We start from the raw sequence: 288,358 nt of genomic DNA, 5'->3' as shown, positions 1-288,358 counted from the left end.
GCTAAAAGTTCCTAAAACCAGAATTACTCTAGAAGACAAGAATTCACACACTATTCTCATTTCATTGATTCTCACACTATACGCAGTTCATCGATCCAATATTGACTGATAACATATGGTAGCACTATGTGGAATGCTAAAGACCCATCCATGAAGAAAACATAGCTCCTACCCTCCAAATAACCACTGTTTATTGGGAGGTGATGGAGGTACACACCGAACCTACTGGTAAATCTTGATTGTTGTTTAATATCACTTTTAGTGTACTCTCCTGTCAGTTCACCATGGTAAAATAAATGGTCTCCTTTCCTAACTCACAAAAGGTAAGGTCTATTCTCTCTTTATATGGCACTTGCCCCTCCCCCACCCAATAAACACAAAGAGAACTGTTCAGGAAGTTCAATTGTTTGGGATTCAAGCCAATTGAAGACGATTATAATGGGTTATCTCAGAAGGGGAGCGGATAGAAGAATTGAATTATTGTTTGGAACTGAATTCCTGAGGTGGGTAGAGACAAGGGTCCTATTCCCATTCAGAATCCCAGTAGGTGTCAGGATCACTGATAAGGAATGCACAGAGTGACTGGTGGTTCAGTCTCTACAGCTGCGGCCTTGCAGGCCTTGGGTCTGAGTTGAGCATGGAGAAAGGTTACTACCCAAGCCACAGAGTAGCCTACCTTCAGGTAGGTCCCATGGGCTTGAGCAGTGGCCAAGACAACCCGGTAACTAGAATGAACTCAAGTCAAGAATCCTTTCCACCATGGGGCACCTGCGTGGCTCATTTGGTTAAGTGCCCGACTCTTGATGTCAGCTCAGGTCTTGATCTGAGGGTCATGAGTTCAAGCCCCTGTTGGGCTACACGCTGGGTATGAAGCCTACTTAAAAAAAAAAAAAAGAAAGAAAGGAAAAAAATACTTTCTTCTATGATGATGTAGAATGATCTATATAATATCCCCAGGAATCATGAACAATTTCAAAGAAGGGCTCTGTAGTCATTATATAAAAGGAGTTGAGAAGAGACTTCAGAGCAAGATTTATTTTGATTTTTTAAAATAAGGTAATACAACTTTTGTTTTACCCAAGTCTCACGTGGCAAATTTACATCCCTTATAATATATATGGTGTGAGAAGTACTAAGATACTTCTATGTGCTAGAGATACTCGTAGGAATAAGCAACTACTGTATTTTCTAGATGTTAAAATTTGTTTGACCACCTTAGCATTTTTCTGATGGAACATGTCTTTAACTGATGCATATCTTTAATATTCTATTGGTTTTGTTTTGATTTACCCAAAAAAAGTTGATGTCTTAGAATTACGAAAATATCATAATTCCCTCTAGGGAACTAAGGGGGAAAGGAAGGTATCATATAGGAATTGATTTTTTAATTGACTCAAAAGGTGAGTAGTGAACAAAGTGGTGTAAAGACAGCATGCACGTAGATGGAAATATGTGGAAAAGTATAGCGAGTGCGAGAAAACCCAAGCAATGTTGGCAGGCAAATTGGCACCCCTTTTAACTAATATACAAAAACTTCTTGTTGAGCATCTATTTAGAGAGTATGGAGAGTTATAAAGATTTTACATAGAAACAAATTTCTTCACCGATTGACTTCTACTGGTCAAAGCATAGCCAATATTCTGAAAATAAGTGACAACTTAGTGGGATACATATCCATAGATTAATTTTTTTTTAAGATGAATTATGTCCCCATTAAGCAGCATTGTGACCTGCATTTTGGTCCTTGGAATTGTAGCTGGTTTGTAACTGCTTGTTTGAAAGAAAGCTCAGCATAGATAGCTAATTCTAGCAAGGGGAGTTTTGTATTTTTATTTCTGCTCGAAGGCATGCCTCTTTTGGCAGAAAGGAAACCAGAAATGTACACTTTGCCAAGGATGACAGGTCAAAGCCTGCATTATCTGGCAATATACTTCCAATGTAATCCAGGGCTGTGCAGCAATTTTATAGGTTGGCACTCAGCTTAATCTGTCCATGCCATGCCTTAATCTAACTCTGAGTTCAAGGAGCTATGAGAAGTTAAGATGTGTTTATGGGAAGGTGGAGAATTGAGGCAACATAGCAAATTATTGCTTTAATGAGCTACTTTGGGATACATAATCTCTCTTGATCCCCACATCATTATGATATGTCATCATCACCTCCATATTAAAGATGATGAGGCTGGGGCACCAGGGTAGCTCTGTCAGTTAAGCATCCGACTTGGGCTCAAGTCATGATCTCACGATTTGTGAGTTCAAACCTCACATTGGGCTGTCTGCTGTCAGCAGATTGCCAGCCTTGGATCCTCTGTCCCTGTCACCCCACCCCACCCCCGCCCCTTTCCTGCTCTGTCTCCCAAAAATAAGCATTAAAAATAATAATAATAAACAAATATGATGAAGCTGGTACTGAGGACATTAGCCTTAGACAAGGGTAATCAATAGTAAATGAGTAGAAAATGGAGCATAGGCCCCCTGAATCTCATCTGATGTACCGCCCACTACCCCACATTACAGGCATCTGGTTATCCAACCCAAGTGAGAGATTCTTTTGTTTGTTCAAAGAAATCATTATATTAAATTTTTCAATAATTATTTATTCCACAAGTATTAAAGCAAAAGATAGAATGAAAATAAACTGTCTAACTGGTGTAGGCTAGAAAAACACCATATTTCCTTTTGTCACACTCATCATAAGGGCCCTCTACACAATTAACAGGGTCCTACTTGCTAATGGTGGGCGCTGGGGCTCATTATCTGACTTCTTCTAAGATATGAACCATAACAAAAGGGACAGCCACCTAATTGGACCCTGTGACTGCCAGGGTCCCTCCCACATCCTGAAAGCCTCTTGGTTTTCAATGGAGTTGGTAGCAGTTGTGAAAGCTAGCAAATTCAAATCCAACCAGTTGTGGTTTATAAAGCTCTTTATGGAGTTAAGGTAAGCAAATTTATTTGTAGCAAAATACATGCAATGAAAGTCCTCTGGGATAAACATTCCTAAATAAAGTTGCTGAAACACTGTGGATTTTTAACCACAAAGTAATTCCCTTGTAATCAGTTTTGAATGCTGACAGGCTTGTTTTCTTCCTGGTTTCTTATTTCTGGCCTCTTTAGTTTCCTTCTTTAGCAACAGTAAGAATATTCCAAAATAATTCTTTCCATGGACTCTGTCAGCAGCTGTGAAACCTCTAAACTTCTGTTTTTATTTGGCTAGTCATTAAGTGAGGTCAGTGTTGGGTTTATGTCACACTTTCTAGTTGAATTAAGCAGTTTCTCTGTTGGCGAAAAATGTAAGATTCTCAATTACCAACACGCCAAGAGTCTCTAAAACCTCCTATGATATTGCCGTTATGTAGTGCACAACTCTGCTAAGTTTCTGACTAATATGTTGGACTCATGCATCTGGCAACACTTTAATTTTATTTTTTTCATTGTGTGTGTGCTTTCTTTGAGTTTTTCTTTGCTGTCTTGTTTTAAGAAATAGACTGAAATTAAACAATTTGAAAAAAATCAAAACTGGACATACTTTAAAAAAAACAGGATAATTACATAGTTTATGACAAGTATTTTATTGAAAGATAGTGGCCGAATGCTATTGTGCGCAGTAGTGATTTAGCATATTTTATCTCTTTGGTAGAACTTTAACACACACGTGAAAGTTCCTCTTCAGGATCTTAAAGATTTGGCCTTCTGACACTGAAGTGTCCTCACCCATGTCATAAAGTCATACTTATGAGAATCACAGGTAATTTCCTCAAAATCCTTAAATAATATTTAAAGAGCCTTCGTATTTTGTTCCCAATTATGTTCTTATATTTCTATTTGTTTGCCTGACACCCTTACCTACTCCTATTGGCGTAAAACGTGGACTTTTCTGGCATTACTTCTTTGTACAATTCTCTTTGCCTAGAAATACTTCTGTCTCTTGTGTCTGTCAGCATTTTAATTTTCTCCACTCACATAACACATCCTCAATAAAATCCTTTTCAGTGACATTGGGTAAAGTTGAGCAGTTACTCTGATTTTTAATGACACTTTATTTATACCTGTTTTGTGAACCAGACTAACACCATCTTGGACAAATCCACTGTGATAATGACTGCTCTATGACCTGAAGCCTTCTGAGCACAGCACCGCCCCCACCCCATTCTTTTCTTCTGTTTAACCACACCCTTAAGTACACACTTAAAGCATAATGTCCTTGATCTACTCTGCAGATATGACTATGACACACATGACTATGACCTATTCTCAAACATTCCCCTCTAAGGTGGTCCCCCCAGTATGTACTCACTAGGGCTATAAAAGTATGTCTTATGGGAGGTGGGGTTGTGGAGATCTCATCTTGTGGCCATGAAAGACACGCTTCTGTTTGTAAGTCTTCTTAATAAACTATTTCTTATCAAGCGGGACTTCTCAGCCTTTGTCTTTGGTCTTACAGCTCCTTCCACCTTTGGAAATCACTTTACATATATCTCCCTTTCGAGGGAGCACCGATGCATTATGTGTTATAGCACCTAATGCAATCATCTGTGCTCTACCACTAGATTAACTCCACTAACATTTATACACTTTTGGAAATGTGGCAAGAACTAACCAAAAATACTATATATATATAATATATATAATATATATATATATATTATATATATAATATATATATTATATATATTATATATTATATATTATATATATTATATATATAATATATATTATATATTATATATATATAATATATATATATATATAGAGAGAGAGAGAGAGAGAGAGAGAGAGAGAGAGAGAAAGCAGGAGAGGGGCAGAGGGAGAGAATCTTAAGCAGGCTCCACACCTGGCACAGAGCCCGATACAGGGCTTGATCTCACGACCTCTTACCACCGTGAGATGATGACCTGAGCTGAAATCAAGAGTTGGTCGCTCAACCGACTAACCCACCCAGGCACCCCCAGAAATACTATTTAAAGAAACAACCAATCAAACAACAATAGAGGAACGTGCCTGTATAGAGGAGGCAAATCAATCCATATATTTATGTGCAATGTGAAGATAACTATCACGTCCAATTCATCTTTGGATTATCAGCATTAGTCCAGCACTTGATGTATAAAAGACATACAAAAGGGATACCTGGGTGGTTCAGTTGGTTAAGCATCCGACTCTTGGTTTCAGCTCAGATCATGACCTCAAGGTTCATGGGATTGAGCCCCTTGTCTGGCTCAGAGCCTGCCTGGGATTCTCTTTCTCTCTCTCTCTGGCCCTCCCCTGCTCGCACATGTGCACAATCTCTCTCTCTCTATCTCTCTCTCTCAAGGCAAATAAACATTTTTTTAAAAGTTTTAGGGGCGCCTGGGTGGCTCAGTCAGTTGAGCGTCCGACTTCGGCTCGGGTCATGATCTTGCAGTCCATGAGTTCGAGCCCCGCGTCGGGCTCTGTGCTGACAGCTCGGAGCCCGGAGCCTGTTTCGGATTCTGTGTCCCCCTCTCTCTGACCCTCCTCCGTTCATGCTCTGTCTCTCCCTGTCTCAAAAATAAATAAATGTTAAAAAAAATTTTAAAAAAATTAAAAAATTTAAAAAAGTTTTAAAAAAAGGACATATGATAAATATTTATTGAATTGAATCAGAATTTCAGAACTGAAACTCAGATTTTCTGATCATGAATAAAAGAAAAATATTTCTTTAAACAGGTATCTGCTCATGTCACTTACACTCTAGAAAAAGGCAAATAAGTTTATTACATAAAACTTTTGTGTTTATTTATTTAAATATGATAAAAATAACTGCAACAATTAGTCAAAAATCTAGCTTTGAAAAATTCTGCATATAGTTTAATTTTAAGTGTGTTCTGTGGGATGTTAGTATGTGTTACAGGAGCAAAGAAACTCCATAATGAAGTAAACTTAGCAAACATTGAGTTAAACAAAATTAACCAACTTTCTTTCTTACATGACTTCTCAAGTGCTAGTATACATTACAAATTTCTAAGAGGGGGTTAGAGTACAATTGTATGTTATCTGTTTATCTGATGTAATCCTTGTGCCTATGAGGTAGTTATTATTTGTATCCCTATTTTATAAAAGAGGAAAATAAGGCTGAGGTCAAATAACTTACCCAAGACAGTTAGCTGGTAAGATAGGACAACTTAATGCAGTGGATTGAAGAGATGCTGATTGGTGCCCTAGCTTCCAATTTTTGCTCTTCTCCTTAGCAAATATGTACTGGCACGTTATTTACTAAACAAAAGTAACCTAAAGTGGGGTTCCTGGCTGGCTCAGTCAGAAGAACACGCGACTCTTGGCTCAGGGATGGTGAGTTCGAGCCCCATGTTGTGTGTAGAGATCGCTAAAAAAAAAAAAAAAAAAAATTTAAAGTAACTTACAGTATTGTTGTAAGGATTCAATGAATAAACTAATGCAAGGATTTAGCACAAAACCAGTCACATATTAAGATCAGTAAATTTTGGCTTTGTTTATATATTATGTCTATTATTGTTAATGTCATGATAAGTAGTATAAAGTGGCAGAACCAAGAACCAAACTGAAATCTATCTCATTTTAGGAGGAGAACAATACAATCTTCATGCAAGCAGCATTTATCTTATTGCAGCTAATTCCAGACATACAAAACTACTTATGGAACGACAGTGTTCGATGTGTACTCAACGTGTTTGTTCTTACTTTTCAAACTTCCCTAAGATGTTCAAAATGTCAAAGAAATAGATAATGAGTATTCATGTTTCAAAAACCAGCCAAAGTTAATCAGCTTGAACCCTTCAGAAGAAAGGTATTACATAAATCTATGAAACTATAATTAACATGTTTTAAATAATTATGACATTTCAGGCAATTAAGCTTGATTCTCTCCAAATTCATAGCATTAAAAAGCTTATCCATAGATGAAACCTTTAAAAACAACTTTTGTTTTGAAAATCTTCAAGCCTGGTCAAAATAAGACTTTATCGTGAACCTCCGTGTAGCAATCACACAGCTTCAACAGTTAACAGCACAGTTTCATTTCATCTATACCCTCCTCACCACCGCTGCTGGAACTGTCCACATCACTACGACACCTACCATTATCGTCATGGTATTATTTTCAAGCAAATTTCAGACATCGAATTATTTTACCTCTCAATATTACATTACACACCTCTAAAAGATAAGGATTTTCCATGGAAAAAGTTCGGCTGATACTGAAGACACCCTTCCCCAAAAGATAGACTAGATTTGTTCTCAAGGCCCCTTTACACTCTCAGACTTGTAGAGGATCTCCTAGACCTTTGGTTTATGAGGTATATTTATGTTTACTACGTCACAAATTAATAGCGAGAAATTTAGAAATATGTTATTTCTTTTTTTTTAAATCTTTTAAAAAATATTTATTTATTTTTGAGAGAGAGGCAGAGACAGAGTATGAGCAGGGGAGGGGCAGAGAGAGAGGGAGACACAGAATTTGAAGCAGGCTCCGAGCTCTGAGCTCTCAGCACAGAACCCAACACAGGGCTCCAACTCACTAACATGAGATCATGACCTGAGCTGAAGTGGGATGCTTAACTGACTGAGCTACCCACGTACCCCTTCCAATTCATTTTTTTTTTTTAAATATAATTTATTGTCAAATTAGCTAACATACAGTGTGTACGCTGTGCTCTTGGTTTTGGAGGTAGATTCCCGTGAGTCATTGCTTACATGCAACACCCAGTGCTCATCCCAGCAAGTGAGGGCCCTCCTCAATGCCCATCACCCATTTTCCCCTCTCCCCCTCCCCACCCCTATGTCTATCCTGAGTTTGTTCTCTGTACTTACAAGTCTCTTCTGGTTTGCCTCCCTCCCTCTCTGTTTGTAACTATTTTTTTCCCATTCCCTTCCCCCATGGTCTTCTTCTGTTAAGTTTCTCCAGTTCCACATATGAGTGAAAACATATGATATCTGTCTTTCTCTGACTGACTTATTTCACTTAGCATAATACCTTCCAGTTCCATCCACATTGCTGCAAATGGCATGAATCCATTTTTTCTCATTGCCAAGTAGTATTCCATTGTATATATAAACCACATCTTCTTTATCCATTCACCAGTAGGTGGACATTTGGGCTCTTTCCATAATTTGGCTATTGTTGAAAGTGCTTCTGTAAACAGTGGGGTACATGTGCCCCTATGTATCAGCACTCCTGTATCCTTTGTTTCATCCATTTTTAAATAACAATAAAGTTTAGTTGAAATGTGGAATCATAAACCCATAACTTGTTAATGTGAATAACATATTTGGATGGAAATAGCTTTATTTTTCTAACCACAAATAAACTAGTGAGAAGAGTGGCATGATTGTACACTTTTACAAATCTCTTAGTGTCTGCTAGAAAGAATTCATCTGGATCCTTATTATCTTCTTCTGCATTAAATCTGTCGTGATATGCTGTTTTGGTTGAATTTGAAGTATAGTTAGTTCAGGTAAGAATCATCAGTGTAGACTAAAAATTGGGTGACTATTTGAAGAAGAACAAGATATATAGATGAAGTATCTCTGTCTTCGTTATTTATGAATTGCAAATTAATTTTAAAAGCTGTAACTTTTTTTACAATTGCATTTGCAATTTTACAGTGGAGAAACCTAGAGGACACCACATTTGCCAGGCTAATATCACCAAAGTGGGACATTGCCACGTTCTCCTGATGTGGTGCCTGAGAAAATCACAGCATCATTTATGCTGTACTACTGTCCGAAGACTCATAACCTGCTTCGAATCACTTGGAAACTCACATCAAAGGACACAGTATAAAACAATTGGCTTAGACCCTTAAAAATATCATTGCCTTGAAAGAAGAAAAAAAGACATGGGAACTGTTCCCAATTAAAGGCAACTAAAAAACACATGGCAGTTGAATGCAATGCATGTTCTTGAATCAGACCCTAAACTGGGGTGGGGCAGGGAGGAATAACAGAAAGATGACTGGTGAAATTTAAATATGCATTGTATGATAGATAATTGCATTGAATTATGTTAATTTCATGGCTTTGGTCATTGTGCTATGATTTTATAGGAGAATATTCTTTTTCTTAGGAAATACTAACTGAAGTATTTGGGGGAGGGAGGGATAAAGAAATACAATAATATGGGGCGCCTGGGTGGCTCAGTCGATTGAGCGTCCCGACTTCGGCTCAGGTCATGATCTCGCAGTTCGTGAGTTTGAGCTCCATCGGGCTCTGTGCTGACAGCTCAGAGCCTGGAGCCTGCTTCAGATTCTGTGTCTCCCTCTCTCTCTCTGCCCCTCCCCTGCTCATGCTCTGTTTCTCTCTCTCTCTCTGTGTCAAAAATAAATAAACATTAAAAAAAAAAAAAAGAAATACAATAATATAATGTGGCAAATATAAATGATGAGTCTGATAGAAGGGTATGTTCTTACAAGTCTTCTGCAGGAAAATTATTTTCAAATAAGTAGTTAAAAATAAAAATCATAATTTGGAATTTTAGAAATTCAACTAACATTCCTCTCACTTAAACTAAATTATCAAAAGCTTATGGAAATAAATACATTAATGAAGAAAATTGTCCTAATTTCTTTTTTGAAATTCCATTTAAAAAATATAAAACAAGAAATGGAAAAATGAGCTCATGATGGAATTAAAATAATTCTGTTATTCATTAGCACATTTTCTGAACTGAATACTTTTTATAATACAGTTCTGTTTATAATCAAAATGCACTTATCTAGGGCACAATCTGAAAGTAGTTCACAGATTTATGGAAATAAACAGTCTTTTTAAATCAATTTAAATCAACAAGTATAAAGTAAAAACTATCACATGCTACCATTGTTTTAAGTATCTGGAAAAATACAAATTAGAAACTTAGAACCTATCCTCCCAGGACCTTATAATGTTATCAAGCTAAACATTTTTGCATGAATGAATTAAAAAGTGAAATAAATGGCATATGATTTAGTGTCCAAATGTGAATTATTGGGCAGCCTTATCCAATGGAAATATAATGCAAACCATATATGTGATTTTTAATTTTCTAGTAGCTACATTTTAAAAAATAAAAAGAAACATACTAAGTCTCAGAAATCAGTGTGTATTTTGCATTTATAGCACATTTCAATTTAGATCAGCCACATTTCAAATACTCAACAGACCATTATGGCCTGTGGCTACACTTTTGCACAGAGCATGCATAGGAGATGGGAGAATGATGGGTAAGTTTCTTCCATAAAAATAGCACAATAGCAGCGTATGGCTTAGAAACTGCATCCACGTGACCCTTTTGTAAATTTAATCCAAGTTTTCCTTGGTCTCATCATCCTGGGGATACAAAGGAGTTTTTATTAATAACAATTAATCAAATTTAATGAGCCTGTTGTTTTCCTTTGTACGTCATGCAACAATGGTCTGTTGCAAAATTCTTCACCACAGTATTTTTTCAGTCTCTAGGGGTGTCTTGCCCGTGTTCACACCAGTCCCCTTTCCAATCTCCCTTGAGAAGCCCTTTGAAGGGCCATGTGATCACTGTTAACAGCTGTGTCTCTCAGTGTGTCCTAAATCTTCAGTTTAGGGATCAGAAATGGTACCACATTCCGGTAACAACTCATTGTGCCTGTGTGGCAATGTGTCCCGCCACGAATTGTAGAAAATGTTCTTCTCCCAAACCTTGTCTTCTCTTATGAAAATGCTTCTTCAGCTTCCACCCAAAGCACATCTCCCCCAAGAGGCTCTGATTTAATAAGAGGTCAGGAAAGAGACATGTTGCCCACCATAACATTTATTTCTAGCTCCCAGGCACCCAGGCACAAAACTTCCTCGACTTCTGATAGTGCAAAACAAAAATCCTCATGACAATCTATCCATAAAAATCAGGATCTTCTTACACTTATCCCACTAGCTTTCAAAACTGTCCAATTATGCCTAAATTCCTGCAGTGGATCCAGTCCAGTTTAAAGCAGAGATTCCTGTCATAGAAGGATTTACATGCAAGCTAAGGTAATTCAAATGCAGAGGCATATAGAAATATACCTTACTTTATGAAGTCGGTATTTTAGTGCAACTTTTATAGAAGTTGAAAATTTGGAAATTAACTCCTATTTAAAATGTATTATAGAACGCCAAGTGCTAGGTGATCCAACACCTCTAATTTTCTAGATCAATAAAGTGGCTTGACTAGTATGCACCTGAACTTGAGGTAAATGTGGTCCCCTCTATTTTCAGATTCTACACCCCTGGTTTAGTGGCTTTCCATTTATTTCAGTTCCCTAGGGAAGTATGCTATTTTAAAGACTGGTGTGGAGAATGATTTTTAAAAGGGGGGAGAGAGATTGCTTTTGTGGGTCATTTAATGGGGAGAAAAAAGAAAATGAAATCCAGAGATTCGAGTTAAGAAGTCTAAATCTAAGTCCGTGTCACAAATCGGCTGCACTCGGCATTTTATACATGACACAAAGCATAGTGACTCCGCTCCCACATTTACTTTTTCTCTTATTCCAGATGTGAGAACTAACAACCAAGTCATTGGTTATTTTCTATTTATTGTCCTAGTATGGAGTATAAAAAATGGGCTCTAATGGCATTTTTAAAAATATTTATAAGTATTTCCTTTTTGTAAAAGATTTAAAAAAATATTTTAAGTAATCTATACCCAACCTGGAGCTCAGACTCACAAAGCTGAGATTGAGTGGCACGCTCCACTGACTGAGCCAGCCAAGTGCCCCTATAAGTATTTTCTTAAAACACTTGAAATATTTGATGGGGTGTCGTCTTGTTCAATCATCCACTTATTCAACAAGCACTTAGTGCATATGATGTAGCAAGCACTTAAGCTAGTTTCCAGGTATATGGAGTGGTATAGACATTTCCCTGTCTCTTATAAAGACAAGAAGAGACATAAAAACAAGAAGACAGGGGAGCACCTGGGTGGCTCAGTCTGTTAAACATCAGACTTTGGCTTAGGTCATGATCTCAGGGTTTGTGAGTTTGAGCCCCGCATTGGGCTCTGTGCTGACAGAGCAGAGCCTTCGTCAGATCCCCCGTCTCCCTCTTTCTCTGCCACTCCCCTGCTCTCTCTCTCTTTCAAAAATAAATAAACATAAAAAAAAAAAAAACAAGATGACAGGGATATAAATGGCAACAGAAAAAGATGAGAAGCAGTTTCAGTGCCATGGCAAAGGTACACATAGAAGAGATACCTAACCCAGAAGTAGGTGATACCAAAGCTGAGACATTAAGTATGTGTTGGAATTAGCCAGGAAAAGGGTGGTGAAGGAAGTGGGGAGATGAAGAATGTCGAGGTGAAGAGTTAGAAGGGAAAGCTCATCAGAAGACCCAAAGGTAGAAGAGCACATGCTCAAGTTACTGCAGAGTTTCAGGGAGGAAGTGCCAAGGGATGAGGCAGATGCTTGAGCCAGATCCGGAAAAGAACAGTAATGATCTGGACGTCACTGTAAGGGGACTGGAAGCTACTGAAGGGATTTTGAGTAGCTTGTGACAAGATCTGACTTGCATTTCAGGAAGATCTTCTGACTGCAGAGTTGAATATGAATCGGAAGAGAGTTCAAGTAATTAGCAATTGCAGTTATCCCAAAGACAGAATAGACATCTGATCTAAGGTGATGTTAATGGAGACTGGTAGGAGCAGCAAGGAACAGATTTGGCAGGAAAAGTGTCAGAATTGGTAGGGTTCGCTCACTGGTTGAAGGGCAAGCCACAGAGTGAGCAAAGCATAGAGGCAAGAATCGGCTTATGAGGCCAAGTCTCATTCACCTTTGATTCTCCTCTGCTTAGCCAACTGCCATACATGGCATGGTCTGAAACAAGTGTCTGATGAATGAACAGATGGATATAGATTTATTGATTGACTGACTAAATGAATTGACTAATAAAGAGCAGAGAACTTGAGGAGAGAGGTTAAAACAAAGAATGAACATTGCTAAAGAAGAAGAAAGCTCAATCTGAACAATTAAAAACTCTCATCTAGACTGAGATTTTGGTGAGCTCTGAATCACAAGCTTGGGAGATTTAAGTAAAGCAAACAGTAAAGATCCGACTCAAGCAACGAGTTGGTTGATGTAAAAGAACACACACACAGGTAAAACTGAGTTGCTGAAAGCTAATTGCATGTGAAAAGTACATGCTAAGTAAAAGCATTCTATGTGATGAAATTTACCCCCAGGGCATACAAATCCCACTGTAGTTGTCTTTTTTTTTTTTTTTTGCACTAGTATAATATTGAACTAGTACAACTTAATATGAAATGTACAAACCAATAATGGAATTTCACATAGTAATCATGTTATATTTATCTTAATTTTCCGTTAAAAGAGGGAAAGAATTAAAAAGAATAACAAAGCAAACTTATTATTCTTACAATTTTTTTTTACATTTATTGATTTTTGAGAAACAGAGTGAGACAAAGCGTGAGTGGGGGAGAGGAAGAGAGAGGAGACACAGAATCCGAAGCAGGCTCCAGGTCAGAGCAAACGGTCAGCACAGAGCCTGATGCGGGGCTTGAACCCACAAACTGAGATCATGACCTGAGCCAAAGTCGGACGCTCAACCGACGGAACCACCCAGGTGCCCCGCAAACTTATTATTCTTAAATACAATTACTAAGAAACTGAAATAGTAGATACCTAGTCTTTAAAATGTAAAACTAGGGGCGCCTGGGTGGCTGGGTCGGTTAAGCGTCTGACCTCAGCTCAGGTCATGATCTCACGGCCCATGAGTTCAAGCTCCGTGTCGGGTTCTGTGCTGACAGCTCAGAGCCTGGATCCTGCTTCAGATTCTGTATCTCCCTCTCTCTCTGCCCCGCCCCCACTCATGCTCTGTCTCTCAAAAATAAATGTTAAAAATTTTTAAAATAAAAAATGAAATGTAAAACCAGACTCAAATCTGATAAAGCACAGTTTGTGTAATTTCTTTCCTGTGCAAGTTAACAAACTGAAATTCATCCAAGGAGAGCACATGGACCATTTGTTCTATTAACAGCAAAAACTTCTTAATTGATTGTACAATCCAAGAAAGCAAAGAACAAGTCTGAGCAAGAATCACGAGAAAGACTAAAGACTTCCAGTAGCGTCCGTAATCAAGAATAGACTTAGACCATCATAAAAATATTTTACTGAGAGAATATAGGCTCTAATGACATAGAAAAGAAGAAAGCCAAATCAAGACAACCAATGAATCTGAGGGATGTCATGGTGTGTCATCAGTAGTTGGTGTTAATTCTTTTTCACAGATGTTGTATAGCCTGCCATCAAATCTAGTTCTTAAACTGTGACATCGGCTATCAGCTTCCATCAGGCCATCACATGGCAGGTCATCCTCTAGGCCCTTCGATCTGCCCACCCCATGGGACTTCCTTTTGACTGCAGGCAGTAAGTACCCAAGCAGCTTTCATTAGGCAAAGCCTGGTTTTAGGCCAATTTTCTATGATTTTGTTCCAAAGATACCACACCACTGGTTTCATTTACTATTCCGTAAGTCACAATGTTTACACCACATAATTCAAATAATTGGACCTCTGTGTTGTCCTGAATCCTTAGCTTCAGTCCCAATGTTTTGCCTAGTTGCCCATTCCTAACACTCAAGCTTCTGGGTTTGAAATTTTGTCCCAGAAACATCACTGTCATTGTTGGAAGGCCTATGATTTGTGCACCAGCCTCTCAGATGGCAACTGCGTCTAGATGTCAGATATCACATGTCCCATTATGCTCTTGCCACCCACCGAGATGCCCCACTTTTACATGTTGGTGCCCACTGTTGCCTTCACTCTGACTGGATGTTGCTGTTACCGTGGCTCCTACCCACTAACCCACTCTGCTTCTGGTCTCACTGACTTCTCTCTAAATCCAGGTAGTTGGTATTACGTACAAAGTACCCATAACAAAAACGCCAAAATACTATAACAACCAAAAGTTTCCAAACTACAACTACTATACTAATGGAAAGGTGAAACATGATAGCATAACTTTACCTCTGGAATTCATATAGAGGAAAAATACAGCATTACAAACATCTGTGAATGATGAGGCAAACTTAGGTAGACTGAAATCAAATACAGTTTCAAAATAAGTAATGGCTATAGAATTATGTGTGAGGGCAGCAGGTGACAGAGTCCCCTGCTATTCGGCCACTTTGGTTTCTCTCCTTTTCAGAGCAAAGTAACTAGGAATCTATGAGGTAATGACACAGATGCACAAGCAATAAATTCAATACATTTCATCAGTGGTCATGAAACATCAACTGGGCAATTTGCCAATAATCACAACATGGATTAAAAATAAGGAGGCCCTGGGCACCTGGGTGGCTCAGTCGGTTGAGCGTCTCGTTTCCAGCTCCGGTCATGATCTTGCGGTTCGTGAGTTTCAGCTCCACATTGGGCTCACTGCTGTCAGCCTGTCAGTGCAGCACCCGCTTTGGATCCTCTGTCCACTTCTCTCTTTGCCCCTCCCCTGCTTGCACGCTCTCAAAAAATAAATAAAACGTTAGAAAAAATAGGGAGGCTCACCTATGTGCAGGGAGCTCTCTGCATGATACCGTGTTGACGGAGATTCAATCTCAGTGAGCAGTGAGGAAGCAGTTCTGATTTGCACAAGATGCAGTTAACATGCAAAGCAAAGGCTGCTTTCATTTATCGTTGGTTGACACTGAACAATTCACAATATGATAGCATGAAAGAAGAAGCATTTTTTTAGAAATAGACTTTCTCTCCAGCCGTCTCTTAGCCGTCTCTAAACACAGAATATTTAGATTTATGATGCCTGCAACTGATCTTTTTATCTTTTTTTCAAAGTCTCTCTCTTGCTCACTCTCTTTCTCTATTAATGAAACTACCACTATCATTCTCCTCCTTCTCCTTAAGCTCTCATATTCCATACATTGCCAAATCTTGTTGATTCTATTCCTACCGTATTTGCCACATCCATTTCCTCCTTAATATTCTCAAGGCCAAATTCCTAATCTGCTTCTTCCTCTTACTTTTCACAGACTACAACAACAGTCTTGTAACAAGACACAAACTCTCTACCATATGGTCCACTTTAAGTATATTTCATAAGTAAAGCCTATTTACTAATAAGTTATTTTTCCTAAAGCATAAACCTAATCACGTAAATTCCTAGTTCAAAAACCTCTAATATATCTGACTGCTTACTGAATAATCAAGTCCCAACATACTTCAGTTTCATTGCTCAACCCTATTCTATATGACTAATGTCCCTCCTGAGCAGGATGACTACATTTCATTATGTGATTGCGCCCTACTCTTTGTCTTTGACCACATTCTTCACTTAACCTGAAACCTCTCCCCTGACTCACCCTGCTACCTGGCTTTCCAGAAGTGTCCAGATTTAATGTGACCTTTCCTACAAAGTTTTCCCGGATGTGCTACCAAGGAACCTCCATAGTAGGTTGTTTGGGTTTGTTTGTTTTTTGTTGGTTTTAATCTCACATATGATAATGATTCCTAGATACCAGTCCACAATCATACAGCTGGTGACATACTTCTCTCCTGTCCATGATGAATAAGATACATAACAATGTAGTATATTTTTATGAAGGTATATTAATTTAAACATAAATTGTCCTTTATTCTGGTGTTGGTTACATCCTAACTTTTAGTTTCAAATAACTTATCTCTTTAATGACTGTGTGAAAAAAAAAATTCCTACTTGGTAAATATAGAAGGTGGTAAGTTTATGTTTGTCATCTCAATTTTTAAGGACAATTTCATTGGTCTATGAAATCCAAAAATCTGCCTATCACATTTTACCTTATTTTAGTAAATGGTCACTTTTTTTCCCTTCAGATCTCTTCCCCTTAAGGTTTTGAGGTAACTATAATACTCCATGAGATTCTTTGCAAAAGGACTGTATAAGCTATGAAGTAGATAGATATTTGTATATTTGTATCTTGTGACCTTCTGCATGAGACAGTTAAGTGCGGTGGGGACAGTGGGGACATTGTGACAAGTCACTCGGATCCTCCTCCCAGGAGGACTTGTGACCCCAGCCCCTAGGAGGGCTATTGGCAGACAGCTTTCAGCTGCCAGCCTCTCCAGGGATTGCTCCCACTATAGAGAGCAATCCTACCCAATGGCATGTCCCTTCTGTGGTAGTTTATATCCAGTGACTAATTGATGTCATTGTGGGAATACTCTAAATGGCTATTTTATTTTATTTTATTTTAAGGTTTATTTATTTATTTTGAGAGAGAGAGAGCACGTGCAAGCAAGCAGGGGAGGAGCAGAGAGAGAGGGAGAGAAAGAGAATTCCAAGCGGACTCCACACTGTCAGTGCAGAGCCCGACACGGGACTCAAACTCATGAACCGTGAGATCATGACCTGAGCCAAAATCGAGTGTTGGATGCTTAACCAACTGAGCCACCCAGGTGCCCCTAAAGAGCCATTTTAACTCCAGAAGTCTTCCTGGGATGAGCCAATACAAACACTGAGTTCATATCAGCTCTTTTACCACACCTCTCTTTTACCTCAGAAACTATCTACCTTTCTATAAGGATATATGGTGTGGGTAGAACTGACCCATCTCCCCTGGGTGCCTGGTCCAAACTTTACCAGTTAGAACACTGCACCCTCCATGCCACAGTGATTGGTTAAGTAATGAGCACATGAACCTGGGGGCAATGAGAGTCAGACTGAAGACTTCTGTTCAGATTGTAGGAACAAAGCAGTTGAGTTTTTCTTGAAATCGTTAAACTGGTAGGTGCTAAGTGTTGGAGCTGCAGGGAGCCAGCGCATGGATAGAACCTGCCTGTGAACTGTAGCTACATAGAATAAAGTTGAAACGTGGATAACAAAGGGCTGGGACCCACTGACGTCAATGAGCCCTAGATCCAGCTAAGCTTTAAGAAGTCTATCTTGGTGCACCTGGGTGGCTCAGTAGGTTAAGTGTCTGACTTCAGCTCAGATCATGATCTCACAGTTCATGAGTTCAAGCCCTGCATCGTGCTGTCTGCTGTCAGTGCAAAGCCTGCTTCGGATCCTCTCTCTCTCTCTCTCTGCCCCTTCTCCATGCTCTCTCTCTCTCTCTCTCTCTCAAAAATAAACATTTAGGAAAAAAAAAAAAAAAAGAAGTCCATCTTAGACTTTTCAACTATGAGAACCAAAAACCCAATCCTCCTCCTCCTTCTTCTTCGCCTTCTACTTCACCTTCTTCTTCTACTTGTCTTTTTTTGTTTTGTTTTGTTTTGTTTTGCATAAACTTATTGCACTTAGAATTCTACCATCTGTGGTCAAGTCCCTTTTAGCAAGTTACTTTGAGGCAACGAAAGACATCTACAATAAAGTTGGTAAATAGAAAATCAGAACCAAAATAAGTCAATCCTAGAACTTAACACAGTTTGATGTTTTCCAATATATGATAATTATACCACTGATAGCATGTGAGATGATTTGTAAGCATGAGGCATATAATAACTTTTTATCCTAATAGCTTACTATTTATTTGAATATGAATTCAAAATGTACCTACCACATCAAACTCAATCGTTCTTTTAAAATACATTTGTTAAAGCAAAAAAAGATGATCTGATTAAGGTGAGAATATAAATTTTTCTGGGAGGGCGAGGAAACAAACGGCAAACATCATGAAGGTATCATACACATGTCAGAAATTTTAAAGACATTGATAGTGCATATGACTGAGTACCAAATTTTCCCCTGAGTATCCTACTAGCCTGCGGTGGGGCAGATGGGGACTTTGAGGGTGGGGTAGAAATACATTACAGCTATTATCAGAAAAGAGAAATTGTGTCCACATTTCCCAAGAGCCTATTCCCTGCAACTAAATTCCAAAAGAAATTTCTCAGTAAGCACTTTTATAGAGAGGCTACGAACTCCTATTACTTGAGAAAAATACCCCAAACAACAATTCTATAATCAATATAAAAGTGGATTCATAATATTTTTTCTTATAACAATCTTCTATTGAAGTCAGGAGTTTTTAAACTGTAACTTAATGCATTTGAAACTGTAACTTAGTGTATTCTGATCTCATAAGAGGTTTAAGTTAATATGGTACAACTATGTAGCCTCCCGGGAATTGAATTTACTGCAAAAAATAAAAGTTAGGTTCCCTAGGGACTTCAATGGGGAGCAGTTCCAGTGAAAACTTTTCTAAATCTCACATGTCTTACTGGGTTTTGAGAGTAGCTGAATATAGCAAAAAATTATGGTTTGTGCTGCCTGAGGTGGTTTTGGAGTACTGATGTTCTATATTTTTAATTGAGGACAGACTCCTATGCTTTGAAAATCAAAAGAACGGAAGGCAAGTATTGTTGATAAGAAAGAGAAAAGTCTTTTTGTAATTCAAAGAGTTCTGCAGCAACTACAATGAGGAACCCTTTCATAATAGGTAAGATATCAACATAACCTCCCTCAGGACAGAATAAAAGTTATTAGTAATCCAAACTATACTTGCATTCGGGAACTATAGGAACAGAAGCTGGAGAGTGGGAAACTTAATCTGTCGAAGGAAGAATAAGTAATGTCATGGAACCACAGCAACAGGCAAATGAGAGAAATATCAGGAGTTGGCCTTGGAAAGCGTATCTCCGGAAGGAAATGAAAATAGCTAAAGGAAGAGTAGAATGATAAAAAAGAAAAAGAAAGAAAAGAAGAAAAAAAGAAACCTGACCTTACAGGAGAGAGTGAGAGAGCATGTCCAGAGAATAAACCTCCTTGGGACAATGTTTTGTTACACTAAGGAAACAGGAAGAGAATATTGTTTGTTTCAGTCATAGCCTTGGTTTAAATAAATATGAAGACTAAGATAAAGACCTGCTCTATTTTGGTAGTGAATTAGCTGAAGGAAAGCTGACCACAGAAAGAGGGACTGCAAAAGCAATTGTTCCCTTAAGTCTTAGTTTTTGATCGTTTAAATATTGAAAAGTTATGTTTTCGTCTACTTACATAAATATTTGCTATCTCATGGGCTAATTTTGAAAAGACAAACTATTTCATTAGCAGATACTACTTTTGAGAAATGTGTGAAAACTAACAAGGGAATTAAGTGCAAAATATTAGAGGAAGAAACTGTAATCTCCTTTCTGACCGTATTTCCCATCGAGTTAACGGATTCCCAGTACTGTCGTATGTTAAGAGCAGTGATTTCTCCACCTAGTGATTACGTTTTAACCCCTTGACTTGCAAAACTGCCTAACACATTGCATCCTTGACAACTGTATACTGTCAATTTCTCTCTTTACCTATACAGACGTGGTCTGTCTTCCCTACCCCTACCCCAACGTGCCAAAGATTGTTTTACATGGGCAACATCACCACTTGGTTATCGTCTCCATTCACCCTCAGAGTGACGACTCACTTTATTTATCACATATAGCTTTGTTAATTCAAAGGAAACAAAATGTGGGGTGTCTGGGTGGCTCAGTCAGTTGAGCGACCGACTTCGGGTCAGGTCATGATCTCGTGGTTTGTGGGTTCAGGCCCCGTGTCGGGCTCTGTGCTGACAGCTCAGAGCCTGGAGTCTGCTTCGGATTCTGTGTCTCCCTCTCTCTCTGCCCCTCCACCGCTCACGCTCTGTGTCTCTCAATAATAAATAAACGTTAAAAAAAATTGAAAGGAAACAAAATGCCAAAATTTCCGTGAGAAATTGACAAGTTTTTGGATTAATGTATATTTTGAATGATGAATAAATTGTTCAGAATGGTTAGTTTCTAAGTCTTTGATGTTGTGTTTTTACGCAGTAGAAATATATTCAGACAAATTATTTAAATATAATACATGATTCCTGGTCAGTCTGGTGCTATTATTGAGTCATTGACACTTTCAAACGAAAATGTTGCTTTCTTTGTTTATGAAATTGTTATGTAATCAGGAGTGTTGAGAAAAAGAAGATTGGAGAAGAAGCTGGTAGCTGGCAAAAGATCTTCCAATAAGGAGGAAAATTTAGAAGGAGCCTACCTGGCTGTAGAGGGTGGCTTCAGTATTTATATCCAAATGGGTGAGAACAGAAGTCTTAGTCATGATTCAGATACTTAACACTGGGAGGGCCAAAATTATTTAAACTTTTTTTTTAAGTGTATTTATTTTTGAGAGAGAGAGAGACAGAGAGAGAGAGAGAATGCTGGTGGAGGAAAGGCAGAGAGAGAGAGAGAGCGAGAAGGAGAGAGAGAGACACAGAATCTGAAGCAGGCTCCAGGCTCTGTCAGCAAAGAGCCTGACTCAGGGTTCCAACTCAGAAGTCCTGAGATCATGACCTGAGCCAAAGTCAGCAGCTTAACCGACTGAGCCACCCAAACACTCCAGGGCCAAGATTACTTAAAAGAAAAGGCGATGGAGAATTACAAGGAATCTGGAGTCTTTTCTTACAACTCTGAAGGGTCCTCCTTTTGTTTCTCTCTTCCTTCCTTTCTTTCCTCCCTTCCCTTTTATGTTTCTTTAATCATTAATCAACAAATATTTGTTAAGGATCTGTGCCAGGCAATAGGGGATCGTGCATATAAAAAAATCTACATATGCATGTAAAAATACAGGATCCACGTTGTTGGAATCAACTGAGGAAACAAGTACAAACACATTTAATTCATTGTAAGCTGTACTGGCATTGCATGCAAGTTGCAATGTGGGCACAGAGGAGAAAGGGGCACCTCCCCTTGGGAAATTCAGGAAAGGCTTCACAAAAGTGGTAAACACTCGACCTGGTTGTTGAAGGAAAGCTTGCCACGCAGACCAACAAGGAAACAGGAGAGAGGACATTCCAAGCGGAGGGAATAGGGTGTAAGAAACGCGGCCTGTTTAGGCAGCTGTGAGCACTGAGCATGCGGTGTGAGGGGTGGGGAGGGGGAGCCACAGGAGCATGACGCTGGATAGGTGGGAAGGGAGAGACGCTAAAGGGTCTTTTGCATCTGAGTGAGGGAACTTCTATCTTACCCTGCGAGCGATGAGGAACCCCTGAGGAATTTTAGTAGGGAGGGGAACATGGTCAGCTTCTCTCGCTGGCTTGCTAGCAATACCCTGCAGGACGAATTGGGGGCAGGGCAGAAGACTGAAAACAGGGATATTCGTAAGGCTGTCAAGAATGGCCTGATGGGGGACCCAGGCAGAAGAGGTCGAAAAGGGGTAATGGATAGAGAGCTAAAAGAAGGTAAAATTGACGCGCTACAGTGACTGGAGTGTAGAGGACAGGGACAGGGACAGGGTGAGGGACAGAACAGGGTGGTTTTGAAGTTTCTGACTGGAAGAGTAGATGGCAGTTGCTGTTCACTAAGATAGGGAACACCCGAAGAGGAAAGATTTGGAACAAAGATCATGAGTTCAGATTTGCACATGATGACTTGGAGGAGGTTATCAGTTGAAGCTACCAATCTAGGCCTCAGGAGAGAAGTCTGGAGAGATATATGGGAATCACAAAGATGATGTAGTGAAAAGCCGTGGACATGCATAGTGTCACTGTTAAGGGCATAGGCCATCTGTCAAAATAGCCAGCTTTGAGTCAGCTTTTACTCTCACTGACTCATGCAAGTCGTCTAAATGTGAAAAGAGATGTTAAAAATATTTCCCATAAGCCAGGAATGAATTAAATTAAATCAAATGGGAATGTATCTAAAGCACTCAATAAGGTGCCTGGCATGTAATAAATGCTCAATACGTGCCTGCTTATATGATTCAGGTGAATAGGGTTAACAAAATCTATTCACCAGGTCTTGTTTGGATTCCTACAATATTCAAGGCCAAAGAAAAGAAGCAAAATGATAGAATTCTGGGTGGATCAATATATATTTTTTAAGTTTATTTATTTATTTTTGAGAGAGAGAGAGAGAGAGAGAGAGAGCAAGCAGGGTAGTGGCAGAGAGAGAGGGGAGAGAAAGAATCCCAAGCAGGCTCTGCACCGTCAGCACAGAACCCGACGCAGGGCTTGAACTCACAAACTGGGAGATCATGACCTGAGCAGAAATCAAGAATCGGACGCCTAACCGACTGGGCCACCCAGGCATCCCCTGGGTAGATCAATATTTTTAAGACACAGAGCCCACAGAGAATATAGAGTGATTGCACAAATAGGAGAGAGAGATAACATACTGGCTGATGGTAGAGAGCCTGCAAAGCAGAGAAAATGTCAAATTCTACCAACGTGTCACATAACTAAAGAATGTTTGGGGGGATTTAGTAGTTACTAAGATATTGGTGAATTTAGTCACTGGCATGTTAGGGGTGGAAACAAGCTCGCATTGCTCGATGAGTGAAGGAGAAAGGAAGAAATGGAGGCAATGAATGTGTATCACTCTTTTTAGAAGGTTGACTGTGAAGAGGAGAGATACAGGTTAGTAACTAAACAATCAAAGTCATCTTAATTTTAATTTGGGAGATGTTTGAGCCTATTTATACATTCATTGGAGAAAGCCAATGGAGAAGAAAATATTTAAAATACAGGAAAGAGGGTAAATCACTGATGGAGTAAGCTTACAGAGAAGTATAGAGTGCGACAAAGCAGAAGGTTTTAGGAAGAAAATGCTGTGCTTCACTGAGCATACAGATGCCAGACATAATGCGTATTGAGTTACCTCTGTTGTCATTTGAAGGATAGAATTTGAGCTATGTTGTAAAAAAGAAAAAAAAAAGGGGGTAACATCCTAAGTTCAATGATTCTTATAAGAAATGTAGAATAGAATAACCAGTGAGTTTCTTTGTCATAAGTAATTTTAATGGTCATCCCTATCTTAATACAAAGTATTTAAGATAGTCTAATCCATAAGTCAGTTCAGCAACCCTGGATGAAATTATGAACTTCACTTCTGCTTAACTCAGTCCTATAATGATCCAAGATAGATTTCCCCCCCAAGAATTATCACAGAATGTTCCCAAGTATCAGGCTGTGCTCTGAGGCAGGAATTTATAGACTAGAGTTTGTCATTCTCTTTGGTTAATTTATTCAATGCTATCTCACAGTTATTGAATTCTTCATACCTCTATTATTTGATGGCAAAAATATACATATTTAATTACCCAGAGCAAGGGTTGACAAACTTTTTTTTTTGTCCATGGCCAGATAGTAAATATTTGAGGATTTGTGGGTTATACAGGTTTCTTTTGCAACTACTCAGCTCTGCTTTTATAGCATGAAAGCAGTCATAGATAATACTTAAAAGAATGAGCATGGTTATGTTCCAATAAAGCCTTATTTGCAAAAACAGGTAGCAGGCCAGATTGAGCCCTGGCCATAGCTTTCTGACCCCTGCTGTAAAGCTTTCTAAAATCACAATAGATTCTAGATTGTAGTAACCATAGGCAATAAGGTAGTGCTGTTTCACTGCTAGTTTCCCAATTTAGAATATGAATGACAGTCTCTCTGCCTCTTGCCTCATCCTGCGAGTGCTAGTTCACTGCATAAAATAACATGACACTGAAACTGACCTGTAGATTGGGAGTTTTCAAGTATTCCAGGTGCCTCGGTCAGATTAATGAATGTGATGGGGAAATGAATACCACCAAATACAGAAGCCTGATGCCTCCGGGACATCTCAGGAGGACATGTAAAAATATCTCCTTCAGAATAAAGAACATGTTGCCATTCCTAACGCGTCTTTCCAGTAGAAAACGAGGCTTGGTGGACCTCTTTGGATGGTTATGCCAGTAGATATAATTGAGCGTCTCGTTTCGATTTATTTATCCAGTGGTTGCAAACTGCTATCTTGGAGTGGAGCCAAGAGTAACAGAAGGCTCACCAGTAAGTTTAGCCTGAGGTGGTCTGCCAATGGTCTCTTCTAACGCAGTACATCCAATGGTGCTTGGAAAGCCTGGGGAAGATGTGGGATGCTGTGTGGACCTTCATTAAAACAGGAAATTATGACAGGGAGACACACTCTCGTGTGTGTCAGAACATTATAATGTGCATGCATATAGATACCGTCATTATGTAGGAACTGAATCAACACACCGAGTCAGTTTTGATGCTTATTAGAGCTTTCCTCTTTCACTGGTTCAAAGCCCCAGTTTAACTGAATATAAATACAATAGCTTCAGTGTGAAGCGTACCAGGTGAAAAAAAAGTACCAGTGTTCCATGTGCATATCTTCCTAAGTACCTTAAAGGAGAAGCAAAGGAAACATGAAAAAGAAAAGATGTAACAATTTTTAAACTCCTTGTTTAAACTAGTTAAAATGTTAATTTAGGCCATCTTTTAGTCGCAAGAAATAGAACCCCCCACTCCCTCCCCCTACCCCGCACCCCCGAATAAGGCAAAAAAAGAGTTATTTATATAGGATAATGGCCTATCTCTCAGTATCCAAGAGCAGGAAGCCATCCTGGGCCTCAACTAGGAACTGGATGACTAACAGAGAAACAGGCTACTCTTCCTTGGATCTCCCTCTCTGGGGGTCTTACGAGCTCCCATCTGTGCTTCTCTCTGTAAGTTGGCTTCATTCTGATTTCTCCCTGCAAATTGCTTTCTCTTCTTTCATGTACACAGTAGAAAACGACCTCCCCACATTCCTTGCATTTATATGCCCTAAGTTGATGCAATCCGCACATACTAACATCTAGAACATATGATTCCCAGATCTCAGGAAACAAATTCGATCGGCCCAGCTGAGATTAGGTGTTCTGCTGTGATCCAATTGTCTATGTTCAGAAGGGTCTTAGACCTTAGACATGACCTTTTAAGGGCAAGGTCACAAAATATAAAAAATAGCTACCACTACTTAGCAGTATGGACATTAGCTTTTGAAGAAGAACAGTTACCTATTACGGGAAAATATAGAAGAATAAAGATAGTATGTGGAATCTGATTATCAGTAAATTATGTAAAAGCTAGTAACGAGCAGAAACTCTGAGTGAGAAAAGTCCAGTCGGGAGAAAATGAATTTAGAAATATGTATATCGTGCTATCTCTGAAGGAGACCCAGAGACTGGGAACTTAGAAGTCTACATGCAACCTTCTAAGGTTATTTTAGCAAATAACATCATACCTGTTCTTGAGAATTTGCTGTCAAACAATTTCTCAGCCTTCCTCTGTTCTGTTCTGTTCTGTTCTGTACTGTGAGGGGTGACTCCTACAAAGGTACAATTCCTGGCTTCCAACCCAGCCGATTTTCAGCTTGGTTTGGCTACTGAAAGGCACTTGCAGGACTGGAGGACTGGAGAAAGAGAGAAGTCAGGAAATTTCTCCCTTCTCTTTCCTGAGAGGGCCTGTCTGACAGTAGAGAGCTTCCACTGAATAGGCCAGCTGAAGAGCCAGCTCCCTCTAGATATCTCTGCTTCTTCCCTCTCCCTTAGTCCCTCCACTCTCAAAATTCTAGTGACTTTTTGTTACTGCTAATCTCTGTGTCTGCTGTCCCCTATTTGGTTTTTCAGTGTTCCTAGCACCTGGGAAAACAATATCCTGGGTAAAATTCATTCTGTCTTAATTACTTAATTTATGATTCCTTAGTTGAACCATGACAGATGTGAGCCCCTCTGTGGGTTTTCGGTTGCCGAAGTTTCCCTGAGGTTTCAGTACTATAGAGTCAGAGCCTAGGGCAAGAGTCGAAACCCAAACAAAATATAAGCCTCCAGATGCTTTAGAGACTAAGAAATGATTGTTTTTTACTTATCCCTGTAACAAGTGAAATCAAGATTAGGGGATGGATTACCAAACAGAGAAAAACAATGATTGGGCTTTGATGAAAGGAAAATTGGTACCCAAGTGTTATTTTTTCTTAAACATTTGTCAGTATTGCCTTCCTTGTCCTGCTGAGCAGTAGTTACCGAGGCCTTTCACTTGCACCTTCTAGGCTGTCACTAGTGCATTCGGTGCTTTTGTGGGAATTAGCAAAAAGCGTCTCCTCTGGGTGTCAGGGCCCATGACATGGCTACAGAGTGTGAACTAGATCTCAGCTCATACAAATCTAGAAATTATTATCTGGCATGCTGTGAGTGCAAAGGAAAAGTCATGGATTTAGAAACTTTCCAGGAAGGAACTATACTGTTGGTGTACCTGCCCGCACCCCCCCCCCCCCCCCCCCCCCCGCCCGTCCATGCACATAGCTCCCAGTGGTGAAAGCATTGCCTGCTAATGACTCACTTTTGCTCCCTTCTCCAGAAATTTGGTATTGCCTTTGGCTGGTATATCCACATATTCTCTTATACTTTTTTGCTTTTTACATTTTTGGGTTTATATGAATGAGAAGTTTGAAAAACGTAATTGCTAAGGTCCCCTCCATCTCTAACACAATGATTTGAGCTGCATGATTTCCAAACAGGGAATCAGGAATGTATTCTAATATAACCATTGACTCTGGCTAAATTAGTGAGTATTCAATGTTTTTCCTGATCTATTAAAAAAAAAAACAAAAACAAAAAACTAGTAATATTAACTCCCAGCCATGGGAAATTGAGAAGCATGACTGATTTAGTAATTATCAAGTTTTATGCAATCCAGTTTTGAATATAAATGATACATATTAGAGTGCTATTTCCATGAAACCATAGTCACTAATTAGCTACTCTTTTCTTGCTGAAATAATTAAAAGTAGAATTTTTATGCTCAGGGCATTGAAATTCTTACCAGCCCCTCTTGCAGTAGAGGAGGACATATAATAGGGCTTCTATATTCATTTTTATACCACCAAAGGGCATTTATAATAATGCAAAAAATTGCTTATATTCTCTTACACACTGCCTTTTTACCCATTACTTTTTTTTTAAAGGGTGGGAGAGTTTTTAAAAATTTTTTTACTGTTTATTTATTATGTTTGAAGGAGATAGAGAGAGAGAAAGAGCAGGGGAGGGAAGAGGCAGAGAGAGAGGGAGAATCCAAAGCAGGCTCCAGGCTCAGAGCCTGATGTGGGGCTCAAACTCACAAACAGTGAGATCATGACCTGAGCTGAAGTCAGACACCCAACTGACTGAGCCACCCAGGTGCCCCATCCATTACTTTTAAAAAAGTCTGGGAATGCAAATTGGTGCAGCCACTCTGGAAAACAGTATGGAAGTCCTCAAAAAATTAAAAATAGGACTATCCTATGACCCAGCAATTGCACTACTAGGTATTTATCCAAGGGATACAGGTATGCTGTTTCAAAGGGGCACATGCACCCCAATGTTTACAGCGGCACTATCAACAATAGCCAAAGTATGAAAAGAGCCCAAATGTCTATTGATGGATGAATGGATAAAGAAGATGTGGTATATATATACAATGGAGTATTACTTGGCAATCAAAAAGAATGAAATCTTGCCATTTGCAACTATGTGGATGGAACTGGAGGGTATTATGCTAAGCAAAATTAGTCAGTCAGAGAAAGACAAATATCATATGACTTCACTCATATGAAGACTTTAAGATACAAAACAGATGAACATAAGGGAAGGGAAGCAAATTAACTTAAAAACAGGGAGGGGAACAAAACATAAGAGCCTCTTAAATATGAAGAGGTTGTGGGGGGGGGATAGGCAAAATGGGTAAGGGGCATTAAGGAATCTACTTCTGAAATCATTGTTGCACTACATGCTAACTAACTTGGATGTAAATTAAAAAAATAAAATAAAATAAAATGTTTAAAAATTAAATAAATAAAAAAGCTGGATGCCTTTTCAAACCAAAAATATGAATTTTTTATATGGTTTTAAGCTATAAAGGACCTTAGCAATCATTAATTCATTCCTTTCATTTCATAAATCAGAAATGGAAGCATACAGAAGTCGAGTGACTTTACTAAGATTACATGGCTAGTTAATATCAGAACTCAGATTAGAATAACTAATTCATTTGGCCTAGCAGCTGTTTTGCCAGATGTGAACAATAAAGACATTGTGCCTACAGATACTACACTATCTATGCCTTAAACTGACGAGAATAAACTCCAGTGGTTTTTATAGTTCCCTCCCCCAAAAGGAATGGGATTCAGATATGGTGTACAGAATGCTGTATTTCTTATGTGCTGGGGGAGGGGGAGGGAAGTAGTTGTTGATAGAAGTAAATTTAACCCTCTGAATGTCCTCTTGAAGGTCAGTCCATCATAAACACCAGGTGGGCTTTTTAAAATGTAGACTGATGAGCTCTACCCCCATTGTTTCTGGCTCAGTTTCTAACTCAAGAACCGAGCCTGAGAATTTGTATTTCTAACAAGTTCCCAGGTAATTTTATTGCCACTGGTTGAGGGACCCACGTTTTGGGAACTACTGGTCTATCTCACCCAGTCCCTAGGGATGGCCAGTCTACTGACCTTTTGTCCTGGTCCTTGTTCGTATTCTAGTTTTTAGGACACCTGGGTACTCTCCTTGCTTCCAGAGTTGCCTTCCTAGACCAGGTCAGGCCTTGATTTACTTTTCCAGCAATTGATTCATGCTAAAACCTATTATTCTCAGAAATCCCTAACAACAGGCTCCACATTTCTCCTGAACTAGGTAGGTTCCTGGATACTGCTCAGGGGGAAAAAAAAATCACTTCATGCTCTGGACTTGAATTAGTTTTCTGGGCCACCTACAATGGGGTTCGCCTCTGTCTATTGCTGTGAGCTATAAGCCCTCTCCCTGCTCCCACTAGGTTGTGTGCAGATTTCTGGGTATTGTATTTTCTCTCCAGACACTCTTAGAATGCTACATAATTATTACTGTGTGGAAGAGTTTGGATAAGGCAATGAGTTTTCTTGTCTTGATTTCAGAGCATGTATAACTATCTCTGTACTTATGAGAAGTATTCATATATTGTTCCTTGAATCAGAGGTGATCATTTGATCTAGAAATATACATTTATTACTGTATAGGTTCAGTGCTGAGAATAAGAAGATATCAAAATGAATAAGACATGATCTCAGCTCTCAGAGAGCCTTCAGGCTAATAATGGAGGAGACAGACATTTACAAAGTAATTATATTTTCCAAATAGAAAATTTGTATATCACTGGCATTGACAACATACTATGATATATTAAAATGACATACTACAATTTTAATGGATTGGCAAAGAAGTTATTCATAAATTGCATCAATGTCAATTATATCTCCATAAAAAAATAAACAAACCTAGATTTCAACTCTGAAATGGAAAAAGAACTACAAATTACTAAGCCTGAAGTAGAAGAGAGCAATAAAATACAAAAATTATTGAAATAGAAAATCAAATAAACCTGACCAATATAACAACAACAACAACAACAACAACAACAACAACAACAACGCGTTACATGATAGAGAAGACCATATCCTTCACCCTGATACTTTTAGTGAGGTAATAGGGATACATGACATTGTCAAATCATCACAAGTATCCAAGCTGCCTACTAATTCAATCAAAGTAGATTGACATTGAGCACATTATAATAAAGGAGCCAATGTTTTTCCCTTCTCATCTGAAATAATTAAACCGAGGGCCATTGAATATTCATTAACGTCAGGGAACCATGGTGAAAAAGCCAGGAAGCGGCAACCTGGGAACTATAACATACTTAGCTGTTCAAATAATTTCTGCCATAAAGGTATGTATTAGGTATGTGGAGACTATGCCATGTAGTGGTAGTGACTATCACTGGTAATTTACTAGCATGAATAAGAATGCAATTTTCTACTAACATCAATAAGAAATCAGAATAAATTGTAAATAAGCTATCTATTTCTTAAAAAGTAAGCCCCAGAGAGGCTTGTACTCAAAATGAATATAAAAGGAAGAGGGAAGGGAAAATCATTTGCTAGCTTACTGTTTTAAGATTTTTTAGTAGATAATTTTAGTTCATGAGAAACAAAACATTCAACATCTAACGAGAGGATATACTAGGACAAATTCTCTTAAACATTGCTATATGCAACATTTACATGAAAATGTACAGAGACATTTTACAACGTGAACATTTTAAACAGAATGCACTTGGAGGTTGCATGGTAGAAGTGACATTCATCAGCTCTGCGGTATTCCGATTTGCTGTTGTTCTGTCTCTATAACCCAGGTCTGCCAACTCAAGCAGGACGTCAGTACTGGTAATTATGGCTATGCTGGCTGCTGAATGCGACTGATCCCAGTATGCAGCTACCTCCACATACCCCTACAATGATGGGTGTCACTACATTTTTAAATTATTAACATTAGCAAGGAGAACAGGGTGTTTCAGAGGACTTGTAACAGTACATAAACAATGATAATTGTAAAGAAGAAAAGTGGATTAACAAAAGACCAGGACAGGAGAAATCTGCAAAGTATAAAGATAATGGCAGGGAATCTATCTGAAAATACGCCTCCATTTCCATACATAAGCTACCCTAATGTTTTCTGCTAAAGTGAGGACTTTTCCTTAAAGAATCCTAGCAAAGAAAGATGAAAATAAAAGTAGTAGAATAGATTCTGAGTCAAGGAAAGTCAAATGGAAGAAATTAAAGAATTGTCTTCTTTTTACTTACATTCATAGTCATTTTAATACAGCATATGCATTTTGTATATATATGAAAATAAAATCCTTACGGTCTTCTTAACCTAGCTGATAAACTTCAAGACACTTAGTGGAAGGGAAATAGAATCCTCCTTATTTCCTGGACCAAATCCAATCTCTCAAACTGGGTAAAAAGAATTTGAGATAAGAAAATAACTTGCCAAAGAAAATAGAAAGAAAGATATCTTGTGTTCTGCCAAATAGAGGATATGCTATCAAGAATGAAAGAAGAAACTTGCTAAGACTTTGAAACAAATCAAACTGGTGCTGTTTGGTCTCAGGCTGAACATGGAAAAGTAAAATCCTTGTATGCATGGTCAGAAGGGAAAACCCCAAATATTGCTTGTTCACATGCTCCTAAGAGTAAGGAAGTCATATTTCCAAGGTAATGTGCACACTAGCATTTTCCACATTTCAAAAACAGGGAGTTGGAAAAGGGTCAAAGAAAAGTAAAAAATAACAATGAAGGAGTAGAAAATAAGAACTTAGGTTGCAATTTTGTGGACAAAATAACCACATTTTAAGTTCTGAGACAAAGCTAAAGAAATGATTTGGACTTGGGAAAAAAAAAGGTCTACGGTGGTGATAATTTTCTATCATCATTTCTAAACAAAAAAGAACAAGGGCAAATGGAAAATTGCATCTAGAATTAGATAAGACATTTAATATTTTCTGAAAGAAAAAAAAAAACAATGAAAACAATAGTCTAGGCTACCAAGAGGTTGTGAAATGATTAGAACCTAGTAGGTCTGAGCGTGGGATAGATACTTCAAGTCATAGCTGCTGTCCTTTCAACTAGCCTCTCATAGTCGTCTGCTTTTTCCCATAGCTCTTTTCCACATCTCTCTCCCCCATCTGCAAAACAGTTTGGTGGTCTATAAGCTTTTAAAATTTGGCATTCTCACATAAAAATTGCTTTTAGCTTTTATTAACTAATAAGATTAATATTAGAAAATGTAATAGCATAAAATATTATCTATTGAAAAGAGAATTACAGAAACTAATATGATTCTGTCTCTAGATAGTTTTAAAAAGTTTTGTAAATTTGGCATACTGGCACATATATCGTCCATGTGGCATAACCTATTGCCTAATTAGAAATTCTGCGAACAAAGAAATTATGCCCCCAACTCACCACTATGTTTGGAGAACTGCATAGAGTTCTAAATGCAAAGGACAGTTTTTGACCTATTAGGCTTAGACGGAACAAAGATAAAAATACACATTTCACCTCAACTCTTGATTGTTAGTTAAGGGAAAGCAAGCAGACCCTAGGCAAAGGGAAAGCAAGGAGACCACAGGCAAGGATGGTCAATGATGAACAAGTAATATTTGAATAACCACTGCGTGTCAAGTCTTTCACATACGCTTTGTTGGTAACTTTTACAACTTTGAAGTAGGTTTAATTATCTCTATGCTACACCTTTATTAAATAGAAATTATTTTCATTTTACAAATGAGGAAACCGACTCAGAGCAGCAACTTGTCTAAGGCCCATGAAATTACATATCTGCATGGCAGAACAAGAATTCACAATTAGGCCGATCTGAAGCCTATATTTGTTACTACCCTGGTTCACAGTTTTGACAATATTAAGATTCTAATTTCTCTTATTTGTCAAGAATATGTAGTGCTTTCTGCTGTCACTGTGGTTTTAATTTATAGGAATCTCACTTTTGATGCCAGAGACAACTGATTTAGTGTCTAGGTTTATTTTGTTGGCTTCGTAATTCTGAGGCAACTCCAGGTTTACATTTCTGCTGCTTCCTAAACCTGATTATTTTATAAAAAGTCAGCTTTTTTTTTTTTTTAAGTTGAGAGAGAGAGAGAGAGAGAGCCTCATGGGGGAAGAGGGGCAGAGGCAGAGAGAGAGAGAGAATCTTAAACAGCCTCCATATTCATTGTGGAGCCCAATGCAGGCCTTGATCCCAGGACCCTGGGATTATGAACTGAGCCCAAATCAAAAATCGGACACTCAACCCACTGAGCCGCCCAGGCATCCCTACAGTTTGATTTTCTTAAATCACTTTTCCCCTTAACATTATTAATAGAGTTTAATTTTGAAATATCCATATTTTATATGAGGGCTCCCAGGACTACAAGATCTCATTTTCCTTTCTAGATTTATTCCTATTAGCTAGCTTCATAAGGGCAGCTATAATTTAAAAATTTTATATTTTCAAAGTGTGTTGATAATTGCTTATAAGTCTCATTAGTACATAGATGATTCGTATTGGAAGCTATCAGAGATGTTAAAATTAAATGGTTTTACCAAATTTCATTTGGCATAGCATGGATGTTAAGTTTAACATATGGTAACTTTTTTGTTTATTGAAATTGAATGTAAATTCATTAGTAAACCTGGTGATGGAGATTATACAATAAATGAATAAAGTTTAAAGTGGCAAAGTCAGATGCTTAGTACTGCAGGGGGTATTCTTTATCATTTCCTTAGTCCAAAACTTCATTTTACATTTGTTTAGTACTTAATTTACTTGAACAAAGGGGGTTATCTTAGTTAACTTTCTGAGGCATACACATTTAACAAAAATTCTTGAGGTTTACTTCTAAGGATTAAATCAGACAACGTACTTCCATTTGTGAAATATCCCTGAATGGGCATATTCGTTTTGGATAAAAAGAAAACAAGGTCTTTGGGGTCTGAGAAAAAAACATGAGAAGGGGAAAAAGAATATTTTCCAATTCACAAAACGGGGAAAAATATGTTCAGGGTACTTCAGAGAAAAGAGTTTGAATTTAAATGTTACAAATACATGTATCCCACGCAACACTCTAGGCGAAGGGTAGAAATCTTTTTTCCAAGTGCGTTTGGTTTTTGTAGCATCCATCAGCAAGATCTCTCTTTCACAATACTGGGAGAGGCCTGTTTGTTCCTCCACTTCCACTGCTGAAGTTTGGACAAAGTTTGAGAAACCCCAGGCACCTGCGGCTCTGACCTAAACCACCGAGAAGCACAGGGGAGAGCGTCACTTCTGTCTCCAGATTCCAGACCTTTTTAACCCTCAGTGTAGACGCCCGGCCTCCGCACCCCAGAAATAAGAGCTATTCGGGGAAGGGGGACCTGGGTCTGCACTGACGCTTCGCAAAGGTGTGCGTCCACAGAACAGGGGCGGACAGGGGCGGGCGGCTCTTCTTTTGTGCAGGCAGCTGCCACCGGGCGCAAGCACCGCAGGAAGGAGGCTAGAGCCGTGGGCCGGTACGCGGAACTCCCGCCTGGCGTCTCACCGTGGAGTCCGCGTCTCACCGTGCGGTCCGCGACTCGGCCGGAAGGGGGCGGGGCCTTGGCCCCGCGCGGCGAGGCCGGCCGCGGCGTGGTTGGCGGGGGGAGCTCCTCCGGGGCCCGGCCCGCAGCCGCGCGTTTCCGGCGCGCTCCCCCGCGTCCTGCGTCCTGTGGTCTCGTCCGCCCCCGCTGCCATGTTGGATTGTGCGGCCGCCACCGCCGCCGCCGCTGCCGCCGCCGCCGCCGAAGAAGGGTTGGAGGAGGAGTTGGGAGTTTAGCGCAGTCGCCGGAGTACAAGGACAACGACCATCCGGCCAGAGCCTCGCCGGGCGGGAGCTGGGAGCTTCCCTTTCTCTGTGCGGCCTGCCGTTGGCTCCTCCTTCCCGTGGCCTCCTCCTCCCCGTGGCCTCCTCCTCCTCCCCGCGCCCGAGGAGCTGCGAGATGCTGCGCCTCTGATTCCCCTCCTCCCGCCCCTGTCACCGAGAGGGGAAAGAGCACTCGCCTACTCTCCGGAGACGGCCCTGGACTCGCAACCCAGCCGGCGAAACCATGAGCTCCGGCCAGCAGCAGCCGCCTCCACCGCGGAGGGTCACCAATGTGGGGTCCTTGCTGCTCACCCCGCAGGAGAACGAGTCTCTCTTCACTTTCCTCGGCAAGAAATGTGTGGTCAGTGGCCGAGACCCGCGTCGCCACCCCTGACGTTACCTCTCGGGCCCGGGCTTGTGGGCCGGGAAGTGGGAGTGGGGAAGAAGGCGGGAGCGGCGCGGGGAGGGTCCGGCTCCCGGCCAGGCCTCCAGCCAGCCCGGCTCCCCGGGTGTTGGGCAGTGCCGGCCGGGACGGCCGGACACCGCCTCCCGAAGTTGCCCGTGAGCTGGGAAGTGTCACCTCTGCAGGCCTGCCCTGGAACCCTGCCTGGCCGGGCCCAGGTCTGCGCCCTAGCTACTGGTTCAAACTTTGCTCCCAGGCCACAAGGGGATTTTATTCTTGCACGAGCTCCTCGATCTTAAAAACCGGGCCTCTGTACCGGCCCTCGCTTCACCTCCTGCCGCTTGATCTGGGGAGGGGGGGGGGACCTCCTTTCACAATGGCAGAGGTTTCAGGAGTGAGTAGGTCGAGGAATGAAGCCCAAATATGAATGAAGCGGACCGGAATGTTGTTTTTAATCCCCGTTTAGGATCTCAGGAGGGGGTGAAGTCTAGTGCATCGGTTCAGAATGAGAGCAGGAAATGCTACTGCTCCCCATTGCAGAGAAACAGCGTTTATTTCTCCAGCAATCTCGACCAGGCCTGGTTTCTGCTCTCCTCCCCACTGATTTTTTTTTTTTTTTTTTTTTTTTTTTTTTTTTTTTTTTTTTTTTTTTGCATTGGTGGGAGGAGGTGCTGTTCTCCCCACAACCATGCGCAGGGGAACCGCAATCTCTAGTAGTTCTTGGCCTTTTGGGGCCTGAGAGTGATTCTTAGGTTGGTGCTGTGCGGCCTGTTCCAACCCCAGATGGCTGGTTGGGAGCAAGCAGTTCTGCTGTGGGAAGGGGAATGTGTGTTGTTGACGGAAGCATTCATTACATTGGCTGCTGGCACTTCTGGGGGTGGGGAGGTTCTGCTCTGTGGTATAGGCCTTGTCAGGCTGCATCTGACTGCGGTGGCTGGGTTGGACCCTGGCTGATTTTGTTGAAACGCTGTTGGGGTTCCTTTCTCCCCTCTTTGCGTGTTAGCACCTGCACAGCATGTGCCACAGGAACCCGGGGAGCGCTGACTGAAATGTCAGCAGAGCAGTGCAAAGTCACAACTGTTGTTAGCAGTGCCCAACTGGGCTACACCTGCTTGTTTAAGAGGTTAGGATTGGACAGTTTCTGGAAAGTTACCCTATGAGTTAATCGTTAACTTTATAGGAATCAACCTCTTGTATCCTGTTGGAGATTGAATTATTACATTTAATTCAAATGTGTTTTACATTTTACTGATAAGAATGAAATAAGACGACTGGCTTAATATCAGTATTTTGAGAAATAACTTTAAAGATAACCAAGCCCCCTCCCCCCCCCCCCCCCCTTTTAAACAAATGAGAAAACGGAGCCAGTGAACCCTAAGTCACACAGCAATTTAGGAATGTAACCAAAACTAGAAACCAGGACTCCTGATGCCTAGTCTCTTGTGCTTTCCACTACATCATGTTGTTTCAGAATGGTTTCTTCCCTTGTTACTGATTTGTTTCAAAAAGTGGTGCTAAAGGAATTATCACTTTTTTCCCCACCAAAACCTGATAAAATTAGAGTGTAAGATTCTTAAAGCAGCACCAATTTTTGTATATTTTTGATTTATGAAAATTTCCAGGTTTTCAAATGTTACATTATTTGCAAATGAAAAATTTTAAATTTTGCCAGTTTATTTACATTTGCTATGAAATCTGTGTCAGAAAGGAAGTAGTTGTATTGTTTGACATACCAGACACATTAACTTTAGGCAGGAAGGACATTACATTTAAACGTGAGTACACCGACTGATTGCTTTATGCTTACCTGTAATGTTTCCTCGTTTCAGAATGAAAGATCTGAAAGAATACTGTGATTGAGAAAGAGAGCTTTCTTTCTGGTTAGCTTAAGTGGATTGCTGAATACGCTGTCCGTATTCAGTGCCCAATATCCTTATGTTGTCTCTTACTAGTCACCTTTACCTTTTGAATTTCTGTCATTTAAAATCACACTCTTTAGTGGCCTGCTCTTGTGATATGAAATTTTTTGTGAAGATTAATATTCGAAGTCTCCAGTTCTTTGAGAGTAAAGTAAGAAAGATTGTTTTAAAAAAAAAATTTTTTTTTAACATTTATTTATTTTTTGAGAGACAGAGAGCACAAGCATGGGAGGGAGGGGCAGAGAGAGTGGGAGACACAGAATCCGAAACAGGCTCCTGGCTCTGAGCTGTCAGCACAGAGCCTGACGTGGGGCTTGAACTCATGAAACAGGAGATCATGACCTGAGCCGAAGTCGGGCGCTTAACCGACTGAGCCACCCAGGTGCCCCCGAACGATTGTTTTTTGAACAATCCTTTTTTTTCCTCTTTGCCCACTGTGTGGCTTTTTGTAGTTTAAAATAATAGTGAAATACATTGTCTTATAAAAAGAAAAAGTCAAAAGTCAGACCAAATTTGTTAGGGAAGAAGTGTATTTAGAGCTCTAACTAAGAATTCAAGAAATGAAACAGTAGTTATAGTCCCAGTTCTGGAGGAGCTGCATTCCTTCTGTGACTCAACACATATATATTGAGTAACTAAATGTTGAGGTCAAAATCAGGGTTGATGCCTGCCCTCAAGGAGCTTACTGTGTCTAAAAAGGGAAACAAATGTGTAAGCTGATGAGTAAGTCAGTACTTCAGAGTGATGTGTAGGAGGCTGCATGTCTCAATGGAAAATGTCTTCGCTTTGTAGTCAGCACACCAGAGTTCAAACTCAGATGGTCACTTAACAACAAGTTTTTGTGTTTTTTTTTTTAAGTCTTGTTTTTAACTCCCTGTGGTAGAATTGGTTTTCTTATTTCTAAAATAGGGATTCTGTCTTATGGAGTAGTTTTGTGGATTAGAAGGACCATACGTAAGTATATGGATGTTATTTTTTGTAAAAGTTTAGGAGATTAAAAGAGAATAGTGGGAGAGCGGATGAGTGAGAGTTTTTTAGAATGGGTGATACCTGAATATTTAAGATTGGTAGGTAACTCCCAGGTGGATGAGAGGAATGAAACAGCTTGGAAAGTTGGGACCTACTAATAGTTTGTTATGGAGCAAGGAGAGTTTCTGCCTAGGTTCTCAAACTTAGGTATGCATTAGAAATATTGTGGAGATTGCAAATACTGCTAGGTCGAATCTCTAGATAATATTCAGTAGGCCTGAGGTGGAACTCAGGCATTTCTATTTTTAGTAAGGTCAACAGGAGACTTTAACATATATCACAGTTTGAGACTCACTGCTGAAGTTTACTGTTTTCTGATAGGGTATTCCTGAAACACATTTGACATGTTAATATGTTTCCCTTCAATCTTGGATGTATATTTTGTGACTTAAGATTAAATTAAAACGAAGTTGGGTTTTTTTGTTGTTGTTTTACTACAGATTTTCTCTAACCTGTTAAGATATCAATGTGTATTTCATAGATGTCAGAGAGATACAGTTGAGGAAGTATTGCACTAGTTAGTGGGGGACCACAAGATCAGATACGACTTTTAGAAAGTTTGGGAGAAAGGTGAAAGCACTATAGAAGGCAGATTGAAGGTAGTAACAGTGGAGACAAAGGAGATCGGGTAGGTATTTACGGCAGTCCACATAAGATATGATGAGGGCCTGAATTAAGGCATTGCTGGTGGGAATTCCAGGACATTTAAAAAGTCTCTAGTAGGATTTCATTCCCCTTGCATATAGCAGGTGAGGGATGAGAATTGGGTTAAAGACAGGTGTAACCACCAGCAGAAAAAGGATGCAGAAACATACATACTTCACTAAATGGAAATATGTCTGTATATTAAACTCTAGATTGGTGATTGGTTTCATGGAAGAAGTGAATCTTAAGTAAATCTATTTTGCCACAGTTTAAAAAATAGATTTTGTGAAAGTTGAGGTTTCATTTGAGTTATATGTGATATGTCAATATATGTTATATACTTTTACCTAAATAGTTCTGATGCAATTCATTAGTTGGTAGTATTTTCTTAGAACAGTTAAGAAGAGTTAAAAACAAGATCAGGTCTTGTTTTGTAGTTAGTTTTGTTGTTTTTCATGTACTGTGATTTAGCTTACTTTCTCTAGAGTATATGCCATCTTGCCAAGTGGAGTTTAATATATATAGTGCTGAATAAGTAAGAAATTAAGGATTGGGAAAAATAAAACCTCATACTACCTCTCTACAACCATCTGTGGTCCAAATGGATTAAGTTGGTAATGTTGACTGATGCTTTTCTCTGACACATTCAACTAGTTTGTTTATTTCAAGATTTAGTGGTGCATAAAAAACCATTTTTATTAACCATCTTTAATCTTTATTTCTTTTGATTCCTGAGCACTTGTTTTAACCTACTTATATTCTTTCATTAGATTTTTTATTTTCTCACCCTATATATAATTATGGAAGATTAGATCTTATACCTACGTAGTCTTCTATGATTTTTATAGTATCTAGCATACAGATCACTGAATACTTATTAATTATAGTTGCTAACTCATTTATTCCCTACGAGCTCATTCAGCATTTCTCATTGCTTGATCACGTTGTTAAAATCTTCAATTTCTGATGCAAGTTTTATCTGGACTTAAATCTTCCTTTATAAGAACAATGTGGTTTAAGTCAGCTGCTGAACTAATAATATAGGTGGTAAGAGTAGCTGTCCAACTGTTACTTTGTTTCTGTTCTAAATTCTTAAATAGGTTTACAGGGAGAGGTGCCTAGATGGATCATTGTTTTGATGAAGGCCTGAGTTAAGACAGCATTGCTGGGAAGTTAGGGCCGAGAATGTATTTCACCTTGAGTATGGAAAGAGAAAAAAGGTTAACATTTGGGATTTGGAATATGCAAAACTGAAAGGGCAACCTTGTATAGAGGAAAAAGGTGAGTATAAAAGTGTCTTGTCTGGTAGACTATAAATAGGAGGAGATTTAGAAGAATACAGCAGATCTGGACTATAAATCCCCTATTTCTTGTTATTCTTAGCTTATAATATAGGGAAATTTCTTAACCAGTAAGAGCCTTAGTGTTTAGATTTGTAAGATGGGCTTGCTTAAGGGTTTCAGAGAATAATGCTATAATGTATATAGAGTGTTCTGGCTGTTTGGAGAAGCATGTGAAAAAATGGTGTAAAGATTTTTAAAACGTTTTTAGTTTAAGTGTTAGATTTAACAGTTATAGTGAACTAACTTGGTTATTTTACAGACTGATTCAAAGTTGAGGTTTAAAAGAGTAGATAGAGTTGGGCTTCATTATAAATTAGTCTCTTTAGGACTTTATAGAACCCAGCATTAGTATAGAGGTCACTTTCACTGTAAAGATGGGAAGCAAAACAAGTTCATACATTCTTGTCCACAGTAATATATATCGTTAATTGTAAATATAACTCTTAATCGGTGTGTGACTGAACAATCTAATATTTTTAAGTGGTTAAGTATTGTTTAGTAATTAGGAAACGTTTAGTATACTTAACTCTGTTCGTATATATAGTATAACAGAAATATATCCTGTTTCTATCTATTGTATCTGTCAGTATTATAAAATTAGTGGAGGATTAGTGACTATAATATCAGTATAGGAGAGTGAGATTATTTAGACAATATTAATTTCACTTTGGAGTTTATGTGTTATGTCAGAATTGTGACCCTTTTTTATTTATTTTTTTTTAATTTATTTTTTTTTTTTAATTTTTTTTTTTAACATTTATTTATTTTTGAGACAGAGAGAGACAGAGCATGAACGGGGGAGGGGCAGAGAGAGAGGGAGACACAGAATCGGAAGCAGGCTCCAGCCCAGAGCCTGACGCGGGGCTTGAACTCACGGACCGCAAGATCGTGACCTGAGCTGAAGTCGGACGCTCAACCGACTGAGCCACCCAGGCGCCCCAATTGTGACCCTTTTTTAAAGAGACCAAATAATTGGGTGTAGAGTAATGTTGAAGAGGCATATTTAGAAAAAAACCCTTTAGAAAATAGAAGCAATTGAAAGATGTGTAGTAACTTCATAGTTCAATTACTATGGCTTTCTGATAGTTTACTTAGTTTCTCAGTATCCTTGACTCCGGGGTTCCTCTGCTATAGTGATTTTTTAAACTTATTTTTAACTTGACCTGAAGATTTACTATAGAAATATGTCTTTGTAAAAGGAGAACTCATTAAATACCAGATAAATTGAAACAAAATGGAAATATGAAAGACATCTAGGAAGATAAACTGCTGTTAAAAATGATATGAGTTCAGAAATTATCATAAGCCAAGCACACAGTAATCTTTGGACAATGAAATGTTTTTCAGGTTTCATTTTACAGTTAAACCCTTATATTAGATTTGGAGAAGCTAAAACTATGTAGTATTTTTAAGTTTTAAAATAGAGGTGAAATTGTGTATTTGTCATGTCTTTGGTTCCAAAATAAAAAAATTTAAGTGAAATTCTCCCTCCACTATGGTGAATTTATGTTGCCATAAAATATCAGAGGATACCTAAATACTTGAGAAATTTTCATTATAGTAAAGGAGCTAATTGATTTGTATGCAACACATAAAGCTAATCAGAAATCCAAATTTCCACGGTTTTTATTAATGAAATATCATCGTCAAGTATTGAGGATTTATTGAGATGCTAACACTCCCCCAGTATCTTCAAATACATGGAGGTACAACTATGGAGAAACAACTATGTTGTTTCCTAAGTAGCTGGGGAGGACAAAAATCTTGTATAAAAAGATATGTTTCACTAGCCAGCATATAATAAAAAATTAAATAATAGGAAAGATAGATATATTACTGTGGCATTTGCTGCATCATTGTGGGCCTTGAACATGAGGACCTTAAATGGTATACAATTTGTCAGAAGCAAGGAACCACCTGAGTTCAAGTAGAGGGAAACGTGTAAGTTTAGAGTAGAAAATTGGCATGGAGTGTTAGGAAATATTGAATAGACTGGCTTGGCTAGAAATGAGAATAGTATTTGTTTCAGAACATAATGATAAGTTTGAAGGGTAAATTGAGGCCAGATTTTGGAAGAACTTGAACTTCAGACTTAGAGGTTAAACTTTAGTCCTTAAGTTACTAGTAAAGAGGCAAAAAAAGATTTTTCATTAAAAAGTATCAAGATAGGAAGGATCTAGAGATGGGGAAAATTAGAAATTACATTCATAATGGGAATAATTAAGTAACAGTTTAAAGTTTACTAAACATCTTATTCATTCTCTCAGCTGACCTGGCCTGGCTAAGGAACCGGAATTGTAGCAGCATCTAGAACAAAAAAAGGGTTATGAGGGATAGTAACATGGTCTTTGTGCACATGGTGGACACTACCTGTTGCTGATAGCACTTTTTCTGCTGTGTCCAGATGCGGTCTCTGAATACTCAGTGCATCGTACAGGTAGCCACTACCAGTCAGTCCAGGTTCACATAGATGAATGACATCTAGTTGCCATCCCAAGGTTATATAATGGCAATGTTGTGAAGGAAAGAATGGCAATATTCAGTTGGCTGTGTGAATTCCAGATGACAACAGAACCTCCTGATGGTAATAGCAAGATAGTAGAGATTGTAGGAGTAGAGCTTTTGGAATCCTTTGCAGAGTGTTGATTATTGAGGCCATGGGAGTGAATTCAGTCTGTGAAGGTGTCAGCGCAGGTCAAGATTGCAGAGGGAAGTAGTCTAACCCATATTTGCCTTGGCCGGCACGTGAGAAGGATGGGTTTCATTGAGGAGTTGGAGGCAGAGAGGTATGTTTTCTTTATCATAAAATTCGTATTGTACATGCTGTTCTGAAACTTAACTTTTTCACGTATATTAATATATATTTCATATGTTTCCATGTCCATTTGTATCTGTTGCATACTTTTTATTACTGCATCCTCTATTTTGTGAGTTTCTTGTAACTTACTAGTCTCTGTTGGTGGGTGTATTAGTTTTCTGGGGCTGCCATAACAAAGTATCACAAACTGCATGGCTTATAAAAAGCAAAATTTATTCTTGCTCACTTAGGAGGTTAGCATTCTGAAATCAAGGTGTCAGCAGAGTTGGTTCCTCCTGGAGGCACTGAGAGACTTCATCCCATGCCTCTGTCCTAGCTTCTGGCATTGCTGGCAATCCTTGATGTTTCTTGGCTTTACTCACGACTCTAATCTCTACATATGTAATCACATGGTGTTCTTTACCTGTGTCTTCTCTTATAAGAATGCCAGCCATTGGATTAATGTCAACCCTAATGACCTCATCTTAACTTGGTTACATTTGTAAAGATCCTCTTTTCAAGTAAGGTCATATTCATAGATACAGGTGTTAAAATATAAATATAAATATAAATATAAATATATATATATATATATATATTTTAATGTTTGTTTATTTTTGAGAGAGAGAAAGTGGAGGGAGAGGCAGACAAAGAGGGAGACACAGAATCTGAAGCAGGCTGCAGGCTCTGAGCTGTCAGTACAGAGCCCAACGTGGGGCTGGAACCGCTAACTGTGAGATCATGACCTGAGCCGAAGTCAGACGCTTAACCAACTGTGCCACCCAGGAACTCCTCAACATATCTTTTAGGTAGACATAATTCAGCCCAGAGCAATAGGTATTTTTTTTCTCTCCAAGTTTTTGCCTTTAGAAACATATGTGTTTCTAAACATACAATGAACATTCAAATACATATTTTTATGTATCCTTTTGAAGTAATTCTATTGAATAAATTCTTAAGAAATTATGTCAGAGGGCATGAGCATTAAGAATGTTAATATATACTGCTGAATTGTTTTCCAAAACAGTTGTTTCTAAACTCCATATATTCTCATCAACACTAGGATTTAAAACTCATTTTCATTTTGACAGATTCACGGGTCCAAAAAAAATATATATATATCTGTTTGGTTTGTAGTTTTTGGTGAAGTTAAACATCTTTTTATGTCTGTTGATAGATATTTCTTCTGTGAATTGTTTGTTCTTTGTTTTTAGACAATCTTTTTCTATTGGGTTTTTTCTTAGTGATTTGAAGAATTCTTTAGAGATGGTAATTGTATATTACAGCATTTTTTTTTTTGCAGTTTGTCATTTATCTTTTGACAAAGCATATTTGGTATTCCTGGTCATTGCAGGGGTTTTAAAGTTTTGTAAAGTTAAATATAATAGTCTTTCTGTTATATCAAGTTTTTATTTAATAATGTGCTAGCTTAGAATTACAAAAATATTTACTCAGTTTTCTTAGTACTTTTATGTTTAAAAGTTGAAGCCTCCAGCTTAAATAGTGGATTCATCTATGTCTCCTTGCAGTTTTATCAGCTTTGGCCTCACATATTTTCATGCTCTGTTATTGAATGCAACATATTAAGTATTGTTATATCTCCCTATAGACATGGTCTCCTTATCATTATATAATGTCCCTCTTATACCTGATAATTTTCCTTGCTCTGAAACACACTTTGCCCAATATTAATATAGCTTTCTTTTATTTAGGGTTAGCATAGTATATTTTTCTCTATCCCTTTACTTTTAATTGCCTGTGTCTTTATAATTAAAAAAAAAATTTTTTTTGTAAACAGCATGTACTTGGCTCTTTTTTTTAAATCCATTCTGATAGTCTCTGTCTTTTAATTGGCATATTTAGACCATTTACATTTAAAGTAATTATTGATATAATTAGATTAATATCTACTATATTGTTAATTTTCTATTTGTTGCCCTTGTTCTTTGTTCCTTTTTTTCTCCTTTCTTTATCTTTTTTCTTTTTTTAATGTGTATCTTTGAGAGGGGAGAGCAGTGAAAGAGGGAGATACAAAATCCAAAGCAGTCTTCAGGCTCTGAGCTGTCAGCACAGAGCCCGATGTGGGGCTCGACCCATGAACCATGAGATCATGACCAGAGCCGAAATTGGACACTTGACCGACTGAGCCATCCAGGCACACCTGGTTTTAATTGAGCATTTTATATGATTCTATTTTCTTTCCTCTCAACATAATCGTTTTTACTTCTTAAAAAAATTTTTAGTGGTTTTCCTCCATTGTGCAATATATATTTATAATCAATCAAAGTTCAGTTTCCAGTAACACTATATTGCCTTGTGGGTGGTAGAAGTACTTTATAACATAAAACTCCCAGTTCTTCTATGTCATTCCTTATAATATTGCTGTCATTCATTTCACTGATCTATAAGCCATAATCACTGAATACATTGTTGCTGTTACCTATTAAAGCATTTATAAAGAAGAAAAATAGGGGCACTGTGGTGGCTCAGTTGGTTGAACGTCTGCCTTTGGCTCAGGTCATGATCTCGCTATTTGAGGGCTCGAGCCCTGCATCGGACTCCATGCTGACAGCTCAGAACCTGGAGCCTGTTTTAGATTCTGCGTCTCCCGCTCTCTCTGCCCCTCTCCCACTCATGCTCTGTCTGTCTGTCTGTCTCTCTTCTCTCACACACACACACACAAATAAATAAACATTAAAAAAAGAAGAAAAATAAAAGATTTTATTTAACCTTCATTTATTCCTTCTCTAAAACTTTTTTCTTTCAAGTATATTCAAATGACCTATATCATTTGCTTCACCGTAAGGAACTTTTAGCACCTCTTGCAAGTAGACTACTTGTCTAGTAGGAACAAATTCTCTCAATTTCTGTTTGTCTTAAAAAATACTTTTCCACTTTTGAGGATAATTATGCTGGATACAGAATTGTAGATTGGTGCATTTCTCTTTTAGCACTTTAAATGTTTTACACCTTTCTCTTCTTGTTTATGTGGTTTTTTGAAGAGAAATTTGATGCAATTCTTACCTCCAGTAGAGGGAGGAAATTCCTCCAATAAGAATTCTTAGGTTTATTTGAAATCATCCTGAATGAATCCTTAATTTTTCAAGCCTAAGTTTGATGCATCTAATGATTATGGTCTTATTATTTTTGAGGAGAACTTAGAGAAGTTTGAGAAGCATAAGTTATTTTAATTCTTTATTTGATTAAACATACTCAGAATGATCTTAATTTCACATTGAAAGACCTGAAAATAATGCTGACAGTATATAGCTAATCAGTTAATATTTATTCAATTTCACCATCAGGAATTCACTATTAGAAAATATGGAAATCAGGGAATTGGCTTTATGCATACATACACCCACCTATATCCTGGAAGGCTCTGTTAGTGCTACATTTTTATTTAATTCTTACATTGTTGTATCTCTTCCTTGAGCTCAGACCAACCTATTTATTTCTAAAAACAATTTTTCCACAGAATGCGAGGAAACAGTTTGAATAACTCAAAATATTATGTAATATTCAGGTGTTAGATTTTGGAAAAAGATCTCTGATAGCAGTCAAGTGACTTATTATTTAAAAAATGACTTTTCTTTCCCATTAAAAATACAGTGCATTGTCCCATAATGGAGCCTGGTGACCATTAGCCACATGTGTCTGTTGAGCACTTGAAGTGTCATTAGTTCAAATTGAGATGTGCAGTAAATGTGAGATGCACACTCTATTTCTAAGACTTGGTACAAAAAAATAATAAAATATTTCATTAGGATTTTAATATTGAGGGGCTCCTGGGTGGCTCATTCGGTTAAGGGTCTGACTTTAGCTCAGGTCATGGTCATGATCTCGCGGTTCATGGGTTTCGCCTTGCATAGGGCTCTGTGCTGTTAGCAAGCAGGCTGCCTTCAATCCTCTGTCTCCTCTCTCTCCCTTTCTCCCGCCCTCTCTCTTTCTCTCTCTCTCTCTTTCTCAAAAATAAATATTTAAAAACAGAAAGATTTTGATGTGGGGGCACGTGGCTGGCTCAGTCAGAAGAACATGTGACTCTTGGTCTCAGGATTGTGAGTTCGAGCCCATGTTGGGTGTAGAGTTTGCTTAAATAAATAAACTTAAAAAAAAAAAAGTTTTTAATATTGATTATATGCTGAAATTACAAATTAAGAAATATATTCAGTTAAATATGTTAAAATTAATTTCATTACATTTAAAAAAATTTTTTTAATGTTTTATTTACTTTTGAGAGAGAGAGAGAGAGAGAGAGAGAGAGAGAGACAGAGTACTAGTGGGGAAAGGGCAGAGGGAGAGGGAGACAGAATCCGAAGCAGGCTCCAGGCTCCGAACTGACAGCACAGATCCTGATGTGGGGCTCGAACTCATGAACCATGAGATCATCACCTGAGCTGAAGTCAGACGCTTAACTGACTGAGCTACCCAGGTACCCCTCTACACATTTTTAATTTATATATTGGCTAGTAGAAAATTTGAAATTGCTTATGTGATTCACATTATATTTCTAAGTGCAGACTCAGGCAGTTTTCAAAATAATATTGATAAAAATGGAAATCATCTATGAACCCCATCATCCAGAACTAATTCTTATTAATGTTTTTGTGTATATCCTCCTAGCTTTTGGTTTTCATGAATTATTGAATGGTAAATGAACATGTGTACTTATTCTCAACAAACACCCCCTGACAAACACAGATGTTTATTTTTTTATTGACATTGTTTCATGTCAGTAAGTATACTGTTTTCAGTGGGCACATCCTAGAAGCTTGACCAATTCCCTAGAAATAGACAGTTATTTTTCTTTTCTTTCTTTTTATTCTAACATTCCCCCTAACATTTGTATGTGTATACATATATTCCATCTATCTTCACACACTTGATCTGTTATTTTACTTTGATAATTTCCAAGAAATAGAATTGCTTAAAGGGATAAGTGCATTTAAAAAAAAAATTTTTTAATGTTTATTTTTGAGAGAGACAGAGCACGAATGGGGGTATGGGGGGCAGAGAGAGAGGGAGACACAGAATTCGAAGCAGACTGCAGGTTCTGAGCTTCAACGCAGAGCCTGATGCAGGGTTTGAACTCAGTGAGCTGTGAGATCATGACCTGAACTGAAGTCAGAAGCTTAACCGACTGAGCCACCCAGGTGCCCTGGCATAAGTGCATTTAAAATTGGATTTTATCTTGTCAGATCGCACTGACCAATAATTTGTGCCTTTTATTATGACAATCTAGTATATTCTTTGTAGTCCTAAGTAACATTAAACAAATACAAATAGCAATAATTATTAATTTAATTCCATAAAAAATGTTGTGATTTCTTAAGTATGATTTTCCTGAATCTCGGGTATTATTTTTCCAAGTTTAGAGATTTCTCAATTTTAAAATGAAAGTTAATGAATGAGAAGATAAATGCAACAAGGTACTTTACAATCAGAGTTTATGTATCTCCCTTATAAAGTGGGATATTACGGGTTTGTTTTTTCAAATAAAGCAAGTAAGAAGGTTGCATTAATATTTGTTAGTAGCAACTTTCCCTTTATTTAGCCACCTTGCAAACAAGATTGTATCAAACATAGAAGTAATTAGCTTGGTGGTTTGTTTTAAAAACTCATCACAATAAGGTATTTTTTTCACTTTTAAAACAGTTGAGGTAGAGGTGCCTGACTCAGTTGGTTAAGCATCTGACTCTTGATTTCAGCTCAGGTCATGATCTCATGGTTTGTGGGACTGAGCTCTGCGTTGGGCTCTGCGCTCATAGCCACAGCATGGAACCTGTTTGGGATTCTCTCTCTCCCTCTCTGCCCCTCCCCCATTCTTGCTCTCTCATGCGTGCTCTCTCTCTAAATAAATAAATAAACATTAAAAAATTGAAGTATAGGGGCACCTGGGTGGCTCAGTTGGTAAGCCTCTGACCTTGGCTCAGGTCATGATCTCACAGTGTGGGAGTTCAAGCCCTGCGTCAGGCTCTGTGCTGACAGCGCAGAGCCTGCTTGGAATTCGTCTCCCTCTCTCTCTGTCTGTCTGTCTGGTCTGTCTCTCTCTCTCCCTCCCTCTCCCTCCCTCTCTCTCCCTCCCTCTCTCTCTCCCTCTCCCTCTCCCTCTCTCCCTCCCCCCCAAAAAAAAGTATAAATAAACATTTAAAAATTTAATAAATAAATAGATAACATTTAGATGGAAATTGAGAGGAGCTAGAATAGCCACAAAAGAAAAATGTTGGTCCACCATACCTGATTTTTAAGGTTTATAATAAAGCTATAATAATCAGATCAGTGTTATATTGGTATTATGAAAAAGGTTCCAGGTCAATTCAGTGATGGAGGATAAGGAAGGCTTGTCTCCCTCTTCTGTGGATGGAGGTTGAGGTGGAAGCAAATTCCTGTGATTGGTGGCTTTAAAATATTAGTAATGGGGATGCATTAACTTGGGGTTTTCACCATGTCATATAGATGTTTATGATTAATTGAAGTGCCAAGAAGAGAACTGTTGTCATTCTTCTAAAATACTGTAACAATAATTAATATGATTCTAAGAAAGACACTCCTTTCAATTTAGTTGAGCTAATGAATGAATGCAAAATGCATATAAATACTGTGCTGGGACTAAGTGTACATAATTGGAGAATACATGGCCCTTGTTTTCAGAGGATGAATGGTGCATTGGCGAAACACCCTATGTAGGGACCTGTCACAAGTCAGTCAATGATATGTCCTTCATTGGATGTGTAAATGAAACGTTATGGGATTATGCAGAGGGAGAAGTGTTTGAGGACATAGTGGAAAAACTTGATTAAGAGTGTGCTATTTGAACTAGGTATATGGAGTTTGACAAGTTTCAAACATAATATTCCAGCAGAGTGAACATAATGAGTTAAGATGAGAAATATAGTATGTTTGGGCATTTGTAGATTATTTGGCTGCCATCTGTTATATCTTGGGTTAATAGCAGGAGGCAAAGGTGAAGTTGTTAATTGCCGCAGGTTAAGAAAGAGTTTGAATCCTTGCCAAAAAGTTGCCCTTTATTCTTACCAAAGAGAAACCTGTTCCGTTTTGAGCATGAATCTATATATTAAAAGATAATTGTCAAGAATTTATGGAGAATAGTGTCCTCTCAGGCTATTAAAATACATCAGGCCAAAGGAAGTACTGTATGAATTCAGCTCCACATTTATATGATTGCATATAATAGCATATATGTATAGTGAATAAAGTGTCTTTTCTCATTGATTTCCATTAAGAACTTGGAGGTATGAGAATTACTTAATATTTACTTTAAGAAACCAATTGTTAGTTAAAGCTCTTTGGCACAAATAACAGAAACTGGTTCTGGCTGGTTTAAGCAAAAAGGAATTTATTGGCTATCAGAGGATCCCATGGAATCCGGGACAGAATTGAACAATAAAACTTCAGGAGCAGCAGGAGGCTGGGAAGTTCTGAGAACAACAGCAGGAGTTGGTGGAACTTCTCTCAACTCCAGTCATCTCTTCCCTCAACCCGTTAGTCCTGTGACTCAGTTTGGAATTCTAAATTTTAGGGAGAGAATCTTAATTGAGCATAAGCACAGGTGCTTGTCCCTGGAGAAAGGAACTGAGTCTTTAATACCAGAAGTATTAGGGTTGGGGGACAGGCAGTACCTGCTTATGTTCTGTTTATCATGTGTATAAAAGTTAGTGAAAATTCTATTAAGATATAGTACATGATTATTTATTTGGTCTGTCACTCACCTAAACCTGCTTTAGATGCCATTGTAAAAAATATTTACTGTACTAAGGTGTTGTTTTTAGTTACAATTCTGATCCCAGATTTGCAGACTGTAGAGGTGTGAGGGTTTCTTTCATGTTTTCGCAGGCTTGGGTTTTTTTTTCTGGTTCTCCTTATTTTTTAATTGACCAACTTGCTGAAAACAGGAAATGTTAGTTCTCTAATTACTAGTTTCTGTAAGCTAGTAGTAGAGCTTTAAAATGATCTGATTGGAAATATAGCAACTGATAATGTGAGTATCATAATAGTTAACATTCAAGAAGTACATACAATGACAAGCAGTTTTCTGAGTACTTTCTGTATTTCATTTAAATTTAATCACCCTATGATGAAGAAATTGTTCAGAACACTTTACATGTATTAACTAATTTACTCTATAACACAAAATTAAGTTAGTAATAGTATCCCCATTTTGCAGATCAGGAAATGGATTGGAAAGATGAGTATATAATTACCTAAAATCGCTTAGCAAGTGAGTGGTGGAATCCACCCCAGAATCTGTGCTTTAGTCCTCACGTTATTCTTCCCTGATATCTGTGATTCTCTACCCTTACTTTGTCCCCTGTCAGAATTCAGCATTTGCTTCTCAGCCTTTCTAGAGCACTTTATTTTTGTTTTCATTTCGGTACATTTCATTTGGTACATTTTCATTTTGTAGCATTCATTTAAAACATATCTCCCTAATTAGGTCACTGGAGACAGAGACTAGCCCTTAATTATTTTTCTGTTTTCAGTATATAATAAATATCTGTTAAATTGAATTTAATACTGTATTCAAATTGAGTCTCTAGTTAGCCAGACATTTTGGAATAAATATGATTTTATTCTTTTTATTATGAATATTCCTTTGTCTAATGATTCCAACTCTGTTCCACTCCTGACCTTATAAATTCTATGTCTTATTCTAATAAAGTATTTATATAAAATCTCTCCCTTGGATTTTCCAGAGCAGTACTATCCAATGGAACTTTTCATGATGGTGGACGTATTCTGCATTTGTACCATTTAATAAGTAGTCATCCATGGCTATTGAGCATTGGAAATGTGGCTAGTAAGACAAAGGGACTGAATTTTCAGTTTTAAATACCTGTGTGTGGCTAGTGAGCTCCTTATTAGATAGTGCAGCTCCAAAGAGCAGAAGGAAAAGGAGTCTAGTAGCATCTTTTCACCTCCTGCCTTAGGCATCTCCTGCCTGAGTCACTCACCTTGGCTCAAAATTAATTCTTCCCAAATAATTTATGCATTAAAAACACAGAACATTTAAGTATCCAAATATGTACATGGGATCCAGTCACCCATTCCATTTAGAGAGAAAATTATTAGCTTGCTGTTTTTGCCTTTATAGTGCTTAGTGTAACATTATAGAGTAGAATTAAATTATATAAAATCCTAACATTTAACCCTGCCCCCCAAGTTTATGGTTTATTAATGATAAAAATCTTTTAAAAGAAAAAAAACATGATCTACCATTTATTTTAATACAGTCTGCTTCCTACTCCTTTGTAGTGGTTGCAATCGAACATCTAGTTAGGCATGTTCATTCAGTTTCAGTAATGATAACTGGAGTTAGAAATATTGGTTCATGCATTTTGAATAAAAAATGCCTTTTGAAACTAGCAACATTAAGCTTTCTGAGGAAGTATATGAAATTTGGTTTATTAAATGATTTCAAATTATTGAGTAGATCATTACTGATGTTTAACACTATAATTTTAAGTCTGAAGTTGTTAACAAGGGATAAAATTTTTAATTGAAACATAATTGAAATACAGCATCATATTTTAGGTATACAGCATCGTGATTCAACATTTATATGCATGGCAAAAGGATCACCATAATAGATCTGGTTACTGTAAAGTGTAAACCTTAAAAACAACCTTAGAAAGGTCCTTGGGGCACCTGGCCAGCTTAGTCGGTAGAACATGTGTCTCTTGATCTCAGGGTTGTAAATTCAAGCCCCAGGCTGGGTGTAGAGATTACTTAAAAATAAAATCTTTGAAAAAATAAGAAAGATTCTTGCCTCTCTTTTTTTTTTTCTTTTCTAATAATTCTTATACATCATGTATGAGTCTCAAATTTTGAATCTAAAGTCTTTAGGTTGTATGTTGAATTTAAATTCCATTTACTCTCAGATTAATTTCTTTGCATGTTCTTCCCCCACCTTGATTGTACATATGGAAGTCAAGCAAATTAAATGTGTGTATATATATATGTGTATATATAATATATGATATATAATGTGTACAAAAGAAATGTGTATACATATTACACATAATTTATATACTTCTATTTATATTATATAATACATGTAATATGTATACACATCCTTATTACTGTCTTTAAAAGCTTGGATAATTATGAATTGCTGCATATAGAATAACAAATATGGAAGACAAAACCGACTGAATTTTATTTAAACTTGCTGTCTTGATTAATCATGTTAAGAGTTCAAAAGACTCAAAGGGAAAGTTTATGAAAGAAGCCATAGACTTTGGCCTTCATTACAGACATAGGCTATCTTTTTATAATAGCCAAAGTTTGCCTTTTTATTACTTTATGCCTTTAGATATTATAGTATGTTATTTTCAGCAATGTTCACTTAATTTTTAAGGGAAGGCTTTTTGGGGTGCCTGGGTGGCTCAGTCGGTTAAGTATCTGACCGGCTTAGGTCATGATCTCACAGTGTGTGAGTTCAAGCCCCATGTGGGACTTTCCGCTTTCAGCACAGAGCCTGCTTTGGATCCTCTGTCTGCCTCTCTCTTTGCCATGTGCTCTCTCGCTCTCTCAAAAATGACTTTTTTTTTTTTTTTTTTTTTTTTAAAGGAAGGCTTCTTAAAAGCTGCGAGAAATTCTTCCTGGGTTACAGTTTTTAGATCACAAAGATCTTTTTTTCACCCAGACTTCTACCATGATATGACTTGAGTGGGTCTTTTTCTTTTTTGTGTGTATTTTCACATCAATATTTAATTTTTTGAAAAACTCAAATACTCACATGGTATAAAATCAAAATATATGAAAGTGAAAAGTTTCTCTTCCATGCTATCTTACATTTGCCTCATCCTTCCTCCCCTCACAAAAAACCTTTGCATATACAAAATAGGTAGCAACTGTGTCCATTTTGAGTTTTATGCATACTAGGCAAATATTGATTCTTGCTATTGTGCACAAATGTTAACATACTACACCTTTCATTTTACATCTTGCTTTTTTCTCACATAACAATGTATCTTGAGGATTTTTCCTTATTACTTAGAACCTCTTCATTCTTTTATTTTTTTAGCAGCTGTATTGTATCTCATTGTATAACTAAATTGTAGTTTATTTAATGAGTTGTGTGGGTATTTTTCTTGATGACCTAGAAAGTTCGAGTTGCCTGAGTAATTTTGGATAATATTAAGGTTCTGAAGATCTGAATTAATAAATGTAAGATTTGAAATATTTTGTTGATTTTGATGGAAGTCTTTCTAAAATGTGTTAGTTCTTTACCGTGGTTTAGTACAACAGAACAAACACATTACTGAACTTATTTTAACTCCTATGTGATAAAGTAGGTCCCTATGTGAATATTTGAGGTACCATATATTTTACTCTGCTATATTTTCTTGCTCCAAAAGAAATACATCATTATTATAGGATGCAAATTGCCTATCATGCTTCATCTGATGAACTTATCCATTTTGATTATGGTTAAGACTTAACTTTTTTGGGGTTATTGTGAATCAGTTATAGCTCTTCTTTCATACTGTATGTCACGCTATCTTTGCTTATGTAATATTTCTCATTCCTGCTAATTATTAGATCCTTTCATCTCAGTATTTTTTAGATATTTTGCCTGTAGTTTTTTGAGTATGTGGGCTCTACTGCAGCGGACTTATGGCAGATCTGTCCAGGAAACGCTCACGTGGGCTTCCTTTCAGAGAATTTTTGTTAGTACCAATGCGATGTGTACTAGTGGGGAAACTCTGGTACTAGTTACATCAGAGATCGTAACTTTTCCTGTTCCAAGTATTCATTTATGTTGAGTAGAGTTGACACATAGCATTACGTTAGTTTCAAGTGTACAACATATCTCACCACCAAAAGTGTAGTCACCATCTGTCACCGTACAGTGTTGTTATAATAGTATTGACTATGTTCCCTGTGTTTTGTTTTGTTTTTAGTGTTTATTTGTTTGCGAGAGAGAGCGAGAGGGCGTACACAAGCAGGGGAGGGCAGAGAGAGAGGGAGACAGAGAATTTGAAGCAGGCTCCAGGCTCCGAGCTGTCAGCACAGAGCCCAACTCAGGGTTTGAACTCACGAGCTGTGAGATCATGACTTGAGCCAAAGTCGGACACTGAAGGGACCGAGCCACCCAGGTGCCCCTGTGTTCTCTGTGCTTTTTTTTTTTTTTTAATGAACTTTGAACTTCTCAGCATATTTGATTCCTATAGACTTTAAAAAAATGTTTTTTTAATGTTTGTTTATTTTTGAGAGAGATAGAGACAGAGTGCAAGCCGGGGTGGGCCACAGAGAGAGAGGGAGAGAGACAGACAGACAGACAGACAGACAAAGAAGTCTTAAGAGGCTCCAGGCTCTGAGCTGTCAGCACAGAGCCCGACGCGGGGCACAAGCTCATGAACTGCGAGATCATGACCTGAGCCGAAGTCAGGTGCTTAACCGACTGAGCCACCCAGGCCCCCCTCCTGTAGACTTTTTAACTCTAGATTTCATTTTATTCTTTAGCATTTCCTGGCCACTAAAAAATATTTAACCTAACCATTGGTGTAGTTTGAGAGGGTCTAATTACCTAACCAGTCCACTGACTTTTGAAGAGAATCTTCTTGGTAAGGCCTAGTGAAAAGAGGAACTGCTTCCTCCTGAAATGGACTAAAGTGCCTTGTTAGGCAAGCTCATGTTGCTTATTCTCATAAATAGTAGGATATTAACTGTAGGTTAAGTTATAACACTTTTTGAAGGAGTCAGGGAAGGGATATGATAGATGACATCTGAACTGAGGTTTGAAAGGTGAACAGAATTAGCCAGGTAAAGGGAGGGTGAGAGAGGGTGTTTTGCCTTTGGGAGCAAAGAACTGAAATGGAAAATCAGGACATGAGAGAGGATAATGATTAGTGAAAGATGGTGCCCTGTGTCTTCAGTATACAGTGTGAGAGGTGAGAATGAGGTGGCACATGCATTTCTTTCTGTGATTGGGAACAAATTATCACCTCCATCATTTCGCTAATATTCTGCACTGGTCAGACCACATGTACCTATAGACTGATAAGGGCAACCAGACTGATAAGGTATCCATAAATCAGGTCAGACGAGAAATGACCAAAATAAATTCTTGCTGAAAAAGAGATGACCTGAGAAGTAGGGTTGTTGGGGCACATCTTTATGAAAATGAAAATGTTATTGCCACTACACATATATGATATGCTGTGATTAGTGGGGGAATAGTTTACATCTCCAGTTTTGTAGCATTGTAGCCACAGTAACTAGCACTGCGCCTGTCACATAGCAAATGTTCAACAGATATTTAAATGAACGATTAAAGATTAAATACCTGTGGGTGGGAATTGCCAGGAAAACAGGTTTAGGTTCAGTATCTATTTTCTGAGTTGCTCAAGAATAAGAGTTTTTCCCTTCAAGTTGTGAATTCTCCATTGGAGCAAGCATTCAAGCAAATGTTATTTAATTGTCTGTTAACAATATCACGTGAAGAATTCTTACTTGGGGTAGAAAGTTAACTATAAAGACTCTTGCAACCCATCCACATTAGACCCACACATTCCCAGTGACCTTTCAAACCTTTTTTTTATTGAGTGGTTTTTTGAAGTTGCTCAGCCGCAGTTTTTTTCTGTTGATAAAGTCACTGCATGTTAAAAAGTTACTACATTAAGTTTGGTTTGGCAAAAGGAATATATTGAGTTAGCTCTTTTTTTTTTTTTTTTTTTTTAGATACAAAATCCTGTTGCTGCAATTGGTGCATTATATTGTTACTCCAAATAAGGCTGATCCACGTTTTGTGGCCTGAAACTTACATAATTTGGAAGGGTTCTCTTTAAAAAAAGAATCCAAAATTAAATATAAAAATGGTGATTTAGTATGAGAAAAGATAACAACAAAAAAAATACCATAAACATCACAAAATCCAGAAAAATGGCTTATTACTTATTATAACTTATTTCTATTACTATTAATTGATACACTTTCTTGATATTTTTTTTCCTACTTATTTTGGCTATCTATTCATTGAGCACCTCTTTACATGACAACAATTTTGTATTTTCTATAGAGAGATCCTTTCTTCTTGCACACGGCTTAGCAAACTATAGCCTGCTTGTGTCGGTAAATGAAGTTTTATTGGAACATAGTCATCTCCAAATTACCTATGGCTGCTTTTGCACATGCTATGGCAGCAGAGATAAAAGAGGCCAAAGAGCCCACAAGCCTAAAATATTAACTATCTGGTATTTTATAGAAAAGACTCCTGCTCTAGTATGTTTGATCAAAATATTGATAGTTGTGAAGCTCAAAGAAGTTTCCTTAAACTAGTTACTGGTACATCTTTAATTTCCCTCACTTTGTTTAGAGGATGCTTCTTGCCTGGGGATAAAACTCCAGCTCTTGATCTTAGGTGGCTGGACCACTCTCCTTTCCCCAGAAGTGTTCAAAGTTTGGTCTTAGTGTGCCACCCCCAGCAGGGTGCTAAATAGCAGTCATTCATACCTTTTCCTTGGGGTTAAAGATTGGGTCTGGGAGCATTTTGTGTTCCAAGAGGGACAGGTTATTTGCTGGGGCTGGACGGATGTCGAGGTAGTGCATCCTTGATGGAAGTACCAGGATGACCTCCAAGAATAGCTACAGAGGAGCCCTTAAGCATGTGGCTGGGGTTGCTGCTCCTTCATGTGCTCCCCAAAGGAGAACAAACCAAATTTTGTAAGGGACACTTCCAAGTAAAAGATTCTGAAACTTAAATGAATTGGCTTCTTGGTAAATCTGCTTATGTCCCCAGGTCGTATAACTTACATCTGTTTGAAGTTTTTCTTTCCATAAAGATCCTTTTTTCTCATGCACTAGTAGTCCTCTATTTGCTACCGCCACTAACTTTCCCCTGCCCTCCTCCAAAATAAGGTAAACCAAATGAGATCAATAGAGGGATAAAATTATATTAAGGATATATAGTTCTTTGAAAATCATTTAGATGTGATAGGTCAAAAATCTAACAAATTAGTAACTGGGATAAATCAATGAGTAGTGTGTGGTGAATATAAAATGAGCATCTGATTGTGAAATTCATCCAGAGCTGACCAATATGAACTTTGAGAAATAAATTGACCTCTTCTGTAAAATGAAGGGATTGGATTATACTCTGGATAAATTTATGGTGAAATGATACTGGGTTCAGGAACACTGAAATCCTATCAGTGACCAAAGTAACAACCTTCCACCTTCTCTTCCCAAACTGTTACTTGCGCAGGAAAGTGGTAGCAGAATAAAAAATATATATTTAATAATATATAAATAAATATATTTTATAATAAAAATGTATAATATACAAAGTGTATAATATACTTAGGTCTTAAAATATAACATACTTTATATTATAGCATAATATACTTTGTATATTTTATAATGTATTTTGTACACACACACACGCGCGCGCGCGCGCATTTTCTTGTTGCCAGAGCTTGGGGCGCAGCCGGTAAATGTTAAACTTTGGTCAGCTGAGGTGGTAATCCTTGGGACCGTCCTTCCCATCTGCACCTTCATTCCCTAAAAATTGAAACCCACAGAAGAGGAAAGAAGAAAAACTCCCTAAAGCATGTCTACTTAAGCTACAGAGAAGGGAGAGGCAGAAGAGAGCAAGCTGCACCTATTTGCTGCCCGTCTACTACAGTGTCCTGTCTATTTGCAAACATAACCCAGTCTATATTGAGATCACTATTCCTCTCACCTTTATATGATTATCCTTCAAGTAGAAAACTAAGAGGATGTAAACTTTGCCATTTGTGGTTTTAGCATCTATAATTTTGATTGCAGGTAATGCTAAAGATCTTTGCCACATAATTTACAGCTTTTTGATGTATGAATTTAAATCACAGACACCATATGAGATTGATGTGTGGCCATGACTGGTTTAGTGAGTGAGCTTAGTCTCTTGTCCAGTACATATCTTTTAGTAAGGCTTTTGGATGTAAAATGCATTTAAACAATGATTCCAAAAAAGAAAGTGCATTGATAGTGAGAGTGAGCTCTAAAACTTTTACGATTTATAGATCAAAATTTCTGGGGTGCTGGGTGGCTCAGTTGGTTGAGCGTCCAACTTCGGCTCAGGTCATGATCTTGCAGCTTGTGGGTTCAAGCCCTGCGTTGGGCTCTGTGCTGACAGCTCAGAGCCTGGAGCCTGCTTCAGATTCTGTGTGTGTCTCTCTCTGCCTCTTCCCCACTCACACTCTGTCTCTCCTTCAAAAATAAATAAACATTAAAATTTTTCTGAAAACTTTACTGGTAATTTTAAACACATGTCCAGTATAAATGAAATGGAGGAAGGAGCTAGAACCATCTATACTATGTTATTATTATATTCAAATAATCTCCTACATGTTGCTGCAAACAAACCACCTGAAAACTCTGTGACTTAAAAGCAGTACTGATTTATATTTTATGATTCTGTGGATTGGTGGGGTGTCTAGTTTGTCACCTATGTTCACTCATGCAGTGGCGTTCAGTGGGCAGTCCAGTGGGAACGAGGCTTGGCAAGGACAGGTAATATGATGGGGCCGGCTCTCCATATGGTCTTTCACCCCAAGATTTTAGGGCAGCAGTTCCAGGAGGGCAAGCCACTACGTACAAGTAGTTTTCAAGCTTCTGCTTATATTTGTTGAGGCTCTATTGTTCAAAGCAAATCATATGGACAAACCCAGGGTCCTTGGGCGGGGTGTGGGGGTGGGGAAGAAGAGTATACCAGAACTGAGATACTAAGAGACATCAAAAGCCATTATAGGAATGATAAACCACTCTACTACATCTCTAGACAAAGTCTCCAAACTGCACATGGCTGTTTATCTCTCTAAACCACAGAGGTGAGCCATGTTTGATGATATTTTAATATGAAGTCTGTGACTTCATTCCATGCCACTCTTCTCTTTCTTACCTACTCAGATTAGCACTTTCCCATGGTAGGGTCTTTGTTGATCTGTCTGCAGTGGAATGCTATTTCCTCTCCTCTTCCCTCCACCCCTTTGCTCGCCTGACTCATTCAGTTTCATCCTTCAGGTAAATTGTTACTCTTGGGCAGCCTTCCCATGCTGGGTAGGTTTTACATTTTTCCTGTATGATGCATTTTTCCTTTATAGCATTTGTAATCATTAACAATGTCTTTGTGCCTATTAGAACACATTTCATGAGGACCATGTCTGTAATAAATTTTTGTGCTTGACCTCACTTTCATTCACCCCCACCCCCATTTATCACAGTTCCGTGTACATAGTAGGTGCTCAGTAAACATTTGGTAAATGAATATGCCTACCATGGTCGTTTTCTTAAGTAGCTACTAAGGCCTAAAACACCATTTCTGCTTGATCCATAAGACAGCAGCTGTTTTCTTGTGGCTTTTATACACACACACAGACACACACACACACACACACACACACACACACACACTTGAGATTCTGTTACTTACTGCTTTTGTCCACTTTCTCTTTTAATCCTCCAACTTTGCTTTTTAAAAAATTACGGTTTCTTGTGGAGTCTTCTGTCTTTGATGTATTCTTTTTTAATCTCTACCTTTTTCTATTTTCCTTTCTCTTTCTGGTTATTTCTCATTGTGGAAATTACCAGGTGATAAAATCTGCCCTTTCCAGAGTAAATTATTGGTGTTTTCTTTTCCTGGGTAATTTTTACTGATACTTTGCAATCAGCAGTCTTGTTTCTATTTTTTTTAAATTGCTGGTTTCTGTGTTGGGTTTTTTAGGTGGCTGTGTAACTAAAGCATTGTTATACTTTAATTATTTAGAAAATTGCTCCTTGAAATCACTGCACAATTAAATAATTATAAGAATTCAATCAAATTCCTCGTTTACATGATTTTTAATTTCTTAATTGAAGTATAACCAAATTTTTTCTTTTTCTTTTATAATTCCTTTTATGTTTCATATTAAAATTTCATATTTATGATACTAATGGGTCATTTCATGTGAATATATCGTCAGAGTATTTAGGAACATTTAAAGCAGTTTTATATAATAAGAAAACTTAGGATGGATTTTCCTGGATTAGATTTTAGGAATTTGGATACACACACACACACACACACACACACACACACACAAAAAGCTGGAGTGTTTTGGCTATTAATCTAGACTATCATGTCCATAGGAAAGACTTATGTTTTCAATCCTGTGATTTTTTTCCCCCCCATACTCTGTTTATCTTGGATATTAATTGAAAATATATCTTTAAAAATGATTTCCTTCAACAACATTGTATATTTATTGGATTATTAAAATAATATTTGTAGACAGTTGTTCATTATTAAGTCATCTTAGTACTAAGTAGGCAGTTGGTCAGGCAAGGATCTACAAGACCTAGTATCTTCCAGTCTTTTCCCTGTCATTAGCTGATCCTGTAATAAAAGAAACGTCTGTTTTCCTAGTCTAAAATTCTTATTTTGACCTGTTACATAACATGATCGTTCTGATAATGTAAAAAGAATGTAAACTATAGAAGTGGTGAATCTTTGTGATTTAAGTCTTTCTTACTCAGGATGAAGCTCCCTGTAACAACGTTGGTATGAGTATAGAAGGAATTGGAAGAAGTAGTGATTTTCTTAGTTTTGAGTCAGTGTGGTAGTAGCTAGTATACGTACAGGTAGAACCACCGTCCCAAGACTCATGGCTGTGGAAGGAGGCTGAGAGTCTTCCACTTTTATGAATCATTTGGGCTTTAGAATTTTTTAATCTCATACTTACAGAAAAGTTGCAAATATAGTACAAAGAATTCCTGCATATCCTTCATCCAGATTTGTCAAGCATTTATGACATTTCGTTAGGGTTTCTTCTGTCTTATGTATGTACACATATATATATACAGTTATTTTCAGAACCAGTTGAAAGTAATTGCCGGTATCATACCCCTTTATAATGCTTCATATGTGTATCCTAAAGTCAAGGACATTATCATAGTATTAGTATCAAAATCAGAATATGTAATTTTTAATTTAACAAATGTTTGCTTACTTGGAGCAAAGTGTAGGTGAAGTGAAAATATATATATTCTTGCAAAACCGTTCAGGTGCTTAAGGGAATTACAGTCCACTAAAATGAATAATCAATACAGCAAATTAGTCTATTTTAGAATAAGTTGTGGTACAATAAGATTTACACAAGATATTCAGAAAGAAGGTGCTCTAGAAAAGTGAAGGAAAAAACCAGTCATTTAACCTAGGGAATTGGGGAAATAGTTCTTGACTGGTGCAGAGTCTGCCTGAGAGGTAGAAGTGCACCATTGAAGGACAGTGGGAGAGATCCACATCCCAGAGTTCATCCTTTATCTTCTGTCTGCTCTTGACAATGAAAGTTCTGAGGATGAATGTGTTATTTCAGTAACTTAGTACTGAAATATCAGGACTGTGTATGATAGGACAGGTTCTGTTTCTACAAAAGCTGATATATTACTTGTTTCCTTTTAATTAACAAATTTTAACCCTAATATTATTGGGCTAATAAGAAATAGATTTCTTTTCCTAAGCACTTGTCCTCAGGTTGTTTTTCAATAATACCTCTCAGTTATGAGAGACCAGATGTAACGGAGTTGAGTAGCTGTAATTTCTTTAAAGGAATGGAAGGAATGTTTTCAAAAGCTTAATTAAGTCACTGTCAATCTAGGGCTTAAGGGATAGTCACTGTTTTAATGTTTCTAGCATTTATATATTAAATTTTATATGTGTAAGCTATTCTTGCATTTACTATAATTTTCCTGAATTAATCAGAAAGAGCTTTATATAATTTTCAGACTTTGCTAGTTGAAGATAAAAAGGGCTGAAAGAGGCATATACTGACAGTATGATTGTAGTAGAAATTTGAAAATCCAGTTATTGAAAATAGCTTCTGATTACAGGTGGGTTCTTCAGTATTAAAATTCTATAAATTGTTTTAGAATAAGGTTTATTCTGCTAACCACGTTTATGTGGAATGCTATTAAACTGTTTCACAGGTCTTTATTTCTCAAGCAGATGTTTTAAGAATTTGTTTTACATTTATATAAATGTTTAAATGTAGATTTTTAGTTTTTGTTACTTTTTTTTAGGTTCACATATACATTTTACATGTTAATGTTTGGTCATTTGGCAAGGGGATTTCCATAATGGAATTTCAGACTCTATTTGATAATCCGTTTTTTTCTTTTCTGAGCTGTTACTTCTTGTTTTTTGGTTAAAAAGAAAAGTAAAAGGATTTTTTTATTTTTTTCTTGGTATCTAGTTTCCTAATTTCTTTTTAGAAATGAATGCCTTTTGACAGCATCATACTAAAAGGACAGTAATTTATATGAATTTGCCTTAGAAAACAAATTTATTCATCTGATTTTTGAATCCTTCAGTCTGTTCTTTAATACCTTTGGGTCATATATGCAGAATCCATTTGTTTTTGGTTGAAGTTTTCAGTGTTAGGAGTTTGAGGTCGGGGAGCCCAAGCCGAAAATGATACGTGTTATACTTGGAGAAGAACAAAGTATGCTTTGAGCAAGCCAAAGGCATAGTGTCCTTTTTTAAGCCCAGCATCCTAGTATATACATTTGATATGTTTCAAACTATCTTTATAATTTTTTTAATGGCTCTTGTGGAAATTTTCTTGCTGCTTTGTGTGCTGTCAATGACTATCAGAAATTCAAAGATGAGTTTGTGGTCTATAAAAGTTAAAAACATAACACGGAGCACTGTTAGTTAGGAAAGTCTTTATACAATTTTGATTCCCCAAAAGTACACTCATCTTACATTTCTGACTTTATTATTATAACTAATATATATAAACTCTGTGTATATGAGTCTGAAAGTTCCCCAGCCATAGTTAGGTAACCCAAAACAACTTTATTTCTAAATCTAATATAGTCTGTTTCCTTTTATAATGACCAGTATTCATTGAACTGGTATACTATAATTACTTAAATCATCTCTTACTTCTGGTTTTTAAATTCCTTTTATTTAAAAAACTGTAACTAATATATTCGTATAAACATTTTGTTTCATATTTATATAAAAATAACAAATTTTTGAGGTATTTTAAATTATTTCCTTGATTTCCCATTTAGGAGTGCAATCACTAGATTTAAATGTTTATTTATTTTGAGAGAGAGAGAGACACTCATGCAGGTGAGGGGCAGAGGGGGAGAGAGAGAGAGAGAGAGAGAGGGAGAGAGAGTGTCGCAAGCAGGTTCTGCTCTGTTAGCACAGAGCCCAGTGGCGGGGCTCAATCTCACAAGCCGTGAGATCATGACCTGAGCCGAAATCAGGAGTTGGATGCTTAACTGACTGAGCCACCAGGTGCCCCTGAAATCAGTAGATTTAGACCCAAAAACATGATTATTACTTTCAGAGGATTTGTAAGTGTGGTGTATCATTCTGACAGAAACTAAAATTGAATAGTTACTTCCTAGATTATACTATAAAAGAAACTTTATTTATTTATTTATTTATTTAAAAGCTTAAAGATTTTTTTTAAGTGTATTTATTTTGAGGGAGGGAGGGAGAGAGAGAGAGAGGAAGAGAGAGGGAGAGAGAGAGAGAGAGAGACTGAACCAGTGAGGGAGAGCCAGAGAGAGAGGGAGACGGAGGAAACTAAGCAGGCTCTGTGCGGACAGCAGAGAGCCCAACGCAGGGCTCAAACTCACGAACCGTGAGATCATGGCCTGAGCCAAAGTCGATGGATGCTTAACTGACTGAGCCACCCAAGTGCTCCTAAAAAAAAACTTAATTTAGAATTAAACTAAAGTTGGGGCGCCTGGGTGGCTCAGTCGGTTGAGTGTCTGACTTCGGCTCAGGTCATGATCTCATAGCTCATGAGTTCGAGCCCCGCATCTGGCTCTGCTGACAGCCCAGAGCCTGGAGCCTGCTTCAGATTCTGTGTCTCGCTCTCTCTCTGCCCCTAACCCACTTGCATTCTGTCTCTGTCTCTCTCAAAAATAAATAAACATTAAAAAAATTAAAAAAAAAAAAAGAATGAAAGTTTCCATTATTTTATGTTACTGTCATGAGTGAGGTGGCAACGTGGTAGAAGTTAATGTGCTGTGTTCCTTGCATGTAACAATTAGCTTCTTTCTTACATGTCTGAAAGGGTACTAGTTAGCTATATCCTTGGAAAAATTGGTACAACGATCACTCAAATAATTCTTCATGTTTTCAGTATAGCTTGCAAGCTAAGTGGCCATGTGCAAGTCACTTAATATCTTTTTTCCCTCAGTTTTACCATCTTTAAAAAAGGTGATATTAGAATCTGTCTTCCAGGATGGTATGATCAAAGTGTCCAGCATTATAATTTAGTAACCACAAATTTTGCTTTCGTTTGATTTAGTACCATACTAAAGTAGTTAACTGCTATACAGACATCAACCTTTACTAACACTACTACTTCATTACTTAAATGTTCATTTTATTGGGAAACAGTGTAGTAGTCCTCCTTTGCCCATGGTTTTGCTTTCCATGGTTTCAGTTACCCAAGGTCAATTGCAGGTTAGAAGTGGATGATCCTCCTTCTGACATATTGTCAGAAGGTCAGTAGTAGCCTGATGCTACATCATAATACCTATGCCTTTACCCCACTTCATTTCCTCACGTAGGCATTTTATCATCTCACATCACAAGAAGGATGAGTATAGTACAATAAGATAATTTTGAGTAAGAGACCACATTTACATAACGTGCATTACAGTATATAGTTGTAATTGTTCTATTGTGTTATTAGTTGTTAATCTCTCAGTGCCTAATTTATAAATTAAACTTTATCATAGCTATGTATCCACAGGGGAAAAAAACATAGTATATATGGGATTTGCTACTATCGGCAGTTTCAGGCTATCCACTGGAGGGTTTTGGAATGTATTCCCCATGGATAAAGGGGGATTGGGGATTATTCTATTTTGCAAGGAGTAAGTACAGGATCCGAAGTCACAACTTGCCTGGATTGGAATTTCAACTCTGCCGGTTAGCTGTGTGATTTGGAGTAAATTATGTATCCCTTTAACTCTGAGGTTCTCAAGCATAAAATGAAATTATAATAGTAATAAAATTTAAATGGAGGTGTATTTAAAAGTGCTTAACACGGTTTCTGATACATTCTAAGCAGCAATAAATGTTTCTTTCCATAGTTATTTTTAGCATAGTTATTGTGTTATTTATTACTGAATAAGTAATTTCTTCAAAAAGTAACAATAAATGTTTATTATCCCCTTGTTCCTATGAGTCACAAATTCAGAAGCAACATAGCTGGGTGGTTCTGGTTCCATGTCTCTCATGAGGTTGCAGTCAGGATGTCAGCAGGGGCTGAGGTCATCTGAGTGTTATTTTGAACCTAATGGCCATAAATTTTACATTTTCCAGACTATGTCTTCAGCGGTGGTACAGTTATATGCAGCAGATCGTAACTGTATGTGGTCAAAGAAGTGCAGCGGTGTTGCTTGTCTTGTTAAGGACAATCCACAGAGATCTTATTTTTTAAGAATATTTGATATTAAGGTGGGTTTTGTTTTGCTTCCACTTTAAACTGTAGGTGCTTAGGTTTTTTATTTCAGTTACGATTTTTACATATATTTATGTATGTTACGTATGTAATTTTTGTTTATCCTGTATGTATGGTTTAATACTTTTTACATCTTGGGCTTTCCCTACATGCTCTCTTTCTAATGATACTCTTCTATTTCATCTTGTCCCATACAGAGTAGTATAAAGTCCTTTCAAGGAACTATAAAAGCGTATTTTAGTTTAGTATGTACTGTTAGTTACTTCAGCCTAGGCTTAAAGCATAATACAGTATCTATAATAATGTATTTGCTACCCATTTTTCCTTATGTTGTTTCTCAACATAGGTATGTTTACGTTTTCACAGCTTTGTATCTCTCACATTCAAACACAAATCCACATTGTTCTAGATTGGATGCCCATTCTCAGGTATTCATTTCTTGTAGTTACCATAGAAGTAATTACCTTTTTGCAGAGATGAAGTCTCCATTTATCTTTTAAAACCTTTTCTATAAGTAGGCTTTTGTAATATTTATATGTGACAATAAATATAACCAAAAAACCCCAAAAGACATTGACTTTGAACTCTCCTGGATGATACTTACGGATAGATTGTATGTCAGCCTCTGTATGTTTAATTTCTCTGGGCCTTGGCTTATTTATTTATAAAATGCGAGAGCCATCTGCGTCTATTGCAAAGTGTTTCCCTGAGATTAAGTAAGATTTAAGTTACTGTACTTCGTAACTTAGTGCTTCTTAGCATCCACTTCTCCATACTCCAAGACAGCTGAGAGATGTGGGGTATTCCTGTTATCAGTGGCTTAACTATGGCAGTGATTCTAGGGGATGGGGAAACATTCAGTAGTTTGAAAGAAACCCATAGTTGTTTTGACATACTTCTCATCACCAATGAGAAGCACTATTTAGAAGTAAAGTGCACATATAACTCCACAAAGAGAAAAGGAATGGGTGGTCCTGTGTGTATAGTGAATTCTGAATATTTTTAAGTCATGGTCTAGGTAGAACTTTGCTTTCAGAATAGGGCAATACTTATCTTCCTCTAACTACTGATTTCTAATTGTAGATAACCGTTGCTGAATGCTTGGCAATTAGCCACCTTTGGTATTAAGGTTAATTCTGTGTCTTCTACTACAGCCATACATATGACAATCCAGTCACCCATGGCTCTCCTAACCAGAGTTTACCCTTGGTGCACCTTAATCATCAGTCTTTTTCTGCACATGATTGACACTACTTTTACTAGTAGTATTAGGGAGCCACTGTATAAAATTTAGGAGTTCAAAGACTGTTAGTGAACAGTACAGAGAAGGTATATTTGACACTCCCAGCATCTTACAGAATTGAGGAAAAGAGCATTAAATGTTCCTATAATGTTTGATAGCACACGGTCTATTGCCAGTGGAACTAGGCATTGATCATCAGTGCATGTACAGCAGTATTCTATTCCTTCTGCCTGACATTGATGACCTAGTAACTGTTCTAGTTACATATTTGACCAGGTAACTGTATTTGGGAATACAGGCTAAGGAGATTGTATCTTGGCATACTGAATTAAGCTCACTCGATACGTAGTTTTTATGGAAGAAATACCCAGAATTTACTATTTTCTTATTAAGAAAACACCAATTAAATTATGTTATATATATTTTATGCATATCTGTGTTTTCTGTGCATGTAAAAGCTATTATTAATAAAAACAATTTGCTTAATAGGAGTCATCTATTTTGGTTTATTCCTAGAGATTATCTTTTTGTTAACTCTTATTTTAACTGTTGTTTTCTAGGATGGGAAACTATTGTGGGAACAAGAGCTATACAATAACTTTGTATATAATAGTCCTAGAGGATATTTTCATACCTTCGCTGGAGATGTAAGTCATATTTTTTTTTTATTGCCCTGTTTAATGTAATTGTTTTTACATTTGTCTGTGGAAAGCATCTATGAGCTTTCCATGTAAACACTGTATAAAATAAAAAGAATTATTTTACTTTTAAAAGCATCTTCATAGATAGTAAAGAGGAAATGGCTACGATTTTAAAGGGCCAAAAAAACCAAAAAGGATTTCAGAGTACTGTGAATATAACTTGCTACGTGAAAAGAAATTTGGTTTTCATCATCTTTTTGTCTTTGGGCAGATAGCTTAATCTTTCTGGGATTTAGTTTTCTGTAAAAATGAAGTCTGAATTGCCCACTAATCCATGATATCTTTTAAACATCGAATATTATATTGCCATTCAAGTTATTTTGTAAAAGAATAGTTCGTGACTTAGGAGAGTACTAAAATAAAGTAAATGTGTGTAGGGGGGAGAACAGAATTTCAAAAATTTATCACATATACTTGGGGAAATTGTTAGAAGGATTTCCATACCATATGCTCCCAGGGATTGTCTGAGTGTCTAGATTATAGGTGATTTTAATTTTCTTTATTTTCATATTTGTATTTCCTAAATTTTCTATAATAAGAAAAAAGATGGTTGGATTAGATGATCTATCTTTTCAAAAAATATTTTCTTCTCTAGCTATTGTTTTCCACATTTTTCTTAATAAAATATAAATATATGTAAATATATAAAAGTATGCATTAAGTACCATAATCAATAATGTCAGTGTGTTTCCACGTTTTTAAATAATTTACCTGAATTAAAGTTATAATTTAAATAATACCTACAGTTAAGCTGTAAAATAAAAACATTGCCTAGTAAAGATAGAGCTGGCCTGCATTTGACCAACTTTTCTGGTATTTGCTTTTTCTAAAATCCAAATTATTTTATAGAGCTCTGTTGAAGGATCAAATTTTTTTGTTTCTTTTCTTGTTGTTGTTGAAGATAAAGTATTCAATTTAATTTTGAGTGTCCACTGTGATAGGCAGCTTTTCTAAGTGTAGTCTTTTACTTTGCTTTTTCTGTGCTTTTAGCATTCTTAGGTTTTTTAGGTAAAATTAAAACTTTAAGGTAAACTGAATCTTTGTTAGTAAAGTCAGCTTTCCTTCTTCAGAAATGTACTTTGTTAGCTATCAACATTTTCATTAAATAAAGCTAAATTCATGTTTTTTGCTGTTTACCTTTTTTGCTAAAAAAAAAAAAATATATATTTCAGACTTGTCAAGTTGCTCTTAATTTTGCCAATGAAGAAGAAGCAAAAAAATTCCGAAAAGCAGTTACAGACTTGTTGGGCCGGCGACAAAGGAAATCTGGTAAACCTTTTTTTTTTTTTTTTTTTTTTTTTTAATTCTTTGAAACAGGAGCTGGCAAACTAAGGCTCATGGGACAGATCTGGCCCACCACCTGAAGTTTTAGTGAGACACAGCTATGTTTGGCTTACATACTGTCTGTATAGTATGTCTGTGGCTGCCTGTTTGCCACAACAATAGTTGGATAGTTACAACAAAGACTGTATGACACACAAAATCTAAAATGTTTATTCTCTGCCCCTCTACAAAAAAATAAAAATAAAAAAGGTGATGATCCTTACTTAAGAGGCATATTAAGAACTAGTTTTTTTCAGTTTACTGAAGAACTCATTCTGATAACCTTTTTTTGTTGGTAATATTCCATATATACTGACTCTTAAATTTGCGTTTTTATGGCATTGTTCTTACATTCTTAGAATATTTAATACTTTGTGAACAAAGACTTTTTAGGCAAGCCTAGAAGCAAATAAGCCACGTTGCAAATATAATCTGTAAACACTGTTTTGTCTCTATTTTGTCCCTAATGTTATCTATTATAAAACCATGAGAAATGCAGTGTAATTCATGAGACTTCAATATATGTAAGATAATTAGAGAATGATGCAAGATAGTGTAGAACTTTAAATTTATTGGTATAGAAATATTTGTTAACAGTCTACTGTTCCTGTTAGGAAGTGGGAGAAGGGTGATTAGGAAAGGTGAACCTCTCCAAAATCATCGTTTTAAGCAAATCAGTCTTAGGAGAAATAACATATGGGTATCGAGATCAGCAAATAGATATCCTTAAAACTATGCCATATGCTCCTTGAAAGTTTTCTGTATATCTGGGGGTACGTGTTACCACTGTGTTCAGGGATGTGCTTTACCAATAAGAGGGACTAAGCCATGAAAAAAATAAGACATTGGATCTGGAAAACTGGAGTGTAAAATCATGTATTCCATTTTATACTTCTCCATTAGTATTTTAATGTATTTCCAAGAGGGAAGTGAGGTAACAATGAGAATAAAATGAAGTAAGCTGTTGCTCACTATTGCCTTCTTAATATATCTTAACTGTAATGAGCAAATAGGAGAATTGTTAGGGACCTATTTTTTGTTACTTCTTTTTGGGATCAAGGACATTTACCACTTGATTCCATGCTAGGGAAGAATTTAAAGCTATGGAATAATTTATGGTTTAGTACCTTATTTCAGGGACATGTGGTGCTCAGCCAGGGGCTTTTTGGGGTTCCTTTTAGCCAAAATATGTGGCGTTTCCAAATCAAAGCGAGTAAAAAATGTTTCTTAAAATATAGACTAATTGACTTTGAAATAGGAAGGTCACTTAAAGGTGTCTTCAGCTGGTATAGGAATTTCTTTTTACGCAGTTCCTAAGCATTTAAGCATGGTGTTTCACAAGCAGAAAGACCACAACATTAGGGAGTCAGCTGATTCATCTTTGGGTAGTCCTTCATGCTAAGTCAAACTCCAGCTTCACCTCTCTTTAACTTAGATGCGTGGAGTCTGACTTTTGGAGCAACAAAAAATTAGTCTGTTTTCTTTTCCTCCCAGTAGCCATTTAATAGTGGAAGCCATCTATCGTGTTCTTTCTCCTTCACTTCTTTAGTTTAACCAGTTCCAGTTTTTTACTCATCACATGATGTAGTTTATAGACTCATCCTGAGTACTGAGCTCTGAATCCACTGTAGATTTTTATGTCTTCTTCAGATGGTTCAGATTTGAACACAGTACTCCAAAAGTAGTTTCACTGGTTCCATGATACTAAAACACATCTCTTGATTTGATTAAACACTGTCCTGCTAATGTTTTAGCAAATACCTCACATTAGTACCTCCCATTCATTGTTCAACCAAGCCATCGTTTTTTTCATATGTATGGCTTTTAAGCCAGGATACCGTCTTATTTTTAAGTTACTTTTTAGAATTTACACTCTGAACTTTATATTTATCTCAGTATATTTCCATATCTGTTGTCATCACTTTAAGAAGTATTTCCTCTGGTTGCAGAGGTGACATCACCTGGGAAATGGGAGATTGACATTCATTGATATAGACATAATTTGATTACATCAAATGTTTCAAAAAGTTACTTCATCAGACCACCAGATGGAGTAATACATTTATGTTTCCCATTGCCAGGATTTTCTCACTTGTCCTCCAGTTAAATCCTATTAATTTTAGTTTATGGCTATTTATAAACTAATTATTTTTATTATATCATCATTTATGGGTATTTCGCTTCTAATTTTGGACAACTTTATATTAGAAAATCTCTGGAAATTCTATTTGTTTAAAATTCTTCAGCCACTTTGAATTTCTTAAATCTAAAATGATATCAGACCTCGTATGTAAGAGTATGAATACAAAGGATTGCTAGTTCTCCTGGTTTTATTCCTTCCTAGTCTGCTGTAGTTCTTTGTTATTATTTTGGTCTACCCCGGTGCTCAGTTATCTCTGTGTATTTTCATTACCCTTATGCTTTCACTCAGTCCTGCAGCTTGAAAACTGTCCGTATGCTGAAACCTTCCAAAGTTTTATCTGTATTACTGACCCCTCCCCCCAACCTTCAGACTAATTTACTTCAGTTGACATCAGAATAGCTTTCAAACATAACATATCTGAGTAGAGCATTTGATCCATGTTCCCTGACCCCAATTAGACCTAGTCTGACTCCTCTCCTAGTCTTCCTCAACTTGGTAAAATGTTCCACTCTGGCTTACCATGGTCCCTTGTAAATCCTATCCATGAGTCCATTGTCTCTTCCTTCAAACACAGAATCTGGATCTGTTTCTCACCACCTCTGCTGCTGCCTCCCTAATCTAAGCCACCACCTTCTGTCATCTAGACTACCCTGACTCCCTCACTGGCCTTTCTACTACCACCCGGTGCCCCTTATGATCTCTTTTCCACGTAGTAGCCAAAGTTAACTTAAAAACATAGATTAGGTTATGTTACTTGCCCTATTGGAAACCCTATAAGAGCTTTCTATCATATCTAAAATACAATCTATATTCCTTCCTTGACCTGTGGGACCCTACATGATCCAGTCCCTCCGTCTTCTTTTGACTTCTCTCCTTTTACTCTTCTCTTGGCTTATTCCAGTCCAGGCTTCATGATGTTCCTTCATGCTATTCTTTCCTTAGGGCCTTTAAATATGTTGTTCCCTCTCTTAGTTTATTCAGATGTCAGTTCCTCAGAGAAATCTTTCTTAACTACCTGTACGTTGACTTAGGAATTAAGACAGAGTTTAGGTGAATTAATATTTTATGTTGATTTTTATATTACATATGCCTAATAATGTTATTTTAATTTATTTTCTAACAGAGAAAAGACGAGATCCCCCAAATGGTAAGCTCTTTGATACAAATTATTGATGAAGAAGATTTTAGGTTAAAGTTTAATCTTTTTAGAAACATATCATACATTAATACTTAATGTTTAGTATCTGTGATCAACTACTGTAGTTTATTGTGTTATTTTAAAACAACAAAGATGAGTCTTAGAAATGTACTATTCTTTGACTTTTTTGTAGCATGAAGGAAGTCTCCATAGGGTGACAGTCAATATTATATTTTCATTCTGTATTCACAACTGATTAAGTTGAGAAACTGTAATCTTGACTTAGTATCTTCTTTGAAGAGAAGGAAGATAAATTCAGTCTGCGTACTTTAAGATGTGTCTTTTCTTTTTTTTAATTTCAAAATATAATTTCACGCTTGTAATGCAAAATTAGCCCCTGGGAGAATGAACACTGACTTTAATGGTATGTTTAGAGCTAATAGTAGCTGTATCTAACCCTCCTTAATTTGATAAGGAACACTTGAAGTGTTGTGGATTTCATTTAAAAAACAAACAAAACATGTATACCAGAAAGTAAAAGCAGAATACTAAAATAAAAAGGACAAAGTCCCAGATCTTTAGGGCAGAGATTCTCATCCTTGACTCCATAAAGCATCTCTGAAATAGTGTGTTAAATTTTTAAGTGTATATATTTTCTCTGGGGAGAGAGGATGCAGGGCTTTCATCACCTTTAAATGGGGTCCCCGATCCTGTGAAGGTAAAGAACCATTGCTCTAGGAACCTTCACTATAATGGAGAATACTACTTTTTCCTTTTAAAAGCATCTCACATCCTCTCATCAGAGTTTAGATAGATTATTCAGGGAAACAAATAATACAGAGTTCTTAATTTATGACAACTACTGGTGATTGTTAGGGTTTGTTTCTTTTAAACACATATATTGCTTTCTGAATTTATCCTTAAATTTGTTTTCCTGATATAAAAACATGAATCAAATACTGCTGTATGACTGTTTGGATTATTTACCTTATTGTAATAAAAAAAATGGCTGCCTTAGGTAGCCTTAGGGCTTATCTTGTGCCAAATATTATATACTTTGTCTTTTAAATGGAAATCTTAATTTATAGGACTTCTTTGGAGATTAAATGAAGTAATCAAAGTACTTAGCATAGTACTTAGTAAATATTAGTTATCACGATGAAGACAATAACAACAATAATCATACCAGCTCCTATTACTGACCACTTACTCCCAGCCAGGCGCTGTCAGCAATCTTACAAAGTAGCTGCTGTTATCTCCATTTTATAGGAGAGCAGCAGGGGCACAGGTAAGTAACTTTCTCAAGGGCACAGAACTAGTTAAGTGGTAGGGCAGGATTCAGTCTCAAGCAGTCTAACTCCACAGCCCACCCCCTGAACCACTGTGCCATGTCCAAAAGATTTTGAAAGAGAAACTGAGACTTAGCCCGAGTAAATCAGTACCCCAGGTCCTGGGGCTAATATGTGGCAGAGGCAAAGGGAGGCAGAAGCTGCCGCGTCAGAAGTCCTTCATCCGTGAACTTTTATGTCAGTGTTGGAATTCTCTCCCTTGTTGGTGTCCTCAGTATTTTAATCTTTTTGCATTTATTATTCTGCATTCTGTGATTCTGCATTCTGCATTCTGCTTGTATGAATACAGGGGGAAGGCTTCCTAACAGTGGCATCTTTGGGGAAAGTAACCTGAGATTTTAAAGTGTAGACGTTGTACAAATAATATAAGTTAAGGGTGTAAATACCTTACGGGGTTTTAAAAATTTTAATCTTTTCAGTACATTTAAAAATACTTCCGAAAAGGCACCTAATCCATGAATACAAAGAATTTGGATATTCCTTATGTGACAGTGGTATCTCACCATTTTCTTACTTCTAGTTAGGATACTCATAATTAAATATAGTTTCTTTCTCTGCAGTTGCTCTTGCTTTGAAATCTTCAGACCTGTAGTTTTTACCCTTAGGTGCAGTGATCCCAAACTTGTTTTCATTAAATGACAGTTATAAAAATAGTACCATTAAAAGGCAAAATTGCACTAACCAATATTTGTATATTTCTTTATAAAATGTACATATAATATGGTATTAATATATTACATAATAAAGGATGAAATAAAAATTAATAGAAGTTTTAATGTTTTTTCCTGATGTGCAGTCCTTGTCTTGCTCTCCCCACTGTGGAGACCGCTGTTTTGGAGGCAGCATATTACTTTTCTGCATTTGGTGCCCGACCAGCAGATGCAGTGGACACCGTAACCACCTTGCCATGTCCATGCTGGTGCTTTGACTTCCACCCTCGTTTAGATTATCAGTTTAGCAGGCTTTTCTCGAATTGTAACTATTAAAAAGACACTTTATGTACAAGTAGCATATATTCCTGAAATGCAATTCAGTGTCTTCTTCACTAACTCCTAATCCGTGCATCTTTCTTTTTTCTTTATTGGTCAGTCTCACCTTTTAGCTTAGACGCTTTCCAATGATTTGTTCTCAGCTTCATGACTGCTTGACATCAGAGGCCTCTGGGCCACGTGTTTCTCAACTATTTTACCTTGGTGAGAGTTCTCTGCTTTTTATGAAATTAAGGGGAGGACTTTAGTTTATTCTTTTAGTTTTAAAATTAACTAGAAATGCTGTTCAGTGAGAATATTAAGAAGCCTTTTCTGTGACAGTTGTCTTTAATCAGAAGAAGGTAATTTATCATTTGACTGTTTTTTGAAAAAAAGAACGGAAACAGCCTCCTCCATTATATATTTACTTAGTATATGTTCTTAGGATGAGTATAATTTCGTAAGTGGAAGAATTAAATTACTTTTTACTAGAAGTGATTTAAGAGTATCTCTGTAATCTCTTACCAAATCTCCCATAAACCTTCCTTTATTAAAAAATGACTCTGTGCCTTGTACAGGTTTTTACTTTTTTTAGTCTGTCACTTTTGAAACAAATATTTAATTGGGCTTTAGAATGCCATTTTAAACTTATTTCTGAACACCTTCTAACTCTAAATGACTATTATCAACAGAAAGAACCAAGTACCCATTCCCTTGAATAGTAGGAAACTTTTCTAAATTTTGAAAGTTACTAGTGAGTATTTATTAAATAATAAACTGTTTATAAACTAAGAGAACTAATAAATTGGTAAGGAAATTGTATACGGTAACATTTGTAAAGTTAGCATTATCAATCACCTTATGGTTTGACATTAGTGTAGGAAGTACAATAGTAGTTAATAGACAGGGTAGTGGACCAGGAACCAAGATTGCAGAGTTCACCTTTGCCTTTGTCACAGTTGTGTGACTTTTGATAGGTCACCTGACTCTTCACCTTAATTTTCCATCTATAAAAGGAAAAGTTTAGGAAAACAGTCTAATTTCCTAGCTAATACTAATTTTCTATACATTGCTATAATTCAGATTTTCCTGTGTAGACTTAACTAAATAATATTTTAACTGGTACTAATCAGATTCACGTGTAATGATTCTAAATAGCTAATTCAAAGGCTTTATAAACTGCTTGGCAGACATATAACAGTATATCCACATCTCATTTTGGGGTAGAGAGAGGAGGGGAAACACAGTCTGACTACAGTAGGAGTTAAACTTTTTCATTCTACATACCACTTATATTTTTTTCCTGTCTTTATCCTTGAACTTTCTTCAGAGATGGCTGAATTATTTTCTCTAGCGACTTACAAATCAGGCTTACAAGAATCTTAACTTTTTAAAAATTCCCAGAGAAGAATTTATTAGCTGGGATAATTTAAGCTATTAAACTTCCCTTTAGCCAGCTCTACTTACTGTTTAGAATATCCACAAAATAATAATAACTTTTATATAACCCAAAGCAGCATAAAAATATTTTTATTTTTGTTTTTTTCTAAAAACTAATAATAGTTTTGTTGTTGTTTTTTAATGGTGAATCTGGCTGTTCCTTTATAGTTACTATTTGAACACCTATTTCAGGAGGGGTGGTATTAAAAAAAAATTTTTTTAAACATTTATTTTATTTTTGAGAGACAGAGTGTGAGCAGGGGAGGGGCAGAGAGAAGGAGATGCAGAATCTGAAGCAGGCTCCAGGCTCTGAGCAAGCTGTCAGCACAGAGCCCGACGCGGGGCTCGAACCCACGAACTATGAGATTCTGACCTGAGCCGAAGTCAGATGCTCAACTGACTGAGCTACCCAGGTGCCCCAGGGAGGGGTGGTATTTTTAAAGAGAGTGCCTCACTCTGATACTCCTAAATCTGTCTTAAGTCACGTCTTGAATTGTATTAAGTATAAAGATAGAATAAATAGTGCTTTGCCACAGCTTATCATGGATGGTACTGCTGATACTGACTTGTAAAGACAAATTATAAGAGGGAAGGCAGAAAGAGAAGGATGAGAAATAAAAACAGATCATTAGATAAGCCTTTGTGTATGACACCAATTTAACCTCTAATACTTAAATTCTGGTTATTCTCGATTAGTCCCTTTGTGAAACTACTTGTGAAACTTTGTGAAATCTGCTATCTGAACAAATTTGAAAACCTAAGTCTTTATCTACTATTTAATAAGCCTAATTGCTTAACTAACCTTTAATTTTTGATCCAGCTATTTTAGATTATTCCTTGACACTGAATCAGCTTATTTTAATGGTTTTATCCATTTTACTCACTAGCTTTTATTTTTTTCAAATAAGAAGTTCTTTATTTCTTGCCACTATGGGCATCTTCCCATGGAATTTTATATGAAAATATAAGTAGAACTTTTAGACACCTAAATGTAAGTAGACCTTGAATATGAAGGGAAAATAGCTGAATTTTGGTGACGTTAAAAATACGCATCTTTCCAGATTGTCAGCTTGTCTGATAAGGTGGCAGATGGCTTTCATAAATTTATTTTAACTGTATTTTATCTTTAATAGTAGAGTTGAAAGAGAGAAAATGGGTTATATATAATTTACCCACTTAGATAAACATTGTTCTTTCAGGTAACTTTAATGAATAGGATACATTTGAGCTGTTTACTGCAAGTGAAGAATTAGAGTCAAATTGGCAATTAGTTGTTACCTAATATACATTAGCCTGTAATTTCTTGGGATTTCCAGTTGCTATTCTATGATTGTGTTGGGGATCCTCAAGATCAAAGCCTAGCTGATTTACTAGAAGGACTCAGCGGGACCAAGCACACAGTGAAAGGATATAAAACAAAATCAGCAAAGACAAAGACACATGGGGTTAGGTCTGAGGGAAAGCACACCCACCTTTGTGATCGTCTTCTCCCACTGGAGTCACAGGGGATGCACATCATTCCTCCAGTGAAAATTGTTACAGCACATGTGAAATGTTGACTAAAGGAGAAACTGATTAGGGATCAGTGCCTGGGGTTTATCTGGCGCTACTCACGTAGTCATTCTCTGTCTAGCACATACCGAGATTCTGGACTCCCAGGAGGAAAGCAGGTGTTTAGCATTAAGCACATTGTCAGCACAAATAGTTGAGGCACAAGGAGCCCATCCTATCAGGAAATGGTGAGAACCCTCTTGGAATCCCAGTTTCCAGATGCCAGCTCAGCATCAACCTTGCAAGCAGGTCACTCTAAGAATGGCAGGCTCAGGCCTACTGTGTTAACTCTTTCTCTGCACAGTAGTGGTTACATTGTAGACAACATTTTGAAAGTTGTCATTACTCATCTCAAAGGAATTAAGTCTGATAAGTGGTTTTGTCAGAGAATCATATATTAAAATGGACTCTCTAAGGAACATGTGAAGCTCTTTAGTTAAATTTATAAGGAATTTTAAAATTGAATACATTTTCATTTAGACTATTGTGTTTTTAAGGCCACGAATATTTTCGTGAATTTTCAGGCAGGTTTTGTATGGTATATTTAGTGTCACTCCTAAAGATGCTATTAATAGTATCTGAAGATGCCCGAGGTATTTTTACTATTGATTCTTGTGGAAGATGAGTGTTTTGCGAATGTTCCCATTTTGTTTTTGAGCCCTGTACTTCTGGTAATCAAAGTGTATGTATGATAGGGAAAATATTACAGGATTTAAATATGGTAGTTTTGGAAAAAATACTAATAATTGTAAAACTACTTTGTTCCCTCATGGGCTAATAAAGTTGAAACAAAGAAGTAAGACTAGATTTCTTTGTCAGATTTAAAATGAAGTATGTACTTTTTTTTTTTTTTACTTTTGTTATCCTTGTTATGTGATATATACCATTTTACCAAGGAGTGATGTGATGTGTATCAGGCTATTTTAGTCCAAATTCAAGGGATTAGATCAATTAAATATAAATTCTTATTAAAAATATGTGTTTCCCGAGGGATTTAGTATTATAAAAATACAAGTTTGCTTTCAAATAACATCTATGCTAATGTGTTTAAGAATTTATTATAGGCTTTTGAAATTTAGGAAGTACTTTATCCTTTATTTACAAAAAACTAACATGCAAGTTTAAATTTTAAATAATTTATATTAATGAAGCGGTCCTACTTCAGAGAAAGATATTCAGATTATAAACTAGGATTGTAATAATTGTTATCTCAAGTTATATTCCTTTCATATTGTTTTGCAGGTCCTAATCTACCCATGGCAACAGTTGACATAAAAAATCCAGAAATCACAACCAATAGATTTTATGGTCCACAAGTCAACAACATCTCCCATACCAAAGAGAAGAAAAAAGGAAAAACAAAAAAGAAGAGATTAACCAAGGCAGATATTGGAACACCAAGCAATTTCCAGTAAGAGAGTTCTTTTGTTTTTCTTATCTTTTGATTTACTCATTACTGCTCTTGATTTTTAACTTGTTAGAAAATTTAGTTTTCTTATTGGTGGTGGGGGGGGACCCTTACATTTATCATTTGCGTACCTTTTTAGCTATAGATTTTGTTGGGAGGTGTTTGTTTGTTTTTTAAGGCTCAGTAGACTTTCTCTGTATCTTAACTGTTTATTTACTTTTCTACCCATCAGTAAAGAAAAATTAGATGAAGTTGTTTCTTTAAATAATTGTTGGACATAGTGATTTCTCACTTTTTCTCTATAAATGGTATTTGAAATTGCCTGAAGGCACTGTCTCAGTCCATTTGGGCTGCTGTAAAAGAATACTATAGACTGAGTAGCTGATAAGTAACAGAAATTTATTTCTCACAGCTCTGGAGACTGGGAAGAGGCAGGCGAAATGTAGTGTCTGGTGAGATTCTTCTTCCTGGTTCATAGACCGTGCGTGGTCTTCTAGCTGTCTTCCTCACATTTTGGAAGAGGGCAAGGAAGCCTTCTTGGGCCTTTTATCTAAGGGTGCTAATCCCATTCTTGAGGGATCTACCCTCAAAATATAATCACCTCCTAAAATCCTCACGTCCACATATCATCACATTAGGAATTAGGTTTCAACAAAGGAATTTTTAGGGGACACAAACGTGTAGTCTATAGTAGGCATCAAACCTTTGCTATTTCTTTGATGTATTTTAAGCATTTTCATGTACATCATTTCATTAGGTCGTGACAAAACTCTTATATTCTCATATATATAATTCTTGGGTTTTTTTTGTTGTTTTGTTTTTGTTTTTGTTTGTTTTTCTTTTTTTGAGAGAGCTCCAGCTAGGGAGAGAGGCAGAAGAAAAGAGAGAGCGAATGCTAAGCAGGCTCCACGCTCATTACAGAGCCCAATGATGCGGGGCTCAGTCCCACAACCCTGGGATCATGACCTGAGCCAAAATGAAGAGTTGGATGCTCAACTGACTGACCCACCCAGGCGCCCCATAAAATGCCCGTATTCTTAATGACAGTTTGACAGTTGGGGAAATGGATGCTCAGAAAGATTGTGCAAAGGTGTTAAGACTCAGTAGCATAGCCAGGGCTGGAATCATACAGTTTTCCCCTGAATGTGGTTATGTCTGTGAGAACTATTAGTTCAGGGCCAAAATTTATTGGGTGGTTTGGATTTGATGTATGTTATGTTTTAAATGCTCTTTATGCATTTTCTATTTTTTATTTTATTTTTGTCTACTTCTTCAGGCACATTGGACATGTTGGTTGGGATCCAAATACTGGCTTTGATGTAAGTATCTTTGCAAGTCATAAACATTATTGCTCTAAATAAGTGGGAATGCTATGGCCTGTGTGTAGATTTTTATTATTCATTTTTGTGAATTCTGGCGTTCATTTGAATGTGTTTATGTACATATACTACTGAGGTTTGAAACCTTCGTATTCTTCAGTCATTTATGGCTATGTCTCTAAAGACAAAGGTTTTATACTCCTTGGATTTATATACTGTAATGTGAAATTCTTGTGTGTTGCCAGCAAGAGAAAGAAACTATTTCTGCTAGCTGATCGTTTTTGGGGAATGTATGCCAAATTACTGGAGAATAATCAATTTCTGAATTATCCAGTTGTTAAATTGCCTAGGTCTTTTCATTCTATTCTTCTTGGCAATTTCGTCATTATTTAATTTACAGCACTGAGCAAGGTAGGTTAAACTGCTGGCAAAAATAAGTGTTTTTAACATTTTACCTGTATTTTTGGTTGCTTAAGTATTAATACGTATTTCACAGTTGACCAAATGATCAGGATTTGGAAAAATTATTTTGAAGAGAAATACTTGTGATTGGGGTCAAAAATCCTTCTGGTTATTTTTGTTATAACTACAGTGTTAACTCTACAACATTTATTGAATGCTTCTTTGTGTTGGGCACTGTACAGGGTGCTGAGGTTATAAGAAGGTCCTTGTCCTCAGATTTTCAAATTAATTTGCTTCTTTTGTTTATTTGTGATGTATCTAAATCTTATTTAGGAATAGGTGAACATTGGAAATGTTTGAATCATAAATGGGTTAGTAAAACTCTAAATGAGATGCCCTTTTTGAAGGAAGGGAACAAAACAAAATAAAAATGTATTCTTTGTTCTTACCTTTTCTGTTTTATTTAAATAAGAAAGTTTAGTTGGAATATAAATAACCATATTTCAACTTAAAATAATTTCATAAAGGGCAAAGATGAGGATCAGATTTGATCATGCTTATTTTTAAAAATTGGGATCGATTTTACAGTTAGTTACTTTATTTGTTGTAGCTGAATAATTTGGATCCAGAATTGAAGAATCTTTTTGATATGTGTGGAATCTCAGAGGCACAACTTAAAGACCGAGAAACATCAAAAGTTATATATGACTTCATTGAAAAAACAGGAGGTGTGGAAGCTGTTAAAAATGAACTACGAAGGCAAGGTAATTTATTTTTTCATTTAAGCATTGTAATCCTTTTTTTTTTCTTTTGACTATTTTGAGGTCAGTTTCATGGAAGACAGCTATACACATTCCTATGAACCTTCCGTAAGCAGAATATTTGAATTTATAGATAACTAACTCGACCTGGTATTGTTTTACATTATTTTGATGTAACTAAAAGATTTGGTGGGGCACCTGGGTGGCTCAGTCGGTTAAGCATCCGACTTCGGCTCAGGTCATGATCTCACAGTTTGTGAGTTCGAGCTTCGCATCGGTCTCTGTGCTGACAGCTCAGAGCCTGGAGCCTGCTTCGGATTCTGTGTCTACTTCTATCTCTGCCCCTCCGCCACTTGTGCTTTGTCTCTCTCTCTCTCAAAAGTAAATAAACATTAAAAAAAAAATTAGAAAAAAAAATAAAACATTTGGCAAGGTTTTTCTTACTAAAAAGTCTTATATTAAATTCATGAATATCCGTACAAAATCTTCTGGCTATTCTATTTTAGAATAAAAATTTATAGTTGCCTAATATCTTATTTAACAAATCTTAGAAACCACCATTAAAGTTGTTTTTATTACAACTCAGAAGTAGTAATTTAAAAATAATCATTGGTTGGGGCGCCTGGGTGGCGCAGTCGGTTAAGCGTCCGACTTCAGCCAGGTCACGATCTCGCGGTCCGTGAGTTCGAGCCCCGCGTCAGGCTCTGGGCTGATGGCTCGGAGCCTGGAGCCTGTTTCCGATTCTGTGTCTCCCTCTCTCTCTGCCCCTCCCCCGTTCATGCTCTGTCTCTCTCTGTCCCAAAAATAAATAAAAAACGTTGAAAAAAAAAAAAAATAAAAAAAAAATAAAAATAATCATTGGTTAATCAGTAATATATAAGCATTTTCAAGGATATAAATAATGAAAATTATTTATTTTGAAATACAAACATTTTTTCTTGGTAAAGAATAAAATTTATCATTTAGTACTTTGAGTATACTAATTTGCATCCTTTTAAGATCTGATATTTAAAGCACCTTGTGTTTTAGTTGTATGTTAATTGAACAATAAAGTGTAAATTCAATAACTGAATTTTCCAATATGACAGTCATCTCTTTGCCACCTTATTCATTTGAGATTGCTTTTCTTCTATCTAGCTTTTGTGTACGGAGCAAAAGTTCCATTTTATCAAAGTATTCTGAGGAATTTCACTGTCGTTTTAAATTAGGTATTTGACTTACTTGTATCTTTTTCAGTACTGATGTTCATTCAGTCTTTCATTCATTCATATATTCAGTAAACATTATGCCAGCACTCATTTCCACTCAGGATACTTAGTCTAGTGTGGAAATAGATATTTAAACAAGTATATAGTCAGAAATTGCTATTGTAGAAACACAATGTTAGTTTCATTGAAATTAGTATGATGCTAATTTGTTTTAGTTTTTGAAAAAATTACATTTCCAGGCTCTATGGATTTTTAATAAAAACATCTTGAGCATAGCACCATTATTGTTTTTAAATGCTCCCAGGGTAAGTCACGTTTATTGGTAGTGTGTTTCCCAACTCTCTTTTTCCATGGTTATCACATACCCTCACATTACCAAATTTTGCTTGGCATCTCTCTGAGCTCTCTGAATTTATAAATTTATAAATGACTCTTGACCTTTACTGGGCTACCCATATATGTGCCCTCACACCTGAATACCTGTGACTGACGGTTGTCTAGATTAACTTGATTGGATTTGTTTTGTTTTTTTTTTAAGTTACAAATATCAATGTTTGTTTATTTTAAATAATTTATTTTCAAGTTAGCTAACATACAGTGTATACAGTGTAGTCTTTGCTTCGGGAGTAGATGCCCATGATTCATCACTTACATACAACACCCAGTGCTGATCCCAAGTGCCTTCCTCAATGCCCATTTCCCATTTTCCCCACCCCCCAACCCCTGATTTGGTTTTTAAACTTTATTATGACTGCTTATTATTCTAGCTGCTTTTAAAGCATCAAATTAGGCAAGATCTTTCCTTAATTGAATTACTTAAAACCAAAGAAATACGCAGACATTAAAAAACATGCTTTGGGTGGGCCGCCTGGGTGGCTGAGTCAATAAGCATCCAACTTCAGCTCAGGTCATGATCTTCCGGTTTATGGGTTTGAGCCCCATGTCGTGCTCTGTGCTGACAGCTGACAGCTTGGAGCCTGGAGCCTGCTTCAGATTCTGTGTCTCCCTCGCTCTCTGCCCCTCCCCTGCTCATGCTCGCACGAGCTCTCTCTCTCTCTCTCTCAAAAATAAAAATAAACAAAAAAAACAAAAACAAAACATGCTTTGGGAACAAAGTTAAATTCTTGTCATACTTAAGAACCTAACTCCCAATGGGGAACCTTTTAGACACCAAAGAATGATTTTATGGAAGATAAATTTTTCAAAGAAAGAATAAAAAATAAATAAAAAATAATAAAAAATATAAAAATTAATGATTTGTTAGGGAAATGTTTTCAGGCAGAACATATAATGTGTTCAGAAGTATAAAAAATTAGAGGAGAAATTTATGAAGTTGTCTTAATATATTTTGTAAAACTTACTGAATCAAATCTCTTGAAACTTATTTTATAAAATTATGTAATCAGGTTTATAAAAAGTAGTAGACTTGTGATTTCCAATCTATTTTGTGTGTATCTGTACAATTCTTTGAAGGCCATTAACTCATAATAATCTGCTGTGAAGGTCCACCACAATGCAGTGGTATATATGTGGGATGTTATTTGACCCAGTGCTCTAAATTATGCATGCTTTGATATGTTTATTTTTAGAGAAGCTAGAGTTCATTTATCCTGCTTCCAAATCTAAACATACAATGAGGTTTTTTTGCCCTTCACTCAAACTAATGTTTTGGGCACATAGATGGTAAAATTAAAAAAATATATTTCTGTATGAGTCAGAGCTCATATTTCATCTATAGTTTAGACAATTCTAATGAAATTCTGTGGATTTTTAAAAAACACCTCTTAACCACAGCACCATTGTTGTTTTTATTGTCGCTTATTATACTCATTCCTAGTGGTTGCCTTTCACACTTAGCATCATTTCAGTAACCTATGTGAAATGTACTTAGATTTTTACATTAATTTGAGTCAAGGAGGGGGTGCTAAACATAAACACACACAGTTAGTTCTATACGTGCCTAGTCAGAGTTGTTTAAATTTGTGTTGAATAGATAGCAGTTTTCTATTTGCTTTACTTTGGGGAGGGTGCATGAGAGAAGTTCTTGAATGTTTCCTGAATTTTATATAATACTATATTTCTTTTAAACCTTAGTTATATTTATATTTTATAATTTCTGCTTCCCAATCCTATAAATATCACATACCTAGAAAATTAGTTAACCTATTATTCTTAATATTGATCTGCAATAATAATTATTTTTAAGTATAGGAGCTTTTTTTTGTAGTATACCATCAAGACAAGATTTTTTTTCCGTGTCTTTCTTCCTTTTTAACTAAACTCTGATAGTAAGAACAGTTTTATTTGTTGTAACTTTTGTTTCATACGTTTCACTTCATTTATTTTTTAGAAATCTAAGTACTGTTATCGTTCTGATTCTGGTGTTTGTGGTGACTTTTCAGAGTTTTGCAAGTCTGTAGGCCATCCGATTTTCTCTTGATGGTGCGTGATGTCTGCTTAGACATTTTTGTGCATCTAAACCTAACTCCTATTGTGCCATCCGTACTTCCCTCTTTTAATTCTTTCATATTCTTACATCAGGTATGGCATGTCTTTTGCGTACTTACCTTTTTATGTAAAAATAATACAGACTATAAAAAAACAAAGTTGGTAATAGATGTTTTCCTCACAAAAATATAGAGACATTTTCCATCACTTTTCAAGACAGTAGAGATGCTGAACTTGTGCTATACTCAGGTAATAATTTACTCCCAATCAATTCACGCTTCCTTTTCCTAGGCAGTGATTTAATGTCTGTTTAAATGAGTAATAGCTGGACTCCAAATTATTCCAATAAATGTACTTACTGCAAGTTTGAAAGAACTTTTATTCTCTCTACTGAAGAAATACATCATTTTACATATAAAAAGATTGTGGATCCAGAGTCCTCAAAGAGACTATGAGAAATGATTTACTAATACTTTTTAAAGTAGAATAGGGTGGGTATTTTCCTCTTGATTAACAAACAAGTAAATCATACCTATTTGAAATAGAAACCTTAGCCTGATTAAAATTGCTTGAAGGATTTGAGGTACTGTCTTATTCAGAGAGTACACAGATTACATATATGTCATATCCTCCTGGTTTTGTTCTTTTATTACAAAATATGTTAGAAAAAGACTTTGCTTTTAGCAAGGTTAGTGTAAGTGTCCTCACTTTGGATCCAGTGAGAAAATTGGATGAACCTGCAACACTCAGACCTCCAGGGTGCCTTGATATAAATCATAGGAACTTCCCTCTGTGGTGGCCGACATCTGAGTAGGGTAACTCTCCTGTTTGCAGCTATGTATTATTTCACTTGTAAAAGTTTGTATACACGGAGACATCAGTAAACACAAAGAGTTTTTATGAATTCTAGGATTTCTCTACTCCTAAAAATAGTTAATTTGCCTCTTCAGTCTTTGAATGGAGAAATAATGAAGTTCATTATTATGTAAATTTGTACATACTGTTAGTAAAATCATACTTCCAAAAATAATAAATGTGTACTTTGAATTTCTTTCCTTATTTTTATTAAAGTAGAATAAGAATGGGAAAATCATTAATACTAGAATAATATTAATATTTTATCAATAACTTAGTCCAGTTTTTCAATGTAGAAATTCTGAGTTAATTTATTAATAGTTGGTTGCATCTCCTGAATAAGTAGTTGAACATTTCACTTGAGCAACCAGCCTCCCTTTACTGCCATCACTAGAGTTAATGACCATCTTCTAGAAATATAGAATATTATATATATTATTACATATTATAGTATATTTCATTATAACATATACTATATTTTTAGAAAATATAGACCATATAATATAAATGTAAGGTGACAAAGTTTTAAATTTTAAAAGAAAAAGTATTCAATTTGGGTTTAACTCAGATTAACTTGAATAAATTCTGATAGGTTATGCAACACCAGCTATTTTATTCCGAATGTAAATTAATTTTATAAATTAAATAAACTCAATTCTTTAAAGAGGGAAGGTATCCATTAATTTTTATTGAAATGCTAAATAATGCTAATTGACCAAAGTATTTGATTTTGTGATGTTTTTATTATATAAGGAAGTGTTTATTCCCATACCTTCAGAAGTGGTGCTGATTCCTCAAAACTAGATTCTACAGTTTCAGCTAATATTTTTCAAGAAAAACAGGAAAAGTGGTCTTTAGAGGAGTATTCCCAAATAGAATTCTATCATCCGTACTCACATGTCCTTGTAAAATAAAATACAAAGACGAGGCCTTTTTTCCCCCTCGTGTGTCTTTTCACACGTGTTGAAGTTTTTCTTCAGTGTGATGTTTGGGGCGGAGAAAAGCACGCTTTCTTTTTTCTGTTTTTATTTCAGCGCCACCGCCGCCACCGCCGTCTAGGGGAGGGCCGCCTCCTCCCCCCCCACCCCCGCACAGCTCAGGCCCCCCGCCCCCTCCCGCCAGGGGGAGAGGCGCTCCTCCTCCACCACCTTCTAGAGCTCCCACCGCCGCGCCTCCGCCACCGCCTCCGTCCAGGCCAGGTGTGGGAGCCCCTCCACCGCCACCAAATAGGATGTACCCTCCTCCGCCTCCAGCCCTTCCCTCCTCAGCACCGTCGGGGCCTCCGCCGCCGCCTCCACCTCTGTCGTTGGCCGGCTCAGCGGCACCGCCCCCGCCACCTCCGCCCCCGCCTCCCCCGGGGCCGCCACCTCCGCCTGGCCTCCCTTCTGACGGTGACCATCAGGTTCCACCTCCTGCGGGAAGCAAAGCAGCTCTTTTGGATCAAATTAGAGAGGGTGCTCAGCTAAAAAAGGTGGAACAGAACAGTCGACCTGTGTCCTGCTCCGGAAGGGATGCACTTTTAGACCAGATACGACAGGGTATTCAGCTGAAATCTGTAAGTAATCTGTTCGTTTCAGTTTAGACGCTCTGTCCTAACGAATTTTAAAGTAATTTATGAGACAACTTGGAAAATCTTTATTTTTTGCTCTTTCTCTTGGTATGCAGGTGTTTAACCCATTGAATTTCTGATGTTTTTACAAACTAGAACCACACACATTTATACCCTATACCTGTAGTAGCCCATACTTCTATAATTAGAATATCACCCCAGAAAAAGTTCCCTCAGGCCTCTTTCCATTTGTCTCCCTCTCAAAAAAAAAAAAAAAAAAAAATCACTAATCTGATTTTTAATCACTGTAGATTAGTGTTGCCTGTTCTTAGAACTTCATGTAAGTGGAGTATTATATATAGTATGTTTGCTGTGTTCTAGACTTCACTTCTGAATAAAATTTATTTGAATTTAAAGATAAATCTTTAAACTGTGGAGAAGTAAAAGCCCTGCTTGTAACCAATTATAATCATCTTGGTAAGTTCATACCATTAACTTTATGAAAACTAAACAATATTGTAAAGTTTCTGTGTTCTGAAATTTAGATCCGTAGACAATCCGACTCTGCAGAAACTTGAAAGAGTTCTAATAGAATTTTGGATAATGTTGGTAGAGAATTTTGGATCCTGTGTATTGGAAGAGGTGATCATATAGTCTTCTAGAGCAGAGGTTGGCAAACTGGTTTTTTTTACCAAATGGTAAATATTTTAGACTTGCAGGCTGTATGGTCTCTGTCAAAACTACTCAGCTTTGCCCTTATATTACAAATGCAGCAGCATACATGATGCAAAATTTGGCGTGATTGTGTTCTATAAAGCTTTATTTATGGACACTGAAATTTGAATTTCATGTAGTTTTCACATGTCACAAATATTCTTTTTATTTTCTTCCAACCGTTTAAAAATGTAAAAATCGTTTTTCACTTTAAAAGTTCTACAAAAACAGGATGAGCTAGATTTGACCCATGGGCAATAGTTTGCTGACCCCTTTTCTAGAATCTAAATTGCCTACATCACATACTCCTGAGCTTTTACTTATGGTCTCTCAGTTCCAAGAGGAACATTTGCTCTCCAGGGCTTCGGGTTGGTGAGGGTGATGGATTTTTCTGTGCAGTAAATGAAGGTGAAAGGAGATTCTAATTGAAAATGATTTTGTGATGTAGGGAATTATGGTAACTAAATCTCTGACGCTTGGCTAGGAGGAGAACTATGGGTAGGGAACACAGCTGACTGAATGGAAATGCTTGAACATTGGCATAGCACAGATTTTAAAAACTCTGATCTTTAAAATGTATCTAGGTCTTTTCTTGCCATGTGATCAACCTGTGAGCAGTTGTCTCTGCTCCCTTTCCCCATTTAGTTTAGACTAAAGGGTTCTCAGGAACAGCTGAAGAATTTCGAATAGTTGTTAGTGGGAGGAATTAGTGGCAAAATTAAAGGGGTGCCTGGGTAGCTCACAGTCAGTTAAGCATCAAACTTCGGCTCAGGTCATGATCTCACAGTTCAGGAGTTCAAGCCCTGCATGGAGTTCTCTGCTGTCAGCACAGAGCCGCCCACTTTGGATTCTCGGTCTCCCTTTCTCTCTGCCACTTCCCACTCGCGTTCTCTCATGCACTTTCTCTCTCTCTCTCTTTCTCAAAAATAAATAAACATTTATGTAAAAAAAAAAAAAAAAAAAAATGACCACAGCCCAGGTGAGTAGCAGGCTTTAATGGACTTTACCTCAGACTCAGGGTCACTCATTCCTGCATCTGCCACTCATAACTTCTCTTTTTGTTTCTCTTGTCTATTTCCTCTCTCTTGCACAATCAACTTTTGTTGCTTTCTCTCATTTGCTGTTACTAATAAGGGGTTATTTTTAATAAATTAAATTGTGTTCTCATTTTTTTAATCCCACTCCTTGTCTGTCCTCTTTTCTTAATTAAAAAAATTACTGAGTTCCCTATTTTCCCCATCATCATTTCTTCCCCGTCCCATCCCAACTCTCTTCATTCTCTACATTTCTTTTAGAGAGAAAAGTATGTTTTATTCTAAATGTAGGTCATTCTTCCCCTAAATAATCACTTTTTAAAATTAATTTTAGAGTAATATCCTAGAGGAATAAATCAGTGAATTATTGGCATGTTGTATGTGATCTGAGTCCATAGCTTTACCTCGTTTTTTAAGAAAACCGTTCTGTGGTTGAAATTTCTCCAGCTATGTTTCTTTAAACAGTCTATGTAAATCACTTATTCACAGATGAATATGACTAACATAAGATCACAGTTGGCAGGAAGGGTGTAACTATTCACTTACATAGATTTTGAGTTCCATGTTCATAGTACCTTGGATAGCACCATCCAAGTAAGTACCTTCAAAAACGTGTTTGTGTCAGTGTTGTGCTCCTGTGGTCTCTGCCGTGTATTCTCACATTGCTTCAAGGGTGTCTTAAGTGTTTCTTCTTACTGCTGCTACACTTCTTTGAGAGCCTCATGCTGACCTTCAAACCTCAGAAACTGTTTCTGTTGTCTTTTTCATTTGTGGCACTTCCATACTAGTAGTAGTTAATACCCAGCCTCCCCAAACCTAAATACTAATGAATGAATCAGTATCTTATGGGGGAATTACTTTGAATATTTTTAAAAGAAAAAGACCTGTTAAGTCTCCAGAAAGACAAGTAGTATTAGAAGAGCTGTAAAGACCAAAATAAAAAGTTTGTCCTAAAAAAGTAGTTTTTCTTTGGGAAATGATAAGAATCCAAGTAAAACAGCTGTACAATTTCATTTTTAAGTATACTAATATTCTACCTTTACATGGGTCACGTAAGTCCAGAGACAAAATTAACAAAATGAGTTATTTTGGATAAATGACTGCTCATTTTAGTCAAAGTACACTTAGAGCAGTAATTTCCAAATTATGTATTTTTTTTCCTGAATCTCTACAGATTTCCTGTATTTTCTCTTTTTTAATGAGAGTTGGAATTGGAGTATTTTGTATAGGTACTCGACTTTAATGAGACCCCTTGATATTGTTTCCCCCACCCCAAAAGTAGTTGATACTAGATGGAAGTACTTTAGTTAGGGATAGTGGTTGCCTTGTGAGGTAGGTACATTTTGAAAGTTACCTGGCCGAGCTCCTTGAAGAGACGTTATATGCTATGAGAAGGAAAGTTCATTTTGAGTTATAATAATATATCTACATATATTACACATATTTGTAAGTTTGTACCATATGAACTATAAATATAGTATACAAAGTTATAAAGCTTATTGGTGAAGCTGAGTTTTTCTAGGAGATTAGAAGTTTCTTCAGTTGCTCTTAGATATCTTAAGTGTCCTTCTCACCTAACAACTCTAAGAATCTGAATATACCTTAATTTTTTATAAAATGTTGATCCTTGATAATAGTTTTAAAGTTTCATCAGCTAAGGTTTTATGTTCTAGAATGAACAGAAGTAATCCAACTGCAAAGGCAAGTATTATTTAGGAAAAGGTTTGTTATTTTAAATTTGGAAATGTGTTGATGGCTTTATACATTAAGGAGAGGATGTATATTTTGAATAATTATTTTAAGGCACAATTTATTTCTTCTTAAATTAGTTAATCCTGTCCTGGGCTTGTTTGCTCTTTTTTTTACCCCCCTTTCTTTTTTTAAATAGGAAGTGATTCTAAAAAAGTAAGACTTTCTGGAGACAAAAAGTGTTTGCTAAGGATTTAGTTCTAAATTTTGCTCACTTTCCTTTCCAAGGTATCTGATGGCCAAGAGTCTACACCACCAACACCTGCACCCACTTCAGGAATTGTGGGTGCATTAATGGAAGTGATGCAGAAAAGGAGCAAAGCCATTCATTCTTCAGGTATATTTATTTATATGAGTACATTTATATTTAATTTTAATATTTGAAGTTCTGTTTTCTTTTTATTTTATGGTAGACTTTGCTCGCTTTCCCCCTGCTATTGAATAACACTGATGTGGATCTTAGGGCAAATTTTTAAAAGTTTTTGCCACCGTGATTAGTCTATCTGATGCTGAATGGATTCTAGTACACCATAGCCATAAGCATAAATTGGAAGAACAACTTCAGAAAAGTAGCAGTTTCATTTCCTATGCTGGGAATACTAATAGAATGCCTGTCAAACCTCTAAACAAAGCTTGACATTCTGGATCCCATTCCTGTGACATTCTTGTGACATGAGAAATTCAGGTTTCCCTGATTTATAAGAATTTGGGCTGAGAAATTAGGTTTTCTGGGGTTTGCTAAAGAATCCTGAAGTGTTTTGTGTCCTCTTTTTTGTCATTTTCTAAAAGGTTTATTTGAATAAACTAGTTCTCCCTATTTTGAGGCCATTATTAAGCATATGTACACCACCATATAAATAGATGTTACTTTCAAAAGAGAAAGCAATTGGTCTAGCTGATGTAGTGCTTGAGGTTTACTAAAGAGCTTCCCCCTAGCATGCTGTACTAGAATCTGATCTTTGTTCTTATTGAATTATTATTTATTCACTGTGGACCTCAATTTTTTTATTTGTTTTATGGAGAGAATTCATGAGTCATATCTAAGATCTATTACTAATATTTATTTTCTTTAAATAGACCTATTTATTCCAACACTGTTACAGAGATAGAATAGTCTAGTTCATTCTGTAGGTATTTATTGTAGGATAATAATTAAAAAACAATAAAAATCCCTGCCTCCATGGAGCATGCATTTCAGTGAGAGACAACAATAAAGTAAATTAGAAAAACAGATATTAAACGGTGATATGTGCTAAGGGCAAAAATAAATCAGAAAAGGAAGATATAGGGACTTGTAGCTGTAGGAGGGAAGTTCATTTTGAAATAGGATGAGCCTAACTGAAGTGACATTGGAGAAAAGACCAAAAGGAGTTCAAGGAGTAAACCATGTAGAAAATTGGGGAAAGTGTGTTCATTCCGGTAGAAAGAACAGCCAAGTGCAAAGTTCCTGAGGTTGACGAATAATGATGAGGTCAGTATGGCTGAGTAAGGAAGAGGGGGAAAGAATAGTAAGGCATTGAAGTACAAGAGGTACAGGAGGCCAGTAGTAAGGCTTTGGAGGCCATGAATGTGATGGGAAGTCATTGGAAGGTCCTTAGCAGAGGGATGGCAATGATCCAAGCAAGAGATAGTAGAGGTTTGAATGAGATTGGTAGCCGCAGTGAGCAGGGATTGGATACTAGGTATATTGTGAATGAGGAAATAATTGGGTTTGCTGATGGATTGGAAGTGAAGTTTAGAAAAAAGAAAGTGAAGGATGACTCCCAAGATTTTTGACTTGAGTATGAAAGGGGTGAAATTTTCATTAATGGAGTGGGATAAGATTTAGGAGGAGCAGGTTTGAGAGGAAAGATCGGGAGTTTGGTTTTTGTAAATACTAAATTTGAGATACTTACTAAAAATTCAATGTAGATGTTGTGCAGGCATTTGATTATGAGCCTGAAGTTGAGGGAGGAGGTCTGGACTGGTAATAGAGATTTGCATGTCATTGAGACAGGCATGGTATTTAAAGTTACAGAACTGGCTGGGATCCTTAAAGAAGTGCATGTAAATAGAGAAGAAGAGATTATAGTAGGCTCTGAAGGCTGGAGAGTGCAGTATCTTAGAAGCCACATGAAGTGTTTGAAGGAGGATGGAGTCAGGATATGGGTCAAAAGTATGATCGGTCAAGAAAATGAGAACAGGAAGTCAAGCTTTAGTTTTAGCAATGGTCGGTCATTGGTGATCTGGAAAAAGCAATGTCACTGAGTTCAGGAGAGAATAGGAGGGTAGAAAGGGACACTGAGTATTTGGACTGCCTGCTCTGTTTCCTTAGTGGCTCAGTGTCAGTGAGTTTCCTGCCTATCACTGGAGTTATAAGTGGAATTGCTAGCCGAACAATCTGTTCAGTCAGGTGGTTTTTTTTGTTGTTGTTTGTTTGTTTTACAACTTTTCTTTAAAGGTAGTCAATTAAATGGGTCTTTCTTAGATTTGAGATCTGTGAAAATTCAGAGAGGCCAACCCAAATGAGGGTTTACACATAAAGAAGCACTAGTTGAAATTCCTTACATAGATACTAAGGGACTTACTTCTTAACTCCTGTTCTAATCTTCAACTGACCATCATACCCTTTATATGTATTCTATTTGATTCCTCTTAAATTACCCTGGTCACTCGATTGGTTTGTGTGTCAATGGAATGGTTTGTGTGTCAGAAGTTAAATGATTGGAGAAATCACCCAAGAATTCTGTAATGTTATTTTATTTATACATATATTTTGATTGTTTGACTTGATGATTTTCTTTTAGATGAAGATGAGGATGAAGATGATGAAGAAGATTTTGAGGATGATGATGAATGGGAAGACTGATCTATATATTATATATATATTTTTAAGGTGAAATACTAAACACTACTTTCTGTCTATGGATTCTGTAAAATTATCATGTAAATGTTCTACCAATTTGCTGTATATTTTTGTTGCCTTTTTTGCTTTTTTTTTTTATTAATCTGTGCAATACCTCATTTAATCTGTAAAGGTTTGTCAAAATCCTCTACAAAGCTACTCCCTGTCATTGTGTGCAAGTTTACACCAGGATGCTCACTTAAATTTGTGAATATTTGTCATTCCATCAACAAGGGAGTTTAAATATTATATGTGAGACTGACAAAAACCTTAATGTAATTTAGTTATAATGCCAGAAGGAAAACACTATTTTCATACCCTACTTTTTCTGTACCTAAATTTTCTTATTAAAATCTAGTATAGCACTACATTCTTTTTTAAGTGATGCAGACCTTAGTTTATTTAGCCCCTCCATTTTGAACACCATGCTACATGAATGTTGAAGCAGACACATTGCACGGTTCTCTAGACATCACTACACCGATGCAGGTTCTCAAATTGTAGCAGGATGCTCTACGGAAGACCACTACAGAGGCCCTAGTCGGGAAAACCCGCAACACTCCTCTTCCGGCAATATTGCCTGTTCCTGTACAGAGGGGTATGTGGAGGCTGGGATCCTAAGGAGACCTTGCTTACCTGTACTTGACTGAGATTATTTTTATGCTATAGCAAATGTGGCAGGCTCTTTTTGGCAAAAATTTAAAAATATTTTTGGTATCAATCTTCGATGGTTATTTAAGTTTTTGCAGTTTGGGGATTTTTAGGGGTAATATTCTCCATGAACTGAAGGAGGCAATACATAATGGTTACTTCAGTTTTGGTTAAGTATGCTATAAAATCAGAACATTATGGAAATGATGTGGAATTATCGGGTAGTCTGTATGGGTTGAGGTATTCAGAAATACCAACCATACAAATGTAATTGAGCTGGCCAAGGTAAACACTGTAATGCTGAACTTAGTACACTATTTAAAATTTTTCTCTTTTTTATAATTTCTCAAGGTTTTTGTCAACCGTCAGGTGAACAGTTGCATTTTTCTTAAAAGATTGGTGGTCCCAACGTCAAATTTCTTGAGAGAGATAACTGAATGCTAGATTTAAAATAAATAAATAAAACTTTACAACCTGCACATTTGTTATGTATACTAAATGATGTCTTAAAATTAGGGTTTCCTTGCCTCTCTGCAATACACTAATCTGCCTGAAGGTGTTGTTTTTTTCATATTTATAGTGCTAATTATCATACCTACCTATTTTAAATTTTGGGTAGAAAAATGATCTGATTTAAATACAGACACGTATTTTTCTCACATTGAGTCATATGCAGAATGTAGTTCCAAATGTATTTCATTACTATAATCACAATATCCAACTAAAAATTAAGCTCTCTAGAATTGTACCGACCAAAATCTAGTATTGGCATGATCTTGACAGGCTGGACCTGCAAGATAGGGCTTGAATTTTAACCAGTTATCACATCATCTCTAGTGATCATGCATCTAGTTATCGTAAGAAATAATTTAAAAGGTTTTGTTGCTGAAAGCAGTAAGTGGTGCAGTAAAATAGTTAAGTTATTCAAAGAATGTTACCTTTCTTGCAAGAGTAATTTAAACCCGGGAAAGACTCTAGACTTTTTTGTTTCTTGCAAAAACAGTGCCCTCTGCTGCTGGAAACCTTTTTCTGCTTACTCTCATTTTTACTGTGGCTTGAGCTCAGTGACGCCGAGTCTGCTGTGGATGAGGCTGGACAGCTACTAACCAACAGAATTAGGAATTTGTGCACATGGTAAATAGAGCATTATAATTATTTTAAGTAATATTCAACATTTTTCATTTTTTTTTCTTTGTGACATTATTGAAAAAAACATTTAAAACATCCTGGAAATGTCTTTAAGGTAATGCCAATTTAAGATCTCTCTTAACTTTTGGCCCAGGAATTCAGGGTTTTCCGGCAAACTTTGGTGTGATCTATATTTATCAGGAGCTGCTCTGAGTAAAGGATATCAGTTCCTTGAGTTGGAAACACAACTTCTAACGTGTAAGATGGGTGTAAAATTTGCCAAAGGTAATCAGGTTCATTCTTCTTAAAGAAAAAAAAAAGCCTTTCTGTTGTTGTTGCCCAAAGTCTAAATTCCCATTGGCTGAAACACAGCAGCTGTGGGGTTCAGTCCCGGCATGAAGACTGAACCCACCGCGGGCGTGCAGGCCGCGTGTTCCAGCCACCAGCTTGTTCACCAGCTTCTCTGTGGGCGGCACCACACCTGTGCTTTGTCTGAGAGCCTCCCACGGTCACCGCAGCTAAACGATTGTCTGACAGCCTTCGCATTTAACAGACTAGCATGAGGCTTTTTATATCTAAGTGCTATGTGATAGACAATTTCAGCTAGCCACATATTGTATGTGTGAGATTCATAAAGACTTTTCAATCATTCGTTTCCATTTATCAACTGAAATTTTGTTTAGTATGTGAATTTTTTCGAAATGTATAGTGATAGGATATTGCACTGGTGGCAATTCATCATGGAGCATAATAAAATTAATTTGACCCAAATAGGCGAAAAAAGCGTTTTTCTTTATTCATGTTAAGAGATTAATAAAATGGGTAAAAAGAAATTTTAACCGTAGTTCAGAGTAAGGGTACGGCGCAGTGAGTGATGACAGTCGAAGTGTTCAGCAGACCGCACGCCCTGAGAGAGTGTGCCGTGAAGTAAACACCGGTGAGCAAAAGAATGTTCCTCCCTGTTCTGCCGGGAAACGTGCCAGCTGCTCAGCAGCTCCCGGGAAGCCACCGCCGTGCGGCACAGAGCAGTCACATCGCAAGGTCACACCGCAGCTGTTTCGCACACCAAAAATGTTGAGGTTCCCTAAAATCAGAATGATGCTGAAGCTTACCGGTAATTTCAGTGGAAGCCAGATGTAGCAGTTCACGTGGGACTGCAATGGTTCTTCATAAATGGATGAAAGATGGTACTTTAAACAGGAACCTCAGTTGTGAGAAATAGAATTTGCTGTTCTGCTGACTCTGGCACAAGTGGGTGTCTGAAGATTAAACTGAGCTGTGGAATCTAGTGTGTAGGATGCTACAAAACGCCTTCTAAGAGCTTTAGCCAAATTTATATGTTCTATTAAAAATTCCTTTCTGTCGTACAATGTGAATACTTAGGAAAGTATTAACCAAACTTTAAAACAGATTTTTAAGAGACAAATGCCTCAGAATTGGGCTTGTCACATTATATTTATCTAATCAAAGGAGAAATTCCTGAAATAACTTACTGCCCTTTAGAAATGGAGTTCTTAAAGGACAAGTATAGAGATAAAGTCTATTTATAGTACAATAGAAAACTCTATGGAAAAGAAAATTTTTACTTGGCACACTTACTTTATTGACATTGTTAAATCTTACCTCCTAAACACAGCATTCTCATAATCTCTTGGGCTTTCATTGATGATTTTTTTTTTTTTAAATATTTATTTTTGAAAGAGAGCTCACAAGCAGGGGAGAGGCAGAGAGAGAGGGGGAGAGAGGGAGAATCCAAAGCTGGTGCTGTGCTGACAACAGATAGCCCCGATGTGGGGCTTGAACCCACGAACCGTGAGATCATGACTGAGCCACCCAGGTGCTCCTCATTGGTGGATATTTTTTAACCTTTGTAGTGAAACCACTGGGAAAAGGTGTAATAAAGTGGCTCTTATGAAAATTTGGGGACATACTTTGCTGTTAATGCTAAGACTGCCTTTGCTTCTACATATGATAACATGGTATCCTCCATTGCGTGAAGGAGACCACTAAAAATGTTGGCTTTATTACAAAACATGTCTACATAAATCAGCTGTTCCTGCTTTTTTTTTTTTTTTTTTTTAACATACATCAGTGGTCATCCTAACTACTGAGGCAGTATTTAATTTCACACACATCCAGTGTAAGTCTTAACTGGTCGTATGTACCACCATCAAGATTGACAAATCAAGATATGGATAACACACAATCATTTCGTGTATTGGGGTATTTCCGGTAAATTTGAAGTCCCTTAATTTTGTAACAACCACAAAAATTTCTTACACTTTAGTAAGGATTTCAAAAAATTTTTCTACTCAAGAGGAAGTTAATCTTAACAGTATCAGATTGCATTATGGAACTGGAAGTTCCAGGCGTCATATTGACATGACTTTCTATCTTGGCCTGGATGGCATGTCTCGACCTAAATTCAGTTGTATCTTGGTTATGGCCACATGTGTGAAGACTTTCATCAAAGCCTAAGTCTAAGAATTCGTAAGCATCAATATCACCATATTTAAGCAATTGTTTATTAAGACTAAACAGGTGATGGACATTAAAATATGATTGCGGTGAAGCAGATCCCCTCCCTCCTTCAATCTAAACCACTTATTTCACAACTGAAAGACAGCTGGAGACCATCGGGTTCCATGAAGCCAAGTCTCATCGAGGTGGGGGCTCGCCTGAGGTCTGTTAGAAGGAGCTAATAGAGTTCAGATCAGGCTACCGGTTCAGTTGCTCTTTTCCATGCGCCTTAATGCTGTTTTATTCTTCTGTATTTTTCTTAAATTATGAACAAATTGCAGATTTACTTTGTTTCTGAAAGATTTATGGCTACAGATTTTACCCTTTCTCACATGTCATCTGGGTGTTGATAGAAGCTACCAGCATCCTGTTCCCGTCTCTGCCTGGGAAAGCTGGCTTGCTTTGAGGAGCCGGCCTCTGACTCTGAAGCATGTGATCATATTTTGGCTCAATGATGGTGGCCACCCTACATTGTCCAAGCATTCGGTCATCACAGGACACTCCTGTCATTTCGTACTGGGTTAAAAAAAAAAAAGAGCTTTTTATTCTACATCCAACTTATTTTTGTTAGTTTCTTATGGGTGTAAAAGGTATTGACTTTAGACGTATTTTGTAAACCCTTAACACTGAACTTGCCTGACAAAAAATTAGCTTGAGAATGTATTAATCTTTCTGTATAATTTTCAGTCAACAGCTGCACTGTCAATTTAAAGACCGGGAGTTCTTCCAAGAGGACAAGGACAAACTGGACACTTTAAATCCACCTTCCTGGTTTTCTTATTAGTGAGACAGGGGAGATTCGAATTTAGTGGCATATACTTCACCCTTCCCGGAAAAGAGGCAGGGAAGTAAAGCTTGTATTCCGGTGTTTGTGGTGTTGAAGGATTCAAGTGAAAGGAAAAGGCATCACCAGGTCCAGTTAACTATAGGGAAACAAAGGTGTTCACAATGTCTCAGTTCTGTAGTGATCTGTGAAGAACTCTAATTAGCTCCTTAACTCCACTTCTGAACCTAAAAAGAGGCAACTTTTATTTATTTTATTTTATCATTTTAGGGCGGGAGTCTAAGGAGACAGAAAATAGAAAGGAGAGTATGTATTTGCAAGCAGATTTTTGTTTCAAGATTGGGATTGCGTAAACATTCAGCAAGTAAAATTAAATGTGTTAAAATCTCCATTTTGAAGAGTGATACCCAGTTAAAAAGAAGCTGATAAAATAGGATATTTGGTTTTGTTTATTAAGCAAAGGTATAAATGTAGAAGGGCCAGCTTTTTCTGAGTTGTATATTCAGCTCCAAATCCATACCAGCCTTTTCAAATGGAAAATTCAATTGCTTTTTTTTTTTTTTTCTTTTTTAAAAGACTTTTCTGAACTTTGCTGTGGATATTTGACAAAAGTTGTGATGTAGTTGACATTAACAGGTAAGTGATTATGAGAGAGTCTGATTTAATAAGCGTAGTCCTAGATTGCAACCATTTTCTTACCAAGCCACCGGTAAATGGAGCACATTATGCTTCTATTTAGGTGGCCTTGTTTGCCCCTGGTTGAATGGCTGGACGCTACAGAACGTGTTTGTTAGGACCTGCTACCTAAAAACGTTTAGGAAATTTGAGTTGATTCTGAGCCGGATGATAGCTTCAGGCCAGCACCAGAGCCCTAAAGTGTACAACCACTGTCCCTGGGTCAGCCTGATGTGGTTTGTGCCACGAGACCATGCACAGAGCTCTGTGCACCACTGAGCCCTCCCAGCATCCTCCTCTCACTTTCCACTTCCATCACTTGGTTTTCCAGAATAACAAAAAACCTGGTTTGGTTGGGAGCCGCTATGTTTTTCATAGATGTTTCTTCATTTCCCAACTATCTAAATAGAGCCAAACATCATGCCGCTGAGAAGAGTAGGGAGACACAAGTACATTTTGCGTTTGAGTTTAGTTTTGACTCTGTAAAGCTTACTTGTAATCGTTAATGGACATTTTAACACAGATGGGATTTGGTGGGTCATTGGAGAAGCTAGGGTAACTTGTAGGGGGGAAATGTGGTTGTATTCTGTCCACTGCATGGCTGGTTAACACTGAGATGTAGCAGTGCCTTCGTATCTTGGTCTTAGCTTGTGATGTGTGTTAAGTTAGAATTGCAGTAATGACCCCCCACACACAAACCGGTTGACATAATAAAGCAAGTATCTTTCCACACTTGGAAACCATTGCTGTATCTTCACGTTGATAAGATACACCACAAAATTGAAGATAGGGATGGGCAGTATAAAAACTAAAGGAATTTTTTGAGAGTTTTTCCAGAAAGCTTTCAAATACACAAGTTTTTAAAATATGAATATTAAATTAAAACATTAATCTAAAATATTAATTGGTGAATAAAGCAAGTAGGAACAGGAACAGAAAGAAATGTTCTCCTGTCTCAAGTTCCTGGCTCTTCAAAAATCCCCAGGCATCATATTTTTGGAACGACTAGGTGAGTGCACTTGAATGCAAGCATCATTATCCTAAAACTTAGCCAAACTACTTAAAATGATTATTGTTACTGTAAGTTGAGGATGCCTGGGTGGCTCAGTCGGTTAAGCGTCCGACTTCAGCTCAGGTCATGATCTCACGGTTTGTGAGTTCCAGCCCCATGTCGGGCTCTGTGCTGACAGCTTGGAGCTTGGAGCCTGCTTTGGATTCTGTGTCTCCCTCTCTGCCCTTCCCCCATTTGCACTCTTCTCTCTCTCTCTCCCTCTCTCTCTCTCTCTCAAAAATAAACATTTAAAAAAAAAACTGTTACTGTAAGTTGGAAGTAGACCCCAGAATAAAACAAATCTGTTGTTCTGTACTAATATATCTCTAGATTAAGATAATAAAAGTTCATGTGGCCACATAATGCTAAGACCCATTGAGAAATCAGGCTCTCCACCTCCCCTGCCGGCTTTGAACAGGTTTTTATAGTTTATTAAGTTACCTTGACACTTAGGAACAGCTTAGGAATAGAAGGTATGCTCATGACTGATAACAAGAGTGGCCAAAAGTCACACATTGGTGAAACAGGAACGGAGACTGGAAAAACCTTGACACTAAATGTTGGAGACGCACATGTGTGGCTACCAATGGTTGAGGCCATGTGAGCCACTTCCAGACCTGTCTAAAAATACAAGGTCTGTTCTAGCAGGTCACTGGAGATGCAGCCTTGAAGCCACATTATTAATGTCATTTAAGAAATTGTCTTTAGGGGCGCCTGGGTGGCTCAGTTGGTTAAGCGTCTGACTTTGACTCAGATCATGAACTCGTGGTTCCTGAGTTCAAGCCCTGCGTTGGGCTCTGTGCTGACAGTTGGGAGCCTGAAGCCTGCTTCGGATTCTGTCTCCCTCTCTCTCTGTTCCTCCCCTACTTTCTCTCTCTCTCTCTCTCTCTCAAAAATAAAGATTAAAAAAAAAAGAAATTGTCTTTGTATGGGTGTGCATGAGCAGGAACATTTACGTATATTGATGTATACAAATATTTATGGAGCCACCCTGACCTGTGGAAATTAGAAACAACCTGCCCAGGTACAAAGAGGAGACATTAGTGCACAAGTACTTGGCTGGCTCCATTTAGGTGGAGAAATAGCATTTTAGCCATCGTGAAGCCATCACGATTCTTAGAAAGTTTACATTAATGCACTCAGCATCTAATGAGAAAATTTGGGAGAAACAAAAAGATAAGGAAAAGATTTATGTTTATAATCATTATCCACAAGACTGGCAATGGGTCGAATGGTTTCAAGATTCGACTGGGCTGGTTTCAAGATTTAGGCTGGTTTCAAGATTTGGTGACTACAGGCTGATGAAAGCAAGGTTGTTAATTTGGGCTACTGTATAATTTGTAAATATGGCAAGAGTTTGAATAAATCACTGACCCTTCAAGAGTTGTCAGTGCTAAGTTAAGATCTCTCCATGGCTGTTTTTCCCCTTACAGTTGGGAAAAAGAACCAGCCCTTAGGCATGGAATTTTGGGCATGTAGACTCAATATCCAACATACTATTCAGTGATGTGTAGGTGCTAGCAATACTAAAGACTATTATCTGTTTCTTCAAAAATAACTGGCCTGAATTAATGTGACCTTGACAGTGGTATTAATTGACTTACCAGAGCTGTTCTGGCAAGTCTTCTGGAGGAACAAAAATATGTCCAGTTCAAAATATAGAAAATTTGTTCTCAAGTTATTTGGTTTCCAGACTTAAATTCCCATTGGCAATTTTTCACAACATCTACCTCAAAGATAGAAACCACTGCACCATGTTGAACAGGGCGGCAGAAGAAACAATTTTCAGAAAATTATGGAGATTGTTTCCCCATCTGAGGTACTGTTTCTCTTGAAAGCATCGTCCCCTTCAATCACTCTCCAGCTTTACTCTTTCTCTTAATATTGTGGCAACAATCTCCCTTGGGCTTACCCCTCCTAGAAATTACCCAATACAATTTTTTGTTCTATGGTTTCTGTCATTCCCTGCTACTTTCCTCCCCGGAAACTGAAATGAACAGTAATTGACAGGTAATTAAGAGATCTGGGAGTATACAATGCACAGAAGAGGATTGGGTTTGCATGTTTGTGTTCTTGAAACTTGTGAGTTGATATTGGGAAATAGGGAGTCCAGCAAAGATCCAATGAACTTCATGGAAGTAATAGCAAGAACACCTTCAAATATTGGCAATACATTTACCAGCCCATACAAGTGTTTTTGTTTTTGTTTTTGTTTTATTTTCACTTTTTAAAATTAAGTTTTAATTTTAATTCCAGTATCGTTACGAACGCTTTTCTCATAAGCACTTTTCCCAGAGGGCACAGCAAACACCTGACCACTTAGTTTGCGTTTCCCGGTGTCCAGAGTTCTCTGACTTCCTCAGGGATTCACGCCCAGCCCTGTCCCCTTCTGCAAAGGGAACTGTAATGTGGGCACTCATCCAGTTGCAGACTGGGCTACTTTTTGATGATAACGAAGCCATCTAAGGGATCTTCCAAAAGCCTCATGGCCATGCTTACTCCATCCCCAGATATTTTTCTTTTGAGATGTTTTTCCTTTGAGAATAGTCATGTTTAAAAGCATCCATTTTAATACTAACCGGTATTTATTAGGACACTTACTAAGTGTTGGACACTGCATGAAATATTTTGCTTCAGGAAGTTGTCCCAATTTTTCAACTAAGGGAAATGAGACACGTTAAACAGTTTGCACAAAGTTAAAAAGCTGTTATCTGTCAGAGCTGAGCCACAGACTTAAGTCTGTTTTAATACAGAGGCTGTGTCTTTAACCACTAGAGTTCCCTGCCTCTCACGTGCATTAAGTCACCAGTGATAGTCTGGGTAAAAAATAAAAATATTATTCCAATAGCTTTATTTCAAAAGTAGAAGGCTTGGGATTGTTCTCCTTATGCACATGCAAAAGTCCAAAGGGAACTGTTTCATTCTGTTTTCCAGGAAAACACACACACACACACACACACACACACAAAACTCAACAAAAGGAAAATATGTTATAATCATGCAGCTCAACCAGCAGCCACTAAAGCAAGCCAAGGCACGTTGTGAGATCAGTGCAGTCTCATATTTTGGGAGTATTCAATGGATAGAATATAGTATTTTATCATTCATCTTTGGTTTGCTCATCCCCAACCCCCATTTCCCCCCTTCCACCGGCACTAAAATATTTTTTTTCCATTTGAAATATTAGATTAGGTAACTAACACGTTTGAGTAATCCCAAATGCTTAATAAGTGATGACACAAGGATTTATTTGGGATTACCTCAGAGTCCTCTCTCTGAACTTGAAGTGACCTGTGCCAGTGCGTCTCCTTTCCTTACGCATTTTCCATGTATTTCATGTTTTTACCACCCCAACGGTGACTTCCCACTTATGAATATCGTATGTGGAGGCAAAACTGGTTTTGTTTTGTCTTTTTTTTTTTTTTGGCTTATGTTAAAAAAATTTGCATGCCATTAAAAACAACGTTCACCACTGATAGCTTCTGAGTACAAGCATAGCTTTCCATCCTAACAAATCAAGATTCCCGTTAAACGTCCTACGAGTGTCTCTGAAAAGAGTCACCAGAAATTCTTGGCAGCATTTAGAGAAAAATAAGTGAGGGGGTTGGTATGTATTACCTTGCTCCTCCTGAATGTGGTGTTTCCAGCTTTGTGCTGGTCCTGGGTAGGAGCCACAACCCCCACTGCTGTCATGTGGATGAACCAAAAGCTGCAGAAAACCAGGGTAAACCTTCTAAAAAGACCATCATAAATATGTATAAATAAATGCAGTTTCCCACCCCCCCCCCCGACTCTTCCTTCAAAAAAAAACCCCCAAATGTCCAAAAAATGTCGTTTAACGTTCCCAGTTTTGCTGAAGGGTTTGCAAAGGGTTCCTCTGAGCAGCCACTCGTCGGTTTATTCGCTCACATGGATTCACGGGTTTTTAATCTGCGTGCCGCCACCACCCAGCCCCGGGCTCGAAGAGGAGTTAATCCCAGATAAATTCAGGGAGGGCAGTTTGCAGAGTGCAACCTGACACTGACTTTTGATCATCTGTTTTTGTGTTTATATAACAGTGATCACTCAGATGGATCATCTGAGATTTCATTCAGGAGGAGAGGAAATTTAGCGGTTTGTGCTCGTGACAGCAGTATTTGGACCACAGCTTGTATGTTTGTCAATGACACGTTTAATTTTTAAAAATCCAAAATATATAACCCCATGACAGCTGTGTTGCTAAGAAACCGTTTAGTTTATAATAAAGGTTATATAGCTAATTGCACAATGTTTCCATCCGGAACACGTGGTTAGTCGTCTGAAAATTACTGCAGAATAGCTAATATGCAAACAGAGAATGTATCAGAGTAAAACCCTCCACTTTAGACTGCAAATTTGTCTTTAGGGTTTTAAAGATTATACTAATTTTACCTCAAGATGGTTCTTTTAGAGAGCAGGACTTTTCATTTTCCAGTGTCAGTCCCTGGCTGGCCCCAATGCTCTCCTGACAATAGCTTGCACAGCCACTCGTGACCATAGCCTGACCTCTGCTCCCAGATCACACAGAGAAAAGGGATGGGGGCTTTGAGGGAGGAGAGGCATCAAGAGAGGATGCTAATATTCTTAGAACTCTGGCCTTACAATATTCACAAAGGAAATGGTATCATCGGGTGCTCCTTGGAGCCCCTAAGCCTCCATGTGTAGGTCCTGACTTGTCTTAAAACCTGGGACCAATCTTCCTCTAGAACTTCATTTCCCAACCATGTTCCTTTTTGATCCCATCCCACTGTTGGCCACTCCGGGAGGAACGATGGGAAGACACTGTCACGTTGCTTCCTCATTGTCACTGAGTAGCTGATATCTCCATCTATTCAAATACATGTATTGAGTGCTTGCTGTTTATTAGGCATAAAGATAAGATATAGTCTCTGGTCTCCAGGATATATAGTCCAGGAGGACAGTGGGAAGATTAAGACATGTACACAAATAGTACGCGGCACAAAGCAAAATATATTGTGAGACTGTGGAAAATGAAATATAACAGGAGTGGGTATTGAAGGAGGAAGATGAGTTCAGTTTTAAATACATCATGCCTGAATGTGAATGTGTGGGCACAGAATCACGGGGGGCGTTTATTTGTGCTGGCAGTAAGGATTTGGAGGTCATGTGATATGAGTAGTATTTAAAGATAGCAGCTTGGATGAGGTCACCCGGGGAGACTGTGGAGAACAAGGCTCTTCTGCAGGATGCCCTTTTTCCCATCTCCTTGGGTCAATAAGCTACTTGTCTTTCAAGGTCTCTTGCAGGATGAATTAGGTGCTGTCCAGATTTAAAGAGTGGGAGGGGAATTCCAGGCAGGTAAGAAGTATGCGAAAAGGGGTGTGTCAAGAGGGGCCACCGCCTGTTCAGGGAGCTGCAGGTTGCTCAGGACAGCGTTAGCACATGTGGACAAGCGGTGGAAATGAGGCAGAGAGATCATCAGGGCCATGTCTGCCAGGCAAAGGGATTTGAATTTTATTCTGTAGAATATGAGCTACCCCTGAAGAATTTCAAACAGGTGGCTGCTGTGATCAGAACTGCATTTTGGACAAATATCAATCACTCTAGCATGTTAAAGGCAAGTTGGGGTGAGTGGGAATGGAAGCAGAGCAACCAGTCAGGAAGAAACCAGTTCAGAAGCGACAGTCCAGATAATAGATTGTGAGTGACTATATGAGGGTTTTTGTGTTGTTCTGGGAGAACATATAGCATCTTCCAGGGGGGAGAAATTCTATTCACAGCCATAACTTTAGGGTGGCTCCTGTTAGATAAAGGGCTCATGGGATCTGCATCACACTAATTAGCTTGGAGGTGCAAAGGTAGACCCGAACTTCTCGTTGGGATGGGACCAGAGAGAGCTGAATTTGCTGTGCATAACAGAGTGAAACAAATCTTGAATTCCCGAAAGTAATGTAGGGGGGACAGCAGTGATGCAGAAGCATGACAGAAGAGGAAGGAAGTGATACGCTAGCAAGAAAACACAGACTATTAAGTGGGATGAAATAGCCAGGGGCATGCGGGGGGAGGGAATCTCTGATGGTAAGTTAGAGGACTTCTCACAACAGTAAGGTCTCATGTTTGGTTTGAAGTCGTTTGTGTTGCTCTAATATCAATCTTCCTTGGTTTCCCCAATTTTCATGCAATGTTGGGGCTTTGGAAATCAAGAAGGAGGGCTGATTGCCATGGGTCAGTCGCCACATTAGGTCAGTATAATTTGCACCAGGGCCATTAAATCATAGGTTTGGTAGATGCAGGCTCGGAGCAGGGACCCAGAGACAACTATGAGGAGGAATTCTCCTCCATCCCAGGAATTCTCTGAAATCTTGCAGAAGACCATGGCCTGTCACAGAGATGGAATGAGATTTCCAACTGACTTTATCTAGAACATACATGCAGTTTCCCCCTAAAGTTATCCTAGAGTGTTCCTATAAAAAATTCCATAAGCAGAAATGGCATAAAGCAAAGAAGCAATGACTTAATTTGTATGGAAAAATTTGTGAGTATTCCCAGATCCAAAAAATAACCTCTCCTAGTTTTTTCTGGCACACAACTTCCTAACAAATGCACGAAATAAATTGAGATAAAGCACAGATGCTCACAGACGTGGTTCAAAGCTATGGAGGCTTGGTGCTGAGATGCTGAACACAGGTCCTGGTGAGGGGTCTTGGCTGGGCCCTCTCGCAGCCTGAGGTGTGCTTTACCCCTTAACTAGCTCACTGCAAAAAAAAAAAACACTGAATGCTAGTCTCGGTTTGGGGTTTTTGGGGTTTTTTTCAAAGATGAAAATCCTCTTTGGATTCCTTTTGGTCGATGGAAATGGGTACTAACATAGGTCTTTCATAAAAGTGAAGAGGTATAATGCAAACTTTCAAAAATCAGGGTGTATATATATATATATATATATATATATATCTAAACATACACGTCATTTTTACTTGACATATATCTATAAATTTATATATAAGTATATAAATAATATAAATATTTTTTTCATATCAAGTAAAAATGATTACGTGTGTGTATGTGTGTGTGTCTAAAATATAATTTTAATTTCTCATGTCAAGTGAAAATGACATACCAGGAGGATGTGCCTTTTCTCTTCTGAGGTCTGGGGACCCTCTGGCCGTCCACCAGCAGTAGACCCTTTAGTGAAACACTGAACTACACTCATCTTGGAGAATGTCCCACCCTAGCCCTATAATCGATTTCCATCTCCACTGCTCCCATGAATTTGCTCTCATCAAGACCACCAGTTCAAGTGACCCCCTTCAGGCTGAGACAAAACTTGCTGAGACATTTTACGGCACTGACAGCACCTTCCTTGGGGCAACTCTGCTCTGCCACACAATTCTCCTCTCCTTCTGACCGGTTACACTCAGAATGCTTCTGCAATCTCCACACTCGCTGACCGTCCTCACCCAAACCGCCGTCTCTAAATGCCACTCATACCATGTGACCCCCCAAGCCCCCATTTCCAGTAGGAATCTCATCCCCATCATTCTAGACCCGCCCACACAGTCAAACGGACAGGCACTTCCGTCACAATGTATTTAAAACCGAAGTCATTTTCTTCCTCCAGCACCTGTTCGGCTGCATTCCTGTCCCACTCTGTGGCACTGCTATCCCCCCAAATGGCCCGGCCAGGAACACAAGTGTCGACACAGACTCCTCTCTTTTGTTGCCCCCTGCACCCTACGTTTAGCCCGTTACTAAATTCTGTGGAATATGTGCTTCCTTAGTCTCTGCTCTGTTTTGATTCCTTTACACTTACACAGAGTTCATAGTTCAAATTTGTGTCGTTTCATTCTTTCTTTCTTTTTTTTGGTTTATTTATTTGTTTTGAAAGAGAGAGAGAGAAGAGCAGAGAGAGGTGGAGAGAGAGAGAGAGAGAGAGAGAGAGAGAGAATTCTAAGCAGGCTCTGCACTGTCAGCACAGAGCCTGACATGGGGCTCGAACTCACAGACTGTGAGATCATGACCTGAGACAAAGTCAAGAGTCAGTCAAGAGTCGGACACTTAACCAACTGAACCACCCAGGCACCCCTGTATCATTTTGTTCTTAAATGATAGCAATGGTCTCCCGACTGGTCTTCCTACCACAAGCCTGGACCTCACGGAATCCATCCTTCTCTTGGTTACACAGGTCATATTTTCAAAACCTTTATAAACATCATGTCATTCCTCCTCTTGAAATTCTTTGATGCTCCCAAGACTTTCATAATTAAGTCCACATTCCTTAGCTTGCACTAAGTCACTCAGATTGGGCTTCTGTAACTCTCAGTTCATCCCAGCTTTTTTTATTCATAAGTAGAAAATAGTATGAAGTTTTTGAAAGACATCTTACTAATGCATGCCTCTGCGGTTCAGATAGGCATATAATTTGGCCACGAAAAAGTTGGTAAACATGATAATTTGGTTGAAACCTAATTTCCAGTTTGGGTGTACCACAATGATGGGTCACAACCCCAATCTGGGAGATGGCTTTTTAGCTGCCAATCATTCAGTCAATCAGTTCTTGTAAGGGCTTTTTGGAAGAGCTGCAAGTCAGAATAACTCAAAGGGATGGGTTAAAACAAACTATATATCCAACATCAGAGGACTAAGCAAAATAACCTAATTATCCAACAGTCACTGAACTTTCTCACATAAAATATGGTGGGTTATACAAAGGTATGTATGTTATCTTCCCCTTTTTGTAGAAAACAAAGTAATGTGTATATTTAAATATGCTTCAAGGAGAATCTAAAAGCATATACACTACGGGTCATCAGGGGTTGTTCTGTGTGGGCAGGATTATGGGGATTCTTTAGGTTCTTTTGCTTATCTGTATACTCTGATTTTTCTTAATGATCACAGACTATTTTTGTAAAAACGTAGGCCATGCAGAAACTATACAATAGTTATATTTTCAATTCACCAAAATCATCAATACTATAAAAAAAGACTGAAATATTAACTCTTGACCAAATCCTTGTTTTTACAGAATTACATTAAACCCTATGATTTTCAACTATTTTCTAGATTGCTCTGTTTCCACAAACTTAAATATCCCTCCTTGTTCCCTGACTTCATCATGTGACCCTTTTTTTAGCCTGGCATCTTCTCTCTTTTATATATATAATATGTATAATATATATATCTACATAATACGTATTAATATCTATAATATGTATATATGTATGTATAATATATATATGTATGTATATATATTTAGCATTTATTCATTTTTTTTTCAACGTTTTTTATTTATTTTTAGGACAGAGAGAGACAGAGCATGAACGGGGGAGGGGCAGAGAGAGAGGGAGACACAGAATCGGAAACAGGCTCCAGGCTCCGAGCCATCAGCCCAGAGCCTGACGTGGGGCTCGAACTCACGGACCGCGAGATCGTGACCTGGCTGAAGTCGGACGCTTAACCGACTGCGCCACCCAGGCGCCCCGCATTTATTCATTTTTGAAAGGCAGAGAGAAACAGAGCACGAATGGCAGAGGGGCAGAGAGAGAGAGACGGAGACACAGAAACAGAAGCAGGCTCCAGGCTCCAGGCTCCGAGCTGTCAGCACAGAGCCCGACGCACGGCTCGAACTCACGGACCTCGAGATCATGACCTGAGCCGAAGTCGGCCGCTCAACCGACTGAGCCACTCAGGCGCCCCCTTCTCTCTTCTTTAAAAGTCCAATTCATGTGTCACCTTCCTTAAGAAGCCCTTCTTGACCCCTTCTCTGCTTTTGGTCAAGGGTCTATGGTGAACTGTGGCTTACAAGTTAAATCCACCTAACGTCTATTTTTGTACAGCCCGTGACCTAAGAAGAGTGTTTTCATTTTTCAATGGTTGAAAAAATCAAAAGAGGAAAGTTCACAACTCATGAATGTTATCTGAAATTTAAATGTGAGTGTCTATAAATAAAGTCCTATTAGAAGACAGACCTGCTCTGCTCTCTTCTGTATTGCCTGTGGCTGTTTTTGCCCCGCAGGGCAGGGTTGAATAGTTTTGGCAGATACCTAATGGCCCAGAAAGTCTAAAATATTTACTCCTTAGTTCTTTACAGAAAAAGTTCGCTGACACTAACTTTAGATGATTAGGCTTCCTCAGTGCCCGCCCAGGACCCTACACCTGCCTCTAACTCTGTTCTTGCCGCAGATTCAGGAAGGGATGGTTTTCTCAGCATTCCCATTGCTTTGAGGTGGAGGACACTTTCTAATTGAACCTGGTCTCCCCAGCATTGAGCACAGGGTCTTAAACACAGGAAGCATCTGGTAAGGAAATGCATGATGCTTGCAGGAACGGCATTAAACTAAACTCCCTCGATTGGAAGGTAAGGTACATGATGGGCGGCTCAGTTGGTTAAGCATCTGACTTACACTCAGGTCGTGATCTCGCGGTTCACAAGTTTGAGCCCCGCGTCCGTCTCTGTGCTGACAGCTCAGAGCCTGGAGCCTGCCTCAGGCTCTGTGTCTCCCTCTGTCTGCTCCGCTTCTGCTTGTACTCTGTCTCTCTTCCTCAAAACTAAATTAAAAACATTTAAAAAAAATTTTTTTAAAGAAACGTAAGGTACATGAGGACAGGGATTTTATCTCTGTCTGATTTTATCAGATTTTATCCTCAGCATCCTCAGCATCCAGGACTTTATCTGATTTTATCCTCAGCATCCAGAAAAGTATCCGGAACGTGGTAGGCACGTGGAAAATATTTGTGGAAGTCGTTAAGTACAGTAATGTTGGCCCCATATTTCTGAGTTTTCTAGTTCTTAGATCAATTCTTAGCCTTTCAGACCATGCTATTTGATCATTAATGAGAATAAAACTCCACTTCCCAACCCTCAGAGAAACAGAGAAGCGAGTGTTAAGTTTGTCCCGGAAGGAAGCGGCTAAGAGGCCTTCTCAAGAACCAGTGGATCTACCCTACTCCTCGGTGCGTCTCAATATAGGCTTTTTGCAGCCTGGTACCTCCTCCTTTCACTCAGAGCAACTACGTCAGGGCAGGTATTAAATCAACATCCTGCTGACACTGAGTTATTAAATACCTGTGGCAGCACGGCTCTCGGAGCAGAGTGAGACGCAGCATCCTGGCTCTGTTTCAAATCGGGATGATGTGTACCTCAGGAGATTAACGTGCAAATATAAATCACAGCCTAAACACTTCATCTGGCCTTGGACGCTCTTCTCCCAGTGAGCTGAAAGCTCTTGTTAGAGGATGAACTAATTAGTGTTCATTCAAACTGTATGAGTTTGCAGGAAAGATAAACTAAGAATCCCTCTCCTGTGCTGAATGGAGAGAGTCCTAACACCGCAAACGTTCACAGTACTGTATTCCGAAACAACATTCTAGAAAGGGTTTTCCTGAATGCTAAATATACCCACTCAGTTTCTGATCCTGTCACACCTGTGTTGTGATGGGCTTTATAACATTTTGTTTTGTAGATTGAGTCTGAGGGTCCATGTCTTTATTTACATTTTGTGAAGTTCCCGGGAAGTGCATGCCGCTCTCTCCTCGGGCCCACACATTTCCAGCAAGGTAGATTTTATTTGTTTGTTTGATTGTTTGTTTGTTTATTATTTATTTGTTTTTAAATGTTTATTTATTTGAGAGAGAGAGAGAACACAAGTGGGAGAGGGGCAGAAAGAGAGAGAATCTCAAGCAGACTCCATGCTATCAACACAAAGTCCAATGCAGGGCTTGAACGCACGGAACCGTGAGATCGTGACCCGAGCCGAAGTCGGATGCTCAGCTGACTGAGCCACCCAGGCATCCCTAGCAATGTAGACTTTTAAATGCAAAGGTCAGAATATCTGTTTGCCAATCACTCACTTCTGGTGAGAAGGCCTGGCCCGTGTCCCCAGCCATATGGCTCTCGGCCGCCCATATCACTAACCTCTTCTCCTCACTCCAGAGAATTTCTCCACACCGGCTTTCTGGGATTCGTGTGTGGTTTTATCAACCCTGATTTATCAGCAACCGTTTGCCCCTTGGCCTCATCATGATGAAGTCGGAAGTATTTCCAATTTAGAGGAGCCCTGTTCTCATGCACATACAAAGGGGATGGGAAAAGAGGTTTGGCCTTGGCTTTCTGTTCTAAATAAACACACATGTACGTGCGCACGCACACAGACACACGTCTTTTAAGAACCTGCGTTTTAGCTTTCTGTTTGTTTGCATATTAATAATGGGCATGATTGTGAACACTAATAAAAACAGTGAAGTCGCTGAAAGTAGAAACTGAAATCTCCACCACTGTTGTGAGAACAGGGACCCTTCAGGAGGTTTGAGTCTGGAGAGAAGCAGGGAGGTGATGTCACGTACAAAGGGACCAGGCTGTACAGTCAGAGATACGCATGGTCACATGCAAACTTGACTTCTTTGAGCCCGCTGCCTCCCGGAATGGTTTCCTCATCTCTAAAATGGGGACAGCCCCTTTTGACGTTTTCGTGAAATATATTCATGAGACAATGTAGATAGTTCAGAAGATGTCAGCCGCTCCCCACGTGGAGCCAGCTAGCTCGGAGGTCGCTGGCACCCACCTTCAGAGGTTATATAGGCCGTTCTCTCTGAGTAAGACAACGGCAGAACAATAGAAACAGACTAAAAGAAACAGTCCCAAGAACTATTGGAGAAATATTCTAGTGAAACAAAATCCGCTTGATTGAAGATAATCCAAAGCTTTGTATGTAGAGCAAACAATTATTGAATGAGTGGCCCGGAGAGTTTTGCCAGGACCACTGTTAGACTCTGTAGGACACAAAGGAAACACTGCTAATCATAGTTAAGACAAAGGACTTTAGAAGAGATTTATAGCTTTCGTAGGTTGGAGTGGAGCACTGGAGCCAGATGAAGGAAATCTCGGATATGTCTTTCTCTAATTTGATTTCAGGTCTTCCTTGAGTGACGGGGAGGTGATATTTGGGGATTAGAAATACATGTGCCCTTGTCCCCGGATGTGTGTCGAGGACGTCAACGTCACCGTTTGTGGAGGGCACACAAAGGCTGAGGTCCACTGGACTAAGGCTCATCTAAGGAAAGTTCAAAGGGAGTTTTGAGAGGTGAATCTTCAGTGTCGGCTACAAGATAACTCTGCATTCAGGGCTTATTTTCCAGGAATTCCCCTAACACGATTTCCTCTATCAAGAAGCTTTCCTTCACTTTTTTTCTTTCCTCCGGAAATAGTTGACTTTAATTGTAAATAATTGAATTGACTCCTGGGTACCTATCAGCCTTTTGGGAATGGGTCTAACATCAGTGCGTCCAGGATGATGATGGCCACTTCAGGAAGTTTCCTACAGCTTTTATCTCACTACCAAGAAGACTTTGAAGAAAATTTTTGATTTCGGACATTTTAGAAAGAGCTCTGATCGAATTTTCTTGGATGTGAAAAAACAAAGAAAGGAAAATGCTAAGGACCCAAGCCCTTTTTGGGTAAGAATGTCATATTTTTAATATTTAGCAATGTTACATACACACCTCACATATGCATCAACTCAAACACACAAAAATTAGTTTGTTTTAAAAAAACCCAAAAACTTCAATCCAAATTTATTGGGATTACAAAAATAACAGCACATTTCATTAACTCACAACAGCTCGGAGTTACCAACACATCCAGGGATGTAAGAGCATCTTTAAATAAACTGCTTCTTGCCAATACAAATCTCATAACATAAAAAAGTAGTTTATTTTCATATTTACAGAAGAAACATGCTGATTGTTTCTTAAAATTCTTTTTGGAATTAATGGGTGAGGCTATTTTTAAAGTCAGGAAACATTTCAAACTGAAGAAGGTACTTTAGAAACAGGTCACAATGCATTCGATTTAATACCGCTGAATGATTCTGCATCCTCTTCTCAAGATCATGTTTTTATCGCAGAGCTTCTGGAACTTCCACCTAGAAGAATGGGGAATTCTCTTTCAATAAAACAACACAAATGATAAAACGAAAACTATCTGTAGGGCACGTCTCGAGCAGTGTTCTCTGAAACTACCTCAGATATAGATTGATTATTGCTGTGTGATATTCAAATTTTATATGATACATTAGGTTTTATTTTTAAGGTTTATCTGTATTTTTATTATTTTTTAAAGTTTATTTATTTTGAGAGAGAGGGCTCATGCGCGCGAGTTGGGGAGGGGCAGAGAGAGAATCCCAAGCAGGCTCCGAGTTGTCAGCACAGAGTCCGACGTGGAGCTTGATGCCACAAACCGTGAGATCATGACCTGAGCCGGAATCAAGAGTCAGATGCTCAACCTACAGAGCCACCCAGGTGCCTCTATATTGTAAATGAGGTTTTAAATCACCTGAAACTTTGTGGTAAAAATTTTGACAAGTGATAATCTTTTTTGGAATATAGATTATATTCCCTGATTTTCTTATTAAGGAAATCAGGATTTTTATATATTGGTGTGCCTTAAAATAGGCCTGGCCCTTCTGGAACCAAGATGCTAAGAAGGTGGCCCAGGCTCATTCTCCAGTGGAAATGTGCCCACTGGTCACCTGCTCCTGGAATTCCGAATGTGGATGCTTGCTCTTGCATGCTGCAATATTTTAAACATTAATAAATATGTTGAGAGGTGACTTTGGTACCATCGTGTCATAGGGGCTCCCTCACTTACCACATCCGTGCCCCAGATCTGCTCTTGGGTTACTTACCCGCCTTAGCTGTTTTATGCTGCTTCCCCGAATAGCTTCCATGAGGTTCTCATGAGCTGATCTCAGTGGGGTAGAAGGTCGGGAAGTGTCTTCCACTTTCTTCTCTTGCACTGACCTCAGGGAATTTTTAATTTCCTTTAGGATATTGTTTGGCTGTTTCTTACCCTTTTTCCCTTTTTTCTTCTTCCGTCCATTTTGTAATGCCCGCTGGGCACTCTCCTGTTGTTTGATGACTTCTGCGATGTTTCGAGTGATGAGTTTTTTCTCTGGGAGTGGAGGGGGAGGGGGTGGGGGAGGAGGTGGCAGCTTTTGGGGAGGAGGAGGAGGGGGGGGTGGGGGAGGAGGAGGGGGTGGGACCACAGGAGATGGAGGGCGGCTCCCCCTCACAGTCTGGACTTTCTTGGGGAGTTTGGGGGATGACCAGGGAGAGTGCCTGGGAGATGCCTGAGGGGAAGAGCCAGGTGTTCCTCTCTGCCAGACTTTGGTCCTAAGATTGGCTCCTCCATCACGGCCCTCTTGCTGTTTTTGTTCCTGCATCCGCTTCTGCCTCTGTTTATCCATATTTCTCGTTAAGAGGCTCGTCATGCTCATTCTTGGTCCTGGGAGCTCAAAATGGTAACCCAGCCTCAGCAGCGTGGTGTTCTCCCTGAGCAGCTTGACGATCTCCATCTCCACCTGGCTGCCCATGATGTGCCTCTGGTTGTGGAAGCGGAGCTCCGTGAGCACCGTGTTGTGCTGCAGAGCCCGCATTATGGCCAGGATCCCCTTGCCCGTGATAAAGTTGGACTCCACGTTGACGTTGGTGATGTACCGGTTGACTTTGAGCATTTCCGCAATGGCCATGGCCGCGCCGTCGTCCGCGCGTGTGTTGGCCAGACTGAAGGTCTTCACCACCGTGTTGCCCTTGAGTGCCTCGGCGAAGCGGGCGAGGGTCTGCGACGTGATGTTCTCGATGTTGTTCAAGTTGACCTCTGTGGTGTCAGGGTCGTCGTTCCTTATCTTTTCCAAGGCATCCTCAATCACGGTAGGATTTCCGCAAGGGTGAATGGCAGCTGGCGACTCTGTGTTCCTTCCACTGTGGCCATTGGTCAAATTTATGTTTTCGATTTGACTTTTAAATGTCTTTGGCTTAGAGTTATCAGAATCGGTGCTATCGTAATTTATAGTTCCATTAATACCTTTCTCCTTCTCAGCTGTTCCTTCCTCTTCCTCCTCTTCCTCCTCCTCCTCTTCCTCCTCCTCCTCCTCTTCTGTATACACCTCCTCAGAAATCTCACTGTTAGTTCCAGTGAAAACAAGCTCTTCCTCACTCTCTTCTTTGTCTTCTTCTGCAACCTGAAGAGCACAGTAGCATCAGTAAATTGGTCATTTGTCAGCACATTGTTAAAAAATTTACAAAAGTAACACATGGTTTTGCAATAGATCAAACCACTATGTTGTACATCTAAAAGCAAAACAATGTTATATGTCAATTATATCTCAGTAAATAAAAAACGGAAATAACACACGGCAAGTAATACAAAAGCATGTAAGGAAAAAAGACCACTCTCTTGCTTCTGACCTCTCTAGTTGGGGTGATCAGGGTTAACCTTTCATTGCATATCTTTCAAGAGCTTTTATAAACAAACATTTCATTTGTTTTCTGCAGCATAAATATCTAGAATTCAACACACTGTATTAAAATTTACTATCATTTTGTCAATTTGAATAAATGAGTCAGAACTTCAGCTTTGGAAAACCCTTGATCCATTTCTCATTCTCTTTAACAACTTGCTCTGAACTATGTGACTCCTTGTTTACTTAGAATTTAGCAAATTCAACCCTCCCTTCTGGAATCACTCCTCTGCCCTTCCTCATTTCTCCATCCCGAAGAAACAAATGACAACGAAAATACACATGTTAATGGCTTCCCTTTCTGAACGCTCAAAAATTCTTCCCCCGATTTGCCTCCAGTAGCAGCTGCGACAGCCACGGAGTGCTCTGTGCTCCGGCTTGTCTCAGTGAAGCCAGAGGCAGCGGCATCCTTTGCTTCTCCAGCGAGAACCTACCTCTGGGCCACCTGAGAGTGGCCGCTGTCCCTGTTGCTGCTGTGGGGAAGAGAAGCCGAGGGGGCAGGGCTGCTGTTCTTAGCTGCAGGTCAAAACCTAGCTCGATGCAGAAAAACATTCAGGTCACCCTTTGCAGCAAATCAACTTGAAATCTCATGCTGGGGCAGGGTTAAATGAGATGGACTGCGGAAGACAGCAGGTGGGAAAGATAATGGCCCCTGGCCCTAACTGGATTCCAACCATCACGTGAAACAGCAGAGAACAGTAGAAAATCTTGAAGCAAGCCATTGCCCCGGCCTCATGGTCTTAAATTATTTACCATGTATCAATTATGAAAGACTTTCAGGCAAACACAGTCTCAATGCTATCTTTGTCTTTCCTGCTTACAAGACTTTGTACTAAGAAGCCTGAATGACCCCTTCTTTCTCTTTTTCTTGCTATCTTTTCTGATTAAAAAAAAAATAAAAAATTCTGGAAATTGCTAACAGAGTCTGATTTCCCCTAATGCTATCTTTTTAGCCCTTTCTTTTATCTCCTCTAAGGCCCCAAGCCCTCCCTTTCCCCCCAGGGCTCCTGCCGCCTGAGGCATGTGGAATGAGCTTTGGAAAACACTGTGCACGTCTCCAGGTTTGTTTGCCCAGTTGCTACCACAAAATAGCCTCCAGTTATCCACTTGTTTGGAGTGGCAGGCACCAAGCGATGGCCTGGGGAAGGGGTCAGCCACTCCTGGGATAGTTATCCGGTCTTTATTTACTTACTTCTTCAGGAGCAGGAGGATGGGAAATACTACGTGCGTGCGTGCGTGCGTGTGTGTGTGTGTGTGTGTGTGTGAAGTTTTAGCTGTTTCGGTATTTGGAGGAAAGGGGCCTTCTCAAAATCTAAGGTAAACTGCCCTTCATGCCAGCCTTACATGTTATCCCCTATCCCCTGGAAGACCTTCAGGCTCTTATCTGCAAGAGATGTTTTCCCCTCAAGATGTATCTGAGAGGGGCACCTGGGTGGCTCAGTTGGTGGAGTGTCCGACTTCCACTCAGGCATGACCTCACAGTTCCTGTGTTCGAGCCTGGCGGCGGGCTCAGTGCTGTCGGTGCAAAGCCAGCTTTAGATCCTCTGTCCTCCTCTCTCTGCCCCTCCCCTGCTTGTGCTGTCTCAAAAATAAATAAATAAAAACAAACAAGCAAAAATGTGTCTGAGAGACAATATCTGAAACTGTTATCCAGCAATGAGTCTTAATGTAACATCTAAATGACACTTTTTCCAGAAAGCCTTCTTTGACACTTCCTCATATTATCCCCTCATATTATCCTTGCCATATAGGGCATTGTAATTCCCCCAGTGAAGTACTTACTTACTTACTTATTAATTAATTAATTTATTTATTATTTAGAGAGACAGAGCGGAGCGGGGAAGGGGCAGAGAGAGAAGGAGAGAGAGAGAGAGAGAGAGAGAATCCCAAGTAGGTTCCCTGCCGTCAGCTTATGAACCGTGAGATCATGACCTGAGCCAAAGTCAAGAGTCGGAAGTTTAACTGACTGAGCCACTGAGGCACCCCAAGTACCTGTTTTAATTACTTGTTTGTCATTTTTCCCAAAAGACTGTTAACTGGGTAAGGACAGGGATCCTGTCTGTTTTGTTTACCTAGTGCAGTGTTTAGCATATAGTAGGAGTTCAATAAATATCTGTTGGCTGAACGGATCTAAATTGACATTGGCTACCAGCCGCTGACAGGATAGGTCCAGTGCTCAATGGGTGACTGTCCCCAGTCATCTGGAACTGAGAGGTTTCCCAGGATGCAGGATTTTCAGTTCTTAAATCTAGATAGTCCCAGACAATCTGAGATGGTTAGCCAGCCACCCTAGGTGGGGGACACCTAAAAGAAAGACACCAGAAGGGAGAAAAGTGTCTGGAGACGGAGTTAAGAGGATATGAAAAAATAATCTTTGCCTACTTCCTATGTTATCTGGCTTTTGGACTGACTGCACTGTTCCAGGTCTGCTATCTGCCAGTGCTCTGGAGTTAACCTTGATCCTTGTGAGAATGGGGGGTGGGAAGGTGGGGATGGGGTGAGGCATGAGGGCTAGTAGAGAGAACATGAATGTTGGCACTCTCGGGGAATAAATAAGGCAACAAGAAGGTAGTGGCCAACCATGTCTCCTGATCACCTCCCTGGCATCTTTACGTGAACAAGAGGCAAGAGGCTTGGTTTTCGGTTCTGGTTCTGGGTCTACCCCTAAAGAGCTGGCTGACTGTAGTCAAATCAGTAAACCTCTGAGAGGTCTCAGTACAGTTGAGCGGTCCTCAACTGTGGTGTGTGCCATAATCACCTAAGGGGCTTGTGAGACCACAAAATGCTGGGCCCCACTCCTAGGAGATCTGGGGGAGCCCTAGAATGAGCAGTTCTAAGAAATTCCCGGGTAATGCCGATGGGTTGGGTACTCACAATTTGAGAATCGTGGTCTTGGCATCAGCAGACCTCAGTCTGAATGTCAGCTCTCCTAATAAACTGTTAACTTCAACTGAATTTCTTAACCTCTCCTAGTCTCAATTCTCATGTGCAAGAGTAAGAATTCAACTAAATAATATGAGTGAATTTATTGGCACCTATGCCTGAGACCCAGCAGATACTCAAATTAGGGGGGGCTAGACCCTCTGGCCTCCAAGGCCCCTTGGAGATTAATGCAGCCTAAGTTTGTGTGAACCCAAGTGGACAGAGGCTGTCATTCAATAGGAGTTGAACATGGTTTTCATAAGCCTTTCAAAGCCAATGGCCTGATAACCAAGACCCCCATCTCCTTCTTGTGGTCCATATTGCACTGTTCTTCACTTACATGGCCACTCCCTCCCCTACCCACCTGCCAGCTGCCTTGAACTTTGTCCTGTGTGGGAATGGATTTATAGGCTCCGAGGCTTCTGCTTAGCCCCCCCTTGTGACTACAGAGACAGCTGGCCGGCTGGGAAAGTGCAGTGGCAGAAAAGTTAACTACCCGGAAGGGAATCGAAGTTCATCAACACACAGCCTCTCTAATTGAGCTGATAAGCCCCTGGCAGGGATCAGCAAAACCTTTGGCAGGATCAGGACGGGTTCCATCATAACGGACAACAGGCTTTGCCCTTTGATTCCTACAGATATAAAGACATTCTGACATGAAAATGCCTTTGTTGGGTTACTGCTGTGATAGCTATCTGTCCTGGATATTCTGTGGCAATTTTCATCTTTTTATCAAGGAAATTCTTTAAGAACTATAATCAAAATGTTATATTTTATATATTTTATCAGATTTTTGACACATAATCCCACATGAGGAGGGGAAAAGGACCTCTGAAAATCATAGTTGTGGAGAAACTGACCAGCCCAATCCTGGCTTCACTTTCCCCTTCCACCCCTCAGTGCAGGCAGACACCGTGGCCTTGGCAGACCCTGGCTTGATCCCAGTGGCCCTTCCCGCAATGATTGACATGAACAAGGCTCACACATATCTTGCTACAAATGTGGCCCACACACCCTATCATCAAGATCATCTAACAGTGCCTAGATTAGTACTGTGGAAGTCTTTGCCATTGGATTCAGGCCATTTTGATTTTAGATGATTCTAGTGTAGCCCACAGGTTTTAAACTGTTGCTTCTGACCTGTGTTATTGCACAGGTTCAGGAGTTTATTATACTGTATTCAAATTGCTATTTTCCCAGAGCATAGTCTTTTGAACTTTCCTCTCTTAACGATCTGTAAGGCAAATCCGAAGTAACTGTTTACTGGGCAGAACACAAGAGCTTAAAAGACCCGAGCTCTAATATAAGCACATTTTCCGGTCTCAGGATCACCATTATAAAGCAGGAAGGAATCTTAGAGGTTATCTACTCAGGCATGTTTAACTTGGGTCCCCAGGTGGGTTTCAGGATGTAGGTCGTCATTTTGAAATGCCATGTAAAAGGTTGTGTGTGTATGCACAAGACACGGACAGTATCTGCAGGAGAAGTTTTGTAACTTATCAAAATCTCAAAGGGGTTCTTGATTTACAAAAGAAACCCTAGATTCAACTCCCTCAATGGACAGGTGGGAAAGAGAAGCCTGCAGAGATGGACTATCTGTTCAAGGTCTAACAACTTAGGGACAGCACAGCGACTCGAAATAAGGCCCCCTGGCTCTCAGTCCTGCGTATTTCCCACCACTGCTCACTTTTCGGTGTTGGAAAAAAAAAAAAAAAGAATCATTTTTACTGTAGTCACCATTACAGTCAAAGCAACCAGAGTACCCACTTCTGTCTTTATAGAAGGAAGTAAATCTACCTAACTGCAATATATATGTAATGTCACACACACTATGCCACATCAGCAACTTGTAACTGAAATTAGACTTATGTTTGGCAATATATCTAAACCCATGCCTTGCTTGTGAATTATTTTCCTCTTGAAAATGCCATCTTGATTGACTAAAAGTCAATCGAAGGATCCCAGCTAATAATTTTACATATTATGTTCCCCTGGGTGGCCTGAGGAATTGTTCAGTAGCAGGTGCAAATGGGTTATGAGGAAAGAAAAGTGAAGAGGACTAAAAAGTTAGAGAAAACAGGTTCCCGGGTTGGGGGTGGGGGTCGGGGGTAGGAGTAGCTAAGGAAAAAACCCGAGAGCCTACCTTTCCACACTCCCCCAGCCTCTCCTTCTCCAAGAGTTTTTGGGACTCCTTTTCCCAATAGGCCATCAGTGCCTCTCTGCTGAATGTCCCCGTGGGGGTTTTCTCGGTCAGACTCTTTTGCCTTAGCCCCACGGGAAGGCTGTGATCAGGTTCAATGTCTTCCAACTCCCTCTCTAGCTCCTTCAGCTCCTCAGCTGACAGGGAAGCGAGAAGTTCATCCTCATCGATGGATTCATATTTGCTAAGTCCTCTCCTGTAGCCAAAGGTAGACATGGTCCCTGCTTTGTCAGACCCACAAGGAGCTTGGAGAACCAGGCATTCAAGGCAGCCGGCAGCAGGCAGGGAGGCAAGTAGGCAGGCTGGTCAGCAACTGGAGCTCAGAGTGGCCTTTTAAGAGCGGTGATACAGGGCCGTGACAATGCAGAGAGGGGGTGAAAGCATGGGCTGTTTTAAGCAGCAGACGTCAGCTAGACATTTAAACACAAAGAATGTCACATCGGTGGTGGACGGAGGTCTCAGAACCAGCGGGGATTATTAACATACTGGCCAGGGACATATTTAGCTGAGCCTGATAGCTCATGAGGACAGGCAGGGAGTGTTGCAGATAGGGAGTAACACAGTCCTCACTTTGTATTCAAACAACAGGAGAATGAAATTTATTTTGACAATGACTTGCTCCCACCACCATGGCCATGAAAAGATTCTTTGATTACAATCTCAGAGGTTGAGAAATGACTACACATCACTCTATAAGCAGTTATTCAGGTTCTTCTAAAATCATATTGTGGGTGGCGTTGATGGTAACAGAAGGCTATAATAACATAGAGGCCTAAACTTTCATTGTGTTTTTGCAGTTTACAAGCCACTAAGCATAACAAGTCCCGTGAGATGATTATCCTCCTTTACAGATTTTGGCAACTGAGGCTCTGAGAGATTAAGTGAAAACTTGGAAGCTGGAAGTACAGAAGTGGCTTTCTCTACTGCACAAAATGGCTTCTTTCTCTTCACTCAGAAGTATTAGTACATAACTAGATCTGCAAATAAAACTCCAAAAAGACAAATAACAATGCTGGGTATAGTTTATTAGTGCTAAGCACTTTATATATTTTTATCTCATTTAACCCCACAGTCCTGTCAGGTGTATTTTGTCATCCATATTTTACCAGTACAGCCACAGAGAGGTTGAGTAACTAGCCCACAGCCACAGAGCTAAAAAAGTGGTGAAACTAGAATTTGAACCCAGATTGGTGTGTGGGCTGAAAGCTGAAGGGATGCTAACATGAAATTATATCTATATATTTGTCCATATTCTTATGAGTGTGAAAAAATATATACATACTTTATAGGAGTTCATCAATATATCATTTTAGCAGACAGATATATAAAGAGCTGTTAAAATGTGTATGCATAGAAATATACACTTATTAATACATGCATAATATGCCATACTTTGTTTATTACGTTCTGCAATTGGTGAGTATTTGGGTTACTTCCAGGTTTAGGCTGTTGTAAATAATGCTGTGAACATGTATGTGCAAGTCTTTGTGCAGTCATATGTTTTAATTTTTCTTGGGTATATAGTAGCAGTAGAATTGCTGACTTATATGACATATTTACATTTAACTTTTCAAGAAAATGCAGAGTTATTTTCCAAAATGGCTGCCTCCAGTTACGTTCCCATCAGCCATGATGTGAGTTCCAGTCTCTCTGCCTCCTAATTCGTTCCTGCCCATCTTTCTGATTATAGCCATTTCAGTGGGTATTAAGTAGGTCTCACTGAAGTTTTAATTTTCGTTCTTCTTATTACTAGTAATGTTGAGCATCATTACATGCGTTTATTTTTACCTCGATAAAGTATTCTTTGGGACAAATCTTACAGTCATTCTAAGTTGGGTCGCCTTGTTACTATTGGTCTGTAAGAGTTCTATAACATATTCAGGACTTCAGCAAGTGTATGGTTTGCAGATATTTTCTTCCACACTGGTGTCTTTTGAAGAGTCTACTGCTTGAATTCTTGGAGTTATCTAAGAAATGGTTCCTAATCCCAGATCAGAGATTCTCATTCTTATGTTTTCTTTCTGAGTGTTCTATAGTTTTAGGTGTTTACATTTAGGGCTGTTACTCATTTCAACTTATATTTGCATATGTATAAGGTGAGGGTCTAAATTCATCTTTTTGCATACAGATATCTGATTGGCTTAGCAACTTTTTTGGAAAAGACTATACTTTCCCCTATTGAATTGCATTGGTGCCTTTGTGGAAAATTTATTGGCCATAAATGTAAGGATTAGTTTCTTGGAGAGTCAGTTCTGTTCTATGGATCTATATGTCTATTTTTATGAGATACCGCCTTGTCTTAATTGCTATGGACTTGTAGTGCCCGTTGTAAGTTCTCCAACTTTTTTTTTTTTTTTTGCAAGAATGTTTTGGCTAATATGATCTTAACTCACTCATGATGGTATTCTGCCTCCAAAAATAACTATGACTCTTCAATGATACTGATGAGAGTGATGATTATGAAATTAGAAATGGTGAGTTCGTTGGTTTTTTATGGGCTGTAGCATATACCTTTTGTGTAGCCTCACTGGTCACACACTTTTTTTTATGTGAAAATGGGTTTGATTTTTGGAAATGACATCAAATCACAATAGCCAGATTTGGTGAATGAGATGAGAGTTATTCAGCTGTATAACACATGTTAGGTAAAATAATGACTTTAGCTGTATAAAAACCTAGGTGTTTTTTGAAAGCAAAGAGATGAGAAGAAAATACAAGGGGTATGTAATTATGTACAAAAAAAATAGTGGAATTGTGTTTTTCCTCTTTCTCCCGTCCACCCCCCTCCCTTGTTTAATTTTTCTGTAACATTTTAATATTATTTTTATTTGACAGTTGATTAAACACACACTTTATGCCAGATTCCTATTTAGGTGCTGGGGTTAGAGTAGTGAAGAAAACCAACAAAATCCCTTCCTTTGTGGAGTTTACATTCTTTAGTTGGAGGAAACAGACATAATATAAATAAACAAATAAATACAAACCATATCCGGCAGCTCTATGGAGAGAAATAGAACAGAGTAACAGGGAAGAGAGAAGGTTGTGGGGATAATATTGCATGCAGGTAAGATCTCTATAATAAGGTGACATTTGAGCACACACCTGGAGAAGTAAAGGCTTGATGCATGCAGATTGTAATATATATTTGATGTGACTATAAAATAATTACTGAGATATTCTTGGAATCAGATTCTAGGCTTTCAAAGGGACTTTGAAATACATAAGTCCTCTATCACTGCATAAGTGGTCACCTAGAGTTTGCTTGAACACTTTCAGTGAAAATTATACATTAGCAAAAATTCATTTCATTGTTGGATAGCTCAAATCATTAAAAACAATGGTTTTCTATTGTGTTGTAACTGGTCTCTTGAAAAAAATCACCCCATATATTTTTGTTTTCTCACTGGAACAATCCAGAATAAATTTAGTCTCATGTGAGTTTCTTCTCCCAAATCTTGGATGGCTGATGAATGACTTTGGAAATGAATCTGGAAGAGTGTTGCTCTATGACAGCATCACTGGAAAAAAAATTAGGGCGTCTTAAGGACAATACCTTAAGAACAATGGTCCTTAGATATCTTTGTGTATATGCTACTAATCACTCTGATTGCCATAATAATCACAGCTCACAGATGATCTTAGTTCACTGGATCCCCCTCTGGGTAATCTCCACAAACTTTAAATCCATTGGATGAAATTCTGTTGAGCAATTAAACATGGCCACCTCACCCTGGCCAGACTTAACAGTATGATGAATAGTTTAGATTGCTTTGCAGCCCTGTCAACCTTGAGGGGAAAAAAAACCCACAAAACTTTCTCTTTGAGGAAAAAGATCAAATCAAATGTGTTCCAGGCATCAACATTTTCTATTTCAGGGTTTTTGCTTGATTACATTGTGTTTTTGAATAGAATTGCTTTTAGAGTCAATAATACTACAAGCCTTTTGACAATTAGCATCTTTTGTTAAAAAAATATCTATCACGGGGAGAATTATTTCCATGGTTCTCAATTCATAATTGCATACACACGATTTTGCATTATATTGGCAATTTCCTTTTTAGTGAAAACAGAGTTTCCTTTTTCATTCTTTTTTCTCTTTTGGTTTCCCCCTGAAAATACTATCATTTGTTTGTTTATTCAACACACATTTACCCAAGTGCCTGCTGGGTGGGCAGGTACTGTGTTGGAAGCTAGGATTACGAACAGAAAAACAGAAATTGAGCTAGTCCCTGCCCTCAGGAGCTCACACTCCTGGGAGAGAGGCAGACAGCTGACAGTAACACAGCACAGGGACAGCTCACCCATGGTGCCAGCAAAAGGACAGAAGTGGGGTACAGATGAAGAAACAGTGCGGCCACGTGGGTGGAGTTGGAGAAGGCACAGAAGCTGATAAAGAGCTTTCCAGGCAGAGATAGCAGCCTCTGAGCAAATACATGGGAGTATGAAAGCAAAAATAAAAACAAAAACTCATGCATTATCCCATAAAGGGATGGAGAGGAGGTAGAGATGGGTAGAAACAGACCCTGGCTCATCTACTATTTCCAATACAATGCCTTGGTATCTTGCCGCCCAGCCTCAATTCTTTTTTTTTTTTTTTCAGCAGCCATCACCATCATGGTAGACGCATATAGATGTTGAATACTTTCTGTTTGAAAGGCCGTGTCAAGGAATTTGGACTTTATTATCCTCTACTGTTAAATGGAAGTCTTCAACAGTATCCCATAGCTATAGTTTGCCCTTTTATTATTTTCTATAATGTTTATTTATTTTTGAGAGAGACAGACAGACAGACAGAGCCCAAGAGGGGAGGGGCAGAGAGAGGGGAAGACACTGAATCTGAAGCAGGCTCTCGGCTCTGAGCTGTTAGCACAGAACCTGAAGAGGGGCTCGAACTCAGAAACCGTGAGATCATGACCTGATCCGAAGTCAAACGCTTAACCTACTGAGCCATCCAGGCGCCTCTGTATGAATCTATTTAATAAAATAGATTCCCCTAGTCCTCTGCTTCATTCTACAACAGGCCTTTGTCAGTCACAGATTTAATATGAGTAGTTTCAGTGCTGTGAAAGGACCCCAATGACATGTTATTTTACTGAGCTAAAATTTGTAACTTCAAGGTCAAGAATGTTTCATGGAACTTCCTAGAAAATCTGTATCCAGGTGTCTCACTGGCACCTAAAACGCAACCTGCCCCAAACCAGTATCCTGATTTCCCTTTTCCTGCCTCTCCTCCCCCACACCCAGCCTTCCACATTTCTGAAAGTGGCTTCCTTGTCCATCCCGTTGCTGGAGCCTGAGTGTTACCTTTGGCTCCCTCTCACCAACACGGTCATATTCCATCACAAGGCCTGGACTTCTGGATTTCAAACAGCTCTTGAATTCCTGCTTCATTTTTGACTATTCCCCCTTATCTCCATTTGAATCTAAGCTGCTGTCCTCGTTTTCTTGGAAGACTGACATTTTCCCCCTTTTCACAATATAGCCAGAGTAACTTTTTTTGTTTTTTAAATCTGGTATATTTAACATGAGTGTGATATTAGTTTCAGGTGTGCAGTAGTGATTCAACACTTCTATACGTTACTCAGTGCTCATCAAGATAAGTGTACTCTTCACAGAGTAACTTCAAGAAATTTTTTTTAAAGTTTATTTATTTTTGAGAGAAAGAGCGAGCAGGGGAAGGGAGCAGAGGGAGAGGGAGACAGAGGATCTGAAGCGGGCTCCTCACTGAGAGTGGAGAGCCCAGTGCGGGGCTCTAACTCACGAACGGTGAGATCATGACCTGAGCTGAAGTCAGATGCCCAAACCCAACCGACTGAGCCAGCCAGGCGCCCTAACAGAGTAACTTTTTAAAAACACAAATCTCATTGGGTCATTCTCTGCTTAAAATCCTTGAATGTCTCTCATTATCCTTGAGACAGAATCTTTGACATGCCTTCTAGCCCCCCGCCAGGATCAAGACTTGTTGACCCCTCCATCTTTCAACTGGGGTCACTCCTTGCCACTCTCACACCCAAGCCACACTGGGCTCCTGAACTCACCACCCTTGCTCCGTCATTATCAAGCCGTTGTCCTCCCTCCTCCCTGTGCCTGGAATGCCTTTTTCTCTTCTACAGGCTCAGATCTTAAGTAACACTTAGGGAGGGGCTTCTCCCGATGCCCGAGGCCAGCTTAGTTCTCCCAGCTCCCACAAACTGCATTCCATGCAGCATCCCACCCGGGATGTCTTGTTTCAAGACATCTTTGCCATACAGGCGTTTTCTCCAAGGGCAGGGGCCGTGCCTGCCCCAGACTGTCACCAAGACTTAGCATAGTTATTAGGTGTTCAAGAAGTATGGCTAAAAACAAAACAAAACCAGATACATTGCATGGTAGGCAGGAGTGGATCCAAGTTTTATAGAGCCTGAAGATTATACAGTGCTGAGGCCCTCTTTAAGAATAACAATATGCCATTATAAACACACAATTAGTTATGAAGGTGAGACTGCATTCACAGCAATAATAGAATCATGACAAACTACGAGGTGTTAGGTGATTTGAGCTTCTTTTTTCTGAGCTCACCTTAAGCAGGTTACCGAAACTGCTTACAGAGAAGAGCTGTGTATTTGTAACCCAGCTTCTCTACCCACCCCCCACACCATTGACACCCCACTACTCTTGTGAACCCCAATACTCACAGGGGCCCAGAAGCTTCTGAGCATGGCCTCCAACTAATGAACAAGCCCAACTGCCCACTAAAGTGTTCCTGTCTCATGATGGCATTCTTGTTCATTTCGTGGAGACCTTGCTTATTGAAAGTGTCTTCAATTGGCTGATGAGGAAACAGAAATCATATGCGATAACGTGATTTGCAGAACTGGGAAACTGGAAATTCTCTTATTCTCACAAATGTCAATCGTCTTTCAATTGTTACCAAGTTGTTCCTCACTTTTACTCTCCCTCTATCCTTGCCTCTTTTTTTTTTGAAGGCTTATCTAATCTCTTTCAATGTACAGGTGCAAGATTGCTTCCTGAGCTAGGTCTAACATATTTCCCACTTACACAGAAGGAATTGGGTTTTCAACATTTCCTACGGATGGCTTGTCATCAGGCTGCAGAACTAATGTAATGACCCCTTAGGAAGTTAAGCTTCCGACTTCTCTGTGTGTCTGCTGGGAGCGTCTCAGATGGCTCCCGGGGGGGAATGTCAGGCAAAGGTCAGGCTCTGCACAGACAACAACCAAACAGGCCCCAGGGTCCAGATGAGAGCTGGCAATACCCTTATCAAGTCTTCGCTCTGAAGCCTGGTGGCCAAACAAATCTCCAAGCTATGCCAGCTTATGGTAGTGAGCATGAGTCAAATTTAAAATTATTAGAGCTATTTATAAAAATAATATCTTGTAATCGTATAACATTCGTAGTTTACAAACTGCTTTTGCATACTATGTGCCAGTCTTGCGTACGAATACGATCTCTGTTTAATTGTGAGCAGCTACCATTTACTGCGTGGAAGGCAACACTTGGTGAAATAGATACTATTACTTTCATTTTACAAAGGATGATGGGTTCTGAGGTTCTGAGAGATTTAAAAAAATCTCCTCAAGTATACCCAGTTAGTAAGTGATAATTGTAGTTATGTATCAGAAGTCCAAGCTGCTTCTCATTTTGAGATTTACTCGTTTGTCATTTCAAAATGTACTGAAACGAAAGACAGATGGATGAAAGAAATTTTTAATAGAGCATCTGATGCTTCGCCTTATGTAGAGTAGGTTCGATTTTCATTTGTTGAACTAATTCAAACATGTAAAAATGAGTTCTATGCAAGCAAATAGAAAGACACACTGATAATGTTAAAATGATAAAGACAAAAAAAAAAAAAAAGATTTCCAGAAAAAACCTCCCAAGTGAGGAATGAGTAGCTGAACTTCATCAGTCAGGTCTTTCGTTTTATACGGCAGATCGTGAGTATGGAATTCTACTTGGGCAACAAGAACAGAGTTGATGTGTATTGTGTGAGGTTCTAATAAAGGGAATTTGCTTGGGGTATCTGGAAGGGCTGACTCTTCCATTCATTTCAGCAGCTAGATATTTGTAACCTCGAGGGTTGATATTACCATTTTGGACAGATTTTCTCACTGTAGTATCGGGAAGAATAATGTGAAAGGTCAGCTCCCAATACGTGGATCTTTTCCTTGGGATGGCTCTCCACTCAGGTGCATGACAGATGTCACTTTAGAAAACTCCAAGTCCTGCAGGGAAGTGGCAGAAAAAAATTGACCCCATGCTATGAAAAGGGGCTAGAAAGGTAAATTCAGTGTGAAAGTAGAGGAATATAGAAACTCGGTGTACCCAATATGGTACCCAATAATCTGGTTACTGAGCTTTTTTTTTTTTTTTTTTTGCAATTTTCTCATGAAAATCAAAGGCACTGTCTTTTCACACAGACTCGCAGTTCCTCACTGACTTTTACTTCCATGATTAGTCTGTGTTCGTGAGATTCGGAGCCTTTTGAATGTTTGCCTTCTCTCATTTTCCCCAGGCACTCATTTCCAAATGCCACCCCCCCCCTCCTTGTTTTCCTTTTCACTGCACCCCCACCCCCATCCCCAGAGAATCGGAGCTAGTTTTCAAGGATGTTACAAAAGCCCCAACCCACTGGTAACCTGATTCTTTGCCAATTCATGCCCTTAATAGCACAGGAAATCTTCACTTTTTGAGCTCTCCAATCTGCACGTTTCTGTATGTTTTATAAATAGCAATAACAACAACAACAACAATAAGAAGAAGAAGTGGGAAAACTATATCACAACCAGCATGAAAGTGTCAGACGTTGGCAGAAAGGCTGCGTTTGCCTGGGTTGAGAGCCAGTAAGACTGGTGAAGGCAGTGAACATGGCGCTGCCCTTGAATGCTGTGTCATCTGCTTTTAATGGTCTTATCAGCAGAGCAAAACTAATAAATCATGTGCCCCGAGCACAAGAACCAAGTGCTTTTCTCGGAGCCAGATGATTCCATTGTTTAGCTGAGCTACCTCAGTGAAGCTGTAAACATGGCATCACCTGTCAGTGAGAGGCAGGCACCTCCTGTTTTTTTTAAGCAATTTATTCAGATTAATTTATATACCATAAAATTCACTCACTGTCAGTGTGAAGTTCAGTGATTATTTTCAGCACATTCACCAAATTGTAAAGTTAGAACATTTCCGGTGCCCCACAGAGATCCCACTCAGTCAACTTTTGTTCCCACACCCAACCCCAGGCAACCACTGATCTGTTTTCTGTCTCAATATATTTGTTTTGTATATTTGACATTTTATATACATGAACTCATACAATAGTATTCTCTTGTGTCTGATTTCTTTCACCTAATGTGATGCTTTTCAGGTTCATCCATGTTGTAGCATGTTGCTAAATAGTAAACCATGCTGTGTTTATTCGTTCCCCAGTTTAGGGACATTCAGATTGTTTCCGCTTTTTGGCGATTATGAACAATGCCCTCCTAATCTGAACTAAAAATGATGGGGTGGTGAGAGTTTGGGATTTGGAGTCAGGAGTTTCCCGTTGAGTCCTAGCTCTGGTATTGACTACCTCAGTTAACTGTAAGATTGCTTTCCCTATCTATAGAGTGCCGATAATTAACACATTCCCTGACCTGCTCCTCAAAACAGTTGTAAAAATCAAGTAAGATGATGTACGTGGAATGCTTTGTGAACTCTAAAACACGGGACAAATAAAAGGCATTGTTATTGATGTTGCCTTTCTAGAATGTATTAAAATAAATTAGGTGTTTCTCAAGATTCTTCCTACCTTCATACAACAAATGATTAAACTTTCGATCAATAGGAAATATTTACCGGTTTCCTTCTACAGACTTGGGGTTCTCACCACCGTTTCCTTATTGAAGACTGTTATTTAGTAAGGTTTTAGTGTCATTCCACTTCTTTTAAATTTACTTGCACTCTAAACCTTACTTTTGATTGTCAAGTAAAAGATTTTGTTTCCTGTTGAAGAGAGGGTCTTCAGGTATCCTAGAATCACTGTAGGAAGTAAGACTCAGTAAAGTTGAAGTTCAGATTTAATCAGGGAATCCTCCAATCCACAAATTCAATTTAGCCTCTTGGGCACCTCGGATGACTGTGAAGGGCAGAACCCTGACGGAGGGTCTGGGTGCAGAGCTGAGCCAGGTTGAGGGGCTTCCAATGAGCCAAACCTAAGAAAATGTTACCATCCTCCAGTCAAAGGTGATTAAACTTGTCGCTTCATTGAAACAACACTAAACCAATTGGGGTAACTAGACCATCAGGGGAATGCAGACATTCAGGAATATACGGAATGTTGACCGCTGAATGTCATGTCTAGGTATTTGACTTCTATAAGGCATAAAAAAAAATTACTTTCCTTGAGAAGGCAGTATGGACTTTGCCTCAAACAGAAAGAACCAGATACTGGTGTCTCACACCCACTCAGTCCCAAGGTAAGTACCACGTTTAGCACCCTCCACACCTTCTACCTTATTCAACACTATGGGCTGCTTCCAAGAAGTTTTGTCTCCAATCCTTTGGGAGATCTGGGATGGAAGACCTCCAAGGCCGGAGAAACGGCTGTTCCCAGTTTACTGGAATCTCAAGCACAGAATGTGAGTACCCGTCAAGTGCCTCTGGTGGAATCACTGGCCAATCTGATATTAGAACTCAGGCGCTCCCAGTATCCAGATTCAAATTACTAGACTGTCCCCTTCCAAAAACAGCAAATCCCCAGACATCTCTAGCACTCCCTGAGGTTGCAAAACACAGGCCACTGAGGTCAAATAAGTACTCTTTCTACACATCTTCTCCCCCGAGGAGTCTTTCTTTCCCAACAATTGATGATCAGGGATTTACGAGGAAAAAGCGGAGGAGGGGTTCTGCGTGCTTGGGCCAATCCTCTGTTGTTTTCATTCTGTGAATTTTCTCAAAGTATTTATAGATGGTAGTGAGATGCCATACACATCTCTAACCTTATTTTTCATATTTTCACGCGTAAGCATGACGAACTGCAGTCATATCATGAGACCAAGGTTCCTGGCTTTTGCAGCATTGGCTCTGGCTCTCCCACTATGTAGTGATAATGCTGACAGCTCGAGTTGCACACGCTCTTACTCTAGGTTAGGTGTAGTGTTTATATACTTATCTCATGGCTTGTTCAAAATCAAGCAGCTAATAATTGGTGGAGCCTGGTTCAAAATGAGGTTTGTGGGATTACAAAGTATATATTCTTAACTCCTGCACATATGGCACTGTTAAAATCCCACACTACGACATATGTATGTATGTATCTATGTGTGTATATCATATGTGTATATGTCCTATATATGTACTGTTTGTATGTATAGATATATGCATGCAGTGTTTCATTTTGACCCACAAAAAACTTGAAGCAGCTTAGAGTTTTTACATGTCCTTAGTAATTTCTGATTTGGAAGGTGACTATATGCATGAGAGTAATGTGACTTGAAACCAAAATGTGGATCGGAATGTGGGGCAAGAGGTCAATGACGAGGCTAAAGTGTGTTCTCTGTGTCATAAAAGACCCCATTTTTTTTGTTTTGTAGCCTCCATGCTGTCTGACCTACAGATACGGATTTTTTGAAAGCCTGCATCAAAGGGAGGGTTACCTATGAATATCTGCTGTACAACATGAATGCAATCCTTCTCACGTCTTTTACATGGTCATCCTATTGCCTAGAAACATGTCCTGTGACCAGCGAAAATGATTGAACCACATTCTTCAGCAAGCACTTGGTTTCCATGTGCTCATACAATTATTTTAAGTCAGAAATGGAAATACTCTTTAAGGATTGCCTACTGAGAAACTAAAGAAAACACACTCAAGTGAGAGATCAGAGCTGCTCCTTTCCCTCCAGGCTCCCTGTAGAATACAAAACAAAATCCACAGTGACCAAAACAACCATGTACATCTTGGCAGCATGGGGCGATGTCATCAAAACTCTATCATGTCAATTCCACAGTGGTTCAACAGGCACCACTGTAGAATGTTTGGCTTCTCTTAAGCCTCAGCAGGGAGAAGCAGCTGTTGCCCTCTTCCAGATAAAGTGACATATCCTAGGAGAAACAGAGTCCTAATTAGATAGAAATTAGTTCCCCTTACCACCCAGGCCACTCAAAAACAAAAGCACAGCTAGCACAACTTCAAACCGTAAGAAAAAAAAAAAAAATTGGATACAGCAATTGTGTCAGTTTCATAGAATACATCTTTCTCCTGCTGTACCAGTACCAAAAGAACCACTTGCAAAACCTATAACATATGCCATCTTTACATTCAAATATTTTGTGAATATGTTACATAAAATACACTAAAGAAAATGCCACGGCTTTATTGTACTAGAGTTTATTTAATATCCGAAGTATTTTGAATGTATTTACACAAGAATACATTAAAGAAATGTCAGTGCTTTAGTTTGCTGAATATCTGAAATAGAAAGCAGACTTACATCCCCAGTATTAGTTTTTATTGATTAAGAGCAATGCTTTCAAGTAACAATGCATTTAGCCACAACTAGGAGAAAAATGGAGGGAATCATGCAATACTATACACAAAAGATTATAGTTTGAATTAAATAAATAAATAAATTACATTTTAATTTATATAAAATATATCCCCTGGGGAATACAGGAGGTGAAAACTATAGCTCTAGTCACACAGGGTTTTTTTTCAGGCTTATTTCTCTTTGAAAGATAACTAAAGCTAAATACAACTTGAAAAATTCACAAACCAATCAGGTATTATTATTGAAAGAATACAGTAACTCCAAAGACAAACATAAGTATAAGAAAAACATATTATTAAAATCTAAGAAAAACAAATCTCGATAATTACATGATTAAGGTTACATAACCAATTCAGAGACTCAAAACTATCATTTTACCATGACAGTGATGAGGTCACGGATTATTTTTGTCTGGGTCTTATACTAAAACCTACTCATTCAATATATTCAACGAATAATTATCAAATGTTCTCTGTGCTGTAGGGAATGTGTTTGGCTCTAAGAAAACGTTGGAAAACAAAACAGACATAGACCCTCCTCTCATAGAGCTTCCAGTCTAGTGGGGCAGACAGATGTGAACAGAGGCACCTCTAATACAGCCTGAAAAGTGCTGTGCTGTGGCCCTCCATCCTACAGGAAGGATCGTCTAAGCTGAGACCTTAGGACAAGGGGTGAGAGGGGAAGAAGGAAATGAAAAGAGATTCTAGGCACAGAGAGAGAAAAAAGCAAAGACGCCAAGGCATAAGAGAGCATTGTCTATTTCTACAACAGTGGTTCCCAGACAAAGGACCTTAGGTATTTGTTGGGCCACAGTGAATTTTCACCCATCAACAAGGAAACGAAGGCAGTGTGTTAAATCTTTTAAAAGCTAAAGTCATTCAATTTTAATAATTGTGTTTAAGGCCGACTGATTTCCTGGCGTTAAAATGGCTCCTCTTTTATAAAATGACAGTGATAGTAGATGATAAATTTTTTAAAAATAGAGGATCCTATTTTTTTTTTAATTTTTTTTTTAACGTTTATTTATTTTTGAGACAGAGACAGAGAGAGCATGAACAGGGGAGGGTCAGAGACAGGGAGACACAGAATCTGAAGCAGGCTCCAGGCTCTGAGCTGTCAGCACAGAGCCTGACGAGGGGCTCGAACTCACGGACGGCGAGAGATCATGACCTGAGCCGAAGTCGGCCGCTTAACCGACTGAGCCACCCAGGCGCCCCGACCCTATTTTTTTAATTAGCAAAATTAAAACTGCAGGTATGTAAAATCAAAAAATCTGGGAATCACTGTTCAAACAATAAACTTTTAAAAGGTGTTTAATATGGTTAAAGGAGAGGCGTAAGGGAGAAGTCAAGAGATAAGACTGAGGAGGAAGGCAGGGATTTCAAACAGGAAGGGTCAGGAAGTCCTGGAACTCTAGACTTTATCCTAAAAGCAATGGGAATGATTTTAAGCAGGAGAGTGAAACTCTATTTAGATTTGTAATAGATTGTTCTGGGATGTTGTGTGTAGAATGTATGTTGGACGGAACAAGACAGCAGGAAGGCAAGGCCATTTAGATAGCATTATAGTATCCCACGAAAAAGGAGAGAATAGCTAGAATTAGGGCCAAATCAGTAAGACTGAGTAGAAGAAGATGTCTTCAAAGGACAAACTTACCAGGAATTGGTGATTTGTTATATTGGGTAAGAAAAATGGGATGGTCAAGGCTGATGTCCAGGTTTTTACTAAGGAAACTGAGCTGATGATAATTGGGCTTTACTGAGCTAGAGGATGTAGGAAAAGAGCCCTTTTGTGGAGAAATTGAGGTGCCTCTGTCTTTAAAAGTCCATTAGAATACTTGTTTACAGAGCGTGAGAGAAAGAGTTGAACTTCAAATATAAATTTTCTAAGTTAATAGCATATAGTTAGTTACTAAAACTCTAGATGTGGATGACATTTCTCCCGGAAAACACAGCATAAGACCGAAACAGGGTTTAGGACATACTAACGGGTTGTCAGCAGATAAACAACACAGAAAGAAGCCAGAGACAAAGTGGCCGGCCAGGGAGGTGGGAGGAGAGCCAAGAGAGCAAGGTGTCTTGAAAGCTAAGAGAAAACCATTTTACGGAGAGAGCAGACGGCAGTGCCAGATGCTGCAGGAATCCGTTGAAAGGACTGAAGAAAGCCCTTTGAAATTAGCAACAAGGCAGTTGTTAAAGACCTTGCGAAAGGCAGTGGAGGGAGCCCAAGCCAGATTATGGAGTGTGCATCTGCAGGCAGGAAGGAGCTCTTTTATGCAGTATGGGTATAAAAGAAAGGAAAGAGCCAGCAACTGGCTGGAGATGTGGGTTTGAGAAAGTGGTTGTTTGTTTGTTTTATAAACACAGGAGAGATGTATATGGTAGGAGACACTTGATAGGGAGAAGTTGGAGACTTGTTGGAAGTGAAGATAATTAATAGAAATTCACATACAAAATACTGACCAGCTTAAAAAAATCACAATGTAAAGGTTTCTAAAGATGTAAAATACCGTGTCCCCATAAGAACACATGATCATTATACAATTGTTAATGGATTTAAATACATTTAAGAATATAAAATGATTCCAAGAAATTCTGAAGGAATCCCATTTTAAAATACTTTTAAAATCACATTTGAAAATATTATTTTTTAAATTATGGCAATTTTAGTTCTTGTCCATAGAGATCATACTCTTTAAATAATATATATCTTCGAATGGTTGGTGGTAGAGGGAGCTTCTCCATTGAGGCCGGCTGGCAGAGTCGTTGGAGACCCATAAGTCTTCGAATTTTTAACCGACACAAATGCTTTAACGAGCAAGGATTCTCTAAAATGATGGGGAAAAAACAAGCAAAAAATAAAAACAGTATCGTGGATTGACTTGTAAGTTACATTGTGGTTTAGAATAACATTAGTAGTGTCATTCTAAAAGTCAGATATGTATACATTTAGCAACTGGCGATTTTAAAAGAAATTCAAAGTGTAATTAAGCATCCCAGACCACTGCTCCAGAATACAGTCTCCATGAAGACACTTAGCTTGTTTCAGTGTCAGGAAGACAGTCTGGCTCATAGTGGATGTTGAGCCAGGACATGTTAAATGAATGAATGGAATTGGCTTAAGAAAGCAAATGCTGCACCTGAGTGGTTCAGTCGGGTAAGCGTCTAACTCTTGATTTTGGCTCAGGTCATGACCTCACTGTCGTGAGATCGAGCTCATGATGAAATGATTCCATGTGTATATAATTCAATCTCAGGTTTGTTTCAGTTTCTGATACTTAAATATTTTGTTTTTTTTTTAATCTAACATCACTTAAATATCTGATATTAGTCTTTATTTTCAACTCTTTATCTATATTACAACACTGATACATTATCCCAGCAGTATGAGCTAGTGAAAGGGCAGTGGAGTACATGGTTTTAGTTGTGGGCTTTGGACGGTTGACATAGATTTAAATCCTGGCTCTGCCACTTGGTATCTGTGTGACTTTGAACTTGACCTCTGTGATCTCAGTATTCTCACCTGTGAAATGTGGATAACAATGGGACCTACCTCATAGTGTTGTTTGAAGATCAAATTAATTTATGTAGAGTATTAGAAAACTGCTTGGTACTTTGTAACCATTCATAATGTGAACTATCACTCAGTTCAGGAATAAAAGACATCATATTTCTATTACCTTTGTGATTACCTTCTCAAAAAATTAAAACAGTGTTTTTCAAAAACTATGAAGTCATAATTATTATTACCCAAGTAGGCAAGATAAGTCCATTTAAAAAAAAATAAATTGCATTTTATTTTCTTCTTTAACAAAGACACCGCCTCACATATGTCTGGAGGAATCCTGACATCCAGTGGTTAACCACGCTCACAGCATTCAACTGACTTCCACTCCAGCTACGTTAATGTATGACTGAAACAACAAAACACCACCTTGGTCTTCTTCCTCCTTAGATTTCCTTTCTAAAGTCAGCAGAATTGTTATTCTTTTGTAATAAAAACACATGGACAATTAATTAGCAGTTAGAAGCGAACTCTGTTCTGCCTATGACAGGAAGCACAGCAGTGTTGGAGAGACTGGTTTGAGGGAAGACAGACAAGGGTTCAAATCTTTGCTTTGTTTTCCAGGTCTTTAACCTTGGGTAGTTAAGGTATTTAAGACTTTGGGGTTTTTTTTTTTTTCCTTACAGTCTCCAAAATGTTTTAACCTCTTTATTGTAAAAATAAAATATAAGTAACTACACACATGTATAGCTTTATGAGTCATTATCAGTGATTATGAGATGAATATGTTCAATCACCCCCCAGGTCGTGAATAGAATTTCTCCAGCTGCCCCATAATGTCCTCCATAACCCATTGCAATCTTTATTCATTCCTCCCCTATAAGTTACCACTATTCTGACTTTTGTGGTAATCACTTCCTTTATTTTTTATTTATTTTTTAAAGTAACCTCTGCACCCAACATGGGGCTCGAACTTACAACCCCGAGATCAAGAGTCGCACACTCCACCGACTGAGCCAGCCAGGTGCCCCCGTAATCACTTCCTTTAGAGCTTCATCATCGGAGTGTGCCATTCCTGTGCTATCGTATTGGAAATATTTTTTAAAAATCTGATATGGCCTTTAAATCTCTTTTAATCCATCCTCTTCTTTCCATCCCCTTCTCTTCCCTTCAATTAATCTTTTAAGAACCAAAAAGCCCAGCAGTTTCCCACAGCCTAAATTTTGCTGATTGCATTTTCATGGTGCAGCTCCGTGCTTCACCTCCATTCCTGGTTCTGGCAAATTGATAGCTGGATGCAGAGACTTGAGCAGACTCAGGTTTGATCTCTCGGGAAAAACTATAGCTGGTGCTGTGTTCTTTCATCAAGGGCCACATAGTGAGATAATAGGAACAGCTGATGCTCAGTGACCACATCCATTAGCTGACTGGGGGTTGCAAAATGGTGACAGCTAGTTTTATCATTTCTTTTTCATTTATTGGTTGGAATACTTGTATAAAGAGACGCTGTTTCTCCTCTACTTTTTGGTTACCAGTGACACAAATCACATAGGTAAGACAGAATAAATGCTTAGATCTTTTCCTTTATGAGCTTTCAAGATAATGAATTGATTTTCTTATCATCTGGAGTTGATCAATTTTTAAAATATCATACTTAAGCATATTTAATTGATTTCAACTTATTGATATAATTACCCTTTGGAAGCTTAATTGTCCCATCTTTGGCCAGTAGGAGCCTCTTCAAGTTGGCTCCTGAATTCTTTTGGCATGCTCTTGTAGGCTTTGTGGGCTTGTTTGCAACGTGGAATGACACATATTCCAGGCTTGTCTTGCACACTGCTTCCTGAGACCTGAAATCATCCATTTCTTTTTCTAGGAAATGATATTTCAAGACCACAGTCTGGGTACTGGGGATGTTCATTGCTACTCAGTCTGTCTTTATTTCTAAGCCTTTTTTTGTAGACACACACACACACACACACACACACACACACACACCCCAAGTAAAATAGCTTGAGTTCATATTGATTCTTCCAATTCAAGGTCAAGCTAAAAGATGTTTGTTTTTTTTTTTAACATATTACATCTGTATTTCCTTTCTTCCACACAGATAAACTGGTTCTCAAGGATACAAAGAATAATAGAGTTAGAATATCCCACAATCATTCACTTACTAAATGCATCTCTCATTCTCAAATAACATTAGTTCTGTTATTATGCCACCATCAGATAATTTGATATCTTTAAAGAATGTTTTTGTGTAGGGGCGCCTGGCTGGCCTGGTCAGTGGAGTATGTAACTCCTTGTCTCGGGGTTAGTTCAAGCCTCACATAGGGTGTAGAGATTACTTAAAAATAAAACCTTAAAAAAATGTTTTTGTGTGTACTCTCTCCGTTTTATTTATTTATTTCTAATGTTTATTTATTTTTGAGAGAGAGAGAGACAGAGACAGAGTGTGAGTGGGTGAGGGGCAGAGGGAGCGGGAGACAAAGAGTCCAAAGCAGGCTCCAGGCTCTGAGATGTCAGCACAGAGCCCAACGCGAGGCTTGAACTCATGAACCATGAAATCATAACCTGAGCCGAAGTCGGACACTCAACTGACTGTGCCATCCAGGCACCCCCGCTCTCTCTGTTTTAAAATAGTTGTGTCATACCCACATTATCTGGCCATGCAACCCTACATATTGTATCTTCTCTCTTTTAAATAGCAGTTAGTCTTGGTATTCTGTCTAATGCTCAGTACTAGTCCTTATGTCATTACCTCTTCTCATTTTGGTTTGTCTGAAGCTCGTTTCCTAGTGGATTCTTCAGAAGGCGATCAGAGGAACAATATTACCTGAGAGAATCTGATTTTTCCCCCATAAGTCCATTGTTTTTGCCTACATGACCAAAGAATATAGTAATTTGTGGTTTTGTCTTTTCATCACAGATTTTTTTTGGTAATATAGGTTTTTGTATTTGTTCTGTTCCCTCAAACAGGAGATTTGTTGGTTTTCCTTTTCAAGGAACCCTATTATTCCTTTCTTTACTCTTTATTACCTGTCTTTAATATCTGTCGCTGCATTTCAAATGCTTTGGTTTATTCCTTTATTTCTATTTCATTTAAAATAAATAGATTTTATTTCTTCTGTTCCAACTTCTGTTTCTCTGAAGGTATTATCTATTGCCTTGTTAGTTCTTGACTTCATACTGGTTCAGCCTTATATTTGAAATTAATTTTCTAAAAAAGAAATTATTTTTTTCTTTTTATGTCAAGTTCCTTCCTTAGTTGTTATCTCATTTCTGAAGTTTTGTAATTCAGAACTTGTGTGGTTCTTTTGTGTCTTATATCATTTTCCTTACACTGTTTAGCCCATTTTGAAATTAAGTTTTTAGTTTTCATCTGTCCTGAGGGTGTGCTTTTCTAGTGTGCTTTCTTGTCTGTGAGGATATTATTCTGTTCCTCTTCCTATTTTTTCTTATAATAAATTTATATGAAACTTGACTGTGATAATTTTCTGTTGCTCATTTTGACGTGACATTAGTTTTCCTGAAGTTTTAGAAGGATGCTTGGTCTAAGGTAGCTCTTCTGACTTTACAGAACTCCCTATTCTGTTGTCTTCTTGCAATGATCTAAAATAGTGGCTTGCTCCTGAGGTTTCTTGGTTCTGTTTGCTGCCCCTCCTTTTGTCTGGAGTTTCTCATGGCTCTGTCCTGCTTGATTTTGATTTTATTCCCAATGTGGGCTGTGGTTCAGAAAGGGAGACTTAACAGGTCAGTTTCAAGAATTTATAGGGTCCAGGGGGCCTGGCTGGCTCAGTTGGTGGGGCAGGTAACTCTTGATCTTGGGATCATGAGTTCAAGCCCCATGTAGGGCATAGAGCTTATAAAATAAAATAAAATAAAATAAAATAAAATAAAATAAAATAAAATAAAATAAAAATAAAATACTGGTTTCCAAACATTAGTGAGCTTCAGAATTACTTAACATCTAAAAAAGAAAAAAGAATTTATAGGGTCCAAACTGTTTTGTAATTGCCCTTAGTCTTAGTTCGTATTTATAATATGATTCACTTTTATTATAAACTAAACTTTAACCTAAATACAAAATAGCCAGCCTATAAGACAAACTTTTGATAGGAGTTTGTCAATAAAGACCTGAGAGAGAGCATATCAAAGAGGCTAACTCTAATTCATTCCATTCATCCATTTACTTGGTATTTATTATTTACTACTCACTAGGTATCATGCTAAGTCTTGAGAATACAAAAACAAACAAAACAGATGCCTGCCCACATGGAGATGAGTCTATGTATCTTATAGTCTTATAGAAGTTTTTTTTTTAATATGTTTGTCAAATGTTAATATAGTTATAGTATTACTCATTATACAATTAAAGATTTGGAAACTGTCAAGAAAAGCCAAAACTTAGCATCCTTATCAGAGGAAGTATTAAGGATGATTTTTAAACACCTGGATAATTCTGAAAACAAAGTAGCACAGAAAAAGTATCAAATATGACATTAAGAAACTTCCCCTGTATACATTCTTCATAAAAAAATTATAGGCAAAACTTTTTTTTTTTTTTTTTTTTTACCTAGTATTTGACGGATTTCTGGCCATTCTCTCTGTAGTTGTAGTGCAGACTTCAGTTTAGCACACAGAGGGATATAATCCATGTAATCAATTAATACACGAATAACGCTGCCTACCAAGTGTTTCATCCAAGGAACTGTAATAAACTCACAAAACTGAGAGAATTGATAAAATTTAATTTAGTAGTACATTTAATATACTATATACATAAGCACTCAATTTTGCTATGAAAAATTACTATTGTTGTCTTCTTATGGAAAATACAAGTACCCTCCTTGTAATGAACAAAAAAGAAAAAGAAATCGTTTGCTTGCATCTAGGAAACTATGAGCCCTGAAGCTATGTGCATGACTTTGATGTGATTGCAGTCAAGAGCATGGAAGAATCAGGTTGCTTTCCATGATTCTTCTCTCCATGTTTCCATCTCCCATATTCCACCACATATGCATAAATTATTAATTGCATACATTTTCATTTTCTTCTACATTCAGTTTCCAATTCAAGAAAAATAATTAATCTTTTTTGCCTAGTTTTATGCTTATCTCCCCATATTATTGCCAAAAAAAATTCAAGAATAAGAAAAATACAAGAGTGGATTTTTCTTTTCTTGTGATATCCCTAAATGAGCAAAAGTTAGGATGATGACCCAGTAGGAAGAAGAAAAGGATGTAACTCACCGGGTTATCTTTTATTACACAAGATGTCCACCCCGGTAGTACCTCTTCTTCTATCTCTGACCACACAAAAGAATTTCCAAAGATGTTCCCATGCATGCAGTCAAAGCACATCTCCACTTGATAGCCATTATTCAGCAACAGCCTCAGCATTACCTCGTCATTTAGGGCATATTGAATGGCACTGGGGAAACGTGTGTCATTCACACGCATAAAATAACAATTGACGTTAGCTCCATGGGAGAGAAGCAGCCGGACAATTTCATGGTTATTGGCCCTCACTGCCACGAGTAGACAGTTGAGGGGATCTAGGTTTGGGTCTGCACCTGCAGCCAGAAGGACTTCTGTGCACTGGATATCATTGTTAGAAACGGCAAAATAGAGGGCAGTCTTCCGCTCATCATCATAGCTCTCGGAAATGTGGTCAGCAAGCAGGGTATTGACATCAAAGCCATTTTCAATAAGCAGCTCTAGGCACTGTACATTTTGTCCATCTGCTGCTGAGTGAATTGGTGTTAGCCCACTTTTCTGGATTGCATTTTTGGATGTTATTGGGATAAGATACTTCAGCGCACTAAAAAAAAAAAGTCAAATATCCACATGGCATGAAGAAAATGAAGAATTTCAATAAACCAGATTCCTCACTAGACAAGTGAATGCAGCCTGTTTAACTTCTTTTACTTTCTCTAGATAACCTCATACAAAACATTTAACATTTAACCTTTGCCCACTGGCTTACTGCTTAGTTTAGTGTAATTCAGTTTTGTTCTTAGTTTCCCATTCTAAATATTCCTGGGCAACATGCTCAATGTCCTATGTTTGGTCCTAGAATTGTGGTTCCTTAGGAACCCTCTCCGTCTTCCAATTCTCTTTGGAACAACATAATATTTATAAACAACCAAAGCTATTTAATGAAAAAAATATAAAAGAAAGGTTAGCTCATCTGACCCCATAGAAGAATGCTTCATAATCTTGACCATGAGAATTATGGAGTCATAGGACGTGACCTTGAACATTGCTTAGTCCAACCCCTCACTTAACGGAAGAGCAACAGGAAGTCTGGAGAGGTGAAATGACTTGTCCAAGGTCACACAGCTGGATGTGGAGCAAGGACTGGAGTCCAGGCCTTTTGAATTCTCATTTATTACTTCTCTCTCACTGCTTCCTGAGCAGTCTATGCTTCAGTAGTGGCCACGCACATCCTGCCTCCCTCCATATAGCTTGCAATTGAATTAATAGCCACAAAAAAAGAGTCTTTATTAGTCCATCACCCTTTATCAGTCCAATGGGGATAACTCGCCACAGCTTAGGTTTCTAAGAACCTGTGATAAACAGTTGTGAATTTCACACTTGCCTGAACAACTAGACACACATGAGAGCCACAGCAAGGATAACTTGATCTCTTGTGCCTAATTCAGAGCTACCATGTGTGAATTTATGAACACTGGGAGTAAATCCAGGTAACTTTAACAACATGTCACTTAGCGTCAATTATGTGTCATTGGCCACTTAACTTAGCCAATGTGGCCACTGAACGCGCTAAAGCCTAATGATTTCAAAGTTTTTGAACTTATAAAATATATTTAATTTCCTAAAGCCATCCTCTTATGGTGGGTGGTTTAATATAGTGATTGTAGATTTCTATTGATGTGTTGATTGTGGCACATTTTGTGATTTAAAAATCTATCCGACCTTCCCCCCGCCCCAAGAATAAAGAAATCTGAACTTATGATGAAACTTCTCTATTCAAGGATAAATTTGACCTTATATCATAATACCTGTAGGTATTAATAAAAATTAGAGTAATACTGGTGGCATTGTAACAAAGTCCTTTGTCAAAGGCAAAAGTTTTAGAAACCATGTAGCTTTTTGTTAAACACATTGAAAACCAAAACAAAACAGAAAGGCATATTTAAGTGGTTTGTGCAGAATTCTCAGTTATAACTTACTTCCTTCTAAAAGAAAAATTTTTGATTATAAAAGTGGTATAAGTTGAATGTGGAAATTCTAGAAAAGTACCAGAATATAAAAAGAAAGGGAAAAATCAAACAAATATTTATGTACTCAAAACTTGTGAAATGTGTGTCTTTTTCTTTTCAGATTTTGGGAGGTATTAAATAGATAAGACTTGAGATTCTACTGTACATACAATTTTGTATATTTCAACTTAAAATGATCTTCTTATGATTTAGTACTCACAGATAATGTCCCTCGTAGGCAGCTCGGTGTATTGGAAGATGCCCTGCTCTGTTGGGTACATTTCCACTTCCTCCATATTCCAGCAGGAGGGAAATGCAGTCAGGATTGCCCCCTCCTGCTGCCTCAAACAATACTGAAGCCCCATCATCCGCCAAAGCAAACACATCACCACCTGGCAATATAAAACATATGGCAGAATGATAACTGGAGTTATCTTGAAATTGTCATGACAGTCGCCTTAATAATAACCTGCTGTTTTCCTTTCTGGCTAGGACTTAAAATTAAAAGTATAAGATTAAGAACAGATGTGTTCTCAGTATTTTCAATAAACAATTATGCATGTGTGTTTCATTTTATTAGAAAATCTTTGCAAGAGAAATCAAGAAGTCAATTTACAAGGTAGACAAATGCTCCCAAGAAAAGTAGTTAGCCTTTCAAATTTAAAGGCAATGTTAACACTCTATTCCATTTCGACAACTGCCCTCTATGTGCTGTGTGTGACCCAGCAGAAGATCCAAAATGAAAAAATAAGAATACCTTAAGGAGCTCAGAAGGGAAATGAGACAAAATATTATCAAAGAACACAAACCGCATAACATTCAGACTAGGAGTCCGAAGTGACATTAGGACTAGGAGTCATGATGTGGGAGAAAGAAGGGTTTGAATTCTGGCTCCGCTATAGACTGAGAGAGTCTGGGGCAAGCTACTTCTATGAATATCTGTCTCCTCCTCTGTAAAATATCGTTTATTTCATAGGGTTCATACGATAATTAAATGAGGTTGTGTTGTTGGGAGGGGGGCTCAAAAATGTTAGTTTTTTCTCCATAGAGGATCCTTGGAGGAGCATATGGCCCTAGCCTTTATTTACAAAGGAGGAAACTGAGGACCAGAAGTTTTAGTAAGGGTAGGCGGATTTGTAGGTCATGATGCATAGGGTGTAATTAAGTTGTGGAAGAGGGGACTTTCAAGAGGTTTCTCGAGGAGCTGGGTACAAAAGCCTGAGGCCCAGTTACATTCAGGAGAGAAAGGGGAGGCAATGAGGAATGGAGAAAAGGAAATTGAGGGACAGGAGAAACAGCAAGAATGTGCAATTCCTTTTCAGATACCTCTGTGGATTAGGTGTTCCAACACATCACAGTGACCATACTCAGCAGCAACACCTAACGGCGTGACTCCAAATCCGTCTCTCAAGTGGACATTGCCTCCGTGGTTTAGTAGCAGCGCTATGATATCTTTGCGGCCTTGTTTGGCTGCTTCATGCATTGCTGACCATCGCTTGATGCAGGGCTGGTCAAGGCTGGCATTGTGTTTAAGCAGAGTGAACACCATGTCGTAGGAGCCCTTTTTTACAGCTGGAGGATGATTTCAAAAAGAACATCAACAGTAGGCATATTGGCATGGATACTTTAGATGGTATGAAACACTATTAAATTTATTTTTTAATTTTTAAAAATGTTTATTTATTTTTGAGAGAGAGAGAGAGAGAGAACAAGCAAGGGAAGGGGCACAGAGAGAGGGAGAAAGACGATCCCAAAAGGGCTCTGTGCTGACAGCAAACAGCACGATGCTGGGCTCGAACTCCTCAACCATGAGATCATAACCTGAGCCAAAGTCGGATGCTTAACTGAGTGAGCCACCCAGGTGCCCCTAACTACTAAATTTAATGCCAAAATAGATATTACCTATTCCTTCTTCTTCTATAAGAAAATATTGTAGTTTTCATACTCCTTCTATTTCTCACACCCAAGATGATGTCTTTTCAAGACCCTGGCCTGAGGAGGATAAGACTTTCATGGAAATCATGCACATCTCTAAAATAGGATGTTATGTATACTCTTTCTAAACTTTAGAAAATGAAAATAAGTGAAATGAAAATAACATCCTCTGTTGGGTTGTACAAATTAAATAATGTATGCAAATGCTTAGTATATACTAGGAGCTCAATAAATTATAACTATTATTATTAATATAATTTCATCACTTCTAGGATCCTGGAGCCACATGTGTGAATAATGTTTATCAAGTCCCCTCATCACCCCCCAGAAACATTTTTTTCCTCCACCAAAGATAGCAGCACGTATTAAATGAATTTCTCTTTCCTGTGGTCTTAATGGGAGGTTAGCAACGAGAAGGTCTAGAATCCAGGTAGGTCCAATGTTCTAAATAGGTGAAGTCTATGATAGCTAATGTACTGCAGTGTAGGGGATTCACTAGATTGTATGTCGCTCTCCCCCTCTGCTTGTTTCTAACAGATGAAATTACAGGTAAAATTTCCCCCAACTCGGCTTTGGATTATTTAAGAGATTGTCCCAATTTAGGTATAAATAATTCTGGAAGACGTAATGTCTCTTATCAGTAAGTCAAATCTTAGTAAGAAACAGAGAAGGACGAGTGCTACTCCCTGCAAATGGAGGTAAATACAATTACATTCACTCACTCATTTGTTCATTCATTCATTCATTCATTCAGTTGATATGCTCTGGCTATATGAGAGGCACTGTGCCAGATCCTGTGGACAACAGGGAAAAGATGGACTTGGTTCTCACTCATGCAATTGACAATTTAGGGAAGAAGCCTATATTGTCTTCTATTTGAAGAGAGACTCAGAATCCAGGTCTTTGCTGGGAAATACAGGACGAGATGGGGGGGGCACATAGAACATCTTGGGGAGCAAGGGGGCAGAATACAGAAAGCATCTCAGGCCAAAGCAAGGGAAAGGGCCCTCAAAGGCATGACAAGAGGATGAAGACTTAATTTGGAGGCAGGCAAGCCGTCACTGTGGTGAGATTTCAGTTTTTCTCCTGCTCACTAGAGTCTGTTGACAAATGCCTTTCTCTGAATCACCCACCTGCCGCTGGCAGCTCTAATTATAGTGAATTACCTCATCCTAGCTGGTGTCATTGCAGAGAAAACATCAATAAGCTAAATGAACTAAGAGGTATGTGTCCTCATTTATCTTCTTGCTCCTATTACATTTTTTCTAGAAAAAATGTATTCAAATAATGAATCTCTTCCATTGCGATCTGTTTTCCTTTTGTCTGACCCAGAAAACATGTTGATTATAGATATTAGTCTTTTTTCATGAAAATATCATAGACAGGCCATATTCAGCTTAAAATAATTTTAAAAATAAAACTTTACTTGCAGTTTAACTGTTTTGGAACTAATAATTTATTTTATTTTGGGTAGGAATAATAATGGAAGTCATGGGAACACCTCCCAAACTAACCCATGAAGACATTCTTAACCAATAAATGGCTGAAATAATGAAAACTAATAAGGCACAGTATTTGTGTTACATAACTAAGTAAAATAAAGCTTAAGATAACTTATATAGCAAAAAATATACATATATACATATATCTTCAACAATAATGCTTAAAGAAACAAACTTCAGTTGAAAAGTTAGGGAATTAGAGACTTTTGCATAGATTATAGGCACATTTAAACACTTTATAGTTTGCTGGCACTATTCCTTTTAACCTTAAATTTCTATAATTTTCTCTTTTTTATGTTTATTTATTTATTTTGAGAGAGAGCGTGCATGCATGGAGAGAGGCAGAGAGAGAGAGGGAGAGAGAGAGAATCCCAGGTAGGCTCCCAGCTGTCAGTGCAGAGCCCGACGCGGGGCTTGAACTCACAAACTGTGAGATCATGACCTGAGCAGGAACCAAGAGTCAGATGATTAACCAACTGAGCCACCCAGGTGCCCAAATTTCTGTCATTTTCTTTCTTTTTCTTGATATGCATGTTTTGCTCATGTAGTTTTTTTTATTATCAGCAGTGATTTATCTTGTGACTCCTAAGACATACAAATTAGAGAAGAGATATTTTTCTGAGGCTTCTTGACAAGGATGGGCAGACTGAAAGAGGAGATGGAGTGAAGAGGATGCGTATTGATTTGTGAGAAAGACAGTGTCTGAAATAAAATTAACTGAGCTGTAAATGACATGAGGATGTGGGACAAGAAGGGCAGCAGAACTGAGATGTTGTGCCCCATGGTTCCCCGGGCTTCCTCTATCCCCTGGACCCTGCTGGCCAGGACAATCTCGTGGCTATCCAACTAGAGAAAGGTGACACCAACTTCAGAGGAGTGGGCAAAGAAGGAGTGTGAGCACAAAATACCCTCATTAAGTGTCAGATGATCACAAATTAGATATCTAACCCTCAGCAAGTAACCATGTGATGGACCGTAAGACATCAAAGTACCACAAGTAAGGCCCCGATGGCTGATAGCAAAGAAGGGCCCTGGAGAGACTTAAAGTGATTTTTTTTTTTTTTTTTTTTTTTTTTGCCATCTAAGCATATTCTGTAATAAAGACAAAGACAATGCCATCAGGCTAAGAAAAATAAAAATGACATTACACATAAAAATAAAAAGAACAACATATTTTTCTTTTACCTCTTTGTAAGTTAATGGACTATGAGTAGCAAATTTCAAAGTAGCCTACAGAGTCAAAAAGAAAACTGGGAAGGTGCCACAGATGATCTGTTTTCCTATAGAACCTAAAAATACTTGACATGGGTTCCACCAAGAAGGTCCTGGGAGAAGGTAACCCAAGAAAAAAATTTTTCCCCAGGTATGTGGATGATGGGGACATAAATGAACACCTTCAGAAAAGTTCCTTCCTGAGACTTTTGTCTTCTCTTTGAAATTACCATTTAGCTTTTAAAAAATTTTTTAAATGTTTATTCATTTTTGAGAGACAGAGTGCAAGTGGGGGAGGGGCAGAGAGAGAGGGGGACACAGTATCTGAAGCCAACTCCAGGCTCTGAGCTATAAGCACAGAGCCGGCGTGGGGCTCAAACCAATGAATCATGAGATCATGACCTGAGCTGAAGGTGGACGCTCAACTGACTGAGCCACCCAGGCGCCTCTTACCATTTAGCTTTTAACATTATTTCTGAATGTTAATTCTATTTTGACTCTGATAACATAATGATCAACTTCCTTTCCCATACTTCAGATATTTCTGGAGTAGAGAAACTGACACATGCAACTTTGAAATATATATAAATACTGAATGCTCTGTTGTAAGCATTAAAAGCAAAAAGAAATCAAATGAGGGATAATCATGACTTAGTTGTGCTTTACATAAGTGAATTAAGGATAGCAAGTAGAGAATAATTCTACATTTGCAAAATAAGGTAGTATACAAACTCTGGAAAGGTGTGTGCTTTTTTTTTTTTTGCAGAAATTAAAGATCTACAGATATTTATAGAATTATTTATAGCAACAACAACACATACATGGATGTCATTGCAAATACCCCATGGCAAGTGCCTTTAAAAATAATACAGATCGCATTAATAGTGGTGATGTAACCATAGGTGAATATGCATTTCATATGTATAGAACCTGCCCAGGATAAGAGTTTTGGTTTACTTCTAAAAAGCATCAGTTATTGTAACAAATTCCACAACTCTACATGACAGGAAATGTTATCTCTGGTCATTTGTAGTTAATCTCATCTCACTTTTACAAACAGACTTGCCAATTTTTATTGGTCAACAGAAATAGCAGGATGCACAGACTGAGAAGAAACTGACAAATGACAGCTTTAGGTTTACCATCATTCCTTGTGTCATAGTTGTGAACCCCTTCATAGGTGCCCACTGCTGCATCTATGTGATCAGAATCTGCTGACGCTTCATTGTTCTGATGTGGACCTTCAATCTCTCTTTCCAACCCTCTTTCTGCTTCTTTCTTCTTGCTATCTGCTGCACATGCAACCTTACTTACAACTGGACACCACCTAGAGAATCTTCCTTTAGAACTGGCACTGCTCAGGGCACCTGGGTGGCTCAGTTGGTTGAGTGTCCGACTTTGGCTCAGGTCATGATCTCATGGTTCCTGAGTTTGAGCCCCGCATGGGGCTCTGTGCTGACAGCCCAGAGCCTGTAGCCTGCTTCGGATTCTGTGTCTTCCTCTCTGCCCCTCTCCCGCTCACGTTCTGTCTGTCTCTCTCAAAAATCAATACACATTAAAAAAAAAAAAAAAAAGAACTGGCACTTCTGGCTTCACAAAACTCCAAGATTGGATCCGGCACTTAGTTGGTGCTGAAGGATCTTTCACATTGGACCTCTTTGTAGGATTAAAAAAACAAAATCGTAAGGCAGATGAGATGGGTGTTAGGGGAGGAGCTCAGGGAAGAGAAGGAGATGAGGTCACATAACTTCAATACATAGTGGTTTCCAATAAATACTTATTAAATATTCATTTGTCTCAAACTATGAAAGTTCTAGAAAAGAAGATCATTTACCAATCAGAAGTGGCGTCTCTCCTTTGTCGTTTTTGGTGTTTGGCCACACTCCCTTTTCTAGTAAAGTTCTTACATTTTCCACCAGACCAGCTTTGACTGCCAAAGTCAAGGGTGTTTCTCCTTCAGAGGTCTTGAACTCCCAGAGTGTCTGGTAGGATGCTGAGATGTGAAAGTATTGTATAAAGTTAAAAATCTTAAAGGATATTACAAAGATCAGAGTAATTCAACATTACATACTTTGGATTAGACAAAGTCAACTGATGGCAAGGAAAGATTAAAAGATGTGATTAAAGTTTATCAAAGGATGGTGAGTATACATAGAGGAGCATGTACTCGACAGCTAGAAAACCAACATCTGTGTTCCAAGGTTGTTTTTATTTTTTTAGTGGATTGCATATTCTTTTTTTAAAATACAAATTGTAAAATAACTCCCTGGCCCTTTGTATTATTATTTAAATTGCACCTGAAACTGATTTTTGTCAAATAAAATCTGTGAATGTCAGAATGAGAATGTATCTGAATACTGTCCGAAAATGTTAGAAAAGAAATACCATGTTTATCACCACCTTCTACATCTATTTGTCTCTCCGTTTAGCTGTTTGTTTTCTTCTGGCTGGCTGGCTGGATAGTCAATTATCAAGCAGCAAGGATTGCCTCCTAGAGCACAGAACGAGGGAGCACCCTTGAGGGTTGAAAGACAGGGCACTTACAAGACATTTAAAAAGTTGCTGAAGGGTGCCTGGATGGCTCAGTTGGTTCAGCACCTGACTTTGGCTCAGGTCATGATCTCGCAGTTTGTGAATTGGAGCCCTGCTGTACTGACGGCTCAGAGCCTAGAGCCTGCTTTGGATTCTGTGTCTCGCTCTCTCTCTTCCCCTCCCCTGCTCATGTTTTCTCTCTCTCTCTCTCTCTCAAAGAAATAAACATTAAAAGAATAATAATAAAATAAATTTGCTTAGATGTGACAAATATTATCTTAGAACATCAAAATTATTAATACTTAACCCTCTGTCAATTCACTTAACAGTGAAGTTGATTCACTGTGATACTGATTCATGTTTCCACCATGAAAAAATTAGTGCAATATAAGTACAAAATATTGTAAATATACTTGTGCATGATAATGATCTTTTGGAAACTGTTAACTGAAGACATAGTTCAAGATGAAAAATTAAATGCTGACTCCCAAAAGCAAAAAGTTTTATATTTAGATCAATTAATTCATGATATATACAAGCTTTTATTACTTTTAGGTTACAACCACATCTTTGTGCCAACTGTATCACATTCATAGAAGGATTCAAAGGGCGAACGCTGAAACTCACAAAATGTGTTGGTTCTTATATTCTGAGTGTAAAACATGGGTATTCTCTTTCCCATGTGCAAAATTATCTTTTATTCTGCTCTTTCTTTTTGCTTTTTATGTTATGGGAAGTTATGGGATCACTCATAACTTCTTTTGCTTCTGTTGGGTCAAAGAGATTTTATGTTCTCTTACCATCCAGAACAACTTCAAGTATTTGTTGAATGGGTTGAACCACAGCTTCATGCAATGGAAACCATCCTTTTTCATCAGCTTCATCCAATGCATGTTTATACTTCACATATTCCTGGAGCTCAAGAATGTGGCCTAAATTAAACATACCGGCTGGTAACAAATCTCTGTCTTGGCAACGTGAATTCTTCAACCTGCCCCATTCTAGGCAATACACCCATTTTACCTTGTTTTATGGCTTCCACAAGTTTTCTGTTTTGATCACTCAGTGGTACAAACCTACCAGAGAAAGAAAAATAAGCCGTATTTATCCTAGTGGTGTACTTCAAAAAACCCAAACGTTTAACTTATATTGAGTTTTTGTACATGATTTTAATTATCACGATCTACAGGAAATGCACGCAACTGATTTTATCTACTGTATTAGTACCATGCTCTAACCAACTGAGATAACCAGCTAACTTAAGTTTGTCTCCTTTAAAAACGTAAATGCTCAGGAATCAGGAACAGTATAGTTGTGATACACCAGACCTAGGCACATTAGTACAGATGACAAAATAGAAGATTATAACACTGTCTCTGTAATGAGTTCTAAGCAATGATAAAGAATTAAACAGTTGTAGTCGGGGTCAGGAGAGCTAGTTTCGGGTTTTGTGATTTAGTGTCTCTGCGTAGTGGTTTCTTTATCTCTAAAATGATGGGATTACATAGGAAGATCTCTAAGGCTTTTTCCAACTTTAAAAATTCTATGCTCAGTAAATGTTGCTTTGAACTTAATAATTGCTAATTAATAATTGCTTAATTGGGAGCTTATGATCCAACACTGCATGTTAGAGTCTTTAATCCATGGATCTACAAGTGAAAAGAGGTTGAGTGTTTTACTGAACAAATTCCAGTCATTGGCCCAACCCTCACGGCAGTTCTCTGGTGTGTGTGTTTATTCTAAGGAAACAAGGTATTTCATAACAAATTGATTCAACTCTTTTAAGCAGAAACATCTGTTAGCATTTTACGGTTGTTAAAGCCTTCTTGGGAATTCTGTTGGGCATAAGGGAAAAACGAAAGAGACCCAGTTTAAAGGTACCATGTCCATTTTTAAGAAGCTCATAAGCAATAATTTTATAGAAGTGAATTTATTCAAAAGCACTACTAGGGGTGTCTGGGTGGCTCAGTGGGTTAAGCGTCCAATTTCAGCTCAGGTCATGATCTTGGAGTTCCTGGGTTTGAGCCCCATGTAGGGCTCTGTGCTGACAGCTCAGAGCCTGGAGCCTGCTTCGGATTCTGTGTCTCCCTCTGTCTCTGCCCCTTCCCTGCTCGTGCTCTGTGTCTTTCTCTCTCAAAAAATAAATAAACATTAAAAAAAATGAAAGCACTACTAAATTTCAGAATACAGGATTCTAAGTACTATAAAAGAATGTAAACTAAAGTTTATTTTCATCAGAAGTGAAATGTGTGTTGTTCAAGACAGAAATCTACTTTTTCAGTTTCAGACTCTATAACTCCTTCCTGCTAACATAAACATCAATTTTGTATATAATTTGTTAACTTCTGTCATTTGGAAAGTAGATAATTAAATAGGCTATGGTTTACATATTGCTGTTTTTACTAAAAGCCCTCGATTCTTCCCATTCATTAAACTTAGGGCCTAATCCATATTATTTTTCATATTTTGAAGATCCAGAAATGAAATACATTACTTACGAAGGCTGTCTGAGTCAGTAGCAGAGTGGGCTCTGGAATATTCAGAACAGATCTCTGTATACCTATTTAGTTGTCTAAACTGTACTTGCAAATTTTTTCAAGTTACTTATTGATATTTTGATTCTATATTAATTTAAAAAAATAGGCAATCCTATACAACCAAATTCAATTAAGAACTTTCCATTTAGGTTATTTCCATCTTCCACAGGAGGTGGGATTTGGGGAAGATCATACTGCTAAAACCTATGCACAGTGGCCCTTGTAAAGCCATTGGAATCCCTGCCGGAGAAGAAGAGTAAGCATTTCCCTAGAGGAGAAGTCAGGAAGAGTCATTTTATGACTGGCCCAGAGAAGCTTCTCAATGAACATTTGTTGAATTAATTATTTTTGAGAGACAGAGAGAGAGAGAGAGAGAGAGAGAGAGAGAGAGAGAGAGAGAGGTGGGGGGAGGGGCAGAGAGAGAGGAAGACACAGAATCTGAAGCAGGCTCCAAGCTCTGAGCTGTCTCTTAAATGAATGAAATGACAACAAAATGAATGCCATAAAGAAATTTTGTTGAGCATAGTCAATTTGAATGTTACCTTTCAGAAGAAAATACAGACTTGCTGGCTTCAATGGATTCTTGAATACTGAGCTGAATATCATAACTTGTAAGATGGTCTTCATCGGGGTCATCATTAGTATCCATGACTGGATATAAATTTGAAAGAGGCAATTTCTTATTATCACCAAACGACACAGAACAGTATATACAGTTAATGTGAAGATGCAAAATGAAAAACTAAAATGCATTCACCGTTCTTCATTTAACAAACACAAAGGTAGTCAACATTTTAATCCGTTTTACATATGAAGCCCATCCTAACCTTTGACACCTTTAACTACCTGCCATTTGGGTGTCTGCATTTTCTGATTTTGGACTTCCTTTTCATTAATGGCTGCCATTAGGCTAATAAGAACACACTTTTTCGACGCTTCTGACTTACACTAATTTCAGCCCATCAGTTTTCTGAAGACACTGCTCTACACAGCACATGAGAAGTACATTAGAAACTCAGACCAAGAAGAAGGAAGACAGAGACAGGAATAGAGAACAGGGAGCCTTTCACATTCTTACCTTTTAATTTTATACCTGCTGCGTTTGCTTATTTGCTGATGTATTCTTTTTCTCACATCAGTAAAGGTTTGAGTTGGCTTTGTGTTCAACTTCTGCTAACAGACTTTACACTCCCTTTGAGGGAAGGGCTCTACCTCACTCATCTCTCCACCCCTTACGACTCTAGAAGGGGCTTGGCCCAGAGAAGCTTCTCAATGAACATTTGTTGAATTAAAGTAGAGAGAACAAAATGTCACAAATGCAGTGGCCTTGCCTTATCCGCAAGAAGTGTAACAGAGCAAATAGAGAAGTTGTGAACGAAACTTTAAACAGAAGGAACTGAGAACTTCAAACACTGTTCTTCGTGAGCAATTACTGTCTAGTCTCACATATGAAGTGAACAGGTTTCAAAATTCCAGAACTTTAAAATAAGACAGGGGATGGGGTGCTGGGTGGCTCAGTCAGTTAAGTGTCTGACTTGGGCTCAGGTCATGATTTTGCGGTTTGTGAGTTCAAGCCCCGCGTCGGGCTCGGTGCTGACAGCTCAGAGCTTGGAGCCTGCTTCAGATTCTGTGTCTTCCTCTCTCTCTGCCCCTCCCCCCACCTCTCTCTCTCTCTCTCTCTCTCTCAAAAATAAACATAAATAAATAAATAAACATTTAAAAATTTTTTTTAAATAAGACAGGAGAGGGTTAATCTGACAAAAACAGCTTTAGGCATCTGGAGAACTTCCTTACTGACTGGCTCAGCTGGGTGATAGACCACATGGGTTCTCCGGATACTGTGGGACATCTAACTCTATGGACTTGTGCTACCTGCATTCCTGGCCACGGAAAGACCCTTTCTGATACCTTGGCAGAAGGGCATCCTTAATTAGTTAGGGAGCCTCAGTTGGGGACGCTGGAACTGCTACTACGTGGCAATTCTACAGGCATGGTAAAGACCAACTTTATTAAGGGAGGCTTAGTTGTGGGCAGTTCCAGCAGGTGCATTAACCTGGAAAACAATAAGCAGAGTAAAAATGAACTCGTGCTTTCGAAGAAGAATAAAAAAAACGGAGAGGCTTTGGGGCTTATTTACATAATTTATTGATTCCTATTTCAACTCTTCCTAATGCACTTTCTTGTTTCAACCAGATCAGACCCACCACAAACGGTTGGGCAGGACGTGCACTACACAAGTGTTCCTGGCTGAGGGAATCCAGCCAAATCTCCCCTAATGGAGTTGTACAGTCTGGCAGAGTGCTACACACGCCCCAAGGAAGCAGCATCTTTTTTTCATTTGCAACAAAGTAGCTTTGGCCTGTGGGATTCCTGAATTGAGTTGAGCATTTTTTAACAAAGGGAAGTTAAGCAAAAAGGTGCCTAATTATTTAGTGTTTTGGATAGTAAATGAGGAGAGATACCTTTTAGCAGCTAGTCTTCCAAACTTTTCCCAAAGTGGGAGGGTCTTAGGATTGGATTACTCTCCTTCAGACAAGATAAGAATACTATGGCAGCGACGCCCATGCTGCTTCTTGACTTGAACCTTCACATGGCTACTGTTTGGTCCCCATTTTTGTTTTCTGGCTGGTCTTACAGGGAACATCGTGTGGTGTTATGGTCTCAGAGCATCATTTGAACGACTGAAATAAGGACCCTCTTAATTCCATCCCCAGAGCAGAGACCAGCCATCTCATGGAGCCCCTATTCATTCTCCTGCATAGTTCTGTCCATTACAAGCCACTGCTATTGACTGGCCCATCCTCTCCGAAGATAGACACAAAAATGTAGATTACTTCTCATTGGTTTATTTCTTCCAAATATCAAATTAAAGGAGTGAGTGTCTCTCATTACTATTGGGCCAGTTGCTCTCTCTTCTTGAGAGAGAAAATTTAGTAAGTGTAGAAATAAAAATAGTTCTATGACTAGGTTTAATGATCAATATGAAATCATTTTTGATTAGTGGTACTTTATGAGCCAAAACGTATTACCTATTTGAAACTTTACATCGTTGTGTGTTTTTCCAAGGAGAAAAAAAAATGGTTTTCCTTGGGCGATTTTCAAAACACAGCTGATATTACCACTTCTCATTGCTCAAGTTTAGATAAACTCAAACTTCTCCACGTGCTGATAGCCAGGGTGCCTGGCCTGTGGACATACTGCATGTGAACTCGATAGCATCATTTTCATTGTATTTTTGTTGTTCTGCACCAGTGCCCTTACTATCATCTTGGAACATTAAAGAGAGAATAGTAGTGATGTTGGGAGACTGCCCGTGAGAGAGTAACGACATCCAGTAAGTGTATTTCCTCACACGGTGATATCTTAGTCTTCTCAAAAAGCCAATATGTGCTCTAGGGGTCTTATTTGCCAAATACACTCAAGTAGTATTTTACTTTTTATTAATTGCTTATTCGTTCATTGTCTATCTCCTCCCCCTAGAATGTAACCCAATAAGATCAGAGAATTAGCCTGTGTCTCCAGTGCCCGAGAAGCACCATCTCAAGGTCCGTGGTCTCTATTATAACTGTGTGAATGAAAGAATGAATGAATGAGTTAATAAAAAAAAAACCCTAAAATAAGCTAGGCCCTGCTTTTAAAACTAACCATTGTACTCAGGGATGGAGACTTTTGTCCAGTGAGACAAATCTGATTGCCCTCTCTGTGTTTGGCTTCATTTTTCTCACCTCTCTGCTTCCGCATCTTCTCCTTCTTCATTCGCAAGCCCCTCCGGCTCTTCCATGCACATGCCCCATACGCTACGTCAGGCCTGGCTCAAGACGTCCCTCCTATGGAAGCCTTGCTGAAATTCTCCAGTTCCCCTCTGGCCTTCCTTATCTGCCAATATCTCCTCTTCTATAATATTTTTCCAGTATCTGGATTTCCACTCCTTCTGTATTTGCCTGGCAAATTTTTCACGTATTTGTGTTCTGTATTCTCACTTGGGTTATTAGTTTTCTGAGGGAAGAAAATATCTTACTTACTTTCTTTTTCCTTTTCTATCTTTTCTCTCTACTTCCACTGCTAGTCAACTACAGCAAATGGCTGTTCTCAGTGGAAAAAAAGTTGTTGACTCATTACCAGCAGACACACATAGAGTCCTTCAGACGGCACGATTAGATCATGAAGTTCAACCTGTGGTATTGCCTGCTGCCTCTCTCACTGGTATCACTGCGGCGATAGGGGGATTGCATGGCTTTGGGATTAGTAATGAGATCCAGAGCCTTTTACCTATTTAAATCACCAGCTCAGTTCTAACCCTGCTTGAAATTTGGACTTCCAGTACCTGAGATACCCTAGGCTCCTTAAAGAACTGAGTTGATCTGTGGAAAGTTTTGCTTTTTATTTTTTAATGTCATTTTAACTACCATCCAGAAGAAGGGTACCTAAGACTCTTAACTGTTTTGTATCCATAATAAGCCTAGGGTAGAAACAGTGAAGAAACCCTTACCACAGGGAACAACCCGTCTTACACAAGCTGTCTCCAACCTTTTCCTAAAAGCCCAGGACGAAATAAAGATCTGTGTGCAAGTGCTCTAAAGTGTCATAGAGATCATCAAAGAGCACGATTGGAATAGATCTAGAGACATCACGATGCAATGAGAAGAGCAAAGAGAAGAGTTATTTATGTGTATCTCAAATTTAAAATGACCAGGATTCAATCCCAGCTGAAGGCTGGCAGCGGTCTATTGCCCGCCTTTATTTAAGATTATTTAAATAAAGCACCAACCAGGAATCTGAGGAAAAGCCGAACAATATTTTGACATCCTTTAAGACCTATTCACAAGTGCTCTACTTCTCAGTCTAGAGAAATGAACTGACACTTCCTAAATAATGGTTTCCCGGTCTTGTTCTGGAGAAGCCCTCTAGTGAGATTTATTTCCCATACGTAGCTGCTTACAAACTAATTGGAGCAAGTATGTTGGGAAATTGGCCTTTTCATTTAAAGCACAAGTTAACCATTGATGGATGAATGGATAAAGAAGAATGGATAGATGAATGGATATGTATAATGGAATATTACACAGCCACACACACACAAAATGAGATCACACCATTTGCCACAACATGGATGGACCTAGAAGCTATTATGCTAAGTGAAATAAGTCAGACTGAGAAAGTCAAATACCATGATTTCACTCATATGTGGAATCTAAAAAAACAAATGCATAAACAAACAAAAAGCAGAATCAGGCTTACAAATACAGAGAACAAACTGATGGTTGCCAGAGAGGGAGGAGAAAAAGGCGGCGGCAGGGGGGGACTGAAGAAGGAGTTGCAGGCTTCCAGTTAAGGAATAAGTCATGGGAATAAAGGCACAGCGTAGAAAATACAGCCAATGACATTGCAATAGTGTTGTATGGTGACACATGGTAGCTACACTTGTGGACAGCATAGCATAACATAGAGTTGTTGAGTCACTGTGTTGTACACCTGAAAATAATGTAACATTGTGTGTCAACTATACTCAACTTAAAAATATTTAAACAAGAAAAAAGTAGAACGCTGGTTAACCTTCCTTAAGGTCAAGAACACATTTGATGAAAAGCAATGGATTCTCTCTCCAGAGGGATGCATGCCCACTCAAAATTCTGCATAAAATTTTGAAGAATTCATGGGACCTCTAAAGCCCTTTCCCATACCCTCCCCCAAACAATCAAATTTAGGATTTTCAAGTGCTAAATGTATTATTCAGATATCAGTAATTATTAGTGTACTTTACAGGTAAGCCTAGTAAAATCCTAGATTTAGGTAGTGGGAAAAGGGAAATTTGGTGGTCATGTAAGTTTTTGAAAATTTTTGGTAGGAGGCACCTGGGTGGCTCAGTCAGTTAAGCGTCTGACTTCTGCCCAGGTCATGATCTCATGGTTTGTGAGTTCAAGCCCAGTGTTGGGATCTGTGTGGACAACTCAGAGCCTGGAGCCTGCTTTGGATCTGTGTCTCCCTCCCTCTGCCCCTCCCCTGCTCATGCTTTGTCTCTCTCTCTCTAAAAAATAAACAAACATTAAAAAAAGTTTTTTAGAAAATCTTTGATAATAATAACAATGGTGATTATAATAATAGCCATACATTATTGAGTCACAGAGCTAATAAGTAGAGTCTGGACAGATCACAGGTACCTTCATTTTTAAGGTCTTTCCAAAGCTGCAGGAAAACAACCCCCCCCCCCCACACACACAAAAACAACACAACACTTTGATCTTGCTCTTAACAGCCAGCTCTTAATGACAATAACTTCCAAAAATAAAAAAACAGCTTCCAGAGACACATAAATCTTTATCTTTGGCTCCCTGCAATAAGGCTTTGTGTTGCTTAGGGTGGTCTGGGGCGTCCTACACTTGCCTTCATTCTGTACTTTGCGTCATGGAGTCTAAACATTACTGTCCTTAAAAAGTGGATCAGCATGCCAGGCGGTGCCCGACTGAAGTGACCAGGAGGTTAGGATAGTGTTGTGAGGTAAGCTGCAGGAATGAACATGGGTACATGATACCTCTTTGCATCGGATTCCCTAAACTACCTCCAATCCATTTTCCATGCTAACACTGTACTGTTGATAAGTTTGTGGGTTCTAAACAGGGCTGGTTGTAACAGTTCCCAGAGTGTACAATTCACTTCCATGCAAGGAAGGGCTTTGTGTCCATAAATATCACCCTGCCCCCAGCATCTGTCACCTCAGTGTCATTCGGTTGCATCAGTGAAAGACTCTGTCCTTTACGGCTTATTGTTCCGTCTTCCAGTGTCCCTTTTAAAATGTCAACAACACTATACTGGTCCCCAGTGCAGAACTAGGATCTCTTGGAATAGTTACTGAGGGGAGCATGAGAGTGCACAAGATGGCAGAGGGTCTGAGACCAAGTCTAGTGGATGGTAATAAGAGGGAATAAGAAAAAGGAAATATAGTAAAATTTAGATTTCTTCACAGTTTTATACACAGTCAGCTCAAATCCAATCCCGAAGGTACTGCTGTGTGAAATGGGGAACCTTGAGACCCTGAGGCAATTTTCTCTCACCTTGAAACTGCTATGGTTTTCGAGTGATGTGTTCATTTACTGGAGGTCCCAGAGAGAATCATCAGGATTTGTCCTATCAGAGGAAAGGCAATAGTTAAAGAGGATTTTTACTTTTTGGTTTTGTCAAGAAAATACAGTTATTACATTGAAAAGAATGTTCATTTTTATTTTCCTGCATTTTGACCATTTATATGTGCAATTTTAAAGATAAATTGACATCAATATAAATAAAATTTTGTCATAACTTTGGTATTTATTGGTGGCTGCACACTTTTGCTTTCTTCGGAACCCTCTAGCACCAAGTGGCAAATCAGATCAACAGCTTCATGGGACTGTTTTCAGCGAGTCAATCAATCCCCAAGAGATTTCAGAGAGAACTAAAATTCTCTGTCAGAATTGGGTTCACCCCACTGACACAGGTAACTTTATAAGTAATAAGTTACAGCAATTCCCTCTGCATGGTGTAATCCTGTAAATGACAGGGAGAACTGGACCAATTCTCCTTGTTCTCCTTCCTCCTTAGCACGACATGCCCTGCTGATGAATTGCACATGCACAAGTGCACATACACACTTAGTCCAGAAGACGAATGCTACTTTTATGTCGACTCAAAAAGACACAACCTGATATTTTAGAAGAGATCTAAGAAAAATGGACATATTCCTTTCTAGACCAATACTATCTAAGTATGATATCTGGTATGTGATAAGAATTCACTAACTGTTGGCTGAATAAATAATTGAATAATCAAATATACACTACTCTTAAAATTAGCAAATTAATAGATTCACCTTGTGTTTTTACGTCCTGTGTTTTTGCAAGTTCGCTTCCAGTTTAACTGAAGCTTAGTTGCTAGGTAAATAGCCAGTGATAAGACCTGTCATGCTAGTTTTTCTTATCTCTACTTTAATATTACAACATTAGATATTTTACTCTATACTGTTGATTTCCATGTCAAATTCAATTACAACAGAGATATAGAAAGATGTGTGCTAGTTTGTGAAAATGATGCAAAAAACAGGAAGGAGATCTAAGTTCATCAGTAGGTGGGTTTCTAGAGGAATATAAACGTAGAATAGAAAAGAACAGAGCAAGCATGATCCATGAAAAGGCAACTTATTAATAGTGGCCTTATCACAGGCAAGAATGATAATACATTTTTTAAAAAGTCCAACCATTTGTTTATAATTCTAATTCTAGAAATCTATCTTCTAGTAATGATCAGAGATGTGGACAAAAAAACTGTTATGTGAAAATGTCATCTCAGCTGTATTTAGCTGCCAAAACAGTAGAAATAATAAAGTGTCCAACACTTATCAAGTGTCCAACATATAAAAAATTTGGATAAGACATTATTGCATATCTAAGCAATAGAAAACCATACAGTTATTAAAATTAATATCCTTGAAGAATATTTACTGCCATAGATAAAGTGTCACACATGAGAATGATATTCACCTAATCAGATATGACTGGCCACTTGGAAGGAACTAAAACTGACTTTATGCAGCCAAAGCTTATAAAGCCTTCGAGAAAACTGGCCTGGCATCTGGCTCATAGGCTGAACCCTACAGGTGGTGAGATAGGTCACTTCCTGGCAGTCCAGGGACCTTGGTGACTTTGAGAAGAGAGAAATTTGCAAAGTTTATAGTAAAGCAGGTGAAATCTGGTGGAGGGATTTCCTTGGCTTGGGAAAGAACAGCAGTCTGAAAGACTGATCCATTTACCTGAATCATCCAAGCACAGGGTTTGTTACCTAAGTTATTCTATTTGTCTGCATGAGACCAAAATTCCATTTTCCTCTAATTAGTGAGTGGCAGCTTTTGAAGAAAATAAGGTCGGTTACAATAAAATAGCTACATTTAGTTTACACAAGTGAGTTTAGGATAAGTAAAAAATGTTTTGACTATATTAATTAACTACAATAACAATAAAAATGAAATGTCTCTAGACCTTAATAAAAGTATTATTATGTACTATACATGTATATGTATACTACTCTATATGTGTATATACTATATATGTGTATACTACTGTATATACAGGTTCATTTGACATGACAGAAGTTCTGCCTGGGGCTCAAGTCAAATCGTTTCCCATTCAAAGCTCAAACAATAATGAGTCATTGCGTTTCTTCATAGTTTATTTTGACATCATATACAAGCCGTTGATATCTTTCTGGGGGAGACAGTTGGGTGTAGCAATTGAAACTTTGTTCAAAACTTGCCCTCTGGATTAGCCACTGCATTAACTATGTCTGATGTGAGTAGTCAACAAACATTACCTGTTATCATTCTGTGGTTGAACTCCTCTGGAATGAGGAATGAGAATTCTAGGGGTTGTTTGGCAATTTTAGCTCAATTCCTCACCCTTGAACAGACACTCTGACATATTCATTATTTCCTTCTTCTTCCTTTTCTCTAGAATCACCAGACTTCAGAGTTGACCATTAGATAGCTCTACCTGTAAATTCCATTTACAACATGGCGAACAAGTAATCGTCTAGTCTCAGCCCTCAACACCAAAGTGGCAGGAAGCTTACTATATCCCCACAGAGCCCTTCGGTCAGCTTTAACAGTTAGGAAAAAAACATTTAAGTTGAATCCATCTCTTCAAATCATTGTTCTATGATCTTAGTTCTATTCCCCGGAGTCACACTGATAAACTGTTGTTCCTCTGCTACACGAGAGCCCTTAAATCATTCCCCAGGAAGGCTGTTAAGTCTCCAGTGAGCCTTCTCCTCCCGAGGCTGAACAACTTTTCTTCCTGTGCCGTGGGTTCACCTCCCTCCGCCATCTTGATTGCTTGTAAACACACTCATTTCTCCATTTCCTTCTAAAAGTGGCTCTGGACCATGGGCTCTGATGGCAGCACAATAGCTGTAGTCAGATCAACAACACAATATTAAGCAGGGATGACCATCTCCTTTTTCCTAGACACTATAGATTGGTTAATTTAACCTAAGCCCAGATTAATTTGGAGGCTATCATGTTAGACAGTTGATTTGGACCCCTATTGGCCCAAATCTTACATCTCATGTTTTTTTCTCACATCATTGCTGGGAAATTCTGTGCAGGACTCTGTATTTAACGCTATTACATTTCTTTCTTTCTTTCTTTTTTTTCTTTTTTTCAATGATTTGACTTTTATTCCAGTCTGCTAAGATCTAATGCATTTCTATCCCTGCAAGTATTGTTCTATTTGTACATCTGTTTGCATGCCTTCTATATGTCCATCTGCACTATTAATAATGACACGTTGAACAGAAATTGGCACAGGACAGGGAGGACTTCAGGTTGACACTGATCTATTATTTAGCACCCTTCAAGAAAAGCTGTTTATCCAGTTACAAATCCTCCGAAATACATCACCATCTAGTATTAACGTCTCCTTTTTGATAACAAGACCATCATCAAGAAATACTGTCAAATACTTTGTTGAAATACAGATGCATTCTGTATACATTTGCCTTCTCTACTAAATCAGAAAGACAAAGGAGAAACACTGGCCCACCAGTTCTCAGTGATTATTATTTTTTTTTTCCCTAAGGATTTTCAGACCATCCTATTCATTCATTCAAAAATATGTGTTCAGTGTCTGCTATGTTCCAGGCATAGTGCGAGACACAAGACAGTAGGATCCATGCCCTCAGGGAGTTTGCTGCTTTTAAACAATGCATTCTAGACTTCTCCAGAAACAACACAAATCACTCCCTCCCCTTCCAAAGTTTGGCAGAGAGTTAAACCCGCAGCACATCCTCAATAAATATTTGTTTTGTTGAATTTGATAGCTATTATAAGTAACATGTATTGAATATTTACCTGTGACACGCATTACACTAAGTACTTTAGTTGATTATGATGTTTAATTTCTATGATACACTTTCCCCTATTTTACAGATAAGGAAACTGAGGCACAGAGTCGTTAGGCAATTTGCCCAAACCTGCACATAATAGTGAGTGGTGGAGATGTGGATATAAACCCAGCTGTTTGTCATTAGAGACCACACAACTGTAACTGGATTAGAGTTTGGCATTAGAGGCCACACATACTGTAACTGATGATCCATCTACTATAATAGAATTAATGAAAAGGAGGTATCATTTTGTGTTCCAAATATTCGTAAGTTTTCTAAGAGAGTTTAAGCAAACAATCAGCAAACCTATCAAACAACTCTAGTAGAAATATAAATATTTTAGGTAAATTTTCATTTGAAAACAAGCTATTCCCATAGAGACAACAGAAGTGTAAAATTATGATAATTTATGACAATAATATAATGTTCCCAGCACAAGGCAGTGTTAGGACTTCCTCGTCTATATCACTACTATTTCATAGAAATCATTTCATTTTAGATTTAGAAGCTTCCTTAGAAGTTATGTGTTTATTTAAGAGCCAGATGGGTGATGGTCTCAGGTAAGTTCTAAAGACTTTCCAGCTTCAAGATTCTATGATTTCTTTTACAGAAGCAAATTTCCAATTCTAGAGTTCCTTTTATCATCTGATTTAAATGAACTTAAAGGAATTTTTCTATCTGAATATAAAGCATCCATCTTTTGCTATAAGTGATGAAAGAGCCTCAATAGAAATTTATTATAATTATTCACAAAAATAATTTAATTTTTTACTCAGAAACCAGGCCACCTAAGACCCTTCTGGGCTTCCATAGTGTGTATATTGACACTCCCTACAAGCATATTCATTCTTGGTCTGTTTTTCTCATCATATTATTATGCTTCATGACCATGCCACAGAGTTAATATTCTATAAAGAAGCAAAAACAACCCTGCCTATATTCTGTGATTTTTAAAAAGGCCTCAGGAAGGCAAACCCACTGGTGATCAACTGGAAAAAAAATAATGAGAAACTACCACAATATGTATTTCCATCTGTTTAAAATATTCCCAATACTAAACTACTTAATAAGCTAGCTGGTGAGGTACAGATCAAATATTTCATAATCTCACCTTTTGGAATGATCGTCTTGTCATTCTTATCCAGGGCCTTGCCTTCCTAAACCAGAGGAAGTGCCTTGGAGCCAATGTGTTCCTCTGTGTGTCTAAAATTAAGTACCCAGTTGGTGGTTAAATTAAGATCTGACCTTGTGCAACTGAAACATAAGCGGTTCCTGGCACACAATAAAGTATTACCCATGACTTCTCTAGACTCCCATCAAAAGAAACATAAACCCACAGAGGTATAATAAGATTATCTGTATCCTGATTGGTTCAAAGATTGCTCATGAAAACAAATGATCTGCCAACCCAGCTGCGATGAGAGTTCCTGCTAAGGGAACCAAGTAAAATCACTTCAATAGAATTTTTCGTCTTTTAAAATTAGTTGTTCAAGAGACAAAACTATGAGTCTGTGTGTCTGTAGATCCATATCCACTTGTAATCAATTTTAACACACAGTTTCTCATTCTTCATCTGTTAGACCCATGTCAAATCTCACTAAATACAACCGTCTTAGTATATGAATTTACTGTCTTTCATTTGATTTGCATTTAATACCTGCCGGTCTGATACTCAGATGGGGATACAACATTCAGCAACATCTAATGTAATCAGATATGTTTAGGTCAAGTTGTAAAACATAGATAGTCTTTAAAAAAAAAGTAAGCAGGAGATGTAAAGCAAGAAGAAAATCAGGATTTTAACCAGGGAGGGTTGTTCATTTTCTATTTTAAAAAATCCATTAAAGTTGAATGTCTTGCTGATTTTCTGATGAAAATAATCTCCCTTAAGTTTGTTTTGACATGGCTATCCTTGGATTAACTCAGGCCACTGTCAGCATTCACAAAGCCATCTGGCTTCTGTCCCCACCACTCTACTAAAACAACTCTTCTTAAGGGCTTCAGTGACCTCCTAGTGTCTAAAGACACCGCGTTTATTGCTTTTCAGACCCTCTTGGATTTCCTGTCATTGGTCTCTCCCTTTTTCTTGAACTATGTACTCCCAGGCTTCGAGGAGCACTATATGCTTTTATTTTTCTCCTATTTCTCTGATCCATTTTTTGGGACTTGGTGTTAATGAATAAACATATCAATTGTAGTGAATTTCCCAGTTTTATTTAAAAACTTGGAATATCATAAATGTGAAATCAGAGGTCCTAGCTTTTTGTGATAATAGAGGCTGTACTTCAGTCACCCTGGGAGCAAACCCTGAGAAATATTATGTATTTATACCACTATTAACTGTAACTTGAAATAGTCAAGGTTGAAGGTTAGAACATTGTGCATGTTGTATAATTATTAATTTAATTTGGAACTTTGCAATAAAACATCGTTACAAAAAACAAACAGCACTGTGAAACTTTAATTTTTATACAGTACTTTTTTTTAACTTACAATATTAAAAATTCATATGAAGGTTTAGAGTATAACGCAATTTGTGGGTGAAATCTATGCCAAACATTTAAAAATGTGGTTTGGCACATTTCAGGGACATTTCTGATCTTATACCAACCAATTTATGCCTGTTTTATCCTTCCATATAATAGTTATTATAGACCTCCTTAGATCACACAATATTTAAAATAATGCTTAAAAAACAGAAAGGACAAAAAAAGAGGGACTATGTGGCAAATAAATGAAAATATGTTACTGATGATGTAGGCCTATGAGCAAATCTTGCCTTACCACTTATTGGCTCTGTTACTTTAGATTTGCTGTTTAATTTTCTGAGATCCAATATCTTCATCTGTAATGTAGAAGTGGTAATAGTAATAATAACCATTATAATGATAATACAAATGACCATGACACCCACCACTTTTTTAAAATGTTTATTTATTTATTTTATGACAGAGTGTGAGCAAGGGAGGGGTAGAGATAGGGGGAGAGAGAGAGAGAGAGAGAGAGAGAGAGTCCCAAGCATGATCTTCACTGTCAGCTGGAAGCCAATACGGAGCGCAAACCCAGCATGGGGCTCAATCCCACGACTGTGAGACCATGACCTGAGCCAAAACCAAGAGACGGCTGCTTAACCTACTGAGCCACCCAGGCGTCCCAGACACCCACCATTTTTTTTTTTTAATGTTTATTTCATTTTTGAGAAAGAGCAAACAGGGGAACAGCAGAGAGAGAGGGACAGAGGATCCAAAGTGGGCCCCATTCTGAGAGCAGCCTGCCAATGTGGGGCTTGAACTCACAAAGTGCCAGATCATGACCTGAGCCAAAGCCGGGCTCTCAACCCAGCTGAGCCACCCAGCCTCCCCAGACACCCACCATTTTTAAGAGGTCTATTCCTGAAATAGTTCATCATCATCTCTACACACACACTAAAGCATGCTTTGAGTAAATTCAAATATTTAACAGAATGCTCTGTTCATAATGCTCATAACCATTTCCAACATTTGCCTGTTTGGGAAGTTGGCTTTTCTTGTTGATTTTCTCAAAATGGAAACAACGGGAATCCGATTTTTGAACAATGGACTTCTAGGCTGCCTGGAAAGGGTGTTTCAAGCAAGGTGTGTGATCAAGCAGTGAAGGACTGTTGAATTCTACTACTATTGTCCTGAGGAAGGCACCTGTAATGATGCTGACATCCAAATACATGTCCCTTATATCTATATATGGCAAGAAATGCATGTTCTGTTTCACAGTGATAATTACAGCAACTGATATGAAGAGTCTTAGGTTGAAATGGTTGAAGCGCAGTGTTAGAAGTTCTGTCCCTGGAAGCACTCATTTTTATTTTGGGAACAAAGGATTTGGGTAGCATGGTATGTTAACTTCCAGAAAGCAATGTGGCATCCTGGCCGTCATGTTTAGGGTGCCGGCTGCTACTACTCACAGGTACTCTGTGTTCCTGCAAACGTGGGGGCTTGCAGGCCTCTGACTGTGAGTTAAAAATACAGATCTTGCTAAGATTAGCCAAACAATCACATCCAACCTGTACAAAGCCATTTATCAGATTCCTTTCTGATCCAGCCCATTCTTTATAAAAGCCTTATCACAACTGCAGCTTTATCTTTGCCTTCTGGGCAAAATGGTGTTGTCCAAACTCCTTGGAAAATCCCGGTTTGCTTGGTCCCATTATTTTGCAGTTTAGTAAGCAATATCTATGTATATCTCACTTGGTTTCACTTTGAAATACAGTACTTTCTAATATATGTCAAAACCCCCACAATATCATAACTAATGTAAAAAATAAAAAAAGAAATACAGTATTTCCAATTTTCTCCTCCTCCTTCTTCCTTTTCTGCACTTGTTCATTATTTTGGTCATGAGAGGTTGTGATTTAAGAAATGCCCATTTTATTTTTCAGTTGTGTATAAAACAGCAGAAAAATGTGAAAAAAGGAAATCCTTTATTTCAAGTGTTCTTCCAGGGACTTTGATAATTGATAATTTGTTGTTTGCTTTTGTTGTGCTTCCTACTGTTTTTTGGGGTTTGTTTGTTTGTTTGTTTTTTCAGACTGAAAATCAAACTGAAACTTTGAGTCCAATGTATCAGCACCACATTCTACCAGGTGCTGATGTCACAGGCCTCTGAAGAACGGGCATTGTTGACATCACTCCTGCCATTTTGTTTCCACACAGCAGCACAAAGGTGAGTGACAAGCAAGTGGTGTTTAGTAAGGTACCACTATACGTAGCCCACTAACCCCATGGTGCACAAAAAGTGGGGAGAGTTCTTACTGGCACTTTGTTACATTTACCACTTTGTCACCAGTGTCTGGTAAAGGGCTTGTCATGTAGAAAGCACACATGAAACACAAGCTACATTTTTGCTAAACACACTGACTTCTTCACATGGTTTAGCAGTTATTTCTTATGTAATTTAACTAAAGGTTAATTCAATTAAAACTGAGTCATAATGAATTTCAAGAAAGTAGGTTGGTTTCTTTCCATGAAAGACAGGTCAAGAGCATCTAAGAGACAGAATCCTGGATTAAAAGAAGGCAGGGAATTTGCATTTTGATTTCGGATGTGTCCATGTTTTTGTGAATTAAGGCAAACCACTTAAATACTTATGTCCTGGTTTCCACCTACATAATAATTCTGCCCTTGATATTTCACATCATTGATATGAGAGTAAAATGAGAGAATAATTATGGAAGTTCTTTGAAAAAATAGTAATCACTCTACAGATAGAGTACTTACTATTATAGTTCAGTTGACCCTTGAAGGTTTGAACTGCATGAATCCACTTATACGTGGATTTTTTTGATACGGTACTATAAATGTTATTTTCTCTTACGATTTTCTTAATAATATCTTCCTTCCTCTAGCTTACTTTATTGTAAGAATAAAATAGAAAACACATATAAAAAATGTGTGTTAACTGTTTATGTTATTGGTAAGGCTTCTAGTTAACAATAGCCTATTAGTAGTTAAGTTTTCACGGAGTCAAAAGTCACACATGGATTTTCAACTGCGTGGGGGTTGCCATCCTTAATCCCTATGTTGTTCAAGGGTTAATTATATTCTATTTCTGGGACCTAAAATGGACATTAAAAAAACCATCCCACTTGACTTCCTGTTCTATACATGCACACACACATTTTAGTATATGAAGAATGTGGTACTAGACCACTTCAGGACATGCATGCCAAGACAGGTAGGACACGCAATTCTGGTCCTTAAGAAGTTTATCATTGTTTAGAGAGCAAATAAGTAGAAAAGAAGCCAGAATTTGGCAAGAGAGATAAGACATAAGTAGGTTTGGAGGAGAAGACTGGAGAACAAAGACATACACACATTTGAGTTTTAAAAAGAGAAAATGGGGGCCACCTGGGTGGCTCAGTCTGGAAGCGTCTGACTCTTGATTTCAGCTCAGGTCACGATCTCAGCTCAGATTCCTGAGTTTGAGCCCTGCATCAGGCTTGAGGTTCTGTCTCCTTCTCTCTCTGTCCCTCTCCTGCTCTCTCACTCTCTTTCTCCCTCTCTGTCTCTTTCTCAAAAATGAATACAAATAAAATAAAATAGAGATAAAATTAAAAAAAAATAAAAAGAGACACTGGTTTTACATTCACAGATCATCAAAGTACTTTGAGAGCCTTTTTTTTCTTCTTGTCTTTTGTAATATTGATCTCTTACATATCCCAAATTGATAGTGCTAAGGCGAGACTTCCACTATTCTTAGTACCTTATTTAATATTCACTAAACGTAGTCATAATCAAGACTGTACAATAGAACTTTATATTGGCAAGCAAAGTAAAATTCGAATTACTGAACATTCAGTATTCTGTTCTTTCTGAAAAGATTGGTGTTTTTCATGTGCACCTGTTATATTTCAATTTTTTTGAAGCTACTAATTCATGACATTCCATCAATTAATATTTGGTTATGAACAAGAATATTTTAGCATTAACTGTTATATAAAAGTTATATGAATTTGGTGAACAAAACTTACCATGTTAAACTCAACATTCTCAACGTAAATCTATCCTATCTACTATTAAAAGACCCTGTTCCTCCCCTTTTGCATGTAGAGTCTTATTTTTTATATTTCAAATTTGACCCACTGTTTTGTGTATGTTCAAATAATTTAATTTCAATATAAAAATTAAGCTTAATGATTCTTTGAGGAAACTAGAAAAATGTGATTATTCTGCTAGGTTTAAATTTATCTCTAATAGAACAGTGTAAGTAATGGGGCAGAATACTCTGGATTTTCCGAAATGGTACTTCTACTAAATATTTGGCTTAGTTGTGGCTTGATTTAAGGATCTAATATATAATTACCATACAAATAAGGCAATTTTTCACATTTTTTCACAGGTGCTGTAGTATCAAAAATATTAAAATCAGGGACGCCTGTGTGGCTCAGTCGGTTAGGCATCCAACTTGGGCTCAGGTCGTGATCTCATGGTTTGTGAGTTCAAGCCCCGTGTTGGGTTCTGTGCTGACATCTCAGAGCCTGGAGCCTGCTTCAGGTTCTGTGTCTCCCTCTCTTTCTCTCTGTCCCTCCTCTGCTCTCTCTCTTTATCCCTCTCTGTCTCAAAAATAAATAAACATTAAAAAGTTTTTTTTAATATTAAAATCAAATTGAGTTTTGAGGTTTGTTAACATGTTCCTATGCAGCGTGGAATGTTTGGGTAATTTCCCATCCTGGACCATTCAGTTCCAGTGTAAGCAGATACTTTCAAGGGGACTTTGGGTGACATATAGTAGTGAACCGACTCACAGGCTATGGAGCATCTTACAAAGTCAGAAATGGTAGGAGAAGTAGATGAATATGAGATTCTCACTAAGGCTGTATTTGGCAAATATTTTATTGAGCATATACCATTCTCCAGGCCACTAATGACTTACCAGGTCCTTCTCCTTAAGGAATTTATTTTTATGTTGTTGAAGTAAATATTAAGTAAGTGAGAAAATAAATTGTAGTAAGCTTTGTGAAGAAAATAACCATGACAATAGTTGGTAACAATTATGTCACATATGAATCCCCGTAAGTGATGGATCAGTCTGGGGACTTAATTGCAGTGCTTCCTAAATTAGGATTTAGGGAATAAGGAGGAGTTTCCCTTCCTGTTTCAAAACAAAATTGTGTCTTTAACCACTTAACAAGATTGAACAGTTTATTTTTCACTAAATTTAATTTTAAAAAATGCATCTCTAAGAGAGGGACTTGGTACACAATTCAAGTACAATAGATTATTTGAGTTCTTTGTTGAGATAATTATAGCCCAGCAATTGAAAAACACAAGGAAATGCTAACCCATTCCTATACCCATTTATTCCTTCACTGGGACCACACTATTTGGATCATCACAGCTGCACAGAATGGTGTGATATTTGGGAGGCTAAATCATCACTCTTCATTTTTCTTTTTAATATCCTTTAGGTGAATTTGTTTGTCTGTTTGTTTGTTTGAGTGAGAGAGAAAGTGTGAACAGGGGAGGGGCAGTGGGATCGAGGGTGAGAGAATCCCAAGCAGGCTCTACGCTCCACACCAAGCCCAATGGGGGCTCAATCTCACGACCTGAGCCAAAATCAAGAGTCAGATGCTTAACCAGCTGAGCCACCCAGTTGCCCCAGGTGACTTTTTAAATCATCTAGTCCAGATGGGATTGTGACTGGGCATACACTAAGATTAGATTCTTTGGGGAAGAATTGACAAGTTTAAAATATTTAATCTCCCCATGCAGGAATACGGTATGTTTCAATTGATTCAAAATATTTCTTTTAAACTTGTATAAAGCACTATAGTTTTTTTTTTAAGTCTTGATTATTTCTTAAATATCCCTTAGTATTTTGTAATTTTTATTTCTTTGTGAATAGATTTGTTTTTCCTCATTGTATTTGAAAGGGTTATTTCTGGCACATAGAAAGCTAACCCTCTTGTATTTTTATTTTAGCTGCCTTTCAGAATACTTATATTTGTCCTGATAATTTTAGGCTAATTTTCTTGCATTCTTTATTTTTTGTACACAGTGCTAGCATGCTGAGTGATTGAAAACCTTATGAAAAATAATAGATTAGCTTGTTAGGGAAGAAAAAAGAGTGCGATTCCAGTATGAAACATTTAGAACAAATAATTAGTATGTAAACACTAACTTTAAGAATGATTCCCATACAGCAGTGGTTCTCAGGCTTGGCTCCCACTGGAATCACTTGCAGAGCTTTAGAAAATACCCATGGCTGTGCCCTTCCCCCAGATACTCTGATGTAATTCCTGAACATGGGGAAAGAAAGACTGTGCAGGTGATTTTAACAGGTCACCATATTTATGGAACCATATTTATGGATGATCTAAAATAAGAAATTCATTGTCAAACAAAGATCTATTTCTTTCCTTCCCAATTCTTAACTTTGTGCTCTTACATATTGAACTCTTGATTTTAAGGAAATATCTTTTTTAAAAACACGTACTCATATTCTTAGTCTCGAAATCATTGATTCCCTTATTCAACAAGTACTTTCTGAGCAGTGTTATGTTCTTCCAGACATGCTGTTCAAGATATAGGACTAGATAAAACATATTATCCTCTAACATGTAGGTTATCTGTTATCTGTAGGGTTAACATGTAGGATTTTTATCTGTTTGAGTATTGGCTTGAATTGGATGTTGGGTTTGTGAGAGAGGAGACCAGGATGGAACCTAAGCAGCTGGAAGGATATAGAGTTACCATTAACTAAGATGGAAAAGGTTCCAGAAGGGGCAGGTTTAAAAAGGAGGAATAGGAGCTCAGTTTGGATCATGTAAAACTTGAAATACCTATTAAAGTCCAAGAGGAAAAGTTAAGTAGGCAGGTAAGTATGCGTCCATGTATGTGGGGGAGGGGGATGGGGGGGGGGAGGGAAGACTGAGCTGCAGAAATAAATTAGTGATATTTAAAGCCATGAGGCTAGATGAGCTCACCAAATGAATACCAGTAGATATAAAAATAAATACATTCAAGGGATGAGTCCTGGGGTTAACCGAAGCTTCAAGGTAGAATGCAAGCCAAGGGAAGAAAAATATTTGCAGCAGGAGGGAGTGACTGACCAACTGTATCAAATTCTGCTGCTAGGTCAAGTAAGATAAGAACTAAAAATTGACCATTGGACTTAGCAACCTTTAGGTTTGTTTTCTATTCCAAAATCATCTCTGTAACCATCTAGGCTTCCTTTCTGTGATTTCCCATCTCTCTTCCCCTCTGCCTTGCTTCTCAGTATGAGGAAGAGAGACAGTGTTCTTATGTTTGGGGGATTGTAGGAGGCATACATAGCTCCCTAAATCTGGGAATGTGACTTCCTTTTCCTATACTTTTTCTCTCTGAAAAATCCCTCTCAGCTCATTTTGTTAGACTTATATTATGAATTAGAGACGTGGATTTATAAAAACCAGTTCTTTGAAAGTTTATACTAGCAACTGCTTGAGAATAAAACCATGTCATAAATAGACATTTAAGTAGAAATTTACAATTCTACCAATTCCTTAGAAAATCACCCAACACAGGATGAGCAAGTGGGTGAGGTGGAGGGCAGGACCCAAGCATGATGAACACTGCAGGTGAGGACTTCTGGAACCGTTTGGAATTTCGCTGCAATTCAACGCCGTCTCACCTCCAGCGTCTCCTCAGAGTCCACTCCCCGTGATAGCTCCCCCCATGGCCTGAGAGCTGAAAGGGCTAAGACTTTTTTTGTTGTTGTTAGGGCTAAGACATTTTGAAATGAGTCAGTCTCTTACCTCTCTGGATCTTCCCTGTGTCAGCTGGAATATTAAAATGAGGTCTGGAATTAGACAAGCTGTTTCCCATTTAAGAATCTATAACACTATCATTTTACGTTCTATAGCTTGAACGTTCCTTACGTTTAAGGTTTCGGATTCTGCTAAGATACTTCTGTGTGTGACGTTGGCCAGTCCTTCACCTTCTATCTGACTTAGATTTTAAAACAGGCTAATAAGTTAACCCTTAAATAAGATTTGCACTGGTTTATTTCACCATCCTACACTACCGTTACCGAGCAACCCAAATGCAATGTGTTTCCTTTGAATAGTACTGCATTCATTTATTCTCTAGGCATGGATTTATTAGCTATGTGCCAGGTACAGTGATCATATCCAACAAGGCAGTTCTTACTCTCAATTGATGGAGGAGATGAAGAGATGGCCAAAAGAAGGTGATATTTAGTTTTCAGGAGGGGAGAAAGAAAATGCCACAGAGAAAATAAAGGCTGGAGCTGAGGATGAGAAGGATTTTTGTTTGTTTGTTTGTTTGTTTGCTTTTTGGGTAATCTAAAAAAAGACAGGCATCCCAGGCAGAGAAAATGCACAAAACTCTGAAGGAAAATGGCATAGTGGGAGGAAGGATGAACACTTCCCTTAGTTGGTCATAGAATGCACTGAGGAGCCAGCAGTAAATGAGCTGGAGATTTTTGGCAGGAGTCAGACTATGGAGAACACTAGGTAAATTATGTTGTGTTTTTTTTTAATTAAAAAAACTTTTTAAAAGTTTATTTATTTTGAGACACAGAGAGAGCCCCAAGCAGGCTCCGTGCTGTCAGATCTCATGAACTGTGAGATCATGAATGGAGCTGAAATCCAGATCCAGCTGCTTAACCAGCTGAGCCACCCTGGCTCCCCGGTAATTTATGGTTTTATTTTATTTCTTCCTCTAGGGCAGTGGAGTTAACAAAGGACTTACTCCCTGCCTTTAACTGGGGTGTGTGGTATTATTCACCAGAATCTCCAAAGCTGTGTGTATAGACTGAACGTTTGAACATGGCCTCCTTTGGATACTGTAATACAGCCCACCTTTCATCTCACATATCCTCCCTTCTGAAAAGCCATGCCTTCAAATGCTGTGGAATGAGTTTGTCCAAGTGTCCCAAGTCTGAGAACCATTGCGAGAGTCAAGAAGCAGCCACGGGAGCATTTTAGGCAGCAAAAAGTCACGATCTGATTCAATGATTTCTCTTCCCTCTTCTCGTTTTGCAGATATTTTACCATTAAAACTGAGATGTAGATTTTGTTCCAAATTTAGTAGGAGGTGTGCTGTTCACGAATGGGTGTGGAGGAACAGCAGTGCCCTGTCCCCTTAAGTAGCAGGTTATCCTCATAATGTGATATAAACACTTCAACTGAAGGACTTCTCAGAAACCTATGTGTTGGGTAGTGAAGTTCACAAATTCCTTAGAATGAGAAAAATGAAAATAAGAGGAAGATAGAAATAACGAAAATACAGCCTTGGGACTCAAGTTGGGCAGAATCCTCCTCCCCTGGCTTGCAGCTCACATGTCTGGAGAATAACTTTTTATAACCACACAGTTGGATGATCAAGTCCTGCCTCTGCTCTCACTATCACAAGCAGGGGTGGTCAAACGGTAAAGTGAGGCTGTTATGTGGTAAATTACTTATTGATGCCATTCTGGTTGTGAATTCAAAGAGTCAGGAAGTTCATAGCTGCTCACAGCTCTCCTGAACCTTTCTACCATTTAGGGAGAGTCATTTCCTTGGAGCAGTGTTTAAGTACATTGTGGAACACGGATGCTCTGAGACAGAAGTAACACCTCCTCCTCCACCAAGAGCTGAAGGAAGCCTGTGGGGGACAAACACCACCTGGCTATCGATTGAGTTACTGGTAAATAAAGGCCATCTCTAAACGGAGATCAGTTCTACCAAAACAAGCGGAAGCTGAGCCTGCATTGAAAGACAGCACCATCTAGTGGGAGGAGAGTCACACAGGAATGGAGGCCTATTGCTACGCTTTCCAATTCTGTATTTTGAACGCTTTCCTAAGACTTAGAGGTGGATTGTGAATACAGCAGTCTCTTTTCATAACCGGCTTAACCAGGTAGTCTCCAACGGAGCCTCAACACTGTGTTTTGCAGTGGTTTGCCGCCTAATAATTATAATGATGTCCCATGTTTACTGAAATCTTGGTATAGCAAAGCATTATGCTAAGTCCTTTCTCCAGGATTTCTGTGTACAGTTGTGCAGGTTGCACCTTGCAGAGGGCTGCTTGTATGAAGGCAGCAAGGGACTGAAAATGTCTTCATCTCCACTCATTGATCTGAGTGCCCTGGCAAAAGGTTGTGGAGAGGTCTGGAGAGAGGGTTAAAATTTTCCAAATTGCACAAAGGTGCTGTATAATGCAATCCTGGTTAATGTATGTGCATTAATTCACATTTAATCCTCACATCATTCCTGCAAAGTAGGTGTTATGTTATCATGGTCCTTTCTCAAGGAGGAAGTAAGCCTTAGGAAGGGTGAAATAGATTGCCCAAGTTTGCACAACAAGTAAGGGGCAGAGCTAGGATTTTAACCCAGACAGACTTGCCCCTAGGCTGGAAGACCTCACAAAAGTGCGTGCGTGTGTGTGTGTGTGTGTGTGTGTGTGTGTGTGTGTGTGTCGCGCGCTCATGCGTGTATGCGCAGGTCCTTACAGGTCGGATCGCTGTCTCTATTCCCATCCTGAAGCAAGAAATGTAGAGCAGTGTCTTCTCACTACAGACTAGCTCCTGAACAGAGGCAAGCTCAGAGCTGCCCAGTGCCTGGCAAGTTTTCCTGAATGATTGCTGTGCTCCATGATTCAAGCAACTGAACGAGCAGCTAAACAAAAAACGCATCGAGCGCTGTGTTAAGAGAACCCAGGGTTGCCACGCAGCTCAAGACTTCACCTGCTACCTTAGCTTAACTTGTGTGCTCTCTGAAAGGGCTACGCACATTCTTCCCTCTGTGTCTTAGTCACCCTGTCGCCTATTTCAAGTGCCCTTTGTTGCATTCCCATCTTTGCGTGTATAACTTTTGCCCCTTTAAATCTCGGCTTTAATCTTCCTTCTCTGCCTCTATGAAGCTTTATTTAAGCCTGTCAGAGTCCATCTCATTTTCTTCCTTATTTTCCAGTTATATATATTTTTTTGTTTGCTTGTACTATAATTCTATATGTACGTTTCTTACATCAGGTTTTTATCTGTAACCTCTGAGGACACAGGGTGTAACACGTAGGATTTGCTCATAGCAAGTGTGCAACAAATGGGAATTGAATTAAAAGCCCCGGGGGGCCTAGAGAACATCAAATCTTCAGCTTCACCATACTGTTCTCACTTAAACTAAATGTCTAAATAGGCATTTCCTGACACAGGGAACGACAAGCTGGGAGTCTTAAGGCAAATCCACAATGCATTCTACAACGTAATAGATTGTTTTTCCTCAAGACCTAGTGAATAATTAAATTAGTGTGATTTGCCATAATTAACTCAGCTCCCAGGAGCTGAACAAGTTGTAACTTTGCAAATCCCTTGGTAGAGGCAGGTGACAAACTAGTTCAGAGTTAATTTTTAACTTTCACTTTGGCTATGATTATCTATTAGGCCCTCAGGCTAAAGTTAAACAAAAAGTAAGTAGAAGCAAAGAAGTAGAAAAGCCATTTGGAATATTTCTGAGAATATTTATAGAGAATTTATTTTGCATGAAAGTGCATTGGCAATAACAAAACACTTCAGATTATATAGCTATTATAATCTCTGCAGTGAGTCTATAGCAATGTAGAAATTTAACAATACCCTTTTAAAAAATAAAGATACTTCTTCTTTAATTCTAACTAACAAGATTTTTTTATCTAAGATTTTTTTCCCAATTAAGCTTTGAAATTATTAAGGAAAACATGTTACAATGGAACCAATGTATTCAAATATAATTGGCAAAATAAATATGACCCACATTTTTGTATATTGGATGACACTATTAATACTGTTTCTTGTTTCTTACCTTTGCATGTAAAATATCTTGTATGTAAATTGTGTTATCACAGATTTGTATTTTTAAAAAAAATTTTTTTTAACGTTTATTTATTTTTGAGACAGAGAGAGACAGAGCATGAACAGAGGAGGGGCAGAGAGAGAGGGAGACACAGACTCTGAAACAGGCTCCAGGCTCTGAGCTATCAGCACAGAGCCCGACGCGGGGCTTGAACCCACGGACTGTGAGATCATGACCTGAGCCGAAGTCGGACACTTAACTGACCAAGCCACCCAGGCGCCCCACAGATTTGTATTAAGAAAAACAAAACTGGATAGGAAATAGGAGAAATAAGACTTCATAAAGTTTACTGATGGCAATGGCCCAGTTGCCTGAATATCTACAAGAGGGAGGTTGGACCATAGGATGGAAAGAAAATTCTAACGATGCACACACAGGCTTCACTGAGAAAGGGAAGGGTGAGGCATTGAATGAAACTTCTGTAGTTCATAGCAAACTCTCTTGAGCTCTAATATTAAAAGGGCTTATACCAAAGATGGCCAAGGTCCCTATGAGGCAGATAAATATAAAGACTGGTGATAATTATGTCAGGAAAACTAAAACCTCAAATTAACTGAACTTACGTGCAGGAATGAATGACTGAATGAATGAATGAGAACTAAAAATATAGAGATAACTTTTTGTTGTTGTTTAATGTTTATTTTTGAGAGAGAGACAGAGTGTGAGTGGGGGAGGAGCAGAGAGAGAGGGAGACACAGAATCCAAAACAGGCTCCAGGCTCTGAGCTGTCAGCACAGAGCCCGATGCGATGCGGGGCTCAAACTCACGAGTTGTGAGATCATGACCTGAGCCGAAGTCAGACACTGAACAGACTGAGCCACCCGGGCGCCTTACCAAAGAAAATCTTAATAAAAGCTTGATGTGTTTAACTGTATTGTTCAAGAAGTTCCATGTGTTTATTAACATTGAGTTAATTTCTATGAGCATCAGATTTGGGGGTTTTCAAAAGCTGGGAAGAAGAACATTATTGCAGAAAGAATTATAGGTGACTTACAATGATAAATAGAATATGATAAAATTGCATGAATTAAAATGGATCTGAATAAAAAAGTGGAGCTAAAATAAAAGTGTATATCATTGTGATGGGTCTGCCTGTATTAAATGAACAAAATATTGGGCCTTAAGTTTTCTACAAGCTGTTAAGGGAAACCAGGTCATTTCTGGAATTATTTGATGTAAAACATAGTGCTTGGTTCTAGAAGGGTGACAGTGCTTCTCAGTATCAAAATAATAGTGAAACACATCTCCGGAAATAACATAGAACACAAATGTTCATGCTTTTATCAAAATATAAAATTATCTCAAAATGCTAGATAAATGGGGAAAATCCAACGATGGAATTTAATAAGGATATATTAAAGCCATACATTGAAGTTCAAAATATTAGTCACAGAGGTCTGAACATGACTATTTTATCAATGTTTTCCTAGCAGGAAACTAACAGGAACTGTTAAAAAATTGGTAACCAAGAAAATTACATAATATCACAAATATAAAGTCAACCAGCGAATAAAAAAAATATAAGCCTTTCTAAATATATGAAGACCACATAAAAAAATAAAGCTTACTGTATAGGAAAAGATATTTTTAAAAACTACAAAAATCAGAGCAAATATATGTGTTGTATCATTACATGTAAATGAGCCTAACTTGTTGGTTAAGGAAAAGGATCAATTTCACACATTCATTCTTACCTTTATCTCCATCCACATTTTTCTCCCATTTGTGTCATGAAAGAGCCCAAGGGAGGTGGGAGTTAATGGAGTAGGATGCGAATCCAATAAAGTCTTCAAGACTGAAATATAAAAATATAAAAATATAAAATAAAATAAAATAAAATAAAATAAAATAAAATAAAATAAAATAGTACCGTGAAGGATGATGAAACTGGAAACACTTGAACATGGTACAAACTGCCCGTTACTGGATAAGACATGACTCCATTCTTCAAGAAAAAATATTATTTGCTACAAGATCTTTTGAACAAAATACAGCAGGTTAAGGAATTAACTGCCTAGCTTTAAGAATGAATTGCTAGTGGGGCGCCTGGGTGGCTCAGTCAGTTAAGCGTCCAACTTTGGCTCAGGTCATGATCTCACAGTTTGTGGGTTTCAGCCCTACATCAGGCTCTGTGCTGACAGCTCAGAGCCTGGAGCCTCCTTCGGATTCTGTGTCTCCCTCTCTCTCTCTCTCTGCCCCTCCCCTGCTCACTGTCTGTCTCTCTCTCAAAAATAAGTAAACATTAAAAAAAAATTTTTTTAAAAGAATGAACTTCTAGAGTAAATAAAGATCACTAAAAAAACAAATAAAAATTAAATAGTGCAGCCTCAGGCCATTTAGGTTCAAAGATGAAAATATCTATGTGAAGAACAGAGAATAGCTTATGCATAACCTCCTGAACACATCTTCAGAGCGCTGTTGAATGTTTTCCTTCAGTGATCTTTAAGTCTGAAATATTGAAGCTAAAACCAGAATATTGATGGTAAAAAAGAAAGAGAACATTTTATGATTTTCAAATCCAAGCTTCTTCCATCACTTATAATTTCTGATGACTCCCTCAGTGCTTTCACAATCTATCAATTGATTCATGTGTACTTGTTAGGTATGCCTACTTTTTATGACTAGCTCTGTAGAAATTGCTGTGGGAAAATACAAGAAGTAAAAATCATGTTTTCTGCTCTCAAAATTAGCAAAAAGGAAGCAGAAACAAAACTGTTTCTAAATTTAGTGGTGTACTGGTAAGAGTAAGTTTTAGTTTGCTCATTTTTTTTGAAGTATAATTGACAAAATTGGATATATTTAAAGAGTACAATGTGATGATTTGGTATATTTACATATTGTGAAATGATTACTGCAGTCAAGTTAATTAATACACCTATTGCCCATCACCTTACATAGTTACCTTTATTTATTTTTGGTGAGAAGGCCCTATACAAAGGGCAAATAAACACATGGAAAGATGTTCAACATCAATAAGCCATTGGGGAAATGGAAATTATAGGCACCATGAGACATCACCATACACCAGTCAGAATAACTAAAATTAGAAACAAAAAATAGTGACAACACTAAATGCTGGCAAGGATGTGGAACACTGGATCATTCCTGCATTGCTGGTACAAACGTAAAATGATACAGCCACTCTGGAAAACAGTTTGATAGTTTCTTAAAAACTTACACGTGAAATTACAATAGACCCAGCAATTGCACTCCTGGGTGGTTATACCAGAGAAATGAAAACTTATGTTAACTCAAAAATCTGACCATAACTGTTCACAGCAGCTTTGTAATAGCCCCAAAGTGAAAACAACAGGTGAGTGGTTAAACAAAGTGGACATTCATACCATGGAACATTACTCAACAATAAAAAGGAATGAACTGTTGATACATCTAACAGTCTGGTTGCAACTCCAGAGAATTATCCTGAGTGAAAACAGTGAATCCCAAATGGTTACATACTGTATGATTTAATTTATAGAACATTCTTGAGATGGAGAACAGGCTGGTATTGCCAGAGATGAAGGGGAGTGAATGAGAGGGAAGTGGAGTAGCTATAAAATGGCAACATGAGGGGTGCCTGGGTGGCTCAGCTGGTTAAAAGCCCCACTCTTGATCTCGGCTCAGGTCATGATCTCACAGTTTATGAGTTTGAATCCCGAGTTGGGGTCTATGCTGACAGTGTGGAGCCTGCTTGGAACTCTCTGTCCCTTTCTCTTTGCCCCTACCCCACTTGTGTTCTGTCTCTCTCTCTCTCTCTCTCTCTCTCTCTCAAAATAAATACACTTAAAAAAAATGGCGACATGAGAGATCCTTATGGTAAGGAAATATTCAGTACCCTGACTACATAAACGTCAATATCCTGACCAAAATCAAAAACAACTTAATTCTAAATAACAGTCAAAACTGCCAAAGCTTTCTGTGTGCAGGTGTGATAAACTACTCCCAGTCTCATCTGACTCCCACTAAGCACAGCACATATTCATCTGCTGTGTAGTTGGAGGCTTTTGAATATTCTTGTTTTAATAGGATTTTTTTAATGTTTATTTATTTTGAGAAAGAGAGTGTGCACTGGGGAAGACAGAGGCGGGGGCAGGGGGTGGGGGGGGGGCGGTGACAGAGAATCCCCAGCAGGCTCTACAACCTCAGCACAGAGCTCCACATGGGGCCTGATCTCATGAACTGTGAGATTATGACTTGAGCCAAAATCAGGAATTGAATGCTCAACTGACTAAGCCTCCCAGGCGTCCCATTAATAGGACATTTTAAAGATTTTTATTTACTACTTAAAAATATAAATCAAAGCAAATACCATTTCAACTTGTATTGAACTGAGTGCCCTGGAATGCAGTCTTGAACAGCCAGGGGTTCGTGAACGACCTGTCAGGAAATGACGACCTAATTCAACCATTGTGAGCTTCACAGATGGAGATATTGGCCAAGATCCAGAGAAGCTGAAGCACCTGCCTGAACTTCCCATAAAGCTGGGAAATGGCAAAGAATATTCTTGCCTAGAGTCCTTTTCAGTTCATAATGATTTGGAAGAAAAGACCACAGGGGAGAGATATACCCATGAGAAAAAGGAATATACAAATGCTAGTGTGTATGGGAAATGGGGAGGGCTAAAAATGTAAAGATATTTAAACCCAGTTGACTCTTCCAAATTAAGAATAGGGAGGGAGAAATTACTCGGTATCTCCCTTGCATTGTGTCTCTTGCAGAACTAATATCTGCTCAGACCTTAATCTGTCAAGGTGGGTGGGATCAAGCCTTGGAGTAGAGGTGAGCATGTGTACCTGCTGGAGTTAAGTGAGGACATAGGAGGTCAGTTTCTTACTATATTCAGCTTCCCTTGCTCATGCCTAGAATCTCCCAGAAATAAAGGCCAGTCCAGAAGGCATTACATGATCGCTGACTAGTGCAGTATGCCAACGGTAGCCCCTATAGCTCTCTTGGAAGGCACCGTCTGAGATTTGTGAGCGTGGTGAGGTGGTCTGAAGAAAAGCACTACTGCCACGACAATGGCAATAGTTACCAGTTTTCTGTATTGTTGACAAGGATTTAATCCTATCTCCTCAGAATGCAGTTTTTCTTAGACAAAAACATAATAACAGCAATCATTGTTTGCTTCTAATTTCGAATTGTCCAAGTTACCCACAGTAAGACATTTCCATCACACTCCTATTCTCTTCTGCATCCTCTTTCTTGTAATTAAACAGAGAAATCAATTATATTTAATGTGCTTGCCTATCAGTTTTTTTGAGAGTCTCCCCACCATGTCCTCTCCAACCATCACAGCTACACTGTGCTTTTAGGTTATGGATGTGAATTCCATTTAGCTTCCCTTTTCCACCTTGTTCACTGGCCCTGAGTTACTGTGGGTGTGCTGGTTCCATTTCTTGTTCATCTGGATTTTTAGTAATACACTTGATCTTAGCCAAAAGGCCGAGAAGCGATGGATTTTTAGTAATAGTATCCACCTTTCTTCAACCTGTTCCCTTAACCTGCTACCTTCGTTCCCCTAGGCGCTAACAGCGACATATTGACTATCTTCCTTCCTTCCTTCCTTCCTTCCTTCCTTCCTTCCTTCCTTCCTTCCTTCCTTCCTTCCCTTTACTGCCCCTTAAGTCAATCTCATACATTCTCCAACTATTAAAAATGCATACAATAGCACTCTAATGTCATATAAAGCCATATAATCAAGACTTTCTTATCCTGCTATTTACCGTTTTCAGTAATGACTTTTTAAGTGGCTGATTGGCTCTTTGGGGTCCTAACCATTCCTGGACTAGATTTTTTTTTCTTGCTGTCTGTATCTGAGGTATTTTAGACCAAATTCCTTTATGTTGTACTGCTTATTATGTTTCTTACGAAGTGAAATTTCCAGAAAATCTTTAAGAAAAAAATTTCTGCATTCCCTCAATGGTATAAGGTTGCCAGGACTGCCATTTACATCTGTCTCTTTATCACCACCTGCTGGAGAACTCACTGCATGGCTTATGAAGTCATCTTAACTGGCCTTCTATGGAAAACAAAGAGGCAGTTTGGGATATTTTCTAATACCTCTGACATTACAGAATTACATTGTACTGGAGAGAGGCAAGTTGCTTGAATGAATGAGAAGATCCCTGAGACTATTTTTCACTACATTTTATATTACATATTATAAATTGCATAATATTATATATTGCAAATAATGGAGTTCTTGGGAATTAAAGCTAAGTGGACCATGAAGTTTTGATTAAAAGTGTCCGCCATTATTTACTCAGCTTTTCAAACCATATGGATTCACATGCAGGACCCTAACAGAATATTTAAAGCAAGTTTTGAAATTTGTAAACTAAAAGACATTTCTAAAAATTCCACTATGATATCTTTATAATAACTTCTATAGTCTTAATCAGAATTTTTGGAGGCCCCTCCCAATTCTGTGTCATTACTTTAGTTGTTCATGTCCATTTCCCTCCTGTCAGTCCCTTCTGTAAGCATCTCTTTACATTTATTCTTTCATTACGCTCTTTTATTTATTTATTTTTAAAGTTTATTTATTTTGAGAGAGAGAGAGAGAGCATGCACACATGTGAGCAGGGGAGGGGCAGAGAGTGGGAGAGAGAGAGTCCCAAGTAGACTCCACACTGTCAGTGCAGAGCCTGATGCACAGCTTGATCTCACAAATTGTGAGATCATGACCTGAGCCAAAATCAAGAGTCAGAAGCTTAACGAATTGAGCCACCCAGGTGCCCCTATTTTTAGTTTTTTGAAGAATCTCCATACTATTCTCCAGAGTGGCTGCACCAGTTTGCATTCCCACTGGCAGTGCAAGAGGGTTCACTTACTCTGCATCCTTGCCAACCCCTGTTGTTTCTTGTGTTGTTAATTTTAGCCATCCTGAGAGGTGTGAGGTAGCATCTCATCATGGTTTTGATTTGTATTTCCCTGATGATGAGTGATGTTGAGCATCCTTTCATATGTCTGTTAGCCAAATGGGTGTCATCTTTGGAAATGTGTCTATTCACCCCTTCTGCCCATTTCTTAACTGGGTTATTTGTTTTTTGGGCATTGAGTTTGATAAATCTTTATAGATTTTGGACATTAACCCTTTATCAGATATGTCATTTGCAAATATCTTTTTCCATAGGCTGCCTTTTTGTTTCATTGATTGTTTCCTTTGCTGAGCAGAAGCTTTTTATCTTGATGAGGTCCCTATAGTTTATTTTTGCTTTTGTTTCCCTTGCCTCCAGCGATGTGTCTAGTAAGAAGTTGCTCTGGCTGAGGTCAAAGACGTTGCTGCCTGTGTTCTGCTCTAGGACTTTGATGGTTTCCTGTCTCACATTTAGGTCTTTCATCCATTTTGAATTTACTTTAGAGTATGGTGAAAGAAGGTGGTCCAGTTTCATTCTTCTGCATGCTGTTGTCTAGTTTTCCCAACACCATTTGTTGAAGAGACTTTTTCTTTTGGACGTTCTTTCCTGCTTTGTTGAAGATTAGTTGACCATATAGGTGCATGTCCATTTCTGGGTTTTCTATTCTGTTCCATTGATCCATGTGTCTGTTCTTGTGCCAGTGCCATACTGTCTTGATGACTACAGCTTTGTAACATAGCTTGAAATCTGGAATCATGATGCCTCCAGTTTTGTTTTCTTTTTCAAGGTTGCTTTGGCTATTTGGGGTCTTTTGTGGTTCCATACAAATTTTAGGATTCTTTGTTCTAGCTCTGAAAAATGCTGATGGTATTTGGGTAGGGATTGCATTAAATGTGTACATTGCTTTAGGTAGTGGAGACATTTTAACAATGCTTGTTCTTCCAATCCTTGAGCATGGAATGATTTTCCATTTCTTTGTGTCCTCTTCAGTTTCTTTCATTAAGTGCTCTATAGTTTTCAGATTACAGATACTTGGCCTCTTTAGTTAGGTTTATTTCTAGGTATCTAGGAATAAATTGTATTTGCAATTGCAAATGGGATCAATTCCTTGATTTTTTTTTTTCTGCTGCTTCTTTGTTGGTGTATAAAAATGCAACCAATTTCTATACATTGATTTTACATCCTGCAACTTTGCTGAATTCATGTATCAGTTCTGGCTTTTTGTGTGTGTGTGTGTGTGAAGTCTTTCAGGTTTCCAACATAGAATATTATGCCATCTGCAAATAGAGAAAATTTTACTTCTTCCTGGCCAATTTGTATGCCCTTTATTTCTTTTTGTTGTCTGATTGCTGAGGCTAAGACTTCCAGTACTATGTTAAATAGTAATGGTGACAGTGGACTTCCTTGTCTTGTTCCTGACTGTAGGGAAAAAGTCCCTCAGTTTTTCCTCATTTGGGATGATATTAGCTGTGGATCTTTCATATATGGCCTTTATGAAGTTGAAGTATGTTCCATCTATCCCTATTTTGTGGAGAGTTTTTATAAAAAATAGATGCTATATTTTGTCAAATGCTTTTATGCATCTATTGACAGGATCATATGGTTCTTGTCCTTTTAAAAAATTTTTCATTTAATTTATTTCTTTAATTTACATCCAAATTAGTTAGCATATAGTGCAACAATGATTTCAGGAGTAGATTCCTTAATGCCCCTTACCCATTTAGGCCACAACCCCTCCAGTAACCCTCTGTTTGTTCTCCATATTCAAGAATCTCTTATGTTTTATCCCTATCCCTGTTTTTATATTATTTTTGCTTCTCTTCCCTTATATTCATCTGTTTTGTATCTTAAAGTCCTCATATGAGTGAAGTCATATGATATTTGTCTTTCTCTGACTGACTCATTTTGCTTAGCATAATACCCTCTAGTTCCATCCACGTAGCTGCAAATGGCAAGATTTCATTATTTTTTACTGCTGAGTAATACTCCATTGTGTATGTGTGTGTGTGTGTGTGTATATATATATATATATACACACACACACACACACGTATCTAGATCTGTAGATATAGATATAGATATAGATATAGATATAGATATAGATACCACATCTTCTTTATCCATTTATCCATCAATGGACATTTGGGCTGTTTCCATAATTTGGCTATTGTTGATAGTGCTGCTATAAACATTGGTGTGCATGTGCCCCTTTGAAACAGCATACCTGTATCCCTTGGATAAATACCTAGTAATGTAATTGCTGGGCCGTAGGGTAATTGTATTTTTAAATTTTTGAGGAAACTTCATACTTTTTTCCAGAGTGGCTGTACCAGTTTGCATTTCCACCAGCAGTACAAAAGAGATCCTCTTTCTCTGCATCCTCACCGACATCTGTTGTTGCTTGAGTTGTTAATGTTAGCCATTCTGAAAGGTGTGAGGTGGTATCTCATTGTGGTTTTGACTTGTATTTCCCAGATGATGAGTTATGTTGAGCAGCTTTTCATGTGTCGGTTGGCCATCTGGATGTCTTCTTTGGAGAAGTGTCTATTCATGTCTTTTGCCCACTTCCTCACTGGATTATTTGGGTTTTGTTGGGTGTTGAGTTTGATAAGTCCTTTATAGATTTTGGATACTAACCCTTTATCTGATATGTCATTTGCAAATATCTTCTCCCATTCTGTTGGTTGCCTTTTAGTTTTGCTGATTGTCTCCTTCACTGTGCAGAAGCTTTTTATTTTGATGAGGTCCCAGTAGTTCATTTTTGCTTTTGTTTCCCTTACTTCTGGAGACGTGTTGAGTAAGAAGTTGCTGCGGCCAAGGTCAAAGAAGTTTTTGTCTGCTTTCTCGTTAAGGATTTTCTTTCTTCCTGTCTTACATTTAGGTCTTTCATCCATTTTGAATTTATTTTTGTGTATGGTGTAAGAAAGTGGTCCAGGTTCATACATCTGCATGTCGCTATCCAGTTTTCCTAGCTGAAGAGACTGTCTTCATTCCATTGAATAGTCTTTCCTGTTTTGTCAAAGATTAGTTGGCCATACATTTGTGGGTCCATTTCTGGGTTCTCTATTCTGTTCCATTGATCTGAGTGTCTGTTTTTGTGCCAGTACCATACTGTCTTGATGATTACAGCTTTGTAATACAGCTTGAAGTCTGGGTTCTTACCCTTTCTCTTATTAATGTGGTATATCACGTGGATTGATTTGTAATACTGAGCCAGCCCTGTAGCCCAGGAATAAGTCCTACTTGATCATGATGAATAATTATTTCAGTGTACTGTTGAATTCAATTTGTCAGGATCTTGTTGAGAATTTTTGCATCCATATTCATCAGGGATATTGGCCTGTAATTCTCCTTTTTAGTGGGGTCTTTGTCTGGTTTTGAAATCAAGGTAATGTTGGCATTATTGAATGAATTTGGAAGTTTTCCTTCCATTTCTATTTTTAGAACACTTTGAGAAGAATAGGTAGTAACTCTTCTATAAATGCCTGATAGAATTCACCTGGCCCACGACTCTTGTTGAGTAGCCTTTTACAAGTGCAAGTCAGACTGGGGCACCTGACTGGCTCTGTCAGTGGAGCATGCAACTCTTGATCTTGAGGTTGCTTGTTTGAGCTCTGTATTTGATGTATAAATTACTTAAAAGTAAAAATCTTTAAAAATGCAAGTCAGACCACACCACCCATATTTAAGCCATTCACATTGCATGATCCTTTCACAAGGGTCCCTGCTACCCTCGTATTAATCCTTCCACCCCAGCCACACACCCATCACAGCATTCTTCTGCTCATACTTTCACCCTTACTATTGTCTCTGCTGAACTCTTTAGCTAGTTTTTGTATGACTGGATCCTCCCTTCATGTCTTAGAATAAATGTCACTGTCACAGAAAAAGTTTCATGCACTCTTAAGTAGATCCCCATCTCTCATAGCACACTGTTCATTTCCTTTGGAAAAATCATCGCATTTGGTAGTTTAATTTATTGACTTATCTACTGTGTGTCCAGCCACCAGAACAAAGCTCCTTGATGATTGAAACCTGTCTTCCTGGTTCACTGACAGATCCTTATTAACTATTGTAGTTTATGACATAAAATAAGCCACAGTATACATTTATTTAATGAATGATTATTTTAGTTGTTCTGTTATTTATCCAGTTTTCAAAAATGATCATATTCTTTATCTCACATTTCCAAAGTCTCAACTCTACCTTAACTATTGTTTTTGCCCTCTTTTATCTTGTTTATTTCACTTGATTTGTGATTTTACATTAATGAGACTAATTAAAAATACAGTATCTACATTTATGATATCTTTTCACCAGTTTCAACTTTTTTATTATACTTAATTTTATTTTATTTCTTAATTCTGTTAAGGCATTCATTTAAAAATAATTGTTGTTTTAGTACCATCTTATTAATGTATTATTATTACCATTTATGTTAATAAATCCTTATTTATTTTAATCTCATAAAATAGTTTCCATCCGCTTAAAAAAATTCCTGACTTTCAGCACTTCTTTCTTGTTTGCTTTTAAATGGAGAGCAGCAGCATTTGGTACACAGAAGTGGTGCCAGAGATGCTCCCTATTGGCAGGGATGAGGTGGCTAGAAATCTTTATTATTCAATTCTTCCATAGGTTCTATTTTTCAAAAAGGATACCTGTTTTTAAACCTCAATATTAAACTTATTCCAAATCTGAGTGGCAGTATTGGATATCCCCATTTTCACACAGTAAGTAACTCATACATGGAAGTTGATTGCCACTAAGATAAAACTTGGTAATGGCTTCTATCTAAGTTATAGCTTGATTTAGAATGAGGTTCTAAAAACCACCATATAGAAAACAAGACACTTTTTAGAAATATCCATAGCATAGATAGAAAAGACTGGAAAAAATCCAAATTCTTCTGAATATGCCTGATATGAACAGAAGCACAAGAGATGGATCATATCCAAACTATTAGAATTTTAATATGTTGATCTGTTCTAAGAATTAATTTGGAAAAAAAATAATTTTCTTTCTTGCCAAGTTTGGAATAGGAAAGAATACTCCCTGAGGGGAGATTATTTTCACCTGTGCTCCCACGTTATGAAAACTAAGAGTAAAACAGGCAAGGTAGTACTTATCCCCTCTAGATTATTAGGAATGAGTCCCTTGTGCCCTGACAATTGAAATGCTTTCTTCCTTTTCATCTGTTTGATTTCATGTTTCCTTCAAGGAACTGGATGGGGAACATAGCTCCAGAGCTCTAGATTCTAGGAAACATTTTCACTACCTAACTTTGGTAAGATCTAGCTACTCACAGAAGAGCCCGTGTCATTAAGAAGCAGTGTAGGAGGTCCTAACTCTTCCAGTTACATATGATGTCTTTGCTACTCACGTTAAGATATTCCCAAATCCCTTTCTGATATCACAGATGCCAAGGTTGATTTCTCTTTGTAGCTAATTCTACTGTCAGCAGCCATAGGACATCACTGCCAAGCCCCCTCCATACGTAGACTTGCACCTCTGCAAAGGGATTGGTTTAGAAAACCTACATGTTTTCCCACCACATAGAAATGGTTAGCTATGCAGTACCTTAGGCAGGATCAGCTAGGTCTGTCTAGCTGTTGTGTCCTCAGCAAACACACTATGGCAGAATCCTGAACTCCCAAAGCTACAACAAATGAAAACACATGCATCTTTTATAATCACATAATTCTACATTCTAGAACATACCCACAATGACGAAAATTCTTCGAATCTGGAGGGATGGGCAATAAAGTTTGTGACCTCATAAATGGAAATTCATCTAGGTTCCAGTGATTATTTCAGCATTAACTGTTTTGAAAAATAAGGTCATTTCTTCCCAATCTTAATATGGTTTCTTGAATCTAATTTAGTGTGCCCAAATATACATGTCACCTTTGTAGGAGTAAATGGATGTCATCAGATGGTTTGTCCCAATTCAGTAGTTTCTTTATATTTTCATATGTGTATACATCCATGCACATGCCTGTGTGAATCTATAAAATGCCATTAATACATGCACAGGTGTTAATATATATATTTCCAATGTCCTGAATTTTAATTGTGAATGATTTAAATACTAGAAACCATAAATTATGATGAAAGTTATGGTAATGCCTAATTCTTGGGCAATCTGAACTGGGAAGATTATACCTCCATGGCTCATGTTTCTAGGGACAGCTATCCTAATAGAAGAGAGGAACAAATGATCAAATCAATTTATTACTCAGTGTTAGTTTATAGGGTTGCTGTAACAAATAACACAAACTGAGTGATTTAAACAGTATTAAAAGTATTAGCTCATCTGTCTGGAGGCTACCAGTGTGAGATCAAAATGTCAGCAGAGTTGGTTTCTTCTAAGGGCTAAGAGAATCTGATCCATGCCTTTCCCCTAACTTCTAGTGATTTTTCTAGCAGTCTTTGTTGTTCCTTGGCTTGTAGAAGTGTCATCCCTATTGCCCTCATCATTGCATGACGTACTCTCTGTGTACATTTCTCTGTGTCTAAATATTTCCTTTTAATAAGGACATCAGTTGTCTTAGACAAGGGCCCACTCTAATGACCTCATATTAACTAATTACATTTGCAATGATCCTATTTTTATATAAGGTCACATTTTGAGATAGTGGGAATTATGACTTCAACATATGAATTTGGGGGGTTATAGTTCGACCCATAACACTCAGTTATAGGTTTTGTATCTCTTCAACTAATTATTGTGAAATTATTCCCCAAAGTGATTATACCAACTCACACCCACCAGCGGTGTTTGAGTATTCTTGTTGTTCCACTTGGTATTGACAACACTTGGTATTGTCAGTCTTTAATTTTTATCCATACGATGGCAGTAAAATTATGGTTAATTTTCATTTTCTTGATTATTAGAGAGGTTGAATCTTTTTCATGTTTATTGATTGTTCCTGTTTCCATTTTTTGTCAATTGCATATTCTTTTCCTTTGCCTTTTTTTCTATTGTATCCATTAAAAATATATTCATTGCTTATTATGTGCCAGGTACTATTTTAGGCACTTCATATACGGCAGGAAAAAATTTCCATCCACATATGGTTTATATTCTAGAAAGGGTGATGCACAGAAACAATATAAGTAAGATAATTAGATAGCATATTAGAAGGTGATAAAGACTATGAAGAAAACAAAACAGGGAAGAGAACAAGGAGCTCATGGTAATTTGCAATTTTAAATCTCATGGCCAGGGCAGGCCACACTGAAAAGGTAATATTTGAGCAAACACTTGAAAGAGGTGCAAGCCGGACCTATGTGCCATCTGGTAGAAAGGTTTTCCAAGAAAAGGCTTAGAAGAACAGCTACCTAAGCAGGGAAAGGCGAATAGGAGGTTAGGCCTGAGAAGTGAGAGGTTGTGGGGGGCTATCTTGGTCAGGGACTTATAAGCAGATGAAAGGACTTTGGCTTTTACATCTTGAGTGAAAACCTATGGGAGAATTTTGAGCACAGTATGTTCGAGAAGGATTATTGTAGCTACTGGGTTGAGAATAATAACATGAAATAAAAAATCAGTAACAATCATGTGTATGTGGTGCTATGTTTCATGTACTGGGCCAGGCGCCTTACATATTTAAAGTCATTTAATCTATTCCAGAGTGCAAGGCAAGAATGGAAGGAAGCAGAGAGACCTGTTCTGGTTAATAGTAATCTTCTTACTGATTTATAGAAGTTCCTTCTTATTCCAGGTGCCACTTATCTTTTGGTGATTTTATGTGGTTGGAAATATCTTTTTCCATTCTGTGGGTTGTTTTACTATTTGTTACACGTTTTGCTACTCAGAATGAATATATATATATATATATATATATATATATATATATATATATACATATATTTCTTTGTACACGTGTTTATTCAATTTGTTGTGCTTTTCTCCCATTGGCTTTTTAGCAGATGCTTTAACTCCAGTCACTTACAATTTTTGGTTAGTTATTTCATCTTCCCTGCTACCACTGCACTTGGAACAAACCTCTTTTAGAACAATTACCAAATTATTATTAATGCATATCTTTATCATTGTTCAGTAAACACAAGGATGTGAGAGTCTGTCTTACAAGTTATGTCTCAGTAACTAACACATAACCGGTACTCATTAAATGTTTGTAGAGGAAAGCGGGGAGAAGTGGTATGGTCTGGCATCACTTCACCTGGGGAAATGAGAAGATGGTGTACTTCCGAAAGTGAAATAGAAAAGTGTCGAGGTGGGAGATGGCCTCACACTGCAAACTGCTTTGGTGCATTAGCCTAGAAACGTGGCTGGCATGAGATCATTTAGATGATACCTCCAGACGACCACTCTCATTTTACTACATACGACACTGTGGAAAGGTTGAGAAATTCGCCAAAGTTAAGCCGAGTGCAGGTTCTGTCGGAACTGTTTGGAAATTTGGAGTGTTTCCCGTAGCCTTTGGGCAAGCCATCAGAGGCGGCAAAGACAGGAACCGAGACGTAAGACTCCTATGACACATCCCTTTCCTCCAGCACCTGCTTGTGACGCTTTGTGTACTCACTGCGCATGCGTCAATTTTCCCTTTAGGGATGGGCGGGGCACAGCCTTTGACTCAGTGGAGAGCCTGAGTGCGTGAGGGGGAGGAACAAAGCTGTTTCCTAGGTGACGGTGTGCAGGCCTCGGTGGTGGATTGAGCGGGTCCCTCGGTGGTGGATTGAGCGGGTCTGAGCGAGGTTCCCAGAGGGCTGCGCGTCCCCGGTCTGTCGGCACGGTCATGGCGGGTTTGCTGAAGAAGGTAAGGTGAATGGGGAGGTCATTGTTGGAATTTAGACTGTGCGGGTAGAGTCAGCCCGATAGCCCCTGATCCTGCGGTGGCGGCCGGAACTGGCGCGGGCTTGCGGGTGCTTTTGGGGAGTACTCGTTCTGCTGTGCTTTCCGGGATGGCAGATTTAGTAGCTTCTCTGGGAGAGGCAGAAAAACGCTCCGAACAACTGGCTCGGAGAGACCGATAGCTGGCTGGTTTTCGGCCGGTTTTAGCCAGGGAAGTGGTGGTTTTGCCCTTCCTTAGCGTGGTGGACGCGCGGCGTTGTAACCTGCGTGAACCTTGTTTTGTTTTTGAACAGACCACGGGCCTTGTGGGATTGGCCGTGTGTGAGAGTCCACACGAGGTACGTGCTGCTTCTTTGCTGAGTTCCCAAGGAAGACTCCAACTCTGTGACCTCGTTTGAAAGGCTGTCGGAATGCGGATATTTCAAGCCCCAAATTACAGCTCAGCCTGAGAGCTGTCTTGAGACGAGAACAGCGTCTACCTCGTTGATCCGATGCCATTTCTTGTTGACTTTTCCCGTAGCATTCTCGTGGCTTCGCTGGTACTTTTATGAGTGCCCTCCCATTCCCGTATCTCCAGTTTCCACCTTTTCTCCCGCCTCCCCTTTTCTGCCTGGGTGACCTCAGTACAGTTAGACTTACCGAATATATCGCTCTAGTAACTAACCCCTTATGTCATCAGTTTTCCATTCTAGTGGGTCTTTCCCATCAGTATTCAGAATGCTTGCATCTAACAAACCATCCTCGATCCTTTTCCTCGCTTCAGTAATCACCCCATTTTTCTCCTCCTTATAGATAACTCGAAAGACTTAATCTGTACTTAACTGTCTCCAATTTCTCTTATTCCCCTGTGAACACACTCCACTCAGACTTGGCTAGAACTGCTCTTTGCAAGGTCAGTATTTCTTTGCTGCTAAATCCAACGGTCAGCTCTCCTTTCTCATCTTAATTGACCCAGTAACAGCACTTGTCACATTGGGTACTGTCTTCATCTAGCACTTTGTGCTTGGGGCCACCTCAATATCCTGGGTTTTTTTTTTTGTTTTTCTCCTCTTATTCTTTTTGCCTTCTCCTTTTCTGGTCGTTTCTCGTATCCCACTTACAAATTTGGGAGTGTTAAGACTTGGTTCTTGGGACTTCTTCAGACTTTTCTCTATTTATATGCGTCTCCTTGTCTGGACCCAACTGAGTGGTTTTAAATACCACCAATACACTGATAATTCTTAGATTTTTTTGTGGATCACTGACCTCTCTTTATGAGAGTCTTGTATATTTAATTGCTTAGTGGACATCTCCACTTGGATGTCAGACATGCAACCCAAACGTAATGTCCAAAATTGGCTTCTTATTCTTCTCCTTCAAACCTCTTCTTCTCGCAGGCTTGCTCACCTCAATGAATGACAGTTCCATTCTTGCAGTCACGCAGGTCAAAAACCTTGAAATCATGTTTAATTTTTTTCTTTTGTTTACGCCCCACATTTAGTACTTCATTAAATCCTTTGGGTTTTTACTTTTAACGTATCCAGATTTTGAGTACTTCTCACTATCTCCTCTGCTACTACCATATTCTCAGCTACCATCATCAAGCTGTGGATAATTGCATTTGCTTCCTAACTGCCTCTTGCTTCTTGTCACCGTTTCAGTTTGGTCTTTTTTCACCCAAGCTAGAGTCAGCCTGCTCGTGAGTCAGGTCATGTCACTTTTCAAAACCCTCCAGTGGCTTTCAATTTCACTCTAAAAGAGTCCTAACAGAGGCCCTCCAGATCACGATTCTACATACTGTATTCTACTAATTTATCCTGCTCATTGGCTCTCTATTAGAAGGCAGATTTTTGTGAAGGCAGGGATTTTTCATTCCATTTGTTCACTGCTAGAGCTGTGACTAACTAGCACATGGTATGTGCTCAGAAAACATAAGGTTTGTTGGATGAATGTCTTAATTATGAGTTGATAATGGCTCATTATTGTCTAAAACTGAACTCCTGGTTTTCCCTTTCTAAATCTATTTCTTTTACTGTGGACTCTATTTTTCCTGATGATGATGAATCTTCCTACTCTCCAGGCTGGAGCTGGACATCACAGTTGGTACTTCTCTTTTCCCTGGATCTTCCCTCATGTTTATTTCAGCGACAAGTTCTGTTGATCCTTTTCTGTAATAGCTCTCCAGTCTTACCTCTTTATTCCCTTATGTGTAGACAATTACAGCAACTATCCTGCTGGCCTTTCTGCCTTTTTCTCCTCCATTGAGTCCTTTAAGTCACTACTACAGGTTAAGTTTCCTGGAACACAAATCTAATCATATAATTTTCCTAAATCATTTAATTGCCCACAGAATAATCCCAAATGCTTTAATGTGGCACACAAAACCACTTACAGTCTGACTCAGTTTTTCTCTAACTTTATCTCCTAAACATTTCCTATGTGTTCTGTATTCTAGTCACAGGCTGTCCAATAAAAATATAATATGAATTATAAATGTAAGCCATGTTTGTAATTTTACATTTTCTGGGAGTCACTTTTTTTTAAAAAGAAAAATGTAAAAACTAACAACATATTTTATCTAACATAGTCAAAATATTTCGGTATATATTCGATATAAAAAGTAATATTTTATATTTTTATACTAGATTTTCAAAGTCCACTGTATGTTTACATTTACAGCACATCGTATTTCAGACTAGCCACATTTCAAGTGGTCAGTAGCCATATTTGGCCAGTAACTACCTTACTGGATAGCATAGTTCAAGAAAAATACAACTGTATACTTATTATGTTCCTTTTTTTCCTGCTATTCAATCCTTTGTGTGTATTCTATGTGTAAGATTGCTTTTTTCTACATCTTTAAGTGTCCAAGTCCTACCGTTTCTCCAGGTCTGTCTCAGATGCTGCTTTTTCTTGAACCTTTTCTCTGATATCTGCTGAAGTGACTTCCTCCAACAGAATAATAATAATGCTAACACGTACTGAAAGTTAATGTGTGCCTGGTACTGTTAAGTTACACAACAACCCCTGAAGCGGGTATTATTAACATCTCCCTTTTAGAACCCAAGTCTCTTATCACGCCTTTCTATTGCCATATCCTTTGCTAAAATTAAGAAGAGATGAGGGTAAAAACCCACACATAATTTGGATTATATGTTATCTGACAAGGTCTAAATTAGTATAATTAAAAATACCCTCTATTATGGGACATCATATTCAAATATATAAATAATGTCTAAATATGCAGATTATTTTTTAAGAAAAACAATTAGAGGCCCTCAAGTTTTGTTTATTTGTTTATTCATATGTATATTGTGAATATATACAAATAGAAGTAGGTATTAGTACCTATCGATTTTATACAATTAAACTAAAATTTCAAATTAAATACAAGGAAATAAAAAATAATTATGTATGTATATTTATGATTATACTTGTTATTTATGAACTGTCATGAGTCAGGATCTGCTTAACGACTTCTTACCATGTGACTTTACTACTAACCACTGTTTGTGAACTTTAAGTTCACTGTGCTTCAATATGTGCTGTGCAGTGACTCAGTTCTCTTGCTCCTTTTCTCTATTAAGCTTGTGGTGAAATCTTCATTAACATGGTACCGACTCAGTCGTTATAAAGCTGAAATATCATGATTACATTTAGTTAAATTTGATCATCCTGATAAGCATTGCATATTTTACGCATATAGGGAGTTATCTAAAATAATGTAAGGGGGGAGGAGAGAGAGAGAGAGAAAGAATGAATGAATGAATCTCAAGCAGGCTCCACATCCAGCACAGAGCCTGATGGGGGTCTTGATCTCACGATGATGAGATCCTGATCTGAGCTGAAATCAAGAGCTTTGCTGACTGAGCCACCCAGATGCCCCTGTATTTTTTTTTCTACAGAAATTCAAATAAGAAAACTTGGGGGGGAAAATCTGAATTTGAGTGCTTAGGATCTCAAATTGAGAAATAATGATTTAGTAAATGAGTTGATTTTCAAATAGATCATTAACAATAAGTTAGGATGCAGTTTTATTCTTACTTGTTATTATACCTTTAACTTATATACAACTTTTGTTCATGGAGCATGAAAACTATCCATATTTGTACAGTTGACGCTCGAACAATACAGGTTTGAACTGCATGGGTCTACTTATATGCAGATTTTTTTCAATAAATACAGTGCAGTACTGTAATTATATTTTCCTGATGATTTTCTTAATAACATTTTCTTTTCTCTAGCTTAACTTTATTGTAAGAATACAATATATGACACATACAACATACAAAATGTGTGTTAACTGTTTATGTTATTGGTAAGGCTTCCAGTCAGTAGTAGGCTATGAGTAGTCAAGTTTCTGGGGAGTCAAAAGTTCTGTGTGGATTTTCAACCGTGACAGGGATTGACCCCATAACCCCAGCATTGTTCAAGTGTTCACTATACTCATAGTTTTAAAGGGGATGGTTTTATAGGGCACAGACATGAAGCAATTGTAGCAAAGAAGAGTTAAATGCTTTGTAAAAATCAGAAGTGAGGTTTTTAAAAATAATTCATGAGACTTTAAAGTGTTCTATTAAATCTGATGATATTTTAAACTGGAAACGTATGTGATTTGTCTTTTCAGAGGCTAAGAATACTGTACACAAAGATTCTTGATGTTCTTGAGCAAATTCCTAAAAATGCAGCATATAGAAAGTATACAGAACAGATTACAAATGAAAAGTTGAGTATGGTTAAAGCGGTAAGTATCTGACTTGATTTTGCTTTCTTGGATTTATGGTTTCCAGTGCAACATTAACAACAACAAAAAAATCAGTTGCTTGTGTTTTGCATATTCTGCATACTTCCTTTCATTTCTCTTCTGTGCTTTCCTTCCATCCTTTTTCCCTTTCATTCAGCAAACTCCTGTCCACTAAGTGCTTTCCTTCTGCAGGCCACTATTAGATACTGGAGTGGAAGAATAAGGTCAACTCCCTTCTCTAGGCTAACATTGTCGCTGCTTCTTTTACCTCTTTTCCCTCTCAAGTCCTTCACTGATTGTTGATTTATTTATAGATATGTCAGTCTTATCTCTTCTCTATTTTCAGAGTAAAGAAGAAAATGAAAGCAAAACAAACAAAAAATGTGTGTTGTGTTTAAAGAAAATTGTCAGAAATAACTATTTTAAAAAGTGCTTTGTTGCAAAGAGACCAGGTTAGTCTCTTAACTACCAGAAATTATATCAAGCATTGTTAATGGGCTGAATATGTACCCACACCCTCCCCAAATTCATCTGTTGAAGCCCTAACCCTCAATGTGGCTGGAACCTCTACAGAGGTAATTAAGGTTAATGAGGTCATAAGATTGGCCCTCTGCTCCAATGAGACTAGTGTCTTTATAAGAAGAGACAGCAGAGGAACACCTGGGTGGCTCAGTCAGTTGAGCATCTGACTTCGGCTCAGGTCACGACAGTTCATGGGTTCAAGTCCCACATCGGGCTCTGTGCTAACAGCTCAGAGCCCAGAGCCTGCTTCGGATTCTGTTTCCCCATCTTTCTGCCCCTCCCCTGCTTGTGCTCTGTCTCTCTCTCAAAAATAAATAAACATTAAAACAAAATTGAAAAAAAAAAGAGACAGCCGAGAGCTTGCACTCTCTCTGCCATGTGAGGATACTTTGAGAAGGTGACTTTCTATAAGCCAGAAAGAGAGCTCTCTTCAGAAACTGACCCTGTCGGACCTCAGTCTTGGACTAACAGTCTCTAAAACTGTGAAAAAATAAGTTTCTGTAGTTGAAGTCATGCAGTCTATGTGATTTTGTAATGGCAGCCCTAACAGACTAACACAGGCATTTTATTTATTTATTTATTTTATTTTATTTTTTTTTTATTTTTTAATATATGAAATTTACTGTCAAATTGGTTTCCATACAACACCCAGTGCTCATCCCAAAAGGTGCCCTCCTCAATACCCATCACCCACCCTGCCCTCCCTCCCACCCCCCATCAACCCTCAGTTTGTTCTCAGTTTTTAACAGTCTCTTATGCTTTGGCTCTCTCCCACTCTAACCTCTTTTTTTTTTTTTTCCTTCCCCTCCCCCATGGGTTTCTGTTATGTTTCTCAGGATCCACATAAGAGTGAAACCATATGGTATCTGTCTTTCTCTGTATGGCTTATTTCACTTAGCATCACACTCTCCAGTTCCATCCATGTTGCTACAAAAGGCCATATTTCATTTTTTCTCATTGCCACGTAGTATTCCATTGTGTATATAAACCACAATTTCTTTATCCATTCATCACTTGATGGACATTTAGGCTCTTTCCATAATTTGGCTATTGTTGAGAGTGTAACACAGGCATTTTATAGCTTCTAACTCCAAGGCTGTAGCCACATGGTAGACTGTTGCTAGTTCTTTTACACCAAACTATATTGTACTGTTGTGCAGTTAAATTTTTAAGTTATTAAATTTTCACACTAGCAGTTATCTCATGGATTTTTATAATTATCCAAAATAGTGTTCATAAGCTTGAAAGATAATTTACATATATGTGATAAGTGGCCCTAATGTATTCTTAGTATTATTAGGTTAACATAACAAACTCTGTAGTCCAAAGAGCATAATTATTTTTCCTTAGGTATACAACAGGACCATGTATTTTGATTTGGAACATTTATTCTTGGTAAATGTGAAAGTAACTTATAGATTAAAGTCTAAGGGGGAAGTTAGCATTTCTTTTAATTTCGTGTCTTCCTTAAGGAAAATGGGCTTATGCCGTTTTTCCCATCACAATAAGAAATTTCCTTTTTCTTTTCATGAGGTGAAGCTCTTCAACTTTGAGTCTTTCTCTGCTTGCTTTCTTCATAACTGTTCCTCTGTATTTTATTTCTTTAAAGCAGAAGGACTTTTTTTTTTTTAATGTTCATTCATTGTTTGAGAGAGAGAGACAGAGACACAGAATGGAAATGGGGCAGTAGCAGAGAGAGAGGGAAACACAGAATCTGAAGAGGCTCCAGGCTCTGAGCTGTCAGCACAGAGCCCGACACGGGGCTCAAACTCATGAACCACAAGATCATTACCTAAGATGAAGTCAAACGCTTAACTGACATTCTTTTCTTTAATCTCCTGGGTCCCCTAACAGTGACTGCCTCTCTGCTCTGGGTTTGAATTTTGGCTTTATTTTTTTATTTTTTATTTTATTTTTTTAAAAGAAGGGCTTTAGGCGTAGCTGGGTGGCTCAGTCGGTTGAACGTCTGACTTCGGCTCAGGTCATGATCTCACGGTCCGTGAGTTCGAGCCCCGTGTCGGGCCTGGAGCCTGCTTCGGATTCTGTGCCTCCCTGTCTCTCTGACCCTCCCCCGTTCATGCTCTGTCTCTCACTGTCTCAAAAATAAATAAACATTAAAAGAAAAAAGGGCTTTATTTTTTGTTTTTAATGTTTATTCGTTTTTGAGAGAGTGAGAGAGACAGAGACAGAACACAAGCGGGGGAGGGGCAGAGACAGTGGGAGACACAGAATCCGAAGCAGGCTCCAGCCTCTGAGCTGTCAGCACAGAGCCAGAGGTGGGGCTTGAACTCAAGAGCCATGAACTCATGACCTGAGCTGAAGTTGTATGCTTAACTGAGTGAGCTGCCCACATGCCCCTGAATTTTGGCTTTAAAACTTAGTTAATTCTGAATTAAACAATCTTTCTCAAACATGTTCATCTGCTTTCCCCCACCCTTTCTTTTCCAACTATTATTTATTCAAGAACCACTGAATACCTGTTATATGCCATGTGTGGTTGTAGGCATGGAAGCTAGTGCCTATAAGGAAGTGAACAAAACATAAAAATCCCTGCTTTCTTGGAGATTACACATTAATGGTGGGAGGCAAAGAATTAAGGAAATAAAGTCATTACATGGCATGTTAGAAGATAGTTAAGTGCAGTGAAGGAAAAATGGAAAAAGAGAATGATGTGTTTCAGGGTCAGGGATGTTACATATATGTATTTGTTTCCTGTGCCTCTTCTAATAAACTTAGTGGCTTAAAACAGTAGAAATTTATTCTTTTACATTTTTGGAAGCCGGAATTCTAAAGTTAGTATCAAGGGCCCAAATCAAGGTTATCAACAGGGCTACACTTGCTTTAGAGGTTCTAGGGGAGAATCTGTTCCTTGACTCTTCAGCTTTGGTGGCTTTTAGCATTTCGTGGCTTATGGCCACATCACCCTTATCTCTGCCTCTGTGGTCACATTACTTTCCCTTCTTCTATGCATAATTTCCCTCTGCCTTTGTCTTATAAGGACACTTGTATTTGGGCCCACTTAGATATTTTAGAATAATCTGCCTGTCTCAGGATTTTTAATTAACATCTACAAAGTACTTGCCATACGGGGTAACATTCATAGGTTTCAGAGATTAGGCCATGTACATTTTGTGGGGCATTATTTAGCCCACCACAATATAAATTATTATCCTAGTGATCCTTACTAAGAAGGTGACATATGAGCGATGGAAGTAAAGAACAAGCCATGCAGATATCCCTGGGCAGCCAGCAGATGCCCTGAGGCAGAAACATGCCAATTCCTGTAGAAAATGTCTTTGTTTTTTTCTCCCTCTTTTCGTTCCATTTGTGGGCCAAAAAACCATCCTACTTAATACCTTATGTATGTGTAAGTGTGTACATATTTCCTGGCTCTCACAAAGCTCAGTTGACTAGAAATAAATAAATGTATGTTGTTGAATTTTCTAGGTATTTTTTTTAAACCTCTTATTGAAGAATAATGTACATAAAGAAATGTGCCATCATTATAAATGTAGAGCTTGATGACTTTTCACAAAGTAACCACACCCATGTTAACACCAAATCAAAAGGAGGACATTTCCAGAATGCCCAAACTCTCTCGTTCCCCTTCAAGTTACTACCCTGCTAAAGATAACTACTCTTCTGACCTCTAACACGAAATATTCATTTTGCCTGGATTTTCACTTTTTATAAATGGAATCATCATTCTGTGCTCTTTTGTCCATGGTTTCTTTCACTTAATACTGTGTTTGAGAGAATCATGTTATTGCATATAGTTGTAGTTTGTACATTCTCACTGCTATATAGTATTCTGTTATATCCAAATACTATATTTATTAATTATATATGGTCATTTGAATTATTTCCAGTTTGGAGTTATAATTTGTGCTACTGTTCTTGTGCTAACATTCTTGAACATGTCATTTGATTAATGTATTACGCTTTCTGTTTGGTATATACCTAGGAATGGAATTCTGGGTCACAGGGTAGTATTTATTTTCAATACCAATGCTCTCAGAGGAAATATAGGAAATACTAAGAAAATAAAGTGGTATTTTAAAATCTGTACTTTAGAAAGACTGAATTGGGCATTGTATTTCTTACTGTTGATAAGCAAGTTAATATTAAGACAGAAAAGCAATAAAATAGTAGAGAGATGAAATGGGTTTCCACCACATATTTGGCAAACATTAGTAAGGGTACAATGAAAGAAAAATTAATTATATTTGCCAAATTAAGTGCTATTTTATATTTGGGTCTTTTTAATTGGGATATTGGCCTCAATATCCTAATTAAATATTAGATATAGATATCTAATTAAATATTAGATATTGCACTCCTTTGTTTAAATCCTTTTTTCTTTTTTTTCCTTAAATTTTAGGAACCAGATGTTAAGAAATTAGAAGACCAACTTCAGGGTGGCCAACTGGAAGAGGTGATTCTTCAGGTAAAGAAAAAGTTGAATAGTTAGATGTTTGGTTTTAAATGTTCAGAGGCACAACATTTAGAGATATAAAACTGACATTCCAGAAAAAAAGGAAAACTGAATTTCTTTATTTATATCAACTCTCAAATATAAGAATAATCACATGTGGGAAATCTTTCTATCATGTATATGTCAAATATTTATCATTAATTATGCATGAATTTATGAGGCTTCTGTTGGAAAATTGGAGTGTGAAACACCTTGAATTTAATCAGCATGTTCTTGTTAGCCTTACTTTAGTTCAAACTAGTAACACGGTGTTACTGTTATATGGACACTTTTATCTTTTTAGATACAAATACTTTTATGTTTTAAAGGCTTAGTATATTTTTAATATGGAGAGATACAGATCTTGTGAATCATAAAATTAAAATACACTTTTATTTTTGACTGTTGGATTAACACATCTATGTTGGCAAGAATGCTGCAATTTTTAATTAAATCAGGGGAAATTATGCCTTTTTTTTAGGTTGTGCGTTTTTTCCTGAATTATTAGTAAGGTTAAACTTAAAATATGTTCTTGTGTTTTATATAAAGCATGTCATTAATGTTTTTACTCTATCATTTGTGTTTAGTATTTTTCTTCTTTATTTCTTTGAGTGTTTTTTCAAATAAAAGAGATACTAATCATTGTCTGCACATTTTTTTTAGTCTGTTCTTTGCCTTTTGACTTCAACTGAGTATCTTTTCTCATGATTTTCTTGATTAAATCACCCCGCCCCTTTGCCCCACCACTTTAGAACCCCCTCTCCCATATTATAGGTTTAGATGTCTCCCCTTAAATATGTCTGATATTCAGTTCTGTTTCATTTAATTTGTACATGTTTTTGTATTTAAAAAAAGTGCAACTATTTATTCTTTTCTTGTGTTTTATTAAAGGACAAAGAAAAGGAAATACTGGGTAGTATTGGTGATGAGGGAGTTATATCACCAACAGACATGATATGCAAATTCAGAAGAATTGTTAGATGACTCTGTAAAAGAGGAATAGGGCATTCAGATGGCTTTTTATGAATGTAGACCATTTTCAGTCATTCAAAGGCCTGTTTTCCTGGCCTTTCTATTCATTTGCCAGCTGTTGTTCCATATGGGAACTTGATGCTAACTTCTTTTCCTTTTCTGTTCCTCTTTCTTTTCTGTCAGATTTCCCTTTGATCATGACTTTATTTAACCGATACATTAATTTATCATGCAGTTATAGTCTTAAAATTCAGTAAGTATTTTTAAGTCAGCTGTGCAGTTCTCCATGTTTTATGGGCAATAGTAAGATTAAATTTTAATAATGTTTTACTTAACCCAATATATTTAAAATATTATTAAACATGTAATCAATTTAAAAATATTGACATATTTTGCATTCTTTTTTATACTAGGTCTTTAAAATCTAGTGTGTATTTTGTACTTGCAGCACATATGCATTTGAACTAGCTGCATTTCCAGTGCTCACTCAGTAGTCACATGTAGGTAGCAGACAGCATGAGAGGAATAAGGAAAAGGTAGTGAGTGTGTTAGAAGCTAAAGGAAGGGAGAAGGGGTGGGCACTAGGCCACATGCAGCTGGGTCCAGCTATGTTCTGGGTTAGGCAGCCTCCTCACACTACACAATGCCTTGGGCGCTTAAAAATGTTCGAGGGACCTGGGCCAAAGGGCAGTCAGGGATACTTTTAATTAGTGTTTATACTGTTTTCTCATTGCAGCGTTAGTAAATCCCTCCACCTCCAGATTTCGTTTAATCTACTCTTTAATTCATTGTACACATTGTAGACTGTTGCTGCTACACACAGATTGTCTGTTTTGTACCACTGGCATAAATGAGGCATTGCTTTAAACTACAGAATTAACAGCCTGTGATAGAATCTGGCACTTACTCTGTATTTGAATTCCTTCTGTGACGTCCTGACAAGTGTTTAATAGTGTTCTTTCTTCTAAGTTGGCCAGAGTTGTCATAGGTCTTTTGTTGTATAAAAATTGTGAAATAAAAAGATACCTGAAATATATTCGTCAACTATGTTATAAATTTGTTTCAAGGGAAAAAGTAAATATAACAACCTTTGATAAGGAAATTAATTCAATCAATGAATATTTTTTGTCCACCTGTGATATTCTACATTCCATAGATCACTGTTTTACAAACTGTGGATCTCAAGTGATTATGGATCAGTAAAATCAGTTAGATGGGTTGTGACTAGCATTTTAAAAAACATAATAGAGAATAATGTATCATAGCTAGTAAAAGCAATCATATTTTTAGTTTTGTTTTAGGTATATGTGTGTGTTGTGGTTCCCTTAGTAGAATTTGTTTGTTGTGTTTTACGATGGGCCATGATAAAATAAGTTTGAAAGCCGTTCACACTGGTAAAGGGACATACTTCTGATCCTCAAAGAATTTGGAGTCTAATAGTGAAACAATTAGTTTGAAAACTCACCACATAAGCTTTTGGACACTCTAATAGAAAATTTTAATCAAATAGAAAAATTCAAAAGCCATCTTTTCTTACTCATGATTGTGTAGCTATGAAAGGTAAGGTAATTAATGATGTAGAACATTTGATGGTAGAATAGCTTATTAGGTATGAATATGATAATAGTTCTGATAATTATATTTCAGTCATTAGCTATGGTAAATATCTATTAAATAGTATAATCAAATGCTCTTTTAAAAAATTTTTATTAACAGGCTGAAAATGAACTAAGTCTGGCAAGAAAAATGATACAGTGGAAACCATGGGAGCCTTTAGTGGAAGAGCCTCCTGCCAACCAATGGAAATGGCCAATATAATCATCATTAAATGACTAGCATGTTGATGGGAAACTGATGTAATTAAATGTTCCTTATTATTAATATCTAAAATCAAGACAACTAATACAGAACGTATTTAGGAGACTTGTTAAAATTGATGACTGTGGTAATAGGGATTTGTGAATCCATACTTGATATGTAAAGCATTCACTTAAATTATTTCAAAGATTTTTCTTTTGTTTTTTTTTTTTTTTTTAAACAGAGAGGTTGTGGAAAGATTGGAAAGTTAATTGGAATAGTTCTTATAGATTTTCAATGCAGAAGCCATAGTTGAAATGTGAAGTATTTTCAGGCATGTCTTCAACACATCATTTAATGGTTTTTATCCTGAAAAAAATAGGAAAGATACTTAATTAGTATTATTCTTTAGACAAATTTTATAAATCACTGAAGTGAAGTAGTAAAAGTAAAAACCATCAAATTGTAGTTGTACAGTTGAGGAAACTGATTTGGTATTTGAAAGAAAGACCTATTTATAGTAATTGTAAAAATGTTTCCTTTTGTCTCATTTAAAGAAGTTAGCTTTCTGTTCCTTAGCCTTTTGTTTTCTTGATCAACCAAAGTACATCAAGGTAGAGATAGAATTTATGTAAAAGAAGAGACATAGAGAGTTCCTAAAGTTTACCTGACTTATGAACAGGCTTATATTCAGAACATCTCTGTGTCACATGGGTTGTAACTTCCAAGTAGAATCACTAGGTGGTTTTCACTAAGTTTCTAATATGAGTGCAGCTGGGTATCAAACTGAAAATAAATGCTATCGAAGGAAAGAAACAGTTGGCATAAATTACTTTTAATGTGTCCTCACCTTTTTTCCTAGGCCCTATCATTTCTAAATACTTAAATTTGGTATTTTTTAACTTCAAGATAATGCTCTTGTGCGTTTGTATGCATATGTGTGTTTTTTGCCATTCCTTGTGGCAAAGCAGAATCAATTCAGAATTTTTAGAATGAGAAAATTGTATTTTTTCCAATATATTTCTCCCCTTACAGTGCTGTAAATTAAATGGTAAATAAATATTAAATGAAGTGGATTGAGTTACTTTTTAGCAGTCTGAATGCAAAAGAAAGCTTCTGCGGGGGAAGTGGGAAAAGCTTTAGAGGGAGTCAGAAGTCCAGGGGTCCTCATTCCCATGGTCCTGTTGCCGTTGTGAACTCAGTGACCAAGTGGAGGCAAGAAGAATTTATGATTTGTAGCTTCCTTTCCAGGTCTAAGCATTTGCTTTCACTATAATAAATTATATTTATAGCCAACCATTTTTTTCAGGTCCTTTGAGCACATAACAAACAGATGACTTGGTGTGTCTTTTCTGCAACGTTTTAGCCCCACTTCCACAGTTCTTGGGTGTCTTATCTATTTCACCAACAGAGCTTCTCTGTGCCTGTTAATTAAAAGGACCTTATTGGGGGCACCTGGGTGGCTCAGTCGGTTAAGCGTCCAACTTCGGCTCAGGTCATGATCTCACACTCCATGAGTTCAAGCCCCGCGTCGGGCTCTGTGCTGACAGCTCAGAGCCTGGAGCCTGCTTCGGATTCCGTGTCTCCCTCTCTCTCTGCCGCTCCCCTGCTCATGCTCTGTCTCTCTGTGTCTCAAAAATAAATAAAAACATTAAAAAAAAAAAAGGACCTTATTGATGTTTGCATTAGAAATGCTAGTGGTAAGGGCGCCAGGGTGGTTCAGTCACGTGAGCATCCGACTTCGGCTCGGGTCACGATCTCACAGTCTGTGAGTTCGAGCCCCACGTTGGGCTCTGTGCTGACAGCTCAGCCCTCTCTCTCTGCCCCTCCCACCCCCCACGCTCTGTCTCTCTCTCTGAAAAATGAATAAACCTTAGAAAAAAAAAATTTTTTTAAAGAAATGCTAGTGGTAGAATAGTAGTTGTAATACAGTAATAGTAGCTAATATTTGTTAATGTTTGCCAGGCACTATTCTAAATACTTGACTAATTTCCCTCTTAAATCTGCGCTACAACTCAGGAGTATGATTTTACAGGGTGCCTGGGTGGCTCAGTCAGTTAAGGATCCGACTTCTGCTCAGGTCATGATCTCAAGGCTCATGAATTTGAACTCCACGTCAGGCTCTGTGCTGACAGCTCAGAGCCTGGAGCCTGCTTCAGATTCTCTGTCTCCTTTTCTCTCTGCCCCTATTCCAGTTGCATACACACACACACACACACACACACACACACACACACACTCCCTTTGTCTCTCAAAAATAAACATTAAAAAAAAAAGTGTGATCTTGCAAATTATCTCCATTTCTCCAGATAAGGAAACCAGAATTCAGTGTGAATAGTGCTCTCCTGCTATTGTACTCCATTGTAGGCTACGTGGGGACCTTGGAAAAACAGGTGAAGAGATGGTGTAAGAACATAACCAAGGTTGTGTAGCTAGTAAGATGTGGAGCTAAATTTTGAACCTAGACAGTCTTCCTCCAGAACTCGTGTTCTTAACCATTGTATTATTTTTTATGAACATTCTTGGGTTGTTACTCCTGCCTGTACTATGTGGACTGTACCAAAACAGGCTCCATCCTGCTTACTTGACTTGTTTTGTCAAAGTAACTATACAGAATAAGTAGGAACAGAGGTAGTAAACTGGATTTCATTTTGTGCAAAAATCTTCATATGGATTATAGGTAGATCATGTTAATGGGGTAGGTATTTAAAAGGCCTGGCTATGTTTATTTTTACATTTTTTACATTCATGTTTATTTTTACATTTACTAACTGCCATTCCAACTGCTCAGAGAACCTTACTGAACCTGATAGTTTTTTACTCCTATAAACTTCCAGATTAAGCTTTCCTGATCACTTTACAAATAATTCTATTTAAAGATCTTCAGTGTTGCTGAGTGGCTTCTAGACTAATTTTAGTAATTTTCAGAATGGCCTATTTCAAATCTCCCTAGGCTTCTCATACTTCATTCAGATTAATCATACACCACACACTTCAAAAGAAAAAGAAGCTTATCAGTTTGAGCCTTGCAAACAAAAAGATGGCAGCAAAGTTGATGCCCCCTTTCTTCTATCTGGGTACTGAGTGCAGAATATTCAAATTTCTCCCATTCTTTCCTTTGGGATGGAAATGATTTACATCTAGGATGACCGTATAATTTTTCATTCAGCCTGTAAATGATTTTGAGAGAAGTGTTAATACTTTCATAAGGATGGGGTTCCGGGGTAGCTCGGTTGAGCATCCGACTCTTGATTTTGGCTCAGGTCATGATTCCAGGGTTGTGGGATCAAGACCTGCATTGGGCTCCGTGCTGAACGTGGAGCCTGCTTAATACTCTTGTCTCTCTCTCTCTCTGTCTCTCTCTCTCTCTGTCTCTCTCCCCCACTCATGTTCTCTCTCTCTAAAAGAAAAAAATTCCATAAGGTAACAGGAATAAACTATGACTGTCACGGGCAAACAGGGTATGTGGCGCCCACTGGAGTAAGGAAGGCTCAGTTTTGAGGGCTGCCTTCCTTTCTACCCCAGAAGTTGGAAAAGTAGTCTTACCTGAATAGAAATGACAGGATGTCAGCAGTGGCAGCCATTGTGAGCCACCAGGACTCAGGTTTCATTGTGTTTCTTCATTACCTGTTACTCTACTCCCTGCGCCCCTACCCCCCTCAGAATTGGGGGGATGGAAGAAAAGGAGTTTATCTTTGTCATTTCCTTTTCTAATCCTAAAGTGCAGTTACAGGAGTGAAGCTAATTGAGCTTTTCGCTGCAAAGCGGATTTATTTTCAAGCACAACGAGGATACTAGACAAAAGTGAAAGCAGTCTTCTGTCAAATGGAGATCAAGATTCTTAGGTAGCTGACTTTGGGACCTACTACAATGGGAAGGCTTGCTGTGTTGCCCTCGGAACTTGTCTCTACCTGATGCTTTAGCAGGCTTTTCAAACAGATACCCTTTGGGCCAGCTCTTCTAATTCCTTCTGCCCACCAGGATGGTATTCCAGATAGTCTGTGTTCTGTTTATCCAGGAACTCTCCCATGAAGTCTAAGAGATCAGTTCCACTGTTCTCAGAAGCTAAGGTCTTCAGGTCTTGCAGGACCTTCCTTCACACGTGCTCCAACTGCAAGAGCAGACATCAGAGTTTGTACGCTTCTTCCCAGTTCTTTACATCAGGCTCCAGTCACTGGAAGACAGATGCTACCCTCATGTTTTCTCTGTCAAAGGGAGGAAATCAACAATGTTCTGTATAAGAAAATTCCCACATACAGGCTAATACCAACCTTTGCCTTTTCCTCCCAGCCTCCGTGGTTACATAAACACTCCTATGCAAGTGTGTTGTGCGGTCTAGGGTAAAGTAGCAAATCGCTGAACATACCATGAGTATTTTCCAACTGAGGGTAGAATATTCTTTAAAACTCAGTACTTAACTAACGGGATTGCTGCCCATGCTACAATAATAGTAATACTACCTTTTTGAGAACAAAGTAAATGAAAAGGTAGACGTTTGGTTTAGAGGAGGATCAAGAGGCTTATTTTTAATAGAATTCACAAAAAATCAAAGTGGGAATGTGATGTGTGATTTGAGTTATTGATGGGGACCGGAGAAGTTTATTTAAAAGTGTTTATTTAGAAGCAATAAACCAAAACTCTAGTTAGTGAAGGAAAGTAGCTGACGATTGAGAAAAATAGTGAATTAGAATAGGCTACCCCTAAATCCTAATGTCTTAACAACAGAAGTTTGTTTCTTGCTCATATTACAGGTCTAATGAGGGCTGACAGTTCTCGAAAGAGTCACTCAAGGGATCTGAGCTGAGGATGATGCCATTTCAACACATGCTTCCATAACCATAGGGCAGGAGATTTCTCATGATCTTCGAATATCATGTTTGTTTGCTTGCTTCCGAATGAACATTTTATGCATTTCTAAAGATAAACATTACTGTTTTATAACAATGTTTCATTTTACTCTCTTTTTCTATCACTGGAGGGCTGATTCCTTTTCTCAGGGTAAAACAGATCTACAATCCCTACCTAAGTACCAGACTTCAAGAATGTTCATAATTCATTTGGAAGCAAAAGCTGACCTGAATTGGTCTTTATCTCACTTTAATGTGAATGTGAATATATTTTTGTCACAGATTTAATGTATTTGATTCTGGACTACTTCCCCAGACCTACTGACAGTGTTACAGAATATACAGCATATGCTCATATTACCTTTCAAAAATCTGCAAAATCTGAATTCAAACACATTTATCCCTTAAAGTTTCAGAAAAAAGTTTTCAGAAAAAAAAAAGCATATATATAGTTTCTTAACAAGCTCACAGAGGTATGATCCAAACTTAATCCATATAAATAATTTCTAAAAGCATAATTTTCAGGTCCTTGGTTTTCTAAATTCTTCTAATATATTTTTCTAATACATTCATTTATATCAAAATACATTTTGGCCTGGAGTAAACAATGAGAAATACTTTGAAATGTTTGATTTCATACAGCCAGTAGGTGGCATCTTTGTAAAAATAAAAGCACATGAGGGGCACCTGGGTGGCTCAGTCGGTTAAGTGTTGACTTCAGCTGATCTCACAGTTTGTGATCTCACAGTTCGTGAGTTCAAGCCCCATTTCGGGCTCTGTGCTGGCGGTTCAGAGCCCAAGGCTTGCTTCAGATTCTGTGTTTCCCTCTCTGCGCCCCTCCCCTGCTCACACTCTTTCTCTAAAAAATAAATAAACATAAAAAAAAAAGCACATTAAAAGATCTGTCTATTGTATAAATAAATACTGAGATAAGAAAAGATGGATGTTTCATGAGAAATAAAGTTAAGTCATTTTGAGCAATAACTCCTGAGAAAATGCATAAGTTTATTGTGAAAAGTAAAATGTAAAATGAAATTTTAAAAATTACTTTTCCACTTTCAGAATTGAGATTCTTTTTCCTAGTGGTTGTTTTCAGCCTGCATTTACATTTATTTTGTAGAACCAAACAACTATATGTTTGTGTGTATATTTGTGTGTGTGTGTATATGTATGTATGTATGTGCATGTGTGTGTATGTGTGTGATTTTGATGTGTAATAACCACTCCCGCCTGTAAAGACTAACTCAGAAACCCACCAATTTAAGTTAGGCTCATATATTTTAAGACAGTTGTGTAAGATCATCTCCACAGCAAAGTATAAATAAAATATGAACGTATCGTGGGTATCAAGTCACATTTAACACTGTGAAGTACTTCAAGTTTTCTATCACCAGGTTTTCCTTCCTCCATCTCCTGCCTCTATGCCTACACCTCACAAGCAGGACAGTGCATGATAAATTTTAAAGAGAGCCAGCACAGTGAGTGTTTAAAACCAATGGAATTCTCGTTACTAGTAAAATTTAAGATACACTATGATTTTGGAGACGGCTATAGAAGAGTGGAAGAAGTTTACATATCTCCAATCACACCTGGTTTACCCATGAGAGACTAACCCTAGGGGTTATATGAATGCTTCCCCCTCTTTTCTCAGCTCTTTGTGAATATGTGGAATCATGAAGTGATTTAAACAAATTTGCTTTTATTTAAAACCATTATTAAAGCTGACTATATTTGAGAATATAATACATATTTTATATTGTTCTAGTAAGAAACTGTCATAAAATGGGATGAAGACATTGAGAAAAATGACACTGGACATTAAGAAGTTATTGGGGGCATGAGAATGTAATTTCAGTGGAACGGTATAAAGGACTGAAGACATTGAACATTATGAATGAAGAATGGACTTTTACTATCTACGACAAAAATTTCAATTTAATCAACCTTACGTGCCTTTTAACTATCAAAGTGTGTTAAACAACATAGAATAGTCGTTTAAAATTGAGGTCTGGAATCAGACTGGGTTTAATCCTGGCTCCCCACTAAACCTCTCTGAGCCTTAGTTTCCTCATTAAGTAAAACGAGGCTAATCATAATTCCTCTTTAATAAAAACCTTGTAAGGATTAAATTAGAAATATATGTGAAGTGCTTAGTAACAAAATACTTAATAAGTATTAGCTATTATTATGAAGCTACGTAATATCTGTCACAACATTTGCAACAGGAATATAATTGATCCTTTCCCAATAACATGTGCTGCTTTAAAAACCTTCTTAATTTAAAGAATTTACAGTGATAGAAAAAACCTTTATAATTCCGTGATTAACCAAAGCTTTGCTTCTCCTGACTTAAAAGAATAGCTCCTGTCTCCCTTTTCTCTTTGGCTACCAGGAAGCTAAGAGCCAAGTTCTAATATTTACAAAGGCAAGCAGGCACACACTGTGTACAACAATCTTCCCTTGTCAAGGTCTTCACTCTCACTTTATATTTACATATAATTACATTACACATAATATATTACATACCATTTTTTAGATCTATAAGCCAAACTGCTTTCAGCTTTTGGTTCGGAGAACTGTGCCCTGCCGCAAGTTTAAATGAGAGTCTGGAGGGTAGCGGCCGATTCACTTTAGGACGTAGGTACCCAGCACAGAAACACCCTGCCGCCAGCTTTCTCCTCCTCGCCCCCGATCCCGCCCAGGTCACGCTCAGATCCGGTTCAGGACCCGCTTCAGGTCCAGCTCCTCCCTTCGCCACACCCCTCCTCCCGCCCCTCGCCCCTAGCTCCGCCCCTCTCCTTCCCTCCCCCGCTTTACTTTCCAGCGCGGGCACCGCCTCTTCTCGCGTGAGCGGGGCGGGGCGGGAGGAGGTGGCGCCGGGGCCGTTGCTAGGATATGGCCGGCAACACAGAATGTGGCGGGTGCGGACGCTGCTTCCTCTGAGAGATTTTTGAGAAACCTATGCGACCCAAGTAGCTGCTTTTCTGAGTCAGGTAGGAGGACAGGTTCTGGCTGCCCTCCCTTGGCCCCACCCTCAGACCGGCCTTGAACCGGTGACAGGCGCTGAACTCCCAGAACTTTGTACGGGGCGCTGATCCCTCCAGGGCTCTGGGGACTGCTTGGCGGCTGGACACTGTTCCACCTTTGCTTCAGAAACCGTGCAAAGCATCCCATCTTTCTTAGTTCCTTTTCTGGCTCTGGATCCCAGGTTTGGGATTCGGAAGCAGCAGCAGCAAGGCGGGAGGTGTACCTCATCTTCCACCCGGAGTGCTTATCACGGTAGTAGTAGTAGTAGGTAGGCATCCATGGGGACCATTTTGAGTCTTTTCTAAATAGAGGGCTTTCATGCTTTCCTCCTTGGCACTCTCCTCTCCACCCACGGTCTTTGCTGTACCTCTTAAAAAACGTAAAAATTACACAGGTTTATTTGGTATAAGGCAAAACTGGATCCCAGCCTTACTGGTTCCATCAACATTCTACATATATCAGTGAAATCATGCAAACTGTAAGTGAAAGGGGGACATTTTTGTATGCAATCATCATAGGGACTACTTTGGACAATTTTTTTAAAGACGAAAACATTTACGTTTGAGTAGGTAAAGGTAAAAGTGATAAAAAGTTCAAACAGTAAAAAGACTGTGCAGTGAAAATCTGTTTTATGCTTCAAGGACCCGGCCTTGAGACAGTAGTGTGTTATTGAGACCATCTGGACTGGATTCCTGACCCAACCCAGTAAAGGTCCTGTATAAACTCTTTAAGATTCTGGCTGGTGGGTCCAGAGATCTGCTGTCTTGCAGCTGCCAAAGATAAGCCTTGTTTGTAAGTTCCCTTGCTTATTAAACTTGCCACCTACCATTCTGGAATGCTGCCTCTTTCTTTGGTTTCTCCTTGCGTTCCGTGTATGGGGCTCAGTTTCGGATTTAACCCCGGGGGAACTCTAGAGGTTGTAAACCAACAGCTTTGCTTTTTTACTTAATTGAATCGTAAAGTATGTAGCTTTTAGAATTGGCTTAGCATAGTTCATTTGAGATTTGCCCATGTTGTACCAATAGTTTATTCCTTTTTTTATTGATGAGTAGTATTCCATTTTATGAGTGTCTCCTATGTGCAGCCATGCCTCAACTAAGGAACATTTGTGTTGTTTCCAGTCTTTGGTGATTAAGAATAAAGCCTTTATGGGGCGCCTCGGTGGCTCAGTCGGTTAAGTATCTGACTTCAGGTCAGCTCATGATCTCATGGTTTGTGGATTCCAGCCCCGTGTCAGACTCTGTGCTGACAGCTTGGAGCTCGGAGCCTGGAGCCTGCTTTGGATTCTGTGTCTCTCCCCTTCCCCCCACCCCCCCCCCGGCTCTCTCTCTGCCCCTCTCTTGCTCACGCACTGTCTCTTTCTCCCAAAAGTAAACATTTAAAAAATCAAAAAAGAATAAAGCATTTATAGACTTTTGTATACAGATTTTGTAGGTGTGTAGTTTTTCATTCCTTCTGGGTAAAGGACACAGATTGCTGGGTCATATGATAAGCATATATTTAATTTTATAAGAAAACTGACAGTTATTTTAAGTGCCATACAATTTTCATTTCCACCATCAAGGTGTAAGAAGTCCGCTTGTCTTCATACTCACTAGCACTTGCTATTGTTGGGCTAAAAATATATATATATTTGAAGTTCCATTTCTTTAATAACGAATGACATTGAGCATCTTCTCACGTGCTTGTTCTCAGGCCAGGGCTAGAATGAGGCAACTGGGTCCCAAACTTAGGAGTCATCTATTTTTAGGTGCACCTGCAACTATAGCACAGCGCGGGTGCTGCATTGCTCCTGTGCCGCTCTAGTCTTGACCCCGCTTATTTGTCTTCTGAAGGATATTCTTTGTTGACTTGCCTGTTTAAATATTTTACTCATTTTTAAACTACTATTCTTTTCTTGTTGAGTTTTGAGAGTTCTCTATATATTCTGGCTACAAGTCCTTGATCAGATATGAGCTTTGTAAAAAATTGCCCCCCGGGCTATGGTTTGTCTTTTTATTCTTCTAGGTGTGTTTTTAGAAGAGCAAAAGTTCTTGATTTTGTTGTTATTGCTGTTTTAGAAGAGGACATCTTGGCCATTTTAGCAGGGGGAGGATGACCCACCAGACGGAGACAAAAGCATTACCTCAGCCTCTCCGAAGGAATGGGAGGACTATGTTTGCCAGGAATCAGGGCTTCCTTATGAGACTCTTTCTAATCAGGCCATTATGCCCCATTATGGGAGAAAATAACCAAAAGGAAGATTTTTTTTTTTTTGTAAGTGAGAGCCTAAAGAAGTTTCTTGAATGTTTTAAAAATTGAGCTTTTGTTCAGTTTTTTTTTTTTCTCATTTCACTTTTTCTCTTTATTGTTTTGGAATTTTAAACCTTTATCTCAGCTCTTTTATTGGTTGTACTTGAAATTCACCTATGCATATTTAATTTAACAAAGTCTAGGGTTAAGAATATCATATCCCTCAATTTTGTAAATAGTATAAGGATTTGAGAACAGTTCATGCTCATCTTTCCCTTCCTAATTACATATTACTATTGTCTAATATTTCAATTTTCTGTTATTTTGTGTTGACAGTATTTGTTTGGGGTTTACCCATATGTTTATAATTTATTTGTTCACCTCTCCTTTTGTACTTTGGACTTCGGTTGAGCCCATTTTCCTCCATCAAATGTATCCTTTACAAGTCCTTAGAGTAGACATCTTGGTGGTAACTTATTTGTTAAGTGTTTCAAAAGATAATTTTGCTAAGTGCACAGTTTTAGGTTGATAGTTCTCTTCTTTTAATTAGTCCATCGTTGCCGTGACTTCTGTATTTCTGATGAGAAATCTACAGTGAGTTTACTTTTCTCCTTTGTATTAATGTTAACAAATTAATGTAATTCAAAACCGTAGATGATATGTACTTTATCACTGTATGCTTTCCAGACCTTCTCTTTGTTATTCTGTAATGTAATTACAACATATATGGCTTTGAATTGTGTTTACTTGCCCTGTTAAGTGCATATTTATGTTATGCTTCTTGGGTCTTTGGATCCATATTTTTTATCAGCTTTGTGAAATTCTCAGCCACTACCTTTAAAAATATCTTCTCTCTTCCATCTTTTTGTTTTCTCTGGGATTCCAATGTGACCTATACTAGATCAGGGGCTGGCAGACTCTTTCTGAAAAGGGCTTCTCAGGCCACGTGCAATCTCTGTTGCATATTCTTCGTTGTTTTTTATTTTCAAGTACAAAACCATTCTCAGCTCACGGTAAGATCTACTTACCAGTAAAATAGGCTAGACTTTCTTTTTCTCTTTTGCATGGCCCTTAATCTCATACTTTTCATCTCCTTATCTCTTTACAGCATTCTATATAAAATCTTTTTATTTATCTTCTAGTTCATTAATAATTCTCTCTTGAACTCTAATGCTATGTTCATTGAATTCCATAAGTATATATTTTTATTCCAGATATTCCATACTTTTGGAAATTTGTCACCTAGTAGACAGAGAACTTCACTGACTAACGTTATTTTTTTTCTATATAAGGATTTGTGCTTAACGTGTTAGCCCTCAACACAACTTTCCCATCTCACTACTGGTCCAAGTTCTAGTCTGCCCCCTGCTGGGCCACTTCTCCCATCCTCCCTTCCATCCTCCCTTCCACCCTCCCTTCCTGGCTGCCAGCTTTTTAAGGTAGGCTTCCTGCTCTGCTGGCTCTTCACTGCTCTGATTCAGCTCCTGCCCCTGCAGCCTGGCTGTTGGCTGCCCTAGCCCACCCTGGGCCCAAGCTCCTGGATGCTGTCATACTGTCTCCCAAGCCAAAGCTCTTGGTTGCTGTAGCTCAGGCCCTAGCCAGCTCCAAGATCCTCCCACAGTTTGTTGATATGTTTGTTCTGGGGAACAGAGGTCATTGGAGACCTCTGCTACGATTTGTGAGAGCAAAGCTACCGCAAAGAGTGTTTACTATCTGGGGTACGGTTGCTGTGGAGCCGGCAGAATCCTTGGAGCTTCTAATCAATTGTAGTCTCAGAAGCATAAATCCTGTGTTAGGTTGTGTTTAGAAAAAAAAAAAAACTATTCAAATAAGTCCTTTCACAAGGCATTGTTCATTGACTAAGGAAGAGGTGACAATAGGTTTTAAAATATTTTTAAATATGTTCTTGACAGTAGATCTTTCTCAAATTTATTGTGCTTTGAGGTCCTCTTTTGGTGTAATTTTTACTTTCTGTGTTGTTTTTATTAAAAATTCACCAGTGTTTTTACCTGATGCCATTGCTAAAATAATCAGTATTTTTAAAAAATAATGAGCAACATTGCACTATGTATACCAGCAATGAATTTGATATTTGGTATAGAAATTTTTATGTGTAATAAATGTATTTATGTTTCTTGGTTCAGGAAAATGTCTGATCAGAAAGAAGAATTTGTTGCTCAGAATACTGTTAATGCATCAGAAGAAAATGATGATGCTTTTGAGACTATCAATATTCCGGTTCCCTCAGAAGAGCTTCCGGAGTCCGATCAAACTGAAGATAATGAATCTGAAGTAGCACTGTCTGGTGAGGGCCATGGCACACATGCTGAGGAGGAAAGTAGCCAGAGGTTATCAAGCCTGGAACCAAACGACGAAGAACAACCTGTGGGAGAGGTTATGTTGCCCAAACACGCTTCATATTCTCCAAGACATTCTCCAAAGCACTATCGAACTGAATATGATAATGCAATGCTGCCAGCCAGAGGGTATTCTGGATCTCTGACACTTCTCAATAAAATACAGGCCATAAAGGAATCTCTGAAAACATCAATGAAAGATTCCTTAGCAACAGGTATTACCTAGGGAAGATAGGATATTCTGTACCTCCTGTCGAAGAATGTTTACTTTTTTAAATTTGTTTTTGTTTAAGGTTTGTTTTATATGTGATATTACATACTTTCCCTATCCCTTTCCCTTATCCACAAAACTTCTGTAGCTACTGCCACTGCATTGCTAATTATGTGTGAAGCTTCTCTATTGTGCAGGGTACTATTTTCCCTAAATAGATGAGCACTATTAAACTTTAAGTTGATGCTGATCTGTTTTTCCTAAGTGAAGTAGGTTTTTTAAATGTTTAGGGACCTTGGAAAATGGTGGACAAATTGTTGAGTATAACTGTAATTCTTTGACATGCCTCTTTGGAATTGATTCTTCATAGCTGGCAAGAAAGAGTTGGAATGGGACTTGACTCCAGAGAGCCTAGTTCCATCTCTAGTGGTCATTCCTCACATCTTGTTACTTTTACATAATTCTAGGCTTCTGTTTAGTGTTAACTTTATATTTAGCTTCAGAAAAACTGTCGTTGTCTTGCATTATAGGTTAATTTTAAAGGCATAATGTTGATGCCATGTAGGAGTCATTACTACGTGGTTAGTAACAAAGCCAAAGTGGGGTGGCAAGAAGGGGGCTGCACATAGAACCATCCTAGTTGGGTGATTCACTGATTGCTCCTCCTCTCTCTTGTCCGTAAGTTTTGAAATTGTTCATCCATAGGGTGAAGAACATGGGCTATCATTTAACAATTAAACAGCAGCTTAGTTTGGCTGGTAAAATGTAGCTTTTGAATCCAGTGGGGGCAGAGTACCCTTGTGTGGCACGTCAATACAAGTAAAGAATGAGAAGGAGGAAGGAGAAGAAAGTAATCAAGCCCAATTATACGTAACTGAAGCTGTTATCCTTCAGTTTCATTATTCACAATAAATTTAGGCTCCATTTGTTTGTTTATTTATTTTTTAAAGTAATCTGTATGCCCAACGTGGGTCTCGAACTCATAACCCTGAAATCAAGAGTTGCATGCTCTACCAGCTGAGCTAGCCAGGCACCCCTGGGCTCTATTTTTTGATATTTCTGTGATTTCCTGATACTTTAGCTTTTAACAAACACATGGTGATTAAGATAAAGTTGTCTTGGTCCTGTACTTCCTGAGACTCACAAATTCCTTCACATACCACTCCTTCCCAAAGCTTAGGAAGTCACTGCTATGAAAATTTTAAAATGTATTAACCATAGAATTTTGAATCCATAAAACAGCTAAAATAGCCTTCTGATAATATCTGTGAAAGTGTTTTCTTTGTTGATAGCTGTGAAAACAAGTTTTAACAATCTCAACCTTAACATTGACAATACCTAGTTAAATTTCATTCTGAGATTTAAAAAAAATTTTTTTTTAATGTTTATTTTTGAGAGATTGAGAGACAGAGTATCAGTGGGGGAGGAGCAGAGAGAGAGGGAGACGCCGAATCTGGAACAGGCTCCAGACTCTGAGCTGTCAGCACAGAGCCTCACGTGGGGCTCGAACCCACGTACCATGAAATCATGACCTGAGCTGAAGTCGGACGCTCAACCGACTGAGTCACCCAGGCGCCCTTCATTCTGAGATTATTAATAAATGTCTCATTTAGCTTTATGAAAATTGTCATGTGTCAGGCATCTAGAAGTATACAAAACTTTTTTGGCCTACAGTGTGCACTCTACCCTCCAACTTACTTATTACATCTTCTCCATTATAATTTAAAGTCTATAGATGTAAAAGAAGAACGTTTACCCCAGTATAATCAGCTTTTAAATACTATGTTTCCCTCCTATAATTTGTGAACAGTTTTTTTGTTATCAACATGTGTCTTGATTTCTTATTTTATAGAATGTGTAATGAACCGTATAATGTCCATTTTTGTGAAAAGTAGATTTGTGTGCAGTTATTCTAGATGTTTGTAATGAACAGTGAATTCCTGCCTTGCATTTTGGCAATATAGACATGAATCAATTATGCGAGGAAGAATGGGGCACCTGGGCGGCTCAGTCAGTCAGGCGCCCGACTCTTGGTTTCAGCTCAGGTCATGATCTTGTGGTTTAAGAGTTCGAGTCTCACATTGGGCTCTGCACTGACAGTGTGGAGTCTGCTTGAGATTCTCTTTCCCTCTGTCTGTACCTGCTCTGCTCACTTGCTCTCTCTCTCTCTCTCTCAAAATAAATACACATTTAAAAAATTATGGGAAGAGGAATGGACTTAGTATTAGACACCTTCTATTTTGAAAATTTCTTTATTGACTTTTCTTAACTTCATGAATAATCACTGATTTACTAATGCATGCTATCAATGTGTAATCAAAGTATGCACATTCATAAGTTCAGGGACACCCTCTAGGTCTTAGGGTCTCCCCTTCCAATACTCAGTACACAGAAATGCTTGAGTTTCTGAGACGCTCCTGTGTTTACATCTGAGTAATGTAATACCAGATACCAATACCAAATTAGTACCAAATAATACCAGTATAACAGCAGATATTGGAAATCTTTAAAAGTAGTTTAGCTTTATTTCTTTCTTATTTCTTGTGGTATTTTGAGCAAAGAGGTAATCCTGAAAGTACATTGATCCTCATAGCAGAGACTGGAATAATGATCTGAACTTTGAAGCTAGATTTGGGGGAGCAGGTATTGACTACTGATGCTAATTCTTGAGATTCTGAGTTAATTTTCAAAACCAAAACTGAATGTCACTTCTCATAGCATTTGAAAAGTAACTCTTATCATGGAGGTACAGTGGGGGAACATGGCAGAGGCAACCTGCATTCTGTGTGGTTAAAAATTGTCCCATAATTTTCTATCTGCTTATGCACTGGGTTGCTGACCCTTGCTTTTGACTATGATTCTTTCTTTTCTCTTTTTATCTACAGTAAAAGTTGTACTTTTTCCTGTGGGCCAGGAAATTATAATGCCTTTTAAAATAGACTCCATTGTAAAGTACCTCAAGGATCATTTTTCATACGTATTAAGTATCCCATCTAACGTACTGCAGATGAGATATTCAGGTAAGCTTGGAAGCGAATAAAACTTATCAAGACTTCTTTAGTTTTAATGTGTAGGTAAACAAGATCTTTAATTTGTTAAATGAAATATCTTGATATTTACTATTTGAACATTATATTGTGATTATACATTCATTCAACTCATTTTTATTGAGTACATACTTGTTCTAAATACTTTGCTAAGAACTGAAGATGTAGAGAAACATGAAACAAAACTTTGTCGGTTTACAGACTAGTCAGAAAGATGATATATGCAATAGTTAACCACATAATGTGCAAATGTTTGAATGGAGATATGCTCAAAAAGCTGTGAGAACAGAGAGGAAGGAAACTGGGAGGTTCTAGAAAGCTTCATTTAATAAAAGTGACAATACGTGAGCTGAGTCCCAAAGAGGTGAGAAAACCTGGGACTTCAGGGAAGTGGTAAGAAGTTTAGAGTGGCTGGAAGTAGATGCTGTGTGGTGAGTAGGAGGCAATGAGGTTGAAAGAAGTAGATAAGGATGAGCATGTATAAAATAAGAAGAGGACTGAAAATGATTTATCTGTCAGTCCTTATACAGTAAGGTGAATTCACATTCCCTGTTGTTCAAGTTTACTTATATTTTGTGGGCAATATTGGACAGCCCACTTTATAGTAGCTTTGTGTCATGGGAGGATTTAGTCTTTGTAACTGTGATATAATTAGTAAAACCATGATAGTTAAATAAATGTTTCTATAGAATATGTCTGCACAGATCCTAATATTTTCATTTTAAAAGTTTTGGTACTAACTTAAAAAGATGCCACCAAAAAGTTTCCAGGGAAATAAGAACATTTTTTGTGTGTGGGAAAATCCTAAATACTAAAAAGGATTAAGCCAACACCTGTTAAGTTCCTCCTTGTCAAATCAGAGAAAATAATCAGTTCAATTTCAAAATTATTTTTAGAAAACTATTATAATGAATGTGCTGTAATACTAAGATGTTCATGTATTCAAACAACTGATTATTAAGGTTGGTTAGGGAAACAATACTAAAATTTAAACTTATTAGTAATAACAATCATGATAGTTAATTTATTGAGCACATATTGTGTACTAGTCCTATAAAATGTTTTGCCTATATTATCACATTATCATTCAACCCACATAACAACCCTTTGACGTAGGTATTATTAACTTTTTTTTTGAAAGAAGGAAACTAAAGCTTGGGAAACTAGCATAAATTCACATAGCTAATGATTGTTAGAGTCTGAACTTAAATATAGGTATGACTCCAAAAAGGGAATTGGAAATTGTTTGGCATTATATACAAGGTGAAGTTCAAAACTGGAGAAGAGAGAGCACTTTGAGACTGGAGTAGCTATCTAGTGGTACCTGAGACTAATCTTTGTTCTTTGCACTTCATGACCTTTCTTCTTTATGTGTAAGTGCCAGGCATCACCACTGGGTAACAGGGTTATGTCAGCCATGATAATTAAAGAGCTTGATTCTGTGTCAATCGCCCTCTAAGACAGGTGCTTCTCTTAGTACTAGAATTGGAGTTCAAATTGGGACTAAGCCTACTATACAAACTAGAGGAATGAAGAGAAGAAGGCTCTGGGAATCTATATTCGTTTTCTATAGCTGTTATAACGACCACAAGTTTAGTAACTTAAAGCAACACATGATTTCTCTTATTGCTCTGGAGGCCAGAAATCCTGGATCAGTTTCACTCACATGAAGCTGACATACAGGCAGGGCTGTTCTCCCTCTGGAGGTTCTGGGGACAATCTGCTCCCTTGCCTTTTCCACTTCTAGAGTTGTATACCTTGCATTCATTGGCTTGTGGCCCCTTCCTCCATCTAAAGCAAGCAGAAGAACATCTTCAAATCTCTCTCTGCTTCTGTCTTATCATCTTCTCTATAGTCAAATCTCCCTTCCTTCCTCTGTAAAGGCATTTGTGATTACATTTAGAACACACTTAGATAATCCAGGATAATCTCCCGATTTCAAAAATTTTAACTTAATAAAATTTGCAGTCATCTTTGCCATATAAGGTAACATTCATTGGTTCTGGGGATTAGGACATGGATATATTCTGGGGCCATTATTCAACCTATTACAAAGCCCGTATAACATTCATGTTAATTTTCTAAGTTAAGAATTTGGGGTGTGGAATTGAAACTCAAGGATCTTTATACTTTCTTAAACATAGCAAAAATAGACTGGTGGTATCTGATGTATTTCTAAGAATTAATGTAACAAAACCTTTGCTATGTTCAAATTCCCAATTGTAATTTAGGATGACCATTCATTGGAAGAGTCATATATATTCTATCAAAACAGCAGCCAATAACATTACACATATTTTTGTATTCCTTAAAATAGAGAAATAAAATTGGAGTCAATTTATAGAATAAACCAATGAAGGGGGATAGAAGTAAAAAAGATACAAAATAACATAAAAATATAGTGGTGTACACTTTTTCCAGCACAAAGCTGAAGCTTAACTCTACTTTTCCATGAATTTACTAATATGAGTTCCTGATTATAGAAACAGAAAGAGAAGGATTCTTTGGAACTCTGAGTATATGCTTTTCTGCATTGGAGACAGGAGTGGGTATTACAATAATCAAATTCTCCCTGAATTAGATATGTCCTGTGCTTACACACATTGTGATTTTTTTTAGAGAATCAATGTTTAGAATACGATTTTACTCATAGAATATGTTTTTACTTTAAAATATCTATAGAGTTGCATGCTTATTATATATTTGTGTTTCTGATGAGAAATCCTGTGAGAGTTATAGCTTTATTTATAATGTGGAATTCTTGCATCTTAACTTTTCCCATTGTGGAGTTTTCTGTACTAATATTATAGTAAGGGGTGGACATCATCAATATTCTATTAAGTAATTAAACTATATGTGTTCATAGAATCATCTTCGATGTTTTTGATCCCCTTAAAATGAGTACATATAGTTATTTCTTTGTCATACACTTCTTATAGTTTCATGTCATTTTTTAGGAATAATCCTTAAAAATAATGAGACCCTACTACAACATGGAGTTAAGCCACAGGATATTGTACAAGTGGAAATCTTTTCTAAAGATCCAGATCTATTTCCAATCAAAAGAGTAGATGGATTAAGTGATGCCTCTCACATCATAACTGTCAGAGTACAAACTGGTTAGTTATTTGATGTCTTTTAGATAAAGTATTTTAGAGTCCCTTTGTAGGTGAACTTTCATTCAGTCTTGGTTTTTACCTCCTTAGGCATTGCTCAGTACCAGGACGTAGCTGTTGAGATTATAAAATCTGACTTTCACAAACCATTTCTTGGTGGATTCAGACATAGAATAACAGGAATAGAATATCACAATGCTGGAACACAAACTGTACCTAAAAAGATTACCAAAAAAGACTATGCATTTTGTAGGGATACCCAGGTAAGATTTTTATTTTCCTATGGAGATTTTTGAAACTGCAGAATCAACAAATGTTCTGTATACCTGTCTAAAGTCTTCCCCATTTGCAACGATGTGGGTATGCTAAGTGAAATAAGTCTGTCAGAGAAAAGACAAATGCTATATGGTTTCACTCATATGTGGAATTTAACAAACAAAGAAGCAAAGAGGGGGAAAAAAGAGAGAGAGAGACGCAAACCAAAAAACAGACTCTTAACTATAGATAACAAACTGATGGTGATCAGAGGGAGGTGGGTGGGGGGATAGGTTGAATGGGCCATGGGGATTAGGAGTACACTTGTGAGGAACACTGGGTGATGTATGGAAGTGTTGAATCACTATATGGTACATCTGGAACTAATATTACATTGTATGTTAACTAGAATTTAAATAAAAACTTAAAAAAATTAAAATCTTTCAAGGAATTATATGGCAATTAAAATAATAACAGAAAATTTACTAAACAGATAGAAAAATGTGCTCTTTACTCATTTATATGTGTATATAGTGGATATTTAAATATTTATGTTTTTATTTTAGACAGTTTTTCAGAGAAAAAAGCTCCAGCAAACTACAAATACAACATCCACACAGATGACTAAAATTGGGGTGTATGTATCAAATATGACTGATAAACTGGTAACACCAGGAAAATATTTTTCAGCAGCAGAATACCATGCTCAAAGATTACAGGCGGTAAGATAACTTTTATCATGAGTGAATTTTAAAACTGAAGTATATAAGCCAGTTGTTCTGTGTGTGTCTGCCTGCGTTTCTGTATTCCACACTAGTTTACGAAGAACACCTACATGAGTGTTGTTAAAGAAAAAATTATTCATAACACATATTAAAGATGGTAAGGCAAACTTTTTCAAGAGGGGCTACTCCTTGGAGTTTTGTAGTAGGGAAGAGAGATTGGGCTCAACCCCAAATACAAAAACTGGGAAAACTGGAAATTTATAGCCAAGGAGTAGGGTAGGGGTCAATGGAAGGGAAATTACTATGAAAACATGAAAGGAAATGGGAGATCCTGGCTAACCCATTCTAATGGGATTTTTGCTGAAGGCAGGCCAGAGTGATTAGGCATCATCTGTTGGATATGAAGGAAGATGAGGAACCTGATCAAATATTGAGGATAATCACATATGAGGGTGGGGATTCTGGTTAAACTTACTTACCAGGATTTTGCTAAAATTGAACAATGCAGAGATGAACACAGAAGCCCAAAAGTTGAGGCCTAGTTGAAAAAATGCCTGATTAGAGTTTGGTCAAGGAGAGAATGTTTATCAGTCAGAATCATGTTTTACTGGTATTAAAAGCAGTTTTTATCTCCACATCCTCCCCCAATTCTCCCCCCCCCCCCCCCCCCCGCCAGCCCCCGTAAAAGGAACAAGAATTCTAAATGCTCCTAATCCCTTCCTTTCCCTTAGGGATTCCCAGGGGTTTTGTGTGTTATGTTTGGCTGTTATTAGTTTTGTCCATCTCTGTCCCTTAACCTTAACTCCTTTATCCCTTGGCCTTAATCCTTGGGACAGTAGAATCACCTAGGGAGCTTTCCAGAGTAATTGAAACCAAAAGCATACTAAAGTCTGTTTTCTCTGATATTGATATAATTGCCGCTCCAACTTTTTTATGTTACGTTTGCATTGTCTTTTTCTGTCCTTTTACTTTCAATCTATTTGAGTCTGAATCTAGTGTGTATCTCTTGTAGACAGCATATAATTGGATCTTGTCTTTTTATCTAGTCTGATCATCTCCACCTTGTGATTGGAGTGTTTAAAACATTTATATTTAGTTTAATTATTGATAAGGTTGGATTATATCAGCCATTTGCTATTTGTTTTCTGTATGTCATTTGTCTCTCTTATTCTTTCTTCTTCCTTACTGTTGTCTTCTTTTATGTTAAATAGGTATTTTCTAATGTACCATTTTAATTCTTTTTTTTTTATTTAAAACCTTTACTGTTAGTATAATATATACTTAAAAAAATATGCAATTCAATCATTTTTACTATATAAGCAGAGTTATACAACTGTTACCACAATCAATTTTAGAACATTTTCATCATCCTGGAAAAAAAATCCTGGACCCAATAGCTGTCAATCCCTATTTTCTGTCTTAGGAAACCACTGATCTACTTTCTGCCTGTATTGATTTGCCTATTCTGGATATTTCATATACAGGGAATCATACAATATGCAGCATTGAATAAATGTTTTTAATGTTTATTTTTGAGAGAGAGGGAGACAGACAAAGTGTGAACAGGGGAGGAGCAGAGAGAGGGAGATACAGAATCTGAAGCAGACTCTGAACTGTCAGCACAGAGCCTGATGCGGGGCTTGAACTCACAAACTGTGAGATCATGACCTGAGCCGAAGTCAGATGCTCAACTGACTGAGCCACCCAGGCACCCCACAATATGCAGTATTTTGTGATTGGCTATTTTTAAACGTAGCATAATGTTTTCATGGCTTATCCATGTTGTAACAGGTATCAATATTTCATTCCTTTATACTGCAGAATAATATTCCATTGTAGGTACTCAACTGGATATACCTACTGTATCTATGCCAGTGTATATACTGTATTTTCTTTGTCTGTTTACTGGTTGATGGACATTTGGGCTGTTTCCACTTATTGACCATTAGGAATAAAGCTTCCATAAACATTTATGTACTAATTTTTATGTGGACATATGTTTTCATTTCTCCCGGGGTATATGTCTAGGAGTATAACTTGTATCATATGGTGAATATAGATGTTTAACCATTTTAAGGAACTGTCAGACTGTTTTCCAAAGCAACTACACCATTTTATGTCCCACCAGAAGTATACAAGGATTCTAATATCTTCACATCCTCATCAACACTTGTTATTGTCTGTTTTTTTCATTATAGCTGCTCTAATAAAGTGTGAAGGGACAGCTCATTTGGTTTTGATCTATACACCATGATGACTAATGATACTGAATATCTTTTTATGTGCTTGTTAGCAACTTGTCTGTATTCTTAAGAGAAATGTATATTCAGATCCTTTGCCATTTTTAATTGGGTTCTCTTCTTTATTATTGCTTTGTTGTTTTTTAAAATTATTATTTTTTTGAGTTATTTCCTAAGTGGTTGCTCTAGTGTAATTTAGGGATTACAATATACATCTCAGTTTATAACAATATACTTGACAGTAATACTAACTAAAATCCAATAAAATACTGAAACTTTGCTCTAATAAAACTTCAATTTCAGGGGCGCCTGAGTGGCTTAGTCGGTTAAGCGTCCGACTTCAGCTCAGGTCATGATCTCATGGTCCTTGAGTTCGAGCCCCATGTCGGGCTCTAAGCTGACAGCTCAGAGCCTGGAGCCTGCTTCGGATTCTGTGTGTCCCTCTCTCTCTGATCCTCCCCCGTTCATGCTCTGTCTCTTTCTGTCTCAAAAATAAATAAACATTAAAAAAAACCCTGCAATTTCATCCCTTCTCCTTTGTGCTATCACTGTTCTACAAATTTATATATTCTTTGTATATGTTAAGCTCTACAGATCCTTTTATAATTAACTGTTTTATGCAGTTGTCTTTTAAATAAGTTAATCATAGGAGATCCTGGGTGGCTCATTTAAGCATCTTACTTAAGCTCAGGTCATGATCTTGCGGTTTATGGGTTCAAGCCCTGCATCGGGTTCTGTGCTGACAGCTCAGAGCCTGGAACCTGCTTCGGATTCTGTGTCTCCCTCTCTCTCTGCCCCTCCCCTGCTTGCACTCTCTTTCTCTCTCTCTTTCTCAAAAATAAATAAACATTTTTAAAAAAAATTTAAAAAAATAAGTTAATTGTAGAAAAGAAGATATATATAGTCCTTGATATATACCTATATAATTATCTTTTCTGGTGCTATTTATTTCTTCATTTGGGCTAAAATTAATATCTAGTGTCATTTCCTTTCAGTCTAAAGAGCTCCCTTTAGTATATCTTGTGTATGCTTGTTTGCTTGATGGTATCCTGAATATCTCTGTTCATTTACCTTATTTTTTTCCCATCCCCTCAGGGCAGATAATTTCTAATTATGTATCATCACATTTATCATTTTTATTATTATAAAAATTATTATATTATTCAGATCTGTTTTTGAGCCTGTCCAAAAGGTTTTAATTTAATTAAAATCCCAAAATTTTCATTTGGTTCTCTTTTTTAAATAATTTCTTTTTACTGATAATAATTTTTACTAATAAATAATATTTAACTGATAATAATTTCTTTTTACTAATTTTCTTTTTACTGATATTCTCTATTTTATGAATCATTGCCACCTTACTTTCTTTTAACTTTTAAACTTTATTCCCTTTAGTTCTTTGAACATGTTTATCATACCTGCTTTGAAATCTTTGTAAGTCCAACATCATAGACCCCTCAGAGGCAGTTTCTATTGATTGGTATATTTTTTCATTTTAAATTGGTCATACTGTCTTCTTTTTGCTCTCAGAATTTTGTTGTTGTTGTTGTTGAAAACTAGACATTTTAAGTAACATTGTAGCAACTCTGTATCCTGTCCCTGTTTACTCCAGGGATTGATGTTATATCTGTCTTATATTTGTTTAGTGATTTGTCTGGATTAATTAATTAGAGCAGTGGTTCTCAACTGGGAGTGATTTTGCTCCCCAGGCAACATTTACATTGTCTGGAGATATTTTTGATTATGACTTGAGGGTGAGGGTGCTAGTGTCATTTAATGGTAGAGGACAAGTATCGTGCCAAACATCCTATAATGCGTAGGCAACTCCAACCCCACTGCAGCAGCTGGTTATCTGGTCCAAAATATCAACAGTGCCATTGCTGAAACCTGCTTTAGAGTTTGTCTCTATCACAGTATATCGCCATTGATTTCTCTGCTCAAAAGAAATGTTGTTGTTTTTCTTCTTGTAAGTCTGGCTTCCTAAGGGTTGCCCCTGGTTTAACATAGCTTAATGGTTAGGTAATGATTGATCAAAGGCTGTGCTCAAATTCCTTGAGCTAGTAAAGCTTCCACTCTCACTAATGGATCCATGTGTTTGGAGGATGCATTGGAAGTTCAGACAAGTTTAGTTTATGATCATCCTGGCTTTTACTTTCTGCTGGGTTTTCTTCTTGCATTTCTTCTGCACAAGGCTTCAGGCAGCCTGGGATATGTGAGTAGGTAGGGCTTTCTCCAGTCTCTCCTGAGCATGTATTCATCCTTGTACATGTGTTCAGCCTTCAGACTCCCAAGGCTATTTGGGAAGTTATCAGGGCTCGCTGTGGCCTATCTCCTTTTCCTGGTATCTCTGATTAATTTCTCACTAGTCTGCCTGTCTGTTGCTTGCTCCAGACTACAATCTCAGCTATCTGAGTTGCTGGCCTCTTTTTTTTTTTTTTTTTTTTGCCACAGAGATTACTATTGTTTGTGACATTGCTTAGGGAGTATAGAGTTTTTCTTTGCTTCATTTTAAATCAATTCAGCACCCTGAAAGTGGACACAGATGAATCCAGGGTGAGGAGAAGGAAGATACGAGAGCAGCCCCAACTTGAAATGCCATAGACTATCAGTGCTCCTACTTGAGGTTTAGTAATCTTTCTTCAATAAACATTTATTTGATGTATGCCTTTGGTCAATTTCCAGAATCCTGAAATGGTTATTATTATTTTTTTTAAAAACAATTTTGTACAGTTTTATCATTCCTTTTTGGAGAGAGCATTTGATGAGACTTTTACTTTTCTAATCTGGTAGTCCTGCCCCCAAGCCCAAAGAGAATTTTCAGTGACTTATTTCGACATGACAGAATTTTCACAATTGAAATAAAGTATATTTTAATATACATAAAATATAAAATATATTTAAAAATAAGAATCTCGGGGTGCCAGGGGCCTCAGTTGGTTAAGTGTCCAATTCTTGATCTCAGCTCAGATCTTGATCTCAGGGTCTTGAGTTCAAGCCCCGCAATGAGCTCCATGCTGGGCATGAAGCCTACTAAGAAAAAAAAAAAAAATAGAATGAAATGAAATGAAATGAAATGAAATGAAATGAAATAAAATAAAATAAGAATCTCTTAGAAATTTATCAGGAATGTGTATGCATGCACACACACACATTCCTTAAATTGTAATCTATAATCATTTATACATACGGTCCAGTCACTATTATCTTCTTGTGTATTTTCCTGAAGGAGCTTGGCAGATGTCTGAACCTGTATAGAATTGGGCCTACAGGTGATCTGTAGGTAAGGTGGATGCTCTTAACTTGAGAAGATGTTCCCTGTCCATTTGTTGTTTGGTCTTTGGAAAGTCTGCTAGGCATTGCGGCTGGTGCAGGCTTTAAGGGTCTGGGGAAGGCAGGCTGGATTGGCTGCTCCACAGGAGTGTAGCTTGGAGAATGAGAAGGCCCGAGAACACAAAGGCTTCCTCCCATGCCCCAGCTTGTTTGTTACCGGATCACTCATATAACAACTACCATACTTTTTATCGCCTACAAGTTCATTCTGTCAATGGCCCTATGGTTGGCCTGAATGTGTCCTGGGGAACCTACCTCCATGAGGAAGCTAAGAAATTACAACCCATGCAATAGGCTCATTAACTTGAAGGAGGGAAGCCAACCAGGGCAATTTGCCTGGCTTTTATTAAGGGAGATGCGGAAATAGAAATTTGATAGAAAGTAATACTCTGTCATGTTATCATATTGGCGTATTTCCTTCAGTCATTTTCCACATGTATAAAACACATTGAGACCACACTGTGTGTCAATGTGTCTTTATTTTATTTTATTTTTTAATTTTTTTTAATGTTTATTTATTTTTGAGACAGAGAGAGGCAGAGCATGAACAGGGGAGGGTCTGAGAGAGAGGGAGACACAGAATCTGAAACAGGCTCCAGGCTCCGAGCTGTCAGCATAGAGCCCGATGCTGGGCTCGAACCCACGGACCACGAGATCATGACATGGGCTGAAGTCGGACGCTCAACCGGCTGAGCCACCCAGGCGCCCCTGTCAATGTGTCTTTAATTCATTACTGAATAACTTCTGGATTGGGTTGATAAATTAAAAAAAATACCTATTTAGTCTCTTCCTACCCCAAATTGCTCAACTGAATTGCACACTTTTAACACCAGCTTTTGAAAGTGGAAAAGTCTACTTACTAGGTTTTGTGAAGAAAGATGTAGTACTGACTAGCAATCCTCCTTCCTTGCTGGGTATTTCTGGCAGATTCAAACTCAGTGTTAAGGTCCTCTTGGATTATGACTCAGCTTTGCTGGGTCTCTAGCTCCGGGCATCATTGGAACAGAAGCAGTCCATGGTGGTGACAAGGACTCAAGGCTAGTGCAACACAAGTACAAGTGTGTGAAAAGCTAAAGAATTTGTGCAGAATGTAAGTCAATGCAGTGCTTCTTTCATTGAAAAAATGTTGCTGTGAGAAAAAAAAGTCAACTAAATTAAATAGTGTGTTTGATTTACTCTGTAATGCAGGGTTCTTGAGGCCATTTGTAGCCTGGTAACAAGGTAAGAAGCCATGTGGGCCAGCAATAGAATCATAGGCCACATTTTGAGTACCACTGTGAGAATTTTTAAAACATTTTTTTAATATTTTATTTATTTTTGAGAGAGAGAGAGAGAGAGAGAGAGAGAGTGAGTGGAGGACGGACAGAGAGGGAGACACAGAATCCGAAGCAGGTTCCAGGCTCTGAGCTGTCAGCACAGAGCCTGATGTGGGGCTCAAACCCATGGACCATGAGATCATGACCTGAGCTGAAGTCAGACATTTAACTGACTGAGCCACCCAGGTGCCCCATTCATTATGAGAATTTTAAATAGGTTCCTCCCCACTCAATGTCCACCCAGTGCTGAAGGCTGTTAAATCAAAAGATGCTCTTTGCTTTTTTACTTCTTTCTTTTTGAGACCCAGAAGAGAGCATCTAATTATTAGGGCCAAAGTTTGGCTAATATTAAAACTACTAAAATTCTGGGGCACCTGGGTGGCTCAGTCAGTTAAGGGCCTGACTCTTGATTTCAGCTCAGGTCATGATCTCACAGTTGTGAGATTGAGCCCCACATCAAACTGTGCTAGGCATGGAGCCTGTTTAACATCCTCTCTCTCTCTCCCTCTGCCCCTTCCCTGCTCACTCTTGCACATTATGTCTCTCTCTCTCTCTCTCTCTCTCTCTCAAAAAAATACTAAAATTCTTTGAATTAGAGTCTTACCAACTCCAATACACCATACATTTAGTGCTATTTATTTTTTCAAAATTAAAAAGTTTTTATTGAGGTATCATTGACACGTAACATTATATTGGTTTCAGGTATACAACATAACAATTTGAAATACATGTGAAATGATCATCACAGTAAATTTAGTTACCATCTGTCACCATACATGGTTAACTTTTAGAATTTACTCTCTTGGCAACTTTCAAGTATGCTTCACAATATTATTGACTGTAATCACCATGCTGTACATTATATACCCATGACTTACTTATTTCATAACTGGAAATTTTCACCTCTTGACCCCCTTCACTCATTTCACTCATGCCCTTACCTTCCTGCCCTTTGACAACCACTATTCTGTTCTCTTCATCTATGATTTTTGTTTTGTTCATTTGTTTTGTTTTTTAGATCCCACATGTAAATGAAATCATATGACATTTCTCTTTGACTTATTTCACTTAGCATAATTCCTTTAAGGTCCATCCATGTTGTCACAAATAGCAAGATTTCATTCTTTCTTATGACTGAGTAGTAGTCCAGTGTGTGTGTGTGTCACATTTTCCATATCCATTCATCCATCAATAGCCACTTAAATTGTTTCCATGTCTTGGCTATTATAAATAATGCTTCAGTGAACATAAGAGTTAATATATCTTTTTTAATTAGTGTTTCCTCTTCTTTGGATAAATACCCAGAAGTGGAATTGTTGGATCAAATGGTAGTTTAATTTTTAATTTTTTGAGAAACCTCTATATTGTTTTCCATAGTGACTGTACCAATTTACATTCTTGCCAACAGGGCACAAGGGTTCCTTTTTCTCCACATCCATGCCAACACTTTTTATTTCTTATCTTTTTGATGGTAGCCATTCTAACAGGTAGAAGGTGATATCTCATTGTGGTTTTGACTTGCATTTTCCAGATGATGAGTGATGTTGAGCATCTTTTCATATGTCTGTTGGCCATCTGAATGTCTTTGGGAAGATGTCTATTCAGATCCTCTGCCCATTTTTTAATTGGATTGTTTATTATGATTATTTTTTTGCATTTGAGTTTTAGGAGTTTTTATATGTTTTAGATATTAACCCCTTTTCAGATATATGATTTTCAAATAGTTCCTCCCATTCAGTAAGTTGTCTTTTCATTTTGTTGATGGTTTCCTTTGATGTGCAAACGCTTTTTAGTTTGATATAGTCCCATTTGTTAATTTTTGTTTTGTTACCTTTGCTTTTGGAGTCGGATTTAAAAAATTATTGCCAAGACTTGTGTCAAGTAGCTTACCACCTATGTTTTTTCTAGGAATTTTTTTGGTTTCAGGTCTTACATTCAAGTCTTTAATACAATTTGAAGTAATTTTTTCTGTATAGTGTGAGATAATGGTCTAGTTTCATTCTTTTGCATGTTACTGTCCAGTTTTCCCAGTAGCATTTATTGAAGAGACCATCCTTCCCCATTGTATATTCTTGCCTCCTCTGTTGTAAATTAGTTGACCATGTATGTATGAGTTTGTTTCTGGGTTCTCTATTCTGTTCCATTGATCTATAGTTCTGTTTTTATGCCAATATATAGTGTTTTGATTACTATAGATTTGCATTGTAGTTTCAGATCAGGAAGTATGGTATCTCCAGCTTTGTTCCTTTGGTAACAAAGTTAAGAGAGATGTGGAATGTTCCTTTGCTGAAGTTCAGCATGTTTGTTGTAAGTTAAGGCTGCGTCTCTCTGTCAAACTGACATAGATCCTCCTGCCAAGAGTGGGATGCTTCATTTTTGGTTATCTAATTTCAAACAGCAAAGTTTCTGATAGATTAGTATTTTAGAGTACTAAGTTTCTCAGTGTGCACAGAATAATAGTATTCACTCAAAGGAGGGGATTGTTAGGACATTTTATAGCTGTAGTATGTCCTTGGAAGAAATATTGTTTCCTGTTAATTTCATAGCTGACAATTAATGCCTGTTATTCCAGCCTGATAGATTTTTATGTTCTCAGTCCAAACTAATTTTTATTTTTTGACTGTACAGGGCTTGGATGGTAGCTCTGTGATATCATCAAGAACCTAAACTCCTTTGGTGGGAATGCAAATTGGTGCAGCCACTCTGGAAAGCAGTGTGGAGGTTCCTCAGAAAATTAAAAATAGACCTACCCTATGACCCAGCAATAGCACTGCTAGGAATTTATCCAAGGGATACAGGAGTACTGATGCATAGGGGCACTTGTACCCCAATGTTTATAGCAGCACTCTCAACAATAGCCAAATTATGGAAAGAGCCTAAATGTCCATCAACCGATGAATGGATAAAGAAATTGTGGTTTATATACACAATGGAATACTACGTGGCAATGAGAAAAAATGAAATATGGCCATTTGTAGCAACGTGGATGGAACTGGAGAGTGTGATGCTAAGTGAAATAAGCCATACAGAGAAAGACAGATACCATATGGTTTCACTCTTATGTGGATCCTGAGAAACATAACAGAAACCCATGGGGGAGGGGAAGGAAAAAAAAAAAAAAAAAGAGGTTAGAGTGGGAGAGAGCCAAAGCATAAGAGACTCTTAAAAACTGAGAACAAACTGAGGGTTGATGGGGGGTGGGAGGGAGGGCAGGGTGGGTGATGGGTATTGAGGAGGGCACCTTTTGGGATGAGCACTGGGTGTTGTATGGAAACCAATTTGACAGTAAATTTCATATATTAAAAAAAAATAAAAAATTATAAAAAAAAAAAAAAAAAAAAGAACCTAAACTCCTTTTACCTTTCCATTCCATTAATCTTATGAGCTTATAACTTACATGATAATGCAATGGTTAGTCAACCTTCAGCATAATGTCTGCAATCTATGCAGGAAGAAGGGAGAGGTCAAGGGAGCATGAGCCTTATATGCTACCTTCAAGAGTTTTCCCTGCAAGCCCCACCCAGTGCCTTCCAGTTACATCTCATTGGCCCAAACTGTGTCATGTGATTGTGCTCACTGCGAGGGTGTGACAAATACATTTTTAAAGTTTCATATTGTTGTTCCTCAATAAGATTGAGGTTTTCTTATTAAGGAAGTAGGAGAGAATGGATATTAGGTGGGGAGGTGGAAGTCTCTACAACACTTTCCAAACTCCAGTAAAATGGTATTAAAGGACTAAAAAAATGTAAACATACAGGAACGAAGAATACATGAAAAGAGAGAAGAGTGTCAGTCAATTATTTTAAAGTTGTAAAGCAGATGGAGAAATGTTAACTTGACTTACTTAAGCTGAGGAAGTGAAACTCTAAATGCCTGCCAAGGGGGATGCCATCAAGAACCAAACTGCTTTGCCCCATACAACCTTGGAAGGTGAACAGGAGTTTCCTAGGGAGGTGAAAGTGGGATGTGAGTTGTACACAGAGGGATGGGTTAAAAGCCAGTATAGGAGGAAATTTCCACATAGGAAGTTCTTTTTGTCTTCACTGACTCCTTTCTACTTGTATCATATTTACTTTATTCTTGAGCTTCTTGATTTCATGCTTGTATTTATTTTAAATCTTTTTTGTTTTAAGCAATATTATATATGACTATTGATATTTTTGTACTCATTCTTGCCATCTCATTTTGGTTTTTATTTATTATTCACATTTTGTTTGTTTTTTCTTTTACCAGCCTTTTCTTCTTTGGGTTAGTTTGACTAAACATTTTCTTTCTTTCTTTCTTTTTTTTTTTTTTTTTTTTGTTCTTTCATAGTTGAAAGCAGGTCCTTTGTTTCTGTTTTTCTAATGGTTCCTTATAAAAATTAAAAACTTTTTTGTTTCCTAAATTTTTTATACCAAAGGCATACTTAATCAGGCTCTATCTTTTCCATGAATAAGTCAAGGTCCTTAGCAGGGTTTTCTGTTTTTCATTTCCTTGTCCTCCTCCCTCATTCCTCCTAGCCAGTCAGATTGGATCTGGAATTATAATTATAGACATATATGTATGTCTATAATTATAATTATATATATAACTTACTTTATAATTTACTATATATTTATAACTTCACTTTGTTGTTTGATATATTTATATTGATATATATGACTTTTTCCAAATAAGATGTATTTAGCTTGATAACTCTTTTGGAAATGTTTTCTCAGTTCTTTAATCTTTCCATTTTAACTTATTTTTCTTGCTAGAACATATTCTCTAGTAATTTTTTCAGAGATGATGCCTGGGAGATAAACCTCTTAGTCCTGTTGAATCAACTTCATTCTTGAAGTTTAATTTGAGTCCACATAGATAGATTTAAACTTGTTTTCAAAATTATTTTTCTTTATAACACTGAAGCTCTATTTGATTAAAAGTCTGATGTCAGTTTTGCATTTCTTTGTTTCCTCTTTCTGGAAGCTTTTAGGGTTTTTACTTTATCTCTAGTAATCTTATTGTGATATGCTTGAGATTTGGCCATGAGCCCTTTCTATCTGAGAGCTTATGTCTTTAGTTTGGAGACATGTTCTTTTAGTATATTTGGAGTAATTTCTCTGGTCAACTTGCTTCATTCTGTCTGGAGCTTGCTGGTCTGACCACCACTCTTTGGGAACCACTATTCCAGTATTTCTGTTCACACAAAAGTAAACTTTTCTTTGTTGAATGAGGAGCCTTATATTTTGTGGATTCTTCCCAAATGTTTGGTTATTCCTGGGTGTGTAGACAGGGTATTTGAGATCCCTTATGTCCCGTGTGCTATGTGTATTTGTTTACCGCAGTGGTTTTAGGGGATGGCCAAGGCTTGATTCTGGAAGAGAGCTAGTTTTATGAAGAAGGGGCTTCTATTCATCGTGGGTGTCACCCACGGGTGTGGTTTCCCTAGATTGTTTTAGAGAAGCCTGTCCTTTTGGCATTTTTCAAGCAGTCACTTTGCCATTTGCCCTAACACACCTCTTCTGCTCACTGGATACACTGGTTTAGGGCTTGAAACAGTCTTACAGACCCTTCTGTATTTTCTAGCCTGCTTCTCCATCTTCCCTGTACATGATTAGGCATAGATTCCTCTTCAATTTATTCTACCTGTCTCCCTTCTTGAGGGGATTCTTCAAAGTTTCTGTTCCTTTGGAAGTCTCCGTTAGTATGATCCAGTGTCCTTACCGATTTCTGCTTATATGATTTTCCCTGATTACCAAAGATTAGATCACAGTAAAGGGATGTATCAGCATATTCTCTGTCCTCAATCTTGATCTAGCCTCTCCACATTTTATTTTTATTTATGAGTTTAGTAAATAAAAAAAATCTCTCAGTTATATGGCAAGTTTTTTGGGAATTTAGTACTATACTATAACTTCAGACATATTTATATTTCTCACAATTTAATAAATACTTGTTTTCTTAAATGGAGACTTTTATCTAACCTGCCTTTGGTAGTTACTACATATAACCTACCTGCTTTATGTTTAGGTAATGAAATTTTGTTTTAAATATGAGCCTAAGCTGATGGTAGTTAAGATAAACTAGAGTTAATTAATATTAGTGACAATAATAGTTTTTCTAATGGTTGTGACAATAATAGTGACAATAATAGTATTTATTGAGGACTTGTGATGCACCAGGGTTAAGATAAGGATGTTATATGGAGAATAAACCAAAATCAAACAACTAGTGAGTCGCAGAGGAAATATTTAGACTAAGTTTTACCCCAGAGCCTATGCTTTTAAGCATTGTACTAACTACCTCCCAGGAAGGTGTATTTGCTAGATTTTGGAGTCAAATTGCTGATGTGCATTATCCACAGCTTATGTGTCCCAATGTGTGTGAGAATGTCTGGCATAGAGGGAAACCTAGACTCTCAGTTTGTTTAGTAGTTTTTGCATTGGAATAGAAATAATCACTATTGCCTTTTGTTATTATCTGATATAGTTGATGGTAGACACTTTTTATTTCCTTTTAATTTAACTATAGGTAATAGTGTTACAGACTTACTATAGACGATGGCATGCTAAAGTCATGGTAGAGAATTTAAGAAGACAGAAAATGTTAAGGTTGAAGTGGGAAGCAGAGGAAGAACAAAGGAAGATAAGAGAAAAAGAAGAATGGATGAAACTGGACTATCACCGGAGGCATAATCCTCAGACAAAAGAAGATTTTGAGCTTCTTTATAATGCACTGGAACGTAAGTTTGAAATAGGCTTTGCATAAAATATTAATTTTATAATTTTTCACTATTAGGAAAAGCAGGTGTATTAAAGACAAAAGGAAGGCCTTATTTCAGGATGAGGTCTTGGGAATCTTGGCCTAGAGAATTTAGAGAGATGAATAATGTTTTACACCTGGGACAGGAATTAAGGTGGGAATAAATTGGGGATGCTTTTATATCAACAGTGGTTAAATAAAATGTGCATACTACTCTGTAAATTTTGTGGTTTAGTATATTACCTCATTCGATCATCCCCGTGAGATAAAAAGAGAACGCATTGTCTAATCTGATTCTCTGATGGTCTTGGGAATTTGCCAATGCAGAACTGAACTGTCTTGAATCCCTCAATTCAGCATCCTGTCTCTGATTTCTGTTCTGTAGAGGAGGGCTTGGCAATACCTTTTAATTCCCACCCATTAATGATCAATATAGATGTATATTCTTTACACAATTGACGTTTATGCCTTATTTCTTCCACAGAATGTGTGTTAGTCATTGACACAATTAAAAGCTTCAGTTACTTGACAGGCCAAGCACTCCGTACTCAGGGCAATAGATATGCTGTTCTTGAAGTTGTTTCTCATTGCTCCCTTCCAATCTCAACTTAAATGTTGCCTACTCAGAGGCTTCTGTGACTGACAGTCCAACCTGGATATCCTGTTGTCATCTAATGGTTATCGCTGCACCCCAAACTTTTCATTTATATCACCACCACAATTTGTAATAATATATCTTTTTGTTTAGCATTAATTTTCACCAGTGGATTGCAAACTCCATGAGAGAATAACTTATTTATGTTTTTTGATGCTCTCACTTTTTCTGTGCTTAGCTCATATGCCCAACAAATGTTGGCGGGTTGGATGAGTGAGTGAATGAAAGGGAACCCCAAGGATGTAATGCAGTTATCTCTGGCTTCCACTTTTCCGGTAGTACCAGCTAAAGTGCCAGGAAGTGGAACAGAGTGTTACTAATTACTTTAGATGCCAGAAAGTAGAGAAGTTGGGTTCTTGTGACAATGCAGAGGAATTTTCAAAATTAAAAATAGCCTCAGGGCACCTGGATGACTTAGTCAGTTAAACGTCTGACTCTTGGTTTTGGCTCTGGTCATGATCTCATGGTTCATGGGATCGAGCCCCGCAAGGGGCTTCGCGCTGGCAGCACAGAGCCTGCTTGGGATTTGACATTCTCTCTCTCCCTCTCTGTCTCCATCCCTCTCTTGCTGTGCTCTCTCTCTCTCTCAAAATAAATAAATAAAAGCTTAAAAATAAAATTAAGAGTAGCCTCAATAGTTTTTTTATTTGAGCAGGGTCTTTTCATCCAAAGAAATAACAGTCTTTGACTTCTCTATGATTATTTATGACATTAACTTTAAGCAAATTTTATTAATATAACTTTTTATATACTGTTTGTGGATGTTATTATATGCTCTGTTACTCAAGTCACCCTTCCTCTCTAACAGCAGTTTTAGGTGTCAGATATTGGGTCTATTAAATAGCTATATGGTAATATGCTATTCACCAAAAGATAATACAGTGAAACACTAGGTCTGATAAGCAATGCTAATAAATTTATCTCTTTGGTAAAATGCAAAATTGAGTGGCTTTAGGAACGTGGCAGTGTTTGAGGTAACAGCCTGTTCCCTCGCTTTTACATCTGCCTCGTCTTTCTCCTAATCATTGACCTCTGCAAATACTTTGTTTTACTTTAAACCTCACATCTATTTTCATCCTCTCAGATGAAAACAAAGTTTACTTTTAAATGTTAAGAATTAAACAGAGAGCACTGTTGGCAAGATCTAGGAAAGATCTTATTGACAAGTATAAAACTAGAGTTCTGTTATAGCAGAACTCTATTCAAATAATATTCCAAATTCCTATCTGAACAAGCCCAAGGATATTATTATTTCATTGGTTGACAGGCAGTTGTGTAAAACAACAGAAAATATGCTGAGTGAGGTTCTACCTTTTCTACTTATTGGTGGTATTAACTTGGGCAAGTCACTTATTTTCTTTAGCCTCAGGTTCTTCATCTACAAAAGGACTTACTGATATCTGGCACGTCTGTTTCACAGGGCTTTATGATATGTGAATAAATAAATGTTACATTTATGAAAGTACTTTAAAAGTGCAAAGAATTATGCATATATAGTTATATTATAACTATAATTATTATTAGTTATTAATAGTTATTACAACTATAATAATTTTATATTTGTAAATAATTTTATACAGATTTTCTATCTTAAAATAGAGCAGATATACTTTATATGTCTACACATGATTTATATGGAATAAAATGAAATTTCTTATATAAAAGAGACATCTCTTTAGTTTTCTTCCAGCCCTAAAGTTCTAATTTAAAACTCTCAGAATAATAATTTTTAAGTTTTGTTGTAGTCTTTGAAACTGCTGCCCTCTTGTGGCTCATAGTAACAATTACACAGTTTAAATTAAAACTCCTGAAAGGAAGTTCAGCTTTTCCTCTGGGTAATCTGTCCCTCAGTAATAAAAGCTAAATAGATCATTAAAGAAAATTAATTTAACTACATAAGTTAATATAATGTATCAAAGTCAAGACCATTTCCAGGCAACACTATTTTATCTTTATGTTTGTTTGTTTTTTCTTACAGCAATATGTTGAGGATGACTCCTTTTATTGATCTGAATTGTCACTCTTATTTCAGACTCAGCATAGGGGTTATCATCTTTAGGAAACTTCTCTTGACAGCACAGATTGGGCTCAGAGCCTCTTTTCCTTGCCCACAATTCCCTGTAAACACCACTGTCTTAACTGTGTACATTTGTACTGAGGGTGCCTGATAGGACCCTTGCTCATTATTGAATTGAATCTGCTAACCCTTTGCTTTGTTTTGACTTGTGCTAATGGCCTTTTCTGACTCTTCTCGGATTATTACTTCTGATCTCAAGGTACCTTGACTTCTAGCTTCTGGAGTCCACTGACATCATCTGGCTCTGGGTATTCAGTCTGAATCTTCCTTGGTTCTCTCCATGTAGGCTTGCAGTCTGTGAATGAGAATTTTAAAAAACAGATGCATATAAACTGCTACTGGTGGACAAAATCTTGTATGTTCTTCTATTTCTTGTTTGGAAATTGCAAGTTTAGAGCTCAGGAATTTTAGAATGTGTACAGACTTTAGGTGCTAAGTCCTGTCCTTTCATTTTTTTAATTAAAAAAAATATTGTTTTAACATTTATTTATTTTTGAGAGACAGAGAGAAACAGAGCACAAGTGGGGGAGGGGCAGAGAGAGAAGGAGACACAGAATCCGAAGCTGGCTCCAGGCTCCAAGCTGTCAGCACAGAGCCCGATGCGGGACTCGATTCCACAAACCATGAGATCATGACCTGAGCTGAATTAGGATGCTTAACCGACTGAGCCACCCAGGCGCCCCTTTTCATTTTATAATTGAACTTCAGACACTGGAAATTAGATGATTTGTCTGAGAAGATAAGTTAAGGAGATAAAATAAACATATTCTTTCAAATGAACCAATTCCTTTAATATCTTTTTCTTTAAAAATATTAGAGACTCCTGGGTAGCTCAGTTGGTTAAGCAGCCGATGATTTTGGCTCAGGTCATGATCTCAGGGTCCTGAGATCGAACCCCATGTTGAGCTCTGTGCTGACTGCATGGAGCCTGCTTGAGATTCTCTCTTTCCTTTCTCTCTGCCTTTCTCTCTCTCTCAAAATAAATAAATAAACATTAAAAAGATATTGGTGGCTATTGATATCTGCTATGGGTTGAATTGTGTTTCCCCCCAAATTTACATGTTGAAGTCCTAAGCCCTAGCCCTTCAGAATGTGACTGAATTTGGAGATAGGACCTTCAAAAAAGCAATTCAGAAAAAATAAGGTTTTATGGATGAGCCCTAACCAGTATGACTAATATTCTTATAAGGAGAGATTAGGACACAAACAAACACATAGAGAAGATCATATAAAGACACTGAAGGATGATGGCCATTTAGAAGCCCAGGAGAGAGGTCTTCAGAAGAAACTAACCCTACCATCACCTTGATCTTGAACTTATCAATTCCAGAACTGTGAGGAAATAAACTTCTGTTGTTTAAGCCACCCAGTCTATGGTGCTTTGTTACGGCAACACTGGAAAATGAATTCAGCATTCCAATTTATTTGTTTGTTTGTTTTAATTATCATCATCCCTATGGAACATACCTTTTATGATATGGGGCAGAATCTCTCGTTTTCTTCAATGTCTTCTCTGTATAGTTCTGGAAACTGTCAATTCAGATAAAAAATAGGTTTTGTCCATCCACTCCTGATTCCTATGTGTGTCTATTCCTTATGAGTAGTTGGGACATGGTGTTTTTCTGATGCCCTGTTCCATTCCTTACTATAGGTTTACAGGGCCATCTAATGGAGAATTTTATTGGAATTAAAGACCATTATTTTCATTTCTTTTTTTATTAAATTTTTTTTTCTAATGTTTATATAGTTTTGAGACAGAGAGAGACAGAGCATGAAAGGGGGAGGGTCAGAGAGAGAGGGAGACACAGAATCTGAAACAGGCTCCAGGCTCTGAGCTGTCAGCACAGAGCCCCACGCGGGGCTCGAACTCACAAACCACTAGATCATGACCCCAGCTGAAGTTGGACACTCAACCGACTGAGCCACCCAGGAGCCCCTAAAGACCATTATTTTCATTTCTAATTAGCTTCACTGGATTGTTTCCTTTTAAAAAATCATACTATAATTTAAGCAAAATGTAAAGTCTGAATATATACATTCATATAAGTGATTTTGAGTGCATCTATCTCCAGACTCCCTGGTATTAATCTAGGAGAGTAGTATATTGCTCTTTGAGGTTGGCAGCATAGCTTAAATAATATCCTAGTGGCCTAAATTTATTACCAGTCCCAAAGGTTTCTGATGTAAAACTGGAAGTAAAATAGGCTTACTTATATCATTCAATTTTTATTTGCTTTCTGGGAACATCCATATAATCCCATAAGACAAATATTCTCAGTTATTATTTCCACAAGCAAGCAATTTTTCTTTTAATTCATACACTGCCTTTGGTTATATGGATTTTGTCAAAATTTTTAAAGTTCTTTTGGTTGGTAAAACTGCTCTTAAAGGATAAAGTCATCAGTCATGGATTTCCTGGATTTTCACAACATAATTTAGCCTTAAATTTACAACTCTTTTGCTGAAGACAATTTTGCTTTTAAATTTAAAAATCTTCTTTTTGAACAGACCAAGCTGTCCAGTGTCTGAATAATGTATTCCTGGTAAAGGGCAGAGTGGATTCTTATAGAGAGTACCACTGGCCTGTCCTTGGCCTGATCAGGATGATTTCAAATTGGAAGTCGAGAGGAAGAAGAAATAGTATGATAAAAACTGTAAAACTAGATGTTATAACAGACAGTGGTTATAACAGACGAGGGCCAGAAACAACACTTTAGGTATTTATCTTCCAATGCAGAGACTGGTGTTAAAGTAAATCTGAAATTTTAATAGAAGGAGGAAAATATACTTTGTAATTATATAAATTATATATAAATGTGATGTATTTTGAAATATCCCTGCAATATGATGAGAAAATAATCATGCCTGTAATATAACAACCGAAGACTACATTTACTTAATTAAATCATACCTGGTAGAAGATAAGAGGAATCTTGTGTCAAGAAGAGATCTATCTAAAGGAAGTCTTTATGCCTCACGGTGAAAAATGTCAGGCTTTTGGGTAAAAATAAGTAGAAAGAGAAGTGAAAATTCTGTCCTCATGGAAGAATTTTATAGTGTCTCCAACTAGGAAGAGGCAAGGAGATATTTAGGGCCTTCAAGAAAGCATTGTGTCTTTCTCACTTTTGTATGCACCATTGAAATTTATAGAGTTCCTTTCACATAATTGCTTGATACTTATTTTTGAGTGTTTTGAATTGACAAAGAAATGATAAGGTTTTGGCAGGTATAGTAACCAGATCAGGCAAACGAGTTTTTTAAAGTTCAGAGAAAAAATAGGTTTGATTCTATGGCCAGGGAATGTAGTTCATGAGACTCTGAAACTTTGTCATTCTGACAGTGTAATAATAAATTATCTCCATGAAAAGGGAAAGAATTAGATAGCTGGTTAGTAAGTGTGGCTTTCAGTAGTAGACCAACTAATCAATTCATAGAGAGAGACTGTCCAATGAAAAGATTACATGTTTTTGAAAAGTGGGAGAGCAGTGCTTAAGAGTCTGTAACATGGAACCAGACTGCCAGAGTTTGAGTCTTGGTGCCACCTGGACAAGTCTCTGTTTTCCTTAGTTTCCTTTTCTGTAAAAGAGGGGATAATAGTAGCACCTCCTTCATTGGTTTGTCAGGAGATTAAATGAGCTCATATGCATGAGGAGCTTGAGACAGAGCCTGACACATAGTAACCAGCACTCCATGGTAACCACCACTAACATGGTGTTAGTGTTATTTTTATTGTATTGTTTAGTTAGAAACGAGGGGCCTAGGAATCAAAAAGCAAACAGGAGATGAAGTAAATAGTACAGTAAGAAAAAAAACAACAGGATTTTGTTCTCAGAGCAGCCTTAAGAATAGAAAGGAAGCTAAGGCAAAGTCTACACCTTAAAACCACGGTTCCTGTGTCTATTGAGAGAGAAGAGAATGAGACGTTGTAAGAGAGGTTGTTGTAGTTAATCCAGCATATTCTCGTGTGTTCTGGGGTGACGGTGACTTGAACAAAACCAAAGCTGTGTAAACCTGCACGGGTGGAGGACAGGCTTGCCACCTGCGGGAAGGTGTCCATGAATGTCCTGCTCGTGAAAGTGCACGTGCAGGAGATCCTCTGTAAATTCCAGACTGAGGTTACTACATGTACAATAACAAGGATGACTCAAAATGTGACATGAAAACATTTTCAGGGACAGTTCTGAATATCCGAAAACTTAGAATGAACTGAAGCTTACGATAAATGTCAAAGACTAGAGTGACTTTTTGGAATGTTTGTTCAGAATAAAGAACAATAGGTTGTTGCTTCAATTTTTGTTTGCTTCCACGTTCTATGAAGAACACAGATCAACCATGGTTGAATGAGTTCAGGTTCCCAGTCCTTGTGTGTTTATCCAGGTATCAAAGCCACTCCTAGTTACTTAAATAATAATGGGGAATGAGAGAAGTACCCAGCAGACATGATTTTCCAGAGGAGGTGTATGAGTAACTATCACAAACATTACAGCTTTTTGTAAATCTTCCCCTGCCCTGACACACTTTTCAGAGGTACCTGATTTGAATCTCAGGCTTATTCTGCAAAGTTGCCCCAAATTGTGTTACTTCAATTTTTTAGCATCCTATCCATTTTGATATGTAGTGGGGCTTTTTTTTTCTTAATAGTTGACAGTCTTACTTTTAACTTCTTTGTTTAAATTTCATTTTTGTTGGTATTTATTACATTTCCAAGCAGTTGGGACTATTCTTTTTAAACTTTTGTTTTTAATTCTAGTTTAATTGTACAGTATCAAAATGCAGTTTTGGCATTTCTGATTTGGGGAATTTGTTTTCTTTTATTCCTGCTGCTAGAATTTGTATAAATTAAATGCTTCATAGAGCTTTGAAAATAGGTATATTTTCAGCCTTTGTTGGTCAGAGCTTGAATCATTTAAATTTGTTAATCATATTGTTTAAACTTTTTAATGCTTTTAATACTTCTTTACTTGAAATAGATCGACTCATTTGTATTTTAATTATGTTTATATAAATAAAGTATGCTCACTCCAGGAGTATTTATAACTGATAGAAGTTTTGCTTTACAAGTTAGATGGGATGTGATTTTGTGTATAGCATTCACGAGGGTCATAAAATTCACGAGGGTCATCATAAAATTGTCTCCTATCCCAAGAACCGAATTTTGAATGTCTTCCCCTCTATTTTCAATATACTGTTAATATTGCTGCTTCTGTTTTCTTTTTTGTTTACATTTATCAACATTTTATGTTTAACCTTTACTTTTGGTGTCACTTTGTTTTAAGTGTGTCTCTTGAAAACATGTCATTGGATTAAAAAAATTGTTCTAACTTATTTTCAGTAAAAAGTAACCATTTTATATTTTTAAATATAACTATGATGCTTGATTTTGCTTCTCTCACCTTGCTTTATACTTTCTCTTTTGAATTTTTTGCCTTTTTTCATAAACAGTTGTGATTATTGTTGTTTTCTGCATTGACTTGAAGTGTAGGCATTCTTTCATTCCTTCCTAAGGATTTTCAAAGACTTCCTTAAAACATAGTAAGCTATCAAATAGATTAATCACTTGCTCTTTTCTCAAGCTCTAAGGCATTGAATTAAGGTTTACTACCTTCTTCTATGTCTGCTTTCTGAGATGAGACAGCAGCAGTTTGGGGGACGTTTGTGCCTGTTTGAGTGTCTTTCAGCAGTATCTGTGCTATAACTTAAACCCCCTGATTTCCAGTATATAGGTTGTACCTCTCTGACTTAAAGTACTGACTTGGGTCTCCTCCTCTTCTCTCCCATTTCATATTTCTTGGTTCATGTAACTGGGAATTTAGGAGAGGAGAGTTAGCCGCTTGTGCATAAAACTCCATCTTGTCAGAAATTTGGTATGCTATATTTCAAAGAGGTACCGTGATAACAGAGCAGCTTGACCTTGATGAGACGTGAAATTATATCAAATAATGTGCAATTTAGGAAAGGGAAGTGTTTATGTCTGGAAAAGGGAAAACCTAAATGGAATGTCACAGCTACCTTCAGATATCCAAAGGGATGCCATTTGGAACAAGGAATAGACTGACTCTGTTTCTTCCCCAGCTGGTCCCAGGCCAGGGTGAGTGAATTAAACCTGTACAAACTGCTGCCAGGAGGACACTGTCTTCCGTGTGGGTGGGGTATTGAACCATTTGATTTCTAAGGTTCTTGCCAACACTATGCTTCTTTTAATGTAAATAGGTTTCTGAAATGTGGGATATAAAACGATTTTCCCCCCAAATTTAGTGTGTGTAAGAATTGAATGAGACCCTTGTTAAAAATGCATGTATGTGAGCCCGGAAATTTTGACTTAGTTAAGTTTAGGGTAGGACCTAGTAATCCATTTTTCTCATGTAAGTTAATTTTGACAATATGCTGTTACTCTTAGGTAAAATGAGTTTATTAAAATACTATTCTTTGGCATTTTATAATTTGCTCTTAGGATATATTTCATGCAACCCATTCTTTATGGATAGTAACCAACCATAAATATTATCTTAACTGAATTCATAGGTTTGAGTAAAAAGTAAATACAATTACTTTACAACATTTGCTGCTATAATTTAAGGTTTTGTAAGGATATGGTACCTAAGTGCTACCTAAGTAACCTAAAATGGTACCTAAGTGCTAGTATTGAAGAAAATAATTGAAGTCAACAATTCTGCATAAAACTCTCAATGTGGGTCCTAGTGGAAGCAGACAACAAGATGTCACAGTAAAAGATAAAGGGGAAAGAGCAAGAAAAGTCTTCATCAAGATGCAGTTTGACCCTTGTGGAAGTTGAGAGAGGGAAGGAAAGAGGACGAGGAATGGAGAGCCTCAAACAGATAACAGCTCTGAGGAAGTCTGAGCCAGCCCAGTGGTCAGCGCTGATCCAAGTAGCCACAGAAGAGATCACTGCTGGGCAGACACGGCCAGGCCCTAATTCCCCCTGGTTCTCGGTCATTGACTGGGAGCTTTGTGGGGAGAACACGGCTTCTGCTTCAGTATGGCGGCACATGTCAAGTGCTGCAGCTGACACTGTAACCTGCCTGGATTCCTCACAACACGTATTCTCTCTTTTTCCATTTCCTTCCTTTCTCTTTCTTTCTTTCTTTCTTTCTTTCTTTCTTTCTTTCTTTCAAGAAGAGTAGATGAGACTTGTCAGGAGGAAAAGTTGAATCATTTGCACATTATGCTTTTTCCCTTCCAGGTGGAAATTGTAAATGTGCATGCATGTTTATTTATACAGATAGATGCATCAGAAAATTGCTCTTCACTTTTTTGTGGTCAACATAAAAAATAATCGTTATTTTTAAAGCTAAGAAATTTGAGTCATCTGATGGAGGAATTTTGCTGGAAAGGTGAAAAGCAATTTAGTCATAGGTATTTATACATATATCAAAATATTAAAGAAGATAGATAGATAGATAGATAGATAGATAGATAGATAGATAGAGGAAATAACATGTTACTGTCTTTGGATCTTCTTTTGGTGGGGGGAGATATACAAAATGTCTTCCTAAGGGAAGTTATTCTTTCTCAAAATCGTTTTGTTTTATTTTTTTCATCATAAGTGTACTCCTTTTTTTAAGTAAGCTCTACAACCAACGTGGGACTCAAACTCATGACCCCCAAGCTCAGGAGTCACAGACTCTACCCACTGAGCCAGCCAGGAGCCCCAGCAAGTGTACTCCTTAATCCCTATCACCTGTTTAACCTATCCCCCCACCCCTCTGGTAACCATCAGTTTGTTCTTTATAGTTAAGAGTCTGTATCTTGGCTTGCCTCTCTCTGTCTCTCTGTCTCTCTCTCTCTCTGTGTCTCTCTCTTTTTTTTTCTTCTTTGCTTGTTTGTTTTGTTTCTTAAATTCCACATATGAGTGAGGTCATATGGTATTTGTCTTTCTCTGACTGACTTATTTTGCTTAGGTAGCAAAACCAGGTATTCTCCTGAAAGATCTGAGTATCAGTACATGTTCATGGCTGCTACAAACCCAAACCATATATTTTTCAGTACGAGGGAGAGTATGTGCTTACTTGGAGGTGTAATTTGACATTATCTGGGCTGATTTCCTTTGGCTTCTCTTTATTTGACTTTAATTTTATTGCTTTAAGTTTCTCAGCTTCCATTTCATCCTCCTTTTTCATATGTCAGGTGTACAATGTGAATGATAATGTTCATGTATAATTTTATTTAAATTGATACAAAAATAAATACTGTTTGTCAGGATGTGATGGTAAAAAATTTTCTGAAAGATGTGGGATTTTAAAAACTCAAGAGTCTTTCATGTTATTCCTTTAGTCTGGCGGCAAGAAGAACTTGCACGCATTAACCAATCTTTCACTGGGGCTGAAAGGAAAGCTGCTTTGTGTGAACTTCTGGAAAAAGAGACCCAGATAATTGCTTCCATTGGGAGGCATAGATACATTGCATATACGGCAAACCAGGAAGCACTGATACAAGCTTTTTTGGATAAGGTTAGTAAAGTAACAATTATTTAAATAAGAATGAATCCTGAGTTTAAAAATGTAGAATAATGAACTAAAGAAGAGACTGACATTGTACGAATTTTCATGTTTAAATTTTCTGTTTTTTTTTCTTTTTTCTGATACAGCTTTAGATTTTTAACTGTGGCCTAGAATAACAATCGACAATTAACATGAAATTAATATGTTCTTAACTAAAATGTTTAGGCCATGAAGGAAAAAGTAAAGCTACCTTCCTTGTGACTCTGTTCATTTAGATTTAGGCTGGCTACAGAAGTTAGATCAATTACACACCCTGATGAAATGTGGAGTGACTGAAGTCACAGAATGTCTGGGTTTGGGATGCCTCATAGTAAGCAACCTGGGGAAAAGAGCTATAGATGAGTGTTTTTGCTTTTGCTCCCCAGGTCATTAACTGACTGGAAGTTTCTGACCAAAAATGTATATGATTGTTGAAAACCATGAAAACATACAATTAAGGGAAAAACTAATTATCTTTTTGTGTTGAAACTGCCTGTTCTGTTTGATATTGATTGCACAGCCTGTTTCCATAGTGACCAGTCTCCTTTTGTAAATCTGATCTTTCCAAACAATTAAAAGCCAATCCAGCCCCAAGAAGAAAGGGGATAGCGTTCTTCTAGATCTTTGCCTATAGTGATTCTCGTTGTATGATTCTTGTTACTTGAGAACATTCGTTTTTAAATACCATATTTTTTGATACTCTAAATGCCCTCCTCTCATTTTACTAATACACTCTCCTTTGATCTCAATTTTTCTTGTGGCTTTAACTACTACCTACATCCTGGAACTCCCTGCAGGTCCAGACCAGACCTCTCTTAGGAGCTTTGGAATCATGTATCCAAATGTATTACAACTTGCCTATTGTAATTGCTTTTGGGTGTCCCAACAGTACACCTTAAGTTGACATGTCAACACTGAAATTATACCATCTCACCGTTCCCTGGTCCCGCATCTCCAAACAGATGCTGTTCTGTAGCACTCACATCATTATTCTTAATGAATGTTTCATCATCTGCTCAGTTGCTGAAGACACCTGGGCATTATCCTTGGCATCCCATCCAGCCACCAACCAGTTTGTTCTGCTACTTTAATAATCGTCTCAATTCTTTACTTCCTTTTCAAACCCACTACTACTGTCTACAGGGAAATGGCTCTGCCATGGCACCCTGATGCCCTTGCATGAATCCAAACACACCAGGTAGGCAAAGACTTGAACCACAGCGAATCTGAATCTTGGTGGAATGTCTTGTGATCCTGCTGGAAATTGAAAGGATGGGAGGCTTCTGAGGAGACGCTATGGAGCAGCTCCTCTCTTTGCTTTCCTATGTCCCCTGGGAGGCTGTCATGAGCCAGGCCTTGTCTTGTGTGTGTGTGAGATTGACAGTGACTTATCTGATTGTGGATTTCCTTCTCATTTGGACTACTTCGTGTCTCCAAATTAGGCTCTCAGCCTCCAGTCTCACTTCATAGTTCCCTCCTCTGTCATCCATACCACGGCCATAGTGACCTCACTAAACACATCTCTGCTCCTGCCCCTCCTTACTGCCTCTCAGGGATTTTCACAAGTGATACTCAGCACACCTCACCTGCTGGTATCTCACTGTCATCTCTCCTTGCAAACTACAGCCACACCGCTCCAGCTATGTTCGGTTACTTGCACGTCCTCAGAAAGATCACGTGCTCTGCATGCTTTGGCATCCAGTGTTGCCTCTACGTGGAACATCCTTTCCCTCCTTCATTAGTAGCTAGTTATACACCCTTCAAAACAAGCTCAGATACCCCTTCTTCCAGAAAGGACCTACTGATCCTCCTACTTTAGCCTGTACTATATGCTTTCATGAGACCCTGTTTCACTTCTTAGTAAATAGTGGTCAATTTTTAAAATTTTTTTAAAGTAAACTTATTTATTTTGAGAGAGCGTGCAAGCAGGGGAGGGGCAGAGAGAGAGGGAGAGCGAAAATCCCAAGGCGGCTCCATGCTGCCAATGCAGAGCCTGACTTGGGGCTTGATCCCACAAATCGTGAGATCAAGAGTCAGAAGCTTAACAGACTGAGACACAGGTGCCCCCGTAGTGGTCAGTTTTTATTGTATCTATTTACATGTCTGAATCATTCCTAGATACTGAGCTTAAGCAAAGGTATCTTTTATCTCTGTATCTTCATTTTCTAGCATAGTGCATATCACAGAGTATTAATACATGCTTATGGAGGAAGGCAGGAAGGAAAAATAAGGGACAGAAATAATGGTTGTGTAATTTCATATTTCAAGTATTGTCAAGAAATTATTCAGTGTAGATACTGTCACTTCAAATTGTTGAATATCTTCATTCTAGGAAAGATGTGTCTCCTGTATGGAAGTATAATATTCATACTTCTCCAGGATCTTATTTCAAACTAAACTTATTCCTTTAGCAAGTTACTTTATCTTGAATCCAGCTTCATCACTGGGAACCATATTCCTTATGTGTCTGATTGTTAACCTTACCATTGGGGACGGCATAGACCCAGGGCAACAGGGACCCAGAGTGTTTGAAGGAGCTGGGGGCTTCTGAGGTACAAGGGACAAGGAAGATGAGTGGCATCTACCCTTCCTTATTTGAGGCTGGAACTTCCACAGGAATTCCTACTTATGCTTTCTCTGATGCTTTGTTTCCTACGAACTATTTAAAATTCTTATTGTAAATACTTATACAGTGTCTATTCTTGTTATGCCTTTATGCACCACCCACCCCCCTCCTCACCCCCTCCAGGCCTCTGCCTAACATTGTATCTAAACTTTTTTTTGAATTATAAAGAGTGTAAATGTAAGGTCACAGCGTATCATATTGACTCTGGAGCCACTTAATGACCATTGTTTTCTTATGAAGTGTATGTAGCACTCTATGAAGGTCTTGAAATCTCGCCAAAAAAAGATGAGATAGAGAAATTTTGTTCATAGGATTTTTCACGAGGAAGAAAAATGTGGTCTTTGTTTGTTTTTTGTAAAAACTGTTAAGTTGTAGTAGAAAGTGCGACCCTGAAAGATCCCGAGTGTAGGAAGAATTGCCAGGAAAATGGAAATCTTTGACTGTTGCCAGGAGAGAAAAAGAGAAAGCATAGTGAGGAGACAGCTGGGCACAATATGGTTCCTCATGACTTTTTAGTTATATTGTAAAATAAATGAAACATTAAGTGCAAGATAATTTTTTTGGTAAGAGGAGTGAGAATGAGAGAAATGATTGGGCCTTAGTGTCCATACTGATTTAGGGCAGCACACAAAAAGGCAAGACCAGGAGACTGAAGGAACGATGGAAAAAATAGCTATAAGAACTTGTAGAAATCAAGGGAAAGGCTTTTTGTGGATCATAGGTTTTAGAATTTGAGTTCTAAATCTATGGTTACATCAGCTGATGAACCAATTAATCTCACCCGTTCATAGGCTAAGATTTAGAGGAAATGGACATTTTAGCTGATACAAGGGAATTTTACCTCAGTTTTGACCAAAATGTTGTAGAGAGCAAGAAAAACACAACCAGAATGGAACTGCTACACTTGAAGTCAATCCTAGTCCATTACATAGACTAATTAGTCCAGTCTTTAAAAATATTAACTAACAGTGACTTTGACATACTTTTAATCTGTTATGGTAAATTATAAAATATTTGTTATTCTAATGCAAATTCATTCAAATCACCTTTTTGTATAGGATGCCATACTAAACATCATGGAAAGCAATTAAGATAGATTTTATAATTTTCCTTGTAAATTCTTATACAATATCCATTCCTCTTTATGCCTGTCTACTTCGCTCCTCACACATGCCGAGCATTGTCTCTAATATTCAGGGGGACACAGTGCTGATTTCAAAAAAGTTGAAGTAACTTATTATCCTACAGTATTTTTGATAACTAAGAAAAAATAGCTTATAATGAATCCCTGAAGCTAGACAAGGTCAGAGTTTTTTTCAAATGTCAAAACTAACAACGAGAGCCATAATGCTGATTTCCAGGTCCATGTTTAGCACTATAACACATAGATACATAAAAAAATATTTACTTTACTATAATTTGGAAATAACTTTCAACAATAGAATTTTATGTTTGGTTTTAGTTTAACTTCACTGTATCTGAATATTATGTGGTTTATTGAACTAATATTTTTAATCTTATCATGGACATAGACATTAAACCAATCAGGTATTATGGATTCTATACTAAGCCTTCATTCTCCATAAAAGGCTTAATCTAAAGATTTTTGAAGTATTGGTTAAATAATTTGTAATTTTAACACCTCAAACATTGACCTTCACAGGTTATCAGAGGTTAAAAACTCACAAGCTGACAGAGGTGAAAAAAAGCAAGTCAAGAAATTTGAGTGAAAAACCATCAGTCAGTTTCTGATGTATCTTGGGTTCTCTTTACCCAAACTGTGTTAAAGAGACAATTTGAATTTCTAATCTGCAAGAGGTTTTCCCTAGAGTCAAGGCCGTTCCTTTCTTTGATTCGCATACCACTTCTCACAATCACAAGCTACAAAACTGCAATCCTTGTTAGCTGTGTCATTTAAATGTTTTTCTTTTTCTCCCCCATACTCTGGTGGCCAACAGCTAATGGGATAGGAAAATACAACCGATTTTTGCCTCTCTCTGAGCACCACAGTGCACAGGGGTGTCCTCTGTGTATGAACAAAACCCCTTTGCTGCGTAAAAGGAAAGTTGATCACTACACAGTAGCTTTTGGGGGTTAGGGTTATTCTTAATTTGTGCCCTTGGGGACCCGAGTATTAATTTAGGAGGAAGAAAGCCCTCCTTTCACAGTACAGTCATTTCTTCTCTTTTGTGGGAGCCTGCTGCTCTCAAGGTTTTTGTTATCTCTCCACCTTCCCTTCCTTGAAATGCCTCTTCCTGCTGTTCTTCTGTTTCTCTCCTCCAGAGTCTTCCCTGTCTCATTTGTTGGCAGCTTAATGGAATTTATTACGCTCCTATTTTCTGAAGCAGTTTAAGAACATGATTGTTGTACGTCTCTTATTATAGCCAAAGCATTCAAAGGAAAAAGGAAATAAGAAAGAGAAATAAGCAAAGATGATGCATTTTCCTGTATCAGGGTAAAAAAAATACCTTAAGGGCTGAAATCAAAGAAGCTTAGACTTGAATGAAGACCAGGTTGTCAGTGTTGGCAGAAATATATCCAAGTATAAAAACAGCTTCGTCAATAGATTTTTTTTTTTATATATCTTTTAGTACTAACTAGGGAAACTCGAACTTCAAATCTAGGATTCTTTGATTGTGAAGAATCAGTTCCCTTTACTCTGGCTAATTCGTGGTTATTCTTCAGGTTTCACCTTAGATAATATTTTCTTTTCATTAAGTAATTGCTTCATAGCAACCTATGGTTAGTTACCTGTTTACCTGTAATCATGAAGCAGAATTATCCTGTATTTTAATTACTTGTTTTCCTATCTTTACATATTATGAGATTTGAGAGTTCTTAAAATCAGTATTGTTTACTCTGTACCTAATACATTAATATATAGTAAACACAATCAATATTTGTGGAATGAATGAATGAGTACTGTAGGTCATATCAGATATATAGAAACACATGAGAATTTATTTCTTATAATCTTTTGGGAGAAATAAAATTAACAAAAAAATAATTATAGAACAGTTTAAATTTAATTTCCCTGAGTTATTGAAATAGAGACATGGTATATTTGTGTGTGTGTGTGTGCGCTCACGCATGTGTTTGTGTGTGTGTTTATGAGTACAATAGGACTTGAGATACTAGTGATTTCATTGGTTCAAAACATATTAGGAATTTTTATGGAAAAGGTAGAGTTTGAGTTAAAAATTGCAGGGTGGAAGGTGTTGGATGGATGGGTGGATGTTGAATGTATTTGGAAAAAATCTGAGATATTACCAAATCGTACTATATTAGATGGGGCTAAAAACTTGGAGGGGAAGTGGAGTTAAATCAATCTATCAACTGAAATACAATGAAGTAGATGAACTACATATTTCATTAAAAGGTAATTATTGGGGCGTCTGGGTGGCTCAGTCAGTTGAGTGTCTGACTTCGGCTCAGGTCATGATCTCATGGTTCGTGGGTTCGAGCCCTGCGTTGGGCTCTGTGCTGACAGCTCAGAGCCTGGAGCCTGCTTTGGATTCTGTGTCTCCCTCCCTCTCTGCCCCTCCCCTGCTCACACTCTGTCTCTTTCTCTCTCAAAAATAAATAAACGTGAAAAAAAAAATTTTAAGGTAATTATTACAAGTGAAATAAAAGGATTATACAAGTGAAATAAACCTGCAGAGCAAAAGGTATTGCCCACATTACTAGAAGAAAGGAAATTGCATTTAATAGAGTCATCCTGAAGAAAATGGCATGGCAAGATTAAGACATTAGTTAGACTTTAAAATATCACAATATGAGGGGCGCCTGGGTGGCTCAGTCAGGTAAGCATCTGACTTTGGCTCAGGTCATGATTTTACAGTTCCTGAGTTTGAGCCCCGCATTGGGCTGTGTGCTGACAGCTCAGAGCCTGGAGCCTGCTTTGAATTCTGTGTCTCCTCTTTCTCCGCTCCTCCCCTGCTAGCACTCTGTCTCTCCCTCTCTCTCTCTCAAAAATAAATAAAGCTTAAAAAATTTTTAAATATCACAATATGAAACTCAGCCTAAGGTTGCTTATTCCTTAAAAACTTTTAAAAGGAGCTTTGAAACAAACATTTAACTTCAGTAACACTCTGAGGCCTACCCCAAACAAGGCTGTATCTATTTAAAATAATCTATATATTGTTATTTCTAAGTGATAGTAATTAAATGACAAAATATTTTCTTATTGAGCTATTTCCCTCTTATAATCCTTAATAAATTTTAGCTAATTCTATCAGTCTGCTAATTAGCAGTACATTATTTAATATTAGATATATGCCTTAAGAATATAAATTAATGATAGGGTCGCAGCCTCTCACTTGCTGGACTTAAACTAGAACTGAGAATCTAAAGTTTCTGATGGAGAGTCCTAGCTCTGAACGGCACTTATTCTGGCTTTGATCAGAAAATGCTGCCATTACTTTGAAAGCATCTCAAATATAGTTGTTTTTAGATGGTACTTTTCAGTTTTCAATGTAACTTAGCTAATATGAAATGTAAGAAATTTAAAAGTAATTTAAAGCTGTAACTGAAAAACATATTCACCCTTATATTATTTCTTTATTTGGCTAGTCTGCATTCCTGATGATTTGTTCCCATACAAGGGCTTCTAATTAAACTTTAAATTATATCAAATCTAAGATTTAAGTGGCTGCAATTATGGCATAAATTAGACTACAGGTCTCCAAAGCATAAATTACCATTCAGTCTACAAAAAACCCAGCATTTGGAGAGTCAATAGTCATGATCAAAATAGGCTAGTTTCTGTTAGATTATAATCAGGGAAAGAAGTTGAGCAGCTTTAATACCATGAAGGAGAAGGGAAAATAGTGAGGTTTCACTGTGAAATTTCCGGGTGAAGGCATCTTTTCGTAAAGTCTCGGTCGGAGGGAAGAGAAGCAGTGGCAAACACACACTTAATCTTCACTAACTAGTGTCTCTAGTGTCTCACTCCACCTCCTGAATTCTTAGCCTGGGAATCCACAGATGAGCTTCAGGGCAGGTGAACTCCATCTTTAACCCTCGGCTCATGAGGTCAGCTAGGTTGGGAGGCACCAAGGCTGAATTGGGAATAGAGAGTGAGAATCTTAGCCATCATCATCAGGGAGGTAGGGATCACTGCTGAGATAGCTAAATATAGTTGCTCAACTATGGACATCTGTTTTGTGAAGAACTGTGAACTTGTTAGAGATTTATGTTTATAGGAAACAAGACCATAACTCACAGAAGTCCCGTTTTGCTGTGTCCTTAGTTCTGGCGCACTGAGGATAGTAACAATTGCTCCACAAAAGTTTCTTCAATTGACAAAGCATGATCAAGACACATTTTTATAACTCAGTGTAATTGAAACAAGCAGATCACTTTTTTTAACATTGAAAATAGCATGCCTTTTTCCAAGGGTAATGAGTTAGTCCATATACCCATTCAGCCATTCAACATACTAGTTAGTACAAATTAGTACCAAATTCTGAATCCTGTAGAAATGCTTGCACTTCCACAGACTAAATAGCTCATTCGTACTTTTTTTCCTAAAATGCTTTATTTTCCCATGGTCTTCAAATTCTGCAATTAATTTCCTCAAGCTTTAGTGATGCTTTTATTCATAAAGCACATGATATTAAGTTAGCTTTTAGTAGAAATTATTTTTTAACCTTTAATTATAACTAATAATTATAAACATATTATTGTTTTTAAGTGTTCAGCTCCAAAGGTATGGAGAACATTTAGCGGCAAAATAATTGAGATGGATACACAGTTCACCATCAGAGCCAGAGAGCTGCAGAACATCTATAAATGCATAATGCTGAAAAATATCTCTCAAGATGAAAGACTGGATGTACTCCTAACACTTAAACATACTGTGAAGGTACATTAACTTTCTCGTAGTTTTGAGGTATCACTATCAATATTGGTATCACTATTGGTATTACTATTAATAAAAAAATGAATACTAAAATAAGCTGTTTGGTATTAATGGTAAAGATGACTAATCAGTGTCTATATATATAAATTTGTTTTGTCAACAGCTATATTGTTTTGATGTCGTTTGGGGAGGATGTGTTTTCTGCATTAATATTTATCTAAAAGTTCTCAAACTATATATTACGATACATAGAAGTATGCACAATGCATAATCTAAATGGAAATAAATACCCATTTCTATTTGATTGATGCAAATATATGCAAATATATATATAGCATGAGATTAATACTCAACTCAGTTCACTAAAACAGCAATTTCTATATTTCTATATATTTTGACACTCTTCAATAAAAATTTTATTTTTAGCAATTTTAAAGCAGGATGAGAATATTTTTATTTTTTTCTCATCATTTATTAATTTAAGACACATTAAGCAATTGAGTAAATGGTTCGTGTTGAGCACTAAGTCTGGATAGATCTCTTACATGTCCCTCCATCTTGAGAACAGAGGCATTGACTCAATGAGGCACTGACTGCTTTTGTTCTGGATTACGTTTTTAAAGATGTTTGTGTAGTGACTAACATTGGAAGATAGAGATAGGAAGAAAGGGAGAATCAGTAGGTCCAGAGGTAGGAAATAAGCATGATGTATGTAATGGGCGGTAAAAAGGCCAGATTAGAAAAAAGAGAATGCAAGTAGGGAATACAGTAGAAATCCTCCTAACTAACGAATTTAGGAACATTTTTTGGTTAATAATAAAAAAAGAAAACCAAACAAAAACAGAGAATAGGCTTATAAAAATAAATTGTGCATATCTTAAACAATACGTTTAACCTATATATGTACATGTATATTTATTTAACAATATTTTATTGGAGGATTAAGGCCTTTAAACATGACTCAAATTCTGGCTCTATTCATTATGGCTGTACAACCTTAGATAAGTTATTTAATATTTCTGAAAATCAGTTTCATCATTTGTAAAATTAGTTGCATTGAGGATATAGACATATATGTGTATATAATCTATGTGCATCTATATGTATTTATAAAGTATAAATAAAATATAATGTGTATTATCTCACTGCTTATGAATAAGGAGCCCTCAAAAAATTATTAAAAAAAATTTTTAATGTTTATTTTTGAGAGGGAGAGAGAGACAGAGTGTGAAGCAAGGGAGAGGTAGGGAGAGAGGGAGACAGAATCTGAAGCAGGCTCAGAATCTGAGCTGCAGCACAGAGCCCGACATGGGGCTTGAACTCGCAAACCGTGAGATCATGACCTGAGCTGAGGTCAGACACCTAACCGACTGAGCCACCCAGGTGCCCCAATAATGGGTATTATTTTGATGACAGTTACTAAGAGAGACCAGTGAATCTTAAACTTGAGTACACATTAGAAGCATCCAAAGAACTTGAGAGAGTGAGATGCATAGAGACAGAGAAAGAGAGATTGAAAGAGAGAGAATATGAGAATAAATGAATAAGGAATGATACTTAGGCACAATTTCAGAGAAGTTAAATTAGATCCTCAAGTGTTAGGGCAATCTTAAAACCTTTAAAAATCTCTCCCGGGTCATTCTAATATGCTTTCAGGGCCAAGGACCCTGATCTAGACTCTTGTGTTAGCTATACTAAATATGTATTAAAAAGTACAGGAGAATATTATTTTATAGTTACAGATGCCACATTCTGACTCCTTCATTCAAACTGTGTTTTAGTCCTCTCTCGGGCAATTGGAACAACTTACTTCTATTCTACTGCTCATAAATCCTGCCTTAATCACTTAACCCCTGCATGGGGCTTTCTTATTCAACCACACTCATTTCTGTGATTTTATTAAAAATTATTATGAATTATACAAATTTGCAGAAGAAATACATGAAATATATGTGTACAATTTAACATATGAAGTCACCAACCACATAACCACTCTCTGACCCAAAACAGGACATTGCCAACATTGCCAAGTATCCCGTCTCTTCATAATCCCAGTTCACCCTCTTATCCCCTAGAAGTAACTGCCATATTGACTTTCACAGTAGTCATCTCCTTGATATTCTTTATAGTTTTACCATCTCCCTATATCCTTAAATAATATAGCTTAGTGTTGCTTATTTTGGAATTCATTTAAGTGGAATGACGTATTGTTCTGTGTCTTACTGCTTTCACTCAACATTACTTTTTTAAGATTTAAGCTTGTTATTGTATATAGCTATAGTTTATTCATTTCCATACATATAATAATATTCTATCAATATGTGCATTGTATGAATAAGTCGACACTTATTTATGTTATCAATTGATTTATGGATATTTAGTTGTTTCTAATTTTGTGCCACTGTGAACAATGACTTTACGTGCACATTTCTCTACTCTTAAGAGGAGAATTGCTGGGTTGTAGATTATGCATATCTGAAGCTCTACTAGATAATGTGAAAATTTTTTCATAATTAGTTGTACCAATTTTTACTCCTGCTAGTTTCTTTTGCAATTTCTTTCTTTTGGAATCTAGTTTCAGTTTGTTTGGTGGTAATTTTGAAAGCTAACAGTAATTTTAAAAATTCTATGCTGAATATGTGTTTTGTATAGGAACATGAATGTAAACTGACTCAGGAAATTCTAGAATTGATTGACAGAGAGGTTGACCTTATGATGAGAGGCGTCAAACATCATAATCTTGAAGGGCTCAGAAAAAGAATCGCAACACTCTTTTTTCATTACATCAAAACACCTCTATTTAATCCAGAAGTTGCAAGACACCTTAAGGTACTCTACTTTTTTTCCTGTATTCCTTCCTCAAAATTCTAAAATGTGCTGTAGTAAATTGAAGTATATTCAAATTTTGCTTTAATGCATTACTTGGGGTCCATGTGGAAGACCATCTTATTGGTGACATCTCTTTTGAATGATTGTTTTTCATGTTAACAAATTAATCATTTAACTTTAGTGTCTGTATTTTCAACCTTGAATTCTTCCCTACTCTCTGAACCAAATTGAATATTGTATTATGTTGAATGCATTATGATCTCTTTCACACCTTCGTGCTTTTGAACACACTTAGTTCTACCTGGAATCCTGTCCCCTACTTACTCTGCTAACTCCTGTTCATTTTCTGACATTTAATTCATGGGTCCCCTCTTGCATCAGGCCTTGGAGAGAGTTCAAGTCTTCATTTCTGAGATTCTACACATACTTTGTTTGTGTTGCCTTCTAATACTTATTGCTTAGTCATAGTTGTTACTGAACAGATCCATATAGGTATCCTGATAGAACTTCAAATGTAACATGTATTTGAATGAAACTACCTTTTCCAACTCCAAAATGCTTAAGTTTCTATGAAGATTTTGCTATCTAGCGCCAAGGTAAGTATCTCATTGCCTTCTTACTGTGTCAAACGATTTAAAACACTTTTGGTGCGGTTTGGAAGGGAGCGGTTTACTAAAGAATTCTAAATGGTGTTTTATTCTAATGACTATATTTATAGTTATAAGTAAATATATACAGTATTAAGAAGCTGGCTAAATATCTATTTTGCTTTTTTTGATATAAAATCTCAATATTTAGTCAAAACTTTTAGAAAAATAAAATTATTTAATTTTTACATTCTTTCTTTTTTAATGGATTTTTAAAACTTAATTGTATTGCAAGAGTATTCAGATACAACAAAAGTCAGGGATGCCTGTCTGGTTTGGTCGATAGAACATGCGATTCTTGATCTCAGGCTTATACACTGGAGCCTCATGTTGGGTACAGAGATTACTTAAAAATAAAATCTTAAAAGAATATACATAAAAAAAGTCCAAGAGAAAAGTTGCCCATTATGTTATTTCTTATTCAAATTAATGTTTTATTTCCCCAGGGTAACTTCTAGTCCTTCTCTATAGACTTATCTCAGCTTTTATATTTTTACAATAATAGAATTTAATATTCTACACGTTCACCTAACATACCATTTTATTCAGTTTTTAAATTTACCTTTGGTCAGATTTACTATTTGGGGATCAGTTTTGACAAATACAGAGTCATGTAATCAATACTTAACCCAGAGTGTCGTATAAGTGGAATCCTACTGTATGTAGCTTTTTGACACTGGCCTCCTTCATTCAGCATACTGCCTTTGATATTCACCCATGTTTTTGAACGTATCCTTAGTGTTGTTATACCTGTGTAACACTTTTGTTGTCTGAATGTAGTAGAGCTTGTTTATCCATTCACAGTTGTAGGATATTGAATTGTTTGTTAGAGTTTTGGACTTTTGTGAGTAAAATCGCTAAAAACACTTGTTTGTGAGTTTTTGTGTAAATTGATTGTTTGGGGTTAAATACCTGGGAAGTAGAATTTTTTTGAGTCATCTGGGAAATGCACATTTACCTTTATAAGAGATGGCCAGCCTTTTTTCTGCACTGGTTGTGCCATGTTTCATCCCCATCTGTAACGTGTGACGTTCCCATTGTTCAGCATCCTTGCCAGCAGCTGGTAGTGCCAGTGTTTATTTTAATTCTGGAATTCTAATAAATGTGTAGTAGTGTCCCATTATATTTTAATCTGTGATTTCCTAATGAATATAATATTAAGCATCTTTTCATGCACTTTTTTTTCCATCCATCTATAACTTTTTGGTGAAGTAGCTGCACGTATCTTTTGCCGCCACCCCTTTTTCAAAATTGAGTCATTTGTTTTATCATTATTGAATTTTGAGAATTCTTTGTTTATTTTACATATAAATCCTTTGTAAGATACATGATTTGCAAATATTGGCCCTCTGTCTGTGGCTTGTCTTTTCATTCTCTTAACAGTATCCTTAGCAGAAAAGATGTTTTTATTTTTATAAAGTTGAATTTATGCATTTTAAAAATGGATCATGCCTTTAGCATTTATTTTGTAGTTATGAAATCTTTCTGGAAGAATTAATATTGTTAAAATATCCATACTACCCCCTCCCACACACAAAATGTACATACTACACGAAGTGATCTACAGATTCAATGCGATCCCTATCAAGATTCCAATAGTATTTTTCATAGAACGAGAAAAAAATCCTAAAATTTGTATGGAACCGCAAAAGATCCTGTATAGCTAAAGCAATTTTGAGAAAGAAGAACAAAGCTGGAAGCATCATGCTTTCTGATTTCAAACTATATTCCAAAGCTATAGTTCAGACAGTATGGTACTGACATAAAAACAGACACAGAGATCAATGCTACAAAATAGAAAGCCCAGAAATACACCCGCAAAGGAACTAAGGACACACAATGGAGAAAAGATAGACTCTTTATTAAATGGTGTTGAAAAAACTGGATAGCCACCTGCAAAAAAAAAAAAAAAAAACCAACCTTTATCTCACACACATACAAAAATCAACCCAAAATAAAGATTTAAATATGAGGCCTGAAACTGTAAAGTTATTAGAAGGAAGTATAGAGAAAATGTTGTTGACATTGGTCTTAGCAACAGTTTTTTTAGTCATGGCATCGAAAGCAAAAATAGACAACTGGGATTGCATCAAACTGAAAAGCTTTTGCGTAGAAAGGAAACAATCAACAAAATGAAAGGCAATGTACAGAATGGGAGAAGATATTTGCAAACCATATATCTGATGAGTTAATACCCAAAAAAAGGAACTTATACAACTCAACAGCAAATTCATATTAACCCAATTTAAAAATGGGCAAAGACTTGAGTAGACATTTTCTCAAACAAGACATACAAATGGCAACACATACATGAAAAAGTGCCCCACATCACTAAATATCAGTGAAGTACAAAGCAAAACCACAGTAAGATATTCAGCTCACAATTTTGGAATGGCTGTTATCAAGAAGACAAAAAATAGCAAGTGTTGGCAAGCATATGGAGAAAGGGAACCTTTGTGCACTGTCCTTTGAAATTAAATTGGTACATCCATTACAGAAGGCAGTGTGGAAGCTCCTCAAAAAATTAAAAATAGAACTACTATATGATGTACAGTTTCAAGTTTTGAATATTGATCATTGAGCCAATCCAAATTTAGTGTTAGGATGAATGAAATAAGAAATACACTTAGTTTAGTGGACTTTCATCTATACACGAATCTAGCCATTGCCTGTAAGATTAATGTAGCATAGCACCAAAAATCTAAATTCTTTTTAAAACTTAAGTGCCAAAGCACTTTGAAGTTGTTGTTATGATTTTGCAATCTAAAGCCTTCACCTACTAATTTTTTTCTGCCAATTAATTTTTAGGTGTTTTTACCACATGTATCCAAGGGTTGATGAATAACACAGATTTCTTAACATTTTGGCAGGATAAATGAATACTGCTTGAAATTTAAGTTTTGTGTATAATAGTAAGTTAAGGGAAAATGTGACTTTAAAAATTAACCAACTTTTTATCTCATTCTAAGATAAGTTAGTCCTCGGTATTTCTGTTGGTTAGTATTTGGCCTGATTTTTATAACTAACCTTTCTTCCTTCCTTCCTTCTTTCCTTCCTTCCTTCCTTCCTTCCTTCCTTCCTTCCTTCCTTCTTCTCTCTCTTCCTCTCTCTCTCTCTCTTTTATTCTTTAGGTCCCTCAAGACCCATTGAAGTTTTATAAGAAGATTTACTTTTGCCACAGTTGCCAGCTCTATATGCCTTCCACAGAGTTTGCCGTATCATCCACCTCACACCGCGCATACCGGTGTCGTAACTGCGTTAACCTTGACAATGAGACTCGGCAACGAGAATCATTTCTGAAGTACAAATGTTTACTTCAACGGCTCTACTATTCAGAAGCTAATTATGAAGATGATTCTAAAATTGCTTTCCTGATGCAGGTATGATCAGTAAGGGTTGTCAGTCATGGATGAAATTTGTTCGCTGATATTACAGAAAAGATTCCTACTTTCCCACAGAAACCTTTTAAAATAATGGCTCCTTGGGCCATTGGGTGGCTGAGTTGGTAAAGCGACTGACTCTTAATTTCGGTCAGGTCTTGATCTCAAGATCCTGAGATCTAACCCCCAGCTCATGCTGGGCATGGAACCTGCTTAAGATTCTCTCTCTCCCTCTCACCCTGCCCGTCCCCCACTCATTCTCTTTCTCTCTCTCTCTCTCCATCTCTCTCTCTCTCAAAAATTAAAATAAAATAAAAGTACTTTTATCTATGCTTATACTTGGTGACGCTTGCCCCTCTGGCAATTCTAAGTTTATATATGCAGACTTTGTGATAAGAAGTCACTTCAAGACTTTTAGCTAATATGGTTTAAATTGTAAAAGTTTTTAAACAGTTATTTCATTTCCCCCATTTTCCTTATTTTTTTCATTAAAACAACAGTCTTTTTAATAACACTAAGCAAATTGCTTACTTTATTAAATCTCAATTTCTTCATTTGTAACATGGAAATAAAGTGACCTACAATAACCCTGAGAATAAGATGATAGTGACAAATTTTGAAAAGCACCAAGTACCATATACATGTAAGGTAAAATTAGCATACTGGATGAAATATATGCAGCTTTTTCTGGGTTAAAGATGCAGTCATGACTGTGAAACTGATAATGTAGTTTGGGCAGAATGAGCAGAGGTTTGGAGAAAAATAAATTGTAAGAAGCAACTTCATGAATAACGTTTCTCTCTTAAAAATATACTCTTATAATGTATTTCTTCAAGTAATTTAATAATCTTAAAGAAACGTTATATTTAGAAGAAAACATTATTTTTCAAACTTGTTTTGACATGCAGCTAGAAGATATTCAGTACCTGATAGAGAACATCTGGGCATCGCAGTCAGCACTCAGTGCCTGGAATGATCTCCATGATCTGGTCATGGTCAGGTGGGATAAGTCCTTGGAATGGTCCCCGTGGAACTGCATTCTTCTTACCAAAGATGAAAGCATTGCTCATCTCAAGCTAACAAGTATTGAAGAGGTAAGAAAGCAGAGAATTTATTTGGGGAACTCATTTAATCATTGAAAATTTTAGAGATAGTGTGACTGCTTTTTACTACATTCCAAGGATAATTTAAATACTTCCATTGGATTAAGAAACAGACTGGATAACAGTAACAAATATGTGGATGGTGTGTATGGCTGAGATTAAAATTAAAGGAAGCCAAGGCACGGAAAAGGACAAGATAAGAGATCAGAACATCTTACAAGTATCGAAACTGGATATCACTCTCTCTTAATAATAGCAAGTTGAAGCACATAGTTCCATAGTAAATTCCATGCGGACAGAGGTTTTATTTAGCTTATTCATGTCTGTATCGCTAATACCTACACCAGTGCCTGTCCCAGACTAGGGGTTTACTAAATATTTGTTGAATGAATAAATGAAGTAACAGGTATTATGTAACCTAGACTCTGCCTTTCTTTGATTAACCATCATGAGTCTGCCTAAAAAGCACACTAAATTCTCAAATTTTGTTCATAATCTTGTGCTCTAAATGGCAATTATACTGATGGACTATGGTTCTGAGGCTCCAGTTTTCATTTTCTCCCAAATGACTAGGAGTGGGGAAAACGCTCTAAAAATTCAATACCATTTAATTTCATTAACTTACAAGATGCAGTCTGTAAAACATTTCAATGAACAGAACTGAGTTCATCAGAGAGCTTCATTTACACGAAGCAAGCTTAGGACCCAACAGTTGATAGTGATTCTCTGCCTTCTATTGATTAAATGCCTATACTTTGAATTTCATGCAAAATGTCAGTTAGGAGAAAATAAAGAACTGACTTCAAATATAATAGTCACTTTGAATGGTGCTATTCCCTGCTTGTGTTTTTACTGGGTAGGGGGGAGGGTTTAAAGAGGAGGAACTAGTTAAATTTGTAGTTTTTTGGAATAATTTTCCAGTAGAAGTCAGGCTAAGAAAAATTGCACTCTAGGGATTGAAAGAAAGAGCAGCAGAAATTGAAGCTGTGTTAAATATTATATTTAGTAAACTAAGCTGCTTCATAAATATGTAATCACTCGAAGCATAGCCAATACTACAATATCATTTCATCTAGGACCTATAGTGGGATTGAAGTTCGTTCCCAAATCTGATATTCTACTGTTTCAATTAATCCACACACTCCCTTTGTGTATTTAATCAAATTAGTGCAGTATCCAATTAAATGTTCTATTCACATGCATTCCTAATTTCTGGATGCCTATAAATTTCTATAAAGAGAGCTAAGGTTCTCAACCAGACAAACTAAAAAAAAAAAAAATGCCTTTTTATGGTTTTGGACTAGGTGTAATCTTTTAATAATATTCAGCTTTTTAAAAAGAATAGTTTGCATCTTGCCACAAGTTAAAGTTAAAGCATTTCTAGAATTTCCTTAATGCACAGAGATATTTGCTTTCTCAGTAAGTAAAAAAATACTCAAACGTTAAAATAATCTTGGCCCCCTGTAATCATGACACAAGTTATAGGAAAAGTGTGGAAAAGACTTCTGTTCTCTGAACCATAAATGAGGCAGAGCAATTTCTCATGGTGCACACGTTGGTCAAAGTAGGAACAACAATGGATGTAAAGTCAGGAGATCTGACACAGTATGTCCCCATTTCTGTCACTAACAATCTGTAGGACGTTAAGACCTGCCCTCTTTGCTTCACAAATTTTTATAAAGTTTAGCTAAAATCATGGAACCAATATAGAGGATCAGAGCAGCCTTGGTTGAATTCTGGCTCTATCATTTATAAGCTGGGAGAATTGAGCAAATTTGTCAATGTCTTAGTGCCTGTTTTCTCATCTATAAAAGGGGATGATATGAAAAGGGAAATAATATAAAAAGGGGATAATATATATTGGATATTTTCCATTTTATATTATTCTTTAAGAGTTGCTAATTGTTCCTTTGCTTGTATGTACCATAATATGCTTATCTCACTTTTAATGATTGTTTTTTTTCTATAAAGGTACTTTGAAAACTTATAAAGATCTGTACATGTATAATTTAATGTTGAATAACAGAAGTGTGTTAGTTTTTTTTTTTTTTTTTCTTTTTTAATGAAGTAAGGACTAAGAAGTGGTTGAACATAGTTAGATCAGTGCAAAGGATGAGTATTTTGCCCTGGTAAATTGGTCTGTAAAAAGGAAACTTTAAGCCAGGACACTCCTACATGATACTCTGCCAGAATGGTATGTCCTTTGGCTCCTTTCCTGCAGGCTCTCTTTACATTTGTTTTGACACTATGAAGGGTCTTTAGTGAGGGATGTATTACTTTTAGAAAACAAATTCTAGGAGGAGGTACAAGTAGTGATTTAGTTGAAAAGAAGGGTCGATTAAGATTAATAAAGGAAACGGATGGTATTTATTAATTCAACTAAAATTTTCTTTTGAATGTGCCAGATACAGTGCTAAGTGCTTGGAGAAAAACAAGGATGTGTAATGGACACAATCATTGTTTCTGTTGTATTTAAGTTTGGTTGGAAATAACAGACTGAGCAATTTATAATGACTTAATTAAATGTGAAGTTAATTTCCTTATCAAACAAGAAGTTAAGTCCAGATGGTGGCTCCACAGTGCTCTCAGAAACCCAAGCCCTCTAACTTTCTCTTCAGCCATCTTTAACCTTTGACTTTCATTCTCATGCTTGTGGAGTCTTAGAGATAAAATAGCTCATTCTCTTAAAAAGCTTTCTTGTAAGCTTCATCCAATGGCTTCTATTATATATACATGTATGTATAATGGCCTGAAACATGTCACATGGCCACCCCTAGCTAGAATAAAGGCTAGGAAAGCTGAGCGCATCACACAATACAAAATAAGGCCCTTCTGCAAAATCAGGCCTCTAAATATGAATAGAAGAAAGAGTGAATATTGGGTTGGCAACTAGCAGTCTGCCACTCTTAGTAGAAAACAGATTATCTTATACTGTGGCAATGCTACATAACAGAGAAAGTTCAAAGTATGCTATAGCTGTGGAGAGACCAGAAGCCTAAACATTAATTAAGAATAAAAATGGAAAGGTACAGAGACTTGATAAAGGCAGAAAGGTTATTTTCTACTTAAAGACAGAAAATGGACTCATGAGGTAGGAATTAAGTAATAAAAAGGGTGAGCAAAGGGAGGTTTATATTGTCACAACACCATTGTGATCTTTGTTTTGGATAGGGAGATAAGTACCAGTCTTAGAAAAAAATAATTCAAGTTGGTAATTGTGTGAGTGTTGAAGTAGATTTAAAGAGAGAACCAACGTGACAAGATCATAATTCAAAAATATTGATATCTACCTTGTGGTGTTGAGAGGCACATATATGAAAAAGACCCAATTTGAGCCTTTAAGGAGTATTTTTTTTATCATGGAAAGACTGTTGAGCAAATAGTGAAATTCAAGACAGAATGAACTAAATATTATAATTAAAATATATAAAAGTACTAAGTACCTGCAAGTAAGGAGGAAGGAGGGATAAGTTTGGACTCAGAGGTCAGAGGGAGAGTCAGGAAAGGCCTCAAGTTTACAATGTCATAGGAGCTGAGCCCTGAAAGATATTAGACAAAACTGGGAAGAAATATACTGTGGGCTGAGAGAACTGGTATACGAAACTGAGACATGAAAGTGTTTTTATCTTTTTACCTGGCAAAATATATCTGTGACATTTAATAGAACTTGATTTTCTTTTCTTTTAGGGATATGAACCCTCGTTTATTCACAAGATCAAACACAAACATATCCTGGCTAAGAACTATTTTTCTCAAATTCCAGTGCTGGCTTCATTTATACTTGATGATGGTGAGATAGATGAGATCAGAAAGAAATATCACTCAGAAACAACACCTAAGATTATAGTGTCCCAGAGACCTAGTCCCTAGAAGATCCAGGAGTGTTTGATGATCAGCACTTTTGTCCACTGCTAATAGAGTAATAAGAGACCACACAATATGGAAATAGAATTTTATCTTTTTATTGATTTTAATTGTTTTTTGTTTCTCATATTATCATAAGTTGTATAAAGATAAAACATCCCTATATAAATGCTTTATTGTTACACAATTAGTGATCAATTGAAATATAGTTTTGTTCCTGAAATTAATGTTTTAAGATAAAGAGAACATTGTATTCTTCACACTTTTACATTAAAATATTTAAAATCTCAAGTGCACTATAGTTAAAACCAACAAACAAAACCTAGGCTCAACTTTCAACTCAAGTAATTTATTTTAAGGTAAATATAGTTATAGAAGAATAGTCAGTATGTGGATGGGAGGAAACATAGAATTCCATTTTTGAAAATCTTTACAGGTAAGACAAAAGATGCTATGTTTTAATACAGTGATGTGAATCTTCACTTTTTATCTTCTACTTTTATCTTCCATCCTTCCTGAAATCCCAGTAAAACAACTGGAATTATTTATAAACAAACAAAGAAATAAACGCATTCTATGCTGGAAAACAGGGTAAACGGTAGAACTATTTTTTATCCTGTGGGAGTAAAACTGCCAGTGGGGCAATGATGAAATTCTGTAGGAAGAATAAACTTGGTTAAATAAACTATAGCAACCCCTTTCCCCAATAAGCCAAAGGAATAACCTTAACCGCATGCTTGTCAGACTTACAGTGATGAATAAGAATGTGTGAGTCAGTCTTAAGAGAAGATTGATGGCACACTCAAAATAGGAAAATTCAAGGAGGGTTTATTTACAAAGGGCCTTATTATAAAGTGTGGGCAGTGTGTAGGGAAACTAAAGGAATAGTGCAGGAACCCTGGGCCAGTATGAGATAAGCTGTCTCTACTGCTAGTCTCCAATGAGCCTGGGGAGGGAGAGGTCTGAGAACTCAGAGTGTAACGTAGATATATGAGAGGATCAGAAAACAACTGTCAAGGGATGGCCAACCCTAGATGGTCTCAGGAACTGGAGAAATAAATACTCTAATTTCATGCTTCTCCCTTCCTCCAGTCTCCTGCTTACATTTCCCATTTATAGAACCCAGAAGTAAAGCAGGAGAAATAGAAGTCTGTTGGAATAATTCATGCAGCTCTGGGGCAAAGAGTAGAAGAGATAATGGGAAAAGTGGAGCTGGATGAATAAATAGAAGATATCTCGCTAGAGAGAAAGAATTTAAAGTGAAACTCTGTAACTCAAGTAGCAGTATTTCTCACACACACACACACACACACACGCACGCACGCACGCACGCACGATAATTTGGGGGTGGGGTGGGGGAGAATCTTTCTCCTAATTCCAATCAGTAGATAATGAGCTGTTCTCTTAAGTTTAGTGATCAAGGAATTCAATCTAAATATTTGTTCTATATAAATATTTGCCAACATTTCAACAACATATTTTGTAGGATATCTACAATTTTTTTTTAATTTAGCAAAATAGTGGTACATGGCAATTATTTTTAAGGAACTAAACATCAAAGGAACAAAGTGCTATAATGCTGTTATTTTCAAGGTTTCATGGACAATTCAGACATTCTGGAAACTTTCTAAATGGTGAATTACAGATGGGGTTAGACTGATCACTGATAAACAGGTAACAACTTAAGGCAGACAAGAGTGGTTTACACTGGAATGTAAATTATCAGATTTTCACAAGACAATGTAGGAGAATGCTCCATCTTAGAGATGGAAGGGCGGGGAGGCAAGCAGCAAGGGAGAAATATTCAGATAGGGACAAATAAGAGACTTTGAGAATTCTTCTATTTGCCCCAAGGGTGAAGCAACTGACTAGATAGCGTTTGCTCTTAGTATAGAAGATTTTGGAATACAACAAGGAGGGGTGGACCAACCAGAGCAATTAAATTCATTAATGGAAAGGGGCAGTACCTACAGGGCTGGGAGAATAACCATTAAGCAGAAAACACAGCTCAACAGCAGAAAGACTTTCCTCAATAAAGTCAACTATTCTGGTAAACACTTTTCAATCCTTCTAGAACTACTCGTTTTACACAGCTATCTGAAAATCCACAGCAGAAGGGACGAGAAGAGGTATCTGGCTAGAGAGCCATCAGTGGGCGGAGCGGGGGCGGAGGGGGAGTCAGGTTGCTACCCACTAAAATTTTAACTCCAGCATACTGGAGAGCAATGACTTGTTGAGCAGTTAGGTTCTCCTGCTTCCATAGTATCTGCATTCCTCAACTTTATGGCCTGATGAACATATTTCCCTTAGCCCACTAACTAATGAAGCTGTAGAAGGCGTTTCCTTCTTTCTCTTTTATGAAGACTGTATTATATGGTTAGAGGCCTAACAATAGAATAGAACAATATTTTACAAATTGCAAAACAAGCTGATCAAGAATAGTCACTATATATATGCGTGTATATATATATATATATGTGTGTGTGTGTGTGTGCGCGTGTGTGTGTATACGTATATATATGTGTGTGTATGTATACACATATATACATATGTATATGTGTATATATATATGTATAAATATAGTGACTATTCTTGATCAGCTTGTATCTATCTATCTATCTATCTATCTATCTATCTATCTATCTATATATCTGGATTAAAAAATTAAAAAGGGACCATTCTGAGGAATGATATTCACATAACAAATCTCTTCATTCATGTTAGGGATATTTGATAGCACTTTTCATCCTTTGGGGAGAAATTGATACTGGGAAAAAATTGCTATTACCCAGATAAACAATTGCTAAATTCCCAAAGACAACACATAAATGGCAATGACCAGCAGGTTTCATTCTTGAAAGAGATTTGATGGATTAGCTCAAGATAGTTCCCTAGAATTTAGAGGAAAGGGACAAAGTAATGAAATAGATGAGCAAAAATAATAAGTTTAACGAACTTACTAGAAATAACAATACACTAGAAATAACATAAGCCTAGAATGGAGTAGAAAAGGAGAAGCAATTAGCAAAGAGATTTAAAGCCAATTTTCCCAAGCTGAAAAGATCTATAACCTTAGGTGTATAAAGAATCTACCAAGTACTGGGAAAATTAACATACAGACACACATAGAAACAATCTCGTGGTATTTCTGAATTTCAGGAATATTGGACAAATTCCATAAGCATGCAAGTTGGAGGGGGAAAGTAGCCACAAGAAAATAAAATCAATAGCAGCCTCATAGATTTCTGCTACCCAACACTAAATGCCAGAAGGAAGGAACATTTCTATTGAAGGATTTCGAATTTTGAGGGTTAAAAAGATGATTGAAGAATTTTACTTTTGGGAAAATATTTGTGAAGATAGCAGAAAGACATTGTTAAGCAGAAAGCATATCATGAATCTCTATGTACCCATTCTGTACTCCAGCCAACCTTAAAACTATAGAAGTAAGGTATGGACCTGACACCGTATATGAGAAAAGGCAGTGAGCACTGCAAGTTCAAGATCCTTTCTAAATGATCATTTGTGTGGTTATGAAACAATGTAATGAACAAAAATAATTCCTCAAAGGAAAATCTATACTGCAAAAAAAAAAAAAAAAAAAAATCAATCTACCAAAATAATACCCTGACTATTCCAATAAAATGTCTACTATAGGAGCATTCAGAGGGATAAAAGTGTTCCAAGTCTTTTTAATGGGAGAAGTTTCAACAGATAGATAGGAAAGTAGATATTAAAATATTTAGTTAAAAAATTTAAAGACTAATGCTAGCAGAATGAAAATTGAATTATAAACTCCACATTTCTGGAGGCAAAAAGGGAACAACAAACTTGAGAACTATTATGAAATCGTTTTTGTTTTTATTTTCTAAGGTGAGCAGGAAGAAGTACATATAAGAAACCAGGTTAAAAAAATCACAGTGCGTAAATTCAGATAGGTAAAGTTATCTAGTAAAGGAGAGTTATTATCATAGTGTATCCAAAGAGTGAACTATTTGCTGTGTACCAGATATATACCCCAAATGGAATGACATAGAAAGGTTAAAAATAATGATACTTTGTAAAATTGCAATAGTCTTATGTAAGCAGACAACAAAAAAAATGGTAGCAATATTAAGTTCCCGGATGAAACTGAGAAGAAAAACAGCAGAGCAAAGAGAGTTACTTTATCTTGATAAATTATTATTCACAGTATAAATGAATAATTAATCTCCATGTTAGATACAAAAGTAAGTTTAAAAAAAGTCATTTGAAAGACAATTCTCCATAGGCTTCTTGTACTTCTGAATGTCTTTTGAGCAGAGGTAGTAGTTCTGCTTTTTTTCAGACTTATTTTGAAGGATGTTTGTGTAGCAAGCAGTCTTGGAAGATAGGGATAGTGTTTACTGTTCACTATAAAAGATTCAGAGTCTCTAAGCCCAGGATTTCTATCCTGCAAACAACTCAGTGTGCGTGCATGTGGCGTCTGGACTTTGTATCACCCTGGTGGAATTAGGGCAAAATGCTGATATTCTGGCCGCCGCTGCTATTTCTGTGAACAATAGATTGTGCTTCATCCCTGACCTAGGAGTCTCATGTCTTCCACTCTCATCTACGAAATTCCAGCAGGCAAATTTGTTAGCATCTCAGACCCTTTGCAGTTCTTGACCCAGATAACCTTAAAAATGAAAAAATCGTGAGTCAAGAGGTAGAAAATGTTTCTCCTCTCTTTCCAGGGGTACTGGGTTACTGATTGCAATTCTTCATCCTCTTGAAATGTGGCAGGATTATGTAACATGCTTTGCCCAAAGTATTATGCAAGTAAAATTGTCTTGTGTCACAAGTGAGCATTGAAAGAACGAATAATTCTAAAGGAATATCTATAGATATTCCTCTAAGAAATAGAAAAAGAGTGAATACTCCCCAACTCATGAGGCCAACATATCCTCGATACCAAAATTTGACAAGGATAGTACAAGAAAATGATAGGCCACTTTCACAATGAATATAGATGCAAAAATCCTAAACAAAATATTAGCAAATAAAATTTAAAAACATATTAAAAGATAAATAATGTCTTTTGCTGGATATTCTTCATTTGCTTCTTCAGATTTCCCTTCTACCTTTCTCTTCTCTGTTGTGTGCCCTTAGAGGCTGCTCTTTAGGCACGTATCAATGAGTGTATAATGTTCTCCAGTTGCATCTGGTCAGTGGGAAGCATCACCAGGACATCTGAGATCTGGAAGACACACAGAGGTTGGGTATTTATTCTCTTGACTCCTATCTGATTTTTGGTCTGTTGTCAGTGACTGCATTTATCTGCCTGAGCCCGTATCTCTGATTGTATGTATGGTCAGCCTTTCTACTGTATAACTCTCTTTGAGTTCTGAGACTCATTCCTTTACTCCTTCAGCTTATGGGTGAATTGCTTTCTTTTGTAGCTAGGTTGAAGGTGCTTCACTTTTTTATTTTGATTTCCTTAAACCGTGCCCTTTCCTTTGTAAACAACCCTTTTCTAAATACTTCTCAAATTCACAGTTTGAGTGTGCCTCCTGGACCCTGACAAAAACAGTAACTGGTACCAGGAACAATCCTAGCAAACAGACTTTAAAAAGGAATCTAGGCTTGGGCTGCTCACATATTTGGAGAGCATATGGATAACCTCCTTGCCAGGGGGAAATAGGACACTGGTAATGTGCACCATGTGGTAGCATCATGATAACTCAAAATATCACAAGTGATGGTGCACAATGGGGTGCATGTGGAGGATAAGCATAGGGAGATCAAATGGCTGAGCCAACTAGTTACTTTGATGGCAAAGATCATGGCATAGGATGGTACTTCTTACAACTGAAAGGGTTCATAAGGAAAGGACAGACTGAAAGCCTTGAAGGTCCAACACAAGGCCCAGATAGAAATTCAGAAAACCTTAATGATAACTCTAAAGAAATTACTTATCTCCTGTGTTTACCTGTCAGATGTAACTGGGGATTAAGTCTAGAGCCTGACTGGAAGGTTTACAGAGTTATACTGTTAGTGAAGTGTATACCCAGGCTAGATCACATTAAGGTAAGGATAGTGGTGAGGAAGAACAAACAAGGTATGGTCGGGTATGGGTTAGCCTATATACTGAAAGAGTTGTAGGATCGTGTCAGTTTTTATCAAGAGTTAGGGGAGCATGTATAAGAGTTTATTCTAAGACTATTAGACCAAAAAGGACAAAGCAAAAGATTGTACCAAAGCAAATTCATGTTCTTGCCTAGAATTCAGGATTTACTGTGTTGGCTTGAGGCCCTGTGAACTGCTAGATATGTTTACCACTAGAAAGTGACCTATATCAATGACCTCAAAATGCAAGAACTTCCCTCGAAAACATTATTCAGGAAAATGGGTTGTTGGGGTGGATCTATTATGTGTGACTTTCTCAGACACCCCTTAGAGGTGTCAGTACTACACAAGAGGATCTTCGCCAAGGCATTAAGAAATGCAGTCGTGAGTGTGTTACCAGCTTCCCTGAAAAGCTCTGTGGTGGCTGTTCCCTATAGGCTGGAGATGACAGTGGGAATATTGTTATGGAATTTGATAACCTGATTTTATGGGAACAATGTGATCCCCAACGCTAAAAGCCGAGTGGTGAAGCTTAACCATTGGAGAAAAAGAGGGCAGAGTTATAATAAAAAGCCCTAGGAGCAAAGTGATTTACCCTGAAGAGATTTATAAGGATGATTAAATGATAATCAGATCCACGGGGATGAAACGGACAGTCATATTCATTTTCTAGAGCTCCTGTAACAAATTACAACAAACTGAATGGCTTAAAACAACAAGTATTTCTTTTCTCACAGTTCTGCAGGCCAGAAGTCTGAAATCAAGGTGTTGGCAGAGACACTCTCTCTCCAGATGCTATGTGAGAGAATCTTTTCTTGCCTCTTCCAGCTTCTGGTGGCTCCAGGCATTTCTTGGATTCTTTGGCTGTAGTATTCCAATCTCTGCCTTTATGGTCACATGTGGCCTCCTTCTCTTAATGTGTCTGTTTTCTATTCTTCTGCCTCTTATGTGGATACTTATCATTGGATGATTCACTAAGTGACGACATTACTAAAACATGCCCATAATAAACTGTATGTTATCAGATTGACCCAATCATAAAGTTGAATGTACACAGCATCATTCCATTGTGAAGTGGAAATTGTATATTCAAGAACACCCTTGTAGGTTTAGAAGTTACAAGTAAACCACATGAAGTAGATACTTCAGACTCCCATGTTATATACTCCTACTGCTTTCCCCCTTACCCCTCAACAAACAACTATGGCTTCATGGACAGTTGCCTATGACCACTGAAATGGAAGGAAAAAAAGAATTGGTTTACAGAAGGATCTTCACACCGTAGTGTCAACAGATGATCCAGTTTAGGGAAAGGTCTGCACATATGCTTCCCACTTTACTGCAGCTCCACTTTGGAACGCCATGGAAGACACTATAAAGAATTCTCTCGAAGGGAAGACTTTCAAGTGGCACATCTTGTTATCTACTTTTTGTGCAATGGGAACATAGTTGGTGGTATAGATCTACAGAGATCCATGGGCAGTACCTACAAGGTTAATCAACTGGAAAGAGACTTAGAATAATATTTATTTTTTTTAATTTTTTTTAACATTTATTTATTTTTGAGACAGAGAGAGACAGAGCATGAACTGGGGAGGGTCAGAGAGAGGGAGACACAGAATATGAAACAGGCTCCAGGCTCTGAGCTGTCAGCACAGAGCCCGACGTGGGGCTCGAACTCACGGACCGCAAGATCATGACCTGAGCCGAAGTCAGCCACCCAACCAACTGAGCCACCCAGGCGCCCCTAGAATAATATTTAAAACTTAATGATAAGGAGTTTGGGGGGGATGCATGTGGGTAAGCATGTCCTATGTAAGTGCACTCCAGATGGCATCTGCTGCAGAGGATGCTGTCAGTAATCAAGCAGACAAGATTATTCCTCCTATGTATCTCAATCAGCTTCTTCCACCAGATTTCTGGTGTTTGCTCAATGGGTTCATTCACAAACCAACACTGACAATATGGATGGAACTCATCTATGGGCTTAACAACAGGGATTTTGCTTCACCTAGTCCCATTTGGCTACAACCACAGCCAGGTGTCTAATCTGCCAATAGCAGAGGACAATAATAAGCCACAAGATGATAATATTCCCCAGGGAAACCAGCTGGCAATCTGATGGATAGTTGAGTATATTGGATCTTTTTTATCAGGGAAAGGGCATTCTCATGAATATAGATATTTAATATGCATATGGACTTGTCTTCCTTGCTTACAGTATTTCTGTCCACACAATCATTCATGGACCTACAGAAAGTATTACTTATCATTATGGTTTCATGTATTACATTACCTTCAACCAAGGACTCATTTCACAGAGGAGGAAGTGAGACATTGGGTTCAGGCTCACAGAATTCACTGGTCTTACCATGTCCTTACTACCTAGAAATATCTGGCTTGATTAAATTCTAGAATGACCTACTGAAGGGTCAGTTATGGCATCATCGGAGTGACAATACCCTGAAGGGTTGGAGTGCTGTCTTACAGGATGTAGTATATGCCTTAAATCATTGGTCAGTATATATTGTCTCTTTCAGCCAGAATGCATAGGCTGGGAAAAATGGGCAGAACTAGCTAGTGGATGTTGCTATCTCTCCTATCCTAAAAATGCACAGAACGGGGAACAAAAGATAAAGCTGAGTGTGACCCCTTTCACTGTTATGCCATGTAATCTACATAAAATTATCACTGTTCATCCTTTCAACCTTGTACTCAATGGATTTGTAGATCTTAATACACATGGAAGAAATTCCTCCAGGGAACACAGTAATATTCCCACTGAACTGGAATTCAAGACTCACAAAGCAATTCTTTAGAGAGCATAAATGGTCAAGTCAGTGTGTCTAAGAGAACAGGTCATAATTTCTATTTTTTGTAGATTGAGAGCTACCAATACCTGGTTGAGAAAGAATATTTTCACTTTTTTTTTTTTTTGGCTTTAAGACTATTTTATTCTCATTAGATCTCATAGGAGTCCCTGGCAACTCCAAATGATTCTCCAGATAGTATGCCATGGTGACCTATTAGAAGCAATACACCATGTTGCTTTATGGGAATTATGTATCACTCCATAATGGACATTATAAAACATCATTTTGGACTCTCAAAACTGTCACATATTATATATATATATATATATATATATATATATATATATATATATAATATGTACACACACATATATATATATACACATATATATATATATGTGTATATATATATATGACTTTCAGAGGGAAAACTGAAAAAGTTTAGTTAAAATAATATACTGGGGGCTCCTGGGTGGCTCAGTCGGTTAAGTCCGACTCTTGGTTTTGGCTCAGGTCATGATCTTACAGTTCATGAGATTGAGCCCCGAGTTGGGCTCTGTGCTGACATCATGAAGCCTGCTTGGGATTCTCTCTCTCCTTCTCTCTCTGCCCCTCCCCCACTCACACTTGCTCACTCGTGCATGCATGTGTTTTCTCTCTCACCCTCTCTCCCTCTCAAAATAAATAAACTTTAAAAATAAGACTAATATACTGGATGCTCTTTGCTTGAGAAGAACGTATATTCTGTTGGGTGATGTAGTCCATAGACGTCCATTATATGCAGCTAATTGATGGTGTTGTTGACCATTAACAGTGTTCAACTGTGTTCAACTGTGTTCTTACTAATTTTCTGGATGCTGGATCTGTACATTTCTGACAGAGGGAGGCTGAAGTGCCCAACTATAACAAAATAATCCTAATTCCTCCCTTCCATCCCTTGTATCATTGCTGTCATTCATTTCACTTACATATAAGCATACATAAACATATATATGATATATACAAACACACGCAAAGTCATTTTGCTACTGTTTTTAACAAAATGTTATCTGTTAAATCAATTAGGAGTACTGTTCTAGTAGGTTGTGACTCACTATTTGCCTGTCATTCTCTCCAATATAAGGTTTGTCTGTGACCTTACTTCTGTTATGGATCTAAAAAGAGTTGTTGATTTTTCAGTTGGCTCAGCTTTTTATTTGTTAGGACAGAGTGGGCACTTCTAAGCTTTTTTACATGCTGTACCAAAACTCCCCTAGATGTTCTGGGCTTGGAAGGAATTCTAATAATCCTTTTGCCAGCTTAAATTTAATGTACTGCATATTTTTAAAAACATTTCTTATGTTACACATCTAATACATATAAAATAGATTAAAATATTACCAATAAAAGTCAATTTAAAAAAACATATACTCAATTTTCAGTCTTAATGATTCAGGAAGAAATATTTCCACTATAGTCATTATATGTATGCATTTATATAATCAGGAAAGGAAAATACATACTGAACTATAAACTTCTCAATATGAATAGTTTGCGATAATGGCAATGTCTGCTTTTCATCGCATATTACGGACAGCTATTGCAAGATGTTTGTGAAATCTACACTGAATTTGAACTTCTTTCCCACATACAATGTAGAATTAAATTACAATTTGAACAAATACATGCTAAGAGTGTTCTCAGATTCTAGAGAGCTGATATATTTGCATTGTGTCAAAGCTGAAATTAAGAGCATATCAAAAACTGAATTGAGCAATGTTTAATCATTGCTGATTCAAGTGACTTGGAGTGAAGATCAATATAGGGGATGCAGAAGCAAATTGATACTGAACAGAGTGTAAAAGTTTTGCGCAAGTCCGATGACTATATTTTTCTGACTCTCCAATAAGGTAATATACTGGAGTTTAGTATTTCCTGCTAGTATTGGATTTGTGAGTTGAATTAGGTACAAGAACAAGTAATGAAAGAAGGAGACTGGATTATTTTTCCTTAATAGCTTTTCAAATTGTTATCTATATACTTACAGATATGCATTTTCACACCCTGGATATTCCCCTTGTTTGTTTGTTTGTTGGTTTGTTTGTTTGGTTGGTTGGTTTTTTTCCTACCTTCTCTCCCATGCCTCTACTTTATTCTAATCTTATTTTATTTTAAGGCCAGCCCAACTGTACTTCATGATGTGGACTAGTTACTGTGCCTTAGGGCCACAATGTTAAGTAAAATGCTATCCATGCCCTAAAGGAACCTATGTAGATAGATAGACAAATAATTGTGACCTTTCTGTGCTTCTTCATCCATAAAGTAGCCAATACTTCTTAACTGACTGAGCCACCCAGGCGCCCCCCAAGTAGGCAATAGTTCAGCAGCAGGATTGTTAACAATTAAGACTGTTTATGTAAAATATATGGGAACAGGAAATGTTAAATGTTTGTTAAATGAAGGATTAAAGTTTGCTGTCTTTAAGTGCTTTTAAAGACAGCTTAATTTTCTTTCTCTTATGACTTCATATGCAGTATTTTGTTGGGGGACACGCAGAATTAGGTCTTACCCTCTAATGACGGGTCATCTGTTTTAGTGGCCTGCATGCTTGTTAACAGTGCCGTGGCTCTGTGGGAATTTGTCCAACAGCCAGCGCGTGCTAATTTGACCGGCAACTCATCCCTTACCTTTATTGTTCCCTTTTATTCAGAGCTCTGCTTTAAGCAGAACTCTGCTTTCTACAGCTAAATGTTCCAGGTGTATAAAGTGTGAACAGCTACTGTGATACTTTGCAGCTATGAACTTTACGAGCGTTCAAGAGGTTATTATGAACTTCCTGTGGCGCTTCCTCAGAAAAAACCCATCTTCACAAGAGCTTTCTCTGTAAATTGTTTGCTTCGTTCTCTCCGCCACTCAGCTTGGCTCCTCACTAATGCTGTGTTTGGCAGCCTCCAGTGGTGTTCCTAACCTGCATTTATCTTTCCCAAGTTAGAAGCAGCTGGGCAATTTTAGGAAAACAACAACTCACTAATTCTTTCATTTCTAATTTGTAAAGCCAGTAATTCTCTCAAACTTTAGGATCCTGGTTTGGCTTTGAAACAAAGAATTATATATATGGTCTTAAACTTTTTAGGCTTTATAATTTACAAATATCCTCTTAATGTGAGAGTTTTAAAAATACCAGTTACTGGAATAACAAATATTATATACTGTGATAGCTCTATTTTCCTTACCTGTTTTTACGTTGACATGAATAAAACCAACTGGAGTTGGTCTCACATTGTAAGAAACTATTTCATTTGTATCACACACAGTAAGTAGCCAGAAAAGATCCTTGAGTTGAAAAAATTTTTAAGTTGCTTTCAAATAAATAATAAAGACTTCTTATCTGCTAAACAAAAACCCCAGTTGTTTTATAATAACGATATGTTTTTGTAATTGTTTTCTTTGGAGAAAATTCTAGAGAGATTAATTATTTTTAGAATGAATTTAATGTCTGCTGGTTTTCAAACTTTTAAATTACATTATTATTTGACTGAACTGAACTCCTCTTGATCTGCCTTTTAAACGATCTTTTCCTTATAAATAACTGTTAGGGAAAAACTTACTAAGTAGGCCAAAATGCCACATACTGGTCAGGCTCCCTCCAGATATGAAAGTAGGGAGAAGGAAAGCAGCCTTGGATGTTCGACAAATTATAACAATACTTTGTTTTAAAAACATCAATATAGTGGGGCGCCTGGGTGGTTCAGTCAGTTGAGCGTCTGACTTTGGCTCAGGTCATGATCTCGCGGTTTGTGGGTTCCAGCCCCGCGTCAGGCTCTGTGGTGACAGCTCAGAGCCTGGAGCCTGCTTCGGATTCTGTGTCTGTCTCTCTCTGCCCCTTTCCCACTCACACTGTCTCTCTTTTCTTCAAAAATAAATAAACTTTAAAAGTAAATAAATAAAAACATCAATATAGTAATAAAAATGCTATAAGAAATAGCAAAAATAGTCATGTTATTCTTTTAATAAAAACCGCATTACACAAGAAATAAATTTAAAAACCTATGACTCACAGAAAGGATCCTAATTCCCCAATATACCTATAGTTGCAATTTTTACTTGCAGTGGTTGAAGTGTACGTAAGAAATTTATTTTTATTGCATCATTTCATTATTGAGGTAAAATTTATAAAGAGTGAAATACATAGATCCTATGTGTATAATTTAATGATTTTGAAAAATGTGTACATCTGTATGACCAATATATTATAGAACACAGATATGATTTCAGAAAGTAGTTTTGTGGCCCCATACAGTCAATTCTTACCCACCACAGACAATCACCATTCTGACTCCAGTCATCAGAGATTAGCATTGATGGTTCTTGAGTTTATATTATAAAGAACTCTTTTGTGCCTGGCTTCTTTTGTGCAATATAATATTTTTGAGATTCCCTGATGTTTAATGCCTCGGCAATTTGTTAATATTATTGTTGAATGATATTTTATTTGGATTCTCGCCAGGCTCTTTGGGCTATTATAAATAAGCTGCTATGAACTTTCTTTTACCAAGCCTTTTTCTGAACACATACTTTCATTTCTATTGAGGAAATATCTGGAATAAAAATTGTTACATTGTAGGGCAGATATATTTGCAACTTTAGCACAATGGGCTGAACAGTTTTCCATAATTGATTATATTATTTTACATTCCACCAACAATGTGTAAGAATTGTATTTGCTCTGAATCTTCACTAACAGTTGGTGGTATAGGTCTTTTTGTTATCTTATTGGATGTGAAGTGGCATCTTATTATAGTTGTAATTTACATTTCCCTGTTGACTAATGAAGAACAACGTTCTATGTTCTTACTGCATCATTCTTATGCATTCTGTTGGAAGGTGTTTCACCCATTCTTCAGTTGGATTGCTTTTCTTAGGTGTTAAGTATTCTTTATACTTTCTGAATACAAGTCCTCTGTCAGATACATATTGGCGGCTCTTTTCTTCCAGTCTGTGGCTCTCTGTTTAATTGTATCGTGTCCTTTCGTAACAGTTTTTAACTTGTGAAAGTCCAGTTAATCAGTTATTTTTATGGTGGTCAGTGCTTTTGTGTCCTAAGAAAAGTTTGCCTTCCCTCAAGTTGAGCAGGTATTCTTTCTTTCTACTTGTTTGTAGCTTTAGCTTTACATTTAGGTCCTTAACTCATCTGAATGAATTTCTGTATATTA

At 37.7% G+C, this 288,358-nt stretch overlaps 5 protein-coding genes and 2 long non-coding RNA genes across 16 annotated transcripts; 3 read left to right on the top strand and 4 right to left on the bottom strand.

The window, feature by feature from the left end:
* Positions 1-34,778: 34,778 nt before the first annotated feature.
* Positions 34,779-97,260, top strand: WASL (WASP like actin nucleation promoting factor). Of its 4 annotated transcripts, none has more exons than XM_042923431.1 (11): positions 34,779-35,265; positions 66,385-66,519; positions 68,327-68,413; positions 69,640-69,736; positions 73,057-73,080; positions 79,622-79,790; positions 81,064-81,106; positions 82,119-82,272; positions 87,815-88,335; positions 92,055-92,163; positions 94,613-97,260. In XM_042923431.1, exons 1-11 carry the CDS (start codon positions 35,149-35,151, stop codon positions 94,672-94,674), a joined length of 1,518 nt encoding a protein of 505 aa, XP_042779365.1. In that variant the 5' UTR covers positions 34,779-35,148; the 3' UTR covers positions 94,675-97,260. The 4 variants fall into 4 exon arrangements, with proteins under 4 accessions (XP_042779365.1, XP_042779384.1, XP_042779370.1 ...); XM_042923450.1 differs by lacking the exon at positions 34,779-35,265 and adding an exon at positions 39,796-40,181; XM_042923436.1 differs by lacking the exon at positions 34,779-35,265 and adding an exon at positions 62,518-62,912.
* A 17,709-nt stretch (positions 97,261-114,969) lies between these two features.
* On the bottom strand, positions 114,970-123,521 carry LMOD2 (leiomodin 2). Its single transcript, XM_042927627.1, has 3 exons — positions 122,856-123,521; positions 116,177-117,511; positions 114,970-115,414 (listed from the first exon to the last, which is right to left on the bottom strand). The coding sequence occupies exons 1-3, from the start codon at positions 123,126-123,128 to the stop codon at positions 115,388-115,390; spliced, it is 1,635 nt and encodes a 544-aa protein (XP_042783561.1). The 5' UTR covers positions 123,129-123,521; the 3' UTR covers positions 114,970-115,387.
* Positions 123,522-138,036: 14,515 nt separating this feature from the next.
* Positions 138,037-196,516, bottom strand: ASB15 (ankyrin repeat and SOCS box containing 15). 4 transcript variants are annotated; one of them, XM_042923351.1, is made up of 15 exons: positions 196,176-196,516; positions 193,570-193,648; positions 182,827-182,927; positions 177,059-177,082; positions 162,933-163,005; positions 159,609-159,879; positions 156,426-156,534; positions 154,370-154,422; positions 154,147-154,278; positions 152,649-152,807; positions 147,492-147,737; positions 146,386-146,557; positions 144,190-144,760; positions 143,514-143,667; positions 138,037-138,260 (listed from the first exon to the last, which is right to left on the bottom strand). In XM_042923351.1, the coding sequence occupies exons 6-15, from the start codon at positions 159,637-159,639 to the stop codon at positions 138,088-138,090; spliced, it is 1,800 nt and encodes a 599-aa protein (XP_042779285.1). In that variant the 5' UTR covers positions 159,640-159,879; positions 162,933-163,005; positions 177,059-177,082; positions 182,827-182,927; positions 193,570-193,648; positions 196,176-196,516; the 3' UTR covers positions 138,037-138,087. The 4 variants fall into 4 exon arrangements, with proteins under 4 accessions (XP_042779285.1, XP_042779287.1, XP_042779291.1 ...); XM_042923353.1 differs by lacking the exon at positions 196,176-196,516 and adding an exon at positions 194,762-194,780; XM_042923357.1 differs by lacking the exon at positions 177,059-177,082.
* A 137-nt stretch (positions 196,517-196,653) lies between these two features.
* Positions 196,654-210,379, top strand: NDUFA5 (NADH:ubiquinone oxidoreductase subunit A5). 2 transcript variants are annotated; one of them, XM_042923394.1, is made up of 5 exons: positions 196,654-196,772; positions 197,101-197,145; positions 201,414-201,530; positions 206,434-206,499; positions 209,215-210,379. In XM_042923394.1, the coding sequence occupies exons 1-5, from the start codon at positions 196,752-196,754 to the stop codon at positions 209,314-209,316; spliced, it is 351 nt and encodes a 116-aa protein (XP_042779328.1). In that variant the 5' UTR covers positions 196,654-196,751; the 3' UTR covers positions 209,317-210,379. The 2 variants fall into 2 exon arrangements, with proteins under 2 accessions (XP_042779328.1, XP_042779320.1); XM_042923386.1 differs by lacking the exons at positions 196,654-196,772; positions 197,101-197,145 and adding an exon at positions 198,743-198,889.
* Positions 210,380-212,312: 1,933 nt separating this feature from the next.
* Positions 212,313-216,878, bottom strand: LOC122210640. The gene is made up of 3 exons (XR_006198146.1): positions 216,669-216,878; positions 212,842-213,500; positions 212,313-212,465 (listed from the first exon to the last, which is right to left on the bottom strand). It is a non-coding gene; the product is annotated as an uncharacterized LOC122210640 (long non-coding RNA).
* Positions 216,879-217,052: 174 nt separating this feature from the next.
* Positions 217,053-274,348, top strand: IQUB (IQ motif and ubiquitin domain containing). Of its 3 annotated transcripts, none has more exons than XM_042923340.1 (13): positions 217,053-217,135; positions 221,546-221,973; positions 224,855-224,989; positions 227,974-228,135; positions 228,223-228,395; positions 228,954-229,109; positions 242,494-242,704; positions 253,749-253,924; positions 262,276-262,446; positions 265,096-265,272; positions 269,051-269,299; positions 270,208-270,393; positions 274,090-274,348. In XM_042923340.1, the coding sequence occupies exons 2-13, from the start codon at positions 221,550-221,552 to the stop codon at positions 274,270-274,272; spliced, it is 2,403 nt and encodes an 800-aa protein (XP_042779274.1). In that variant the 5' UTR covers positions 217,053-217,135; positions 221,546-221,549; the 3' UTR covers positions 274,273-274,348. The 3 variants fall into 3 exon arrangements, with proteins under 3 accessions (XP_042779274.1, XP_042779278.1, XP_042779268.1); XM_042923344.1 differs by lacking the exon at positions 217,053-217,135 and adding an exon at positions 217,949-217,961; XM_042923334.1 differs by lacking the exon at positions 217,053-217,135 and adding an exon at positions 221,232-221,271.
* LOC122210642 lies at positions 226,693-246,986 on the bottom strand. Its single transcript, XR_006198148.1, has 4 exons — positions 246,924-246,986; positions 245,660-245,751; positions 229,592-229,650; positions 226,693-226,807 (listed from the first exon to the last, which is right to left on the bottom strand). It is a non-coding gene; the product is annotated as an uncharacterized LOC122210642 (long non-coding RNA).
* Positions 274,349-288,358: the final 14,010 nt, after the last annotated feature.

This window comes from Panthera leo, chromosome A2, assembly GCF_018350215.1.
Source record: "Panthera leo isolate Ple1 chromosome A2, P.leo_Ple1_pat1.1, whole genome shotgun sequence".
In the NCBI taxonomy this organism is placed as follows: domain Eukaryota; kingdom Metazoa; phylum Chordata; class Mammalia; order Carnivora; family Felidae; genus Panthera; species Panthera leo.
Note: the sequence above shows the minus strand (reverse complement) of the source record. Positions and strands in the feature narration are given on the sequence as shown.

Excerpts from the sequence above, each read along its gene's own strand:
- ASB15 (XM_042923351.1), bottom strand. The coding sequence starts at position 159,639 with ATGAAGAAGGAGAAGATGCGGAAGCAGAGAG. Across the intron at positions 152,808-154,146 it reads ACTTGAAGTTGTTCTGGATG|CATCCTACCAGACACTCTGG; the intron begins GTAAGAGAACAT and ends TTCACATCTCAG. Across the intron at positions 144,761-146,385 it reads GCCTACGAGGGACATTATCT|TGCGCTGAAGTATCTTATCC; the intron begins GTGAGTACTAAA and ends TTTTTTTTTTAG.
- WASL (XM_042923431.1), top strand. The coding sequence starts at position 35,149 with ATGAGCTCCGGCCAGCAGCAGCCGCCTCCACCGCGGAGGGTCACCAAT. Across the intron at positions 68,414-69,639 it reads TTCATACCTTCGCTGGAGAT|ACTTGTCAAGTTGCTCTTAA; the intron begins GTAAGTCATATT and ends TATATATTTCAG. Across the intron at positions 81,107-82,118 it reads ATCCAAATACTGGCTTTGAT|CTGAATAATTTGGATCCAGA; the intron begins GTAAGTATCTTT and ends TATTTGTTGTAG.
- IQUB (XM_042923340.1), top strand. The coding sequence starts at position 221,550 with ATGTCTGATCAGAAAGAAGAATTTGTTGCTCAGAATACTGTTAATGCA. Across the intron at positions 242,705-253,748 it reads TCTTTATAATGCACTGGAAC|TCTGGCGGCAAGAAGAACTT; the intron begins GTAAGTTTGAAA and ends TTATTCCTTTAG. Across the intron at positions 270,394-274,089 it reads AGCTAACAAGTATTGAAGAG|GGATATGAACCCTCGTTTAT; the intron begins GTAAGAAAGCAG and ends CTTTTCTTTTAG.
- LMOD2 (XM_042927627.1), bottom strand. The coding sequence starts at position 123,128 with ATGTCTACCTTTGGCTACAGGAGAGGACTTAGCAAATATGAATCCATC. Across the intron at positions 117,512-122,855 it reads GGCTGGGGGAGTGTGGAAAG|GTTGCAGAAGAAGACAAAGA; the intron begins GTAGGCTCTCGG and ends TGTGCTCTTCAG. Across the intron at positions 115,415-116,176 it reads GCATAAAACAGCTAAGGCGG|GTGGAAGTTCCAGAAGCTCT; the intron begins GTAAGTAACCCA and ends CCATTCTTCTAG.
- NDUFA5 (XM_042923386.1), top strand. The coding sequence starts at position 198,758 with ATGGCTCATTATTGTCTAAAACTGAACTCCTGGTTTTCCCTTTCTAAA. Across the intron at positions 198,890-201,413 it reads GGAGCTGGACATCACAGTTG|AGGCTAAGAATACTGTACAC; the intron begins GTACTTCTCTTT and ends TTGTCTTTTCAG. Across the intron at positions 201,531-206,433 it reads AGTTGAGTATGGTTAAAGCG|GAACCAGATGTTAAGAAATT; the intron begins GTAAGTATCTGA and ends CTTAAATTTTAG.